Source organism: Xenopus tropicalis, chromosome 8 (genome assembly GCF_000004195.4).
Source record: "Xenopus tropicalis strain Nigerian chromosome 8, UCB_Xtro_10.0, whole genome shotgun sequence".
Classification (NCBI taxonomy): Eukaryota; Metazoa; Chordata; class Amphibia; order Anura; family Pipidae; genus Xenopus; species Xenopus tropicalis.
In genome coordinates, this window is record NC_030684.2 from 136424712 (window position 1) to 136693993 (window position 269282).

At 44.6% G+C, this 269282-nt stretch overlaps 4 protein-coding genes across 5 annotated transcripts; 2 read left to right on the top strand and 2 right to left on the bottom strand.

The window, feature by feature from the left end:
• The first annotated feature begins 37150 nt into the window (after window positions 1–37150).
• Window positions 37151–51714, top strand: LOC101732054 (signaling lymphocytic activation molecule-like). Its single transcript, XM_031891830.1, has 8 exons — window positions 37151–37166; window positions 39828–40097; window positions 41968–42105; window positions 43366–43412; window positions 43666–43764; window positions 45644–45724; window positions 47526–47612; window positions 51233–51714. Exons 1-8 carry the CDS (start codon window positions 37151–37153, stop codon window positions 51299–51301), a joined length of 807 nt encoding a protein of 268 aa, XP_031747690.1. The 3' UTR covers window positions 51302–51714.
• Window positions 51715–95227: 43513 nt separating this feature from the next.
• On the top strand, window positions 95228–134786 carry LOC100497768 (signaling lymphocytic activation molecule). 2 transcript variants are annotated; one of them, XM_031891910.1, is made up of 10 exons: window positions 95229–95409; window positions 111226–111555; window positions 120436–120711; window positions 123245–123361; window positions 125194–125237; window positions 125789–125902; window positions 127274–127375; window positions 129109–129189; window positions 129884–129961; window positions 132364–134786. In XM_031891910.1, exons 1-10 carry the CDS (start codon window positions 95361–95363, stop codon window positions 132430–132432), a joined length of 1260 nt encoding a protein of 419 aa, XP_031747770.1. In that variant the 5' UTR covers window positions 95229–95360; the 3' UTR covers window positions 132433–134786. The 2 variants fall into 2 exon arrangements, with proteins under 2 accessions (XP_031747771.1, XP_031747770.1); XM_031891911.1 differs by lacking the exon at window positions 125789–125902 and having other exon boundaries at window positions 95228–95409.
• Window positions 134787–151590: 16804 nt separating this feature from the next.
• On the bottom strand, window positions 151591–174688 carry LOC100497612 (SLAM family member 5). Its single transcript, XM_031892386.1, has 6 exons — window positions 174595–174688; window positions 168659–168976; window positions 160035–160295; window positions 158812–158922; window positions 153963–154025; window positions 151591–152408 (listed from the first exon to the last, which is right to left on the bottom strand). The coding sequence occupies exons 1-5, from the start codon at window positions 174650–174652 to the stop codon at window positions 153985–153987; spliced, it is 789 nt and encodes a 262-aa protein (XP_031748246.1). The 5' UTR covers window positions 174653–174688; the 3' UTR covers window positions 151591–152408; window positions 153963–153984.
• An 18192-nt stretch (window positions 174689–192880) lies between these two features.
• On the bottom strand, window positions 192881–193532 carry LOC116406856 (myelin-oligodendrocyte glycoprotein-like). The gene is made up of 2 exons (XM_031891831.1): window positions 193443–193532; window positions 192881–193236 (listed from the first exon to the last, which is right to left on the bottom strand). The coding sequence occupies exons 1-2, from the start codon at window positions 193513–193515 to the stop codon at window positions 192881–192883; spliced, it is 429 nt and encodes a 142-aa protein (XP_031747691.1). The 5' UTR covers window positions 193516–193532.
• Between the last annotated feature and the right edge of the window lie 75750 nt (window positions 193533–269282).

The following is a 269282-nucleotide window of genomic DNA, read 5'->3' on the forward strand; positions in this document are numbered from 1 at the left end:
TACACGCACCGATATTATCGTACGAAACCTCGTTTCGTACGATAATCAGTGCGTGTATGGCATGTCAGCGAGCCGACCGATATCGCAGGAAGCTGCTGAAATCGGTCGGCTCGCCGATCGGCCAGGTTAGAAAATTTTGATCGGGCGCCATAGAAGGCGCCTGACCAAAATTCTCCCTTCAGAGCTGAATCGGCAGAAGGAGGTAGAAATCCTATTGTTTCTACCTCCTTACCTGCCGATTCAGCCCTGAATGGTGTGTGGCGGATCTGACGATGTTTCGTGCGACCGATGGTCGTACGAAACATCGTCAGATCGCCACGTGTATGGCCAGCTTTAGCAAGCAAAAGGGCGGGATCCGGTCACACCGCCTTCTGGATAATCTTTCTGCCAAAGGAAGCTTCCTGAGAGGCTAAGACATCCACTCTATAATGTTGAATGAAAGTGTTTGGAGCACTCCAGGTAGCTGCTCTACAAATGTTTTCCATTGAGACATTCGCAAGTTCAGCCCACGAGGTGGAAACATTTCTTGTAGAATGCGCTCTGACACGAAGAGGTGGCACACGGTCATCCTTGATATATGCCATCTGAATGATTTCTTTAATCCATCTGGATAGTGAAGTTTTGGACGCTTTACAGCCCTTGTTTTTTCCTGAAAAGGAGACAAACAAACTTTCATCTCTCCTGAATTCTTTGGTGCGATCTGCATAAATCTTGATTGCCCTTCCCACATCCAAGAGGAGAAGTTGACTAGAGTCTTCATCTGTTGTTTGCGTGATGGATGGAAGAACAATCTCTTGATTAACATTAGTCATAGAGAAAACCTTGGGCCTAAAGGTGGGAAGAGGCCAGAGGATCACTCGATCTGGAAGAAAGGTAAGGTTCTCTTACTGATAAGGCCTGAAGTTCCCCTATTCTCTTTGCAGATGTAATGGCAACCAAAAACAGGGTTTTAAACGATAAACATTTTAAGGAACAATCTTCTAGAGGCTCGAATGGACACTGGGTCAGGGAGTTCAACACCAAGGATAGATCCCAGGGAGGACAGGCGTGGAGTCTTCTGGGACGAATTCTAGAGATAGCTTTCACAAATCTCTTGATAAGGGCCAAAGATGACAAGGACTTGTTAAACAGTGCTGAAAGGGCAGAAATCTGAACTTTGATGGTGTTGACTGCCAGGCCTTTACCAAACCCTTCCTGGAGAAATTTAAGGACATAGTTGATCGAAGACTGATCCTCCACTTGATTACTCAAGCACCACTTCTTGAAAGTTCTCCATACTCTGGCATAGACTTTATTAGTGGCCTTCTTCCTAGACTGGATCAGAATGTTAATAACATTTGGTGCCAGACCCTGAGATTCTAATATGGCCCAATCAGTCTCCAGGCAGTCATCTGAAGGACCTCCAGATTTCGACAGGTTAGGGACCCCTGTGTCTACCGGAGAAAGTATTTCTGAAGGAGCAACAAGGCCGAAATGAACCCTGTTCAGACCTGTTTCTTGGTCTTTGGGACGCATTTTCTCTTTTGGGAGAATACCTTCTGGACCGAAAAAAGAAATTCCTCTTTCTGTTTGGCTCCTGTGGAAGACGCTTCCCCTGCTTAGAACCAGAAATGGCCTCCAAAAGCTTGTCTAATTCGGCACCAAATAAATGACCAGGCTCAAAAGCCATGGAACACAGGCTATTCTTTGAGATGACATCTGCCGACCAATTTCTGAGCCACAAGGCTCTCCTAGCTGCAGATGAAAGCGCCATAGCCTTAGCGGAAAGTTTAATGCTTTCAATGGTAGAATCACAGAGGAAATCCACCGCAGAACTTATCTGAGAAAGAGATTCTAGCAAGGTATCTCTGGACACACGGTTGTTTATATCCTCTCCCAGTTGTTTAATCCAGAATTTGGCAGAGCGAGCAACTCCTGATGCCGCCAGCGCAGGCTTACATAAAGCCACAGCTGTAGAATAAGAGCGCTTAAGTAGACATTCAACCTTTCTATCCATAGGATCTTTCAATCCTGACCCATCCTCCTCTGGAATAAGCGTTTTCTTGGACAATCTGGCCACAGCAATGTCTACTTTAGGAGGTGCCTCCCAAATCTTAAGCTCCTCCTCCTGGACTGGGAAGAGTAATTTATGTCTCTTAGTTATGGATGGAGCTTTCTCAGGATTCTTCCATTCTCTAACCATAAGCTTCATGAGAGAATGGACTGGAAAGGCTTTAGACTTCCTTAATGGCTGGGATGAAAAAGCAGCATCAGAATCCCCTCCCTCCAGGGAATCTATGGTAACTTTTACCCTTTTGATCAGCTTAGGAGTATTTTCAGCAGGAAAGAGATACAAAGCATCCTCTTCTTCGGAAGAAGAAGAATCCCCATCAGAGTCATCCAGGGACACCACATTAGGGGCCATATGAGCAATAGGCAGAGGATTAGTAGAAGGACTCTCCACAGTAGTATTCTGTCTGAACTGGGAAAACATTTCCTGCATGGTGGACTTTATAAAATCTTTCATCCACTCAGATGAAGGGCTAGGAGTATTTCCTCTTTCTTTATCAGCCAAATACTGCAGGCAGGTAACACAAAATCTCTTTGTATAGCCATCTGGTAACTGATCCTTACAAGCTCTGCATTGCAAGTGCTTAGCCTTTCTATGTCTCTTAGATGGGGGCTCATTAGTAGTGGACATCTGTAAAACAATAGAATAAAACAGGGTTAACACCCTAACCCCAACAGTAACTGAAGGAGGGCACTTGATCCAGGGTTTACCTTAAGCCTAACTCAGGAGGCTGCAGCCTTAGACAGAATAGCAACACTCTCAGTGTTAAAAAAGCACCCACAACGTCTAATAGGCAAAGTCAGAAAGCAACTGACCGTTTAAATACCTGAAGCCCCATAGAACTGCCTCTGCAGCGATTACGGAGGGCGTGTGACATCATCAGAAGGTGCCCAACCACCTTCAGAAGCACTCCCTCGGGTAGCGCGTCATCTCTAGGCGCCGCCTATCCACTGTAACCGCAGACGCACATCCAGAAGCGCCTCATACACGCGCAGGTGCGCATCAGCGCTTCCTGGAACGTTGCTCCTGGAACGAGCGGCGTGTCTGGCTAAGCTCTCCTGTACTCTGTTCCCCTCATGGAAGCAGCGGTCGGCCATCTTGGGACAGGCCTCATGGAAGCAGCGGTCGGCCATCTTGGGACAGGCAAACCCCCTGGCTGCATAATGTAGATAGCCTACCGAATACCTAAGGGCTTTGGCCCCCGGCACTTAACCCCTTGGGTGCTGTGCCTATGGTCTACAAGCCCCCTTGGGACCTGGAAAACCTGTAGAAAAAAGAAAAAAGAATATTAGGATGAATACACTTGCCTACCGCAGGTAGGAAAAAAACACTGGTGTATTCTTGTTTATTCACTATGGTCTGTTGTCATTAGCCCTTTTTTATAGGTTGGTTTGAATTAACTTTATTGTTCACTTGTCCTACCAAAAGGGAAAGGAGAATAAATCTCAGCTTTGCTGCCGTATGGGACGTAAGGGAAAGGGGTCATTTACGAAGTGCAGTGAGCAAAGAACAATTTTGAATGTAATTGCCATGTTTTTTTTCCATATTGCAGCATTTAATTCCAGTGCCATTACCAGGGGGAGTAGCGCCCGATGCAAGTGTAGGGACCCATAGGGTTAAGCTCCCTATGGTGTTATCCCCTACCCTTATCTTATCTGTACTGTTATAGGGCAGAGCCCTCTACACTCAGATTACAGTTATTAGGCTACCCCCTATAGGTTTAGCCCAGGTTGACCACTCCCCTTGGCAGACTATATAGTGTCTGGCACAAGGAAGTGTCTTCCTCTTTTGGCTGCATGCTGTGTTCTGGACAGATCCCAACTGAGCCTGGACCAGAACATAGGCCCAGAAGCCATTTGTACCTCATACCCTAGTGATAAGTCGGGGACAGGGCCCCGTGAACGAGGTAAAGCCAGCACAGTCAGTTTCATTTATAGCACCCTCTAGGAGTGGTGAGCATAGATAGCTTATTTAGTAAGGGCAGCACTAGCCCCATCAAAGGAGACTGTAAGGGTTTAGTCTAACCCAGGCTCTGTATGCCTTGCTGTAGGGACCACAGTTAAGACGCAGGATTCAGGCAGTTCCTTACCCTGAACCATAGTTGGCTGGAGGGGATCCGTTCCAGTAAAGGGCATCCATTCCTGGTATACAGCTAATACTCTGCATATCCTTTCAAGTGGGTTATACTGTTCCTTAAGGGTCACATCTGCTGTTATCCACTGCTGTGTCTGTGAGTATAACCCCTGCTGCACTACTACTCTGTGCCTTTGTACAATAAACTTGTAATATAGTTAACTATAAAGAATCCTCTGGCGTCCATTATTCTCTATTTGCACTACACACCTCAGCTAGTTGTAGTAGAACTACACCCTCGCTCCATTCTAATTCTCCCATTTAGCGGAGTCTCACCCCTTTGTATTAAGGTCACATGTAGCACATGCTCTACCTTACATTACTAGCCTGGATTTGTCCTTAAATCAGCCAAATAGGTGCTACATTTGGCGCCCAACGTGGGGCTCGAAGGGTTAAATTCATTTTGAGATTTTCGGAGCCACTACCTGAGGGGCTGAGTAAAAGTGTGTGTGTTACTTTAAAAATTGCTGACAGGCACTGCCGGACGCGTTAGGTAAAAGGCGCCTGCAGTCCTGATCGTAAAATCCTAGTACTAATTGGCCGTGGGTTCGGGCTTGAGGATTCCCCCCGTGTAATCCCATTGGCCGGCGGAGCTGTCAATCACCGCCCCTGCATTTTGGCGCTCTTTCCTACGAAATCCCACGAGAGACGGGTTGTTTGTGAGACTTTGGCGGCCATTTCACGAGATCGTGACCTCACGGCGGCCATCTTGTGACTCTCACTTGAATAGGAAGGACGCGTGGTGAAAGAGCTCTGGCTTGATAGAGTGTAAAGCGGCTGCTTACGCTTAAAAGCTCTAACATCGCTACCTCATCTTGGTTACCCTGCTTATCTCTGCGGCTGCAGAGAGTACAAACCGGGACCGAGGCTTTATACCTTCCGGAACCAGGTTCAGCGGCTGCGGCCTGGGGCCCCGAGAAGGGCTTAGGACTGTGAGTACCCCAGGGCTCTGGGACCACTACCTTATACAGATTTCCCGACCGGTTGTTGGAACCACAGGATAACCCGGCAGTTACCTATAGTTCCTCCGGGTGTAACCCAGTATACGCGGCTGCGTTCTCGGCCGTATCGCATTGCGGGAATCACTACTCCTATATACTGCGGCTGCAGAAGGAGCATTATGCTGAACATTGGCCAGTCTATTACTAATATGGCTGGTGTTACAGACAAACCCATAATAAAACAAGAGGCCACAGACAGCGCAATCTCCATGCAATGTCCTAGTTCCCAGCACAGGTATGTTTGGCTGGGCACTTTCGGCCAAAAGAGTGGGGAAGAAGGGGAGACCTGGCTAGTACCCTATAGTGGCTGCTGTAATGAGGAATTCGAGCAGGCCCTGGGAGATGTGCAGGCCAGATGCCCTGGCTGCAACAACACTTGTTGGGTTGGGCCTACAGTGAGGATAGAATCCCCATCACCATGTAAAGAGGGTGCCTCACCAGTTGAAAGCCTACCACCTCCACCTACCATGCCAACCCCCAGTGCAGGCCCGATTAGACCTGCCACCCCACCAATAGCAGAATCATCTGGAGATGCCCTACTATCACCTACCAGTAGTGATGATGAGCAAGGAGCACCTCCTTCAGTGGCAAAATCGGAAGCCATTTGGCCTTACAATAGGGCCACAAGGGACACTGAGCTATCCCAGAAAATGGAGCCTTTAAGTTTTTGCACCGGCAGAGGAAGGGCAAGATCTTTATCTCCAGAGAGGGCTAGTGCTGCCTCATCCTCAGGGTCTAGGATACCGGTAGAATACCCTGGACATCGCCGCCGTGCTAAGCCAGATTGGCCTAATATGGTATTTGGGGGCACTGCTGAGACTGTCCCACAGAGAGAGGAGAGACCTGCACCTCTAAGGCCACCTCAGAGTCGGCCAGAAGGTGCCATTGTTTTGCCTAACACTCCACCACCTCACTACACCTTCAGCAAAGAAGAAACATGCTGGGTGGCTCCAGGCTGTGCAGATCCTGAGAAGTATAGGGTTGTGTCACGTGTCCAGAGGCTGATTAACAACAAGGTGTATGAACTTTTGGCAGTTCTACATGCCTTACGCCCCAGAGTGGGTTTATGATGAGGTGGAGAAGCACCTAGATGAGTGGCTATACGGTGAGATCTCCAGACATGAGAAGATTGGATTTGGGGGGCTGCTTGCCAAAACCCCAGAAAAAAGACATCAGGATGTCGACTATCTGGCTAACATCGCCCGGGAGTAGTGGTTTGGATTCACAATATTGAAACACAGAGTGAGATCTTGTGGAAAATATGAGAAAGACAAGAATTTTGCACTGCTATCGGACCTCCCCAGTGGAGGCAAGATAGATAAACCACATCCAGCATATTACGTCTCCTACGAGGTGACGAAAGCAAAATTCGATCGCAATATGCATTGAAGACCCCATGCCGGCTCGGATACCCTTCGCTGATGGGATTTTCCCCCGGGTGGGAGGTGGGTCTGTTTACCTTGAAAGGAAAGGGCAACACCCACCATATTTGGGCACATGCCTGTTGGACTCCCGAAGTTTGAGACTAAGGATGTGACCCTTTTTCTTCTTCAGTTACCCCAGAGTGGGTTTGTTATATTTTATGTTTTGGAAGCCTCAACCCTGAGGACTGTAAAGTTACAAGTTGGGTGAACAAACAAAGACTGCTGCGCCCCATCCCACTACAACTTCTACTTTCACCTACCTCACCTAGGGTAGGAACCCATTGCCTAATCCACACCTACGGAGTGCATGTCGGGAGATTCATGAAAACTGGGTTAGGGTGGAAGGCCTGGACTTAATAAAGTTGATGGGTGGGAATGTGTCACAGTTAAATTGTGCCCACTAACATTTCTTTACAGCCAAGCATGTGCCTGGGGACACCTGAGTGAAGGCAGGATCGTCCTCATATGTAAGGGTACCTGTTATGCCCCTGTTGCAGGTTACAGGTGGTATATCAAGGATACCTAAGTGTGTGCCTGAGCACCCCTGTTAGTGGTCAGGAAGGTGACTCAAGATTCTCTAAGTATTGTGCCTGTTATACCTCTGTTGCAGAGCCAGATGGTATCTCATGGATCTATATAATTGCCTGAGTGATCCATAGTGACACTCATGTGTTGTATATGGTTTGCAGAAACGTAGTAACGAAACAGTTAATATTTTCTGTGCCTTAACATTTTTCATTTTACAGCTGTCCAGTGTACCGGATACTCCTCAGGAGAGGGTATCAGAAACGGATGTAAGAGTACTGTATTTTTGCACTAAGTCAATGCACTAATGTTATTGCTTGAACAGTGTACTTATTCTTATTTACCATTGCCGGGTCGGAATGGATTCTTCCCCCGGGTGAATGTAGGGACCCATAGGGTTAAGCTCCCTATGGTGTTATCCCTACCCTTATCTTATCTGTACTGTTATAGGGCAGAGCCCTCTACACTCAGGTTACAGTTATTAAGCTACCCCCTATAGGTTTAGCCAGGTTGACCACTCCCCTTGGCAGACTATATAGTGTCTTGTACAAGGAAGTGGCTTCCTCTTTTGGCTGCATGCTGTGTTCTGGACAGATCCCAACTGAGCCTGGACCAGAACATAGGCCTAGAAGCCATTTGTACCCTAGGGGACCTCATACCCTAGTGATAAGTCGGGGACAGGGCCCCGTGAATGAGAACAAGCCAGCACAGTCAGTTTATATAATAGCACCCTCTAGGAGTGGTGAGCATAGACAGCTTATTTAGTAAGGGCAGCCATTAGCCCCATCAAAGGAGACTGTAAGGGTTTAGTCTAACCCAGGCTCTGTATGCCTTGCTGTAGGGACCACAGTTAAGACGTAGGATTCAGGCAGTACCTTACCCTGAACCATAGTTGGCTGGAGGGGATCCGTTCCAGTAAAGGGCATCCATTCCTGGTATACAGCTAATACTCTGCATATCCTCCAAGTGGGTTATACTGTTCCTTAAGTGTCACATCTGCTGTTATCCTCTGTGACCATCCAATCTGCTGTGTCTGTGAGTATAACCCCTGCTGCACTACTACTCTGTGCCTTTGTACAATAAACTTGTAATATAGTTAACTATAAAGAATCCTCTGGCGTCCATTATTCTCTATTTGCACTACACACCTCAGCTAGTTGTAGTAGAACTACACCCACGCTCCATTCTAATTCTCCCATATATCGGAGGCTCACTCCTTTGTATTAAGGTCACATGTAGCACATGCTCTACCTTACATTACTAGCCTGGATTTGTCCTTAAATCAGCCAAATAGGTGCTACACAAGTTAGTTTGACAATTTGACACAAGTACCTTTAGGGATGCACCTAATCCACTATTTTTGGATTTGCCAAATCCTTCGTAAAGGATTCAGCCAAATACAGAACCTAATCCTAAAATGTTGTAAAATGTTAAACTTCCGTGTTTATATGCCATAAAGTCACATGATTTTAAGGATTGGGCCAGGAGCTTGGATTCGCCCGAATGCGCAATCCTGCTCAAATAGGCTGAATCTTGGTCGAAATTCTGAACCGAATTCAGTGAGTTTTACATGTAACTCACAGCAGTGAAATTTGCACAAATGCAGCTGCCCGCCCTGGTGTGAATGAAGCCCTCCGTATGCTGTCGTGTTTTTGGGATACTGTGTAAAGTTGTTTGAAAAAAAAAACAACATCTCCATGTCAGGGTATTAGTCCTGAGAATGGCAATGCTGCATTATATAGAAATAGGGTTTTTTTTCTGTCCAAATCCCATGAAGCTTCTCATTAAACAGCTGCTCTACTGTGTGTTCAACTCCTGAAGGAACTCAAGGCATGATATTGCCCTGGTATTTGTATGAATTAGCTAGGTTGTTTATATGCAGAATCCTTGCTGACTGTTAAAGTGTCTGTTTTTAGATATTTCATGTAACGATGAATGTGGCCCCAGCATAAATGTGAGCGGCGCAGAAGGGGGAGGAGCCACGCTACCAGTGAGGGTAAAGAAGGAGATAAAAGACATCTCTTGGGTTATAAGTGAGAATCATTTTGCTACAACAAAACCCAATGAGCCCATTGATATCCGTGATAATAAGTTTGATGGGAGATTGAGCAGTGAGACAAACGGATCCTTAACCCTCACGGATCTAACCAATCAGGACCAGGGAATCTACACAGCAAACATTCGCCCACAGTCAAATCAGCAGTGCAGGCAACTGTATCATCTCCAAGTCTATCGTAAGTAAATATATTATTTTCCTATTTACATTGTTTTATTTCCCATTCAATCACAATGGGAAATCATTAAAAGCTATTTTTTTTTTGCTTTTTTATATTTTTAATATAACTTTTTACTTGTTTGAAGCACAAAATCTAATCTAATCTAACATATATATACATATAATATATAGTTTGGTCATTTCCCTATGAGACCAAACCGTAAATTAGATCCTTATAAATAGTTATATTCAGAGCTTAGTGATGTCATTTCTGTCTTAAGAGTCACTAAAACTTGTAAATCATAATAAATAAAGTACCCCATTGCAAAATATAAGGATATTAGAAGTCATCTCGGAATTCCATGACATGTATAAAAGAACTTGGCCTTCGGCCTCATACTGGGATATTGCCATGGGAACCCCTCTGTGACTTATAATATCCCTATATGTTACAATAAGGGGTACTTTATTCACTATATAATATAAAAGAGCCACAAATACCCTTTATATGGCCATGGAACCCCTCTGTGACTTATAATATCCCTATATGTTACAATAGGGGGTACTTTATTCCCTATATAATATACAGGAGCCACAAATAACCTTTATATGGCCATGGAACCCCTCTGTGACTTATAATATCCCTATATGTTACAATAGGGGGTACTTTATTCCCTATATAATATACAGGAGCCACAAATAACCTTTATATGGCCATGGAACCCCTCTGTGACTTATAATATTCCTATATGTTACAATAGGGGGTACTTTATTCCCTATATAATATACAGGAGCCACAAATACCCTTTATATGGCCATGGAACGCCTCTGTGACTTATAATATCCCTATATGTTACAATAGGGGGTACTTTATTCACTATATAATATACAAGAGCCACAAATAACCTTTATATGGCCATGGAACCCCTCTGTGACTTATAATATCCCTATATGTTAAAATAGGGGGTACTTTATTCACTATATAATATACAAGAGCCACAAATAACCTTTATATGGCCATGGAACCCCTCTGTGCCTTATAATATCCCTATATGTTACAATAGGGGGTACTTTATTCACTATATAATATACAAGAGCCACAAATAACCTTTATATGGCCATGGAACCCCTTATAATATGCCTTATAATATCCCTATATGTTACAATAGGGGGTACTTTATTCACTATATAATATACAAGAGCCACAAATAACCTTTATATGGCCATGGAACCCCTCTGTGACTTATAATATCCCTATATGTTACAATAGGGGGTACTTTATTCACTGTATAATATACAGGAGCCACAAATACCCTTTATATGGCCATGGAACCCCTCTGTGACTTATAATATCCCTATATATTACAATAGGGGGTACTTTATTCACTATATAATATACAGGAGCCACAAATACCCTTTATATGGCCATGGAACCCCTCTGTGACTTATAATATCCCTATATGTTACAATAGGGGGTACTTTCTTCACTGTATAATATACAGGAGCCACAAATACCCTTTATATGGCCATGGAACCCCTCTGTGACTTATAATATCCCTATATGTTACAATAGGGGGTACTTTATTCACTATATAATATACAGGAGCCACAAATAACCTTTATATGGCCATGGAACCCCTCTGTGACTTATAATATCCCTATATGTTACAATAGGGGGTACTTTATTCACTATATAATATACAGGAGCCACAAATACCCTTTATATGGCCATGGAACCCCTCTGTGACTTATAATATCCCTATATGTTACAATAGGGGGTACTTTATTCACTATATAATATACAGGAGCCACAAATAACCTTTATATGGCCATGGAACTCCTCTGTGACTTATAATATCCCTATATTTTACAATAGGGGGTATTTTTTCACTATATGTATATATACTGTATATATATATTTATTTTTTTTCAGCTTGGATTTTCTTGGTTTAGTTAATAGCTATTACAGTAAAACATATATAGCATTGCTGGGCCTGTAGATAATACAACCTTAACCTATATATGTATGGATAAGATGTAAAATATGAAGTGCTTATCCTAAGGCTGATGCCACACGCAGCGTAGGGCTGATTTTTTCGGCAAGCGGAAAAACGCTTGCACCCTGCACCCGAATGAATGGGATACGCTCGGGTGCAGGCACATGTAGCCGATATATGCATGAAAACGCGAGACTTTGCATTCTCGCGTGTTTTCATGCGTATATCGGCTACATGTGCCTGCACCCGAGCGTATCCCATTCATTCGGGTGCAGGCACAAGTAGCAGGCGTAGGGCTGAATTTTCGGCAAGCGTTTTTCCGCTTGCCGAAAAAATCAGCCCTACGCCTCGTGTGGCATCAGCCTTACCTAGAACAATGTTGATTTCTATTGAAATGCTATATTTCCTATAGCTAAGTGTTAAATTTAAAATGTTGTTGGGTCACAACTGATTCAAATGGGTTACATGAATTTAACTTTAACTATTCTTGGTACAGGTAAAGGACCCATTATCCAGAATGCTTGGGACCAAGGGAATTCTGCATAAGGAGTCTTTCCATAATTTGGATCTCCATACCTTAAGTCTATTAAAAAATCAATAAAACATTAATAAACCCCAATAGGATTGGTTTGCATCCAATAAGGACTATTTATATCTTAGTTGGGATCAAGTACAGGTACTGTTTTATTATTACAGAGAAAAGGGAATCATTTAACCATGAAATAAACCCAATAGGGCTGTTCTGCCCCAATAAGGGGTAATTATATCTTAGTTGGGATCAAGTACAGGTACTGTTTTATTATTACAGAGAAAAGGGAATCATTTAACCATTAAATAAACCCAATAGGGCTGTTCTGCCCCCAATAAGGGGTAATTATATCTTAGTTGGGATCAAGTACAGGTACTGTTTTATTATTACAGAGAAAAGGGAATCATTTAACCATGAAATAAACCCAATAGGGCTGTTCTGCCCCCAATAAGGGGTAATTATATCTTAGTTGGGATCAAGTACAGGTACTGTTTTATTATTACAGAGAAAAGGGAATCATTTAACCATTAAATAAACCCAATAGGGCTGTTCTGCCCCCAATAAGGGGTAATTATATCTTAGTTGGGATCAAGTACAGGTACTGTTTTATTATTACAGAGAAAAGGGAATCATTTAACCATTAAATAAACCCAATAGGGCTGTTCTGCCCCCAATAAGGGGTAATTATATCTTAGTTGGGATCAAGTACAGGTACTGTTTTATTATTACAGAGAAAAGGGAATCATTTAACCATGAAATAAACCCAATAGGGCTGTTCTGCCCCAATAAGGGGTAATTATATCTTAGTTGGGATCAAGTACAGGTACTGTTTTATTATTACAGAGAAAAGGGAATCATTTAACCATGAAATAAACCCAATAGGGCTGTTCTGCCCCCAATAAGGGGTAATTATATCTTAGTTGGGATCAAGTACAGGTACTGTTTTATTATTACAGAGAAAAGGGAATCATTTTTAAAATGTGAATTATTTGATTAAAATAGAGTCTATGGGAGATGGGTTTGCCGTAATTCGGAGCTTTCTGGATAATGGGTTTCCAGATAAGGGGTCCGATACCTGTACCATGTATTTGTGTGAGGTGCTGTATGCAGTGTGGCATTATAAACCCAGGAAAGGGCAGATGGTGTAGGATGCGGGGGAGTGGATTAGATGAGATGAAGAGGCAAGAGGACTGATTCACTAAAGTGCGATAAAACGTGCGCTATATATAGCGTGCGTTAAAAATTTTATTGCGTCTAAATTTTTGCGACTTATCGCACGATTCACTATAAGCATACTTGTGCTAATTTACGCGCGATATTGCATGCGTTATTTAACTCGCGAAGACTATTTTCGTTCGGTATTTGACGGTACATGCGCTAATTAACGCCCGCGTATAGTCGCCGCAAATAGATAGTAGCCGCATATGAATTGTCGCCACATATATATGGTAGCATATAATTAGTAGATGCTTATAAATAGTAACTGCTAGTGATGAGCGAATCTGTTCCGTTTATCTTTAGCGAAAAATTTGCAATGTCGTGCGGCCAAAAAAATTTTGCCCGCGACTATTTATATGCGGCTACAATTGATGAAATGTTTCGCCAGGCATGGATTTGCGGCGAATCCATGCCTGGCGAAACATTTCATCACTTGTAGCCGCATATAAATAGTCGCGTGAATAAACGCGCGTCATGTTAGCCATACACGCCAATACTTTCGTAAAATTACTGTATTAAAAATGCCCATTTCCCTGCAAACTGGCGGCTGCATCACTCTGGGGCCAACACAGACTGAATAAATCCAACTGCAAATCCATATTGTGTTGCCAAAAGCTCATTAACTGCACTTTTCTATAATTACCGCCTGCCCCAAGTAGGTGTTAATTTTCGCACAGACTAATGCGATATTTAGCGCGTCTAAGTGATTGTGAATCATGCGATCGTATTCTTTTCAGCTCGCTATTTAACGCATGCGATACGCGACTTAACGCACGCGGTAATACTGTAGTGAATCACGTGCTAATTTTCACGTCTATTTTAACGCAAAAAGACGTGCGATAAAATTTATCGCACTTTAGTGAATCAACCCCAAGGTATCTTAATGAATGTGGGATTGTGTTATATGTGTGTGATTTTTTTTTTAATTTTAAAATTCCAAATAAACTCATTTACACGAATGTCAGATATTTACTAAAAAGTCTGAACTGAAATTTTCAAATTGTTGCACCGAAACCTATACTTTTTCAGCATCAAAAATTCGAAAACCTCTAAAGTTCAAAGCAAAAGAAGGATTCTCCAGGGAATGGATCTCTGCAGGCCCAGATTTGTGGAGAGGCCACAAAGGCCCGGGCCTAGGGCAGCAGAAATTTAGGGGCGGCATGCCTTCCCGCCGCAACTAAATTTTAACATTTTGTGCCCATACAGAGCAATGGGGACCTCTCCCCACTATTCCGTATGTTCGTATGTTGGTTCTGGTTGCGCATGCGCACTCGCTGCCGCGCGGTGGTGGGGGGGGTGTTGAGCTTTCGCTGATGCTCGCTCGGGAAAGAGGGGAGGGGCGGCCTAGGGGCGCATGGAGTACAAATCCGGCGCTGGATCTCTGCCATTGATTTCTACATGATGTTGGCAAGTTTTAGCTGGGCATTTTGGGCATTGCCATTTCTATGTGGCAGGCGCTAAAGTTATAGCAGCTTTAGGCTTTATTGGGTAAAAACCGGAACAGTCATATTGTCTTGTCATTGGAAACCTATCGATTCTGTGTGGTTGTATCAGTGATCGATCCTGGCACTGCTATTTGTATGGGAAGCTGACGACAGGATAATGAACAGATATTAATTGCCAAAGCTGTTTATTATAGTTGGACTAGAGTTCTTTATTAAATGCTTAAAAACTTTATACAGAAAGCGATGATTTTCTCATTCCTAAATTCTAAAATATAACGGCTGCTCATTGTTATATTATTCATATTGGTATGAAAACCTGCAATAAGCTCCACATATGTACAGGAAGTGCCAGGGTCAGACTGGGGGGTGCAGGGTCCCCCGCTGAGCCTCACCAACCCTTCCCCCGCAGGGTCCCCCACCCGACTTCCTCCCCTAAGTGTGCATAAGTTTAATGCAAGAGAAATTGTCAGCAGGGGGAGTGCCGACAAGGGTCGGGTCTGGGCTGCTGGAACCCACTGGGTTTTTTTTCCAGTGTCCCAGTGGCCCAGTCTGCCCCTAGGAAGTGCTAAGAACAGATTTATGGCCTTAGATGTTATTCTGTACTGTGAACCCTGTGTCACATTATTAAACTGTAGAAAATGGGAAAATGGCTTCGCTGCTGAGGACCCCATAGCATTTAATATCATTTGCAGTTTTGCTAGTGCCAGAAAGTTGGATAGATAATTAAAATCTGGTTGGGTTCCCAATGAAGGCACTCCTGCTGGCTAATATAATTACACCTACTATTACTACATGTTTTGCAGAGAATCACCTGGAGAAGCTGCTAATGATATACATAATTCTGATTCTTTTGTCATAAGGTTCCCCAATATTTTCAGTGGCTGTGCCTGGAGATACTGACATGATGCTTTGTATTGTACTGATCCCTCAGCTCTTTTGGCCAAAGTATGGTACTAACACATTTTTTTTTTAAATTAATTTTTAAAGGCAAACTGAGTTCTAGCAATTTTCTCTTTCTTTTTGTCAACTGCAGAATGTGGGTTAGACCGAGTGCTGGTGATTTCTTTCTGTGTTTCGTGTACAAATTGTAGCCAAATATCGCTTCTAGCTGCTATGTGGCCTTTAAAACAAGAAACTACTTTCGGGTGTATGTTAATGGCCTGGGGCTTAAACGCTCCCTGCTTTCTCACTAGAGCCTCTGAGCTAAGGGTAAGTGCAACATGGGCTGGTTACTCAGATTGTTTGCTGGGGGTCTTGATTTTAATTGCACTACAGAATGTTAATAGCAGTGTAGGGTTATGAGGGGTACAATGAGGGGCCTTGACGTGGCACGTGAGCTTACATATTTTGGCCAAAGTGTGGTACTAACACTTCATTTTTTGCAAAAATAATTTTTAAAGAAAAACTGAGTGCTGGCAATTTTACCCTGATTTATTAAACCTCCATCAAATGGTCACCATCACCAGGGTCAGACTGGGGAAAGCAGGGCCCACCGGGGCTTCTGCCTCAGGGGGCCTTGCACCCTCCCAATGGTCCACACCACCTCCAATCCCGCAGAGGCCCATAACACCCTCTGACCCCCTCGGTGGATTGCGGGAGCGCCCTGTGGGAGATCACATCTGGGCCGCTGGGGCCCACCGGGTTTTTTCCCGGTACCCCAGTGATCCAGTGCGACCCAGACCATCACCCACTGGAGCCTAGGCTCAGGCCTAACAGGGGAAAGGCCAGGATAGGCAGAGGCAAATACACCAGGTCACTACATATCAGGTTAGCATGGATTCATCTTTTTAGACTAAGAAAAAGTATACTTGTGTCTGTTAACTCACTTACATTCTTTCCATTACAAGTAATGGCAAAAAATGTAAAATCCCATAAAGTTCCCCTGTGTGTTTACTTTAGAATCTGTAGGATTCTTATGGCTATGCATCTTTGTAGTGGGGGAGGCAGCCATGCTGTGTATGATATCTCTGTAGGGCCCACTTTGTATAGCTTAGCTTGCCCAATAGTAAATAAGCTATTTAGAATAAAATGGTTTTAGTGTTCTCTACACGCTATAGGATAAAACACTTTCTTATTGCACAATTTTTAAAAAAATTAATGGTGCTGGAAAAAAATTATGAAATGCATTGTATTGTATTTAACAAATCATAGTTTGGCAAATAATTGCCCCTAAGCTCATTTACTTAATAAACATGAAAAAAAATCATTGCAACCAATTGCAGTGTCGGGTTTTGCAGACACCACTATATTCTTTCCTATAATTCCAGCCTAGGGTCCCTCTTAAAACTGGGGCAACATGTTGCATCTGATACAGGAGTTGCAAGGGTCAGTGCTGGGTTGTAATCCGTATGTCTGAGATTTAAGGGGTAACACACAGGCTTCTCCTTACTGCCCCTACAATTATGGGCAATACTACTGTGCATTTGAAGCCCATATATATGAGCACATCTAACATATAACAAATGAGCCCTAATATGTCAGAACCTGAAACCATTAAATGGTGAGTTCTAACTTTTACCCACTGATAAATATGGTTCTAAAAATCCCATAGGAATTAACAGAACATGAGTGAGTTTTTATGTATTAAGCTCTAAACCCACATTTTGATAAATCTGCTCCATAGTGTATGTAGGGACCCATAGGAACTAAGCTCCCTATGGCTTTAGCCCTACACTGTGCTATCTGCTGTTACTGAGCAGATTGTAATGTTGCCACTTTAGTTATGTGTCACTATGCACTTATTGGCCCTTAGTTAGGATGACCACTTCCTGCACACTGTAATATAGTGATTTGCAGGGTGTGGGCACTTCCTCTTTGGCATTCCTCTCCTTCAGAACAGGTTGCACATTGAGCCTGGGTTCTCAACTGGGCCCAGAAGTCTGTGCCCTAGAGGAAGCCAATCCATCTAGTGATTCTAAGTCGGGAATCAGGGACCCCGTGAATGAGGTGTAGTCATTTGCAGGTTAGACTCTGTTATAGCACGCTTTAGGAGTGTGACTTAGTTCAGGGCTATTTAGTATGAGCAGCTATACGCTCCCACATAGGAGACTATAGAGGGTTTAGTACCCCCAAGGCTCTGCTGCCTTACTGTAGGGACCGCAGTGTCAGACATAGGATTTAGGCTGTTAATAACTCCTGAACCACCGTCGCTGTAGGGATCCGGTCCAGATAAGGCAGACACTACCTTTGGGACTCCTGGCTATCCTCTATACCTATCTCCACAGTGGTGCCATACTATTTCTGCTATTTGCAACTGCATTTGACATTTGTGTGCTATTCTACCTCAAAGCTGTGAGTATTAACCCTGCATATACTGTGTACTATCAATAAACCAAGTTCTAGTTCAATGCAAAAGACCCTCTGGCGTCCATAATTACTTATATACACGTTGTGGCAGTAGAGAGTTGTAGTTCTGCAACACCTCTCAAGTGTAATTCTTCCATTTTGCGAAGGCCCAGCCTGTGTGTTGGAGTCACATGTGCCCGTGCTCATACCTACTAGCCGGTACTGGCAAAAACTAGCCAGAATAGGGTTACATTTAGGCGCCCAACGTGGGGCCCTTATTGCACACTGCCGTGTATTATCTTTATTGAAAAGTGACTGACAAGCGCTTTTGCAGCTACGGACTCACTAAAGCAAAGCGCCTGATTTTTGAAATAATACCTGTATAAAAGGCCGTGGGTTCGGTTTGAGGTTCTTCCCGAATGTCCCATGTGCCCAGACTACTAAAATTGTATTTTGTGACTTTCGCACCCATCTCCTGCTCCACGCTGCAAGCTGTGGGCGCCGCCATATTTGGCGCGAAGTAAACCACCGCCATCTTGATAAAGGAGACGCGCGCTGCAGAAACCGCGCCCTCACCCCAGTCACGTGGGGAAAAGTAACAAATCAAGTGCGGTTCTGTAGGGAGGTGCCCGGACATGATGTCACGAGCGCCATTTTGTGCCAGACTTGCTGAGAGTGCGGACGCATCTCAGATAGCTCTGCATACATCGCTACCTGAATTAGCTAAGAAAGCTTTTAACAGCTACTCAAGCTTTTACAGCATACAGCCCACACCTATCAAACACAGCGGCTGCTGTTGTGGACATTTCACTGTGGTGGATACTACCTCCAGGACCCCACAGCACCCGTGCCCAGGTAACAAAATGGCGGATGCCGGCTGGGACGGGTGGGAGGAGTTGGATATACCCCGGGTGAAGTACCCATTTTCATTCCGGGAGCCCGAAAAAGTAAAGCTTGAGCCCAGATACACATGGGCAGGGAACTTTGGCATAAGGGTGATACGGGACAACATCCACCTAGTAACCCCTTACTGTGGGAAGTGCGGGCAAGCGCTTATAAAGGAGTTTGACAAGTTTAGCTCCATCTGCCCCCACTGCTCAAAGGAGTGCTGGAATGGCCCCTTCAATGTTGTTGTGGAGCCAGAGGACAGTGAACCAGCCTCCTCAGTGGTCTCAGCCCTGGACAGCGTGTCTCCAAAGGCCATTGCCGCCACCGAGACAGAGATTAAAAGGGAAGCTACCCCTCCAGTGGATACTACTGAGCCACCTGTAGAGCCACCCACAGAGCCCAAAAAAACCAAAATTAAAGAGTCTGCTACAGCACCTGAATGTGCGCCTATTACTGAACTGTCTCCAAACCCCCTACGCAAGCCATCCTATACTATTGCGAGGAAAAAGGGCACATTTCCCATGTCAGTGTCCGAGGTTTATGGGAGCCAGCCAGGGGAAGGCCCATTCATCATGGGGTCTTCCGACTCCGATGCGGCTGAAAACAAGCCACCCGCCAGGGGGAGGGGTCGCGGCCGTGGCTCCCTCAGACCATCACCGGCTCCGGGGCCATCACCTTCAGGGAGTGTGTCTGATACTCCTGCAGAACAATCTGCCCCAGAGTCAGTTCCAGGATGGGGAGATCAGGATGACCCCCCAGAGACTCAACAAACCGACACTACCGCTACAACCAGCACCAAGGTAGGCCCTTCAAGTGAGAGGCACCTTGCCATCCGACGGTTTCCAGACGTGGATGAGAGTACCTTTTGGGTCCTCCCTGGTAGAGCAAATCCAGAAGTCTTCCACACAGTCTCCCGGGTGCAACGGATAATAAATTTCCGGGTTCGAGATCTGTACGGATTCTTCATGCCATATGCACCTGAGTGGGTGTTTGATAAAGTGGATCGACACCTGGAGGAGTGGTTGTATGGGGAGTTATGTCGCCGCGAGGATATCGGGCCAGCTGGCTTGTTCCACACAAATCCAAAGAAAAGAGAGAAAGACCTCACTTACCTATGCAACACCGTAAATGAGTGGTGGTACGGCCGTACCATCATGAAGCATTTTGTTAAAAGCTGCGGCAAATACAGTGAGGAGAAGCACTTCACTATTAATGCGTTGCTCCCCAGCGGTGCTCGCATAGACAAACCACATCCCAGGTACTATATCCCCTATGAGGACACTGTTGAGGGGTTTGGGACCCTAGTCTGAATACCCACAGTGGCTCTAGGATGCCTGGATAATTTTCATTATTGGGAACCTCTTCCCTTAAAGATTTTGCTTGGACTCGCTCACATGAGCTAGAGACTTGCATCAATATCTCCTCTGTTGCCCCAAAGTTGTTGGGCTGTATAATTTTCATTTTCTCTCACCTAAGAGACTAATGTGAGCTTTGTAAATAGTTGGCTCTAAAAAAGACTGCTGAGCCCCCACCACAACACAACTTCTATTTTGACTTGCCTATTAATGTGGGACTTACTACCTCTTCTCATATCCTACAAAGTGCATAGAATTGGCACTCTATGAACACTGGGCTAGGGTGGGATGAGATGCACTGACTGAAAAATGGTTTTTGGTGGGGCCAGTTGATTAAAGTTTGCACTTACATGTCCGCACTGCTAAGATGTGCTTTATATGACTTTTCCTTTTCAGAAAAACCCAACCGGGGTTGTGTAATGAACTGTGTAAAACCTCACCACAATCTAAGCAAGTGCCTGGGTGGGCCTGATGGCAGCAGGACTCTCCCAAGTTGTAAGTGTGTGCCTGGGAAACCCTGAACAGGGACAGGAGTTATCCCATGGTTCTCTAAGTATAGGCCTGAGTGTTCTCTGGTAGACACTCATGTGGGTTGTATATATGTTCCAGTAATGTAACAGTAACAGTTCACTATTGTGCCTTAACTATGCCTTTTCTTGCAGTATCCATTATGTCGTGATAGATCTCAGGAGAGACTATCTGAAGCGGTTGTATGGAACTGTTTATTTTGCAATATTTTCAAACAAATGTTTTGATATATGTGTTTGCATTCTCTCTCCATTGCCGGGTCGGAATGGGTTTTCCCGGGGGAGAATGTAGGGACCCATAGGAATTAAGCTCCCTATGGCTTTAGCCCTACACTGTGCTATCTGCTGTTACTGAGCAGAATGTAATGTTGCCACTTTAGTTATGTGTCACTATGCACTTATTGGCCCTTAGTTAGGATGACCACTTCCTGCACACTGTAATATAGTGATTGGCAGGGTGTGGGCACTTCCTCTTTGGCATTCCTCTCCTTCAGAACAGGTTGCGCATTGAGCCTGGGTTCTCAACTGGGCCCAGAAGTCTGTGCCCTAGAGGAAGCCAATCCATCTAGTGATTCTAAGTCGGGGATCAGGGACCCCGTGAATGAGGTGTAGTCATTTGCAGGTTAGACTCTGTTATAGCACGCTTTAGGAGTGTGACTTAGTTCAGGGCTATTTAGTATGAGCAGCTATACGCTCCCACATAGGAGACTATAGAGGGTTTAGTACACCCAAGGCTCTGCTGCCTTACTGTAGGGACCACAGTGTCAGACATAGGATTTAGGCTGTTATTAACCCCTGAACCACCGTCGCTGTAGGGATCCGGTCCAGATAAGGCAGACACTACCTTTGGGACTCCTGGTTATCCCCTATACCAGTGCTGTCCAAATGGTGGCCCGCGGGCCGCATGCGGCCCGTGACCCCCCTCTGTGTGGCCCCCCACCTCTCTGGCTGCTTTGATGGCTTACTCTTGTGTAAGCTTTAAATGGTATCAGTACTGTGATTAACTGGCCCCCTGCATGGTTCTCACCTCAGATTCAGGCTGTAATCAGGCTGTATTGTTTAAATATGTAATCCCCTGTACTGTTCACACCTTTTAATCTCTGCATTGTTCACCCCCTGCAGAGTTCACACCTCAGGCTCAGGCTGTAATCACCCCCATTGTTCCCCTGTTCACACCTCAGGAGCAGTAGAAACCCACAAATAATCCCTGCATACTACAAAAAGAACATATACTGAGGTGGTACTGCAATTAAAAAGTTTTTTAATATATAGTTATTGTGCAGACTGTAGGAGCAGTGCCAGCATTGTGTCACTGTAGGCTGCCTGTGTGTGCCATACACACAGGCAGCATAGGGCAAGCAGAGTATGGCACACACAGGCAGGGTAGGGAAAGCAGAGTATGGCACACACAGGCAGGGTAGGGAAGGCAGAGTATGGCACACACAGGTAGAGTAGGGCAGGCAGAGTATGGCACACACAGGCCAAGTTTGGCACAAACCAGCCAAGAATGGCACACACAGTGAAAGTATGGCACACACAGGCAGAGTAGGGAAGGCAGAGTATGGCACACACAAGCAGAGTAGGGCAAGCAGAGTATGGCACACACAGGCCAAGTTTGGCACAAACCAGCCAAGAATGGCACACACAGTGAAAGTATGGCACACACAGGCAGGGTAGGGAAGGCAGAGTATGGCACACACAGGCAGGGTAGGGCAGGCAGAGTATGGCACACACAGGCCAAGTATGGCACAAACCAGCCAAGAATGGCACACACAGTGAAAGTATGGCATGCAGGCAGGGTAGGGCAGGCAGAGTATGGCACACACAGGCAGGGTAGGGCAGGCAGAGTATGGCACACACAGGCAGGTTAGGGAAGGCAGAGTATGGCACACACAGGCAGGGTAGGGAAGGCAGAGTATGGCACACACAAAGGCAGGGTAGGGCAGGCAGAGTATGGCACACAGGCAGGGTAGGGCAGGCAGAGTATGGCAGGTTTTTGCTGTTTTACAACCATTAATATGGGTATGGTCATGTGATAACATGGGTGTGGTTTCAAGTGGGTGCAGTTTCAAAAAGGGGAGTGGTCAAAACTGGCTTCCATTATCGGCCCTTCACCACGTAGGGCGGAAAATTCCGGCCCTCGGTACAACAGAAGTTGGACAGCCCTATACCTATCTCCACAGTGGTGCCATACTATTTCTGCTATTTGCAACTGCATTTGACATTTGTGCGCTATTCTACCTCAAAGCTGTGAGTATTAACCCTGCATATACTGTGTACTATCAATAAACCAAGTTCTAGTTCAATGCAAAAGAACCTCTGGCGTCCATAATTACTTATATACACGTTGTGGCAGTAGAGAGTTGTAGTTCTGCAACACCTCTCAAGTGTAATTCTTCCGTTTTGCGAAGGCCCAGCCTGTGTGTTGGAGTCACATGTGCCCGTGCTCATACCTACTAGCCGGTACTGGCAAAAACTAGCCAGAATAGGGTTACATGTATATATCAGGAACCATTACTCCAACCATCATATACATCATGTATATCAAGAGCCACAATATACAGCATATAAAAAAGGATTCATGAGACCGACCGTATAGATAAAGTCTACAAAACAGGGGACTCAAGGCTCACATCCCATACAACAGGAACCATTAGACTGACCATCACAAACAGCTGGAACAATTAGACTGACCATCACAAACAGCAGGAACCATTAGACTGACGATCACAAACAGCAGGAACCATTAGACTGACCATCACATACAGCAGGAACCATTAGACTGACCATCACATACAGCAGGAACCATTAGACTGACCATCACAAACAGCAGGAACCATTAGACTGACCATCACATACAGCAGGAACCATTAGACTGACCATCACAAACAGCAGGAACCATTAGACTGACCATCACATACAGCAGGAACCATTAGACTGACCATCACATACAGCAGGAACCATTAGACTGACCATCACATACAGCAGGAACCATTAGACTGACCATCACATACAACAGGAACCATTAGACTGACCATCACATACAGCAGGAACCATTAGACTGACCATCACAAACAGCAGGAACCATTAGACTGACCATCACATACAACAGGAACCATTAGACTGACTATCACAAACAGCAGGAACCATTAGACTGACTATCACATACAGCAGGAACCATTAGACCGGCCATCACATACAGCAGGAACCATTAGACCAGGGGTCTCAAACTCGCGGGCCGCGGGCCACTTGCGGCCCTCGGTACAATGTTTTGTGGCCCGCACCAACGCCGAATGAATGGATCGCGATTTTTATTGCGATTCAAGGGATAATGCAAGGCACGGCGGGCGGGAGCTGCTGATTGCGGAAATGACGTTATGCCATCATAACAGTTATTATGGGAAGACGTAAGGAGCTAATTGTGCACACAGAACATCTTCCCATAATAACTGTTATGATGGCATAACGTAATTTCTGCAATCAGCAGCTCCCAACTTTTTTTTGTGAAATCCCTTATGCGGCCCAGCCTCATCCTGACTTTGCCTCCTTCGGCCCCCAGGTAAATTGAGTTTGAGCCCCCTGCATTAGACTGACCATCACATACAGCAGGAACCATTAGACTGACCATCACATACAGCAGGAACCATTAGACTGACTATCACATAGAGCAGGAACCATTAGACTGACCATCACATACAACAGAAACCATTAGACTGACCATCACATACAGCAGGAACCATTAGACTGACCATCACATACAGCAGGAACCATTAGACTGACCATCACATACAGCAGGAACCATTAGACTGACCATCATATACAGCAGGAACCATTAGACTGACCATCACATACAACAGGAACCATTAGACTGACTATCACATACAACAGGAACCATTAGACTGACCATCACAAACAGCAGGAACCATTAGACTGACCATCACATACAACAGGAACCATTAGACTGACCATCACATACAGCAGGAACCATTAGACTGATGATCACATACAGCAGGAACCATTAGACTGACCATCACAAACAGCAGGAACCATTAGACTGACCATCACATACAACAGGAACCAATAGACTGACCATAACATACAACAGTAACCATTAGACTGGTCATCACATACAACAGGAACCATTAGACTGACCATCACATACAACAGGAACCAATAGACTGACCATAACATACAACAGGAACCATTAGACTGGTCATCACATACAACAGGAACCATTAGACTGACCATCACATACAGCAGGAACCATTAGACTGACCATCACATACAGCAGGAACCATTAGACTGACTATCACATACAACAGGAACCATTAGACTGACCATCACATACAACAGGAACCATTAGACTGACCATCACATACAACAGGAACCATTAGACTGACCATCACATACAACAGGAACCATTAGACTGACCATCACATACAACAGGAACCATTAGACTGACCATCACATACAGCAGGAACCATTAGACTGACCATCACATACAGCAGGAACCATTAAACTGACCATCACATACAGCAGGAACCATTAGACTGACCATCACATACAGCAGGAACCATTAGACTGACCATCACATAGAGCAGGAACCATTAGACTGACTATCACATACAGCAGGAAACATTAGACTGACCATCACATACAACAGGAACCATTAGACTGACCATCACATACAGCAGGAACCATTAGACTGACCATCACATACAGCAGGAACCATTAGACTGACTATCACATACAGCAGGAACCATTAGACCGACTATCACATACAGCAGGAACCATTAGACTGGCCATCACATACAGCAGGAACCATTAGACTGACCATCACATACAGCAGGAACCATTAGACTGACTATCACATACAGCAGGAACCATTAGACTGACCATCACATACAGCAGGAACCATTAGACTGACCATCACATACAGCTGGAACCATTAGACTGGCCATCACATACAGCTGGAACCATTAGACTGGCCATCACATACAGCAGGAACCATTAGACTGACTATCACATACAGCAGGAACCATTAGACTGACCATCACATACAGCTGGAACCATTAGACTGGCCATCACATACAGCAGGAACCATTAGACTGACGATCACAAACAGCAGCAACCATTAGACTGACCATCACATACAACAGGAACCATTAGACTGACCATCACATACAGCAGGAACCATTAGACCGGCCATCACATACAGCAGGAACCATTAGACCGACCATCACATACAGCAGGAACCATTAGACTGACTATCACATACAGCAGGAACCATTAGACTGACCATCACATACAGCAGGAACCATTAGACTGACCATCACATACAGCAGAAACCATTAGACTGACTATCACATAGAGCAGGAACCATTAGACTGACCATCACATACAACAGGAACCATTAGACTGACCATCACATACAGCAGGAACCATTAGACTGACCATCACATACAGCAGGAACCATTAGACTGACTATCACATACAGCAGGAACCATTAGACTGACCATCACATACAGCAGGAACCATTAGACTGACCATCACATACAACAGGAACCATTAGACTGACTATCACATACAACAGGAACCATTAGACTGACCATCACATACAACAGGAACCATTAGACTGACCATTACATACAGCTGGAACCATTAGACTGACCATCACATACAGCTGGAACCATTAGACTGACAATCACATACAGCAGGAACCATTAGACTGACCATCACATACAGCAGGAACCATTAGACTGACTATCACATACAGCAGGAACCATTAGACTGACCATCACATACAGCTGGAACCATTAGACTGGCCATCACATACAGCAGGAACCATTAGACTGACGATCACAAACAGCAGGAACCATTAGACTGACCATCACATACAACAGGAACCATTAGACTGACCATCACATACAGCAGGAACCATTAGACCGGCCATCACATACAGCAGGAACCATTAGACCGACCATCACATACAGCAGGAACCATTAGACTGACTATCACATACAGCAGGAACCATTAGACTGACCATCACATACAGCAGGAACCATTAGACTGACCATAACATACAGCAGGAACCATTAGACTGACTATCACATAGAGCAGGAACCATTAGACTGACCATCACATACAACAGGAACCATTAGACTGACCATCACATACAGCAGGAACCATTAGACTGACCATCACATACAGCAGGAACCATTAGACTGACCATCACATACAGCAGGAACCATTAGACTGACTATCACATACAGCAGGAACCATTAGACTGACCATCACATACAGCTGGAACCATTAGACTGGCCAACACATACAGCAGGAACCATTAGACTGACGATCACAAACAGCAGGAACCATTAGACTGACCATCACATACAACAGGAACCATTAGACTGACCATCACATACAGCAGGAATTATTAGACCGGCCATCACATACAGCAGGAACCATTAGACCGACCATCACATACAGCAGGAACCATTAGACTGACTATCACATACAGCAGGAACCATTAGACTGACCATCACATACAGCAGGAACCATTAGACTGACCATCACATACAGCAGGAACCATTAGACTGACTATCACATAGAGCAGGAACCATTAGACTGACCATCACATACAACAGGAACCATTAGACTGACCATCACATACAGCAGGAACCATTAGACTGACCATCACATACAGCAGGAACCATTAGACTGACCATCACATACAGCAGGAACCATTAGACTGACCATCATATACAGCAGGAACCATTAGACTGACCATCACATACAACAGGAACCATTAGACTGACTATCACATACAACAGGAACCATTAGACTGACCATCACAAACAGCAGGAACCATTAGACTGACCATCACATACAACAGGAACCATTAGACTGACCATCACATACAGCAGGAACCATAAGACTGACGATCACATACAGCAGGAACCATTAGACTGACCATCACAAACAGCAGGAACCATTAGACTGACCATCACATACAACAGGAACCAATAGACTGACCATAACATACAACAGGAACCATTAGACTGGTCATCACATACAACAGGAACCATTAGACTGACCATCACATACAACAGGAACCAATAGACTGACCATATCATACAACAGGAACCATTAGACTGGTCATCACATACAACAGGAACCATTAGACTGACCATCACATACAGCAGGAACCATTAGACTGACCATCACATACAGCAGGAACCATTAGACTGACTATCACATACAACAGGAACCATTAGACTGACCATCACATACAACAGGAACCATTAGACTGACCATCACATACAACAGGAACCATTAGACTGACCATCACATACAGCAGGAACCATTAGACTGACCATCACATAGAGCAGGAACCATTAGACTGACTATCACATACAGCAGGAAACATTAGACTGACCATCACATACAACAGGAACCATTAGACTGACCATCACATACAGCAGGAACCATTAGACTGACCATCACATACAGCAGGAACCATTAAACTGACCATCACATACAGCAGGAACCATTAGACTGACCATCACATACAGCAGGAACCATTAGACTGACCATCACATAGAGCAGGAACCATTAGACTGACTATCACATACAGCAGGAAACATTAGACTGACCATCACATACAACAGGAACCATTAGACTGACCATCACATACAGCAGGAACCATTAGACTGACCATCACATACAGCAGGAACCATTAGACTGACTATCACATACAGCAGGAACCATTAGACCGACTATCACATACAGCAGGAACCATTAGACTGGCCATCACATACAGCAGGAACCATTAGACTGGCCATCACATACAGCAGGAACCATTAGACTGACTATCACATACAGCAGGAACCATTAGACTGACCATCACATACAGCAGGAACCATTAGACTGACCATCACATACAGCTGGAACCATTAGACTGGCCATCACATACAGCTGGAACCATTAGACTGGCCATCACATACAGCAGGAACCATTAGACTGACTATCACATACAGCAGGAACCATTAGACTGACCATCACATACAGCTGGAACCATTAGACTGACTATCACATACAGCAGGAACCATTAGACTGACCATCACATACAGCAGGAACCATTAGACTGACCATCACATACAGCTGGAACCATTAGACTGGCCATCACATACAGCTGGAACCATTAGACTGGCCATCACATACAGCAGGAACCATTAGACTGACTATCACATACAGCAGGAACCATTAGACTGACCATCACATACAGCTGGAACCATTAGACTGGCCATCACATACAGCAGGAACCATTAGACTGACGATCACAAACAGCAGGAACCATTAGACTGACCATCACATACAACAGGAACCATTAGACTGACCATCACATACAGCAGGAACCATTAGACCGGCCATCACATACAGCAGGAACCATTAGACCGACCATCACATACAGCAGGAACCATTAGACTGACTATCACATACAGCAGGAACCATTAGACTGACCATCACATACAGCAGGAACCATTAGACTGACTATCACATACAGCAGAAACCATTAGACTGACCATCACATACAGCAGGAACCATTAGACTGACTATCACATACAGCAGGAACCATTAGACTGACTATCACATAGAGCAGGAACCATTAGACTGACCATCACATACAACAGGAACCATTAGACTGACCATCACATACAGCAGGAACCATTAGACTGACCATCACATACAGCAGGAACCAATAGACTGACCATATCATACAACAGGAACCATTAGACTGGTCATCACATACAACAGGAACCATTAGACTGACCATCACATACAGCAGGAACCATTAGACTGACCATCACATACAGCAGGAACCATTAGACTGACTATCACATACAACAGGAACCATTAGACTGACCATCACATACAACAGGAACCATTAGACTGACCATCACATACAACAGGAACCATTAGACTGACCATCACATACAGCAGGAACCATTAGACTGACCATCACATAGAGCAGGAACCATTAGACTGACTATCACATACAGCAGGAAACATTAGACTGACCATCACATACAACAGGAACCATTAGACTGACCATCACATACAGCAGGAACCATTAGACTGACCATCACATACAGCAGGAACCATTAAACTGACCATCACATACAGCAGGAACCATTAGACTGACCATCACATACAGCAGGAACCATTAGACTGACCATCACATAGAGCAGGAACCATTAGACTGACTATCACATACAGCAGGAAACATTAGACTGACCATCACATACAACAGGAACCATTAGACTGACCATCACATACAGCAGGAACCATTAGACTGACCATCACATACAGCAGGAACCATTAGACTGACTATCACATACAGCAGGAACCATTAGACCGACTATCACATACAGCAGGAACCATTAGACTGGCCATCACATACAGCAGGAACCATTAGACTGGCCATCACATACAGCAGGAACCATTAGACTGACTATCACATACAGCAGGAACCATTAGACTGACCATCACATACAGCAGGAACCATTAGACTGACCATCACATACAGCTGGAACCATTAGACTGGCCATCACATACAGCTGGAACCATTAGACTGGCCATCACATACAGCAGGAACCATTAGACTGACTATCACATACAGCAGGAACCATTAGACTGACCATCACATACAGCTGGAACCATTAGACTGGCCATCACATACAGCAGGAACCATTAGACTGACGATCACAAACAGCAGGAACCATTAGACTGACCATCACATACAACAGGAACCATTAGACTGACCATCACATACAGCAGGAACCATTAGACCGGCCATCACATACAGCAGGAACCATTAGACCGACCATCACATACAGCAGGAACCATTAGACTGACTATCACATACAGCAGGAACCATTAGACTGACCATCACATACAGCAGGAACCATTAGACTGACTATCACATACAGCAGAAACCATTAGACTGACCATCACATACAGCAGGAACCATTAGACTGACTATCACATACAGCAGGAACCATTAGACTGACTATCACATAGAGCAGGAACCATTAGACTGACCATCACATACAACAGGAACCATTAGACTGACCATCACATACAGCAGGAACCATTAGACTGACCATCACATACAGCAGGAACCATTAGACTGACTATCACATACAGCAGGAACCATTAGACTGACCATCACATACAGCAGGAACCATTAGACTGACCATCACATACAGCTGGAACCATTAGACTGGCCATCACATACAGCTGGAACCATAAGACTGGCCATCACATACAGCAGGAACCATTAGACTGACTATCACATACAGCAGGAACCATTAGACTGACCATCACATACAGCTGGAACCATTAGACTGGCCATCACATACAGCAGGAACCATTAGACTGACGATCACAAACAGCAGGAACCATTAGACTGACCATCACATACAACAGGAACCATTAGACTGACCATCACATACAGCAGGAACCATTAGACCGACCATCACATACAGCAGGAACCATTAGACCGACCATCACATACAGCAGGAACCATTAGACTGACTATCACATACAGCAGGAACCATTAGACTGACCATCACATACAGCAGGAACCATTAGACTGACTATCACATACAGCAGAAACCATTAGACTGACTATCACATAGAGCAGGAACCATTAGACTGACCATCACATACAACAGGAACCATTAGACTGACCATCACATACAGCAGGAACCATTAGACTGACCATCACATACAGCAGGAACCATTAGACTGACTATCACATACAGCAGGAACCATTAGACTGACCATCACATACAGCAGGAACCATTAGACTGACCATCACATACAACAGGAACCATTAGACTGACTATCACATACAACAGGAACCATTAGACCGACCATCACATACAACAGGAACCATTAGACTGACCATTACATACAGCTGGAACCATTAGACTGACCATCATATACAGCTGGAACCATTAGACTGACTATCACATACAGCAGAAACCATTAGACTGACCATCACATACAGCAGGAACCATTAGACTGACTATCACATACAGCAGGAACCATTAGACTGACTATCACATAGAGCAGGAACCATTAGACTGACCATCACATACAACAGGAACCATTAGACTGACCATCACATACAGCAGGAACCATTAGACTGACCATCACATACAGCAGGAACCATTAGACTGACTATCACATACAGCAGGAACCATTAGACTGACCATCACATACAGCAGGAACCATTAGACTGACCATCACATACAGCTGGAACCATTAGACTGGCCATCACATACAGCTGGAACCATAAGACTGGCCATCACATACAGCAGGAACCATTAGACTGACTATCACATACAGCAGGAACCATTAGACTGACCATCACATACAGCTGGAACCATTAGACTGGCCATCACATACAGCAGGAACCATTAGACTGACGATCACAAACAGCAGGAACCATTAGACTGACCATCACATACAACAGGAACCATTAGACTGACCATCACATACAGCAGGAACCATTAGACCGGCCATCACATACAGCAGGAACAATTAGACCGACCATCACATACAGCAGGAACCATTAGACTGACTATCACATACAGCAGGAACCATTAGACTGACCATCACATACAGCAGGAACCATTAGACTGACTATCACATACAGCAGAAACCATTAGACTGACTATCACATAGAGCAGGAACCATTAGACTGACCATCACATACAACAGGAACCATTAGACTGACCATCACATACAGCAGGAACCATTAGACTGACCATCACATACAGCAGGAACCATTAGACTGACTATCACATACAGCAGGAACCATTAGACTGACCATCACATACAGCAGGAACCATTAGACTGACCATCACATACAACAGGAACCATTAGACTGACTATCACATACAACAGGAACCATTAGACCGACCATCACATACAACAGGAACCATTAGACTGACCATTACATACAGCTGGAACCATTAGACTGACCATCATATACAGCTGGAACCATTAGACTGACAATCACATACAGCAGGAACCATTAGACTGACCATCACATACAGCAGGAACCATTAGACTGACTATCACATACAGCAGGAACCATTAGACTGACCATCACATACAGCTGGAACCATTAGACTGACGATCACAAACAGCAGGAACCATTAGACTGACCATCACATACAACAGGAACCATTAGACTGACTATCACATACAGCAGGAACCATTAGACCGGCCATCACATACAGCAGGAACCATTAGACCGACCATCACATACAGCAGGAACCATTAGACTGACCATCACATACAGCTGGAACCATTAGACTGACGATCACAAACAGCAGGAACCATTAGACTGACCATCACATACAACAGGAACCATTAGACTGACTATCACATACAGCAGGAACCATTAGACCGGCCATCACATACAGCAGGAACCATTAGACCGACCATCACATACAGCAGGAACCATTAGACTGACTATCACATACAGCAGGAACCATTAGACTGACCATCACATACAGCAGGAACCATTAGACTGACCATCACATACAGCAGGAACCATTAGACTGACTATCACATAGAGCAGGAACCGTTAGACTGACCATCACATACAACAGGAACCATTAGACTGACCATCACATACAGCAGGAACCATTAGACTGACTATCACATACAGCAGGAACCATTAGACTGACCATCACATACAGCAGGAACCATTAGACTGACTATCACATACAGCAGGAACCATTAGACTGACCATCACATACAGCTGGAACCATTAGACTGGCCATCACATACAGCAGGAACCATTAGACTGACGATCACAAACAGCAGGAACCATTAGACTGACCATCACATACAACAGGAACCATTAGACTGACCATCACATACAGCAGGAACCATTAGACCGGCCATCACATACAGCAGGAACCATTAGACCGACCATCACATACAGCAGGAACCATTAGACTGACTATCACATACAGCAGGAACCATTAGACTGACCATCACATACAGCAGGAACCATTAGACTGACCATCACATACAGCAGGAACCATTAGACTGACTATCACATAGAGCAGGAACCATTAGACTGACCATCACATACAACAGGAACCATTAGACTGACCATCACATACAGCAGGAACCATTAGACTGACCATCACATACAGCAGGAACCATTAGACTGACTATCACATACAGCAGGAACCATTAGACTGACCATCATATACAGCAGGAACCATTAGACTGACCATCACATACAACAGGAACCATTAGACTGACTATCACATACAACAGGAACCATTAGACTGACCATCACAAACAGCAGGAACCATTAGACTGACCATCACATACAACAGGAACCATTAGACTGACCATCACATACAGCAGGAACCATAAGACTGACGATCACATACAGCAGGAACCATTAGACTGACCATCACAAACAGCAGGAACCATTAGACTGACCATCACATACAACAGGAACCAATAGACTGACCATAACATACAACAGGAACCATTAGACTGGTCATCACATACAACAGGAACCATTAGACTGACCATCACATACAACAGGAACCAATAGACTGACCATAACATACAACAGGAACCATTAGACTGGTCATCACATACAACAGGAACCATTAGACTGACCATCACATACAGCAGGAACCATTAGACTGACCATCACATACAGCAGGAACCATTAGACTGACCATCACATACAACAGGAACCATTAGACTGACCATCACATACAGCAGGAACCAGTAGACTGACCATCACATACAGCAGGAACCATTAAACTGACCATCACATACAGCAGGAACCATTAGACCGACCATCACATACAGCAGGAACCATTAGACTGACCATCACATACAGCAGGAACCATTAGACTGACTATCACATACAGCAGGAAACATTAGACTGACCGTCACATACAACAGGAACCATTAGACTGACCATCACATACAGCAGGAACCATTAGACTGACCATCACATACAGCAGGAACCATTAGACTGACTATCACATACAGCAGGAACCATTAGACCGACTATCACATACAGCAGGAACCATTAGACCGGCCATCACATACAGCAGGAACCATTAGACTGACCATCACATACAGCAGGAACCATTAGACTGACCATCACATACAGCAGGAACCATTAGACTGACCATCACATACAGCAGGAACCATTAGACTGACTATCACATACAGCAGGAACCATTAGACTGACCATCACATACAGCTGGAACCATTAGACTGGCCATCACATACAGCAGGAACCATTAGACTGACGATCACAAACAGCAGGAACCATTAGACTGACCATCACATACAACAGGAACCATTAGACTGACCATCACATACAGCAGGAACCATTAGACCGGCCATCACATACAGCAGGAACCATTAGACCGACCATCACATACAGCAGGAACCATTAGACTGACTATCACATACAGCAGGAACCATTAGACTGACCATCACATACAGCAGGAACCATTAGACTGACCATCACATACAGCAGGAACCATTAGACTGACTATCACATAGAGCAGGAACCATTAGACTGACCATCACATACAACAGGAACCATTAGACTGACCATCACATACAGCAGGAACCATTAGATTGACCATCACATACAGCAGGAACCATTAGACTGACCATCACATACAGCAGGAACCATTAGACTGACCATCACATACAGCAGGAACCATTAGACTGACCATCACATACAACAGGAACCATTAGACTGACTATCACATACAACAGGAACCATTAGACTGACCATCACATACAACAGGAACCATTAGACTGACCATTACATACAGCTGGAACCATTAGACTGACCATCACATACAGCAGGAACCATTAGACTGACGATCACAAACAGCAGGAACCATTAGACTGACCATCACATACAGCAGGAACCATTAGACTGACCATCACATACAGCAGGAACCCTTAGACTGACCATCACATACAGCAGGAACCATTAGACTGACTATCACATAGAGCAGGAACCATTAGACTGACCATCACATACAACAGGAACCATTAGACTGACCATCACATACAGCAGGAACCATTAGACTGACCATCACATACAGCAGGAACCATTAGACTGACCAAAATTAACACCTACTACAGGCAGGCGAAAAATTATACAAAAGTACAGTAAATTATTTTTTGCAATAAAATATGGACTTACAGTGTTATTTATTCAAGTCTGTGTTTCCCCCAGAGTGACGCAGCCGCCAGTTTGCAGCGAAATGGTCATTTTTAATACAGTAATTTTCCGCAAGTATTGGCGTGTATGGCTAACATGGCGTGCGTTCATTTGCGCAACTATTTCTATTTGGCTACAAGTGATGAAATGTTTCGCCAGGCATGGATTCGCAGTGAATTTTTGGCCGTGCGTTGAATTTTTTCGCGGCAGATTTTTTCATGCGTTTCGCAAAACAATCCGCCAATGGCAAAACGCATTAAAAAATTTGCCACGCAAAAATTCACCACACATCCAAAAATTGATACGTCAAAAAATAATAGTCACGGCAACAATTTTTTGGCCCGCACAACATTTTTGATGTTTCGTGGATCTTTCGAAAGATTTGCTAATTTTTCACCAAAGAAACCAGAACACATTTGCTCATCAGTAGTGGCTACTATTTATAAGCATCTACCATTTATATGCTACCATTTATATGTGGCTAATATTTATATACACTATTTCTATGCTACCATTCATATTTAGCGCATGTACCGGCAAATACCGCATTGAAATAGTCTTTCGCGAGTTAAATAACGCATGCAATATCGCGCGTAAAAAAGCGCAAGTATGCTTATAGTGAATCGTGCGAAAAATTGCCAAAATTAAGCCACGGTAAAAATTTTAGCACACAATAAAAATAGCGCACGTTTTATCGAATCAGGCCCTATAGCTTTTGGATAGCAGTTTATCATTATTTACATAAGATATCGGGACACTTGTATATTGTTGCTTTTGGTGCTATACAGGAGGTCCAGAATTGATCCCCGCTGACTGGATCAGTGGACAAAAACTAATACAAAAAACGCTCAAAAAGGATAAAATCCGCGTGGGATAAATACCAGAGGGAAAATAAAGTAAATTACAAAACATGTAGTTAAATCAATGAACAACCGCTCGTGCACAAAAGCATGAAAATGAATCAATTAATTTAATTAAATTAATTATATACCCTGTGAAAAGTTGAGACCCGGGTGTAGTAAGTCTATCACTCTCAACACGAGGAATAAATCACATAAGCAGCATTAGGTTCAAGATAAACAGTATGCTCACCGAAGTCCAATGGTGGTCCGGGTGCTTTTAGCCCCGAACCCGCAGCTGAAGGGAAGACACACCAAAGTTAGAAGAGGAACATCAAGCACTCCGGACTATAGAGATCTGCTGTAAAAACGGACTTTATTTCTTCATTTTAAAACCAATATGCCTAACGCGTTTCGTGCGTTCATGCACTTATTATTATATGAATAAGTGCTTGAACGCACGAAACGTGTCAGGCATATTGGTTTTAAAATGAAGAAATAAAGTCCGTTTTTACAGCAGATCTCTATAGTACGGAGTGCTTGATGTTCCTCTTCTAACTTTGACTGGATCAGTGGGACATCTTTCATTGATTTGCAGGGAAATATGCCTGTGTGTGCCATACTCTGCCTGCCCTATGCTGCCTGTGTGTGTCATACTCTGCCTGCCCTACCCTGCCTGTGTGTGCCATACTCTGCCTGCCCTACACTGCCTGTGTGTGCCATACTCTGCCTGCCCTATGCTGCCTGTGTGTGCCATACTCTGCCTGCCCTATGCGTCCTGTGTGTGCCATACTCTGCTGCCCTATGCTGCCTGTGTGTGCTATACTCTGCCTGCCCTATGCTGCCTGTGTGTGCCATATTCTACCTGCCCTATGCTGCCTGTGTGTGCCATACTCTGCCTACCCTATGCTGCCTGTGTGTGCCATACTCTGCCTGCCTTACCCTGCCTGTGTGTGCCATACTCTGCCTGCCCTACCCTGCCTGTGTGTGCCATACTCTGCCTGCCCTATGCTGCCTGTGTGTGCCATACTCTGTCTGCCCTACCCTGCCTGTGTGTGCCATACTCTGCCTGCCCTACCCTGCCTGTGTGTGCCATACTCTGCCTGCCCTATGCTGCCTGTGTGTGCCATACTCTGCCTGCCCTACGCTGCCTGTGTGTGCCATACTCTGCCTGCCCTACGCTGCCGGTGTGTGCCATACTCTTCCTGCCCTACGATGCCTGTGTGTGCCATACTCTGCCTGCCCTATGCTGCCTGTGTGTGCCATACTCTGCCTGCCCTACGCTGCCGGTGTGTGCCATACTCTTCCTGCCCTACGATGCCTGTGTGTGCCATACTCTGCCTGCCCTATGCTGCCTGTGTGTGCCGTACTCTGCCTGCCCTATGCTGCCGGTGTGTGCCATACTCTGCCTGCCCTACGATGCCTGTGTGTGCCATACTCTGCCTGCCCTATGCTGCCTGTGTGTGCCATACACTGCCTGCCCTATGCTGCCTGTGTGTGCCATACTCTGCCTGCCCTATGCTTCCTGTGTGTGCCATACTCTGCTGCCCTATGCTGCCTGTGTGTGCTATACTCTGCCTGCCCTATGCTGCCTGTGTGTGCCATATTCTACCTGCCCTATGCTGCCGGTGTGTGCCATACTCTGCCTACCCTATGCTGCCTGTGTGTGCCATACTCTTCCTGCCCTATGCTGCCTGTATGTGCCATACTCTGCTGCCCTATACTGCCTGCGTGTGCCATACTCTGCCTGCCCTATGCTGCCTGTGTGTGCCATACTCTGCCTGCCCTATGCTGCCTGTGTGTACCATACTCTGCCTGCCCTATGCTGCCTGTGTGTGCCATATTCTACCTGCCCTATGCTGCCTGTGTGTGCCATACTCTGCCTGCCCTATGCTGCCTGTGTGTGCCATACTCTGCCTGCCCTATGCTGCCTGTGTGTGCCATACTCTTCCTGCCCTATGCTGCCTGTGTGTGCCATACTCTGCCTGCCCTATGCTGCCTGTGTTGGCCATACTCTGCCTGCCCTACACTGTCTGTGTGTGCCATACTCTGCCTTCCCTATGCTGCCTGTGTGTGCCATACACTGCCTGTTCTACGCTGCCTGTGTGTGCCATACTCTGCCTGCCCTATGCTTCCTGTGTGTGCCATACTCTGCTGCCATATGCTGCCTGTGTGTGCTATACTCTGCCTGCCCTATGCTGCCTGTGTGTGCCATACTCTTCCTGCCCTATGCTGCCTGTGTGTGCCATACTCTGCCTGCCCTATGCTGCCTGTATGTGCCATACTCTGCTGCCCTATACTGCCTGTGTGTGCCATACTCTGCCTGCCCTATGCTGCCTGTGTGTACCATACTCTGCCTGCCCTATGCTGCCTGTGTGTGCCATACTCTGCCTGCCTTATGCTGCCTGTGTGTGCCATATTCTACCTGCCCTATGCTGCCTGTGTGTGCCATACTCTGCCTGCCCTATGCTCCCTGTGTGGGCCATACTCTGCCTACCCTATGCTGCCTGTGTGTGCCTATGCTGCCTGTGTGTGCCATGTTCTCTCTGCTCTATGCTGCCTGTGTGTGCCATGTTCTCTCTGCTCTATGCTGCCTGTGTGTGCCATGTTCTCTCTGCTGCCTGTGTGTGCCATACACACAGGCAGCACAAGACAGGCAGTTCATACAGTGACACAATGCTGGCAGTGCTCCTAGTCTGAGGTGTGAACAGGTGAACAATGTGGGGGCTTACAGCCTGAGTCGGAGGTGTGAGCAATGCAGGGGGGCCTGTTAATCTCAGTACTGATACCATTTAAATCTTACACAAAGGTAAGCAGTCACAGCAGCCAGGCAGGTGGGGGCCACACAGAGGGGGGTCACAGGCCAGCACTGATCTTAAGTATTAGATGAAAAAGGCTGAATTTAATGGAAGTGTTATAATTTTTTAACCAGAACAATTATGTAGCAATATAAGTAGTTTTAACACCAATTCATTAGTATCAAAAACAATTAAAATTTTATTTGTATTGTAAAGAAATTAAGTCCATTTCACATTAAATCTCGCATAACAAAAAATAGCTTTTCTCTTTGCATGCAGAGACTCTCACATCAGAAGATATCCTGATCCATCCAAATGTCACCCTTAGTGAGACCCACAATGGGACCTGTACTATTACGGGAACCTTGTCCTGCGCTGTGATTGGCTCAGATGTGACTCTCACCTGGAATAACACAAACAGCCCCGGCACAGAAGTGACCAATCACACGCTCCGTATCTATAATGCTCAGTCACATGTTACATACAGCTGTACCGCCCGGAACCCAATCAGCGAGGCTTCCAGAACTGCACATATTCCCTGCAATAGAGGTGGGTTTTATATAGGGGGCTCCTAAAACTTACACATCACTACTGGGAAGCTGGGGAGAGATGGGAATATTGAGTAAACAAGTTCTGACCAGTCCCAGTGATCCAAAGTAACCAACTAACAGTTAGGGGCACATTTACTAACCCACGAACGGGCCGAATGCGCCCGATTGCGTTTTTTTCGTAATGATCGGTAATTTTGCGATTTTTTTCGTATTTTTTGCGATTTTTTTCGGCGTCTTTACGATTTTTGCGAAAAAACGCGAGTTTTTCGTAGCCATTACGAAAGTTGCGCAAAGTCGCGATTTTTTCGTAGCGTTAAAACTTGCGCGAAACGTTGCGCCTTTTAAGTTTTAACGCTACGAAAAAGGCGCAACTTTGCGCGCAAGTGTTAACGCTACGAAAAAATCGCGACTTTGCGCAACTTTCGTAATGGCTACGAAAAACTTGCGTTTTTTCGCAGAAATCGTAAAGACACCGAAAAAATCGCAAAAAATGCGAAAAAATCGCAAAATTACCGAAAAAGTCGCAAAATGTTCGTTTCCAATCGGAATTTTTCCAATTCGGATTCGAAATCATGTCTTAGTAAATCAGCCCCTTAGTGTAGTTGTATTTTTATAATGAACGTTACATCTTATTGGTTGCTATGGGTTACTAGACCACTTATTTTACATCTTTCTGCACCCTGCCTGTTTGTTTTGGCAACTATAACTGTATCTGACACAGAAGGAGAAATTAATATAAAATAACAATGCCTTGGGCTGTAGGCAGGTTAAGGTAATGTCCTTATGAAGGCTATAGAGTTCATTTACTAACCTAACTGTGTGTGCAAAAGGCTAAACATCGGCACAAATCAGCATTTTCTTTTACTGGCTATGCTGAGTTTTCACCTTGTGATTGTAAATAACCCCTTGATTTTTTGCATCAAAATACAATTTTGTTGTGGGGAAAAAACATGTTCTTCACAATTTATTATGAAACAAAGTTGCCACAAATATAAAACCTGCCGAGATGATACAGAAGTCAGTGACAGATGTCCCTTATACAGCTGGTGGTTTTAGAGGTTTTCGGGGGGTTATTGACACTGTAATTTGTGCAGCATTATAAAAGAGTTGTGGGTTTTTCACGTTTATTCCGCATCTTTATTCGTTGGTTTTCAATTTGGATCTTTTGACAAATGACTGACATGAAAAATTAGTTTAGTTGTGGTTTCATTAATAAATACAAAAACACAAATACAAGAGTACTGTAGAAATGATGCCTATATTGGCTAACAATAGGAATACATTGCAGCTTTCAGAGCTCTAAGGGCCCTTCATCAGGCTGAATACAAATGGAAGCAGGAATGGCACAACATATACTGTATATACTGTTAGATTAGAGAGAAGTGTTCACGAGCAGTAAATTAGCAAGTTACACATACATAGAGATAAATTGTGAAGATAAAAGTAATTCAAGTTTATTGGGATGGGCTGTAAATAGCCCAGGGGTCTGGATTCAGTCAGGGCACATAGTTCCCTCATGTAAAATTTAGAATGTCGCTTTTGTATATGGTGTTTCTAACACACCTGCATTTGGGTAAAATTAGGCACATTTGTTCCCAGGAGTAAGAGCAGGTCCTAGAATGAAACACTTTTAATTGTAAGTTCTGTTACTGCAATACACCACTATGTTGGGAAAACATTTACAGGAGTATTTTTTGTGTTCAAGGAGATGAGTACAAATTATGAATTATTTATTGTTCTTTCCATATATATTATATATATACACATGGCACCCACAGGCACATAATCAAGCTTAAGTCAAGCTAACCTTATCGGTTTAATATTTCATTCTTGGCTCTTCATTTTTTTTATATTACTGATCTTTACAGATGATACGAAAACAGGAAATCCTACACGCCCATGGGGGATCATTCCGATATTAATAGCAGTGGGGGTCCCTGTGGCTTTTCTGGCTGTTCTGGCTGTTCTGGTTATATTTTGTTGCCGGTCTAAAAGGAAGAAGAAGGGTGAGTGCATTCCCTGATGATATTATATTACTGTGAGGCTGTTATACCCTTTATTCAACTCCATTTTAGGCTTCTTTATCAATTTTTGTGAATTGGAGAGTTTTTTTCTACTTGGAATAAACTCACTTATAAAAAAAAAAACCTCAGATGTATGCTTATGTAATAAAAAATCCAAATATAAAACACTTGTTCAAATAAAAAAAAAAAACCTGACTACCTCGAATTTGTTAGTTTACAAACTCAAAAAAAACCCTCGAATCTCGTTTTGCTCTTAATAAATACGGAACAAGTTTTTCAACCATCATTTGAATATTGGGAGATTGAGTTAAAAAAAAAACTTGCATCATGGAAAGATTTTTGAACATTGACAAATCACCCCCACCCCCATTGGGTTTGTTTGTCTAATAGGAATATTGAGATGTGAATCAAAAAGGAAGAGTATGTAGATCTTCAACTTGTGATCTGCAGTCATTTATTGGGCTTTTTTATCACTTTTCCAGTTTTTGAATTGGAGAGTTTTTTTGTTTTTTTTTATTTTGTTTCTTGCTTTTTCATCCCTAACTTATTAGTTTAAAGGGGATCTAAACCCTCCATAGAACTGTCCCACTGTACCCCATAGCTCACTAAAGAAGGTTAAGATTTAATTACAAATGCAAAATTATTGACCAATGAGAATGCTTATTCGCATCACCATGGCAGCCATCTTGCCATTAAATTAGATACAGTGATTATTGTGGTTTTTTGCCCATTATATGACACTGGAACCAGACATGGGGTTAAAGACACATTTGTTCAGTGCCAAGAAACTGCTTAATGCTTCTAACTCCAATAGTAACAGCAAACAACATGGAGGCAAACGTATGCAGATTAGCTGGGATTCTCATTGGAGGATCAATATAATGAAGCCGCTCTATCTGGAGAGCTGGGGGAAAGTTCTACTGTACAATGTTGCTAAAAAAAATACAACTCTGATGTGCTGGACTACAGCTCCCAGCATGCCTCACCCTGATAACATGTATGCTGGGATCTGTAATCCTGTCACCATTTTGTTATATGGCTGAGCAACAGTGTTTAGATCCCCTTTATGTCTTGTTCTCAGGTCGGCCATAGGCTTCTTAATCATGTTCCATAGCCCTCCTGTAGTGTTAGTGTCTATATCTGCACTTTCAAAATAATGGCTCAATATGCACCATTGTACCTTCATTTTATTGCACTTCTTATTTATTAAATCTTATCTAAACCTTTTTCATTTTGTTCCAGATCAGCATAAACCGGAAGAAATGGAAGAGAAGACTCTCTATGCTCATGTAAATAGCTCATTATCTTTATATGGAGAGCTGGAGCAGAAGTGGGATGTACTATATGTACTGAGCTAATTTCCTGTGAAATGTGTTTTGCAAAAGTCCAGCTCATAAATACAGAAGTGGTTACATGGGGATTGTGAGACAGAGGTTTTAGAGAATCACCCTGTCATGTAAACAGAAAAACTATTACGTGCCAGTTAACATACACATAAATATGTATGTAACATTAAATAATTGCCCATTTTTATGCTTCCAGGTCCAAAAACCAAAAAGAGAAACCGTATCTGGTTCCGGCACAGCAGACGGAACAGCTAACGGCTCAGTAACTTTATATAGCGAAGTTCAACTACCAAAGGTAAAACAGCAGAACTTTACAAACTTTATTTGTATTTTTTCTAACTTATAGAACTTTTCGTAATGTCCACAATAATTTTGTTAAAATTCCACAATTTTTTTGTGGTTTTCATTAACGTCGATGAAAAAGTAATATTTTTCACAAAGACTACGGCCATTTTGGGATTCATTGAAGCTTCGGTATGGTGACTATCTTTTGGCCGGGTTGGAGCTGCAGAGTGCCATTGAGCCCTATGGGAGACTTTCCTTGGGCCGGGTTGGAGCTGCAGAGTGCCATTGAGCCCTATGGGAGACTTTCCTTGGGCAGGGTTGGAGCTGCAGAGTGCCATTGAGCCCTATGGGAGACTTTCCTTGGGCAGGGTTGGAGCTGCAGAGTGCCATTGAGCCCTATGGGAGACTTTCCTTGGGCAGGGTTGGAGCTGCAGAGTGCCATTGAGCCCTATGGGAGACTTTCCTTGGGCTGGGTTGGAGCTGCAGAGTGCCATTGAGCCCTATGGGAGGCTTTCCTTGGGCCAGGTTGGAGCTGCAGAGTGCCATTGAGCCCTATGGGAGACTTTCCTTGGGCAGGGTTGGAGCTGCAGAGTGCCATTGAGCCCTATGGGAGGCTTTCCTTGGGCCAGGTTGGAGCTGCAGAGTGCCATTGATCCCTATGGGAGACTTTCCTTGGGCCGGGTTGGAGCTGCAGAGTGCCATTGAGCCCTATGGGAGACTTTCCTTGGGCCGGGTTGGAGCTGCAGAGTGCCATTGAGCCCTATGGGAGACTTTCCTTGGGTCGGGTTGGAGCTGCAGAGTGCCATTGAGCCCTATGGGAGACTTTCCTTGGGCCGGGTTGGAGCTGCAGAGTGCCATTGAGCCCTATGGGAGACTTTCCTTGGGCCGGGTTGGAGCTGCAGAGTGCCATTGAGCCCTATGGGAGACTTTCCTTGGGCCGGGTTGGAGCTGCAGAGTGCCATTGAGCCCTATGGGAGGCTTTCCTTGGGCCAGGTTGGAGCTGCAGAGTGCCATTGATCCCTATGGGAGACTTTCCTTGGGCCGGGTTGGAGCTGCAGAGTGCCATTGAGCCCTATGGGAGACTTTCCTTGGGCTGGGTTGGAGCTGCAGAGTGCCATTGAGCCCTATGGGAGACTTTCCTTGGGCCGGGTTGGAGGTGCAGAGTGCCATTGAGCCCTATGGGAGGCTTCCAAAATCATCCATTGAAGTTTCAAAGCCAAAAAGGTTTTCACGATGTTTACGATAGTTCAGATCTGTAAATTTTGTGACTTTCAGAACGCAACCACAATATTTTTGTACGACCGGGAAAATAATTTTCATGACATTTTCACACAGAAATTATCGTGGTTACTCCGAATTTTTTCCAACCGTGCTTTTAAGCACACAAAATTTGTGCTTTCATGAATGGGCCCCTAAGTGTATTTGCTTTTTTGGTGTAATTCTTTTTTTTAGCCATTTCAACCTTGAAAATAGAGTTGTATCCCAGTTGTAGCCCAGTAGTTCAGCCCCTTAATGAGGATTATTCAGGCTACTGTCAACCAGACATGAAACAGGATCATGGATATTATGTTTAAAAAACCCAACCCTATAGTTACTTTGAGGGGGACACAAAGAGGGTAAAGTAATAAAAGGAGCAACGTTTCATATAGATTCAGTAAACTATGGCATCCAATCGGCAGGTAGCGTATACTGGGTTGCTATGGATAACTATACTTTATTACATTCCCTCTTAAGGTGCCAAGAGGTTGCAAAACTTTTGGGTAAATTGGGTGACAATGGGCAAATACTCAATGGTGAGGATGATTTCAAGACCCAGCAATTAATATTTTATCTTCCTGACTGTGACTGATAAAGTATAAAGCAACTAATGAAACTTTTCCATTTGGCAGGGGGGCCGAGCCGGGCATGGGAATCCCACACAGGGAGAGAAAATAGAGACTGTGTATAGTGAGGTGACTCTTCCAGCTCAGGTACCAGTGTTAATATTGCTAATATCCCCCTTGCTCTCAGGCCTACAACAATAGCATCACCTGAAGCCTGTGCCCCGTTTCTATCTTCCCATATCTCTCTCTGATTTTCTGTACCCCTCTTATTTACTCATTTTCAGTTGCCTCCTTGCTGTGTTCTGGATAACTCAATATGCCTATTATGCAGTGGGGCTAGTCCATAAAGGGAGCAAATATACACTAAGGGGTATATTTATAATGCTGTGTAAAAAGTGGAGTAAAACATCACCAGTGAGGTTGTAAATTGCAGCCAATCAGATGCTTTGATTTGATTTTCTAACTGTTGAAATCTAATTGCTGATTGGTTACTCTGGGTAACATCACCAGTAATGCTTTACTCCACTTTTTACACAGCATGATAAGTATACCCCTAACTCCTCAGTTACTCCACCTTAACTCCGCTGGTCTGATGGAGGCCAAACTCCAAAGCATAAATGCCCACAGATGCATGTAGGCAGCACACAGACAACTCTTAGGGGCAGAATTATCTAAATGTGAGTTTAGAGCTTAATACATAAAAACTCACCCAGTTTCTATTCATTCCTATGGGATTTTTAGAAGCGTATTTATTAAATGGTGAACTCTAGCTTTCACTCACTGATCAATACACGATAAATGAATAGAAACTGGGTGCATTTTTCTGTAACAGACTCTAATCTCATATTTTGTTAAATCTGCCCCTAATACATAAAAACTCACCCACGTTCTATTTATTCCTATGGGATTTCCTATGTATTTATCAAATGGGGAACTCTATCTTTCACCCACTGATAAATATATTTGTAAAAATCCCATAGGAATGAATAGAACGTGGGTGAGTTTTTATGTATTAAGCTCTAAACTCACATTTTGTTAAATCTGCCCCTTAGCTTAACACATGGAGGCAGATTTATTGTGTATTATTATATTATATTATTTATGTAAAATGAAGTCTAAGGGCAGATTATTATTATTACTATACAGATTATCTATTCATTTCTATGGGATTTTTAGAACTGTATTTATCAATGGGTGAAAGTTAAGAGTTCATCATTTGATAAATACGCTTCTAAAAGAACGTGGGTGAATTTTTCTGTATTAAGCTCTAAACTCACATTTTGATAAATCTGACATTAAGAAGTGAACTTTTTTTTTATTTTAGAATTAGAATTAACCTGTTCTCACGAATATCTGTCATTTAATAAAAAGTCTGAACTGTAAGTCTTTGTGAGGAACAAGTTGCAGAAAAGTCACGAAACGGCAACTTTTTCAAATTGTTGCACCGAAACTTCTTCCTTTTCGAATTGACAAAAATACCAGCATCAAAAATCCAAAAACCTTTTAAGTTTCAAAGCAAAGAAAGTTCCATCAGGAAATGGAAGGAACATCTGCCATTGATTTCTACATGATCTCAACAGGTTTTAGTTGGTGAATTGTCGGTTTCAGATCTTTGGCCGTTTTGAAGCATAGTAAATTCTTAAAAGGCAAAACGTTTTCGAGTTTTGGTGCCAAAAAATCCAAATTGGGGGAAAAAATCCGAATGGTAGTAAATGGCCTCCTTGAAGTTGACCAGGGGGATATCAGGACCTTTGATCCTTGGCTACATTTTGTCATGATAAATTGGTGACTTGGTTTCTTGTCCTTTAGACAAAAAGTATAAAAGCTTTGCCTTTACATAAGCCCTCGTTTCTAGGGCACAGATATGAACATCTAGCTTGCTGATTGCATTTGTTTCAAAGGAAGAATCTTGAATTCCGCACATACTGACATGATTTTATCATTAAAGGGCAACCAATCTGGCAGTAGGAATGAGAACCCATACACTGAAGGCCAGACAGGGGAATCCTGTTCTGATTTGATGCAGAACATCCAGGTGATTCAGCATTACTTCTATTTCTTCTTATTTCAGTTGAAATATTGTCTATGAAGGGATTTATATAAATATACTGTATAGACCAGGGATCCCCAACCTTTCTTACTCGTGAGCCACAGTCGAATGTAAAAAGACTTGGAGAGCAACACAAGCATCATTAACGTTCATGGAGGAGCCAAATAAGGGCTGTGATTGGCTATTACAGGCCTCTATGCACCCTATCAGCTTACAGGGGCTTTATTTGGTAGGAAATCTTGTTTTTATTCAACCAAAACTTGCCCCCAAGTCAGGAATTCAAAAATAACTCCCTGGTTTGGGGGCACTGAGAGCAACATCCAAGGGGTTGGGGAGCAACATGTTGCCCTGAGCCACTGGTTGGGGATCCCTGGTCTAGAGCATCTACCTTAAATCTGTCCTATTGCAACTTTCTAACCCAACTATTTTTATGACTTGGCAATCTGGGTTACCTAGGGAAACCAGGGGCTGTTTCTTTGTGGTATAGGAATGAACATCTTCTAAGTATTTTTGTTTGTTTAGGGTTTTGTTGTAGTTGCACAAAGGGATAGTGGGCCTAAGGGGTGGTTTTATGTTTTTTATATTTTAATAACCTTGCAAATAGGGCCCTGACCAAATGTTGGACCATATAATATCCAAACACCTTATTACACCATATAACATCATGTTTAAATAAGGATATCTAAGCTGAAGATAAGGGTTTAGGATCAATCCTGACTTTAAGAGGACTAGAAAGATCTCCTTAATTCAGTCGGGTGGGATAATTAGAAGTTTCTGGGCACCCTAGACTTTGGGATTAATACTTTTTTTTCTTTTTTTTAATAAATAGTGTATTTTACAATATAGGGATATTATAAGTCACAGAGGAGTTCCATGGCCATATAAAGGGTATTTGTGGCTCTTGTATATTATATAGTGAATAAAGTACCCCCTATTGTAACATATAGGGATATTATAAGTCACAGAGGGGTTCCATGGCCATATAAAGGGTATTTGTGGCTCTTGTATATTATATAGTGAATAAAGTACCCCCTATTGTAACATATAGGGATATTATAAGTCACAGAGGGGTTCCATGGCCATATAAAGGGTATTTGTGGCTCTTTTATATTATATAGTGAATAAAGTACCCCCTATTGTAACATATAGGGATATTATAAGTCACAGAGGGGTTCCATGGCCATATAAAGGGTATTTGTGGCTCTTGTATATTATATAGTGAATAAAGTACCCCCTATTGTAACATATAGGGATATTATAAGTCACAGAGGGGTTCCATGGCCATATAAAGGGTATTTGTGGCTCTTGTATATTATATAGTGAATAAAGTACCCCCTATTGTAACATATAGGGATATTATAAGTCACAGAGGAGTTCCATGGCCATATAAAGGGTATTTGTGGCTCTTGTATATTATATAGTGAATAAAGTACCCCCTATTGTAACATATAGGGATATTATAAGTCACAGAGGGGTTCCATGGCCATATAAAGGGTATTTGTGGCTCTTGTTTATTATATAGTGAATAAAGTACCACCTATTGTAACATATAGGGATATTATAAGTCACTATATAATATACAGGAGCCACAAATAACCTTTATATGGCCATGGAACTCCAAGTTGACTTCTAATATCATCATATTTTACAACAGGGGGTACTTTATTTATTATAATATACAAGTTTTAGTGAATCATGTGACTCCATCACTAAGCTCCAATTATAACTGATGACATCACTAAGCACCGTTCATAAGTATATAATTTACAGTTTGGTCCCAAAGGGAAATAACCCAAATGTATATTATATATGTATACAGTATGTAAGGAAAAGTCATCGCGAGAAAAGTCGTAAGAAACTCAACTTTTTCGAATTGTCACTGCAACAATTCGAGAAAGTCGTGATTTTCAGACAAAACCCAGTGGAATCTCTATAGTTTTGAGACAAAAGAAAGAGCTTCATGGAAAGGGAAGGGACCTTTGCCATTGGCTTCTACATGAACTCGGCAAGTTTAATTTGCAGTGTCAAATAGAAGCATAGTAACTCTCAGAAAAGTACTACTAAAGGTATAAAGTATTTGCCTTTACTAGCACTCCCTTAGAAAGCAAGACACATACTACATGCTATAGTACAGTAAGTCAGGCTGCTGATATGATTGTTTCCCCCCAATATCACCCACAGGCAGTAAAGATTGCAGCCCTTCTTACTTCTGAGGTTTTGCAAAAAGAAAAAATACTTCCTGCTATGAAACCAATGTTCAGCACTAAAAAATATTATTCATTTAGCCCCCAGCACCTTTCTCAACACTAAACATACATCTCAGGAGAGGGTCCTGCCTGCAAGAACTTTATTGTAAACTTTGAAGTTCTTGCAGACTTTTGAGGTCTAGTAACCCATAGCAACCAACATTTAGCAGACATTTTTTAAAAGAAAAGATCTAATTGTTTGCTACAAATAGTTAATACAGGTATAGGACCTGTTATCCAGAATGCTCGGGACCAAGGGTATTCCGGATAAGGGGGTCTTTCCGTAATTTGGATCTCCATACCTTAAGTCTACAAAAAAATCAATAAAACATTAATTAAACCCAACAGGATTGTTTTGCACCCAATAAGGGGTAATTATATCTTAGTTGGGATCAAGTACAGGTACTGTTTTATTATTACAGAGAAAAGGGAATCATTTAACCATTAAATAAACCCAATAGGGCTGTTCTGCCCCAATAAGGGGTAATTATATCTTAGTTGGGATCAAGTACAGGTACTGTTTTATTATTACAGAGAAAAGGGAATCATTTAACCATTAAATAAACCCAATAGGGCTGTTCTGCCCCAATAAGGGGTAATTATATCTTAGTTGGGATCAAGTACAGGTACTGTTTTATTATTACAGAGAAAAGGGAATCATTTAACCATTAAATAAACCCAATAGGGCTGTTCTGCCCCCAATAAGGGGTAATTATATCTTAGTTGGGATCAAGTACAGGTACTGTTTTATTATTACAGAGAAAAGGGAATCATTTAACCATGAAATAAACCCAATAGGGCTGTTCTGCCCCCAATAAGGGGTAATTATATCTTAGTTGGGATCAAGTACAGGTACTGTTTTATTATTACAGAGAAAAGGGAGTCATTTAACCATGAAATAAACCCAATAGGGCTGTTCTGCCCCCAATAAGGGGTAATTATATCTTAGTTGGGAACAATTACACGGTACAGTTTTATTATTACAGAGAAAAAAGAAATCAGTTTTAAAATTCTGAATTATTTGATTAAAATGGAGTCTATGGGAGATGGCCTTTCCGTAATTCGGAGCTTTCTGGATAACGGGTTTCCGGATAAGGGGTCCGATACCTGTAGTTTACATTTCCCATTTCATGCCATGTTTTTTGGACCAATAATGGTGACCATTTTACCCCGTGTCTTCCCACTTTAACTTTGTTACAGTTTCTGTTAAACTTTGTTCATGCATTTTTATGTAGTTTTTGTATGGTCTGCACCAATTGATTTCTTATACATAACACTCTCGGTCAATGGTAAAAATAATATTGAGCTTTTTATTGAGAAAAGGAAACAATATCAGCAATATCTTGTTTTTTTTGACAGGCAGCCAATAATATAAAGGACCCATCAAACGATAATCCCAGCAGACCATCCTACAACCAATTGGTGTGAAGCCTTGAATGGAACTGAGGCTCAGGGTGAGGAGAGGTAATCCTTCCCCCCCACATAGGTGGGAATAATGAAGATGAAGAGAAGCCCGGCACCTCTGAAAAGATGCCATGTATAGATGTATTAAATGATGGCTTCCTTTGGAAGACTCGGCCAGTAAAACTTTACCCTCATCCTCTACCGACGAATCCAACTTCACCCAGAGGCCTGGACTCAAAACAGAACCTGGGGCTAAAGGCTTCCCTAAGGCACCTCTTCAGTACTATAATACGGCAGGGCTATTTTTCTCCTATCTTGCTGCTATGGCTTATTCAGCTTTTTATTAATTGGTTTTTATACATTTCATTTTGTGCCAAGACTTGTTTTGTTTTATAATATATATGTTCTTTGCCTATAAAATATCTTTTAATGAGGAACACAGACCGGCATAAGCTGCCTTACTCACACTCCCAGTATGGAAATTCCTCTTTGAGATTCCCTCTCATCCACCTCTTTCTTGGTTTCCATTTTGGATTTGCAAGATTCTGTTCAAGGGAGTATACAGTGCCATAATCTTGGCTGGGTTCTCCAAGACCCTTCCCCTGGACTGTCTAGGCTTTCTAGGCCCAAACCAGAGACAGCATTTACTGGCCATGCTCTATACTGGAATCCATGATGGGGAGGAGTGGCTATTCAGAGTTTATTTGGCCCTACTGGAATAATACAAATATTTCAAGGGCCATGCAGGTGTTGAATGGTGCATTGCATTGATGGGGAATTAATTATCATTGAGAATTTCAGAACACAGAGGTGCCATTGTCTTCCAGCCTATTCTTTTCATTCAGAAGGATTTATAGAATCAAATACCGAGTCTGCTTTGATGCCACGCGGATGACAGGAGGTACCACTGCTTGTGAGATAATAATCTGGTTCAATGGAGGGAAGCTCTTTGGAAATGTTCTTCTACTCAGTGAACACAAAGTGCTACAGTGATACAACGCTCATTCATGGAGCAGGACAGGACAGCGGCTAATCTAATCAGTATTATTTGATGCCAGTATTCTTATACTAGAGAATCTATTGTATGTTTTTGAAACATTTGCTTGTTTAGTAGTCCGCCTCTTTCTCTAACCTGAAATGTGTAATGCCCCCAGGTTGCCACGATGCACACAATGCCCCCCGCCTCATTGGTAGGCTTGAAAAAATAACACAGTCACCGAAAAACCAAGTTTTATAATGTTAAATGTAATGTTATAATAATGTATAGTGTAGGGTTCGTCTAGCTTTTATCGTCTATTTTTGTATTGAGAACCACAAGCTCTCGGTTATTGTGCAACAGAAAGATGAGCAATGAGCAATGTAGGACAGCAGATTAGCGGGCGGTTAGGGGAATTTCCTGCCACTTCCTCTCGACTGTCTGTCTGTCTGTTGAGAGGCAGCTAGTGGGGGGGGGAAAGCTCAGAGTATTCATCCCATTATGATGTGTGCCATACACCAGTGGCCAGAAATGCAGAGCTTCCCAAACTGGATAATCCCGGGGGGCTCAGAGTCTTTGCTGGGGGGCCTGACAGAAAGCCAGATAGGGTGAGATGGTCATTGAAAGTGGATTTGGGGCAAACTAATTTGCTGTTCATTGTATAGTTGGAGCTGTAGCTGAATGGCTGATACATGAGTGTTCCCATATACCTGTAAGGGCTTAGTGGGGCCCAGGGAGAGAGAATGGAGAGAGTTAGTTACAATGAGGGCCTGTCTATACATGTGCCTACTTAAATAACAAGGAAACTTGAAATCTCTGCTTCTAAGAGTTGCTCTGGCCTGGGGGTAGGAGGTGAGCAACTATAACCACTGGGCAGTGCCTCACAACTTACCAACCCTTAGTGATTTTAGGTTTCCTTCTCCTTTAAGATGTGAGCAAAAAAGTGGTTGGTTGGACTGACAGACTGGGTGATGAATAGGAGAGGGTCCTGGAAAGAAAGATAAATGTTTATTTCCGCAGGGCTTTACAGAGATTATTCATCATCCCCATCAGCCCCTGCCCCAGTGAGCTTACAATCTAAGGTCCCTATCCCATTCCCATCAGTCCCTGCCCCAGTGAGCTTACAATCTAAGGTCCCTATCCCCTTCCCATCAGTCCCTGCCCCAGTGAGCTTACAATCTAAGGCCCCTATCCCATTCCCATCAGTCCCTGCCCCAGTGAGCTTACAATCTAAGGTCCCTATCACATTCCCATCAGCCCCTGCCCCAGTGAGCTTACAATCTAAGGTCCCTATCACATTCCCATCAGCCCCTGCCCCAGTGGATCTTACAATCTAAGGTCCCTATCACATTCTCATCAGTCCCTGCCCCAGTAGAGCTTACAATCTAAGGTCCCTATCCCATTCTCATCAGCCCCTGCCCCAGTGAGCTTACAATCTAAGGTCCCTATCACATTCCCATCAGCCCCTGCCCCAGTGAGCTTACAATCTAAGGCCCCTATCACATTCCCATCAGTCCCTGCCCCAGTGGAGCTTACAATCTAAGGCCCCTATCACATTCCCATCAGTCCCTGCCCCAGTGGAGCTTACAATCTAAGGCCCCTATCCCATTCCCATCAGCCCCTGCCCCAGTGGAGCTTACAATCTAAGGCCCCTATCACATTCCCATCAGTCCCTGCCCCAGTGGAGCTTACAATCTAAGGCCCCTATCACATTCCCATCAGCCCCTGCCCCAGTGAGCTTACAATCTAAGGTCCCTATCACATTCCCATCAGTCCCTGCCCCAGTGAGCTTACAATCTAAGGCCCTTATCCCATTCCCATCAGCCCCTGCCCCAGTGAGCTTACAATCTAAGGCCCCTATCACATTCCCATCAGCCCCTGCCCCAGTGAGCTTACAATCTAAGGCCCCTATCACATTCACACACACAATGGTTAGTTTAGTCAGAAGCCAATTAATCTGCCTGTATGTATTTGGAGCCTTCCTGGAAACCAGAAATCATTTTGAGTGTGATATTTCTCAGAATAGCTCTGTGATTGCTGTAATGAATGCTGAGACAGAAGACGTGTTTGACCACTACTCATTGCATTCAGAGTTCTAAGTAAAGCTGCCCATACGTGGAAAGATCTGCTTGTCTGATGACAATACCAAGTAAGAAGAACATTTTCTTCACCAGGGGATTTTAACCAGTCCACCCAATCACCAGTTGAATACCAGCTGGGTAGGCCAATGGCCAATGGTTTTGCACAATACATAGACTACTAAGATAGAGACTCATGGCTTATGTATGGCCATTTTATATTTGAGGGTAAGGCATCTTGATTAGGATTAAATATAACAACCTTATTAGTAAAGCCAAAATGGTTGGCACTGTGCTTAGCTAGTGGCCCACTTCTACCCAAGAGGAGAGTCAAGACTAAATACTGGACCCTGCAATCCCTGGTAACACCATATGGATATCCATTGAAGGATTACAAACACAATTTACTGGATATCATGGATTTAACACCACAGATTACAAGTGGCCCCAACATAAATTGGTCCCAGAGATCCGGCCGGAATCCTCAGTTATTTGTGGTGCCCCACATGGGTTAATACATTGTGTTACTGTATTGCTTTTTCTCTGATATTCTATGTATTTGTTCTTTCATGCTTCTGGTTTCCATGTTCTAGTAAAATAGAGACTGATTTATTCACTCTGATTCTAAATACAACAAGTGGGACATCTTTACTTTGCAGCAGGCTGTAAAGGGAACCCACACGGTGCCAGGCTACCCAACAGGTAGTGGAACATTTGGCACAATATGTAAATAAAGACTAATAATATTAACTGTGGTCCCTTGGGATTCTACATATGAGCACTCCCTGGAACCTCTTGCTTCTGGTGTGCAACCAACTGTGGTGGGACAAGCTCCTTCCATGAAGTCCACCTACTGTGGGGCGACTCTCTCCAACAGGCAGTTGGATCCCCTGACCCAAAGGGGGGCTGCAACTCTACGGGGACATTGTTATATACTGTTACTCTGTGGATTGCCTCTGGAATTACCTAAAATGGAAGCTGGTTGGTTTTGAGATGGTCACAAGTCAGAGTCTTGGTTCTAGGGTTCTACATGGTACTGGTGTATGTATTATTATTATTATTATTATTATTATGACCAGAGGCGGCTTCTCCTGTATGCCCAAACCACGTGCCATATAGTAAAATCCCCATTGGAAAGCTTTATAAAGAAATATAACCGGCCTTCCTGTTTGCCCAATGTGCCTATATTGGCTAATACTGTGTAACATGCCAGTTACTGGAATGTACGCCCAATGGCCGCAGCAGGAAGGCAGTCGGTACAGTCCGTTGACAGTAAGAGCCACATTACAAAGAAACTTCTCCTGTTTTATCTGCTAAAGGGGAAGTTCTGAGCAGTAAAAATGAAACTGAGAGGAAGCCGCTGATGATCTGCGCACTTATTATGGGCTCAACCGCATCCACTGCACCACTAGTGTCTAAAGGGGCGGTGCACCTTTCAGTTAACTTTTAATATTGTCTAATTCTAAGCAACTTTTCAATTGCACTTCTTTTTTTTATCTTTTATAGTTATTTGGCTTTTTCTTCAGACTCTTTCCAGTTTTCAAATGGGGGGTCACTGACCCCGGCAGCCAAAAGACTATTGTTCTGTGAGTCTATAATTTTATTGTTATTGTTAATTGTTATTACTTGTGTCTCTAGTCAGCCCCTCTCCTAATCATATAGCAGTCACTCTCTCAAATCACTCCCTGGTTACTAAGGTCATTTGAACCCTAGCAACCACATAGCTGCTGAAATTCCAAACTGGAGAGCTGCTGAACAAAAAGTAAAGAAATTAAAAAGTTCCAATAATTAAAAATAAAGACCAATTGCAAATTGTTGCAGAATAGCTCTTTCTACATCATACTAAAAGTTAATTTAATGGTGAACAACCCAAAGTTCTATACTTGCATAGTTTAAAAAAAGTTACTTTAATTGAAAAGTTTAGCTTATTCTGCTGACTCAGTACAGTGCATTCTCCTTGGTGAGAATCCAGTGATGGCCCAAGGCAAGCCCCCTCTGTGATTGCCCCACACCCCATTCTGTGTGTCTACTTTCATATACTTTCATATACTGTTCAGTAGACCCCCATCATTTATGTTTAGGATGTTTTATCTTGGTACCTTATGACCCATGGGAAATAATATTTTGTAAAAAAAAAAACATTTCAGAAACATTTCAAATTTTGGAAAGAGTTGAATCATGGTAGATTGGGGTAGAAAGATATATTTACCCATTTTGGATTTGTCAGAATGTGTTCTGTAAAAAATGTATGGTTTGATGAAGCGCCACATGGTGCGAAACGCGTTAGGAGATTAGGATGCACCTGGTCATTGTTTGGTATAGTATGCTTTTTATATGAGTTATGTTTTTGTTTATTTGAGCCAATAAATGTTGTTGTTTTTATTCCACTGAAATCTTTGCTGTTTATTCTGGTTTGATAGGGTAAACCTACTGTTAGTGGAATTTTTGGCCGTGAAATATAAAATATGCAGCTTTCTGGAGCAGTGCTTTAGAGATGTACTGCTGGGAGTGTTTGACCTGTTGGAAATCTTCAGAAATCTATACCTATTTGGTATTTTAGCACGTCAGTGAACTATGTGGGAGGATTTTACAACAAATGTATTCACACTTTGAGAATCACCTCTCTTTTTCTGAAATGACTTTCCATTACTACTAACCTGCACTCCTCCAGATGGTCTGTGGCTGCCTCTTGTCATACCCTCCCTACTCACTCAGTTTTTTAGTTGGCTAAGCTGACCTTTTTGTCACAATTACTAGTGTTTCTTTTTTACCCCTAACTGTTTTCATAAAACTATGATCTCTCACCTTTAATACATACATATATGATTCTATAAACATACAGTCATATATAGCAACTATTGCAGACCATAAGATCCCATGCTCTCTCTCTGTCTCTCTCTGGCCTTGAAGGTCCTGCCTGAAAACCATTAAGGGTATGATTTTGGATGACACTCATTGACTGTCCTATACAGTGGAGGAAATAATTATTTGACCCCTCACTGATTTTGTAAGTTTGTCCAATGACAAAGAAATGAAAAGTCTCAGAACAGTATCATTTCAATGGTAGGTTTATTTTAACAGTGGCAGATAGCACATCAAAAGGAAAATCGAAAAAATAACTTTAAATAAAAGATAGCAACTGATTTGCATTTCATTGAGTGAAATAAGTTTTTGAACCCTCTAACAAAAAAAGACTTAATACTTAGTGGAAAAACCCTTGTTTGCAAGCACAGAGGTCAAACGTTTCTTGTAATTGATGACCAAGTTTGCGCACATTTTAGGAGGAATGTTGGTCCACTCCTCTTTGCAGATCATCTCTAAATCCCTAAGGTTTCGAGGCTGTCTCTGTGCAACTCTGAGCTTGAGCTCCCTCCATAGGTTTTCTATTGGATTAAGGTCCGGAGACTGACTAGGCCACTCCATGACCTTAATGTGCTTCTTCTTGAGCCACTCCTTTGTTGCCTTTGCTGTATGTTTTGGGTCATTGTCGTGCTGGAACACCCATCCACGACCCATTTTCAGTTTCCTGGCAGAGGGAAGGAGGTTGTCGTTCAGGATTTCACGATACATGGCTCCGTCCATTTTCCCGTTAACGCGAATAAGTTGTCCTGTGCCCTTAGCAGAAAAACACCCCCAAAGCAAAATGTTTCCACCCCCATGCTTGACGGTGGGGACGGTGTTTTGGGGGTCATAGGCAGCATTTTTCTTCCTCCAAACACAGCGAGTTGAGTTAATGCCAAAGAGCTCTATTTTGGTCTCATCAGACCACAGCACCTTCTCCCAGTCACTCACAGAATCATTCAGGTGTTCATTGGCAAACTTCAGGCCTGCACATGTGCCTTCTTGAGCAGGGGGACCTTGCGAGCCCTGCAGGATTTTAATCCATTGCGGTGTAATGTGTTTCCAATGGTTTTCTTGGTGACTGTGGTCCCTGCTAATTTGAGGTCATTAACTAACTCCTCCCGTGTAGTTCTAGGATGCTTTTTCACCTTTCTCAGAATCATTGACACCCCACGAGGTGAGATCTTGCGTGGAGCCCCAGAGCGAGGTCGATTGATGGTCATTTTGTGCTCCTTCCATTTTCGAACAATCGCACCAACAGTTGTCACCTTCTCTCCCAGCTTCTTGCTAATGGTTTTATAGCCCATTCCAGCCTTGTGCAGGTCTACAATTTTGTCTCTCACATCCTTGGACAGCTCTTTGGTCTTTCCCATGTTGGAGAGTTTGGAGTCTGCTTGATTGATTGATTCTGTGGACAGGTGTCTTTTATACAGGTGACTAGTTAAGACAGGTGTCCTTAATGAGGTTGACTAATTGAGTAGAAGTGTCTAACCACTCTGTGGGAGCCAGAACTCTTAATGGTTGGTAGGGGTTCAAAAACTTATTTCACTCAATGAAATGCAAATCAGTTGCTATCTTTTATTTAAAGTTATTTTTTCGATTTTCCTTTTGTTGTGCTATCTGCCACTGTTAAAATAAACCTACCATTGAAATGATACTGTTCTGAGACTTTTCATTTCTTTGTCATTGGACAAACTTACAAAATCAGTGAGGGGTCAAATAATTATTTCCTCCACTGTATGTTCTTGGAATTAGTGTGAAAAATATAAAACTGTTATAGATTAAGAAAGGCCAGAACCAAAATGGTCCTGAATCCAAAGAGTAATTTGAAGAGTATAATGTTGCTGTTCCATTGTAACGAGGATGCAGAGAGAAATGTGTGATCATTCTTAACCTGCCTATGTATTGGGACAACATAATCCTCAATTAGGATGCCCAGCCTTTAGCTTTGTGGGTTCTACTTCTACTAAAGTTATCACCTTATGGTCTACCACCACCCATAGCCTAAGGCTAAGCGAAAATTTTGGAATATTGGTGAATACCTGGAATGTTGATTGAATTTAGCTTTTTGTAGAGAATGTTGCTGTGATTACAAGCTTACGATCTACTGGTAGATCACAATCTAACTGGTGGACATCCCTGCCCTAAAAATCCAATAAAATTTACACAAAAAGGCAGTTTTTAATTGAATTTTGGGCCATCACTCCAGAATTTAGTTTGGTAACCAATGGAGTAAAGGTAATAAAAGTGCAATGGGTTGAGCCAAGATGCCTTGATATTGTGGGAATAATGAGGTCGGTGGGAATTTTTGTTTTCCAAAGCACGTAAAATGAACACATTTCTGTGGACGTATGGCTTTACCTAAGGAACAAAATGGTTTCTGTCACAAGACTGAACCAGCTCTTGTGGTTTTGTGGTATGGGGACATGATTATTAGCAAAGCCGTGTGATGCTTACACTTCTTCCATGTGTCCAGGACAAAGGTTCTGGTGGGGTTCTAGCTTTAAGCATGACTATGTGTTATGATGGAGATAATGATCTGAAACAGAAACAACTGGGACACCAAGATGAACATAAACTGGCTGACTGTCAGGGCTGTAACTAGGGGTAGGCAGGAGAGGCACATAAATTGGGAGTAACAGGGGGACACAAATGAAGGGGGAGCATAGAAGCCAAAAGTACACAGAGGCCAATGGGTGAGCAGCAGTGGCATTGCCTTTGTAGTAATATGTGTTAGATTTAGCCACTAGAGGTCTCACTCTTTTTAGACCTGGGTACAAGTTAGCTAACAGAGACTTGTTGGTAGCTGCAGAGAGTGTGTTCAGCAGTAATGGCTTCTGTTACAATCATCTAATAAAGTTTGATCCTAAGATTGTGTCACCTTGATTTGTCGACCTATCTTAACAGCCTTGGGTGCAAATATTACTTGTCTGGGCTCTGCTGCCTTAACCCACAGTATATGGCCCTGTTACATACGTCCTATACCACTAAGTACACCCCCAGCTCTGCCTCTATCACAGGTAAATTGGGGAAAGTTTATAGAGTTTTCAGTGGTGGCTCCAAAGGGAATTTGGGTGCAAGCCATAGTAAGTGGGAGATTGGGCTCTTACTGTGGGGGGCTGGGATAGGGGGCCCAAATCTGTGTCACATGTCTACGAAGCTGAGAACATTAGATCAATATCAGATTACTGAGTGCTGGACCCCAAATGCTGACACCAATTGTATAAGGTTCAAGTAAGTGACACATTAACCGTACACTAAAGTGACACTAATAATAACGTGATATTTGTGGTTGGAACTTACTCAGGTTGGGGGCTGCTGTAGGTGTGAGGCCACTTACAGATAAAAAGCGAGAGCTTTCCGTGCAGATACAGAGCAACTGACACCTTTATAGCTGAATATGTTTCATTTACTATAGCAAAGTGGTTTGTGTGCAACCCCTGCAGCATAGCTGGCATTTGGATATAATCAATCATTTTTGGTGGTAGGTGGGGGGCAGTTCCACTAGTATATATATATACATATAAGCAGAAAGCTTTTGCTGTTAAAAAAATGGAATTTGGCTCTGTGGGAGCACTTGTTACCTGCAGGAGGGCCCCCAGTTGCAGTAAGACATGGTAGCAATGGTGGGAGGAACAAGAGCCAGTTTAGATATTGCCCTGGAAGTGGGAACGGGGTGCCAGAGGGGGGAGCAAACACCCAACTTTTACCAGTGCAGGGCAACAGTACATTATAGTTTAAATAGTCTGATACATTTTCATTTTTTGGTGTTACTGTTCCTTTAAAGGCCGATATGGAAGAATACACACTCTATCGCATACAGTTAGTTAAAATTAGTAACTAATTAGTTGAAAGTAGTTAATTTCTCATCTCTAAGGCTGATGCCACACGTGGCGTTTTTACACTGCGTATTTTCTAATTCTCTCGGCGGCTGAAAAACGCCCGATATCATCATCCATAGAAATAACTTGAAAAGACTCGAAGCAAACCACACAGTGCAGAAATACGCTAGAAAACGCCTTAGCACAGATTTTTCAAGCGTTGGCTGAAATACGCCAGTATTTGCACAGCAAGCTATTCCTATGTATACACAAAGGCAGCTGCCAGACCTAGCGGAAATACGCGGCGTTTTTTGCTATTTCGCACTATTAGCACCATGGAAATGGGATTTGCTACGTCACCAGTACTAGGCTGAAAAACGCCATAGTCAGGGGCTGTGTGGCTTGTGCGGCGTTTTTAGGCTGAGAAAATACGCAGCGTAAAAATGCCACGTGTGGCATCAGCCTTAGTTGATGAATGCAATATCTCATGAGTTCTATCCAGTAGGTGTTGTTAAAGGGGAAGTAAAAACACCTGGAACTTTTGTAGTTGTAGCGCCAGTGCACAGATCCTTCATCCTCTCTCCCATCAGTTACACTTGCACCAACTCATCTGTGGCCCATTGTACAACCAGAACTGTAGCGCCACACTACCACCATCTTTAGCCATGTGACTTCAATTCCCATCATGGCCCAGTGTCACAGTTTGGCCCCCAATGTACATGTGCTGCTTGCTGATAACCAAGATGGCTGCTGGGAACAGAAGGGCCACAGCTAAAGGTGGGGGTCATTGCTGTCAAGCATGCTATGGGGGCAAAGATAAGTTGGGGCAAGTGTCAGTGTTGGGAAGGGGGCTGTGTATTAGCACTAAAACTAAATAATTGCTTTGCTTCTCCTTTAAATATAGATATATAAAATATATTCCCTCAAAACACCATTATTGCCTTATTCATTGAGCCAAACTAGCAACATAATGCAAATAAGACTTTTTATATATAAAATTGTATACATTTTTTTTAAAACACAACTTTTTTCGAAACACACATCATTTTTTTTTGATGCGCGCTACAAATGGTTTTTTTACACAACCGCGACTTTCTTCTGACTTGGTGAATTCTTTCCACGGCGAATTTTTCTGGGCGTTTTGCAAAAAAATGAGCGAATGGCGAAACGCAGAAATTTTCAGCAAATCCACGCCTGGTGAAAAATTTTGCTTATCACTACTCACACCCACAACACGTAAACACTAGTGATGAGGGATTTTTTTGCCAGGCATGGATTTACGGCGAATTTCCTCGGAAAAAAATTGGCCACCCTGTCCCGAGATAGAAGGGATCCCTGGTATCCACATGAGGGTGCCCCATGTAAGTGAGTATAACTTGGCCACTTGGCCAATCGCATACCTCCCAACCGTCCAGCTCTCAACAGAACAGTCATGATATTTATAGAAATGCCCGCTGTCCCGGATTCATTGTTAGATGTCCCGTGTAAGGGTACCTGGTGGTCTAGTGGAGTGGCGGGGATGCCCGCCGCCTCCTCCGTTGCGGGGACGCCCGCCGACGCTTCCTAGGGGTGCGCGCGCTCGGCGCGCAGCCCTTTAAACACTGAGCCCATATGCGCGTCCGGCGCATGCGCGTTCTCTCCCTGGCTGCGCGCGCATGCGCACTTGCGTCTACCATCCGGCGCTGCGTGTGACGTCACTATGGCGCCAAAATTGAATATTTAAAGCGGTTTCTGCAGCATAATGGTTGCCCAACGTAGGTTTTCCTCCTGTGAGTTCCTGGGTGTGTTATTCCTGTTCTGCTGATCTGTTTTGACCTCTGCCTGTCTTTGACCTTCCTGTACTGCTGCCTGAACCGACCTTTGCCTGAATTTTGACTACCCTTCCGGATTCTGTTTGGTACTGCGCTGCCTTATTGTTGTTGACCCCGGCCTGACCTCTGACTACCCTTTTGGACTCTGACTTGGTACTTTACTCTCTGAAACGTTGCTGACCCCGGCCTGATCTCCGACTTTGTCTTCTTGTGCCCATTCTCCCTATAGAACGGTTCTGGTTCCCGTGCCTACTCAGAACTCTTTCCCTGGGCTCCTCACTGTAAGACCTGGCGGCATCCGAGTAGCGAAGGGCTCCTCCCGACGTGAAAGGCGGCGGTTATAGGCAGAAGCGTGAGCCGAGACCAGGCCCTTGGCATAGGCGGATGGTGATTATTTTCTTTGGGGAGGCTAAAAAAATCTATACTCCTTAATATTTTTGGTTCTACTCCGCTACTTGCTAATGATGTTTAGGCTGATGCCCCACGAGGCGTAGGGCTGATTTTTTCGGCAACCGGAAAAACGATTGCCAAAAATTCAGCCCTACGCCTGCTACTTGTGCCTGCACCCGAATGAATGGAATACGCTCGGGTGCAGGCACATGTAGCGAGACTTTGCATTCTCACGCGTTTTCATGCGTATATCGGCTACATGTGCCTGCACCCGAGCGTATTCCATTCATTCGGGTGCAGGCACAAGTAGCAGGCGTAGGGCGGAATTTTTGGCAATCGTTTTTCCGGTTGCCGAAAAAATCAGCCCTACGCCTCGTGGGGCATCAGCCTAAATATCTATATGCAATGACAGCTGACACAGTAGACAACTTTTTGGGGGGATTTTTGTCAGACACATGTTGTTGATAACTTTACAAATACTGAAGCAATACAGTTTGTAGCAGCAGTGCAACACAAAAAATGGTCCCTTAAAATTTAAACTTTTTCAACTGCATTCAGTCCCATAGCTTACCCTTTGTATGAGCACTTAACGTTAAATTAATTCCATATTTACACCTACCTTTACACTTAGCTCCCAGTATTCATTTTTTTGTCAACTGTCAACAGTTCCGGCCCTCATGACAGCTTCATTTACAGCAGTTCCAAAACTTTAACCCCTCCAGTTATAAGTCCCATTAGAATTCATATTATTTTCCTATGATATCCTTGCAAGATTAACTCTTACAGCCACAAAAGATTTATTGTCTTGGCCCCTGGCTTGCCTCTCCATTATTAGGTATAGAAATACAAAGTTGGTACATACAGCTATGCATAAGCTTGCAAAGCAAACACTTCCCATATACAACAAATATTCTGTCCATAGCAATGCAGCTACGTTGAGTAGCAGGGTGATTATTATTAATTGAATGACATTCCACACCTTTACTTCTTGCTTCAGTTTCCCTGCGCAGAGATTCTAGATCTGTGTGGCCCCACCCCCTGCTGGGCGGGCACTTACACTCTGGAGTAGGTTAGGGAAGAGCAGTGGAGCCTAAGCCTAGGAGCCAAAGAAGACTGATCTCTTGAGACAGCAACACTTGATTACTACTGTCTTACACTTGCATATCTTCACTTCTCCATCACACCCTTATCCTTTCCTCCGAGGACTATCAGTGCCCTTGCTTGTGTACAGCACAGTACTACTGGCAAGTTAGAGTACATTTACAAAGGACTAGGTTTTGGGGAGGCTTAGCCTCCCCAAGCCTTCATTAAAATCCGCCTATGGCCCTTGGGAACTGTTCTGAGTTTTGGGATACCGACCGTGACATCCCGCTTCTCAGCATTGCCATTTAATTCATTGCTGTGCCTGCAAAGTTTTGCTTTCAACTGATTAAGAATGGAAGGAAATAACATAGATTTATGTACCACTGTTATTGCCCTGTTTATAACTTTGGAAAATGCACAGAACTGTTGGCATGTCTGAAGTTGATATGCCCTTTATCAGTTTCATTTAGTAATTTTACTGGCATGTCTGGGGTTAATATGCCCTTTATCAGTTTCATTTAGTAATTTTACTGGCATGTCTGGGGTTAATATGCCCTTTATCAGTTTCACTTAGTAATTTTACTGGCATGTCTGGGGTTAACATGCCCTTTATCAGTTTCATTTAGTAATTTTACTGGCATGTCTGGGGTTAATATGCCCTTTATCAGTTTCATTTAGTAATTTTACTGGCATGTCTGGGGTTAATATGCCCTTTATCAGTTTCATTTAGTAATTTTACTGGCATGTCTGGGGTTAACATGCCCTTTATCAGTTTCATTTAGTAATTTTACTGGCATGTCTGGGGTTAATATGCCCTTTATCAATTTAATGTAGTCATACTGGCACGTTTGAAGTTGATATGTCCTTAATTCTTTTTATTTAGTGATTATACTGGCACATCTGGGGCATGTAAAGTGGGGGTGGCATGTGGGGGCGTGGTCACAAAGCAGGCGTGGCCAAAAAAAATTTGCAGCATTACCCGTGCCACATATTTTTGTCCCTCTTTCTCTTAATGAAATGTTGGGAGGTGTGCAATCATGAGTAACCTGCAGGGGATCCCATATGGAGGCTACAGCACTGTATTAGGTAAGACTGCTTGCCGGCAAGTGAAATAATAATACATATAACAAGGGAAGTTACTGGTGTTGTAAAATGTGCGTGACTAACTTACCCCCTGCCGCAGCCCCCACCCTCCTGTTCTATTTCTGCTCATAGAAGGAAGCTGACACCACACACGGACCAAAATAATCCCCCCCCCGGCCCCCGGCTCTCACACTGTTACTGCTCATCTGCCTACAGGGAGATACTGATCTCCCCCCCACGGTCATCTGAATGAGGCCATAAAGGCAATGTACTGTCATATATATGTATGTGAGTATATTACAATATCCCTGCACAATGATTGTCTCCGATAATAAACCATTTCTATTGTTCAACTGCAAGAACCTTCTGGCGTCCATCTTTGCTACACTGCACACAGCTACAGTGAGTTGTAGTTACTCTAGACCCCTTGCTTCCTGGTCACTTCCATTTAGCGAAGGCCCATCCTGAAGGATTGAGTCGCATGTACCCCATGCTCTAAACCTATACTAGCCGTGCTTTGATTGTTTTACAGCCAAATAGGGGTTACATTTGGTGCCCAATGTGGGGTGGAGCCATCCTGGAAAAGGGAGGAGCTATCATCTTAAGGACGGAGCCATTATCCTGAGGGACTGAGCTGTTGTGCACTGTACCTTTAAATTTTATTGACAGGCTGCCAGACGCAATAGGCAAAAGGCGCCTGCAGTCACTGATCACAAATTCACCGATGTAATTGGCCGTGGGTTTGGGCTTAAAGGTTTCCCCCGGGTGCACCCATTGGCTGTCTCACCTGTCTGTCATTACTATAAGCATTCCCAAAGTCTCACATAAAGGAACACTTCAGACGTGAGAGTTCTACAGGCGGCTCCCGGATGCGTGTCACCACCGCCATTTTGTGGAGAGCCTTCTTCGTGAGCAGATGTTCTGATTGTAGCCCTTTATGTGTGGGCGGGTACTTAAGAGGAGCGACTGAATGAGGCTGGGCAGAGAGTGGTGGTTCCCTATTGTGGCCAGTGTGGCATCGACCTCACTGAGAAGGCCACCGGGCTGTCCCCGCAGGGGCCCTGCACCCACCCAAGGGATGTCTGCTGTGGTCGCCACACCCCTGGCCTCCCCCGGTCATCCCTCCTCCGAGTATGCAAACTTAGGCACGTCGGGAGAGGGGAGCTGGAGCGCCCAGTAGGGATTGGTTCTGGGCCAGTGGGCCCTCAAGGGCTGGGTCCCACGGGTATTTTTCCCAGTGTCCCATCAGCATAGATTTAAAATGTATGATTTTCTTCTTCTCATACCGCCCCCTACTGACACTTTTTTCCAATCAGTTATGCTGAATTTTCGACACAATTGCTGTTTTGTTACATTCCTGCTACAATTATACAATCTCATATGGCCCCTATGTTAGAGCACAGGCTTCCAAATTGTGGCGCAGGTGTCTCTCCGGGCCAGTCTGGGGGTCTCACTGGGAAAAGGTTAAGAAACCAGTAATGGGCTGAGCCAAGCTCGAGTGACATTGTGAGAATAATGAGTTTGGGGGGAAATTTTCTGTTTGCTGAAGCACAAAAGTAATGCCCTAGGGTGGCAGTGGCCCTGCACCCCCCCCCCCAGTACAACCCTGGTAATACAGCTCATTTACTAAGCCAGCAGTTCAAAAATGTTGCCACAAAAAAATTGCAGTTGCAGAAAAAAAAGGGCACAGTCATGTTAAAAAAAAAAGCACACCCAGACAAAATATTTGCTTTCAGTATTTAAAATGCACAACTGGTTGATTAATGCTAATTGCTGATTGTTACCAATACTTTTACCCCTCTTATTATAAGGATAACCCAGGGTTTTCATAAGGAAACCTAGTGACACCTAGTGGATGAAAACTAGAATGCAGTGGAGATTTGTCTGAAATGTGCCATATTTTTCTTTATTTTAACAAGTCAACAGCAAAATTATTTATTAACTCTGAGATTCATTAATGAAGCACTCAGCCAAGGTTTTATAACAAAGAGCAGGTCATATTACCCATACAAGCCCCCCATACAGAAATAATGACTTATTAAACTCACCATGGGCATAACAACCCCATGTATAACAATGATTAGTCACTGAGGCAACCAAACTATTGGGTTTTTTTTGTTTTTTTATTAATTAAAACAAATATTGCAATAGGTTTAAGCCAGCAACATAGGAGGGAACACCATAATGGACACTTTGTGCAGAAAATAACACTAATAATGCCACAAGCAGGAAACTGGCTAGTTCAGGCTAAGTCCACACTCCCAAACTTTTTGCATTTTCAAAGGCCAGATACTATTTCCCTGCTATATATATATATAGATAAAGGTTAAGTACTAAATTTTAAACCATTAAGCAGGGTGCAATGAGGCTGTGACCACAAAATTCATATAGACAACAAAAACCCCTCTGCACTTATTATCAATATATATATATATATATATATATATATATATATATATATATATATATATATATATATATATATATATATATATATATATATATATATATATAGGGCATTAAGTCATTCTGTGCATTAAGTTACCTCCCCTAATGGTTTAAAATATAGTGGTGGGCACAACTTTTTTTGTTATACAGGGGCAGGTCCAGCCACATGTTGCATTAAGCTACCCCCACCTCCCCAGCTACAATCAGCCATTCCTGCACCGGTACAGCTGGGGTGTTTGCTACAGAAACCCTACTATAGTTTATATAAGTACCCCGCTGTGTAGCCCCGGGGGCAGCCATTCCTGCACTGGTACAGCTGGGGTGTTTGCTACAGAAACCCTACTATAGTTTATATAAATACCCTGCTGTGTAGCCCCAGGGGCAGCCATTCCTGCACTGGTACAGCTGGGGTGTTTGCTACAGAAACCCTACTATAGTTTATATAAATACCCCGCTGTGTAGCCCCGGGGGCAGCCGTTCCTGCACTGGTACAGCTGGGGTGTTTGCTACAGAAACCCTACTATAGTTTATATAAATACCCCGCTGTGTAGCCCCGGGGGCAGCCATTCCTGCACTGGTACAGCTGGGGTGTTTGCTACAGAAACCCTACTATAGTTTATATAAATACCCCACTGTGTAGCCCCGGGGGCAGCCATTCCTGCACTGGTACAGCTGGGGTGTTTGCTACAGAAACCCTATTATAGTTTATATAAATACCCCACTGTGTAGCCCCGGGGGCAGCCATTCCTGCACTGGTACAGCTGGGGTGTTTGCTACAGAAACCCTACTATAGTTTATATAAATACCCCGCTGTGTAGCCCCGGGGGCAGCCATTCCTGCACTGGTACAGCTGGGGTGTTTGCTACAGAAACCCTACTATAGTTTATATAAATACCCCGCTGTGTAGCCCCAGGGGCAGCCATTCCTGCACTGGTGCAGCTGGGGTGTTTGCTACAGAAACCCTACTATAGTTTATATAAATACCCCGCTGTGTAGCCCCGGGGGCAGCCGTTCCTGCACTGGTACAGCTGGGGTGTTTGCTACAGAAACCCTACTATAGTTTATATAAATACCCCGCTGTGTAGCCCCGGGGGCAGCCATTCCTGCACTGGTACAGCTGGGGTGTTTGCTACAGAAACCCTACTATAGTTTATATAAATACCCCGCTGTGTAGCCCCGGGGGCAGCCATTCCTGCACTGGTACAGCTGGGGTGTTTGCTACAGAAACCCTACTATAGTTTATATAAATACCCCCGCTGTGTAGCCCCGGGGGCAGCCATTCCTGCACCGGTACAGCTGGGGTGTTTGCTAGAGAAACCCTACTATAGTTTATATAAATACCCCCCGCTGTGTAGCCCCGGGGGCAGCCGTTCCTGCACCGGTACAGCTGGGGTGTTTGCTACAGAAACCCTATTATAGTTTATATAAATACCCCGCTGTGTAGCCCCGGGGGCAGCCATTCCTGCACTGGTACAGCTGGGGTGTTTGCTACAGAAACCCTACTATAGTTTATATTAATACCCCGCTGTGTAGCCCCGGGGGCAGCCATTCCTGCACCGGTACAGCTGGGGTGTTTGCTACAGAAACCCTACTATAGTTTATATAAATACCCCCGCTGTGTAGCCCCGGGGGGCAGCCATTCCTGCACTGGTACAGCTGGGGTGTTTGCTACAGAAACCCTACTATAGTTTATATAAATACCCCGCTGTGTAGCCCCGGGGCAGCCATTCCTGCACTGGTACAGCTGGGGTGTTTGCTACAGAAACCCTACTATAGTTTATATAAATACCCCGCTGTGTAGCCCCGGGGGCAGCCATTCCTGCACTGGTACAGCTGGGGTGTTTAGTACAGAAACCCTATTATAGTTTATATAAATACCCTGCTGTGTAGCCCCGGGGGCAGCCATTCCTGCACTGGTACAGCTGGGGTGTTTGCTACAGAAACCCTACTATAGTTTATATAAATACCCTGCTGTGTAGCCCGGGGCAGCCATTCCTGCACTGGTACAGCTGGGGTGTTTGCTACAGAAACCCTACTATAGTTTATATAAATACCCTGCTGTGTAGCCCCGGGGGCAGCCATTCCTGCACTGGTACAGCTGGGGTGTTTGCTACAGAAACCCTACTATAGTTTATATAAATACCCCCGCTGTGTAGCCCCGGGGGCAGCCATTCCTGCACTGGTACAGCTGGGGTGTTTGCTACAGAAACCCTACTATAGTTTATATAAATACCCCGCTGTGTAGCCCCGGGGGCAGCCATTCCTGCACTGGTACAGCTGGGGTGTTTGCTACAGAAACCCTACTATAGTTTATATAAATACCCCCGCTGTGTAGCCCCGGGGGCAGCCGTTCCTGCACCGGTACAGCTGGGGTGTTTGCTACAGAAACCCTATTATAGTTTATATAAATACCCCGCTGTGTAGCCCCGGGGGCAGCCATTCCTGCACTGGTACAGCTGGGGTGTTTGCTACAGAAACCCTACTATAGTTTATATTAATACCCCGCTGTGTAGCCCCGGGGGCAGCCATTCCTGCACCGGTACAGCTGGGGTGTTTGCTACAGAAACCCTACTATAGTTTATATAAATACCCCGCTGTGTAGCCCCGGGGGCAGCCATTCCTGCACTGGTACAGCTGGGGTGTTTGCTACAGAAACCCTACTATAGTTTATATAAATACCCCGCTGTGTAGCCCCGGGGGCAGCCATTCCTGCACTGGTACAGCTGGGGTGTTTAGTACAGAAACCCTATTATAGTTTATATAAATACCCTGCTGTGTAGCCCCGGGGGCAGCCATTCCTGCACTGGTACAGCTGGGGTGTTTGCTACAGAAACCCTACTATAGTTTATATAAATACCCCACTGTGTAGCCCCGGGGCAGCCATTCCTGCACTGGTACAGCTGGGGTGTTTGCTACAGAAACCCTACTATAGTTTATATAAATACCCTGCTGTGTAGCCCCGGGGGCAGCCATTCCTGCACTGGTACAGCTGGGGTGTTTGCTACAGAAACCCTACTATAGTTTATATAAATACCCCGCTGTGTAGCCCCGGGGGCAGCCATTCCTGCACTGGTACAGCTGGGGTGTTTGCTACAGAAACCCTACTATAGTTTATATAAAATACCCCCGCTGTGTAGCCCCGGGGGCAGCCATTCCTGCACTGGTACAGCTGGGGTGTTTGCTACAGAAACCCTACTATAGTTTATATAAATACCCCGCTGTGTAGCCCCGGGGGCAGCCATTCCTGCACTGGTACAGCTGGGGTGTTTGCTACAGAAACCCTACTATAGTTTATATAAATACCCCGCTGTGTAGCCCCGGGGGCAGCCATTCCTGCACTGGTACAGCTGGGGTGTTTAGTACAGAAACCCTATTATAGTTTATATAAATACCCTGCTGTGTAGCCCCGGGGCAGCCATTCCTGCACTGGTACAGCTGGGGTGTTTGCTACAGAAACCCTACTATAGTTTATATAAATACCCCGCTGTGTAGCCCCGGGGCAGCCATTCCTGCACTGGTACAGCTGGGGTGTTTGCTACAGAAACCCTACTATAGTTTATATAAATACCCTGCTGTGTAGCCCCGGGGGCAGCCATTCCTGCACTGGTACAGCTGGGGTGTTTGCTACAGAAACCCTACTATAGTTTATATAAATACCCCGCTGTGTAGCCCCGGGGGCAGCCATTCCTGCACTGGTACAGCTGGGGTGTTTGCTACAGAAACCCTACTATAGTTTATATAAATACCCCGCTGTTGTAGCACCGGGGGCAGCCATTCCTGCACTGGTACAAGCTGGGGTGTTTGCTACAGAAACCCTACTATAGTTTATATAAATACACCCGCTGTGTAGCCCTGGGGCAGCCATTCCTGCACTGGTACAGCTGGGGTGTTTGCTACAGAACCCTACTATAGTTTATATAAATACCCCGCTGTGTAGCCCCGGGGCAGCCATTCCTGCACTGGTACAGCTGGGGTGTTTGCTACAGAAACCCTACTATAGTTTATATAAATACCCCGCTGTGTAGCCCCGGGGGCAGCCATTCCTGCACTGGTACAGCTGGGGGTGTTTGCTACAGAAACCCTACTATAGTTTATATAAATACCCCGCTGTGTAGCCCCGGGGGCAAGCCATTCCTGCACTGGTACAGCTGGGGTGTTTGCTACAGAAACCCTACTATAGTTTATATAAATACCCCGCTGTGTAGCCCCGGGGCAGCCATTCCTGCACTGGTACAGCTGGGGTGTTTGCTACAGAAACCCTACTATAGTTTATATAAATACCCCGCTGTGTAGCCCCGGGGGCAGCCATTCCTGCACTGGTACAGCTGGGGTGTTTGCTACAGAAACCCTACTATAGTTTATATAAATACCCCGCTGTGTAGCCCCGGGGGCAGCCATTCCTGCACTGGTACAGCTGGGGTGTTTGCTACAGAAACCCTACTATAGTTTATATAAATACCCCGCTGTGTAGCCCCGGGGGCAGCCATTCCTGCACTGGTACAGCTGGGGTGTTTGCTACAGAAACCCTACTATAGTTTATATAAATACCCCCGCTGTGTAGCCCCGGGGCAGCCATTCCTGCACTGGTACAGCTGGGGTGTTTGCTACAGAAACCCTACTATAGTTTATATAAATACCCCGCTGTGTAGCCCCGGGGGCAGCCATTCCTGCACTGGTACAGCTGGGGTGTTTGCTACAGAAACCCTACTATAGTTTATATAAATACCCCGCTGTGTAGCCCCGGGGGCAGCCATTCCTGCACTGGTACAGCTGGGGTGTTTGCTACAGAAACCCTACTATAGTTTATATAAATACCCCGCTGTGTAGCCCCGGGGGCAGCCATTCCTGCACTGGTACAGCTGGGGTGTTTGCTACAGAAACCCTACTATAGTTTATATAAATACCCCGCTGTGTAGCCCCGGGGGCAGCCATTCCTGCACTGGTACAGCTGGGGTGTTTGCTACAGAAACCCTACTATAGTTTATATAAATACCCCGCTGTGTAGCCCCGGGGGCAGCCATTCCTGCACTGGTACAGCTGGGGTGTTTGCTACAGAAACCCTACTATAGTTTATATAAATACCCCGCTGTGTAGCCCCGGGGGCAGCCATTCCTGCACTGGTACAGCTGGGGTGTTTGCTACAGAAACCCTACTATAGTTTATATAAATACCCTGCTGTGTAGCCCCGGGGGCAGCCATTCCTGCACTGGTACAGCTGGGGTGTTTGCTACAGAAACCCTACTATAGTTTATATAAATACCCCGCTGTGTAGCCCCGGGGGCAGCCATTCCTGCACTGGTACAGCTGGGGTGTTTGCTACAGAAACCCTACTATAGTTTATATAAATACCCCGCTGTGTAGCCCCGGGGGCAGCCATTCCTGCACTGGTACAGCTGGGGTGTTTGCTACAGAAACCCTACTATAGTTTATATAAATACCCCGCTGTGTAGCCCCGGGGGCAGCCATTCCTGCACTGGTACAGCTGGGGTGTTTGCTACAGAAACCCTACTATAGTTTATATAAATACCCCGCTGTGTAGCCCCGGGGGCAGCCATTCCTGCACTGGTACAGCTGGGGTGTTTGCTACAGAAACCCTACTATAGTTTATATAAATACCCCGCTGTGTAGCCCCGGGGGCAGCCATTCCTGCACTGGTACAGCTGGGGTGTTTGCTACAGAAACCCTACTATAGTTTATATAAATACCCCGCTGTGTAGCCCCGGGGGCAGCCATTCCTGCACTGGTACAGCTGGGGTGTTTGCTACAGAAACCCTACTATAGTTTATATAAATACCCCGCTGTGTAGCCCCGGGGGCAGCCATTCCTGCACTGGTACAGCTGGGGTGTTTGCTACAGAAACCCTACTATAGTTTATATAAATACCCCGCTGTGTAGCCCCGGGGGCAGCCATTCCTGCACTGGTACAGCTGGGGTGTTTGCTACAGAAACCCTACTATAGTTTATATAAATACCCCGCTGTGTAGCCCCGGGGGCAGCCATTCCTGCACTGGTACAGCTGGGGTGTTTGCTACAGAAACCCTACTATAGTTTATATAAATACCCCGCTGTGTAGCCCCGGGGGCAGCCATTCCTGCACTGGTACAGCTGGGGTGTTTGCTACAGAAACCCTACTATAGTTTATATAAATACCCCGCTGTGTAGCCCCGGGGGCAGCCATTCCTGCACTGGTACAGCTGGGGTGTTTGCTACAGAAACCCTACTATAGTTTATATAAATACCCCGCTGTGTAGCCCCGGGGGCAGCCATTCCTGCACTGGTACAGCTGGGGTGTTTGCTACAGAAACCCTACTATAGTTTATATAAATACCCCGCTGTGTAGCCCCGGGGGCAGCCATTCCTGCACTGGTACAGCTGGGGTGTTTGCTACAGAAACCCTACTATAGTTTATATAAATACCCCGCTGTGTAGCCCCGGGGGCAGCCATTCCTGCACTGGTACAGCTGGGGTGTTTGCTACAGAAACCCTACTATAGTTTATATAAATACCCCGCTGTGTAGCCCCGGGGGCAGCCATTCCTGCACTGGTACAGCTGGGGTGTTTGCTACAGAAACCCTACTATAGTTTATATAAATACCCCGCTGTGTAGCCCCGGGGGCAGCCATTCCTGCACTGGTACAGCTGGGGTGTTTGCTACAGAAACCCTACTATAGTTTATATAAATACCCCGCTGTGTAGCCCCGGGGGCAGCCATTCCTGCACTGGTACAGCTGGGGTGTTTGCTACAGAAACCCTACTATAGTTTATATAAATACCCCGCTGTGTAGCCCCGGGGGCAGCCATTCCTGCACTGGTACAGCTGGGGTGTTTGCTACAGAAACCCTACTATAGTTTATATAAATACCCCGCTGTGTAGCCCCGGGGGCAGCCATTCCTGCACTGGTACAGCTGGGGTGTTTGCTACAGAAACCCTACTATAGTTTATATAAATACCCCGCTGTGTAGCCCCGGGGGCAGCCATTCCTGCACTGGTACAGCTGGGGTGTTTGCTACAGAAACCCTACTATAGTTTATATAAATACCCCGCTGTGTAGCCCCGGGGGCAGCCATTCCTGCACTGGTACAGCTGGGGTGTTTGCTACAGAAACCCTACTATAGTTTATATAAATACCCCGCTGTGTAGCCCCGGGGGCAGCCATTCCTGCACTGGTACAGCTGGGGTGTTTGCTACAGAAACCCTACTATAGTTTATATAAATACCCCGCTGTGTAGCCCCGGGGGCAGCCATTCCTGCACTGGTACAGCTGGGGTGTTTGCTACAGAAACCCTACTATAGTTTATATAAATACCCCGCTGTGTAGCCCCGGGGGCAGCCATTCCTGCACTGGTACAGCTGGGGTGTTTGCTACAGAAACCCTACTATAGTTTATATAAATACCCCGCTGTGTAGCCCCGGGGGCAGCCATTCCTGCACTGGTACAGCTGGGGTGTTTGCTACAGAAACCCTACTATAGTTTATATAAATACCCCGCTGTGTAGCCCCGGGGGCAGCCATTCCTGCACTGGTACAGCTGGGGTGTTTGCTACAGAAACCCTACTATAGTTTATATAAATACCCCGCTGTGTAGCCCCGGGGGCAGCCATTCCTGCACTGGTACAGCTGGGGTGTTTGCTACAGAAACCCTACTATAGTTTATATAAATACCCCGCTGTGTAGCCCCGGGGGCAGCCATTCCTGCACTGGTACAGCTGGGGTGTTTGCTACAGAAACCCTACTATAGTTTATATAAATACCCCGCTGTGTAGCCCCGGGGGCAGCCATTCCTGCACTGGTACAGCTGGGGTGTTTGCTACAGAAACCCTACTATAGTTTATATAAATACCCCGCTGTGTAGCCCCGGGGGCAGCCATTCCTGCACTGGTACAGCTGGGGTGTTTGCTACAGAAACCCTACTATAGTTTATATAAATACCCCGCTGTGTAGCCCCGGGGGCAGCCATTCCTGCACTGGTACAGCTGGGGTGTTTGCTACAGAAACCCTACTATAGTTTATATAAATACCCCGCTGTGTAGCCCCGGGGGCAGCCATTCCTGCACTGGTACAGCTGGGGTGTTTGCTACAGAAACCCTACTATAGTTTATATAAATACCCCGCTGTGTAGCCCCGGGGGCAGCCATTCCTGCACTGGTACAGCTGGGGTGTTTGCTACAGAAACCCTACTATAGTTTATATAAATACCCCGCTGTGTAGCCCCGGGGGCAGCCATTCCTGCACTGGTACAGCTGGGGTGTTTGCTACAGAAACCCTACTATAGTTTATATAAATACCCCGCTGTGTAGCCCCGGGGGCAGCCATTCCTGCACTGGTACAGCTGGGGTGTTTGCTACAGAAACCCTACTATAGTTTATATAAATACCCCGCTGTGTAGCCCCGGGGGCAGCCATTCCTGCACTGGTACAGCTGGGGTGTTTGCTACAGAAACCCTACTATAGTTTATATAAATACCCCGCTGTGTAGCCCCGGGGGCAGCCATTCCTGCACTGGTACAGCTGGGGTGTTTGCTACAGAAACCCTACTATAGTTTATATAAATACCCCGCTGTGTAGCCCCGGGGGCAGCCATTCCTGCACTGGTACAGCTGGGGTGTTTGCTACAGAAACCCTACTATAGTTTATATAAATACCCCGCTGTGTAGCCCCGGGGGCAGCCATTCCTGCACTGGTACAGCTGGGGTGTTTGCTACAGAAACCCTACTATAGTTTATATAAATACCCCGCTGTGTAGCCCCGGGGGCAGCCATTCCTGCACTGGTACAGCTGGGGTGTTTGCTACAGAAACCCTACTATAGTTTATATAAATACCCCGCTGTGTAGCCCCGGGGGCAGCCATTCCTGCACTGGTACAGCTGGGGTGTTTGCTACAGAAACCCTACTATAGTTTATATAAATACCCCGCTGTGTAGCCCCGGGGGCAGCCATTCCTGCACTGGTACAGCTGGGGTGTTTGCTACAGAAACCCTACTATAGTTTATATAAATACCCCGCTGTGTAGCCCCGGGGGCAGCCATTCCTGCACTGGTACAGCTGGGGTGTTTGCTACAGAAACCCTACTATAGTTTATATAAATACCCCGCTGTGTAGCCCCGGGGGCAGCCATTCCTGCACTGGTACAGCTGGGGTGTTTGCTACAGAAACCCTACTATAGTTTATATAAATACCCCGCTGTGTAGCCCCGGGGGCAGCCATTCCTGCACTGGTACAGCTGGGGTGTTTGCTACAGAAACCCTACTATAGTTTATATAAATACCCCGCTGTGTAGCCCCGGGGGCAGCCATTCCTGCACTGGTACAGCTGGGGTGTTTGCTACAGAAACCCTACTATAGTTTATATAAATACCCCGCTGTGTAGCCCCGGGGGCAGCCATTCCTGCACTGGTACAGCTGGGGTGTTTGCTACAGAAACCCTACTATAGTTTATATAAATACCCCGCTGTGTAGCCCCGGGGGCAGCCATTCCTGCACTGGTACAGCTGGGGTGTTTGCTACAGAAACCCTACTATAGTTTATATAAATACCCCGCTGTGTAGCCCCGGGGGCAGCCATTCCTGCACTGGTACAGCTGGGGTGTTTGCTACAGAAACCCTACTATAGTTTATATAAATACCCCGCTGTGTAGCCCCGGGGGCAGCCATTCCTGCACTGGTACAGCTGGGGTGTTTGCTACAGAAACCCTACTATAGTTTATATAAATACCCCGCTGTGTAGCCCCGGGGGCAGCCATTCCTGCACTGGTACAGCTGGGGTGTTTGCTACAGAAACCCTACTATAGTTTATATAAATACCCCGCTGTGTAGCCCCGGGGGCAGCCATTCCTGCACTGGTACAGCTGGGGTGTTTGCTACAGAAACCCTACTATAGTTTATATAAATACCCCGCTGTGTAGCCCCGGGGGCAGCCATTCCTGCACTGGTACAGCTGGGGTGTTTGCTACAGAAACCCTACTATAGTTTATATAAATACCCCGCTGTGTAGCCCCGGGGGCAGCCATTCCTGCACTGGTACAGCTGGGGTGTTTGCTACAGAAACCCTACTATAGTTTATATAAATACCCCGCTGTGTAGCCCCGGGGGCAGCCATTCCTGCACTGGTACAGCTGGGGTGTTTGCTACAGAAACCCTACTATAGTTTATATAAATACCCCGCTGTGTAGCCCCGGGGGCAGCCATTCCTGCACTGGTACAGCTGGGGTGTTTGCTACAGAAACCCTACTATAGTTTATATAAATACCCCGCTGTGTAGCCCCGGGGGCAGCCATTCCTGCACTGGTACAGCTGGGGTGTTTGCTACAGAAACCCTACTATAGTTTATATAAATACCCCGCTGTGTAGCCCCGGGGGCAGCCATTCCTGCACTGGTACAGCTGGGGTGTTTGCTACAGAAACCCTACTATAGTTTATATAAATACCCCGCTGTGTAGCCCCGGGGGCAGCCATTCCTGCACTGGTACAGCTGGGGTGTTTGCTACAGAAACCCTACTATAGTTTATATAAATACCCCGCTGTGTAGCCCCGGGGGCAGCCATTCCTGCACTGGTACAGCTGGGGTGTTTGCTACAGAAACCCTACTATAGTTTATATAAATACCCCGCTGTGTAGCCCCGGGGGCAGCCATTCCTGCACTGGTACAGCTGGGGTGTTTGCTACAGAAACCCTACTATAGTTTATATAAATACCCCGCTGTGTAGCCCCGGGGGCAGCCATTCCTGCACTGGTACAGCTGGGGTGTTTGCTACAGAAACCCTACTATAGTTTATATAAATACCCCGCTGTGTAGCCCCGGGGGCAGCCATTCCTGCACTGGTACAGCTGGGGTGTTTGCTACAGAAACCCTACTATAGTTTATATAAATACCCCGCTGTGTAGCCCCGGGGGCAGCCATTCCTGCACTGGTACAGCTGGGGTGTTTGCTACAGAAACCCTACTATAGTTTATATAAATACCCCGCTGTGTAGCCCCGGGGGCAGCCATTCCTGCACTGGTACAGCTGGGGTGTTTGCTACAGAAACCCTACTATAGTTTATATAAATACCCCGCTGTGTAGCCCCGGGGGCAGCCATTCCTGCACTGGTACAGCTGGGGTGTTTGCTACAGAAACCCTACTATAGTTTATATAAATACCCCGCTGTGTAGCCCCGGGGGCAGCCATTCCTGCACTGGTACAGCTGGGGTGTTTGCTACAGAAACCCTACTATAGTTTATATAAATACCCCGCTGTGTAGCCCCGGGGGCAGCCATTCCTGCACTGGTACAGCTGGGGTGTTTGCTACAGAAACCCTACTATAGTTTATATAAATACCCCGCTGTGTAGCCCCGGGGGCAGCCATTCCTGCACTGGTACAGCTGGGGTGTTTGCTACAGAAACCCTACTATAGTTTATATAAATACCCCGCTGTGTAGCCCCGGGGGCAGCCATTCCTGCACTGGTACAGCTGGGGTGTTTGCTACAGAAACCCTACTATAGTTTATATAAATACCCCGCTGTGTAGCCCCGGGGGCAGCCATTCCTGCACTGGTACAGCTGGGGTGTTTGCTACAGAAACCCTACTATAGTTTATATAAATACCCCGCTGTGTAGCCCCGGGGGCAGCCATTCCTGCACTGGTACAGCTGGGGTGTTTGCTACAGAAACCCTACTATAGTTTATATAAATACCCCGCTGTGTAGCCCCGGGGGCAGCCATTCCTGCACTGGTACAGCTGGGGTGTTTGCTACAGAAACCCTACTATAGTTTATATAAATACCCCGCTGTGTAGCCCCGGGGGCAGCCATTCCTGCACTGGTACAGCTGGGGTGTTTGCTACAGAAACCCTACTATAGTTTATATAAATACCCCGCTGTGTAGCCCCGGGGGCAGCCATTCCTGCACTGGTACAGCTGGGGTGTTTGCTACAGAAACCCTACTATAGTTTATATAAATACCCCGCTGTGTAGCCCCGGGGGCAGCCATTCCTGCACTGGTACAGCTGGGGTGTTTGCTACAGAAACCCTACTATAGTTTATATAAATACCCCGCTGTGTAGCCCCGGGGGCAGCCATTCCTGCACTGGTACAGCTGGGGTGTTTGCTACAGAAACCCTACTATAGTTTATATAAATACCCCGCTGTGTAGCCCCGGGGGCAGCCATTCCTGCACTGGTACAGCTGGGGTGTTTGCTACAGAAACCCTACTATAGTTTATATAAATACCCCGCTGTGTAGCCCCGGGGGCAGCCATTCCTGCACTGGTACAGCTGGGGTGTTTGCTACAGAAACCCTACTATAGTTTATATAAATACCCCGCTGTGTAGCCCCGGGGGCAGCCATTCCTGCACTGGTACAGCTGGGGTGTTTGCTACAGAAACCCTACTATAGTTTATATAAATACCCCGCTGTGTAGCCCCGGGGGCAGCCATTCCTGCACTGGTACAGCTGGGGTGTTTGCTACAGAAACCCTACTATAGTTTATATAAATACCCCGCTGTGTAGCCCCGGGGGCAGCCATTCCTGCACTGGTACAGCTGGGGTGTTTGCTACAGAAACCCTACTATAGTTTATATAAATACCCCGCTGTGTAGCCCCGGGGGCAGCCATTCCTGCACTGGTACAGCTGGGGTGTTTGCTACAGAAACCCTACTATAGTTTATATAAATACCCCGCTGTGTAGCCCCGGGGGCAGCCATTCCTGCACTGGTACAGCTGGGGTGTTTGCTACAGAAACCCTACTATAGTTTATATAAATACCCCGCTGTGTAGCCCCGGGGGCAGCCATTCCTGCACTGGTACAGCTGGGGTGTTTGCTACAGAAACCCTACTATAGTTTATATAAATACCCCGCTGTGTAGCCCCGGGGGCAGCCATTCCTGCACTGGTACAGCTGGGGTGTTTGCTACAGAAACCCTACTATAGTTTATATAAATACCCCGCTGTGTAGCCCCGGGGGCAGCCATTCCTGCACTGGTACAGCTGGGGTGTTTGCTACAGAAACCCTACTATAGTTTATATAAATACCCCGCTGTGTAGCCCCGGGGGCAGCCATTCCTGCACTGGTACAGCTGGGGTGTTTGCTACAGAAACCCTACTATAGTTTATATAAATACCCCGCTGTGTAGCCCCGGGGGCAGCCATTCCTGCACTGGTACAGCTGGGGTGTTTGCTACAGAAACCCTACTATAGTTTATATAAATACCCCGCTGTGTAGCCCCGGGGGCAGCCATTCCTGCACTGGTACAGCTGGGGTGTTTGCTACAGAAACCCTACTATAGTTTATATAAATACCCCGCTGTGTAGCCCCGGGGGCAGCCATTCCTGCACTGGTACAGCTGGGGTGTTTGCTACAGAAACCCTACTATAGTTTATATAAATACCCCGCTGTGTAGCCCCGGGGGCAGCCATTCCTGCACTGGTACAGCTGGGGTGTTTGCTACAGAAACCCTACTATAGTTTATATAAATACCCCGCTGTGTAGCCCCGGGGGCAGCCATTCCTGCACTGGTACAGCTGGGGTGTTTGCTACAGAAACCCTACTATAGTTTATATAAATACCCCGCTGTGTAGCCCCGGGGGCAGCCATTCCTGCACTGGTACAGCTGGGGTGTTTGCTACAGAAACCCTACTATAGTTTATATAAATACCCCGCTGTGTAGCCCCGGGGGCAGCCATTCCTGCACTGGTACAGCTGGGGTGTTTGCTACAGAAACCCTACTATAGTTTATATAAATACCCCGCTGTGTAGCCCCGGGGGCAGCCATTCCTGCACTGGTACAGCTGGGGTGTTTGCTACAGAAACCCTACTATAGTTTATATAAATACCCCGCTGTGTAGCCCCGGGGGCAGCCATTCCTGCACTGGTACAGCTGGGGTGTTTGCTACAGAAACCCTACTATAGTTTATATAAATACCCCGCTGTGTAGCCCCGGGGGCAGCCATTCCTGCACTGGTACAGCTGGGGTGTTTGCTACAGAAACCCTACTATAGTTTATATAAATACCCCGCTGTGTAGCCCCGGGGGCAGCCATTCCTGCACTGGTACAGCTGGGGTGTTTGCTACAGAAACCCTACTATAGTTTATATAAATACCCCGCTGTGTAGCCCCGGGGGCAGCCATTCCTGCACTGGTACAGCTGGGGTGTTTGCTACAGAAACCCTACTATAGTTTATATAAATACCCCGCTGTGTAGCCCCGGGGGCAGCCATTCCTGCACTGGTACAGCTGGGGTGTTTGCTACAGAAACCCTACTATAGTTTATATAAATACCCCGCTGTGTAGCCCCGGGGGCAGCCATTCCTGCACTGGTACAGCTGGGGTGTTTGCTACAGAAACCCTACTATAGTTTATATAAATACCCCGCTGTGTAGCCCCGGGGGCAGCCATTCCTGCACTGGTACAGCTGGGGTGTTTGCTACAGAAACCCTACTATAGTTTATATAAATACCCCGCTGTGTAGCCCCGGGGGCAGCCATTCCTGCACTGGTACAGCTGGGGTGTTTGCTACAGAAACCCTACTATAGTTTATATAAATACCCCGCTGTGTAGCCCCGGGGGCAGCCATTCCTGCACTGGTACAGCTGGGGTGTTTGCTACAGAAACCCTACTATAGTTTATATAAATACCCCGCTGTGTAGCCCCGGGGGCAGCCATTCCTGCACTGGTACAGCTGGGGTGTTTGCTACAGAAACCCTACTATAGTTTATATAAATACCCCGCTGTGTAGCCCCGGGGGCAGCCATTCCTGCACTGGTACAGCTGGGGTGTTTGCTACAGAAACCCTACTATAGTTTATATAAATACCCCGCTGTGTAGCCCCGGGGGCAGCCATTCCTGCACTGGTACAGCTGGGGTGTTTGCTACAGAAACCCTACTATAGTTTATATAAATACCCCGCTGTGTAGCCCCGGGGGCAGCCATTCCTGCACTGGTACAGCTGGGGTGTTTGCTACAGAAACCCTACTATAGTTTATATAAATACCCCGCTGTGTAGCCCCGGGGGCAGCCATTCCTGCACTGGTACAGCTGGGGTGTTTGCTACAGAAACCCTACTATAGTTTATATAAATACCCCGCTGTGTAGCCCCGGGGGCAGCCATTCCTGCACTGGTACAGCTGGGGTGTTTGCTACAGAAACCCTACTATAGTTTATATAAATACCCCGCTGTGTAGCCCCGGGGGCAGCCATTCCTGCACTGGTACAGCTGGGGTGTTTGCTACAGAAACCCTACTATAGTTTATATAAATACCCCGCTGTGTAGCCCCGGGGGCAGCCATTCCTGCACTGGTACAGCTGGGGTGTTTGCTACAGAAACCCTACTATAGTTTATATAAATACCCCGCTGTGTAGCCCCGGGGGCAGCCATTCCTGCACTGGTACAGCTGGGGTGTTTGCTACAGAAACCCTACTATAGTTTATATAAATACCCCGCTGTGTAGCCCCGGGGGCAGCCATTCCTGCACTGGTACAGCTGGGGTGTTTGCTACAGAAACCCTACTATAGTTTATATAAATACCCCGCTGTGTAGCCCCGGGGGCAGCCATTCCTGCACTGGTACAGCTGGGGTGTTTGCTACAGAAACCCTACTATAGTTTATATAAATACCCCGCTGTGTAGCCCCGGGGGCAGCCATTCCTGCACTGGTACAGCTGGGGTGTTTGCTACAGAAACCCTACTATAGTTTATATAAATACCCCGCTGTGTAGCCCCGGGGGCAGCCATTCCTGCACTGGTACAGCTGGGGTGTTTGCTACAGAAACCCTACTATAGTTTATATAAATACCCCGCTGTGTAGCCCCGGGGGCAGCCATTCCTGCACTGGTACAGCTGGGGTGTTTGCTACAGAAACCCTACTATAGTTTATATAAATACCCCGCTGTGTAGCCCCGGGGGCAGCCATTCCTGCACTGGTACAGCTGGGGTGTTTGCTACAGAAACCCTACTATAGTTTATATAAATACCCCGCTGTGTAGCCCCGGGGGCAGCCATTCCTGCACTGGTACAGCTGGGGTGTTTGCTACAGAAACCCTACTATAGTTTATATAAATACCCCGCTGTGTAGCCCCGGGGGCAGCCATTCCTGCACTGGTACAGCTGGGGTGTTTGCTACAGAAACCCTACTATAGTTTATATAAATACCCCGCTGTGTAGCCCCGGGGGCAGCCATTCCTGCACTGGTACAGCTGGGGTGTTTGCTACAGAAACCCTACTATAGTTTATATAAATACCCCGCTGTGTAGCCCCGGGGGCAGCCATTCCTGCACTGGTACAGCTGGGGTGTTTGCTACAGAAACCCTACTATAGTTTATATAAATACCCCGCTGTGTAGCCCCGGGGGCAGCCATTCCTGCACTGGTACAGCTGGGGTGTTTGCTACAGAAACCCTACTATAGTTTATATAAATACCCCGCTGTGTAGCCCCGGGGGCAGCCATTCCTGCACTGGTACAGCTGGGGTGTTTGCTACAGAAACCCTACTATAGTTTATATAAATACCCCGCTGTGTAGCCCCGGGGGCAGCCATTCCTGCACTGGTACAGCTGGGGTGTTTGCTACAGAAACCCTACTATAGTTTATATAAATACCCCGCTGTGTAGCCCCGGGGGCAGCCATTCCTGCACTGGTACAGCTGGGGTGTTTGCTACAGAAACCCTACTATAGTTTATATAAATACCCCGCTGTGTAGCCCCGGGGGCAGCCATTCCTGCACTGGTACAGCTGGGGTGTTTGCTACAGAAACCCTACTATAGTTTATATAAATACCCCGCTGTGTAGCCCCGGGGGCAGCCATTCCTGCACTGGTACAGCTGGGGTGTTTGCTACAGAAACCCTACTATAGTTTATATAAATACCCCGCTGTGTAGCCCCGGGGGCAGCCATTCCTGCACTGGTACAGCTGGGGTGTTTGCTACAGAAACCCTACTATAGTTTATATAAATACCCCGCTGTGTAGCCCCGGGGGCAGCCATTCCTGCACTGGTACAGCTGGGGTGTTTGCTACAGAAACCCTACTATAGTTTATATAAATACCCCCGCTGTGTAGCCCCGGGGGCAGCCATTCCTGCACTGGTACAGCTGGGGTGTTTGCTACAGAAACCCTACTATAGTTTATATAAATACCCCGCTGTGTAGCCCCGGGGGCAGCCATTCCTGCACTGGTACAGCTGGGGTGTTTGCTACAGAAACCCTACTATAGTTTATATAAATACCCCGCTGTGTAGCCCCGGGGGCAGCCATTCCTGCACTGGTACAGCTGGGGTGTTTGCTACAGAAACCCTACTATAGTTTATATAAATACCCCGCTGTGTAGCCCCGGGGGCAGCCATTCCTGCACTGGTACAGCTGGGGTGTTTGCTACAGAAACCCTACTATAGTTTATATAAATACCCCGCTGTGTAGCCCCGGGGGCAGCCATTCCTGCACTGGTACAGCTGGGGTGTTTGCTACAGAAACCCTACTATAGTTTATATAAATACCCCGCTGTGTAGCCCCGGGGGCAGCCATTCCTGCACTGGTACAGCTGGGGTGTTTGCTACAGAAACCCTACTATAGTTTATATAAATACCCCGCTGTGTAGCCCCGGGGGCAGCCATTCCTGCACTGGTACAGCTGGGGTGTTTGCTACAGAAACCCTACTATAGTTTATATAAATACCCCGCTGTGTAGCCCCGGGGGCAGCCATTCCTGCACTGGTACAGCTGGGGTGTTTGCTACAGAAACCCTACTATAGTTTATATAAATACCCCGCTGTGTAGCCCCGGGGGCAGCCATTCCTGCACTGGTACAGCTGGGGTGTTTGCTACAGAAACCCTACTATAGTTTATATAAATACCCCGCTGTGTAGCCCCGGGGGCAGCCATTCCTGCACTGGTACAGCTGGGGTGTTTGCTACAGAAACCCTACTATAGTTTATATAAATACCCCGCTGTGTAGCCCCGGGGGCAGCCATTCCTGCACTGGTACAGCTGGGGTGTTTGCTACAGAAACCCTACTATAGTTTATATAAATACCCCGCTGTGTAGCCCCGGGGGCAGCCATTCCTGCACTGGTACAGCTGGGGTGTTTGCTACAGAAACCCTACTATAGTTTATATAAATACCCCGCTGTGTAGCCCCGGGGGCAGCCATTCCTGCACTGGTACAGCTGGGGTGTTTGCTACAGAAACCCTACTATAGTTTATATAAATACCCCGCTGTGTAGCCCCGGGGGCAGCCATTCCTGCACTGGTACAGCTGGGGTGTTTGCTACAGAAACCCTACTATAGTTTATATAAATACCCCGCTGTGTAGCCCCGGGGGCAGCCATTCCTGCACTGGTACAGCTGGGGTGTTTGCTACAGAAACCCTACTATAGTTTATATAAATACCCCGCTGTGTAGCCCCGGGGGCAGCCATTCCTGCACTGGTACAGCTGGGGTGTTTGCTACAGAAACCCTACTATAGTTTATATAAATACCCCGCTGTGTAGCCCCGGGGGCAGCCATTCCTGCACTGGTACAGCTGGGGTGTTTGCTACAGAAACCCTACTATAGTTTATATAAATACCCCGCTGTGTAGCCCCGGGGGCAGCCATTCCTGCACTGGTACAGCTGGGGTGTTTGCTACAGAAACCCTACTATAGTTTATATAAATACCCCGCTGTGTAGCCCCGGGGGCAGCCATTCCTGCACTGGTACAGCTGGGGTGTTTGCTACAGAAACCCTACTATAGTTTATATAAATACCCCGCTGTGTAGCCCCGGGGGCAGCCATTCCTGCACTGGTACAGCTGGGGTGTTTGCTACAGAAACCCTACTATAGTTTATATAAATACCCCGCTGTGTAGCCCCGGGGGCAGCCATTCCTGCACTGGTACAGCTGGGGTGTTTGCTACAGAAACCCTACTATAGTTTATATAAATACCCCGCTGTGTAGCCCCGGGGGCAGCCATTCCTGCACTGGTACAGCTGGGGTGTTTGCTACAGAAACCCTACTATAGTTTATATAAATACCCCGCTGTGTAGCCCCGGGGGCAGCCATTCCTGCACTGGTACAGCTGGGGTGTTTGCTACAGAAACCCTACTATAGTTTATATAAATACCCCGCTGTGTAGCCCCGGGGGCAGCCATTCCTGCACTGGTACAGCTGGGGTGTTTGCTACAGAAACCCTACTATAGTTTATATAAATACCCCGCTGTGTAGCCCCGGGGGCAGCCATTCCTGCACTGGTACAGCTGGGGTGTTTGCTACAGAAACCCTACTATAGTTTATATAAATACCCCGCTGTGTAGCCCCGGGGGCAGCCATTCCTGCACTGGTACAGCTGGGGTGTTTGCTACAGAAACCCTACTATAGTTTATATAAATACCCCGCTGTGTAGCCCCGGGGGCAGCCATTCCTGCACTGGTACAGCTGGGGTGTTTGCTACAGAAACCCTACTATAGTTTATATAAATACCCCGCTGTGTAGCCCCGGGGGCAGCCATTCCTGCACTGGTACAGCTGGGGTGTTTGCTACAGAAACCCTACTATAGTTTATATAAATACCCCGCTGTGTAGCCCCGGGGGCAGCCATTCCTGCACTGGTACAGCTGGGGTGTTTGCTACAGAAACCCTACTATAGTTTATATAAATACCCCGCTGTGTAGCCCCGGGGGCAGCCATTCCTGCACTGGTACAGCTGGGGTGTTTGCTACAGAAACCCTACTATAGTTTATATAAATACCCCGCTGTGTAGCCCCGGGGGCAGCCATTCCTGCACTGGTACAGCTGGGGTGTTTGCTACAGAAACCCTACTATAGTTTATATAAATACCCCGCTGTGTAGCCCCGGGGGCAGCCATTCCTGCACTGGTACAGCTGGGGTGTTTGCTACAGAAACCCTACTATAGTTTATATAAATACCCCGCTGTGTAGCCCCGGGGGCAGCCATTCCTGCACTGGTACAGCTGGGGTGTTTGCTACAGAAACCCTACTATAGTTTATATAAATACCCCGCTGTGTAGCCCCGGGGCAGCCATTCCTGCACTGGTACAGCTGGGGTGTTTGCTACAGAAACCCTACTATAGTTTATATAAATACCCCGCTGTGTAGCCCCGGGGGCAGCCATTCCTGCACTGGTACAGCTGGGGTGTTTGCTACAGAAACCCTACTATAGTTTATATAAATACCCCGCTGTGTAGCCCCGGGGGCAGCCATTCCTGCACTGGTACAGCTGGGGTGTTTGCTACAGAAACCCTACTATAGTTTATATAAATACCCCGCTGTGTAGCCCCGGGGGCAGCCATTCCTGCACTGGTACAGCTGGGGTGTTTGCTACAGAAACCCTACTATAGTTTATATAAATACCCCGCTGTGTAGCCCCGGGGGCAGCCATTCCTGCACTGGTACAGCTGGGGTGTTTGCTACAGAAACCCTACTATAGTTTATATAAATACCCCGCTGTGTAGCCCCGGGGGCAGCCATTCCTGCACTGGTACAGCTGGGGTGTTTGCTAGAGAAACCCTACTATAGTTTATATAAATACCCCGCTGTGTAGCCCCGGGGGCAGCCGTTCCTGCACTGGTACAGCTGGGGTGTTTGCTACAGAAACCCTACTATAGTTTATATAAATACCCCGCTGTGTAGCCCCGGGGGCAGCCATTCCTGCACTGGTACAGCTGGGGTGTTTGCTACAGAAACCCTACTATAGTTTATATAATACCCCGCTGTGTAGCCCCGGGGGCAGCCATTCCTGCACCGGTACAGCTGGGGTGTTTGCTACAGAAACCCTACTATAGTTTATATAAATACCCCGCTGTGTTGCCCGGGGGCAGCCATTCCTGCACTGGTACAGCTGGGGTGTTTGCTACAGAAACCCTACTATAGTTTATATAAATACCCTGCTGTGTAGCCCCGGGGGCAGCCATTCCTGCACTGGTACAGCTGGGGTGTTTGCTACAGAAACCCTACTATAGTTTATATAAATACCCCGCTGTGTAGCCCCGGGGGCAGCCATTCCTGCACTGGTACAGCTGGGGTGTTTGCTACAGAAACCCTACTATAGTTTATATAAATACCCCGCTGTGTAGCCCCGGGGGCAGCCATTCCTGCACTGGTACAGCTGGGGTGTTTGCTACAGAAACCCTACTATAGTTTATATAAATACCCCGCTGTGTAGCCCCGGGGGCAGCCATTCCTGCACTGGTACAGCTGGGGTGTTTGCTACAGAAACCCTACTATAGTTTATATAAATACCCCCGCTGTGTAGCCCTGGGGGCAGCCATTCCTGCACTGGTACAGCTGGGGTGTTTGCTAGAGAAACCCTACTATAGTTTATATAAATACCCCGCTGTGTAGCCCCGGGGGCAGCCATTCCTGCACTGGTACAGCTGGGGTGTTTGCTACAGAAACCCTACTATAGTTTATATAAATACCCCGCTGTGTAGCCCCTGGGGCAGCCATTCCTGCACTGGTACAGCTGGGGTGTTTAGTACAGAAACCCTACTCATAGTTTATATAAATACCCTGCTGTGTAGCCCCGGGGGCAGCCATTCCTGCACTGGTACAGCTGGGGTGTTTGCTACAGAAACCCTACTATAGTTTATATAAATACCCTGCTGTGTAGCCCCGGGGCAGCCATTCCTGCACTGGTACAGCTGGGGTGTTTGCTACAGAAACCCTACTATAGTTTATATAAATACCCTGCTGTGTAGCCCCGGGGGCAGCCATTCCTGCACTGGTACAGCTGGGGTGTTTGCTACAGAAACCCTACTATAGTTTATATAAATACCCCCGCTGTGTAGCCCCGGGGGCAGCCATTCCTGCACTGGTACAGCTGGGGTGTTTGCTACAGAAACCCTACTATAGTTTATATAAATACCCCGCTGTGTAGCCCCGGGGGCAGCCATTCCTGCACTGGTACAGCTGGGGTGTTTGCTACAGAAACCCTACTATAGTTTATATAAATACCCCGCTGTGTAGCCCCGGGGGCAGCCATTCCTGCACTGGTACAGCTGGGGTGTTTGCTACAGAAACCCTACTATAGTTTATATAAATACCCCGCTGTGTAGCCCCGGGGGCAGCCATTCCTGCACTGGTACAGCTGGGGTGTTTAGTACAGAAACCCTATTATAGTTTATATAAATACCCTGCTGTGTAGCCCCGGGGCAGCCATTCCTGCACTGGTACAGCTGGGGTGTTTGCTACAGAAACCCTACTATAGTTTATATAAATACCCCGCTGTGTAGCCCCGGGGCAGCCATTCCTGCACTGGTACAGCTGGGGTGTTTGCTACAGAAACCCTACTATAGTTTATATAAATACCCTGCTGTGTAGCCCCGGGGGCAGCCATTCCTGCACTGGTACAGCTGGGGTGTTTGCTACAGAAACCCTACTATAGTTTATATAAATACCCCCGCTGTGTAGCCCCGGGGGCAGCCATTCCTGCACTGGTACAGCTGGGGTGTTTGCTACAGAAACCCTACTATAGTTTATATAAATACCCCGCTGTGTAGCCCCGGGGGCAGCCATTCCTGCACTGGTACAGCTGGGGTGTTTGCTACAGAAACCCTACTATAGTTTATATAAATACCCCGCTGTGTAGCCCCGGGGGCAGCCATTCCTGCACTGGTACAGCTGGGGTGTTTGCTACAGAAACCCTACTATAGTTTATATAAATACCCCGCTGTGTAGCCCCGGGGGCAGCCATTCCTGCACTGGTACAGCTGGGGTGTTTGCTACAGAAACCCTACTATAGTTTATATAAATACCCCGCTGTGTAGCCCCGGGGGCAGCCATTCCTGCACTGGTACAGCTGGGGTGTTTGCTACAGAAACCCTACTATAGTTTATATAAATACCCCGCTGTGTAGCCCCGGGGGCAGCCATTCCTGCACTGGTACAGCTGGGGTGTTTGCTACAGAAACCCTACTATAGTTTATATAAATACCCCGCTGTGTAGCCCCGGGGGCAGCCATTCCTGCACTGGTACAGCTGGGGTGTTTGCTACAGAAACCCTACTATAGTTTATATAAATACCCTGCTGTGTAGCCCCGGGGGCAGCCATTCCTGCACTGGTACAGCTGGGGTGTTTGCTACAGAAACCCTACTATAGTTTATATAAATACCCCGCTGTGTAGCCCCGGGGGCAGCCATTCCTGCACTGGTACAGCTGGGGTGTTTGCTAGAGAAACCCTACTATAGTTTATATAAATACCCCGCTGTGTAGCCCCGGGGGCAGCCATTCCTGCACTGGTACAGCTGGGTGTTTGCTACAGAAACCCTATTATAGTTTATATAAATACCCCACTGTGTAGCCCCGGGGCAGCCATTCCTGCACTGGTACAGCTGGGGTGTTTGCTACAGAAACCCTACTATAGTTTATATAAATACCCCGCTGTGTAGCCCCGGGGGCAGCCATTCCTGCACTGGTACAGCTGGGGTGTTTGCTACAGAAACCCTACTATAGTTTATATAAATACCCTGCTGTGTAGCCCCAGGGGCAGCCATTCCTGCACTGGTGCAGCTGGGGTGTTTGCTACAGAAACCCTACTATAGTTTATATAAATACCCCGCTGTGTAGCCCCGGGGGCAGCCGTTCCTGCACTGGTACAGCTGGGGTGTTTGCTACAGAAACCCTACTATAGTTTATATAAATACCCCGCTGTGTAGCCCCGGGGGCAGCCATTCCTGCACTGGTACAGCTGGGGTGTTTGCTACAGAAACCCTACTATAGTTTATATAAATACCCCGCTGTGTAGCCCCGGGGGCAGCCATTCCTGCACTGGTACAGCTGGGGTGTTTGCTACAGAAACCCTATTATACTTTATATAAATACCCCACTGTGTAGCCCCGGGGGCAGCCATTCCTGCACTGGTACAGCTGGGGTGTTTGCAACAGAAACCCTACTATAGTTTATATAAATACCCCGCTGTGTAGCCCCGGGGGCAGCCATTCCTGCACTGGTACAGCTGGGGTGTTTGCTACAGAAACCCTACTATAGTTTATATAAATACCCCGCTGTGTAGCCCCGGGGGCAGCCATTCCTGCACCGGTACAGCTGGGGTGTTTGCTAGAGAAACCCTACTATAGTTTATATAAATACCCCGCTGTGTAGCCCCGGGGGCAGCCGTTCCTGCACCGGTACAGCTGGGGTGTTTGCTACAGAAACCCTATTATAGTTTATATAAATACCCCGCTGTGTAGCCCCGGGGGCAGCCATTCCTGCACTGGTACAGCTGGGGTGTTTGCTACAGAAACCCTACTATAGTTTATATTAATACCCCGCTGTGTAGCCCCGGGGGCAGCCATTCCTGCACCGGTACAGCTGGGGTGTTTGCTACAGAAACCCTACTATAGTTTATATAAATACCCCGCTGTGTAGCCCCGGGGGCAGCCATTCCTGCACTGGTACAGCTGGGGTGTTTAGTACAGAAACCCTATTATAGTTTATATAAATACCCTGCTGTGTAGCCCCGGGGGCAGCCATTCCTGCACTGGTACAGCTGGGGTGTTTGCTACAGAAACCCTACTATAGTTTATATAAATACCCTGCTGTGTAGCCCCGGGGCAGCCATTCCTGCACTGGTACAGCTGGGGTGTTTGCTACAGAAACCCTACTATAGTTTATATAAATACCCTGCTGTGTAGCCCCGGGGGCAGCCATTCCTGCACTGGTACAGCTGGGGTGTTTGCTACAGAAACCCTACTATAGTTTATATAAATACCCCGCTGTGTAGCCCCGGGGGCAGCCATTCCTGCACTGGTACAGCTGGGGTGTTTGCTACAGAAACCCTACTATAGTTTATATAAATACCCCGCTGTGTAGCCCCGGGGGCAGCCATTCCTGCACTGGTACAGCTGGGGTGTTTAGTACAGAAACCCTATTATAGTTTATATAAATACCCTGCTGTGTAGCCCCGGGGCAGCCATTCCTGCACTGGTACAGCTGGGGTGTTTGCTACAGAAACCCTACTATAGTTTATATAAATACCCCGCTGTGTAGCCCCGGGGCAGCCATTCCTGCACTGGTACAGCTGGGGTGTTTGCTACAGAAACCCTACTATAGTTTATATAAATACCCTGCTGTGTAGCCCCGGGGGCAGCCATTCCTGCACTGGTACAGCTGGGGTGTTTGCTACAGAAACCCTACTATAGTTTATATAAATACCCCGCTGTGTAGCCCCGGGGGCAGCCATTCCTGCACTGGTACAGCTGGGGTGTTTGCTACAGAAACCCTACTATAGTTTATATAAATACCCCGCTGTGTAGCCCCGGGGGCAGCCATTCCTGCACTGGTACAGCTGGGGTGTTTGCTACAGAAACCCTACTATAGTTTATATAAATACCCCGCTGTGTAGCCCCGGGGGCAGCCATTCCTGCACTGGTACAGCTGGGGTGTTTGCTACAGAAACCCTACTATAGTTTATATAAATACCCCGCTGTGTAGCCCCGGGGGCAGCCATTCCTTCACTGGTACAGCTGGGGTGTTTGCTACAGAAACCCTACTATAGTTTATATAAATACCCCGCTGTGTAGCCCCGGGGGCAGCCATTCCTGCACTGGTACAGCTGGGGTGTTTGCTACAGAAACCCTACTATAGTTTATATAAATACCCCGCTGTGTAGCCCCGGGGGCAGCCATTCCTGCACTGGTACAGCTGGGGTGTTTGCTACAGAAACCCTACTATAGTTTATATAAATACCCCGCTGTGTAGCCCCGGGGGCAGCCATTCCTGCACTGGTACAGCTGGGGTGTTTGCTACAGAAACCCTACTATAGTTTATATAAATACCCCGCTGTGTAGCCCCGGGGGCAGCCATTCCTGCACTGGTACAGCTGGGGTGTTTGCTACAGAAACCCTACTATAGTTTATATAAATACCCCGCTGTGTAGCCCCGGGGGCAGCCATTCCTGCACTGGTACAGCTGGGGTGTTTGCTACAGAAACCCTACTATAGTTTATATAAATACCCCGCTGTGTAGCCCCGGGGCAGCCATTCCTGCACTGGTACAGCTGGGGTGTTTGCTACAGAAACCCTACTATAGTTTATATAAATACCCCGCTGTGTAGCCCCGGGGGCAGCCATTCCTGCACTGGTACAGCTGGGGTGTTTGCTAGAGAAACCCTACTATAGTTTATATAAATACCCCGCTGTGTAGCCCCGGGGGCAGCCATTCCTGCACTGGTACAGCTGGGGTGTTTGCTACAGAAACCCTACTATAGTTTATATAAATACCCCGCTGTGTAGCCCCGGGGGCAGCCATTCCTGCACTGGTACAGCTGGGGTGTTTGCTACAGAAACCCTACTATAGTTTATATAAATACCCCGCTGTGTAGCCCCTGGGGCAGCCATTCCTGCACCGGTACAGCTGGGGTGTTTGCTACAGAAACCCTACTATAGTTTATATAAATACCCCGCTGTGTAGCCCCTGGGGCAGCCATTCCTGCACCGGTACAGCTGGGGTGTTTGCTACAGAAACCCTACTATAGTTTATATAAATACCCCGCTGTGTAGCCCCGGGGGCAGCCATTCCTGCACTGGTACAGCTGGGGTGTTTGCTACAGAAACCCTACTATAGTTTATATAAATACCCCGCTGTGTAGCCCCGGGGGCAGCCATTCCTGCACTGGTACAGCTGGGGTGTTTGCTACAGAAACCCTACTATAGTTTATATAAATACCCCGCTGTGTAGCCCCGGGGGCAGCCATTCCTGCACTGGTACAGCTGGGGTGTTTGCTACAGAAACCCTACTATAGTTTATATAAATACCCCGCTGTGTAGCCCCGGGGGCAGCCGTTCCTGCACTGGTACAGCTGGGGTGTTTGCTACAGAAACCCTACTATAGTTTATATAAATACCCTGCTGTGTAGCCCCGGGGGCAGCCATTCCTGCACTGGTACAGCTGGGGTGTTTGCTACAGAAACCCTACTATAGTTTATATAAATACCCCACTGTGTAGCCCCGGGGGCAGCCGTTCCTGCACTGGTACAGCTGGGGTGTTTGCTACAGAAACCCTACTATAGTTTATATAAATACCCCGCTGTGTAGCCCCGGGGGCAGCCATTCCTGCACTGGTACAGCTGGGGTGTTTGCTACAGAAACCCTACTATAGTTTATATAAATACCCCGCTGTGTAGCCCCGGGGGCAGCCATTCCTGCACCGGTACAGCTGGGGTGTTTGCTACAGTTTCAACCACTAGAGGGCACTAAATGCAGTGCATCTGTATTGGAATTGAGCTACAAGAACCACACATTAGTGCGGTGCTAACAAAATGTATAGTAAAAAAGCCATTAAAATCTAAAATGATAACGTTTGTGTTAATATAGGGGGGTAAGTAATATGAGAGGGAGGATGAGAAAGGGCAAGTTATGCACTACTATATGTCTAACTGCATTGGAGCAAACACACACACAGCTGTATATGCTTTTATCACACAGCTACAGCCCACTCTATGCAGCAGCCCCGACACCATTAGCCGACTCCACCCACATGAGAGCACAATTCCGTTTATTATGTCGCTGTATATGGGCTGGGCAGGAGTTGGGCAGCAGTTGGGTAGGAGTTGTGAAAATATGATATTGCTACCAGAAGCTGGGTGCAAGTTCAAGAAGACATAACATGAAGCTCCTCCTATACCAGAGCCTGATGCTCCTCTCCTGGTACCAATGTAAGTGTTTCTTTTATTCATGTGCCGCGTTGTTGCTAGGGGCCACAGCCTGTATGGATACCCCCAAAGTTACTAGACAGGGGACAGCCAGTCAGTCCATAAAAAGGAGCAAAGGTACAGGTTACACAGCAGAATACAATGGGTTTAGTTCTTTCACAGGAAGATAAACAGGGGGTAAAAAATATTCATAGTGAATTCCTCCCTCATATAAATGTAGCCCACTTTATCTTTAATTGTGGCACTACCTGCTGATCTATCACTATACTTGGCGCTTTCAGAGATCCTGAGCCCCGCTTACTTTGGGGAACAGCTGATACTTTATACTTTGGCGTGCCTCCACCCAGGATAGAGATAGAATGAACTATAACTCCCCTCCTGAGACCTTAATACTGTACTGCTGTGTGGGGACTCCCAGCCCTCCTGGCACCTTGCCCCCTCCCTGGGGTAGTTGCTTACCAGGCTGGTGGATCCTCCAGATATGCAGAGACAGGACACTGGATGGATGTTTAACCAGTGGAACTTATTTATTGTCACAGATGTATCAGACAGGCAGGTTACACACAGGAGCAATGAGGCAGTCAGGGTATACTCCCTTTTCCTTAAGAGACCCTCTCTCCACGAGATATTAGCAGTACTACACGCCAGATGATTCCCTTTAGGGGTTCCCTCCGGTACTTCTCGCCAGAAGCCCCTCTCTAGGGCACTTCCCGGTACTCCCGCCAAGCGGACACCCCCTCAGCAGACCTCACCCCGGTACTTCCACTTAGATACCCCTGGATTAGGCAAATCTCCTACACTTAGCACTTTATACCCTGACTCCAGCTATGAGTGCTGATGGATCTTAATCCATTACACCTCCTGTCGGGGCCACGCTACCCAGCTAGATAACCTGTCTCCCACTCCTAGAGTGGTCTATAACAATTCTCTAACTGTCTAATGCTAACCTGTGGTATACCTCTTATCCAAGAGGGGTCCCAGGCTGAAAGACCTAAAGGCACATGGCTGCACAACTTTATATACTGTGTGCACCCTGTGGCCTAACTATTGAACTGCAGGGAAGCTAAATCCCAGTTAACCCTTATAGTACCAAACCACCCAAGGTGTCCCACTACTAGAGTGTTACCCTCCCTTGGGGTCTATCCTGGGGGCAACCATCCTAGGGGACCCAAATTTTGGGGAACCCTACATTCTCCCCCCACAAGAAAAATGTCACCTCCCGGCTGACATACCTTTAACCAAAACATATACATTTTACCCGACATTACTTATACCAAAATCACTTCGTCACAGTCCCTCGCGGCGTCTGCGCAGGAACCTGTAAAACCTGGTAAAGAAACAGTAAACACAATTTTACCTTTCCCACCACCCCCAAAGTCTTGGTATAAGTCCCAAATAGTCTTTGCCCCTCCAAGAAGTATCACACTTACACTCAGAAAGCACAAGACAATGTATCTCAAAGGCAGACTTTAAAACTTTATTAAACAAATCCCTCCGGATTCCTCCTCCCCCTTCCTCCTTGAGGGAGTCCTACTCCCCAGGCGATCAGCACCTGCAGGGAGTCTTCCACCAACGGGTGGGTATGTGCACACAACTAGGCAGCTCCAGCCGGTAGCTGCAACACTCTCATTTAGGGCCAAAACTTCGGGGCCTTTACCCCGCAACAGCAGATTCTCCCCTTCTTGGGAGGGATGGCTGAGCAGTCCGTCACTCACCATCAACTTTTAAACTCAAAGGGATTCACCCTTGACTGTAGCCCCCTCACACGAGATATGTGAAGCGTTGCTGCACGTCTTCATAGGAGGTGTAGTAACGTGGATGTGGCTTCTCCACCATCCGGCCATCTTCCAGATATGCCTCAGTGCTGAACAGTCGGGGCCCTGGGTTCCGTTTACCACAACTGTGCACTGCGTGCTTCATGATAGTACGACCCCACCACCATTCCTTCTCCGTCTTACGGATATACTGCCAAGCCTGCATCCGCCTGGCCCTCTCGGGGTGACTGAGGATATTGAGGGGCATTTTCTCCCTACGTTTAATGTCTTCCACCACCCACTCCTCCAGCATGCTTTCCACTCTTTCAAAGACCCAGAGGGGGGCGTAGGGCATATAGTATCCCCACATGCGGTACACCCGGAAATTGATGGTGCGCTGTACTCGAGACACCGACTTAAATACATCAGGGTTGGCTTCCCCGGGGAGTACCCAGAAAAACTTCTCCTCCTCCTTGCTTATCTTAGGAGGGGCTAGAAAACCAGTGGGGGCCCCCATCGGTGGGCTAAGAGCACGCTCTCCGTCTCCTTCCCCTTGATCGCTCCAACTTGGAGGGGTCTCACTAGAAGATTGGTTGGGACTGTCCCCGTAATGGCGGCGGGTCTCTATGCTGGCCATGGCCCCTTTAAGGGTCTGTAGATAGGACTTGGGGGGTAACACTTCTTCCCGTCCCGACTCATCAAAAGCAGGGGATGGGGGACCCATAAACTCCTCCCAATCTAGGTCGCGGGACCCCGAATAGCATCGGTGAAACTTTGCTTTGCCCCCCCACTTTGGCCAGGGTTTACGGAGACTCACCCGGGCCTCCTTTACGATTAGCGGCCTTGGTTCCTCCAGACCCTCCATGTCCCCGGCCGCTGCCACCGCCAGCACGGGAATGGCGGGAGCGCCTATCTCCTCATCCGCCGCCGCTTCCACCACTGCAAGTGGTTCAGTGGGAGCGCAGGCGTCCTCTGGGGGATCTTGTGTGGGGCTCGGATCCCCGGCCCCACTGTCGCTGACACCCTCTGGGTCATCCGTCTCCTTGTCCGGCTCGTCCACCTCCAAGGACATTTCCTCTAAGGCCTCAGAGAGGGTCTCCCCCTCCTCGGTTCTCTCCACCGGGGGATCCATATCCGCCGGCCCATACCAGTAGGTCCGGTCGCACTGTGGGCACCTCGCCCCGGGTTGCATCATACCCCCGACCACCTCACCATCGCACCCCCCACACAGGGGTATCATCTGGGGGATGTTTCCATTCACCCTCTTCTCGTAGAAGGTTCCGGACCACATGAACTGTCGGCCAGTGTCCCTCAGCATTAACCCCGGCTCCCCAGTTCCCACTGGGTCGGGAGATGGGGTAGGGCAGAGAGACCTTTCCTCACTGGTGGCCATCTTCTTCTTCTCTTTTAGGTGTTGTGCTGGTAGCATACACTCCACCTCTCTCATTAGTGGCTCACAACGCTCTCCTGTTCCCAAAATGGCCGCGGTGATGTCACCGGCCACAGTCACGCCCCCTCACTTTGGCGCACTTTCCTCGGGGTTCTGTAGGCTGCTTGATCACTGGGGCGGTACCGACAATCAGGAATATTCTGCCTCCTCCCCCTCACTGGACCTCCCACGGAGTTTCCCGGGTCTGTTTGGCGCCACTAGCCTGCAATCTGATTGGCCCAGAGCTACTCCTCTGCTCTTTTGGCGCCAATTGTTCCTCTCCGGATACAGATTCAGGGTACCCAACATTTAACCCATACGGAGGTCAGGCTTCCAAATTCACACTAGGCCCAAATGCGGTTATGGCCCTTCTGCACTGTGCTTGCTGTTCTTTTGCTGCTGTTTCGAGATCTCAGCAGTGCCTCCAAATGTAGCCCACTTTATCTTTAATTGTGGCACTACCTGCTGATCTTTCACTATACTTGGCGCTTTCAGAGATCCTGAGCCCCGCTTACTTTGGGGAACAGCTGATACTTTATACTTTGGCGTGCCTCCACCCAGGATAGAGATAGAATGAACTATAACTCCCCTCCTGAGACCTTAATACTGTACTGCTGTGTGGGGACTCCCAGCACTCCTGGCACCTTGCCCCCTCCCTGGGGTAGTTGCTTACCAGGCAGGTGGATCCTCCAGATATGCAGAGACAGGACACTGGATGGATGTTTAACCAGTGGAACTTATTTATTGTCACAGATGTATCAGACAGGCAGGTTACACACAGGAGCAATGAGGCAGTCAGGGTATACTCCCTTTTCCTTAAGAGACCCTCTCTCCACGAGATATTAGCAGTACTACACGCCAGATGATTCCCTTTAGGGGTTCCCTCCGGTACTTCTCGCCAGAAGCCCCTCTCTAGGGCACTTCCCGGTACTCCCGCCAAGCGGACACCCCCTCAGCAGACCTCACCCCGGTACTTCCACTTAGATACCCCTGGATCAAGCTAATCTCCTATACTTAACACTTTATACCCTGACTCCAGCTATGAGTGCTGGTGGATCTTAATCCATTACACCTCCTGTAGGGGCCACGCTGCCCAACTAGATAACCTGTCTCCCACTCCTAGAGTGGTCTATAACAATTCTCTAACTGTCTAATGCTAACCTGTGGTATACCTCTTATCCAAGAGGGGTCCCAGGCTGAAAGACCTAAAGGCACATGGCTGCACAACTTTATATACTGTGTGCACCCTGTGGCCTAACTATTGAACTGCAGGGAAGCTAAATCCCAGTTAACCCTTATAGTACCAAACCACCCAAGGTGTCCCACTACTAGAGTGTTACCCTCCCTTGGGGTCTATCCTGGGGGCAACCATCCTAGGGGACCCAAATTTTGGGGAACCCTACATAAAGTTATACATTTGTTGCCAAGAAATGGTGTAGGTTGTAGATTTATAGAATTAACATTTTTTTTGAAGATACTTCTCTCAATTAGGACACCCACTTGTCACCCTGATTCTAAAGAAAAACCTCCCTTGATCCCCCCAGTCTCAGTAACATGCACCCCATCTCTCTGCCCCATCTCTCTGCCCCCTTCTGTCTCTGCTTGTGCCCTCAGTATCCAATCAGCTGAAGCCATACCATTCCAATCACTCATTGGTCGTTTAGTGTCCCCTACACTGGGGCATCGGCTTCTCCATCCCCCCTTTTTTTGTCTCTTTTGGGGTTTCTCCTGGCCCCTTATTATTTTCCAGGTTTGAAACCTTTGGTTTTTTCTTAATTTTATAGTACTTGACCTCTGAGTTAACATTTAGTACGATGTAGAGAGTAATATTGAGACAATTTGCAATTGGTCTTCATTTTTTATTATTTGCAGTTTGTTAGTTATTTCACTTTTTGTTCAGCAGCTCTCCAGTTTGGAGTTTCAGCAGCTATCTGGTTGCTAGGGTCCAAATTACCTTAGCAACCAGGGAGTGGGTTAAATGAGAGGCTGATATATGTATAGGAGAGGGGCTGAATAGAAAGATAAGGAATAAAAAGTAACGAAAACATTGGAGCCTCACAAAGCAACAGTTTTTGGCTGCCGGGGTCAGTGACCCCCATTTGAAAGCTGGGAAGAGTTAAAAGAAGGCAAATAATTAAAAATCTATAAAAAAAAATAAAATAATGAAGACCAATTAAAATGTTGCTTAGAATTAGCAGTTCTATAACAGACTAATAAAGATGTGTGTAACTAACGTAGCATTAGTGATAGTAACATAGTAACATAGTAACATAGTAAGTTGGGTTGAAAAAAGACATACGTCCATCAAGTTCAACCATAATGCCTATATCTAACCTGCCTAACTACTAGTTGATCCAGAGGAAGGCAAAAAACCCATCTGAAGCCTCTCTAAATTGCCCCAGAGGGGAAAAAATTCCTTCCTGACTCCAAGATGGCAATCGGACCAGTCCCTGGGGCAACTTGTATTAAGAGTTATCTCCCCTACCCCTGTATTCCCTCACTTGTACTGAGAGCTATCTCCCCTACCCCTGTATTCCCTCACTTGTACTGAGAGCTATCTCCCATAACCCCTGTATTCCCTCACTTGTACTGAGAGCTATCTCCCCTACCCCTGTATTCCCTCACTTGTACTGAGAGCTATCTCCCATAACCCCTGTATTCCCTCACTTGTACTGAGAGTTATCTCCCCTACCCCTGTATTCCCTCACTTGTACTGAGAGCTATCTCCCCTACCCCTGTATTCCCTCACTTGTACTGAGAGCTATCCCCCTACCCCTGTATTCCCTCACTTGTACTGAGAGCTATCCCCCATACCCCTGTATTCCCTCACTTGTACTGAGAGCTATCTCCCCTACCCCTGTATTCCCTCACTTGTACTGAGAGCTATCCCCCCTACCCCTGTATTCCCTCACTTGTACTGAGAGCTATCTCCCCTACCCCTGTATTCCCTCACTTGTACTGAGAGCTATCTCCCCTACCCCTGTATTTCCTCACTTGTACTGAGAGTTATCTCCCCTACCCCTGTATTCCCTCACTTGTACTGAGAGATATCCCCCCTACCCCTGTATTCCCTCACTTGTACTGAGAGCTATCTCCCCTACCCCTGTATTTCCTCACTTGTACTGAGAGCTATCCCCCCTACCCCTGTATTCCCTCACTTGTACTGAGAGCTATCTCCCCTACCCCTGTATTCCCTCACTTGTACTGAGAGCTATCTCCCCTACCCCTGTATTTCCTCACTTGTACTGAGAGTTATCTCCCCTACCCCTGTATTCCCTCACTTGTACTGAGAGATATCCCCCCTACCCCTGTATTCCCTCACTTGTACTGAGAGCTATCTCCCCTACCCCTGTATTCCCTCACTTGTACTGAGAGCTATCTCCCCTACCCCTGTATTCCCTCACTTGTACTGAGAGCTATCTCCCCTACCCCTGTATTCCCTCACTTGTACTGAGAGCTATCCCCCCTACCCCTGTATTCCCTCACTTGTACTGAGAGTTATCTCCCCTACCCCTGTATTCCCTCACTTGTACTGAGAGCTATCTCCCCTACCCCTGTATTCCCTCACTTGTACTGAGAGTTATCTCCCCTACCCCTGTATTCCCTCACTTGTACTGAGAGCTATCCCCCCTACCCCTGTATTCCCTCACTTGTACTGAGAGCTATCTCCCCTACCCCTGTATTCCCTCACTTGTACTGAGAGCTATCCCCCCTACCCCTGTATTCCCTCACTTGTACTGAGAGCTATCTCCCCTACCCCTGTATTCCCTCACTTGTACTGAGAGCTATCTCCCCTACCCCTGTATTCCCTCACTTGTACTGAGAGCTATCTCCCCTACCCCTGTATTCCCTCACTTGTACTGAGAGCTATCTCCCCTACCCCTGTATTCCCTCACTTGTACTGAGAGCTATCTCCCCTACCCCTGTATTCCCTCACTTGTACTGAGAGCTATCTCCCCTACCCCTGTATTCCCTCACTTGTACTGAGAGCTATCCCCCTACCCCTGTATTCCCTCACTTGTACTGAGAGCTATCTCCCCTACCCCTGTATTCCCTCACTTGTACTGAGAGCTATCCCCCCTACCCCTGTATTCCCTCACTTGTACTGAGAGCTATCCCCCCTACCCCTGTATTCCCTCACTTGTACTGAGAGCTATCTCCCCTACCCCTGTATTCCCTCATTTGTACTGAGAGCTATCCCCCTACCCCTGTATTCCCTCACTTGTACTGAGAGCTATCCCCCCTACCCCTGTATTCCCTCACTTGTACTGAGAGCTATCCCCCCTACCCCTGTATTCCCTCACTTGTACTGAGAGCTATCCCCCCTACCCCTGTATTCCCTCACTTGTACTGAGAGCTATCCCCCCTACCCCTGTATTCCCTCACTTGTACTGAGAGCTATCTCCCCTACCCCTGTATTCCCTCACTTGTACTGAGAGCTATCTCCCCTACCCCTGTATTCCCTCACTTGTACTGAGAGCTATCTCCCATACCCCTGTATTCCCTCACTTGTACTGAGAGCTATCTCCCCTACCCCTGTATTCCCTCACTTGTACTGAGAGCTATCTCCCCTACCCCTGTATTCCCTCACTTGTACTGAGAGCTATCTCCCATACCCCTGTATTCCCTCACTTGTACTGAGAGCTATCCCCCCTACCCCTGTATTCCCTCACTTGTACTGAGAGCTATCTCCCCTACCCCTGTATTCCCTCACTTGTACTGAGAGCTATCCCCCCTACCCCTGTATTCCCTCACTTGTACTGAGAGCTATCCCCCCTACCCCTGTATTCCCTCACTTGTACTGAGAGCTATCTCCCCTACCCCTGTATTCCCTCACTTGTACTGAGAGCTATCCCCCCTACCCCTGTATTCCCTCACTTGTACTGAGAGCTATCTCCCCTACCCCTGTATTCCCTCACTTGTACTGAGAGCTATCTCCCCTACCCCTGTATTCCCTCACTTGTACTGAGAGCTATCTCCCTACCCCTGTATTCCCTCACTTGTACTGAGAGCTATCTCCCCTACCCCTGTATTCCCTCACTTGTACTGAGAGCTATCTCCCCTACCCCTGTATTCCCTCACTTGTACTGAGAGCTATCTCCCCTACCCCTGTATTCCCTCACTTGTACTGAGAGCTATCTCCCCTACCCCTGTATTCCCTCACTTGTACTGAGAGCTATCTCCCCTACCCCTGTATTCCCTCACTTGTACTGAGAGCTATCTCCCCTACCCCTGTATTCCCTCACTTGTACTGAGAGCTATCCCCCATACCCCTGTATTCCCTCACTTGTACTGAGAGCTATCCCCCCTACCCCTGTATTCCCTCACTTGTACTGAGAGCTATCTCCCCTACCCCTGTATTCCCTCACTTGTACTGAGAGCTATCTCCCCTACCCCTGTATTCCCTCACTTGTACTGAGAGCTATCCCCCTACCCCTGTATTCCCTCACTTGTACTGAGAGCTATCTCCCATACCCCTGTATTCCCTCACTTGTACTGAGAGCTATCTCCCATACCCATGTATTCCCTCACTTGTACTGAGAGCTATCTCCCCTACCCCTGTATTCCCTCACTTGTACTGAGAGCTATCTCCCATAACCCTGTATTCCCTCACTTGTACTGAGAGCTATCTCCCCTACCCCTGTATTCCCTCACTTGTACTGAGAGCTATCTCCCATACCCCTGTATTCCTCACTTGTACTGAGAGCTATCCCCCCTACCCCTGTATTCCCTCACTTGTACTGAGAGCTATCTCCCATAACCCTGTATTCCCTCACTTGTACTGAGAGCTATCTCCCGTACCCATGTATTCCCTCACTTGTACTGAGAGCTATCCCCCCTACCCCTGTATTCCCTCACTTGTACTGAGAGCTATCTCCCCTACCCCTGTATTCCCTCACTTGTACTGAGAGCTATCCCCCCTACCCCTGTATTCCCTCACTTGTACTGAGAGCTATCTCCCCTACCCCTGTATTCCCTCACTTGTACTGAGAGCTATCTCCCATAACCCTGTATTCCCTCACTTGTACTGAGAGCTATCTCCCGTACCCATGTATTCCCTCACTTGTACTGAGAGCTATCCCCCCTACCCCTGTATTCCCTCACTTGTACTGAGAGCTATCTCCCATACCCCTGTATTCCCTCACTTGTACTGAGAGCTATCTCCCATAACCCTGTATTCCCTCACTTGTACTGAGAGCTATCTCCCCTACCCCTGTATTCCCTCACTTGTACTGAGAGCTATCTCCCCTACCCCTGTATTCCCTCACTTGTACTGAGAGCTATCCCCCCTACCCCTGTATTCCCTCACTTGTACTGAGAGCTATCTCCCATAACCCTGTATTCCCTCACTTGTACTGAGAGCTATCTCCCATACCCATGTATTCCCTCACTTGTACTGAGAGCTATCCCCCCTACCCCTGTATTCCCTCACTTGTACTGAGAGCTATCTCCCATAACCCTGTATTCCCTCACTTGTACTGAGAGCTATCTCCCCTACCCCTGTATTCCCTCACTTGTACTGAGAGCTATCCCCCCTACCCCTGTATTCCCTCACTTGTACTGAGAGCTATCTCCCATACCCCTGTATTCCCTCACTTGTACTGAGAGCTATCTCCCATACCCATGTATTCCCTCACTTGTACTGAGAGCTATCCCCCCTACCCCTGTATTCCCTCACTTGTACTGAGAGCTATCTCCCATAACCCTGTATTCCCTCACTTGTACTGAGAGCTATCTCCCCTACCCCTGTATTCCCTCACTTGTACTGAGAGCTATCTCCCCTACCCCTGTATTCCCTCACTTGTACTGAGAGCTATCCCCCCTACCCCTGTATTCCCTCACTTGTACTGAGAGCTATCTCCCCTACCCCTGTATTCCCTCACTTGTACTGAGAGCTATCTCCCCTACCCCTGTATTCCCTCACTTGCTAAGAATCCATCCAGCCCCTTCTTAAAGCTATATAATGTATCAGCCAGCACGACTGATTCGGGGAGGGAATTCCACAACCTCACAGCTCTCACTGTAACAAATCCTTTCCGAATGTTTAAATGGAACCTCCCTTCTTCTAAACGGAGTGGGTGCCCTCGTGTCCGTTGGAAGGACCTACTGGTAAATAAAACATTAGAAAGGTTATTATATGATCCCCTTATATATTTATACATAGTTATCATGTCACCTCTTAAGCGCCTCTTCCCCAGTGTAAACAGACCCAACTGGGCCAGCCTTTCCCCATAACTGAGACTTTCCATACCCTTTACCAGCTTAGTTGCCCTTCTCTGGACCCTCTCTAACTCAATAATGTCCCGTTTGAGCACTGGAGACCAAAACTGAACAGCATATTCTAGATGGGGCCTTACCAGCGCTCTGTAAAGGGGAAGAATAACCCCCTCCTCCCGTGAATCTATACCCCTTTTAATACAGCTCAAAACCTTGTTTGCCCTTGCAGCTGCTGCCTGGCATTGCTTGCTACAGCCAAGTTTATTATCTACAAGGACTCCAAGGTCCTTCTCCATTATGGATTTGCCTAGTGCAGTCCCATTAAGGGTATACGGGGCTTACATATTTTTACATCCCAGGTGCATGACCTTACATTTATCCACATTAAATCTCATCTGCCACTTAGCTGCCCAGATTGCCAGTTGGTCAAGATCCTGCTGCAGGGATGTCACATCCTGGATAGAATTGACTGGTCTGCAGAGTTTTGTGTCATCTGCAAACACTGATACATTACTCATAATACCCTCCCCTAAGTCATTTATGAACAAATTAAACAAAAGTGGACCCAGTACAGAACCCTGAGGGACCCCACTGAGAACCTTACTCCAAGTAGAGAATGTGCCATTAACAACCACCCTCTGTACCCGATCCTGTAGCCAGTTTTCTATCCATGTGCAAACGACTTCACTAAGACCAATAGACCTTAGCTTAGAAAGCAGTCGTTTGTGGGGAACGGTATCAAATGCTTTGGCAAAATCCAAATAGATTATATCTACTGCATCCCCACTGTCCAGCTTCTTACTTACCTCATCATAAAAAGCAATTAAATTGGTCTGACATGACCTGTCCTTCATAAAGCCATGCTGATTACTGCTCATAATGCCATTCTCCACTACATAATTTTGAATGTGATCCCTTAACAAGCCTTCAAATAACTTGCCCACCACGGATGTCAAACTTACAGGCCTATAATTGCCAGGCTGAGATCTTACTCCCTTTTTAAATATGGGAGTGACATTCGCCTTCTTCCAATCACTAGGTACCATACCTGATGAAAGAGAGTCTGAGAATATCAGAAACAAGGGCCACTGCAATTCTGCCCCTAGCTCTCTCAGTACCCGAGGGTGTATTCCATCTGGCCCAGGTGCCTTGTTTACATTTATCGTGTGTAACCCTTTAAGCACCATATCCTGTGCCAGCCACTGTGTAGTTGGAGCTGAGGCAACAGTGCAGCTATTGGGTGGGACTTGGCCCACTGGCTCCCCCTACTGTATACACAGAAGAAAAGAACTGGTTAAAGGAACAGTAACACTAAAAAATAAAAATGTTTTAAAATAATTAAAATATAATGTACTGTTGCCCTGCACTGGTAAAAGTTGCATGTTTGCTTGAGAAAGACTACTATAGTTAATAGAAATAGCTGCTGTGTAGCCATGGGGGCAGCCATTTAAATTTAAAAAAGGAGAAAAGGCACAGGTTACATAAGAATATACCAGATAAACTGTGTAGAATACAATGGGAATCTGCTACTTATCTGTTATCTGCTTAGTAACCTGTGCCTTTTCTACTTTTTTCAATTTAAATGGCTGCCCCCATGGCTACACAGCAGGGTATTTATATAAACTGCTGTAGTGTTTATGAAGAAAACACACAACTTTTACCAGTGCAGAGCAATAGTATATAATATATTAATTATTTTTATACACTTTCATTTTTTGGTGTTACTGTTCCTTTAAGCACATCTGCCTTTTCTGTATCCGCTGTAACCATATTGTTATTATAACTCAATGGGGCCACACCCTCAACCTGCGTCTTTTTACTATTAATATACTTAAAAAACTTTTTGGGGTTAGTCTTGGCCTCGGCCGCGATGCGCTCCTCATTTTCTATCTTTGCCTTCCGGATTGCTGTTTTACAACACTTGTTATAGTGTTTATAATCATTAAACGCAGCTACTGTCCCCTCTGACTTATATTTCTTAAAAGCTTTCCTTTTTCTCCCTATTAACTTCTTTACCTCAGAGTTAAGCCACATAGGGTGATTCTTAACACTTCTACTTTTTCTTATTAATGGAATGAATTGAGAACAGTAATGATTTAATATCATTTTAAATGACAACCATTTCTGCTCTGTATTTTTATCAGAAAACATAATGCCCCAATCTATGCCCTGAAGCGCTGCCCTTAAGGAGCTAAAATTTGCCTTCCTAAAATTCAGTGTCTTTGTTGCCCCCGTGTAAATTTGTTTCCTGCACCAAACATTAAATGAAATAACATTATGGTCACTATTACCCAGGGGTTCAACCACTTGCACATTTGCTATACGTTCTGGGTCATTAGAGATCACTAGATCTAGTATAGCATGGTTCCTGGTTGGCTCCTCAACAACCTGTGACATAAAGTTGTCATGTAGCAAGTTTATAAACTTGTTCCCAGTTACTGTCCTGGCAGTACTATTGCCCCAGTCAATATCAGGGTAATTAAAATCCCCCATTATTATCACTTGCCCCAAACTAGCAGCCTTTTCTATTTGCAACAGGAGCTGGGCCTCCTCCTCCTCACTTACATTAGGGGGTCTATAGCATACCCCTACAATTAGTTTGGTAGATTCTTTACTATCTGTGAGAAGCTCAACCCATAAGGATTCAGCTCCCTCTGTTCCCCCCATCACTTCCTCCCTAATATTTGCTTTTAATTCCTGCTTAATGAACAGACACACTCCTCCTCCTTTTCTATTGCCCCTGTCCCTCCGAAACAATGTATACCCCCCAATATTAACTGCCCAGTCATGAGACTCATTCAACCAAGTTTCAGCAACTCCAATCACATCATATTTCCGCTCCAACGCCAGTACCTCCAGCTCTCCCATTTTACCAGTCAGACTCCTTGCATTGGTAAACATACATTTAATACTGGTTCCGGCGTGAGAATGACGTGTAAACAACTTATGGGCCTCCCTGCCATTATCAGTATCCCGAAGCAAGTCTCCTCCCCCATTTTCCCTTACTATGCCCACTACCTCATCTATCCTGTCTACCACAGAATTTCCCTCTGCACCCTCCCCCCCCACTCCTAGTTTAAAATCTCCTCCAACCCGCTAGCCATCTTTTCCCCCAAAGCAGCTGCCCCATCATCATTGAGGTGCAGCCCATCCCTGGCAAAGAGCCTGTAGCCGATTGAGAAATCAGCCCAGTTCTGGAGAAACCCAAAGCCCTCCTCCCTGCACCAATCTCTCAGCGAGGAGCCAATTTTTTCAGCAGGCACGGATTCACTGCGAAACTCCGCATTTCGCCATCAGCGAATTGTTTAGTGAAACTTCTGCAAAATTTTGCAGTGAAAATTCACAATGGCATCAAAAAAAGGTGCAGCTGTGCCAAAAAAAGTGTGTGGTCATATGAAAAAAGGCACGGTCAAGCTATAAAAAGATGCGCATGTCCAAAAAGTCATGCAGCACCCGTGTTTTGCGAATTTTCTGCCATTTCGTGAATCTGTCCCATTTCACTTCGCTGAAAAATTCAGGAAACTGCGAAAAATTTGCAAATCAGCAAATAATTTGCAAATTGCAGGTACTGCGTGACTTTTTTGACACATGCAACTTTTTAATGTCACTGCACCTTTCACACAACCACGCCCTTTTTTGACATAATCGCGCCTTTTTTTACGCACCTGCGCCTTTCTGATGCGGCCGCACCTTTTTTTGACGTGACCGCAATTTTTTTGCATGAAATTTGTCTAAAGTTTCCCAGAACAATTTGCTGATGCTGAAATGCTGAATTTTGCTGCGAATCCATGTTTGCTGAAAAAATTTGCTCATCACTAGTTATCATCCAGTACAAAGCACTGTTTAATTATGAGCGAAGGAGTAATTATTACTCACACAGGGCTCTATAGGAGGAGGCACTGATATATTTGTGGCTTTCTGTATCACATACCTGTGCAGTGAGCCAAATGGCCCCCAAGGCTGCATCCCAGTACTTGTGTGACCCCATTGGAGCACTATATGGGGCAACTGCTTCACAGTCATAGACTTGTAGGGTAAGGAAGTGGGGAAATTACTAAGAATATAGTAAGGTGGGCTAAAGAACACCCCTAGGGCTTGTAAACTGTTTATGTTTATGTTTAAAGGAGAACTAAACCCTAAAAATGAATATGGCTAGGTATGCCATATTTTATATAATGAACGTATTGAACCAGGCTAAAGGTTCAACATCTGTATAGTAATAATCCAATCCACAGGGGGTGATCATAGTGGACATATTGGGCATTCTGTTAGAGGTGTCAGTGGCACTGCACATGCTCAGTGGGCTCTGGGCAGCTGTTGAGAAGTTGAGCTTAGGGGTCGTCGGAAATTACCAAGTAGAGAAAATGATGTTTGTTTGTCAAATAAGCTGATCCTAAGGGGCTGATGATTACATTTTGATGCTAATTGCACTGGATTCAGAGCTGCCATACAGTAATTACCTGTGTTAATTACTAATCAGCTTTATATTGTGACATTTATATTGTATATATACAGGTATACAGTATATACTGTAGTGAATGGGTCCCTAAGCTCAGGTGCCAGTAGCACAGAGTAAGTGCAAAGAGATTCCCATAGCAGAATCAAAACGCAGTAGCACTCAAAAAAAGAAAAGTTGTATAAACAATGGAATCCTAAGTTACCATCAGGACCTTAAATCCACCCAGTCCCCTGCTAGCCCCCCAACTAGCCCCCATACTGACACTTCATTCCATTCAATATCTGACCTTCTCCCACGCCACCCTTTCCAGCCCCCCCTAGCCTAACCACATCCAGACCTGTGACAATGATAACTGTATTTCACTGCCATATACTGTTCCTTATCTAATGCCCCATCACACGGCACAGGAGGGAGGGTAACCCTCGGGTATCCCACACAAACAGCTGCCAGTTACAACTGCCCCCCTCTATTAGAAGGCTCCCATACCTCTCCCAATGTAGTGCCCCTGCCAGGCTACAAATATTCTAACTTCTCATTGTGTCCAGAGACCTGGAGCTTAGCCTGGGGGATTTCTTTTTGTCCCACCCCTATTCTTCACAGACAATGCCCCTGCTCTGCCCCAACCAGGGGTATAGACATAGTAACTATAAATATGGCTGCCCCTATTTGCACCGAACCTCATGACCCTTCAGCTACACGGGCTCATTTCCCAGGGCCAATATCTTGCACTGTTAGAGCACCTCAAGCAATGGCTGTACCTAATCTACAGGGCCCCTTGGGTACCTTTGGCTCCACTGAGGCCCTGTATCTCAGGCTTTAGACACATGTCTTTTCAACTTCTTTGAGATGGAGTCTGTATTCACTCACAAGGGGTACAAACTAGTGAGCTACCATGCTCAGTATAATATGTAAAGGGGATTCAAATGAATTTATAGTTATCTTTGTTTTTGCCTCATTAGATATTTCATGTAACGGGGAATGTGGCCCCAGGATAAATGTGCCCGGCGCAGAAGGGGGAGGAGCCACGCTACCAGTGAGGGTACAGGAGCAGATAAAAGACATCTCTTGGGTTATAAGTGACGGTGGGAGAGTAAATCATTTTGCTACAACAAAACCCAATGAGCCCATTGATATCCGTGATAATAAGTTTGATGGGAGATTGCGCAGTGAGACAAACGGATCCTTAACCCTCACGGATCTAACCAATCAGGATCAGAGAATCTACACAGCTAACATTCGCTCACAATCCAATCAGCGGTGTGACCAACTGTATCATCTCCAAGTCTTTAGTAAGTACATATTTTTACATTTTCGTAGTGTATATAGGGCAGCATGGGGGTACAGGGCGAGTCCTAGCACTGGGGTCCTAGTTTGATTCCTTTAGATTGTAAGCTCTTACAAAATGGTCTCTAGACCTATTTTTACTCTGTAACCCTTGTTTGTTAAATTATTATAAGACCCCTGCTTAAAATGAGTCACTTGGGGGTGCCAAAATGTTAGGCACCCCAAAGTGACTTAAATCGCTTACCTTTTACCCCGGGCTGTTGCCCCTGTTCTGAGAGAACAGCCCCAGCCCGGGGTAGCTGCCTCCTTCCTGCTTCGCGTGCGCGCGCATGCGCAGTAGAGGGAATAGTGGAACTTAAACTATAAAGTCGGCTTTTCACTCTACTGCGCATGCGATTGTCCCAGGAATTTGCCGGCAGAACGAAGCCGGAAGGAGGAAGCGCTACAGGTACCCCGGGCTGGGGCTGTTTTCTCCATACAGGGGCACCAGCCTGGGGTACGAGGTAAGCGATTAAAGTCACTTGGGGGTGCCTAACATTTTGGCACCCCCCAGTGACTTAGCCTTTCCTTCTCCTTTAAAGGAAACCAATGTAGGTCTCTATAAAAATATATCACATTAAACAGCTCATGTGTAAAACCCTGCTTCATCTAAATAAACCATTTTCATATATATATATATATATATATATATATATATATATATATATATATATATATATATATAAATATACTTTTTAGTAGTATGTGCCATTGGGTAATCCTAAATAGAACTGCCATTTTAAGTACTAAGGGCCGCCCCCTGGGATCATAGGAGTCACAGTGCACACAAACAAGCCCAGGCACACATACATGCTAGGCCCCATCAGCCAATGAATGGGCAGAGTTCTGCCTTTTACTCCCACACTACTTCCTGTTACAGTTAGAGCTGCATCACTTCCTGTCAGCTGATCTCTGAGGGAGCACACAGCCCATCACTAAATGGCGGCTCAAGGGAAAGGATGTAAAAGGGCAATATTTACAGATATATATATTCCAATTTGGTGAGATAAAATCTGACCCGTAAAATCACGTCATACAACACCACGCAACACAACAAGATTTTGCAGGATGATCCCCACAGCTGTAATGTAAGTCGGATCAGATAAAGTTTGATATGTCTACATCTGCCAGTCAATGTATTTTAAAGAGAGAAGTCTTTCAGACACCATCAGATTTTATCTTGTTTAATGCAGGCACAGCGCTTCCCTCCAAAAGGTGTGTCTGTTGGATGCAGAGGCGTGACATCGGGTGGGTTTATAAGGAGAGGTGTGGCAGCGGGCGGGTCTATAAAGAGAGGTGTGGCAGCGGGCGGGTCTATAAAGAGAGGTGTGGCAGCGGGCGGGTCTATAAAGAGAGGTGTGGCAGCGGGCGGGTCTATAAAGAGAGGTGTGACAGCGGGCGGGTCTATAAAGAGAGGTGTGGCAGCGGGCGGGTCTATAAAGAGAGGTGTGGCAGAGGGCGGGTCTATAAATAGAGGTGTGGCAGCGGGCGGGTCTATAAAGAGAGGTGTGGCAGCGGGCGGGTCTATAAAGAGAGGTGTGGCAGCGGGCGGGTCTATAAAGAGAGGTGTGGCAGCAGGCGGGTCTATAAAGAGAGGTGTGGCAGCAGGCAAGTAAGTAAGTAGAGTTTTATTGTCATCCCAACAATATACTTACAAGTACACAGTGGGAAGAAATGTCGTCCTCCTGAATCAAAAAGGTGAAATACATAACTATAATTACTATAATAATAATAGAAAAAAAATAAATAAATTCCAGCACAGAACTGTACAACACAAAATCAGTGCAGTGGTAAAATGACTAAATAAATAAACAGTGCAGTTCAAGAATAGCACAATATTACAATTATTGGAGAGGGGTAAGCAGCATTGTAAACATTGTGGGGGGGGGTTTTCCTTTCAATTATGCAATACAATAAATGTGCAAGTTTGTGCAAAAATGTGATAATATTCAAATAATTATGAGTGTAAACATACACACTTATAACTATATTAAATAAAAGAAAACTGTTATATACAATATTATATAGTGTTATATAGTCCAGAAAAGGTGTGAAGTAAAGAATCTAGTGTGGAGGAGGGCAGCATGGTGTACAGGAGCCGGACTTCTTGGGGAAAGAAACTATTGCACAATCTCGCAGACTTGTTCCTGATGCTACGGAGCCATCTTCCAGATGGAAGAGGAGTAAACAAGTGGTGGGAAGGATGGTAGGGGTCAACCATGATGCTAATGGCTTTGCGAAGGCAGCGTGAGGTGTGAATATCCTGCAAACTGGGTAGAGAGTTGCCGATGATGCGCTCAGCAATCCGTACAATCCTCTGAAGGGTTCTGCGGTCTGAGGCGTGGCAGTTTCCATACCACACTGTAATACAGCTGGTCAGGACGCTCTCTATGGTGCCTCTGTAGAAGGTGTTAAGGAGGATTTAGGGCGATGCACCTTCTTCAGTCGCGCAGGAAGTGCAGATGCTGCTGGGCTCTTTTTGTCAGTGAGTTGATGTTTATGGTCCAGGACAAGTCCTCTGTGATATGAACACCGAGGAACTTAGTGCTCTTTACTCTCTCTACTGTGACGCCATCAATGCTGAGTGGGAGATGGAGAGCCTTGGTCTTCCTAAAGTCAACAACTAAAGCAGAAGGAAAGGCTAATAAAGAGTTAATCCCAAGCTGCAGGCATACCTTCAGTTCTCTCAATAGTGGCCTTAAGTCTCCCCATATTTCTCCCGTTCAGATGATCAGAAGCCAAACAGGAAGAAAAATGCTGAGCTGTGTAAAGAAAGTTCCCATAATGCCTCACTCCTGTACCGACACCCAGATCAAGTGTACATGCTCAGTTAGACTATGAGGAAGCTTCCTGCTGATTGGCTCAGATCCACTTTCCTAAGGGGGGGGAGTGAGTTCTTGAGGGAAGTTGGAGCAGGAAAGAGCAGAGAACAGAAAGCTGCGTGTCTCTGGCACAGGAATTACCGACACAACTAATCTTTTTTCAGAGAACTCAGTGCAGCGTTTCTATGAGTGCTTTTGGCTGTATTTACATAGACCTTTCTGATAAAGCTTACTGAGTTTTTACCTTTCTTTCTCCTTTAACTCTTATTGTCTTTGCACCAAAGTGCCAGCTGTTGCACCTCTTCTCTGTATGCTGTATCATCACTGACCCTTATGAGTCCCACCACTGTAGTGTCATCAGTGAACTTGATAATGTGGTTTGTATCAGAGTTAGAAGTGCAGTCATGAGTCAGCAGCGTGAAGAGTAACGGACTCAGCACACAACCCTGGGGGGCGCCTGTGCTTACTGTGATAGTGTTGGATCTAGAGGGCGCTGAAATACCTAAGGAAAGCGCAGAGGGACTGGGGAGCCAATCTAGGGCTTAATTCCCTCCGGTACACAAGGAGTTAACCAGCTTAGCTTTTGGGCGGGAAGAAAAGTATCCGTACTCACCCCCTCCCCTTCTGCCTGCCAGCTCTCTCAGCAGCGTCTCACCCTGCATACACGGAGCAGCATCTCCTTCCCCCCCCTCCCTGTTTAAGAGCAATTAACTAGTAATTATAGGCCTGTAAATTCATTCAATTTGCATGTTTTATATTTTCTTTGCAGGCTCTCTTTATGCAAAAAAAAAAAAAAAACTTATTATATATACTTTACATATCCGGTTTGTCACAGCATATGGCAGGGGACAGTCCTTGGCCATTTAATCTCTGGTGATGTTTGATGGTTTTCACATGCCCACTGCGTTTGCAGTGGCCAGCATTTGTTATAAACAGTTATAAAAAATGTTGTTGCGATGTTTGGTAAAGTTTGTAATACATGGCAAGGACTATTTCTGATGTTGGATTTCTTTAAAAAAGCTGCGGCCGAACTCCACCCACAAAAATATAGTGTCATTGTGTTTTCTTGCATCAGGTGGTTACATTGGGGGACAAGTTTGGTAAGGAGGGAATAAGTCTCCACAGTCTTATATTCCCAATCTGTACTGTCTGGGGTCTTCCAGTAAGGAAGTCCAGAATCCAGTTGCAGATGGAGGTATTAAGTCCGAGCAGATCCAGCTTGCTAATCAGCTGCTGGGGGATGATAGTGTTGAATGCTGAGCTCAAGTCAATGAACAGCATTCTTACATGTGTCTATAAAGAGAGGCGTGGCAGCGGGCGGGTCTATAAAGAGAGGCGTGGCAGCGGGTGGGTCTATAAAGAGAGGCATGGCAGTGGGCGGGTCTATAAAGAGAGGCATGGCAGCGGGCGGGTCTATAAAGAGAGGCATGGCAGTGGGCGGGTCTTTAAAGAGAGGCGTGGCAGCGGACGGGTCTATAAAGAGAGGCGTGGCAGCGGGTGGGTCTATAAAGAGAGGCATGGCAGTGGGCGGGTCTATAAAGAGAGGCGTGGCAGTGGGCGGGTCTATAAAGAGAGGCATGGCAGTGGGCGGGTCTTTAAAGAGAGGCGTGGCAGCGGACGGGTCTATAAAGAGAGGCATGGCAGCGGGCGGGTCTATAAAGAGAGGCATGGCAGTGGGCGGGTCTATAAAAAGAGGCATGGCAGCGGGCGGGTCTATAAAGAGAGGCGTGGCAGCGGGCGGGTCTATAAAGAGAGGCGTGGCAGCGGGCGGGTCTATAAAGAGAGGCGTGGCAGCGGGTGGGTCTATAAAGAGAGGTGTGGCAGCGGGCGGGTCTATAAAGAGAGGCGTGGCAGCGGGCGGTCTATAAAGAGAGGCGTGGCAGCGGGCGGGTCTATAAAGAGAGGCGTGGCAGCGGGCGGGTCGATAAAGAGAGGCGTGGCAGCGGGCGGGTCTATAAAGAGAGGCGTGGCAGCGGGCGGGTCTATAAAGAGAGGCGTGGCAGCGGGCGGGTCTATAAAGAGAGGCGTGGCAGAGGGCAGGTCTATAAAGAGAGGCGTGGCAGAGGGCAGGTCTATAAAGAGAGGCGTGGCAGAGGGCAGGTCTATAAAGAGAGGCGTGGCAGAGGGCAGGTTAGGGCCGGGTGCAGTGTAAATGAAAAAGCAGTTTAGCTTATGTATATCTGTTCTCTGGTTTTGACCCTTAAAACAATGTCACAGGAATCAGTTCTCATTAAGGTAGCATTTATATTACCAGTAAAAATGTGTAATGAATAGTGATGTGCAAAACTGCCATGTTTCACAAAAATTCACCAAGTCATGAAAAAATTTGAGAAACTGTGGGAAAAAAAAATTAGCAAAACCACAAAATTTCACAAAAAAGAATTGTGAGGGCTAAATGATATTGTGGCTAAGGTGTTTTTAGCTCAGCAATAACAATTGCCAGTTGTTTCCAAAGATGGCACCCAGGCAACTCCTTATATCAGTGATCCCCAACCAGTGGCACGGGGGCAACATGTTACTCCCCAATCCCTTGGGTGTTGCTCCCAGTGGTCTCAAAGTAGGTGCTCATTTTTGAATTTCTGGCTTGAAGGCAACTGTTGCTTGCATAAAACCCAATTTAAAGCCAAACAGAGCCTTCTATAGGCTGACAGTCCACACAGGGGCTACCTAATAGCCAATTATAGCCCTTATTGGCACCCCCAGGAACATTTTCCATGCTTGTGTTGCTCCCAAAACATGTTTCCCATTTGAATGTGGCTCACGGGTATAAAAGGTTGGGGATCCCTGCCTTATATAGACAACGGGAGAGTTCCAATTCCATTGGTTCATGTAGAAAGCAAGGGGAACATAATAATGACATCGGCATACCTGGCTCATCCCTAGACAAGATGGTTGGACTGGGCCACTGGGAAAATCCTGGTCGGCAGTGCTGCTTCCCCCCAGCCATCCCCTGGCTAGTCCCACAGTGCTGCTTCCCCCCGGCCATCCCCCGGCTAGTCCCACAGTGCTGCTTCCCCCCAGCCATCCCCCGGCTAGTCCCACAGTGCTGCTTCCCCCCAGCCATCCCCCGGCTAGTCCCACAGTGCTGCTTCCCCCCAGCCATCCCCCGGCTAGTCCCACAGTGCTGCTTCCCCCCAGCCATCCCCCGGCTAGTCCCGCAGTGCTGCTTCCCCCCAGCCATCCCCCGGCTAGTCCCACAGTGCTGCTTCCCCCCGGCAATCCCCCGGCTAGTCCCACAGTGCTGCTTCCCCACAGCCATCCCCCGGCTAGTCCCGCAGTGCTGCTTCCCCCCAGCCATCCCCCGGCTAGTCCCGCAGTGCTGCTTCCCCCCGGCCATCCCCCGGCTAGTCCCACAGTGCTGCTTCCCCCCAGCCATCCCCCGGCTAGTCCTGCAGTGCTGCTTCCCCCCAGCCATCCCCTGGCCAGTCCCACAGTGCTGCTTCCCCCCAGCCATCTCCCGGCAAGTCCCGCAGTGCTGCTTCCCCCCAGCCATCCCCCGGCTAGTCCCACAGTGCTGCTTCCCCCCAGCCATCCCCCGGCTAGTCCCGCAGTGCTGCTTCCCCCCAGCCATCCCCCGGCTAGTCCCACAGTGCTGCTTCCCCCCAGCCATCCCCCGGCTAGTCCCGCAGTGCTGCTTCCCCCCAGCCATCCCCGGGCTAGTCCCGCAGTGCTGCTTCCCCCCAGCCATCCCCCGGCTAGTCCCGCAGTGCTGCTTCCCCCCAGCCATCTCCCGGCAAGTCCCGCAGTGCTGCTTCCCCCCAGCCATCCCCCGGCTAGTCCCGCAGTGCTGCTTCCCCCCAGCCATCCCCCGGCTAGTCCCCCAGTGCTGCTTCCCCCCAGCCATCCCCCGGCTAGTCCCCCAGTGCTGCTTCCCCCCCGCCATCCCCCGGCTAGTCCCGCAGTGCTGCTTCCCCCCGGCCATCCCCCGGCTAGTCCCGCAGTGCTGCTTCCCCCCGGCCATCCCCCGGCTAGTCCCGCAGTGCTGCTTCCCCCCAGCCATCCCCCGGCTAGTCCCACAGTGCTGCTTCCCCCCAGCCATCCCCCGGCTAGTCCCACAGTGCTGCTTCCCCCCAGCCATCCCCCGGCTAGTCCCACAGTGCTGCTTCCCCCCAGCCATCCCCCGGCTAGTCCCACAGTGCTGCCTCCCCCCAGCCATCCCCCGGCTAGTCCCACAGTGCTGCTTCCCCCCAGCCATCCCCCGGCTAGTCCCACAGTGCTGCTTCCCCCCGGCCATCCCCCGGCTAGTCCCGCAGTGCTGCTTCCCCCCAGCCATCCCCCGGCTAGTCCCACAGTGCTGCTTCCCCCCGGCCATCCCCCGGCTAGTCCCACAGTGCTGCTTCCCCCCGGCCATCCCCCGGCTAGTCCCACAGTGCTGCTTCCCCCCGGCCATCCCCCGGCTAGTCCCACAGTGCTGCTTCCCCCCAGCCATCCCCCGGCTAGTCCCACAGTGCTGCTTCCCCCCAGCCATCCCCCGGCTAGTCCCACAGTGCTGCTTCCCCCCAGCCATCCCCCGGCTAGTCCCCCAGTGCTGCTGGAGAGGGCTGCTATAAGTAAGTAACCAATGGACAGTGCAACTAAATTGGTGCAAATTGCCTTTTCTCTTGCCCTTCTACATAAGAGTAGGTATAGCTGGCAAATTGGTATGGATATATATATAAGTGCAAGCACTTTGTGAATAGTGTCATTATTTGCCTCTAGATATAAAAAATGAGCCCCAATATGTCAGAACCTGAAGTCAGCCTGTGGCTTCTCTGTTGTTTCTTAAATCTAATGTGAGGCAGAGGGAGATAAAAAGACATTGCAGATAAAGTTGCTTATCTGTCTGCTACAGAGGCTCCTGTATTATCTGTACGGCTGCAGCGTATGGGGGGGGGAGTGAAGTGAGATGTTGTTCATAACATTTTCATTTTTGCTCTCTCCCAATGGCCCATCTCCTATAGGCCCATCATCAGAGCCATGTCCCAAACCAACTGTATCCAACTGGCAGTTTCATACATAATCGAGAGATTAGTCACCGGCCACAAATCTCCCTGTTCGTGGGCGCCTAATCTCTCCGAAATGCCATCCCATCGGTGAAAATGTAAATCGCCGGTGGGATGGCATACGTAGTGGCACGATTTCAATGAAATCGCGGAAGTTTCCTCTCAAGGCAACTTCCGCGATTTTACTTAAATCACGCCACTGCGTATGCCATCCCACCGGCGATTTACATTTTCACCGATGGGATGGCATTTGTCGCCCGCGACAAATCTCCCTGTTCGCGGGTGACTAATCTCCCTGTGTGCCAGAGCCCTAAAGCATATTAATCCATTCTTTCCTTGCATAGGAAACAGTGATTACGGTAATGCAGGCTTACTGGAAGGAACTGACACCCCTTGCAAAATATTTTGCTAAATAGTTTCGACATATTGTCTAAAAAATGTTAGTCATTGGCTGGGTGATGAGTGGGTGAAGAACTAACAATTTAATTGATTCAGTGGTTATTGGATACAGGGCCGGATTTCTCTTCTGGGCGCCCCGAGGTCGCCCCTATTGGTCCCCCCCGTTCGCATCCGAGAACGTGCGCCCCCCCCAGTGCGCATGCGCGAACGCGCGACAACCCCCCCCAGCCGCGAGTGCGCATGCGCTCCTTTAAACTCCCATATGGAGCAGTGGGGAGAGGTCCCGACTGCTCCGTATGGGAGCCAAACTTGAAAATTTTCTTGCGGCGGGGTGGCATGCTGCCCCTAAGCTTCTGCCGCCCTAGGCCCGGGCCTCTGTGGCCTCTCCACAAATCCGGGCCTGATTGGATATCTCAGCTGATCAATAGGGAGCAATACCTGGGGGGGGGGGAGAAGAGAATGGCACAAAGGGTGGCACAAAAATGGTATTGCAAATTGGTCTCTGTGAATGGTTTTAAAGGGTTTATAGCAGGGCCCATGTTCAAATGATATTTATATTGTAAAAATGTTAATTAATTTTACCTTAAATCTTTCATAATAAAGAAAAAAATCACAATTATTCCCACATTCTCTTTGCATGTAGAAAAACTCTCATCAGAAGATATCCTGATTCATCAAAACATCACCCAGAATGACACCCACAATGGGCCCTGTACCTTTACTGGCACCTTGACCTGTACAGTGAATGCATCAGATGTGACTCTCACCTGGAATAACACAAACAGCCCCGGCACAGAAGTGACCAATCACACGCTCCGTGTCTATAATGCTCAGTCACTTGCTATATACAGTTGTGCTGCCCGGAACCCAATCAGCGAGGCTTCCAGAACTGCACATAATAAAGAAACTTGTGATAAAGGTGGGTTTTATATAGGGGACTCCTACAATTTTTATGGTAACACTGGGAAGGGGGGAGAGGTGGGAATGTTGTGTGAACAAGATTTGCCCAGTCCAAGTGATCCATAGTAACCAAGCAGCAGTTACTGTACTAAAAGTGTTGTGAAAGGTAGACCTGATTGGTTGCTAAGGGTTACTAGACCACTTATTTGACAGCCTTATGTACTCTACACCTTAATTGGGCTGGCAGTAATTCCAGGGTTCCCTTTGCACGTTGTGCCTATGGGTGCTCCTACATGTACTTAAATGTGCAATTTTTGGGCTGAAATTTGAAAAGCATTTCAATGAAAATAAAAGACAAACTGCCAAGCCCAATAAGTGAGTAAATCTCCCCTCTGCATGGAAATTAAAATGCATGTGCATATAGGGTTGCTACCTGTTTGGTTTTGATCCGGACAGCCCAGTTTTCAGAAGGGATGTCTAGTTCAAAACCATGCAGGACTCTCTGAGACCAACACGGCGAACAGCCAATTGCTGATTACCACATCATAGCCCCCCCCGTGACATCACTTGCCTGCCCCCTCTCTGCCCTATGACATCACTGCCCACAGCGAGGTGCTGAGAGAACCATGACACAGGGCACAAGAGTTTTTAAAATGGAAACCAAGGGGCTTGCTTTTGGGTCCCATAGTGCTCTTGGGCTTGTCTCTAGGGTTACAGGAAATGTTCCTCATAGAATCTGGTTCATCAATCCAAATACAGGTATGGGATCCGGAAACCTCTTATTCAGAAAGTTCCAAATTATGGAAAGGCCATCTCCCATAGACTCCATTTTAATCAAACAATTCAGTTTTAAAAATGATTTCCATTTTCTCTGTAATAGTAAAAATAATACCTTGTACCTGATCCCAACTAAGATATAATTAAAGGGATACAGCCATGATGTTTATGGGGCACTTTTTATTTCTAAATGACACTGTTACACAGCAAATAATTCCCTCTGCCATTTAACCTTTTATTCTTGTACCAACAAATGTATTTGTAGCTGTAATATTGGTGTGTAGGCGCCATCTCAGTGCCTTGTGCCTGAGTCTGAGCTTTCAGCCAGCGCTACACATTAGAACTGCTTTCAGCTAACCTATTGTTTCTCCTACTCCCATGTAACTGGAGGAGTCCCAAGCCGGACTTGGGTTTCTTACTATTGAGTGCTATTCTGATATCTACTGGGAGCTGCTATCTTGCTCCCTTCCCATTGTTCTGCTGATCGGCTGCTGGGGATGAGGGGGGGATATCACTCCAACTTGCAGCGCAGCAGTAAAGTGTGCCTGAGTCTGAGCTTTCAGCCAGCGCTACACATTAGAACTGCTTTCAGCTAACCTATTGTTTCTCCTACTCCCATGTAACTGGAGGAGTCCCAAGCCGGACTTGGATTTCTTACTATTGAGTGCTATTCTGATACCTACTGGGAGCTGCTATCTTGCTCCCTTCCCATTGTTCTGCTGATCGGCTGCTGGGGGGGAGGGGGGGGATATCACGCCAACTTGCAGCGCAGCAGTAAAGTGTGCCTGAGTCTGAGCTTTCAGCCAGCGCTACACATTAGAACTGCTTTCAGCTAACCTATTGTTTCTCCTACTCCCATGTAACTGGAGGAGTCCCAAGCCGGACTTGGATTTCTTACTATTGAGTGCTATTCTGATACCTACTGGGAGCTGCTATCTTGCTCCCTTCCCATTGTTCTGCTGATCGGCTGCTGGGGGGAGGGGGGGGATATCACGCCAACTTGCAGCGCAGCAGTAAAGTGTGCCTGAGTCTGAGCTTTCAGCCAGCGCTACACATTAGAACTGCTTTCAGCTAACCTATTGTTTCTCCTACTCCCATGTAACTGGAGGAGTCCCAAGCCGGACTTGGATTTCTTACTATTGAGTGCTATTCTGATACCTACTGGGAGCTGCTATCTTGCTCCCTTCCCATTGTTCTGCTGATCGGCTGCTGGGAGTGAGGGGGGGATATCACTCCAACTTGCAGCGCAGCAGTAAAGTGAGACTGAAGTTTATCAGAGCACAGGTCACATGGCTGTGGCACCCTGGGAAAGGAAGAATATGGCTAGCCCCATGGGAAAAACAGATTACAATGCAGGATTCTGCTGGAGATGCTCTATTAACTGATGGGTTTTGTATTTCCCATGACAGTATTGCTTTAACCTTTATTGGAGGCAAAACAATCTTATTGAGTTTATTTAATGTTTAAATGATTTTATAGTACACTTAAGGTACAAGTATCCCTTACCCGGAAAACCCCCAGGTCCCGAGCATTCTGGATAACAGGTCCCATACCTGTACCAAAAGATTTTGCAAACACCACTATGTGGGGAACACATTTACATTTCTATATGTTTGTGTAGAAAGATAGAACTATACTGTATATCATGAATTATTTAGTGAATTATTTAGGGTGTGTACTTTCCCAATATGCATCCAGCACATGGGCTCACCCTAAAGGCAAACTAACCACATCTTCTTACATGGTATTTTTTTTGTTACTGATCTTTTATTTAGGTCACACAGCTTTGAAGTTAGCAGGAAATTCTGCACCCTCAGGGTGGATCGTTCTGGGTTTAATACCAGTGGGGATCGTTGTGGCTGCAGGTTATTGCTGGTTTAAAAGGAAGAAGGGTGAGTGCATTCCCTAATGGTATTATATTACTGTGAGGCTGTTGTACCCTTTATTCAACTCTGCTTGAGTCCCTCTATGATAGGGCTTGGTTATGTAATAACACAGTTTATACATATGATATTCTCATGTAGGCTTGCTAGCATTAAAGGGTCACAACACCTTTCTTTATTTTCCCCTTCGTGTTTGTACAGGTATGGGACCCATTATCCAGAATGGATAAGGGATCTTTCCGTAATTTTAGATCTCATATCTTAAGTCTACTAAAAAAAATATTTAAACAGTAATTAAACCCAAAAGGATTGTTTTGGCTCCAATAAGGGGTCTTAGTTGGGATCAAGTACAGGTACTGTTTTATTATTACAGAGAAAAGGGAATCATTTAACCATGAAATAAACCCAATAGGGCTGTTCTGCCCCCAATAAGGGGTAATTATATCTTAGTTGGGATCAAGTACAGGTACTGTTTTATTATTACAGAGAAAAGGGAATCATTTAACCATTAAATAAACCCAATAGGGCTGTTCTGCCCCAATAAGGGGTAATTATATCTTAGTTGGGATCAAGTACAGGTACTGTTTTATTATTACAGAGAAAAGGGAATCATTTAACCATTAAATAAACCCAATAGGGCTGTTCTGCCCCAATAAGGGGTAATTATATCTTAGTTGGGATCAAGTACAGGTACTGTTTTATTATTACAGAGAAAAGGGAATCATTTAACCATTAAATAAACCCAATAGGGCTGTTCTGCCCCAATAAGGGGTAATTATATCTTAGTTGGGATCAAGTACAGGTACTGTTTTATTATTACAGAGAAAAGGGAATCATTTAACCATGAAATAAACCCAATAGGGCTGTTCTGCCCCAATAAGGGGTAATTATATCTTAGTTGGGATCAAGTACAGGTACTGTTTTATTATTACTGAGAAAAGGGAATCATTTAACCATTAAATAAACCCAATAGGGCTGTTCTGCCCCAATAAGGGGTAATTATATCTTAGTTGGGATCAAGTACAGGTACTGTTTTATTATTACAGAGAAAAGGGAATCATTTAACCATTAAATAAACCCAATAGGGCTGTTCTGCCCCCAATAAGGGGTAATTATATCTTAGTTGGGATCAAGTACAGGTACTGTTTTATTATTACTGAGAAAAGGGAATCATTTAACCATTAAATAAACCCAATAGGGCTGTTCTGCCCCAATAAGGGGTAATTATATCTTAGTTGGGATCAAGTACAGGTACTGTTTTATTATTACAGAGAAAAGGGAATCATTTAACCATTAAATAAACCCAATAGGACTGTTCCTCCCCCAATAAGGGGTAATTATATCTTAGTTGGGATCAAGTACAGGTACTGTTTTATTATTACAGAGAAAAGGGAATCATTTAACCATTAAATAAACCCAATAGGGCTGTTTTGCCCCAATAAGGGGTAATTATATCTTAGTTGGGATCAAGTACAGATACTGTTTTATTATTACAGAGAAAAAGGAAATAATTTTTAAAATTAGAATTATTTGCTTATAATGGAGTCTATGGGAGATGGCCTTTCCATAATTTGGAGCTTTCTGGATAAAGGGTTTCCGGATAAGGGATCCCATACCTGTACTACTATTTGTAGTTAGTTTAGTAAGGTGGTTGAGTATCAGTACAAAGTCTTGCCTAACCTTCCATTATACTTAAGCTGGCTGACATCAGGCTTTCCATAGCCTTCCTGTAGTGTTATAATCTATAGTCTCAGTATAGAGTATTATCCTACCATTTTACAGCAATGGGTGCTTCTTATTAATTAAATATAGCCTAAACTTTCATTTTCATTTTATTTTAGATCAGCATAATCTGGAAATTAAAGAGAATACTGTCTATGGTCAGGTAAATAACTCGTTATTTTTACATGGAGATGTGGAGCAAAAGCAGTCTGTATGTATTGAGCTATGGGTATATGGCTTACAGGAGGTGGGATTTAGAAGCAGGGGGTGCCGTATATCAGTTCCACGTGTTGACGTTCATTAGGCAAAGCCATGGCACCAGGCTTGGGTAAGAGGTAACATTCTATCACTGTGCATACTAAAGAAAGCTCAGCAAACATGGTGTTAATTATATTTCTGTGTTTATGACAAGTAAACTGTATGGCATACAGACGGGTTCTCACTCATACAGTGTTGGGAGCAGAGTAAGGTAGTTATGATGTTACAACACAAGTGGGGGTCATGTATAAACAGTGGGCAAATTTGAACCTGGGCAGTAACTCATGGCAACCAATCATATAATTGCTTTCAGTGTTCAACTTGCAGCTGGCTGGAAAAATCTAACCACTGATTGGTTGTTTTATGTTATTGCCCAGCTGCATATTTGCCCATTGTTTATAAAAAAGCCCCACTGAGTTATTGCTACTGACATACAAGTGACTGAATAACCCACAGGGTCGGACTGGGCCACCAGGGAATGGGAAAAAACCTTGTGGGCCTCGCTGGCCCGACACGATCCCTGCTGGGCACTCCCCCAAACCGCTAATCTCCCCACCCGGCGCTCAGAAGGTAAGTTAAAATTATGCACGCTCAGGGGAGAGGGTGGGACGGGTGGTGGGGGCCCCTGTGAGGCATGTGAAGCCTCGGTGGGCCCTGTATCTCCCAGTCTGACCCTGATTACCCAGCATCACCCTATCTGATAAGCTCCATTCAAGAACTACTTGACAACATCTTGCACTAGGGGTGGGAAGGGTGGACGAGCCTCCACAAAGCATTCTGGGTGATTTGGTAGACCACAAAGTAGTATGAGGCGGTCTCTATGTGGTCCATGTTCAGAACTGACTCAGTATGTGGCTACTACGTAACTGTGGCCACAGCAGATCTCAGCCTTTTGCCTGCTCCCAGCCTTATGTATACTAACTGTGACCCCCATGTACAGACTATTAGTGATGAGCGAATCTGTTCCGTTTCGCTTCGCCGAAAAATTCGCGAATCTTTCAAAAGATCTGCGAAACAGCGAAAAATGCGCGAAACGGTGAAAATGTTGTGCGACAAAAAAAATTGTCGCGCGCGGCTATTGTTTCGTCGCACGCGGCTATTATTTTGTAGCGCGGCTATTGTTTTGTCGCCCGCGGCTATTGTTTTGTCGCACAGCTATTGTTTCGTCGCACACGGCTATTGTTTTTCGTCGCCTGTGACTATTGCTTTGTCGCACGGCTATTGTTTCATCGCCCGCGGCTATTGTTTTGTCGCACGGCTATTGTTTTGTCGTACGCGGATATTGTTTCGTCGCCCGCGACTATTGTTTTGTCGCACGGCTATTGTTTCGTCGCACGCGGCTATTATTTTGTCGCGCGGCTATTGTTTCGTTGCCCACGGCTATTGTTTTGTCGCACGGCTATTGTTTCGTCGCCCACGGTTATTGTTTTGTTGCACGGCTATTGTTTCGTCGCACGCGGCTATTATTTTGTCGCCCGCGACTATTCTTTTTTGACGCCGGCGACAATTTTTGGACGTGCGGCGAATTTTTCCGCGGTGAAATTTTTCATCCGTTTCGTGGAACAATCCGCCAATGGCGATACGCAGAAATTCGCCACGAATCCATGCCTGGTGAAACTTTTCGCCCATCACTACAGACTATCCAAAAGAGAGAACTTATTTCTACTGCCACGTGTCTTCATTTACCAAGGCAACATCTTATGTAGAGTTTACTGACCCTTTCCACCCCCAAGTAAATAGCATAATATTATGTATCTGACCAAGGCAAATTCCCACGGATATATAAAGCTGCCAAAGACCTCTAGGGTAGAAATAGAGAAGTGGGTATATGGGGTGTGAGAGAAAGTCGTTATTTCCATGTACTGTAAACAGGAAGACTATTAGGCAGCAGTTATAAATGTATGTAATGTAAAAATAAAATACTATTCTTTATGCTTCCAGGTCCAAAGACCCGAGAAAGGGACCGTATCTGATTATGGCACAGAAAAAGAACGAGATGAAGAGAGAGCACTAACTGTGTATACTGAGGTTCTACTGCCAAAGGCAGGAAAACTGAACATTATTCAGCAGCCATTTATTTATATTTTGAGGGGGGCACAATGAGGGTAGAGCAATAAAAGGTGCAAAGTGTGATATAGGTCTAATCATGTATAGCAAGCTGATTGGTTGCTATGGGTGACTTTTCTCTGTAATAATAAAACAGTACCTATACTTGATCCCAACTAAGATATAATTACCCCTTATTGGGGCAGAACAGCCCTATTGGGTTTATTTCATGGTTAAATGATTCCCTTTTCTCTGTAATAATAAAACAGTACCTGTACTTGATCCCAACTAAGATATAATTACCCCTTATTGGGGGCAGAACAGCCCTATTGGGTTTATTTCATGGTTAAATGATTCCCTTTTCTCTGTAATAATAAAACAGTACCTGTACTTGATCCTAACTAAGATATAATTACCCCTTATTGGGGCAGAACAGCCCTATTGGGTTTATTTCATGGTTAAATGATTCCCTTTTCTCTGTAATAATAAAACAGTACCTGTACTTGATCCCAACTAAGATATAATTACCCCTTATTGGGGGCAGAACAGCCCTATTGGGTTTATTTAATGGTTAAACGATTCCCTTTTCTCTGTAATAATAAAACAGTACCTGTACTTGATCCCAACTAAGATATAATTACCCCTTATTGGGGGTAGAACAGCCCTATTGGGTTTATTTAATGGTTAAATGATTCCCTTTTCTCTGTAATAATAAAACAGTACCTGTACTTGATCCCAACTAAGATATAATTACCCCTTATTGGGGCAGAACAGCCCTATTGGGTTTATTTAATGGTTAAATGATTCCCTTTTCTCTGTAATAATAAAACAGTACCTGTACTTGATCCCAACTAAGATATAATTACCCCTTATTGGGGGCAGAACAGCCCTATTGGGTTTATTTCATGGTTAAATGATTCCATTTTCTCTGTAATAATAAAACAGTACCTGTACTTGATCCCAACTAAGATATAATTACCTCTTACTGGGGGCAGAACAGTCCTATTGGGTTTAATTCATGTTTTATTGATTTCTTAGTAGACTTAAGATCCAAATTACGGAAAGACCCCTTATCCGGAATACCCTTGGTCCCGAGCATTCTGGATAAGGGGTCCTATACCTGTACTGTTTATTACATTCCCCCTATGGTGTGGCAAGGGGTTGCAAATTCCAAGTGTCAAGTGTGACACTTGGGGGCACATTTACTAAGAAAAACGCTTTTATCGTTTGTACGAAAATATCGCAATTACATTCTGAAAGTCACAATATTTTCATGCCGAAAAGTTCGTTAAGCCACAAAACCTTTCTGGCTTTGGAAGCCTTCCATAGGACTCAATGGTACTTGACAGATCAAACCTGGCGAAAAGATAGTCCCAAGGAAAGTGTAACCAAAGCGTTAACGAATTCCGAAAATGTTCATATTCTTTGCGCAAAGTACGATTTTTCCGTGGAAATTTAACGAAAACCACAAAAAACTTGTGGATTTTTACCGAACTTTTCACATAGATTCCGAAATGTTATATGAAAAAATGGGCCCTTGGAGGCTCACAACAAAATTGTGGTTTGGTGTAAATAAACCCAAACTGAAAAAATCCAGCTTTAGTATATGCCCCCCTTGATGTGAGGATTTTCTAATGACCTAAAATAATAGTTCATATTAATATTTTAACTCTTTCTGCATTATGTATTCAAAAGTATAAAGCAACTAATGAAACCTTTCCATTTGGCAGGGGGGCCGAGCCGGGCAGGGGAATCCCACACAGGGAGAGAAAATAGAGACTGTGTATAGTGAGGTGACTCTTCCAGCTCAGGTACCAGTGTTATAGTTCCACAGCCTATGACGATGGCATTGACCTAAAAACATTTCCCCATATCTTATAGTAGTAAATAACCAGAAAGTATATGCCAAATCCCATTCTCCGTTACAAACCTACAGAAATGGCATTCTGATTTTTGTATTAATGCCTTGCCAGGGGGTATACCTTATGTCAAGTCACATGACTTCAAAATAGATATTTGCTCCATGAAGGCATGAATTTAATTTAGGCCATTGCCTCTATATTCCATCACTAAGGGAAACCACTATTGTGCCACAAGCAAAGGCACACATTTATATAACTGTTACCTACTAGCATTGCCAACACTGTTTTTTTTAATATGTATTTATACAGTATGTAACCATATAATATATTATACAGACAAGATTTTTCATAGAGTTGGTTGCACTCCTGATTGGGCTGCTTGCAATGCAGTGGGGCTAATGTATAATGGTAACAAAGGGAAACGGAAGCCTCAGTTATTCCACTTGTAAACGCAGCTGTGCAGCCATACCGCTTAGGGTAGAAAAATATCAAGATTTGCACCAACATGATATTTTTCTCAATGTTTTTGGCTTTGTTTTTGGTAAACAAGCCATCATTTTCTAGGGCACAAGTAAGAACTTATTGCTGATAGCATTTGTTTCAAAGGAACACATACTGACACGATGGTCTTTAAACATTAAAGGGTCCAGAAGACCAATGTAGGAAGAAGAAGCCATACAGCGAAGACCAAAAAGAAGAATCATGTTATGATTTGGTCAAGGTAAATTGTACATTACTTCTAATTGTTTCTATTTCAATCCAAATATTTTCAAGGGTCTATGATGGTATTTTATGCAAAGATACTATATAGTACATTTCCCTTATGTGTCCCATTACATGGTGCTTACCCAACAGTGTCTATAACTCGCCAGTCTGGGTCTCATTAAACATATGAATAAGGGAAATGAGGGGCTGTTCCCTTTTAATCACTGCAGTGTGTTGCCCATTGGTATAACTGTCACTTGAAAATGATTGAAAAAGATTGTTTGTTTACTTTCATTTTCTCTGTGAAGAATGACCATCTTCTAAGATTTTTTAGTTGAAATAAATGAAGGGATGGCAGAAGGGTAGTGGAGCCAAAGGAGTGGTTGGGAAGACACATTAGAATGAGATATGGGTTGTACGATTAATTGCTCTCCTGGAAGCCCACTGGGTGAGAATCTGGGGGAGAACTATAACCAATGTCCAGTTCTTGAATAGATAGCAGGATGGGTTAAACAGCCATCATTTCTTTAATGATAGTTATGGGGTAAAGGGGGTTATGACCCAGTGTCATGCACCAACTGAGGTGATGGTTTAAATCAGTCCTGTCTAAAGACATTTACTGGCAGGACTAGAAAGATCACCTTGTGATTTTATTTGACAACGAAACCTTGAAGGAGAAGGAAAGGTAAAAACGAAGTAAGCTTTATCAGAAAGGTCTGTGTAAATACAGCCATACACTCTGCCTATGATTAAGTACATTAGTGTACGAAACGCGTTTGGCGTTTTTGCTTTTAATGGATTAATAAAGATTGAGTTTTAAAAAGAATATCCTGCTGTCCGGTGTGCTTGGCGTTACCCTTTCAATCATACACTCTTACAGTAATGCAGCTCTGAATCTTCTGTCAAAAGAAACACCACATTTCTTGCCTTCTATTATGTACACATGGTTCTCTGTATTAGACTCCCTTCTTTCAGCTCATACCTCCAGGGCATGCTCAGCTTGCTCCTCTCTCCCTCTCCCTTTTCCATCCTCCCCCCTTCCCTCTCTGCTGTAATCTGAGCCCAGAGCACAAAGATGCAGGCAGGAAGTGATGTCAGACCAAGCTAAAATGGCAGCTACATTCTTAAACAAACATAGAAATAAAGCTTCTATAGCTGTTTTCTCAGGTGTGGTAAAGCATTTTACAGAATAAATAGTGTTCTACCTTGCACTATTGTGGCAAATCTATTGGCAATAAACTGCCAATAGCTTTCCTTCTCCTGTAAGTCACTTCAGTTGGTGGACCCCATATTTCTTATTTAAGGCCCCCCTAATCTTTAGGAATAAGACATTTTTTAATAAATATATACTGAAACAGCTTATCAGTCAGTCTCCCCTTCCCTAGGTGCCCCGGCACACCTAGACACATGCATATGTTATATGAGTATCATTTCTGGATTTCCATTAGAGATGCCAGGGAAAAGTTAGGAAGATGCTCTTCTCTTCCCCCTAGCTTGAATTTGCTTTTTTGAAAAGGAGCAGCAGCCTGAGGGAAAAATGTAGCAACTGCATTGTCTGGGGGTGCCCCCTACTCACCCCCTAGTGAATTTGCCATTCTTTAAACTTAGAGAATTAAATGTTTGCCTTCTATTGTGGTTCCGCATTAAAAACCAAGCGTAGTACAGCAGGTCAGGATTCTACTACGATCGTGTTTCCCCCCACCACCACCCACCACCCAACCCAAACCGAGGTTTTGCAAAAAAAAAAAAAAAAAACACTTCCTGTTATGAAACTCCCATCTTCAGTTCTCAAAAATATCATTTCTTTCACACCCGGCCCCACTCTCAACGTTAAACGTGCATCAAGTTGCAATAATTCAGGAGAGGGTCCTGCCTGTAAGAGCTTGCACTCTAGATGTACTGATTGTAAAATATCATATCCTCTTTGCTCTTTATATTTATGTTTCCTCCGCAGTTCCATTTTAGAATGCAGACCTTACTGGTGCAGCTTATGATATGATAAACTGAAAGCAAGAAAGGCATAAGTAACAGAACATAATAATATCTAGTCCATGTCAAATCTGTTTTCTCACCCCTATAATTTAGTAAAATGTTATAAAAAAAAAAATTGGCATCAGGTCTAGTAACCAGCATTACCAGATATCTTTTTGAAAAGCAAATATCTAATTCGTTGCTATTGGTTACTAGGCTTGGTGCAAGCAAATAGCAGCAGGGGGCCAGCTAGTGGGCAGCCTGTGAGGAAAGAGGCAGCAATTCTGCCATGGAAAGAGAGTGGGGCACTACGCCACATAATATCGCTTGGGTTTCAGTACTACGTGGCCCAGATCTGACTAAAACAATGACTCGCGTGTTACTCGTTACTCATGCTCACATGTTACTGGTTACTCACCTTGACAGTGTAATGTGTTATTTTGACAGGCACCCATTAACACAAGGGACCCATCAAGCAATAATCCCAGCAGACCATCCTACAACCAGTTGGTGTAAAGTCTTGAATGCTCTTTATCCACGGCTGCCATCTTGTATTGGCAAGCTCCTGGTCCAGCTAATATACCCTGTTTGCCCTATTTCTGGCTGGAGTCTCCCAGACACTTCCCCTGGAATGGCCAAGCCCCACAGGCCCAATCCAAAGACAGCATCTACTGAGCGTCCTCTACGCCTGAGGCATCCAATAAGGAAGAAGTGGCTATTCAGAGTTTATGTGACCCTACTGGAATAATACAATGGCTTTCCTCAAGGGATTTTTGTGGCTGGATAAACAGAGTTACAGTGCTGTGAAATAACTTAATGGTAATTATGGGAGTATAGGGATAGGAAATAGTTAACATGGTGACATGTTTCCTTTAGGAGGAAAGTATTCTTCCATTTCTTTAAGGCAGGGGCCTCCAACCTTTCTTACTCATGAGCCACAGTCAAATGTAAAAAGACTTGGGGAGCAACACAAGCACCATAAAAGTTCAAGGAGGTGCCAAATAAGGGCTGTGATTGGCTATTAGGCAGCCACAAATAACTACCTGGTTTGGGGGCACTGAGAGCAACACCCAAGGGGTTGGTGAGTAACATGTTGCCCCCGAGCCACTGGTTGGGGATCACTGCGTAAAGGATATGTTCTCTAATTGATAAAAGGGGATAGAGTCTAGGTTCTAGACTCTTGGTGGTCCACCTAAGAAGCAGGCGGGAGTCCTGAGGTTCCAGTGGGCTAAAATAGACCCTGAGTTAAACCAGGGCCCCCAGGCCCAGTGACTGAGGGTAACTAAAGGAGAGTCAGACCCTGTCATAGAACACCCCGGGGGTGTAATATAGAACAGATTAGAAAGCACAAGCATCTTAGTGCCCCAACTTCTGAATAATGGAGTTATAGTAGATTTCCCGTATTCCTTAATTGAGACTCAACTGATTCCAGGGAACTTTCATCTCAGGAATAATCTTTAATATACTGTGAACATCAAGGCACTTTGCAGTTGGTCTTCCTTTTTTATTCTGTGTGTTTTAACCATTTCCTTTTTTCCTTTGATATTACTTGCACTTTATATTGATATTCAGAGTGGAGTAGAGGGCTTATCTAATATTTATCTTACAATGTGCATCATAAACTAAACCGCAAGCAAACGCTTCTCGGCTTCAGTTATAGTGCAACAGATATAAGATTCTAACGGGTAACAGTCGATTAAAATGGGGTTAGGGGGAATTTACTGAAAAATACTCCCACTTCCTTTCAACTAGCTGTGTGTATGTCAGTAATAACTATATTAGCAAGGGGGAACCACCATAGGGTTATGGTCCCTTGGCCAGTGGGACCCAGACTGAAGGGCAGCTAGGGTCAGATTTGGGGGGAAAGCATATTTGCTCTCATTGATGCTCCATTGAGCTTGATATGCTGGCCAATCCATTGGGGCAAACTCATTTGTTGTTCTACATACTGGGACATATTTACTAAATTAGTTAATTGCAATTAGTGTCTGTTTCTACATGGAGACAAGGATTGGCTCGCCCCATTTTTGAGGAAGAGGAGGGCCAGCCAGGGTTAGGACTTTTCTGATGATTAAAAATGGGGGTGCCATAACAACTGTAGTGTCCTTCTCCCTTAAGATGTGACTATGATGTAGAAAAACCAATAACCTATTTAAGAATAGAAAAAGGCCCAAATACAAGTCTTGCTTGAGTATTGTGTGGTCCATAATATACTGTGAGCAGGTACTTCTTACATTGCTGTTAGCCCACTCCCCGCCCAACAGGTATTCTGTAATTTGCTCTAGTTCTAGTAACCCATAGCAACCATTCAATATGTAGCATTTACTGCTCTACGGTTTCAAAGCAAATATCTCATAGGAGACAGTTTGAATAGAAAACATTGTAGTTTGTGATTAATATGCTTATTTTGGCTACCACAGTGAGTATTCCCAGAAACCATCATTCATTAATGAGCACAAAAGCACATTGCCCACTGATCATTGCTTGCATTCAGAAGCCTAAGTAAGGCTGCCCATTCATGGATACATCCATTTTCTAAACAAGGGCACCAAACAGGTGGCGCTTTACCCAGTTTTGCCACCAATCTGGTCATAACATGGGGCTTAAGTAAGTATGAATGCTACAGTCCGTCTAACCTGTCCAACAGACTGGCCAATCACCAGTTAGATATCTGTTGGGCAGGCCAATGGTTTGGCCAGATATACGGACTACTAAGAAACAGTCTCTGTTTGGAGAGGCAGCTCATATTGCCCCATGTATGGTCCCGACCCCATAGTCCACTTTCTTTAGCATAAAAGGCTTTATTAGTAACGCACTGCAGAATATGCTGGAGATATGTAACTGTAAGCAAATAAAGATTAATAGCTGTGGTTCTTTGTGGTTCTGCTTCCGGACAACCCTGCCCAATCTCTCCCTTCTGGGGTTCAACCAACTGTCGGGGCACAATCCTTTGCACTTCCATGATGGGAAACTCTATCCAACAGCCAGCTGGATCCCCTAACCCCAAGGAAGGCTCATAATAAAGCAAGTCTGCAGGGAGGCTCTCAGGTACTGGGAATCTGTGGATGGTCTAAAGGGCAACTAAGCCCTGGGAACCTGTGCACGGATTCTGCATCATTTGACTGTGGATCAGCACAAAGGGAGCTCTGTACAGGCGACCAATGAATGCCCAGTGAGTGAGTTCAGGCCATGTTGACCAACGGTACAAATACTACAGATACTACAATACAGACAATTAATCCCCCTCCCTTTCCAAATCCACTGGCCAGTGATCCTGATGAAGGAATATAAATCCTGGCAAACACCATCTCCGCCTAATGTAGAGACCAGATGATTGCTGCCCATGTCGTGAAGATTCTGAAGAGAAAGCAGAGCTATATAAAGTTGCTCCTGGTGGTCTAAGGAAGCCAGATCCCAAGTCCCAATCCCAAGTAAGGATCACATTCAGAAACAAAGTAAATAGACCCAAAATACCCAATAGTTACTTGTGTAACCCTTAGCTAGAGAACTCGGATAGGATAGGATAAATAAATGAAAAGCAAACATGATATCGAACAAGCAGCAACATAATGCTGGCCAAAATACAGTCTGCTTCCTTGAAATGGGGATTATCAATAGACACATTAGGCTAACCAATAGTTTGCTTGCATCTGAGTTGACAAAGAAAGTACTTAAAGGGGAACTCCACCCAAACACAACTTTAGATTTTTGAAAAGTAAACATATTATCAAGGAACTTTGCAATGTACATCAGTTAAAAATATGCAGCCTTTTCATGATTTTTAATGTAATAATATGGTTTGGAAGAGTTCCCTAAGCCCCGCCCCTGTTCCCCTGCTGATCTGGCTGACTACTTTGTGGCTCAAATAAAATATAACAGTAGCACCTGCCCTCAGCCTGCCTTCAGCCTGCCTCCTCCCAATCCCACAATTCCCTGCACACATGATGGCAAGAAGGAAAGGAACATCACAGTGCAATGCATTGTGGGTTATGTAGTCCCTGCATGCTGTCTGTAAGCTGTGGAGAAGTTGTTACAATTTGTAACATCAATGTTTTAGTCCCTCCTCCCCTGCCAGGATTTCAAATGATGCAGAGAAAGAAGAGCTGTTTTGCAGCTGGATATCAGCATATAAACATGGTATTTATTCACACTTTTTGAAGGAACGGATTACAGTGATAATTGTAGTGGTTATATTAGTGGTTTCTGTGTTGTGTGGGGCTCTTTTTAAAGTAGTTCCCCTTTAAAAACGAACACAATAAGGTAAGTATGGTCGGTACTGTAAATACTGCTGTGTAGCATTTTGTAGGCCAGGTGAGGATATCCAGCCTGCTTCAGAGAAACAAAATTCAGTTCTGTACCCCAGCAATACCTGACGGATTTCGACACTGGGCGCCCAACTGTGGTAACGAAAACCCACGTACATGTATATTAATCAGTAGTACAGTGTCATTTCTTACTTGTAATATAAGTATTAGCAGCTCATTGCGAGAGTTCTCGCTGAGAATAGAAAGTATCACAGAGATACAGACTGAGACTCCTGTGCCATATAGAAACCCACAATACCAGGGTAACACGGCTCCCTGAGCCCAAAGCGGTGGTGCTACAACGGAAACACATTGAGTGAACTGTGTCAGAAGGCTGTGGCAATAAAGATAGCTACTAAACTTCTGAGAATCCCCACACCCTTCCTGAAATGACTTTCCCATAGTAAGTGAGGTTGAAAAGAGACACATGTCCATCAGGTTCAACCTTAATGCCTATATATAACCTTTTGATCCAGAGAAAGGCAAAAAACCCCATCTGAAGCCTCTCTAATTTGCCTCAGAGGTAGTGATGAGCGAATCTGTTCCGTTTCGCTTTGCCGAAAAATTTGCGAATCTTTCAAAAGATCCGCAAAACGGTGAAAAATTTGCAAAACGGCGAAAATGTGGTGCGCCAAAAAAAATTGTAGCCCATGACTATTCTTTTGTTGCCTGCGGCTATTATTTAGTCGTGCGGCTATTATTTAGTTGCCTGCGGCTATTATTTTGTCGCCCACTGCTATTATTTAGTCGCGCGGCTATTATTTTGTCACACGGCTATTATTTTGTCACCAGCGGCTATTATTTTGTCGTGCGGCTATTCTTTTGATGCCCACGACTATACTTTTGTTGCCTGCGGCTTTTATTTTGTCGCCCACTGCTATTATTTAGTCGTGCGGCTATTATTTAGTCGCCTGCGGCTATTATTTTGTAGCCCCCTGCTATTATTTAGTCGCGCGGCTATTATTTTGTCACACGGCTATTATTTTGTCACCAGCGGCTATTATTTTGTCGTGCGGCTATTCTTTTGATGCCCACGACTATTCTTTTGTTGCCTGCGGCTTTTATTTTGTCGCCCACTGCTATTATTTAGTCGTGCGGCTATTATTTAGTCGCCTGCGGCTATTATTTTGTCGCCCACTGCTATTATTTAGTCGCGCGGCTATTATTTTGTCACACGGCTATTATTTTGTCACCAGCGGCTATTATTTTGTCGTGCGGCTATTCTTTTGATGCCCACGACTATTCTTTTGTTGCCTGCGGCTTTTATTTTGTCGCCCACTGCTATTATTTAGTCGTGCGGCTATTATTTAGTCGCCTGCGGCTATTATTTTGTCGCCCACTGCTATTATTTAGTCGCGCGGCTATTATTTTGTCACACGGCTATTATTTTGTCACCAGCGGCTATTATTTTGTCGTGCGGCTATTCTTTTGATGCCCACGACTATTCTTTTGTTGCCTGCGGCTTTTATTTTGTCGCCCACTGCTATTATTTAGTCGTGCGGCTATTATTTAGTCGCCTGCGGCTATTATTTTGTCGCCCACTTCTATTATTTTGTCGCCAGCGGCTATTATTTTGTCGTGCGGCTATTCTTTTGATGCCTGCGACTAATCTTTTGTTGCCTGCGGCTTTTATTTTGTCGCCCACTTCTATTATTTTGTCGCCAGCGGCTATTATTTTGTCGTGCGGCTATTCTTTTGATGCCCACGACTAATCTTTTGTTGCCTGCGGCTTTTATTTTGTCGCCCACTTCTATTATTTTGTCGCCAGCGGCTATTATTTTGTCGTGCGGCTATTCTTTTGATGCCTGCGACTATTCTTTTTTGACGCCAGCGACAATTTTTGGACGCGTGGCGAATTTTTCCATCCATTTCGCGAAACGCAGAAAAATTCGCTGCTAATCCATGCCTGGCAAAACATTTCACCCATCACTACTCAGAGGGGAAAAATTCCTTTCTAACCCCAAGATGGCAATCGGACCAGTCTCTGGATCAACTTGTACTGAGAGCTATTTTTTTAATAACCCCATATTTTTTAGTTTTCCAGTGGGCTATGCTGACTTTGTGTGTGAAGGCCTGAACCAAAGGGGGCTTGAACTGAAAAAATATAGTGTTCCTGTTCCATTATTACAAGGCTACAGAGCGAAATGTATGATAATGGTTTATAGAGGGTTGGGACCCCATAATCCTGGAAAATAAGGATGCCCAGACTTTACCTATGTGGGGTCTGCTTTTACATGATGACCTACCACCCATAAAAAATATATATATATGAATTATAGAAAGTACCCAGAAAGGTGATTGAATTGAGCTTTTTATAGACAATACTGCTGTGATTACCAGCTTAAGATCTACTGGTAGATCACAATCTAATTGGTGGACCAACCTTACCTAAAATCCAGTGCCATTTATATCTGCATGGTTTTCAATTCTAAACTGAAATCTTGGACCATGATGTGAATTTAGCCCAGGTCCCAACAGAGAAACTGTAAGAAAACTGTAATCGGTTGAGCCAAGCTGCCTTGACATTGTGGTTATTAAATGAGTTTTGGTGGGAATATCCGTGCAATGGAAAAGTAGGCTTATGTTCCGTGTCAGTTCTGGAGTTCAGGGAGTTATGGGTTAAGCATAGGAACAAAATGTGTTTTTGTCACAAGACTTATACGTGACCAGGTCCCGTAGTTTTGTGGTATGAGCCATGATCATAAGCAAAGCCGTGTGATGCTTACTCACATGTAACAGGTCAACAACAAAGGTTCTAGTGTGTTTCTGGTAATTGTATGTGTGTGCATTATAATGGAGATCTGAAACAGAGATAGGGTTACCACTTCTTCCTCCCATAATACCAGTCTTTGAGTTGGGGGCAAGCCGTGACATCATTTGGGGGTGGAGCTTTGACGCCTGGGCCGGGAAAATTGGTGGATCAAGCGTGGAAAGGGTGAATGTGACCAGTAAATCATCGGAAAAATGGGTGGACTGGGCAGGGGAATGGGCGGGGCAGAGGTGGGCCTGTTCATATAATGGCTGATCAGCAGAGAAGGTGAGGAATGGGGGTAATTTATATGGTATTACACTTTACTGGCAAGTACATTGTTATACTGGTGCTTGCCCAAGCTGGTAATTTGCTGGCTAGGCTAGTTAGATACTGGCCAGGTGGCAACTAACCTGTCCTATTAAAATCCATCTGCCTATATTGTATGTGTGTGTGTGTGTGTACGCCTTGGTGTCTATTTGTGTCAGTATTTGTATGTTAAGCAGTATATGTTGCATTGCATTTGTGTATATGTGTCTCTGTACCTGTATATGTTTGTATAGGGGACATTTGTAAGCCTATGTGCCTGTATATGTCTGTATAGGGGACATTTGTAAGCCTATGTGCCTGTATATGTTTGTATAGGAGACATTTGTAAGCCTATGTGCCTGTATATGTCTGTATAGGGGACATTTGTAAGCCTATGTGCCTGTATATGTCTGTATAGGGGACATTTGTAAGCCTATGTGCCTGTATATGTCTGTATAGGGGACATTTGTAAGCCTATGTGCCTGTATATGTCTGTATAGGGGACATTTGTAAGCCTATGTGCCTGTATATGTCTGTATAGGGGACATTTGTAAGCCTATGTGCCTGTATATGTCTGTATAGGGGACATTTGTAAGCCTATGTGCCTGTATATGTCTGTATAGGGGACATTTGTAAGCCTATGTGCCTGTATATGTCTGTATAGGGGACATTTGTAAGCCTATGTGCCTGTATATGTCTGTATAGGGGACATTTGTAAGCCTATGTGCCTGTATATGTCTGTATAGGGGACATTTGTAAGCCTATGTGCCTGTATATGTCTGTATAGGAGACATTTATAAGCCTATGTACCTGTATATGTCTGAATATGGGACATTTGTAAGCCTATGTGCCTGTATATGTCTGTATAGGGGACATTTGTAAGCCTATGTGCCTGTATATGTCTGAATATGGGACATTTGTAAGCCTATGTGCCTATATATGTCTGTATAGGAGACATTTATAAGCCTATGTACCTGTATATGTCTGTATAGGGGACATTTGTAAGCCTATGTGCCTGTATATGTCTGTATAGGGACATTTGTAAGCCTATGTGCCTGTATATGTCTGTATAGGGGACATTTGTAAGCCTATGTGCCTGTATATGTCTGAATATGGGACATTTGTAAGCCTATGTGCCTATATATGTCTGTATAGGAGACATTTGTAAGCCTATGTGCCTGTATATGTCTGTATAGGGGACATTTGTAAGCCTATGTGCCTGTATATGTCTGAATATGGGACATTTGTAAGCCTATGTGCCTATATATGTCTGTATAGGAGACATTTGTAAGCCTATGTGCCTGTATATGTCTGTATAGGGGACATTTGTAAGCCTATGTGCCTGTATATGTCTGTATAGGGGACATTTGTAAGCCTATGTGCCTGTATATGTTTGTATAGGAGACATTTATAAGCCTATGTGCCTGTATATGTCTGTATAGGGGACATTTATAAGCCTATGTGCCTGTATATGTCTGTATAGGGGACATTTGTAAGCCTATGTGCCTGTATATGTCTGTATAGGGGGCATTTGTAAGCCTATGTGCCTGTATATGTCTGTATAGGGGACATTTGTAAGCCTATGTGCCTGTATATGTCTGTATAGGGGACATTTGTAAGCCTATGTGCCTGTATATGTCTGTATAGGGGACATTTGTAAGCCTATGTGCCTGTATATGTCTGAATATGGGACATTTGTAAGCCTATGTGCCTGTATATGTCTGTTTAGGGGACATTTGTAAGCCTATGTGCCTGTATATGTCTGTATAGGGGACATTTGTAAGCCTATGTGCCTGTATATGTCTGTATAGGGGACATTTGTAAGCCTATGTGCCTGTATATGTCTGTATAGGGGACATTTGTAAGCCTATGTGCCTGTATATGTCTGTATAGGGGACATTTGTAAGCCTATGTGCCTGTATATGTCTGTATAGGGGACATTTGTAAGCCTATGTGCCTGTATATGTCTGAATATGGGACATTTGTAAGCCTATGTGCCTATATATGTCTGTATAGGAGACATTTGTAAGCCTATGTGCCTGTATATGTCTGTATAGGGGACATTTGTAAGCCTATGTGCCTGTATATGTCTGAATATGGGACATTTGTAAGCCTATGTGCCTATATATGTCTGTATAGGAGACATTTGTAAGCCTATGTGCCTGTATATGTCTGTATAGGGGACATTTGTAAGCCTATGTGCCTGTATATGTCTGTATAGGGGACATTTGTAAGCCTATGTGCCTGTATATGTTTGTATAGGAGACATTTATAAGCCTATGTGCCTGTATATGTCTGTATAGGGGACATTTATAAGCCTATGTGCCTGTATATGTCTGTATAGGGGACATTTGTAAGCCTATGTGCCTGTATATGTCTGTATAGGGGCATTTGTAAGCCTATGTGCCTGTATATGTCTGTATAGGGGACATTTGTAAGCCTATGTGCCTGTATATGTCTGTATAGGGGACATTTGTAAGCCTATGTGCCTGTATATGTCTGTATAGGGGACATTTGTAAGCCTATGTGCCTGTATATGTCTGAATATGGGACATTTGTAAGCCTATGTGCCTGTATATGTCTGTTTAGGGGACATTTGTAAGCCTATGTGCCTGTATATGTCTGTATAGGGGACATTTGTAAGCCTATGTGCCTGTATATGTCTGTATAGGGGACATTTGTAAGCCTATGTGCCTGTATATGTCTGTATAGGGGACATTTGTAAGCCTATGTGCCTGTATATGTTTGTATGTGTGACTGCCTGTATTTTCTTGTTTTGGCAACTGAAGGGAAAGGAAACCCAGAGTAGCACAAACAGGATGCCGGCCTGCAATGTTGTGTTCTGATACTCAGATGTTACAAGTACATTTATAGAGCGAGAAGCAGCAGACCGAAACCACAGTTCCTGATCCAACCACAGTGGTAACCACAGGAGCAGCAGCACCTTCTCCTCTTCAAACCCAAAGTAGAACATAGGGATGGACTGGGCTTCTAGAGTACCAGAGGATCTCCTAGTGGGACCCAGTCTGGAGTATTTTCCCAGACCCTTGTTATGTCCACCATAAGTGTCAATACGATTTTCCACTGTCTCCATGAAATTGTTGTGAGAGTGGGCCCTGGATATGGGCCCTAAGAGGCCCTGACACTGGTAGGGCACTGTCCAGTGTCACTTTACCTGCAGAAGTCCTCCTCAAACCCTGCACATAATAAATCCACAGAAAAACATTTATTTGGACTCATTGACCACAACCCATAATGCCCCAGCCGCACCCTGCTGCCCACAACCCAGCCATTGCTCCTGCCCCCAGCTCCACCGCTATCAAACATATTAATCCCAGGCACTGCATATCGCTCAAAAGGAAAACTACATGGGAAGCTCCCACAGGTTAAAGGGGAAGCTTCCACATTTCCTGGACACCGTCAAGGCAGTAACTAAAACAAGGATATTATCCTTGGGTGGGGGAGAGAGACCATAACTGCTTTTTACTTATTTGGCATAACCTCTTCTAAGGAAACTATAAGTGTTTAGGTAGATTCTTGACTACAGACGTGTCCTGCAGGAGGAAGGGCTTTCCACTGGTGATGCCTATCAGGGGCACTGCTACCATGAGGCATCGCCCCCAAAGTTACCAGGGGCAGCAAAATGCAGCTCCTTGTAACTTTAAGAGCCAAATTTCTGTTTTTTAAACTGTTAAGGTAAACCCGGGGGGCCAAGGGGGGACAGCATCGGAGGCAGGCCCGGATTTGTGGAGAGGCCACAAAGGCCCGGACCTAGGGCAGCACAAATTTTGGGGCGCCACACCAAAATTATACACTTTTTCTCCCATACAAAGCAATGGGGACCTCCCCCCTCTGCTCCATATGCGAGTGTAAAGCCCCACGATCGCACGATGGAGGAGGGGGGGGGGGGCCATGGACGGGGCGGCCTCGGGGCACCCGGATTACACTGATCGGAGGAGCCGCTTCAGGGGCCAAAAATGCCCCGGACTCCTATTGTTACTGGTGGAAAGCCTCTTCGGAGCGGAGATCTATCGCGGATGACTCAACCGCTCCATAGGTTCTTACCCTAAAGTGGCATGGGTTCATACTGATAGAGCGCTACCTCTCTCAAAATGTAGTTTATAGGATACACAGTAGCAGTTCTAGTAAGCAGCCATAGTAAGTGGGAGATCAAGCTTTAACCACAGGTAAATGAGAGAGGAGGCCTAAATCTGTGTGATGTGTGTATGAAGGTGAGAGCCTTAGAACAATATCAGATCACTGGCCCCGAAATCCCACTTGCTGCTACCAATTTTATAAGTTTTAAGCAAGTGCCTGTGTCATGATAACCCTAAACTACTGATAATAAAGTTATATCTGTGGTTGGAATTGCCCGTATCACAATATTCTAACCCAAACAGGGGGGAATACACAAGAATCTAAGTAAATTACAGCTCATGGGAATCTCCAGTTAGAATGTGGCAACCAAGGTACTGCCCATAGTCACTGCTATAACCCCTGTATAGTACAGTCTGGCACCCTGCTGTCTGATTCACTCTGGGCAAAACAACCAGAATATAAAATGTATAATGAGATGTAGGAAAGGGAAGGAGACCCATAGGGGGTGTAAAGTGAGTTTGACTTGAATTTAAGCTGTTTAAACATAACCAGGGATAACAAAAAGGGATTAAATATGAAAGTTTGGTCTGTGTTAAGCCTTTCCATTTTTACATCATCCCAAATTTCTCAGGTTTTGTATATGTTTCCTGTGACTTTGATTAGACGAATAATAAGCTCCAATAAAGGAATAATAAAGAAGAATAAGCTCCATTAAAGGAACATTAATGGCAACAAAATGAAAGTGAATCAAAATAATATATTATGTACTATTGCCCTACACTGGTACAGCTGGGGTGTTTGCTACAGAAACCCTACTATAGTTTATATAAATACCCCGCTGTGTAGCCCCGGGGGCAGCCATTCCTGCACTGGTACAGCTGGGGTGTTTGCTACAGAAACCCTACTATAGTTTATATAAATACCCCGCTGTGTAGCCCCGGGGGCAGCCATTCCTGCATTGGAACAGCTGGGGTGTTTGCTACAGAAACCCTACTATAGTTTATATAAATACCCCGCTGTGTAGCCCCGGGGGCAGCCATTCCTGCACTGGTACAGCTGGGGTGTTTGCTACAGAAACCCTACTATAGTTTATATAAATACCCTGCTGTGTAGCCCCGGGGGCAGCCATTCCTGCACTGGTACAGCTGGGGTGTTTGCTACAGAAACCCTACTATAGTTTATATAAATACCCCGCTGTGTAGCCCCGGGGGCAGCCATTCCTGCACCGGTACAGCTGGGGTGTTTGCTACAGAAACCCTACTATAGTTTATATAAATACCCCGCTGTGTAGCCCCGGGGCAGCCATTCCTGCACTGGTACAGCTGGGGTGTTTGCTACAGAAACCCTACTATAGTTTATATAAATACCCTGCTGTGTAGCCCCGGGGGCAGCCATTCCTGCACCGGTACAGCTGGGGTGTTTGCTACAGAAACCCTACTATAGTTTATATAAATACCCCGCTGTGTAGCCCCGGGGCAGCCATTCCTGCACTGGTACAGCTGGGGTGTTTGCTACAGAAACCCTACTATAGTTTATATAAATACCCCGCTGTGTAGCCCCGGGGGCAGCCATTCCTGCACCGGTACAGCTGGGGTGTTTGCTACAGAAACCCTACTATAGTTTATATAAATACCCCGCTGTGTAGCCCCGGGGGCAGCCATTCCTGCACTGGTACAGCTGGGGTGTTTGCTACAGAAACCCTACTATAGTTTATATAAATACCCCGCTGTGTAGCCCCGGGGGCAGCCATTCCTGCACCGGTACAGCTGGGGTGTTTGCTACAGAAACCCTACTATAGTTTATATAAATACCCCGCTGTGTAGCCCCGGGGGCAGCCATTCCTGCACTGGTACAGCTGGGGTGTTTGCTACAGAAACCCTACTATAGTTTATATAAATACCCCGCTGTGTAGCCCCGGGGGCAGCCGTTCCTGCACTGGTACAGCTGGGGTGTTTGCTACAGAAACCCTACTATAGTTTATATAAATACCCCGCTGTGTAGCCCCGGGGGCAGCCGTTCCTGCACTGGTACAGCTGGGGTGTTTGCTACAGAAACCCTACTATAGTTTATATAAATACCCCACTGTGTAGCCCCGGGGGCAGCCATTCCTGCACTGGTACAGCTGGGGTGTTTGCTACAGAAACCCTACTATAGTTTATATAAATACCCCGCTGTGTAGCCCCGGGGGCAGCCATTCCTGCACCGGTACAGCTGGGGTGTTTGCTACAGAAACCCTACTATAGTTTATATAAATACCCCGCTGTGTAGCCCCGGGGGCAGCCATTCCTGCACTGGTACAGCTGGGGTGTTTGCTACAGAAACCCTACTATAGTTTATATAAATACCCCGCTGTGTAGCCCCGGGGGCAGCCATTCCTGCACCGGTACAGCTGGGGTGTTTGCTACAGAAACCCTACTATAGTTTATATAAATACCCCGCTGTGTAGCCCCGGGGGCAGCCATCCCTGCACTGGTACAGCTGGGGTGTTTGCTACAGAAACCCTACTATAGTTTATATAAATACCCCGCTGTGTAGCCCCGGGGGCAGCCATTCCTGCACCGGTACAGCTGGGGTGTTTGCTACGTTGACATTCTGATCCCTTGTCTGGGAAGTGGAGTCAGCACCAATTATCTGCTAACATTGCCCTTGCTTCCTATAGACTGGGCTCATTCACTATAACTGGAACAAGGGCAGTTCATTGCAGTGCTGCAAAACGCACGTGAGAAGTTTATTAATGAACTGCTAATAACCCCCTGTTCCTATTCTATTTCTGCACTTCTTCTCTGCACACAAAAAAATGCTGACATGGGGGCATGAACTGAAAACACAGATCAGGACCAGCACAATTCAGCAGGAACAGCCCCCTAAGTTTGATCATAGCCTGTACAGAGAGATACCATAAAACTATGGCACATAGGGATTTCCCTGTACTAAGCACAATTCAGCAGGAACAGCCCCCTAAGTTTGCTCATAGCCTGTACAGAGAGATACCATAAAACTATGGCACATAGGGATTCCCCTGTACTAAGCACAATTCAGCAGGAACAGCCCCCTAAGTTTGCTCATAGCCTGTACAGAGAGATACCATAAAACTATGGCACATAGGGATTCCCCTGTACTAAGCACAATTCAGCAGGAACAGCCCCCTAAGTTTGCCCATAGCCTGTACAGAGAGATACCATAAAACTATGGCACATAGGGATTTCCCTGTACTAAGCACAATTCAGCAGGAACAGCCCCCTAAGTTTGCTCATAGCCTGTACAGAGAGATACCATAAAACTATGGCACATAGGGATTCCCCTGTACTAAGCACAATTCAGCAGGAACAGCCCCCTAAGTTTGCCCATAGCCTGTACAGAGAGATACCATAAAACTATGGCACATAGGGATTCCCCTGTACTAAGCACAATTCAGCAGGAACAGCCCCCTATGTTTGCTCATAATCTGAATAGAGATATATGAAAAATTAGGACTGCAAAAAAGCTGTTTAAAGGATTTTTTGGCAGCCCCAGCAAATTAAATTATGTTTTCTTTACCCACAGACTGTTACTTCTCTTCTGTTAAAAAACACACTGACCCATGTACTTTCCATCAGAGCACTTTCCCCACCGCTGACCCAGGGGTGGCACAAGGCATCCCTGAAAAAAGATGGCGGCACCGTACTCCTGCCAGCGCCTATTTCCCAGAAGAGGAGTGTGAGCCTGGGGTAAGAGGTAAGTTACTTTATATGTAGAAATCCATTTGCAGGCTGTAAAGTGCAAGCTGCCATAACATCTACTAAATCTGAATCATTAAAAACACACTCCCCAGTATTAATATGAATCCTAAGGAGACAGAATACACGTGTGTAACATGGGCAGAAAGAAATTAGATGGAAATAGAATATAAATAGCAGTTTCCTATCAGTAGGCTGGGTAAGGGCGCCCTCTAATGGATAGAATGTTTACGCACAACTAATTCTGCCCTGCAGAAATCCAAAAAATAGAAGAAAAGCTTCAGCAGATTTACTGCAAAACATTTATTGTGGGTAGTGGCAACACGACATGTTTCGGGTCAACACCCCAAGTGTAAACCCGGGTATTGACACGAAACATGTCGTGTTACCACTACCCACAATAAATATTTTGCAGTAATAAATACAATAAATACAAAACTCGGCACAAAAAGTGGTAAATCGTGAGCGAAAACCTTCTTTAGAGAAATGTGAATGTTGATTACTGCTTGCTTTAAAAAAGCCCCCTTTGAGTGGGCCTCAAATATCTTCCGGAAGGATGCGATGGAAGCGCATATAAATAAAAAGAAAAAAGAACAAACAGTGTAATACGTACAATGCACAACTAGTGTGCAAAGTGGCAAATCCAAGAAGAAAGTGAAATGACGTGTGCTTCCACCAAAATGCACACTCACCAGGCCACAATGATATTGTGCCAAAGTAATAACTACTGATTGGAGAATCAGCCAAGATCAGCTTCAGAACCTCAGAGGTTAAAAATCAAGAGAGAGCAAAAATAGCATAATAACGTCTATTATACAAACTGGTCCTGCATGGCTACTCACAGTGTGTAGAGATAAAACAAACAAATAAATTGTCTCAACGCGTTTCACGTGTGGACGACACACTTCCACTAACAGAATCTGTATCCCAACCCTCCAACTTATAGTAACGGGGTAAGCTGGATATGCCCGCACTTCTGCTAGAGAACATGGAAGTACAGCGCACACTTGCGCATCATAACCGCACCTGACTAGAGGGTAAACTGGCAAAATGTGCCCGCACTTACCCTAGAAAGCGCAGAAGTAGAGCGCACACTTGCGCATCATAACCGCACCTGACTAGAGGGTAAACTGGCAAAATGTGCCCGCACTTACCCTAGAAAGCGCAGAAGTACAGCGCACACTTGCGCATCATAACCGCACCTGACTAGAGGGTAAACTGGCAAAATGTGCCCGCACTTACCATAGAAAGCGCAGAAGTACAGCGCACACTTGCGCATCATAACCCCACCTGACTAGAGGGTAAACTGGCAAAATGTGCCCGCACTTACCCTAGAAAGCGCAGAAGTAGAGCGCATACTTGCGCATCATAACCCCACCTGACTAGAGGGTAAACTGGCAAAATGTGCCCGCACTTACCCTAGAAAGCGCAGAAGTAGAGCGCACACTTGCGCATCATAACCCCACCTGACTAGAGGGTAAACTGGCAAAATGTGCCCGCACTTACCCTAGAAAGCGCAGAAGTACAGCGCACACTTGCGCATCATAACCCCACCTGACTAGAGGGTAAACTGGCAAAATGTGCCCGCACTTACCCTAGAAAGCGCAGAAGTACAGCGCACACTTGCGCATCATAACCCCACCTGACTAGAGGGTAAACTGGCAAAATGTGCCCGCACTTACCCTAGAAAGCGCAGAAGTACAGCGCACACTAGAGCATCATAACCGCACCTGACTAGAGGGTAAACTGGCAAAATGTGCCCGCACTTACCCTAGAAAGCGCAGAAGTACAGCGCACACTTGCGCATCATAACCCCACCTGACTAGAGGGTAAACTGGCAAAATGTGCCCGCACTTACCCTAGAAAGCGCAGAAGTACAGCGCACACTAGAGCATCATAACCCCACCTGACTGAAGGACTAACTGGCAAGATGTAAGTGTAGCGTCGCTATGTGAAGGACTTAAACCCGGAAGTGAAGTGCGAACATGCGCGCCTCGACCCCAGGTGACGTGAAAATCCCTGGCAAAGTTAGGGAATGAATAGCCATTCTGTAGGCATCGATATATACCATAAAAAGAACTTTCATTAACATTAAATTCACATTAAATAGATAAAAATTGATAAAAACTTTTACCCAATATCTAAAATACAAGAAGGTGAAAGGGTATAGGCTCCTGTTGCCAACATACTGCCCAACTGCCACAGAAAAACCCTTTGATATGGAGATTTAGCTTCCGGTGTGACATGGACAACTGGTTTTTAGTAATCAGTACAACTCCCCCATAGTCAGAGTATAACACACAAATATGTATAAAGCCACAAACACACACATATATATAACACAAATGCCACTGTGTCCAATTCGCAGAGCAATGACAGCACAAAAGGAGCGTGGTGGGGGTACATCTATAAATACAAGCTCTTTTGGGCAGGGCCCTCTTCACCTCTTGTATCGGTTACTGATTGCTTTATATGTTACTCCTTGTAGATTGTAAGCTCTTTTGGGCAGGGCTCCCTTCCCCTCCTGTATCGGTTACTGATTGCTTTATATGTTACTCTGTATGCCCAATGTATGTAACCCACTTATTGTACAGCGCTGCAGGGTATGTTGGCGCTTTATAAATAAATGTTAATAATAATAATAATGTAGAGTGTAAGCTCTTTTGGGCAGGGCTCCCTTCCCCTCCTGTATCGGTTACTGGTTGCTTTATATGTTACTCTGTATGCCCAATGTATGGAACCCACTTATTGTACAGCGCTGCGGGATATGTTGGCACTTTATAAATAAATGTTAATGTAAATACAGGCAGCCAGCAGTGTTAGGTCACGGGCGGGGAGGGCAAGCGAAAGTGCTCAACCCAAACCCACCCACAACACGTCAGTAATGTGCCAAGGTCGCCCTGAACCTGCCGACCCACGTGTAAACCCGGGGGGTATCGGGCCGGCCCACACATGACTAGTATACAGTACTATGTTGACATGTGGAAGAGAGCTTTGAGGAGACCCAGGAAATGGCAACAGTGAATAACCATTATAATAAAGTTAACAAAATAAACAAATAATAAAAAATGAAGACCAATTGCAAATTTTCTCAGAATATCACTCACTACTGAACTACCTTTGAGTTAATGTTTAGCAGGATGTAGAGAATAATATTCTAAGACAACCTGCGATTAGTTTTCATTTTTTTTTTTATTATTTGTGGGTTTTTAATTATTTTACTATTTGTTCAGCAACTCTCCGTTTTTTAATTTTAGCAGTTATCTGGTTGCTAGGGTTAAAATTACCTTAGCAACTAGGGACTTGATGAGGTAGAGTTGCAATGAGAGGCTGGAATATGAATAGGGGAGGGACTGAATAGAAAGATAAGTAATAAAAAGTAACAATAACAATAAAACTGGAGCCTCACAGAGCAATGGTTTTTTGGCTGCCGGGGTCAGTGACCCCCATTTAAAACTTTGTAAGAGTCAGAAGAAGGCAAATAATTAAAAAAACTGTACATAATAAATAATGCGGACCAATTGAAAAGTTACTTAGAACTGGCCATTCTACAACATACTAAAGGATAATTTAAAGGTAAACCGCCCCTTTAATAATAAAGTAAATAAAACTTCCCGCCTCTCTCCCCTGCAATCAATCTTAAACTCTGCTGCCAGGATCCTCCTGCTCTTTCCTAAGAGGGAACCTGTTCAGCCTCAATTAAGCTCCCTAGCATGGCTGCCTGTCAAGCAAAGGAGCTTACAGAATCCTCCTGCTAACATTCATATCCCTTGTCTGCTCCTCACTACATTCCCTCACTGGTCTCCCTGCTCCTCACTACATTCCCTCACTGGTCTCCCTGCTCCTCACTACATTCCCTCACTGGTCTCCCTGCTCCTCACTACATTCCCTCACTGGTCTCCCTGCTCCTCACTACATTCCCTCACTGGTCTCCCTGCTCCTCACTACATTCCCTCACTGGTCTCCCTGCTCCTCACTACATTCCCTCACTGGTCTCCCTGCACGTTCCTGGTCGTCTCCTCCGTTCCTCTCAGAGCCTCCGTCTCTTTACACCATCCACACCCACTGCGCTCTCTCGTCTTAACCCTTTCTATCTCGCTGCTCCTTCCCTCTGGAACTCTATCCCTGAATCCCTCCGTAGGGAACACTCACCCACTCTCTTTAAGATAAAACTCAGACTGTACCTTCTGGGGCACTAAAACATTATTCTGCCCAGTCCTGCGCTTAAGGGCAAATGCCCATACCTGGTGCCTCTTACCTTCCAGTTTGTGCCTGTATGTTACCCAACCACTTAGATTGTAAGCTCTACGGGGCAGGGACCTCCTTCCTACTGTGTCTCATACCTCATGGCACTTATTCCCTGTACATTTATATATTTATTGTATTTATTATATTACTTGTCCTCCCTGTGTGTAATTGTGTATATTGTAAGATTGTACAGTGCTGCGTACCCTTGTTGCGCTTTATAAATAAAGTTATACATACATACATACAACTTCTCCATACTGTACATCCCCTTGGTGGCTTTAAGCCCACCCTGAACCCACCAACACCCCACAATGCACACAAGGGACTTTGCAATATAAAACCTGCCAAATCTTTTTAATTTAACAAAGTGAGATATCTTACAAATAGCTAGTTGTGCCAAACATGTTGTTTAGCATAAACCTAAAGCAGCAGTTTGTATAACAAACATATAATGCCCCAATCTGACAAGATGCAGCCTCTCTCCCTACCTAAATCCACCTCCGCACTGTGTATACCTAGCCAGGAGGTGCCAGCCCTGCTGCCCATTCAGCCAGATACTCCCCTTCTAACATACTCATTAGGGCTCAGGTACAAATACAAGTCCATTGTGCTGCAAAGTTCAGCTTTGGATTCAATTAGCCATGATATTCACCCATAATACAGCATTTCCCTTCAATTCCAGTGTGGTTGGAGCCATTTATGGATTGGCCCTCGGCACAGTTGCGTCTGATGCACTAAAAACGCACACAGTTGTGCTTGCACCTATAGATATGGGCGGTGTCATTAGGCGCCAGCGCAACTGTGTGCACTTTATTGAACCCAGGAATAACCACCATCTTCAATCCGGTAGATCCGGTGCTGCCCAATGCACTGGAACCCAGCCCACCGCACCATTAGCAATCAGTAGATGAGGGATGTGCAACCCCACCCCCTTAATTCCAGCCCTCTGTGGGGTATTTTCATCCATTTTTTTCAGCATACCACGTCCATTCCAATTTAGCTTCAGCTACATTTCTCCACAAATTTACATTTATAGAATTTCCTTTGTATCTTCTGTTTTCAGTGTAACTAAAAGAAAAAAAACCCAGAGTAATTATTATGCATTTGAGAATAGAAGGTGTAGCCCTATACCGTATCAAATAGAATGTTTATGGGGATGCTGGAGCTTCTAATGTAGTACAGGTATCGGGGGGCAAAACAGCCCTATTGGGTTTATTTCATGGTTAAATTAGTCCCTTTTCTCTGTAATAATAAAACAGTACCTGTACTTGATCCCAACTAAGATATAATTACCCCTTATTGGGGGCAGAACAGCCCTATTGGGTTTATTTCATGGTTAAATGATTCCCTTTTCTCTGTAATAATAAAACAGTACCTGTACTTGATCCCAACTAAGATATAATTACCCCTTATTGGGGGCAGAACAGCCCTATTGGGTTTATTTCATGGTTAAATGATTCCCTTTTCTCTGTAATAATAAAACAGTACCTGTACTTGATCCCAACTAAGATATAATTATCCCTTATTGGGGGCAGAACAGCCCTATTGGGTTTATTTAATGGTTAAATGATTCCCTTTTCTCTGTAATAATAAAACAGTACCTGTACTTGATCCCAACTAAGATATAATTACCCCTTATTGGGGGCAGAACAGCCCTATTGGGTTTATTTCATGGTTAAATGATTCCCTTTTCTCTGTAATAATAAAACAGTACCTGTACTTGATCCCAACTAAGATATAATTATCCCTTATTGGGGGCAGAACAGCCCTATTGGGTTTATTTAATGGTTAAATGATTCCCTTTTCTCTGTAATAATAAAACAGTACCTGTACTTGATCCCAACTAAGATATAATTACCCCTTATTGGGGCAGAACAGCCCTATTGGGTTTATTTCATGGTTAAATGATTCCCTTTTCTCTGTAATAATAAAACAGTACCTGTACTTGATCCCAACTAAGATATAATTACCCCTTATTGGGGGCAGAACAGCCCTATTGGGTTTATTTAATGGTTAAATGATTCCCTTTTCTCTGTAATAATAAAACAGTACCTGTACTTGATCCCAACTAAGATATAATTACCCCTTATTGGGGCAAAACAGTCCTATTGGGTTTATTTCATGGTTAAATGATTCCCTTTTCTCTGTAATAATAAAACAGTACCTGTACTTGATCCCAACTAAGATATAATTACCCCTTATTGGGGGCAGGACAGCCCTATTGGGCTTAATTAATTTTCTTTTTAGCAGACTTAAGGCATGGAGATCCAAATTACAGAAAGACCCTTTATCTGGAATACCCTTGGCCCCGAGCATTCTGGATAATGGGTCCTATACCTGTATATAGAATAAATAATCTCCTTTCTGCAGAGATGAGCAATTGGCCAACCTTATGTGAAAGTGCATTGATTTGCTCAACATTAGGGAGGTACAGGTTGGCAAAGGTGTATGAGAGTCCTAGAAAAGTACCTTCAAGAAAAATTTAGCAAATGGCTATGTGACTTTTCTTATGCTGAACCACAAATTCAAAACCATGGGAAAAGGCTGTTGCCACATCTCAAACTTTATTGGTCTGCCAAAATAAAAATCTGGATGTTCTATTGTTTCACTGGGCAGGCTTACCTTCTTTACAAATTTTCAATAATTACTCGTCCTGAAAAAATCCAAAGAACGACGAGCCAATATCTGGGGAGAATCAAAACATTACATTAATAGTCGTTTTTTTTCTGGCCTGGAAAGTCGTATAAACTCGACATGGTATGACTTCCAATTAGACTCGATCATTGTTGTATTTATAAAATGTCACGATAATGCTTACATCATTTGTATGGAAATTTCGAGTTTACATTTGAAAAAAACGAATGTCACAAGTTGAAAGTATTGTTCAAACTTTTGAAAATTTTTATTTTTAAACAGACATTCATTTCTATGAATCCTGTTTATTTCTCCTCATACAGGAATTGCTCCAGCAGCCATTATATGAACATTGGCACGCATTCTTGGAAAACAATGCGTTTAAGTTTCACTTGAAGCTGGGTGAAATAGAAAGCTATGGGATTAACTTCCCCTTGAAAGTGGGTGAAACAAAAACAATGAGGGGATTAACTTCCCCTTGAAAGTGGGTGAAACAAAAACAATGAGGGGATTCAATTCTTATTGAAACTGTCTGAAACAGAAAACAACAAAACTTCTCTTTGAAAATGTGCCAAAGACAGGCTGTCACTGACTATTCTATTCCTCTACTATTCTAAACCTCCATAGGACTCATTGGTACTCAACAAATCAAACCTGACTATTTTTTTTTTTTTTACAAAAAGGTTAAGTAAACATTAATAAATCGCGAATTATGGTACAGGTATAGGATCCATTATCCAGAATGCTTGGGACCAAGGGTATTCCGGATAAGGGGTCTTTCCGTAATTTGGATCTCCATACCTTAAGTCTACTAAAAAATCAATAAAACATTAATTAAACCCAATAAGATTGTTTTGCATCCAATAAGGATTATTTATATCTTAGTTGGGATCAAGTACAGGTACTGTTTTATTATTACAGAGAAAAGGGGATCATTTAACCATTAAATAAACCCAATAGGGCTGTTCTGCCCCCAATAAGGGGTAATTATATCTTAGTTGGGATCAAGTACAGGTACTGTTTTATTATTACAGAGAAAAGGGAATCATTTAACCATTAAATAAACCCAATAGGACTGTTCTGCCCCAATAAGGGGTAATTATATCTTAGTTGGGATTAAGTACAGGTACTGTTTTATTATTACAGAGAAAAGGGAATCATTTAACCATGAAATAAACCCAATAGGGCTGTTGTGCCCCCAATAAGGGGTAATTATATCTTAGTTGGGATCAAGTACAGGTACTGTTTTATTATTACAGAGAAAAGGGAATCATTTAACCATGAAATAAACCCAATAGGGCTGTTGTGCCCCCAATAAGGGGTAATTATATCTTAGTTGGGATCAAGTACAGGTACTGTTTTATTATTACAGAGAAAAGGGAATCATTTAACCATTAAATAAACCCAATAGGGCTGTTCTGCCCCCAATAAGGGGTAATTATATCTTAGTTGGGATCAAGTACAGGTACTGTTTTATTATTACAGAGAAAAAGGGAATCATTTAACCATTAAATAAACCCAATAGGACTGTTCTGCCCCAATAAGGGGTAATTATATCTTAGTTGGGATCAAGTACAGGTACTGTTTTATTATTACAGAGAAAAGGGAATCATTTAACCATTAAATAAACCCAATAGGGCTGTTCTGCCCCCAATAAGGGGTAATTATATCTTAGTTGGGATCAAGTACAGGTACTGTTTTATTATTACAGAGAAAAGGGAATCATTTAACCATTAAATAAACCCAATAGGGCTGTTCTGCCCCAATAAGGATTATTTATATCTTAGTTGGGATCAAGTACAGGTACTGTTTTATTATTACAGAGAAAAGGGAATCATTTAACCATGAAATAAACCCAATAGGGCTGTTCTGCCCCCAATAAGGGGTAATTATTTCTTAGTTGGGATCAAGTACAGGTACTGTTTTATTATTACAGAGAAAAGGGAATCATTTAACCATTAAATAAACCCAATGGGGCTGTTCTGCCCTAAAATTCTGAATTATTTGATTAAAATGGGGTCTATGGGAGACAGGCTTTCTGTAATTTGGAGCTTTCTGGATAATGGGTTTCTGGATAAGGGATCCTATACCTGTAGTTATATTTGAAAAACTCTAATTTTTAGAGAACCAATATCAGAAAAATCGAGTACTGGCAAAAACCTGTTCAGTTAAAAAAAAAATCGGTTTAATGAATTGGCCCCATAGTTTTCAAAAGAGGCACCCTAAAAATGACAACACCACTACCCAAAGGAAGCATAAAGTATTCCCTAGATTGAAATCTTAAAGACATAAGTTGCCTAGTAAGTCTCAGGGTCACTCATGTACTCATCACATTGTAGAGAGTATTAGTAAGTAACTCTAAAGCCCGCGGGCCTCCAGTTGGACAGCACTGATCTAGAATGAATTCACAGGGGTAAAGCTTGGTTGGAAGTCTATTATTGGAGAAATTTTAGGGCTCAGTAGTGGAGCTACGTAGCGATATTTCTGTTTTTGGATAAGCCACTACCCCCTATATTCTCTTATGCCTGACCCGTGGTTCCCAAACTGTGGGGTGGCTTCCCTAGGGCGATGTACTGGAGAAGTGGCTGGGCTAATTAGGATGGAATTTTTAGTCCAACACTTATTTCCTCCCTTAGATATTCTTCAAACTTTTGGTAAATGACTGATACAATGTATGTATTTTATCTAGATTGTAAGCTCTATGGGGCAGGGATCTCCATCCTCTTGTGTCTTTGACTCTTACCCTCCCATATAGATTGTAAGCTCTACGGGGCAGGGACCTCCATCCTCTTGTGCCTTTGTCTCTTACCCTCCCATATAGATTGTAAGCTCTACGGGGCAGGGACCTCCATCCTCTTGTGCCTTTGTCTCTTACCCTCCCATATAGATTGTAAGCTCTACGGGGCAGGGATCTCCATCCTCTTGTGTCTTTGACTCTTACCCTCCCATATAGATTGTAAGCTCTATGGAGCAGGGACCTCCATCCTCTTGTGTCTTTGACTCTTACCCTCCCATATAGATTGTAAGCTCTACGGGGCAGGGACCTCCATCCTCTTGTGCCTTTGACTCTTACCCTCCCATATAGATTGTAAGCTCTACGGGGCAGGGACCTCCATCCTCTTGTGCCTTTGACTCTTACCCTCCCATATAGATTGTAAGCTCTACGGGGGAGGGACCTCCATCCTCTTGTGCCTTTGACTCTTACCCTCCCATATAGATTGTAAGCTCTACGGGGGAGGGACCTCCATCCTCTTGTGCCTTTGACTCTTACCCTCCCATCTAGATTGTAAGCTCTACGGGGCAGGGACCTCCTTCCTCTTGTGTCTTTGACTCTTACCCTCCCATATAGATTGTAAGCTCTATGGGGCAGGGACCTCCATCCTCTTGTGTCTTTGAATCTTAACTTATTGCAACTGTATCTTGTATTTATCTGTATTTGTTGTTATACTGTGTATTTATCTATTATTATCTTAATAATCCCCTGTTTGTATTAATGTATTCTACTGTACAGCGCTGCGTACATAAGTAGCACTTTATAAATAAAGATATACATACATACAAACATGCTATGAGCTAAGGGGGGCCCTGTACAAAGGCTGGTCCTCCATGGGAGTTTGAACAAGAAAACCAACAACCTCTAATACAGGGCAATACATAGGAACCTATTATTTTTACCTTTTATTAACCTATTTTTATTGTAAAATTATTTATTTGAGAGGTGCCTAGACAGCATAAAAAGTTGCTAAAGAAGAAAGGGACCCCGTTAATAAAGGTGGTCATCATTGTCACTCTCAGTTAAACTAGGGTCAGGGTGGTGAACTTGTGGAGGTTGCATCTCCTTGCCCCCTCCATCCAGATCAATCTCTGTAACTATGACTTTTTGGAGTAATCCCATTTGGTGCCCAACATTTGGTCATGCTCTCTCTTAGCAAGTAACAATGTCACTTGTAAGAAGATTTAAAAAACATTTAAATAGATTACATATTGCTTGGTTTGTCCAGAAGGTGGCAGCATCTCTTCAGGTTGGCTCTGAAGGGGATTTTGCCCTAGAGGGGAGGTCCCAGGCCCAGAGAACTTATATCAGAAAGTTGTTAAAGAATAATTTTTTCTTTGGCCAGGAAACATCCGGTAGAAATATAGACCTCCTGAGCCAGCTCATGTGGAAAAGGTTTTCCGTGCTAGGTGCTAGCTAGAGCCTAGTCAGGCTATAGTCAGGCCAGTAGAGCTCATCTCAAACATGAGAGGCAGCTAGGCCAGCCAGCAAGGGCAGTTGTGGTCCAGACAAGGAGTTTAGTGTGTGGTGTAGGACACCAAAGGTGATTGCAAGTGAGGCAGCTTGGAGACCTTTCTCCACTGTAGTTCTGTACATGACAAAGGAGCAGAGGGAGCAGTAGTGGTTGAGTGGCTCCCTCAGTGGCTCATTACTCTGCTAGTATATTTCCAGGCCACGGCTAGCACTACATTAAAAGTCCTTCTTTGGGTCCCTGCATCTATGTTGGGTTTGTTTTCTGCAGTAAAAGCTTTCTAGTGCGGGGAGTACCCCAGCCATCGGTGCACGCACATATATGAGAATGGTCTTCTTCAATCTTCCATTTCCTTCAGCCACTGCTCCTATCCACCCCTACTCCCAGGTTAAAGCAAGCCCTGAATCAATGCTCTAACCTAGAGGATGGATTGCTTTTTTTGATCTTTCTTCTTATCATTATCTGCTTGAGGATGACAATTTCCCATTTACAAGTCTGAATATAAATCCTATATTTTATTCACAACAAAATGAAATCCACACGCAAAAAGAAAAAAAAGAATAAGTGCCATTTGAGCAACAATGAATACTTACTCAAGCGACGTATAATTACAACGGCAAACAACAAAATCAAAATCAGAACTACAGGAATCCAAAATATATGATGACGATTGTTATTTCTTTTGCTTGGAGTTTCTCTCTTCTCTAAAGAACAAGTTAAAAGGTAACATTAGTTACTGGTCCCAATCAAGAATAATCAAGCAAGTTTACAAACGAGAAATAAAATAAATATTAATTGGCAAATCATTGGGGTCCTCAATGATTGGCCAAGCAAACTCTTGTGGGCTTACAAGGAAAACTGATTCATTAAAACCAGGAAAAAATAGTCAGTAGGGGGCATTTACAACATGGAAGGTGGGGTGCAAAGTGCATTAAACAGAACAATTAAACATGTTTTTGCACTTTGCATCTATATAGTTTCATAGAACTGAGACCTGTCGTACAGTAAGTACATGGGCACAAGCTTATAAATAGCAAAATGATTACAAAACATTACCTTTAATATAGTGTAAACTTCAAAACAACATAAGGGGGGTGATTTATATATGAATTTTTCCTCAATTGTCTGCTTTTTATCAAGGGAAAAAACCCCAAAAACTCCAATGTAAAAATTCACCATCTAAAAGCTTTTGAGTTTCTATAGAAGTTTCTATAGAAGTCAATGGGAGATGTCATAGGTAAAGTTAAGCCATATTCTCAAATTCGAGTTTTTAGAGCTCATAAACGCAAAAAAATTTGAGATATTCAAGTTTTTTGTTCTAACGAGTTTTCCTTACCAACAAATAAGCGCCCATTCAATATGCAAGTTTATTCGATTTAAGCCGGCCATACACACACCAATAATATCGTACGAGATATTCGGTGAGTGTATGGCTGCTCGAAGAGGCCGCGGATATCGGTTGACTCGTCGATCGGCCAGGTTAAAAGATTTTGATCAGGCGCCATTGAAGGCGCCCGAGCAAAATCTATGTTCAGGGATGAATCGGCAGAAGGAGGTAGAATTTCTATTGTTTCTACCTCCATATCTGCCGATTCAACCCTGAATGTCAGTGGAGGGTGGGAACGATCTTTTGTGTGACCAATGGTTGCATGAAAGATCAAAATTGCTACGTGTATGGCCACCAACTGGAATGCACAAACTCAAAAATTGGTAGATAAGTCTATTAGTGTTGAAAGGGGGTGGTGTGGGCCCACCAGGAGACCTTAGAAACAGGAGGAAGATGGAAGCCCCGATAAGAGCCTCTACATCAACTTACGTTCTGGGCAGAATATTGATGGCTCTATGCTCCTGTAGGCAGCGCTGACGGGATTTTGGGCAATGCAGCTGTAAGTAGAATTTGCTTCCCCATTGTAGAGATGAATAGTGGGATCCTTGGAGTATTCTATGTTTGTTTTATTCCAAGCTATAGTTACATCTTCTCCAACCAATCGATTTACTTCACAGGTCAAGGTAACATTACAGGTCTCATTTCCCCTGGATCCATTAGAAATCTGGATGTCATTCCCCGTTAGTACTTCTACATGACAAATCAAACAAAGCACACAAAGGAGAGTCAGTTCATATTGATTTCAGTTTGAAAGGGTAAGTGATGCAATTGGCAGAGCGACAAGTGTTGTGACCCAATGAGTTCTGCTTTTTATGGGGACTGGTGATAGGCCTCTGTGTAGTAGTAGGAAGAGAAGCACCCAAAACTGCCTTCCTTGGGAATAACCCAAGTGCCAGTTCCATGTATAATACCCCAGAACCCACAGCAGGATAAAAACAGTGCCAATTCCATGTATAATACCCCAGAACCCACAGCAGATAAATACAGTGCCAATTCCATGTATAATACCCCAGAACCCACAGCAGGATAAATACAGTGCCAATTCCATGTATAATACCCAGAACCCACAGCAGGATAAATACAGTGCAAATTCCATGTATAATACCCCAGAACCCACAGCAGGATAAATACAGTGCCAATTCCATGTATAATACCCCAGAACCCACAAGCAGGACAAATACAGTGCCAATTCCATGTATAATACCCCAGAACCCACAGCAGGATAAATACAGCGCCAATTCCATGTATAATACCCCAGAACTCACAAGAAGGATAAATACAGTGCCAATCCCATGTATAATACCCCAGAACCCACAGCAGGATAAATACAGTGCCAATTCCATGTATAATACCCAGAACCCACAGCAGGATAAATACAGTGCAAATTCCATGTATAATACCCCAGAACCCACAGCAGGATAAATACAGTGCCAATTCCATGTATAATACCCCAGAACCCACAAGCAGGACAAATACAGTGCCAATTCCATGTATAATACCCCAGAACCCACAGCAGGATAAATACAGCGCCAATTCCATGTATAATACCCCAGAACTCACAAGAAGGATAAATACAGTGCCAATCCCATGTATAATACCCCAGAACCCACAGCAGGATAAATACAGTGCCAATTTCATGTATAATACCCCAGAACCCACAGCAGGATAAATACAGTGCCAATCCCATGTATAATACCCCAGAACCCACAGCAGGATAAATACAGCGCCAATTCCATGTATAATACCCCAGAACCCACAGCAGGATAAATACAGTGCCAATTTCATGTATAATACCCCAGAACACACAGCAGGATAAATACAGCGCCAATTCCATGTATAATACCCCAGAACCCACAGCAGGATAAATACAGTGCCAATTCCATGTATAATACCCCAGAACCCACAGCAGGATAAATACAGTGCCAATTCCATGTATAATACCCCAGAACCCACAGCAGGATAAATACAGTGCCAATTCCATGTATAATACCCCAGAACACACAGCAGGATAAATACAGCGCCAATTTCATGTATAATACCCCAGAACCCACAGCAGGATAAATACAGCGCCAATTCCATGTATAATACCCCAGAACCCACAGCAGGATAAATACAGCGCCAATTCCATGTATAATACCCCAGAACCCACAGCAGGATAAATACAGTGCCAATTTCATGTATAATACCCCAGAACACACAGCAGGATAAATACAGCGCCAATTCCATGTATAATACCCCAGAACCCACAGCAGGATAAATACAGTGCCAACTCCATGTATAATACCCCAGAACCCACAGCAGGATAAATACAGTGCCAATTCCATGTATAATACCCCAGAACCCACAGCAGGATAAATACAGTGCCAATTCCATGTATAATACCCCAGAACCCACAGCAGGATAAATTCAGTGCCATATACATGTATAATACCCCAGAACCCACAGCAGGATAAATACAGTACCAATTCCATGTATAATACCCCAGACCCCACAGCAGGATAAATACAGCACCAATTCCATGTATAATACCCCAGAACCCACAGCAGGATATATACAGTGCCAATTCCATGTATAATACCCCAGAACACATAGCAGGATAAATACAGTGCCATATACATATATAATACCCCAGAACCCACAGCAGGATAAATACAGTGCCAATTCCATGTATAATACCCCAGAACCCACAGCAGGATAAATACAGTGCCAATTCCATGTATAATACCCCAGAAAACATAGCAGGATAAATACAGTGCCATATACATGTATAATACCCCAGAACCCACAGCAGGATAAATACAGTGCCAATTCCATGTATAATACCCCAGAACCCACAGCAGGATAAATACAGCGCCAATTCCATGTATAATACCCCAGAACCCACAGCAGGATAAATACAGCGCCAATTCCATGTATAATACCCCAGAACCCACAGCAGGATAAATACAGTGCCAATTCCATGTATAATACCCCAGAACCCACAGCAGGATAAATACAGTGCCAATTCCATGTATAATACCCCAGAACCCACAGCAGGATAAATACAGTGCCAATTCCATGTATAATACCCCAGAACCCACAGCAGGATAAATACAGCGCCAATTCCATGTATAATACCCCAGAACCCACAGCAGGATAAATACAGTGAGAATTGTTATGGCTGGAGCGCATGTGAAAAATAATAACAAAAAACAAATAATGGTGTAATATTGTTAAAACAAATAAAGGAGATAAAGAAACCAAGTCCCAAAGTGAATACATGAAAGACTGGTTTACTTATGTATCACCAGGTGCTATAATATTTTATGCTCACCAGATGGCAATATTGAGTAGGCAAAAGAGATATCCAGAATCAACTTTCAGCCGTCTCCTCACATATAGGCACAAAATAGGAAAGAAAGCGGCAGATAGTGCAAATCATTTATTTAAAAGTAACCAAATAAAATAATCTACTTACAAAGTGTAGATAATGTACTGGATTTTCAGAAAACTCGACGCGTTTCGCGTACTGATGGTACACTTTCTCGAGTATTTACAGTATGGCCCTTTTGGGGCCCCTTTTATACAGTCCTACAACGTGGGGTAAGTGCCCATCCCCCTTCAGTGTGGCTGGGATCTGCCGCTTTCTTTCCTATTTTGTGCCTATATGTGAGGAGACGGCTGCAAGTTGATTCTGGATATCTCTTTTGCCTACTCAATATTGCCATCTGGTGAGCATAAAATATTATAGCACCTGGTGATACATAAGTAAACCAGTCTTTCACGTATTCACTTTGGGACTAGGTTTCTTTATCTCCTTTATTTGTGTTAACAATATTACACCCTTATTTGTTTTTTGTTCTTATTTTTCACATGCGCTCCAGCCATAACAATTCTCTACGTACGTTTGGGACCCAATCTAAGGGGTGACTTGAGGAGGAACAGCAAGATCACACATCTTTATCACCTGATTCATTTACTAATTAATTTATTTATTTATTGAACACTATCAGCTACAGAGCGCTGAGGACACGGTATTGCACTTACCACACTAGACCTTTTGAGGATAAATACAGTGCCTGTATAATACCCCAGAACCCACAGCAGGATAAATACAGTGCCAGTTCCATGTATAATACCCCAGAACCCACAGCAGGATAAATAGAGTGCCAATTCCATGTATAATACCCCAGAACCCACAGCAGGATAAATTCAGTGCCATATACATGTATAATACCCCAGAACCCACAGCAGGATAAATACAGCGCCAATTCCATGTATAATACCCCAGAACCCACAGCGGGATAAATACAGTGCCAATTCCATGTATAATACCCCAGAACCCACAGCAGGATAAATACAGTACCAATTCCATGTATAATACCCCAGAACCCACAGCAGGATAAATACAGTACCAATTCCATGTATAATACCCCAGACCCCACAGCAGGATAAATACAGTGCCAATTCCATGTATAATACCCCAGAACCCACAGCAGGATAAATACAGTACCAATTCCATGTATAATACCCCAGACCCCACAGCAGGATAAATACAGCACCAATTCCATGTATAATACCCCAGAACCCACAGCAGGATATATACAGTGCCAATTCCATGTATAATACCCCAGAACACATAGCAGGATAAATACAGTGCCATATACATATATAATACCCCAGAACCCACAGCAGGATAAATACAGTGCCAATTCCATGTATAATACCCCAGAACCCACAGCAGGATAAATACAGTGCCAATTCCATGTATAATACCCAAGAAAACATAGCAGGATAAATACAGTGCCATATACATGTATAATACCCCAGAACCCACAGCAGGATAAATACAGTGCCAATTCCATGTATAATACCCCAGAACCCACAGCAGGATAAATACAGCGCCAATTCCATGTATAATACCCCAGAACCCACAGCAGGATAAATACAGCGCCAATTCCATGTATAATACCCCAGAACCCACAGCAGGATAAATACAGTGCCAATTCCATGTATAATACCCCAGAACCCACAGCAGGATAAATACAGTGCCAATTCCATGTATAATACCCCAGAACCCACAGCAGGATAAATACAGCGCCAATTCCATGTATAATACCCCAGAACCCACAGCAGGATAAATACAGTGAGAATTGTTATGGCTGGAGCGCATGTGAAAAATAATAACAAAAAACAAATAATGGTGTAATATTGTTAAAACAAATAAAGGAGATAAAGAAACCAAGTCCCAAAGTGAATACATGAAAGACTGGTTTACTTATGTATCACCAGGTGCTATAATATTTTATGCTCACCAGATGGCAATATTGAGTAGGCAAAAGAGATATCCAGAATCAACTTTCAGCCGTCTCCTCACATATAGGCACAAAATAGGAAAGAAAGCGGCAGATAGTGCAAATCATTTATTTAAAAGTAACCAAATAAAATAATCTACTTACAAAGTGTAGATAATGTACTGGATTTTCAGAAAACTCGACGCGTTTCGCGTACTGATGGTACACTTTCTCGAGTATTTACAGTATGGCCCTTTTGGGGCCCCTTTTATACAGTCCTACAACGTGGGGTAAGTGCCCATCCCCCTTCAGTGTGGCTGGGATCTGCCGCTTTCTTTCCTATTTTGTGCCTATATGTGAGGAGACGGCTGCAAGTTGATTCTGGATATCTCTTTTGCCTACTCAATATTGCCATCTGGTGAGCATAAAATATTATAGCACCTGGTGATACATAAGTAAACCAGTCTTTCACGTATTCACTTTGGGACTAGGTTTCTTTATCTCCTTTATTTGTGTTAACAATATTACACCCTTATTTGTTTTTTGTTCTTATTTTTCACATGCGCTCCAGCCATAACAATTCTCTACGTACGTTTGGGACCCAATCTAAGGGGTGACTTGAGGAGGAACAGCAAGATCACACATCTTTATCACCTGATTCATTTACTAATTAATTTATTTATTTATTGAACACTATCAGCTACAGAGCGCTGAGGACACGGTATTGCACTTACCACACTAGACCTTTTGAGGATAAATACAGTGCCTGTATAATACCCCAGAACCCACAGCAGGATAAATACAGTGCCAGTTCCATGTATAATACCCCAGAACCCACAGCAGGATAAATACAGTGCCAATTCCATGTATAATACCCCAGAACCCACAGCAGGATAAATACAGTGCCAGTTCCATGTATAATACCCCAGAACCCACAGTGGGATAAATACAGCGCCAATTCCATGTATAATACCCCAGAACCCACAGCAGGATAAATACAGTGCCAATTCCATGTATAATACCCCAGAACCCACAGCAGGATAAATACAGTGCCAATTCCATGTATAATACCCCAGAACCCACAGCAGGATAAATACAGCGCCAATTCTACGTATAATACCCCAGAACACACAGCAGGATAAATTCAGTGCCTGTATAATACCCCAGAACCCACAGCAGGATAAATACAGTGCCAATTCCATGTATAATACCCCAGAACCCACAGCAGGATAAATACAGCGCCAATTCCATGTATAATACCCCAGAACCCACAGCAGGATAAATACAGCGCCAATTCCATGTATAATACCCCAGAACCCACAGCAGGATAAATACAGAGCCAATTCCATGTATAATACCCCAGAACCCACAGCAGGATAAATACAGTGCCAATTCCATGTATAATACCCCAGAACCCACAGCAGGATAAATACAGTGCCAGTTCCATGTATAATACCCCAGAACCCACAGCAGGATAAATACAGTGCCAATTCCATGTATAATACCCCAGAACCCACAGCAGGATAAATACAGTGCCAATTCCATGTATAATACCCCAGAACCCACAGCAGGATAAATACAGCGCCAATTCCACGTATAATACCCCAGAACACACAGCAGGATAAATTCAGTGCCTGTATAATACCCCAGAACCCACAGCAGGATAAATACAGTGCCAATTCCATGTATAATACCCCAGAACACACAGCAGGATAAATACAGTGCCAATTCCATGTATAATACACCAGAACCCTCAGCAGGATAAGTACAGTGCCAATTCCATATATAATACCCCAGAACCCACAGCAGGATAAATACAGCGCCAATTCCTCATATAATACCCCAGAACACACAGCAGGATAAATACAGTGCCTGTATAATACCCCAGAACCCACAGCAGGATAAATACAGTGCCAATTCCATGTATAATACCCCAGGACACACAGCAGTATAAATACAGTGCCAATTCCATGTATAATACCCCAGAACACACAGCAGGATAAATACAGTGCCAATTCCATGTATAATACCCCAGAACCCACAGCAGAATAAATACAGTGCCAATCCCATGTATAATACCCCAGAACCCACAGCAGGATAAATACAGTGCCATATACATGTATAATACCCCAGAACCCACAGCAGGATAAATACAGTGCCAATTCCATGTATAATACCCCAGAACCCACAGCAGGATAAATACAGTGCCAATTCCATGTATAATACCCCAGAACCCACAGCAGGATAAATACAGTGCCAATTCCATGTATAATACCCCAGAACCCACAGCAGGATAAATTCAGTGCCATATACATGTATAATACCCCAGAACCCACAGCAGGATAAATACAGTACCAATTCCATGTATAATACCCCAGACCCCACAGCAGGATAAATACAGCGCCAATTCCATGTATAATACCCCAGAACCCACAGCAGGATATATACAGTGCCAATTCCATGTATAATACCCCAGAACACATAGCAGGATAAATACAGTGCCATATACATATATAATACCCCAGAACCCACAGCAGGATAAATACAGTGCCAATTCCATGTATAATACCCCAGAACCCACAGCAGGATAAATACAGTGCCAATTCCATGTATAATACCCCAGAAAACATAGCAGGATAAATACAGTGCCATATACATGTATAATACCCCAGAACCCACAGCAGGATAAATACAGTGCCAATTCCATGTATAATACCCCAGAACCCACAGCAGGATAAATACAGTGCCAATTCCATGTATAATACCCCAGAACACATAGCAGGATAAATACAGTGCCATATACATGTATAATACCCCAGAACCCACAGCAGGATAAATACAGCGCCAATTCCACGTATAATACCCCAGAACACACAGCAGGATAAATTCAGTGCCTGTATAATACCCCAGAACCCACAGCAGGATAAATACAGTGCCAATTCCATGTATAATACCCCAGAACACACAGCAGGATAAATACAGTGCCAATTCCATGTATAATACCCCAGAACCCTCAGCAGGATAAGTACAGTGCCAATTCCATGTATAATATCCCAGAACCCACAGCAGGATAAATACAGCGCCAATTCCTCATATAATACCCCAGAACACACAGCAGGATAAATACAGTGCCTGTATAATACCCCAGAACCCACAGCAGGATAAATACAGTGCCAATTCCATGTATAATACCCCAGAACCCACAGCAGGATAAATACAGTGCCAATTCCATGTATAATACCCCAGAACCCACAGAAGGATAAATACAGTGCCAATTCCATGTATAATACCCCAGAACCCACAGCAGGATAAATACAGTGCCAATTCCATGTATAATACCCCAGAACACATAGCAGGATAAATACAGTGCCAATTCCATGTATAATACCCCAGAACCCACAGCAGGATAAATACAGTGCCATATACATGTATAATACCCCAGAACCCACAGCAGGATAAATACAGTGCCAATTCCATGTATAATACCCCAGAACCCACAGTAGGATAAATACAGTACCAGTTCCATGTTAATGCCTCTGAACAAATGGCAGAATGAATATAGGACCAATGCCATGTATAATATACATTTGCTGTATTGGCACAATTAAGGTTTATGGGGCACTTAATTAATCTGACCAAGGAACTAATGCACCCTTTTAGGGCAGTTTTGGTAGTGTAGGTAGAAAATAAAATAGGTACAAATGGTAGAGGAAGGGTGAGTAAAAACAAATATTATAAAAATTTCCCACAAACCAATCCGTACCTCTGTAAAATACTTACTGTAGACCAAGAGAGAATAGTGTTGGTTGCATTTCAATGTATCTCCATTTATATCTGCGGTGTAGTTAGCCTGGTCCCTCCTGGTTAGATTACTTATAACTAAGGAAGAATCATTTAAGCCCTGAAGTCTCCCCTGGTAGTGATTATTTCGGATATCCAATTCTCCATTGGGTTTTGTTTTAGCAAAACTTCTGTCCTGGGAAATAACGTTCCAGTAGACGTCTTTAGTGCCCGTCACATTCACCTGTAGGAGGGCGTCTCCTCTTTCAGCTTGGACTATTTTTATTAAGGGTCCACATTGTTTAGAACAAAACACAGCTAATAAGAAAAACAAAAAAAAAAAAGATCAAGTTGTTTTTAGTTTGAAAAATTACAGTTAAATATAGTATTTCACACCTTTCAAATGGACAAATTTGATATAGACAGAAGAGATAAGTATCTTTCACTGACACTCATTTGTATATTTGACTTTGTAGCTGATGAATAAAAGCAAGACCTAAATGTATTTGCCATTTTCTTTTTTGCTTTGGGATATGTGCCCATCACCGTTCCTATGCCTCAGTATAACCCCACCATTTGGTTATGAGGGGGTGTGTACTTTAGTTGCCTCATCCCCAATCAATCACAAAGCCTCCCAACACCTCAATTATGGCAATTCACTATTAGCTCTGGGGCAAGCTCTGGATTGCTTGCTGGAGTGAAACGATTAAGACATTTATTGCTTTGGTTTTATTGGATTTTGGCGATTAGATGGCAGATACACATCCGATACTAGGGCATGAATGTTCATATTTAGGGTGCTTTGTTACCTAATGGCATGTGGGAGATAAGATGCTATAAAATGCATGGAATTGAGTTTTAGAAACCTTATTCAGTTTAGTCATTTTGAGTAGAAAGACATTTGTACCCATTTTGGATTCGTTAGAATGTGTACTCTTCAACAACATATGGGGCAAAATGAACGTTTTGATTTCTGGAGCGGTGTGAAAATTCAGTATTGTGCTGCTAAGACATTTTGATCTCTACACATAAGGAATCCACAAAAAACTGTTCATATTTGGGTTTCTGATAAAATCTGTGCCACTGGGAATAAATCCTATGTTATAAAGATAGTTAGAATCTATTTTACAAATGGAAATAATATTTATAAGTCACAATAGTCATGTCAGAACAGAGCTGACACTTTGTAAGACTAAAGGCGGCCCTACACAGGCACATTTGAATCATTAAGACTGACTTGGCAGCTTATCTGCTTGTTGATATGGTTCTCGCCCCCAATGCCCTGTATCATCCTAGGGCCAAACAATCAAATGAGCCCTATATGGCCCACCTCAAAGCAGGCAAAAGAGCTCAAACAAGGGGATCTTTAAGTACATGGCTAAAACATATGAGTCACTTCCCTATGCTGTTTGAAAGTGTAGCTAAACTAATTTCCATTCTACTCCACCCACACACAAAATGTGTGTCTACACAATGTTCAGTTCCCTTATTTCACTGTTGCCCTCTATACATTTCGTGACTCACAAGAAATAGCACCAAGGCTAATTCTCTTCCTGTTTCACAAAACTCTCCCTTCATTAACCCCCCCGGCCCACCTACCCCCTACTTCTAGCTATTTTTTCTAACCACTATGTTCGCTAACAGTACCAAAATAAACTTTTTAAATGGGGTGGGTGCAGGGAGTCATAGTTCAGCATCATCACAGAAGATCACAAGTTCTCCCTGAGAAAACGTTAGTAGCTGTGAAACCAAAAGTGCTCAGTTCAGCTCAGTAGCAGCACCGAGCACAATCACGTGCCCAAATTCCTTCGCTCTGATGCATGTTGCATGCTCGGCATTTACATGCCAGGTACCCCCTGTTCTGCTAATTCAGGAGCACATTATAAAGGCTTCTTTAAACAGATGGGTGTTTGGGAGCGTTAGGGAGTGAGACCCCTTTTTGGCTGTAATATCGTACTCCAGCTGCTCACAAGGGTACTGCACCGTTACACTGGTGACCATTCACCATCACAAACAGATTTGGGCCAGAGGTTCCTAATCAGAAACAGTAGATGCATTGAACAGTTAGATACTTCCTTTGTACCCCAAATATCCCCAGCATCACCAAGGCCTTGGCTACCTTAGGGCTTAATTACTTAATTAAGAATTTTTTGGGTGGAGATCCCTTAGATGTGTCAATAGTTTGATTTTTACTCAAGGGCACGGTTGCGAGTCACAAAGGGATTTGCTGATATGGTGCCGAGAGATAAGTGAGTCTAGACCAGACTAAAACTGTCAATGGCAGGAGAGTGGAAGAACTCCGTACTGACTCAGTAGCTGAATGACATTAAATGAAATCATTAAAAATACAAAGATCATTTGCAAAGTCGCTCATGTGACTTCAGCCTCAGAGGCGCAGAACAATTACAGGTATGGGATGCCTTATCCGGAAACCCATTATCCAGAAAGCTCCAATTTACGGAAAGCCCGTCTCCCATAGACTCCATTTTAATCAAATAATTCAGAATTTTAAAACTGAATTCCTTTTTCTTTGTAATAATAAAACAGTACCTGTACTTGATCCCAACTAAGATATAATTACCCCTTATTGGGGCAGAACAGCCCTATTGGGTTTATTTAATGGTTAAATGATTCCCTTTTCTCTGTAATAATAAAACAGTACCTGTACTTGATCCCAACTAAGATATAATTACCCCTTATTGGGGCAGAACGGCCCTATTGGGTTTATTTAATGGTTAAATGATTCCCTTTTCTCTGTAATAATAAAACAGTACCTGTATTTGATCCCAACTAAGATATAATTACCCCTTATTGGGGCAGAACAGCCCTATTGGGTTTATTTCATGGTTAAATTATTCCCTTTTCTCTGTAATAAAAAAACAGTACCTGTACTTGATCACAACTAAGATATAATTACCCCTTATTGGGGCAGAACAGCCCTATTGGGTTTATTTCATGGTTAAATGATTCCCTTTTCTCTGTAATAATAAAACAGTACCTGTACTTGATCCCAACTAAGATATAATTACCCCTTATTGGGGCAGAACAGCCCTATTGGGTTTATTTAATGGTTAAATGATTCCCTTTTCTCTGTAATAATAAAACAGTACCTGTACTTGATCCCAACTAAGATATAATTACCCCTTATTGGGGGCAGAACAGCCCTATTGGGTTTATTTAATGGTTAAATGATTCCCTTTTCTCTGTAATAATAAAACAGTACCTGTACTTGATCCCAACTAAGATATAATTACCCCTTATTGGGGGCAGAACAGCCCTATTGGGTTTATTTAATGGTTAAATGATTCCCTTTTCTCTGTAATAATAAAACAGTACCTGTACTTGATCCCAACTAAGATATAATTACCCCTTATTGGGAGCAGAACAGCCCTATTGGGTTTATTTAATGGCCTGCGCACTCCACTGAGACACCTTATGTAGAGAGGCAAATGATCTCCAGACTGCCAAGGCCAAAGGACGCTACTCGGTTCTCATTCTCCTAGACCTTTCCTCTGCTTTTGATACTGTCGGCCATTCTATTCTTATGCACATTCTCCATTCTCTGGGTATCCGGGATCAGGCTGCATCCTGGTTCTCTTCCTATCTCTCTAACCGCTCCTTCTCTGTCGCTCTTACTAACAAATCCTCTACCCCAGTTCCGCTTAGTGTGGGGGTGCCTCAGGGCTCTGTGCTTGGGCCCCTGCTGTTCTCCCTGTACACTCTCTCTAGGAGACCTTATTTCTTCTTTTGGTCTTAAATATCACTTATATGCAGATGCACCCAGATATATTTAGACCCCCCTGCACTAACTGCTGATGTTCAAACCCAGATTGGTAACTGCCTCCTGGCTATCTCCTCCTGGATGAACCGACGCCAGCTCAAACTTAACCTAGCTAAAACAGAGCTCATGGTCTTCCCGCCCAAACCTGGCCCTCCTCCTCCTTTCACCATTACTATTGATGGCATGACCATCAACCCTGTAAATTCTGCACGCTGCCTTGGGGTTATCTTTGACCAGTCTCTCTCCTTCTCTAACCATATTAATAACACTGCCAAAACCTGCCGCTTTTTCCTCCGCAATATTGCCAAGATACGCCCCTTTCTTTCACAAGCAACAGCTAAAACACTAATCTATGCCCTTATCCTTTCCCGAACCAGGCCTCTGGTCACTAGGGTCTGGAGCCAGCCATGTGTAAAGGCCTCACATCCTGGAATGCCCCACTCTAATCCCCGGCTGATAAGGGCCATGCCATGTGGGGGAGTGAAAGCCCACATGGGGGTGAATTAGAGTTCACACTGACCCATCATAGGTGATGTGGAGGTCACACCATAACCCAACCTCACAAACATTTATTGTCCCAGAACCCATACCATTTATACTAAAGGTACCAAAACCTGAGTATATGTGTAATTTACTACGGCCGTTCATACAAGCCCAAACATGACTAGATTTGGGTACTCGGTTTGTCAGATAGGAGTATCTGGGCAGGGGCAGGTCACACAGTAGTGATGTTTAGTCTGTATGGGACTGGTGGGATCATTTAGAATTGATGAATCTAATTTCATCCTTCTATTATGTTCCCACAAGGAGTTATGGACATTGGTATCATTGGACCAGTCCCATACACTCAGTCCATGCACAGGAGGCCATAAAACTCACACTGTGTCCTGCTAATGGCCCCGCCCCTTGCATTCCTGAGGGAGGGGGGAGTGTCCAGTTACCTGATCCCCTGCAAACTGGTATAAATAGTCAGCTCCTCTGACTATACGCTGATATACTTGGAGGACCAATTTCTATTGGAAGTTTATCCTGTGGTTTCCCCTTGCCTCCAGGACTAGAAGGACTTTGCTTGGTACAGTATAGGACTTTTTGTAACATCTTGTTTTAACTCGCACTGTTATAATTTTTATAATATTAAATATAAAATTTAATAAGTTTGTCCTTGATGCGCTAAAACGTACCTAACCTCCGAGTGTGTAACTGAGTTGTGTGCCTTAGCCCTCTGTATGCTGTGTGCTGATTAACCCTGTGACTGCTGTTAAGGAGAGTGTGTCTGTTGGTTCTTTACATTAACCCTTTCTCTACCAGTGTGCTTGGCATCTCTCATCGCCAGTGTAAGAAGTATGAGAGTGGTGGCAGCAAGTTGTGCATGAGTGTGTGAGCGTTGGTGGGTCTTTGGGGTGCTGTGACGCTAGTCTGACCTGTGTGTCAGGTGTGTGAGGCTGAGCAAGGGACCCTCTAGACAGCCCCGCCTACAGTCACGTGCGTCTGAAGTGGCGTAATCGTGACAAGTACCTGTACTTGATCCCAACTAAGATATAATTACCCCTTATTGGGGCAGAACAGCCCTATTGGGTTTATTTAATGGTTAAATGATTCCCTTTTCTCTGTAATAATAAAACAGTACCTGTACTTGATCCCAACTAAGATATAATTACCCCTTATTGGATGCTAACAATCCTATTGGGTTTAATTAATGTTTTATTGATTTTTTAGTTGACTTAAGGTATGGAGATCCAAATTACAGAAAGACCCCTTATCCGTAGCATTCTGGATAACAGGTCCTATACCTGTATTATATAGCTGATCCCATCCTGTTTAACTGTCGCCCGTGCTTTCATTCTCACAGTATGTTGTAACATAGAAAGAGACATATACGCCATGTTAAGCCACAGCAAGACAGCCGAGCGATTCATTTCCTGGCAAAGAGATCTACTGACCAGCCCGCATTTAACATCTCGGAACTATCTGCCTGCACCCTTACTTTATAACAGTCACACCCAGCGATACATTTGGGGCTTTCATGCACCTCTGTCTTTAGATAGGAATCAATGGCTCCGGCACCCTATAGGATCTATAGGCAACTGCCCTTTAAGCTGTACTGTTATTTGCAACCCATCAGGCTCAAGCGTCAGAGTCAAAAGCTGGTACTTACATCTGGGTACCGACATGTGTATGAGAATGAAGATGAAGAAAAGGTACCCCGAAGGCATGTCTGCACACTGCGCCTCACTCTCATCTGATATGGCCCGAAATTATAGAGTGGGTTTCCTCTTCCTCTTCCTCTTTAGCGGCTGTTTGCTGTAGATCAGCCCCCACTAGTAATGTTACACATGCAACCCATTTTTGTTCTATTCTTGTCCAGTTCTATTTAGGACACAGGCAGGGTCAGACTGGGGGGTGCGCCGGGTTTTTTCCAGGTGCCCCGTGATCTGCTGCTGAACGCAGGTCTAGTGAATCTCCGAAATATGTAGAATTGAGAAGAGCACTCTTAGGCAGAATAACTCCTGTGATTAAGCTTTATTGCAGACTACTTTACACAGGGCTGGCAATAGGCCAATTGAAACTATTGGGCCCAATAGGGCCCTGCACCCATGGGGGCCCCACACCAGAAGGAATAATATAACTCTATAGCCTGCCCGATAATGCTGCTATGTGTTCTGGGACGTTAAACACAAAGTGGGCACTGCTTTCATACAGCTACCCTAGGGTATGTGTCTTTCACTGTGTAGAGTGTGCTTGGGGGCCAATAATCACACTGTATATAGTATACAGGGGAGTGCCCCACCTTACAAGCAGGGATGCACTAAATCCAATTTTGGGGGATTTGGCCAAACCAAAAAGATTTGTCTGAAAGGAAAGGGAAGGATAAAGATTTTCTACTTATTTTCCGAAAAGTCACATGATTTTATAGATTTGGATATGGTTTGGCCAGGCACATGGATTTGTCCGAATCCTAATCCTGCTGAACAAAGGTCGAATCTTGGCTGAATCCTGAACCAAATCCTGGATTTGGTGCATCCCTACTTATAAGTGAAGGCAAAAGGCACTCGATCTCACATCTTCCTCTAGCAAAGTTTTATTCTGTATATCAGTGCTGTCCAACTTCTGTTGTACCGAGGGCCGGAATTTTTCCGACGTACGTGGTGGAGGGCCGATAATGGAAGCCAGTTTTGACCACTCCCCTTTTTGAAACCGCACCCACTTGAAACCACACCCATGTTATCACATGACCATACCCATATTAATGGTTGTAGTACAGCAAAAACCTGCCATACTCTGCCTTCACTACCCTGCCTGTGTGTGCCATACTCTGCCTGCCCTACCCTGCCTGTGTGTGCCATACTCTGCCTTCCCTACCCTGCCCGTGTGCCATACTTTCACTGTGTGTGCCATTCTTGGCTGGTTTGTGCCATACTTGGCCTGTGTGTGCCATACTCTGCCTGCCCTACCCTACCTGTGTGTGCCATACTCTGCCTTCCCTACCCTGCCTGCGTGTGCCATACTTTCACTGTGTTTGCCATTTTTGGCTGGTTTGTGCCATGCTTGGCCTGTGTGTGCCATACTCTGCCTTCCCTACCCTGCCTGTGTGTGCAATACTCTGCTTGCCCTATGATGCCTGTGTGTATGGCACACACAGGCAGCCTACAGTGACACAATGCTGGCACTGCTCCTACAGTCTGCACAATAACTATATATTAAAAAACTTTTTAATTGAAGTACCACCTCAGTATATGTTCTTTTTGTAGTGTGCAGGGATTATTTGTGGGTTTCTACTGCTCCTGAGGTGTGAACAGGGGAACAATGTGGGTGATTACAGCCTGAGCCTGAGGTGTGAACACTGCAGGGGGTGAACAATGCAGAGATTAAAAGGTGTGAACAACACAGGGAATTACATATTTAAACAATACAGCCTGATTACAGCCTGAATCTGAGGTGAGAACCATGCAGGGGGGCAGTTAATCACAGTACTGATACTACTTAGAGCTTACACAAGAGTAAGCCATCAAAGCAGCCAGACAGGTGGGGGGCCACACAGAGGGGGGTCGCGGGCCGCATGCGGCCCGCGGGCCGCCAGTTGGACAGCACTGCTGTATATAAATAGTTTAACATCCCTACTCTCAAATGTATACACTTATTTTTTTTTTTTCACACTAAGCATGTAACTACACTGAAAACCCACATCCTGTGCGTAGGGGAAGTTGATAAGCCTATGACTGTGCTCTAGGCATTTGCAGTACAAGCAACTTACATTTGGTCTTGTTTTATTCTGCGCCCCCCCCCCATCGCTCTGTTAATCGCAGGATCCATAAGCCAGATGGCAGATATTATAAAATATGCCACCATGTTGCTATGGCTGATGTTGCATGGTGATATATAGAGGTGGTTGAGTATCACAACTTGTGTACACGTTTTGTTTATTAAGACACCAGTGCAAAGCACATCAACCTAAAGAAAAAGCAATGAACCTTAGATATAGAAGACATCTTAGTGGGAGCCAGGGAGAGGGACCCCATAAAAGAGGGCTGGTAGTGTGCGACACTATATCAACTGTTACTAGTGATGGGCGAAAAGTTTCGCCAGGCATGGTTTCGCAGCGAATTTCTGCGTTTCGCCATTGGCGGATTGTTTCGCAAAACGGATGAAAAATTTCACGGCAGAAAAATTCGCCGCACGTCCAAAAATTGTCGCCAGTGTCAAAAAATAATAGCCGCGGGCGACAAAATAATAGCCGCGGGCGACAAAATAATAGCCGCGGGCAACAAAACAATAGCCGCGGGCAACAAAACAATAGCCGTGCGACCAAATAATAGCCGCGGGCGATGGAACAATAGCCGCGCGACAAAATAATAGCTGCGGGCGACGAAACAATAGCCGCGGACGACAAAACAATAGCCGCGCGACAAAATAATAGCCGCGGGGGACATTTTTTTTGTCGCACGGCATTTTCGCCGTTTCTTTTGATCTTTTGAAAGATTCACAATTTTTCCGGCGAAGCGAAACAGATTCGCTCATCACTAACTGTTACACATGTTAGTGCAAGCCCCACCAATACCACCCTATAGTTTACTTACAATTTCCAGTTTCAGCTTGGGAATCTGGGTTCTTTCAACATATCCAGCAGAAATAAGGGCTCATTCACCATTGCCACGGGCGCACGTGCTAAGGTGTTGATGTGAAACACTGTATCGCCCTTTTAATAGATTTGAGCTCAGTAGTTATTTTGGTGGCCCTTATACTAAATGTGCCATTTTACTTTTTTAATTGTAAAACAGAAAATACTTCACATAAAAAAAAAAAATTAGGGGGCCGGAAACTTTGGAAAGGAGATATTTTTCCTAAATATATACTGAACTCCAGCAGAATGTAAATGTACCCAGCGGCCAGTACCTCCTGGCCTACACTCACCAAAATCACCTCAGATATAGGCAGCAGTGCGTAGAGCTAGCATTGGGCATTGCCAAGGCATAGCAAGGAATGGGCATTGCCAAGGCATAGCAAGGGATGGGCATTGCCAAGGCATGGCAAGGAATGGGCATTGCCAAGGCATGGCAAGGAATGGGCAATATGCTCCCCAAAAAAGAGGGCCGCTGTATTGGCATCTGTGTTTATTTCATATTGGCAGTGCCTGCGGTATTTTTTTCTTTATGTGATCAAATTATCTAATAATTTTATGGCAAAGGGGTACAGCTATGACATGGTGATTGGCCAATCACCACGTCAATCTTAGCAAGCCCTGCCCACTTTTGCTAATTTGGAAAACCAAGCAAGCAGTTTTGACCCGCACAGCCCTTCCGAAAACACGTTTACGGAAAAAACGTTACGGACACGTTTGAGACCCATTCAAAGGGGTTCATTAAGAGGAAAATGCAAGCAACACTCTCTACACCTCACAGAAGATTTGGATATTTTACAGACCACTAATAGCGCTGTGTACTATTTGCATTTCATCTTCCGAAACTGAACAGGTGGCAAATCTACTAGTAGCTGAGGGGCCTGAATAAAGGGGTGAAACAAAACCAAAGATGGATTTGTAGTGGTGTCAGTCCTTCCCCACCCCAGCTCCTCTCTTTCCCCACCCCAGCTCCTCTCTTTCCCCACCCCAGCTCCTCTCTTTCCCCATACCAGCTCCTCTCTTTCCCCACCCCAGCTCCTCTCTTTCCCCATACCAGCTCCTCTCTTTCCCCACCCCAGCTCCTCTCTTTCCCCATACCAGCTCCTCTCTTTCCCCACCCCAGCTCCTCTCTTTCCCCACCCCAGCTACTCTCTTTCCCCATACCAGCTCCTCTCTTTCCCCACCCCAGCTCCTCTCTTTCCCCACCCCAGCTCCTCTCTTTCCCCATACCAGCTCCTCTCTTTCCCCACCCCAGCTCCTCTCTTTCCCCACCCCAGCTCCTCTCTTTCCCCACCCCAGCTCCTCTCTTTCCCCATACCAGCTCCTCTCTTTCCCCACCCCAGCTCCTCTCTTTCCCCACCTCAGCTCCTCTCTTTCCCCACACCAGCTCCTCTCTTTCCCCACCCCAGCTCCTCTCTTTCCCCACCCCAGCTCCTCTCTTTCCCCACACCAGCTCCTCTCTTTCCCCATACCAGCTCCTCTCTTTCCCCACCCCAGCTCCTCTCTTTCCCCACACCAGCTCCTCTCTTTCCCCACACCAGCTCCTCTCTTTCCCCATACCAGCTCCTCTCTTTCCCCATCCCAGCTCCTCTCTTTCCCCATCCCAGCTCCTCTCTTTCCCCATCCCAGCTCCTCTCTTTCCCCATCCCAGCTCCTCTCTTTCCCCACACCAGCTCCTCTCTTTCCCCACACCAGCTCCTCTCTTTCCCCATACCAGCTCCTCTCTTTCCCCACACCAGCTCCTCTCTTTCCCCACACCAGCTCCTCTCTTTCCCCACACCAGCTCCTCTCTTTCCCCACCCCAGCTCCTCTCTTTCCCCATACCAGCTCCTCTCTTTCCCCACCCAGCTCCTCTCTTTCCCCACCCCAGCTCCTCTCTTTCCCCATACCACCTCCTCTCTTTCCCCACCCCAGTTCCTCTCTTTCCCCACCCCAGCTCTTCTCTTTCCCCATCCCAGCTCCTCTCTTTCCCCATCCCAGCTCCTCTCTTTCCCCACCCCAGCTCCTCTCTTTCCCCATACCAGCTCCTCTCTTTCCCCACCCCAGCTCCTCTCTTTCCCCACCCCAGCTTCTCTCTTTCCCCACCCCAGCTCCTCTCTTTCCCCATACCAGCTCCTCTCTTTCCCCATACCAGCTCCTCTCTTTCCCCATACCAGCTCCTCTCTTTCCCCACCCCAGCTCCTCTCTTTCCCCACCCCAGCTCCTCTCTTTCCCCATACCAGCTCCTCTCTTTCCCCACCCCAGCTCCTCTCTTTCCCCATACCAGCTCCTCTCTTTCCCCACCCCAGCTCCTCTCTTTCCCCATACCAGCTCCTCTCTTTCCCCACCCCAGCTCCTCTCTTTCCCCACACCAGCTCCTCTCTTTCCCCATACCAGCTCCTCTCTTTCCCCACCCCAGCTCCTCTCTTTCCCCACACCAGCTCCTCTCTTTCCCCACACCAGCTCCTCTCTTTCCCCATCCCAGCTCCTCTCTTTCCCCATCCCAGCTCCTCTCTTTCCCCATCCCAGCTCCTCTCTTTCCCCATCCCAGCTCCTCTCTTTCCCCACCCCAGCTCCTCTCTTTCCCCATACCAGCTCCTCTCTTTCCCCACCCCAGCTCCTCTCTTTCCCCATACCAGCTCCTCTCTTTCCCCACCCCAGCTCCTCTCTTTCCCCATACCAGCTCCTCTCTTTCCCCATACCAGCTCCTCTCTTTCCCCATACCAGCTCCTCTCTTTCCCCATACCAGCTCCTCTCTTTCCCCATACCAGCTCCTCTCTTTCCCCACCCCAGCTCCTCTCTTTCCCCATACCAGCTCCTCTCTTTCCCCACCCCAGCTCCTCTCTTTCCCCACCCAGCTCCTCTCTTTCCCCATACCAGCTCCTCTCTTTCCCCATACCAGCTCCTCTCTTTCCCCACCCCAGCTCCTCTCTTTCCCCACCCCAGCTCCTCTCTTTCCCCATACCAGCTCCTCTCTTTCCCCATACCAGCTCCTCTCTTTCCCCACCCCAGCTCCTCTGCTCCTCCTCTTTCCTGATGAAAGTTCCTGTTAGGGACTGAAACGTCGGATAAATAAAAAACCATGTAGTTACAATTTTTCTATAATGTTTATTTTTTTGCTGACATGTTATTTCACAAAGTCCTGTGAGTGCTGGCCTTTATTGCTCCTTTATTTGTATTTTTTTGCATGAGCACCCGGGCAGTTGCTACCTTGTTTGTGGTGTGCTTCCTGTACTGCAACTATATATATATATATATATATATATACATATATATGTAGGGACCCATAGGGTTAAGCTCCCTATGGCTTTTTACCTTTACTGTTATTGGGCAGAAGCCCTTGTACTTAGTTTACAGTGTAAAGCTATCCCTTATAGGTTTAGCCTGGTAGTACACGCCCCCTGCAGAGTGATATAGTGTCTGGCAGGAGGGTGTGACTTCCTCTTTGGCTGCCGGGCTGCTACCTGAAGCACCACTCCATTGAGCCTGTGTTCAGATCCGGCCCAGTAGCCACATTCATCCAAATTAAGTTGGGGACAGGGCCCCGTGAATGAGGAAAAGACAGCATAGCAATATTTGTAATAGCACCCTCTAGGAGGTGTGAGTTCAGTCAGATTTATCTAGCAAGGGCTGTCTTTAGCCCCATCAAGGATAATAGCAAAGGAGTAGTCTTCCTAACAGGCATTACTGGCCTTAGATTGGGGACACAGAAGTGCTAGGGAAATAGGTTAGCAAATATGCCTTGCCCTAACCTCCAAAAGAGCATGGGACTACGCCGGTGAGCTTTCCTACCTATCACACTGTTGGTGTTCTACCTGCCCAATCCTCTTGATGAGAAGGGATACACAGGGGAGCATCATACTTCTGCTATTGATTTTACATCAATTGTATAACTGCATGCTGATCTATGTAACATCTAAGTGAGTATACTGAAATACCCTGAATACCATTGTCTTGGATAATAAAGTACTATCCAGTTATTCTGCAAGAACTCCTGGCGTCCTTTTACTTTAATCTATTGCACAACACCGGTGTGAGTTGTAGTTCAACAACATCCTATAGTCCCTGACATAGCTCCCACTTAGCGGAGGCCCATCCTGGGAAAGGGGGTTGCATGTAACACATGCTCTAAGCCCAAACTAGCCTGGTATAATACCCCTATTAAGCCAAACAAGTGTTACATATATATATATAGGAAGGTCAGTTTTTTTTTCATTCAGAAAAGGAGGCAAGCCTATGTGCGGCAGAGCTGGGATGGGGAAAGAGAGGAGCTGGGGTGGGGAAAGAGAGGAGCTGGTGTGGGGAAAGAGAGGAGCTGGGGTGGGGAAAGAGAGGAGCTGGGATGGGGAAAGAGAGGAGCTGGGGTGGGGAAAGAGAGGAGCTGGTATGGGGAAAGAGAGGAGCTGGTGTGGGGAAAGAGAGGAGCTGGGGTGGGGAAAGAGAGGAGCTGGGGTGGGAAAGAGAGGAGCTGGTATGGGGAAAGAGAGGAGCTGGGGTGGGGAAAGAGAGGAGCTGGGGTGGGGAAAGAGAGGAGCTGGGGTGGGGAAAGAGAGGAGCTGGTATGGGGAAAGAGAGGAGCTGGGGTGGGGAAAGAGAGGAGCTGGGATGGGGAAAGAGAGGAGCTGGTATGGGGAAAGAGAGGAGCTGGGGTGGGGAAAGAGAGGAGCTGGGGTGGGGAAAGAGAGGAGCTGGTATGGGGAAAGAGAGGAGCTGGGGTGGGGAAAGAGAGGAGCTGGGGTGGGGAAAGAGAGGAGCTGGGGTGGGGAAAGAGAGGAGCTGGGGTGGGAAAGAGAGGAGCTGGTATGGGGAAAGAGAGGAGCTGGGGTGGGGAAAGAGAGGAGCTGGGGTGGGGAAAGAGAGGAGCTGGGGTGGGGAAAGAGAGGAGCTGGGATGGGGAAAGAGAGGAGCTGGGGTGGGGAAAGAGAGGAGCTGGGATGGGGAAAGAGAGGAGCTGGTATGGGGAAAGAGAGGAGCTGGGGTGGGGAAAGAGAGGAGCTGGGGTGGGGAAAAAGAGGAGCTGGGGTGGGGAAAGAGAGGAGCTGGTATGGGGAAAGAGAGGAGCTGGGGTGGGGAAAGAGAGGAGCTGGGATGGGGAAAGAGAGGAGCTGGTATGGGGAAAGAGAGGAGCTGGGGTGGGGAAAGAGAGGAGCTGGGGTGGGGAAAGAGAGGAGCTGGTATGGGGAAAGAGAGGAGCTGGGGTGGGGAAAGAGAGGAGCTGGGATGGGGAAAGAGAGGAGCTGGGGTGGGGAAAGAGAGGAGCTGGGGTGGGGAAAGAGAGGAGCTGGGGTGGGGAAAGAGAGGAGCTGGGGTGGGGAAGGACTAACACCGCTACAAATCCATCTTTGGTTTTGTTTCACCCCTTTATGTGGTACTTGGAACCTGTTCAGTTTCTGTTATAGATCTATTAGTGCAATATTCTAATTCATTTATTTTAGAACTCCCCTAAAATGGACTTTCTTTGCTCGAATGTATGGGGGATCAGCTGCAAATCAATATCGCTCATGATTATTTTAATACAATTCTTAAAGATATTTTGGCCGCCAGTATTTATAAAACTTAGGGCAGACTGGGGAATAGTTAGGTATATAACCGGCGTGTGGTAATCACGGGCAAAAATCAATTGAATTAAGTTCCAGGGCTGCGCCCCTCCACTGGGAACGGATTGATTGGTAACAGTGAGGTTTTGGCGCCAATAAGTAGAGAGCGCACTGTATGGGGAGGTGTATAGGCTCAATAACGCTGTGCCGCCACAACCCCACCATCAGCTACTCATAAGTGCAGGCACCCCAATAGCTGCGCTTTCCCACCATGAGCTACTCATATAAGTGCAGCAGCCGAGCAGCCCCGCTTTCCCACCATGAGCTGCTCATATAACTCCAGCAGCCCAACAGCCCGCTTTCCCACCATGAGCTACTCATATAAGTGCAGGCAGCCCAATAGCTGCGCTTTCCCACCATGAGCTACTCATATAAGTGCAGCACCCCAATAGCCCCGCTTTCCCACCATGAGCTACTCATATAAGTGCAGCACCCCAATAGCCCCGCTTTCCCACCATGAGCTACTCATATAAGTGCAGCACCCCAATAGCCCCGCTTTCCCACCATGAGCTACTCATATAAGTGCAGCAGCCCAATAGCCGCGCTTTCCCACCATGAGCTACTCATATAAGTGCAGCACCCCAATAGCCCCGCTTTCCCACCATGAGCTACTCATATAAGTGCAGCAGCCCAATAGCCCCGCTTGTTTTTTTCTTGGTTCCCAAAAGTTCCCTCTCCGTCAGAGCATTTTCTTCCAAAAAGGCGAGAGAAAAGGTTTTTTTTCACATTTTTGACCAATAGGGTTGATATAGGACAAGATAACAGCAGGTGAAATTAACTTTTGCATTTCGATTGCCCTAGTCCCATTACTGAAGTGTGCAGGTTCACTGCCAGGTCTGTGGGATAAAGTTAAAGTCGATATTTTTCACAACATGGTTTCATTTAGGAGAATATAATTAGTTAACTATACCAACAGTAATCCTTAGTTTTCAGATTTTTTTCATTGGAGGGTCCCAATGTTGTATGTGGAAGCTGGGGCCGTTTTTAATGTTGTAGCATAAAGGGCTAACTTAGAGACTTGACAAAAAGAAATTGTCTTTTTAGGTTCTTTCACAATGGCACTGGGGGGCGCCAAATTCTGTGTGCAAACAAGGGCCAGATTTGACACAATTTGGGTCAGAACAAGGGCTAATTAAAGTGACACTGACACCTAATATACTTTTTTTTTTTTTTTTTAAATCTGCTATGTTGTTTGTAATGGTGGGAGCTTTTAAAATCCTAACAAAAAAATTCTCAAAGCTAAACCATCTTTCCATGCTCAGCTTCGCTGAGTAGATAGCCATGGGGTAGCCATCTTAGTGCCTCTATTCATCACTCCAAGATCAAAGGAAACGTCTGTCCAATCGCAAAGGACCAGTGACGCTGGACCTGCACTGCCCTTTTGCCTTCATGCGCCATGATGTCATCACGCACATGTCAGCGCTCAGACGCATGCGTCTGGTTCCCTGGCCATAACATCCTCTTGTCATAGAGTTTGCTTATTTATTTGCACATTTTGCTTGTGAAATATCGCATTTCGCATTGAAATTAAACAAAGCAAGTATCAGTGGCATCTAAATACAATACAGCCATACTATGGTAATACTATGGTATAAGTACTACGTTGGTGGTACTGGTATAATACAACTGCAGTAAAACCCCCCAAAGCCATAATATAACGGTATAATAGTACTATACTACTATTACGCTGGTGGTACGGGCAGCTGTATTACGCTAAAGACCAGGAGAAGAAATTACAAGCTTGCATGTTAGGGTCACATGATTTATTACTCTGCTCAAAGCAAGGGAAAAGGAAAGGGGAGGATATTCTCAGGTTGTGACTACAGCCTGCTCCTGTTTCGACTGACAGGCTGAGCAGATACAGTCGGGTTGGCAAACAGTCGGGTCTTTTTGTTTAAAGAATAAGCACTTTCTTGAAAAAACAGTCCACATGACTTATAGGAATGTTTGGAGGTAGATTTGTTTTTCGAAAAGAATTATTTTGGTGTCAGTATCACTTTAAGGAGTAGACTGGGTGAAATTCTTTGCTCTGGTCCTAACTTAATTATGCAGGTTCCCAGTCTGTTTCCCTGCCGGCTGTTACCCATGGTTTTCTATTATTAGACTTATTTTGGGTTACAGTTCAGGGCCATTTTTTTAACAATACGGGGTAATTATGCAGATGACAGAAGGTCAACATGACCAAAAGTAACCATGATTTTTTTTTTTTGTGCAGCCAAGGTCTAGAAATTGAACCAAAAGTAATTTTGAGTGGGGTTTTGCATTTGAAAACTAGAATCAAATTTATTATTATTTTGGGACAAAAAGGGCTAAATAAGCAAAGTGTAATGGGTGACCCTTAATCAGACTATTGCAGTTAGTTACAATTCCTGTCCAGTGTTTCATGTGAAGCCATAGGGCCATAGTTTTCAGAAAATTATAGTCTAGTTGGGATTTTTTTACATTTGTGTAGGAGGGTCCCAATTTTTATGGGAAATCTACAGCCAGATTATTCACAATTTAGGAAGGAAAAGGGCTAATTTAGAAGAAGCCAGAGGTTATAATTGGCAAAAAAAAAGTAATTTAACATTTTAGTCTCCATTTTGAATTGTGGCATTGGAGGGTGGCAATTATTTTTGTGCAAACAAGGGACACATTGGTTACAATTGAGGGGCAGTGGCTAAAGTGAGAGAAGACTTGATAAAATTGGCTAAAAGTCATCTTTACTCTTCAATGACACTGGTATTACTATGAGATATGCAGGTTTCCTATTTGTTTTACAGCAGAAAATCCCAGGGCCCCAAGATGGGTGTCGCAGATTTGTCACAACTCAGAAAACTGGGTTAAATTGCCCAAAATTAATATTTACTCTATTTGCTCTGAACTTAACTCAGAAATGTCTGCAGGTTTCCTGCCAGTTTTGCAGCAGACAGTTATGGAGTGCCAGAAAGGTGTTGGTGAAGGCTGGTGCTACCAGGGGTTTTTCCTGTTTCGTGGAGGGGCTAGACCACACCAGCTGTTACCCGCAGTTACTAACAGACTGTTAGTTTGACTAGGGCCATATTTAGTGACCAAAATATAAGCTAATTTAGGAGATGACAATGGGTCATCTTGACCAAAACTAACCATGAGTTTTAAGCTTTTTTTACTCTTTAAAACAATGGCTAATTTCAGAGAAGTTAGTCTCTGAAATTGACCAATAATAAAACAGTACCTGTACTTGATCCCAACTAAGATATAATTATCCCTTATTGGGGCAGAACAGCCCTATTGGGTTTATTTCATGGTTAAATGATTCCCTTTTCTCTGTAATAATAAAACAGTACCTGTACTTGATCCCAACTAAGATATAATTACCCCTTATTGGGGGCAGAACAGCCCTATTGGGTTTATTTAATGGTTAAATGATTCCCTTTTCTCTGTAATAATAAAACAGTACCTGTACTTGATCCCAACTAAGATATAATTACCCCTTATTGGGGGCAGAACAGCCCTATTGGGTTTATTTAATGGTTAAATGATTCCCTTTTCTCTGTAATAATAAAACAGTACCTGTACTTGATCCCAACTAAGATATAATTACCCCTTATTGGGGCAGAACAGTCCTATTGGGTTTATTTAATGGTTAAATGATTCCCTTTTCTCTGTAATAATAAAACAGTACCTGTACTTGATCCCAACTAAGATATAATTACCTCTTATTGGGGGCAGAACAGCCCTATTGGGTTTATTTCATGGTTAAATGATTCCCTTTTCTCTGTAATAATAAAACAGTACCTGTACTTGATCCCAACTAAGATATAATTACCCCTTATTGGGGCAGAACAGCCCTATTGGGTTTATTTCATGGTTAAATGATTCCCTTTTCTCTGTAATAATAAAACAGTACCTGTACTTGATCCCAACTAAGATATAATTACCCCTTATTGGATACAAAATAATCCTATTGGGTTTAATTAATGTTTTATTGATTTTTTTAGTAGACTTAAGGTAAGGAGATCCAAATTACAGAAAGACCCCTTATCCGGAATCCCCTTGGTACCGAGCATTCTGGATAACAGGTCCCATACCAGTACTAAATTTTTTATAATTAAAGTAATACTGTCATGGCAAAACATTTTTTTCAAAACTCATCAGTTAGAGTAGCACTAAAGCTTACCTAAAGAAGTAGTCTTTTTAAATAGTGGAGGGACTTATTTGCAATGTAAACAGTGTAATTTATGAATAAAAAGTACCCATAAAATCATGGCACGACCCCTTTAATGGATAAAAAAGTCTAAATTAGCAGACTAATGGGTGAAATATTATGAAGGGAATCTTTAGTGTTTAGGTCCCTAAAGTTTTTGTTCACGATGGCTTTGGAGGGCCCCGGGGCTTTTTGTGCAGACAAAGGTAACATTTTTCCCAATTTAGGAACAAAACAACAACAACTTTAGAAGATGAATTGTGAGTTAGATCACGTCGCTTGTTACCCATAAACAGACAATGATATGGAGTTGTGGCCCAGTGTTTTTTGTGAAGACTATGGACATATTTTTCACAATTTAGGAATAAAATCTGGGCTAATTTAGGAGAAGGCAATGAGTGAAATTGACCAAAAATAATAATGAGTCATCTCGCCATCTCTGCTCTAATACTGAATATTAAATCTAAAGCATTTGTGTCATTCCCCCTGGCATAGATGAATAGAATCACATGGTGGCTGCCTTGTTACCTGGTACAGGTATATCCTGCTATTTGTGGCCTCTCCTACTGAGCCAGTGCAGCTCTCCCATAGGATGCTTGCTCCTCTACTTTCCTATGGGCCCAGTAAACAAAAGAATTTCCAAATATCCACACTTTCAGTATCAATAAAATGGTTAAAAGGAATACGCTGTTGATTTTATAGGCTGGAAAGTATGAAGGGGACCTTTTACTTGCAGACAACCTTATTATGAATACTAAGTCACCCCATATCATGGCCTAATGCATATCTTAGAACATTTGGATTTCCATCTGCGCAGGCACTGTACTTGTTGCTTACTGCTGCCACTGTAGGCGCTCCAATCCTGACACATTCGGACAACTTACAAAGGGCAATTTTCTAAGCCCCCTAACTGCTAAAGACTTGGATGCTGCATCTTGTAAGCATTTATGGGTCATGTTTACCAACTGTTACCCAATGTAAACTCTCCTCTTTAATGGAGACATATTGGATAAATGGGAAAAAACCCTAATTTTGTAGGCAATTATGAATAATATCCGGTGCTGGTTTCCCTTTGGGCTAAACATTAACCCTATCTGTAACAATGGCCCCTTTATTGGAGCTCCCTATAGATCCTATCACTTCTCTGTCCGAGTTTGAAATGAAGAGTGGGCGTGTCCTAACGGTCCCTGCCAGAAGCACAGTAGGAGGGGGAGAGCCAATCACAGCCCTGAACTCACACAAGCACAGACAGGCTTCAGTTCCCTATCAGGTCAGCCTAGCTGCTGATTGGTTCCTATCCTACAGTGCAGGGTACGGAGGGCCGCCGGCTCCCCAGCTCATCCAGAGAATTCAGCCAGCAGGAAGTGGAACAGATGGGCGGGACTAGTGGGGTTTTGGTGGAATTTCTCAATAAATCAGCCTTAAACACAACTTTTTTAAGCACAATCCTTCTATATCTAGAGGAGTATAATTGCCTGGTACATTCTTAATTTTTATAGGATATGTCTTCTTTAATGGGTTCCTTTTTATCTACCTTTGGCCTTGCCTCCCTGTTCCATCCCTGAACGTTTCACTGCCAGGCAATTTGGTCACTTACAGAAATTTTATTTACAGTTTTTGAACATTTTGTGCTCTTTTTGTTTAGGGGACTTTTAGTTTACCCAGTAAAATGATATATCATCAAATATCATACCAAACTTCTAACTTGTATAGGTCAAAACTCCCAGCAGTACCTACCAAATTCCCAAAGCACTGCTCCAGAAAGCTGCATACTTCAGTTTTAACAGTAAGTTTACACTAGGAAACAATATATTTTTGGAACAGATTTTTTTTAGAACAGATTCCGACAAATCCAAAATAGAGATGTCTTTTTACAACAAAATACCAAGTTGCAATGCATTCCTGAAGTTATTGGCGCTCACTAGCGCAGGTATTGTGCCGACTGAGAGTGGCCGACTGGTGCTGCTGTGGTGTACAGCAAGAGGCGTTATATGCGCCTGTTCTCCCTCATGGCGCTGCAATATGGCAGATCCAGGCACGTGTGAGTGACGTCACGTGGGATGCAACTATGGCACGAGTGCAGCGGTCCCCACTCTGAGGGTACGCTGAGCCTGGAAAGGAGCAAGGCGCTACCTAACAGTGCGCCAATGCAGGGGGAAGAGACAGCGCTTCCAGAAGCTGGGGGAGAGGTCCCAGCTGCTTCTGTTACAGAAGGTAACAGTGCACTAGTTGTCACCCCAGGGAGAGGGGGGAGGGGCAGACCATAGGAGGTAGTACCCTGGGGCACAGACTGTCAGGGGGTCCCAGTGACAGTAGCGAGGGGCTCATCTCCAACTAGATTGGGGAGATAGAGACTGCTGGCAGTGATAGGCATCAGTGGACTGTGAGGAAGAGCCTCTGTTATGTAGAATTGCCATTGCTGTACTGGGCTAAAAACCTACTATGTAGGAAATACACTTCTCCACTTGCGGCGACCCAAGCAAGCAAGGGAGGGAGAGTGAGCCCAGTTCTAGGAGGCAGACAGGATACCTCCAAAATAAAAGAAGGTTTAAAATAAAAAATAAAATTGTGCAGAATGATAGAAAATGTCCTTCACCTCCGGCAGGACAAAGGAAACTGGGCAGTCGAGGCGGAGCCAGCCTATATACCAGGGAGGAGGGGTTAAGAGCCTTATTCTTCTGTCCTGCCTCCAGAGGTGAAGGATGACTAAACCTCATAAGTCTGCACTGACAGGAGGGCCGACTAGAGAAATCTGCTGATAAAATTATTTGTAACAAACGGTAGGAAATCAATTACCTCATGAGTAATGTGGGCCCCCCTTAGTCTTCCTTTAACCGGGGGGTCATGCATGACCATTCTTGCCTCACCTCTTGTACCTGATTTAGGGTCATGCCTTAAGTGCTGCTGGGTAGGGTCTTCAAGGGGCTTGGCAAGTGTCTATTAGACACACTCACCATATTATGTTGACAGTGGGGTAGATGGGAATTTATACAGAGAACTGGAGGGGTAGATTCTGATCCCTGGTCACTACCCCTTAGAAATTTAGAAATCATGAGCTGACACACATGTATTTGACTTAACTGTAAATCAGAATCTGGCTCCAACTGCTGCATGTAGACATATTGCCACGTAGCAAATAGTGAAGACCAACATGATTATTAAAACAGCACTGAATTTAAATTTATTAGTTTTAGGAAGTTACTTATTTCCATAAAATGACGCTCATATGAAACTTTAATTTTCACAATAGTTCCCTTTAACATTATAACAATTAAAAAGGCTTTCTAGACAACTAGACATGTATTTATGTGAACAACGTATCCCTAATCCCAGGGCCAGAACTAGGGGTCGGCAAACGAGGCACATGCTTAGGTCACAGCTGTGGGGGTTGCTGGGACATTAGGCACATACCTTCCCTGCTTTCACTAACTGTACATCAGAGAACATGCAAGTGTGTGTAAACCTTGTTTGCCCTTGCAGCAGCTGCCTGGCATTGCTTGCTACAGCCAAGTTTATTATCTACAAGGACTCCAAGGTCCTTCTCCATTATGGATTTGCCTAGTGCAGTCCCATTAAGGGTATAAGTGGCTGCACATTGTTACATCCCAGGTGCATGACCTTACATTTATCCACATTAAATCCCATCTGCCACTTAGCTGCCCAGATTGCCAGTTGGTCAAGACCCTGCTGCAAGGTGCCACATGCCGGATAGAACTGACTGGGCTGAAGAGTTTTGTGCCATCTGCAAACACTGATACTTTGCTTATAATACCCTCCCCTAAGTTAAACAAAAGTGGACCCAGTACAGAACCCTGAGGGACCCCACTGAGAACCTTATTCCAAGTAGAGAATGTACCATTAACAACCACCCTCTGTACCCGATCCTGTAGCCAGTTTTCTATCCATGTGCAAACGGCTTCACTAAGACCAATAGACCTTAGCTTAGAAAGCAGTCGTTTGTGGGGAACGGTATCAAATGCTTTGGCAAAATCCAAATAGATTATATCTACTGCCCCCTACTGTCCAGCTTACTTACCTCATCATAAAAAGCAATTAAATTGGTCTGACATGACCTGTCCTTCATAAAGCCATGCTGATTACTGCTCATAATGCCATTCTCCAGTACATAATTTTGTATGAGATCCCTTAACAAGCCTTCAAACAGCTTGCCCACCATGGATGTCAAACTTACTGGCCTATAATTGCCAGGCTTATGACCACTTCCTGCCACACTTTAATACAGTGTTTAGCAGTGGGTGGATCTTTCTCTTTGGCCGCATTTGTTGAACCAGGTGGATGTTCCACTGAGGCTGGGATCAACAAGACCCCAGTAAAGCTATTTTGCCCCAGAGGGACCTTTACCTCTGGAGAAGTCGGGGAGCAGGGACCCTGTGAATTAGGAATAGAAAAAGCAGGTCAGTTTATTAATAACACTTTCTAGGAAAGTGAGTCAGCTTTAGTTAGCAAGAGGAGCTTCTTTGCTCCAACCAGGAGAGATAGCAGGGAGTATTCCCCATTACAGGCTCTGCTGCCTTAGTAAAGGGACCACAGTAGTGATAAGGGTATCAAAACCCTAAGGATATTAATCCACTTTCCCAGCTGGTCCTCCACAGTGGTGCATCATTTGTTACTGCTGCATTCATGTGTATCTGCATGTCTGCTATTTCATCTGCATTTCTGTGAGTATTGATCACCCTGCATGCACTGCTATTGTCTTGGACAACTATGTTAAGTTGTTAAGTTATACGTCCCAGTTTGCTGCAAAAGAACACCTAGGGGCACATTTACAAAAGCACAAACGCTCGAGCGTTCATGCGAAAGATCCGAGCGTATTTTTGCCGATTTTTTCGGGCGTCCGCTAGACTTTTTCGTATGGCGCACGACTTTTTCAGACGTTTGCACAAAATAATCGGAAAGGTTTTACCGCTGTTTACAATTGTTTGGTACGAAAATTTCGTGACTTTCGGATCGTCAATGCGATATTATCGTGACTAATACGATTTTTTCGTAAGCATTTTCGTGATATTTGCGATCTTCTGAAATTTTCATTTCCAATACGATTTTTTCCCATTCGTGATTCGGATTCGTGGATTAGTAAATGTGCCCCCTGGTGTCCTTCTTTTCAATCTTTATTTTACATTTGGCAGTGGGAGGTGTAGTACAACAACTACCTCCAGATATACTCTTTCCTTATAGCAAAGGCCCATCCTTAGGAAGAGAGCCCAATGTACCCCATGCTCTAACCTAACTAGCCGGACATGGTCTGATACTGTCCATCCAAAAAGTAACTATGGTTATGCCACTGGCATAATCCTGTAAGTGCAAGTAAGGCTTCAGGAGACACAGAAAAAGGGTATGACTGCTGGCACTGGGGCATTAACAAGTTTATTTCAATCATTTTGCTGAAGGGAGTGTGCTGTCACAACTACTCTTTGGAACTTTTTACATTTAACTAAATGATTAACAAGTGATTTAAGAAAACTGAGCAAAACACTAGGTGAAAGAAGTGGTCTGAAACTCTTAACCTTCTATTGAAACAAAGTTTGAATATGACGAATTAATAAGAATTTGGATAAATCTCTGCTCACTTACCAGTAACCTGTAGCTGTACTGCTGCTTTGCCGTGATGGTCACTGGACTCAACAAAACAATAATATTCCCCAGAATCCTCAGCTGTGACGTTACGGATCTTTAAAGGGAAAATTCCTCTAGTGATGTTCTCTTTTAGCAGTTCTGTTCTTTGAGCAAACTGTGGCATCTGGGCTGTGTAATCGTCTTTCCCATTAATATAAAGATGAACATAGGGCCGGTACATAGGCTTAAACCAACGGATTTCCATCTTCTCTGCGTTCATCTCAGGAATAAGGTGACAAGGTAACAGCACATCTGATCCAAGTGCAGCAACAACTGATGATATTGATATGACGTTAAACTGTACAGCTATTACAGGAGAGAAAGACAAGATTTTCAGAAGCATGCCCAAACTATTTCATAAGGAAATATACTACTCAAAAAAAAGTGAATCAATATCAATATAACCTTGTAAGGGGCTTCTCTTCTGCTCAAGAGAGCAATCAAGAGAGTCTTGATAAAACATCAGTCCTGCTGCTAGCATAAATACATTCTGTGTATAAAACATCACTTACCTGAAAGTGACCCTTTATACAGTGACCAAAGAATGAAGCAGAAAATCATAATGCTGTGCATGGTGGATGCCATAATCCCCAGCCTGATCTGCAAAGGGGAAATAAAAAAATAAACAAATAAATGTGAATATGCCACCTCCTCTGTCTGCACCCAAAATATAGCTAAAGCAGTGCTGTCTAACTTCTGTGGTACCGAGGGATGGAATTGTTCCGTGGTGGAGGGCCAATAATTGAAGCCAGTTTTGGCCACTCCCCTTTTTTAAACTACACCCACTTCAAACCACACCCATGTTATCACAAGAGAAAATGAATTGATACTTACCGAGATTTTCTTTTCCTGGCCATCCTCCCTGGCAGCATAACATTTATCCTCTACCATACTGTCAGGACACAGAAGGGTTAATAAAGCAATGCATTAAATACCCACCCCTTCCTGTCCTCCTCAGTCTTTGCCTAATGTTCTGGACAGACGACGAAAGGGTGGGCATGCTGCCAGGGAGGATGGCCAGGAAAAGAAAATCTCAGTAAGGGCAAATTAATTTTCTCTTTTCCTGGCCATCCCCTGGCAGCATAACATTTGGGTTAGTACCCAAGCAATTGACTGGGTGGGAATAAAGACAATATTATGCAGATAGCAGAAGAAAGTTTATTCAACTCCAGCCACTGCCTGTAGAACTGAATGCCCAAACTGCGTTAATAACTTAATATCTAACTTATAATGTCGAATATAGGTATTAGAGGTTGCCCATGTAGCTGCCCTGCAGATTGCTTCAGGTTAAGCTCCCGCTTCTGCTGCCCAAGACGATGCAATACCCCTTGTCGAATGGGCTCTGATTCCCTGAGGCACTGGTTCCCCCTGCTCCATATTAGCTTTTTGATTTGCCATGACAATGCACCTTCTCAAAGTTTCTGTTTTTGCTGGTTGTCCCTTTCTTGGTCCCCCTGCAATGATGAGTAACCTATCTGTCTTTCTCACATTCTCAGTCTTCTGTAGATTGATCTGTAAACAATAATGGAGATCTAAAGACTTCCATGCTGCCCCTTCTTGGGCATTCATATCCGGGACAAGGGCTGGAAGAATAATTGGCTCATTGATATGTAAAGGAGAAACTACTTTGGGCAAAAACTGCAATATTGTTCTAAGAACCACAGAGTCCCCTTGTATATGGAGCTCTTGCAGATAACACCTTCCACTCACATGCTCTCCTAGCCGATGTTAGGGCCACTAAAAGGACGGTCTTGAGTGTCACATCCCACAGCAAAGCCTGATCTAATGGCTCGAATGGTTTCCCAGTGAGAGCCTTCAGGACTAATGGTAAGTCCCATAGAGGAGATAAAGATCTAACAGGCGGCACAATCCTCACTGCTGCTTTAAAAACCTGGAAATCAAGGGTTCTTCAATAAGCCTTCTCTCCAGAACAGCAGGTAATGCTGACAACTGTACTCTCAGAGTGCTCAGGCTAAGACCCCTGTCCAGGCCGCGTTGTAGGAATTCAAGAATCTCTGGAGTCGTTGGATTCCAGGGGTCTATGTCCTCTTTAGTTGCCCAGTCTTGAAATACATCCCACGTTCCATAATATCTTTGAGATGTATTCTGTTTTCTAGACTTTAATAAGGTATTAATCCCTGCTGTGCTAACCTTCTCCTCCCAGCTTCCAGGCCATCAGATTAACCCTGAAAGATTTGGATGCCACAGACTCCCTTGGGACAACAGATCCTGCCTAATCGGCAGGCGAATTGGCTTGCCCTGGACCATCCTTCTCAACAGTGGATACCGTGGCTGGCATGGTCAATTTGGTAGAATTACCAAGGCCTCCATCTGAGTGTAAAAAATCTTCTGCAACACTCTAAAGATCATTGGGAAGGGGGGAAACACATACACACACATGCATCCAGTCCTGGACTAAGGCATCTGTAGCCACTGCCTGGGTACAAGGAAACCTGGAGAAGAACCTCTGCACCTTCTGATTATTGCCAAGATCTATCGTTGAGCAGCCCAACCTGGTGGTAACCTAAGTCAGAAAAAGCTAGTAGGTTTGTAAATATGCTAAACGACAACTTTTTATTTCAGGCGGTTCAAGAACCCACTAGGAATGACTCTATTTTGGACCTGGTGATTTCTAATAATAATGAACTCATTTCTAACATTTGTGTGGGTGAGCATTTGGGGAACAGTGATCACAACATGGTCTCCTTTGAGATAATGCTGCAGAGACAGCGCTATAAGGGAGTAACTAAAACGCTCAATTTTAGACGTGCAGACTTTGCCAGTATAAGGGCATCTCTGCAATGTGTCAACTGGGAAAGGCTTATCATGGGGTTAGACACAGAAGGAAAATGGAACATCTTTAAAACATTGCTTTGCAGGTATACACAACAGTATATCCCCCTTGTAAGCAAGGAGAGGCATCGCAAAGCAAAACCTTTATGGCTGAATAAAAGTGTTATTGTCGAGGTTGGTAAGAAAAAACGTGCTTTTAGGGCATTCAAGTTAGCTGGGACAGCAGGGACTTTCATCAGGTACAAGGAAGCAAATAAAGCAGCAAAAAAGCTATCAGGCAAGCTAAAATAGAAATGGAAAGGGATATTGCAGCTAGGAGTAAAAAGAATCCAAAATTATTTTTTAATTATGTGAATAGTAAAAAAATTAAGCAAGAAGGGGTGGGAACTTTATTATCACGGGGGGGTAAGTTGGTTGATGAGAACAGGGAAAAAGCTGAAATTTTGAACTCTTATTTTTCATCTGTCTATACATCTGAGGAGCCAGATAATGAAGGCTTCCCTTGTAATATACCCAGTGCTAGTAATTTAGCTACGGACGCGTGGGTCACTCAGGAGGAAATTCAAAAGGGACTTGACTGGGCAGCAAAATGGAAAATGAGGTTCAATGTTGATAAGTGCAAAGTTATGCACTTTGGTAGGAATAATATAAACGCAAACTATCTACTGAATGGTAGTGTGTTGGGGGTATCCTTAATGGAGAAGGATCTAGGGGTTTTTGTTGATAACAAGTTGTCTAATTCCAGGCAGTGTCATTCTGTGGCTACTAAAGCAAATAAAGTGCTGTCTTGTATAAAAAAGGGCATTGACTCAAGGGATGGGACATAATTTTGCCCCTTTATAGGTCCCTGGTAAGGCCTCACCTTGAGTATGGGGGGCAGTTTTGGGCTCCAGTCCTTAAGAGGGATATTAATGAGCTGGAGAGAGTGCAGAGACTGCAACTAAACTGGTAAAGGGGATGGAAGATTTAAACTATGAGGTGAGACTGTCGAGGTTGGGGTTGTTTTCTCTGGAAAAGAGGCGCTTGCGAGGGGACATGATTACTCTGTACAAGTACATTAGAGGGGATTATAGGCAGTTGGGGGATGTTCTTTTTTCCCATAAAAACAATCAACGCACCAGAGGTCACCCCTTTAGATTAGAGGAAAGGAGCTTCCATTTGAAGCAGCGTAGGTGGTTTTTCACGGTGAGGGCAGTGAGGTTTGGGAATGCCCTTCCTAGTGATGCTGTAATGGCAGATTCTGTTAATGCCTATGAGAGGGGCCTGGATGAGTTCTTGAACAAGCAGAATACCCAAGGCTATTGTGATACTAATACCTACAGTTAGTACTAGTGGTTGTATTTATAGTTTATGTATGCGAGTGTATAGATTGGTAGGTGTGGGTTAGGTGTGCTGGGTTTACTTGGATGGGTTGAACTTGATGGACACTGGTCTTTTTTCAACCCTATGTAACTATGTACTAACTAACTAACTATGTACTAGTTGAAGACCTGGGGATGGAGACTCCATTCCTCACTGTTGATCCTCCTCCTGCTGAGTTGATCTGCCTGGAGATTCAACATGCCCGGCACATGAAGGGCTGTAATATCCATTAGATGGGCCTGTGCAAATGTCATAATAGGAATCAGCTCCTCCATCATAGCATGACTCCTGGTCCCTCCTTGTCTCCTGATGAATGTGACAGCTGCCACATTATCCAATTGAATCCGGACAAGGAGAGAAATCAATTAGTTCTGGAAAATCTTCAATGCACAATTTACTGCCCTCAACTCGAGTATATTGGATGGTACATGAGACAGATTACTGCCCCATCCTCCCTGGGCTGAGAAGTTCTCTACATGAGCTCCCCAACTCAGACTTGAGGCATCTGTGACGTAACGGAAAACCCTTCCTGAGGTTGACAGGTATTGACCATCACCAAAGATTCTGCTTCAGACTCACAGACAAACAAATCTTCTGATTCCAGTTCTTTGTCTGATGATCCTGCTGAGTCAGGAACTCCAGTTGGATTGGGCGAATCTGCCATCTTGCCCACTTGACTAACCCGATTGTGGACATCAGGGTACTCAAATACCTCATAAATTGCCTTGCAAACACCTGACTGATTTGGATCATTGCTGACAACATCTCTGTCACCTTGAAGATTCTGTTTAGAGGAAGGGAGATCATCTCTATGTCTGGATCTATTTGAGCTCCAAGATACACTAGTAAATCTCCTTTGAGGACCCAGCCAAACCATTCTAGTATAGCTGCTTCTATGTCCCTGTCTGTTTTCAAGGTCTCTTTCTCTCTGGCGACTAACAAAAGGTGGTCTAAATATTGATAAATTTCCAGACCCTCTTCCCTGAGTTTTGCGATGACAACTACCAACACCTTTGTGAATGTCCTGGGGGATGTGGCTAACCCAAAAGGCAGGCATGTAAATGCTGATAATTTATGGCAAATCGCAGGAACCGCTGATGCTCTGTGACCACTGGCACAAGTAAATAAGCGTCAAGTTATTTTCAAGTTTTTGCAAAGCCAGTCCCCTGGACGTATAGTTTCCATCTTGAAACTCTGTATTTTGAGCTACTCATTTAGACGTCTGAGGTCTAATATTGGTCTCATCTCACCCAATGCCTTTCGTATTAGAAAGAGAGGAGAATAGAAGCCCTTGCCTTCTTCTCCCTGAGGCACATGAACTGATGCCCTCTTGGAAAGTAGATCTGCAATATACTTTTTCATCACCATCTCTTTTAAAAGGGAAACTGGATAAGTAGGGTTGACAAAATTGTGAAAAAGAGGTTTGTGGCAGAATTACAGTCGAAACCCTCTCTTCACGACTGAGCAAACCCAAGCATCCTGTATCTCCTCTGCTCAAACCTACCAAAACTGAAGCAATCTTGCCCCAACCTTGGGAAGATGGACTAACCCCCTGTCATAGTGACTTCTGCTGGGACTTGGGAGATCTTGGGTTCTTGGACTTGTTGCTTCGAAAAAGACTGGACTGTCCCAATCTCCAAGAAGATGAACGAAACGGCTCCTTACCAGGCCTATATGACCTGAAATTTTCTCTTCTCTTTATAATAAATTTGTCTGTCTGACATCTAGAAGGATCTTTAAACCTTCTTGTGGTTTGGGGGAGGAAAGTGCTTTTCCATCAGAAGACTTAGAAATGATTTCCTCTAATGCTTTACCAAATAGCATTTTCTCTTCAAATGGTAATTTGCATAATGCATTCTTTGAGGCTGTATCTGCGAACCAATATTTAAGCCAGAGGGCCCTGCTTGCTACTACAGCTAAAACCATTGATCTCGCTGATAATTTAGTCAGATCTCCTGCTGCTCCAAGACAAAAAGCTGTGGACAACTTTAAATCTGCCAGGGATGCCAAGATTCTCTCACAGGGCTCACCTCCCCTTGTCATTTGCTCTATATCTTCTATCCAAATGGACAGAGCCTTAACCACTAACACCAAGGCTATAGAAGGCTTGCACATGGTTCCTGTTGTCATATATAATTTCTTAAGCTCCGTCTCCATTTGCCTTTCCATTGGATGCTTCAATGCTGAGACATAATCAATTGGAAGGGCTGTCTTCCTGGATAACCTGGCCACTGGCACATCCACAGTTGGAAGACTATCCCATACTTCCTGTGAATCTGGAGGAAAGGGATATCTCTACTGGAATCTTTCCCTCCCAACTGAAGCATGCACTGGTAACCCCTATTCTGAAAAAACCCTCCCTTGATCCCTCCAATCCTCTCTGCTCCCATTCATCTCCAAACTGCTTGAGTGCCTAGTATACAACCGACTGACGCTATTCCTCTCTGCCAATAACCTCCTGGATCCCCTACAATCTGGTTTTAGACAACAACACTCCACCAAAACTGCTCAACTAACAAATGACCTCCTTTCGGCTAAAGCCAAAAACCACTACTCGCTACTAATACTTCTCAATCTCTCTGCTGCTTTTGACACTGTGGATCACCCTCTTCTCCTCCAGTCTCTCCGCTCTCTTGGCCTTCGTGACACTGCCTTATCCTGGTTTTCATCTTATCTCTCAGATCCTTCAGTGTCTCTTACAATGGGGAATCACCTTCTCCCTTGCCTCTTTCTGTCGGGGTTCCTCAAGGCTCTGTCCTGGGCCCCTTATTATTTTCTCTCTATACCTCCTCACTTGGCAAATTAATCAGTTCTTTTGGCTGTCAGTACCACCTCTATGCTGGGGATACTCAGATCTATCTTTCCTCTCCTGATCTCAACCCAGAGCTTCTAACTCGCGTCTCTTCCTGCCTGGCCGCTATCTCCACTTGGATGTCCCAACGTTACCTTAAATTAAACCTCTCTAAAACTGAACTGGTTCTCTTTCCCCCATCCAACGCCCACATTGTTCCCGAGGTATCTATACAGGTTAACAATTCTACCATCACCCCATCTTCCCAGGCCCGGTGCCTTGGGGTTATCCTTGATTCTGCCCTGTCCTTCACTCCTCATATCCAGTCACTTATCAAATCATGTCACTTTCACCTAAGAAATATCTCCAAAATCCGATCATTTATCACCCAAGATGCTGCCAAAATTCTTATTCACTCTCTTATAATATCTCGCCTGGACTGCTGTAACTCCCTGTTAATTGGCCTTCCCCTCCAAAGACTGTCCCCTCTCCAGTCCATAATGAATCCTGCTGCCAGGCTCATACACCTCTCCAACCGCTCCTCCCCTGCCGAGCCACTCTGCCAATCCCTCTGCTGTGCCACTCTGCCAATCCCCCTGCCGTGCCACTCTGCCAATCCCCCTGCCGTGCCACTCTGCCAATTCCCCTGCCATGCCACTCTGCCAATCCCCCTGCCGTGCCACTCTGCCAATCCCCCTGCCGTGCCGCTCTGCCAATCCCTGCACTGGCTTCTCCTACCATCCAGGGTACAATTCAAACTAATGACTCTCACATACAAAGCAGCCCATAACTTTGCCCCACCCTACATCTCTGAACTCATCTCTAGGTACCATCCAACCCGCTTGTTACCCCCCTACTGACCTGCTCCCCAACTTCTCTCTCATTCCCTCCTCACACGCTCGCATTCAAGCCTTTGCAAGGGCTGCCCCCCTTCTCTGGAATTCCCTCCCACAAACTGTCAGACTTTCTCCCAATCTCTCTGCCTTCAAGAGATCTCTAAAAACACATCTATTTAGAGAGGCTTACCCTAATCTAGCTTAGCAACACCCTGTGCCCCACCTCTCACAACTCTGTCATGCCCATTCCCACACCTTGTGTCTCAACCCTTTCTCCTTGTAGAGTGTAAGCTCTTTTGGGCAGGGCTCTCTTCCCCTCCTGTATCGGTTACTGATTGCTTTATATGTTACTCTGTATGCCCAATGTATGGAACCCACTTATTGTACAGCGCTGCGGGATATGTTGGCGCTTTATAAATAAATGTTAATAATAATAATAATAATGTAGAGTGTAAGCTCTTTTGGGCAGGGCTCCCTTCCCCTCCTGTATCGGTTACTGATTGCTTTATATGTTACTCTGTATGTCCAATGTATGTAACCCACTTATTGTACAGCGCTGCGGGATATGTTGGCGCTTTATAAATAAATGTTAATGTAATGTAATATAGCCTCCATCGGCACCCTCCTGGACACCCTGCACCTCCTTGTGCGCTGGAAAGGTGTGCTTTTTCTTTTTGGCAAAAAATATATAATATAAACTGCATATAAAAATATATAATGAATGCCTCACTGCCTTAATAAGGCCTGGTATATATTTCATATCAAAGAAAGACGTCTCTTCTTCCCCTTCCTCTTCAGATGAATTTAAATCTGACTATATATCCTCAGGCACATTAGGCTGATTTAACTGGATTACAGAAGGAGCCGCTTGAGCAGTTGTTGCTTCCTGAATGCCCAGAGAAACAGCCTGCTTAATCCAGGCTAATATATCCTCCTATGATGTCTCCCTGGATGTTGATGGGGTCTGTGATAAATCTATGACTGGAGCACACTTCTGTGCCGGTAGAATGTCTGTATCCCCTTCTAAGATTCACACATTCCTTGCACAGCCTCTTAGATTTAGATATGCAGTAAGTACTTAAAAAGAATACCTTTAGACTTACTGTTAATTTATATTAACCTTTCCTTGTCCTTTAAAGGGTCTGACATCCTTATTTTGTGACCTCTGCCTTTTCCTGGCCGTCTCTTCAACAGGGGTAGTAAGCCTACAAGCGATAACTTTGTTGCAGCACAACTGACAGAGCCAGAACTCACCAAGTCACCAAGCCTTAGGGGCAGCACCTTTCTCAGCAGCCGGATCCATTCCAGGAGCATTCCTGCTCAAACTGCTCTGCGGGCGCATAAGTCAAAGCAGACCCCGGCTGCCGGCGAGATAAGGCTGCGCTGGCTGATGATGTCACTGCCCACACAGACGTGCATTCCTACCAACGGTATCATTCCCCCGGCTGCAATAGGGGACCCGCTCCTGAGAAAGCGCTATGGCAATCACAATAGAGCATGCATCAGGCAGAGAAAGTGTGTCAGAAAACTGCGCCTGGAATCTGGCTCTAAAGAGGGCCAAGTAAGTTCTAAAAAAATACTAAAATGATATTGTTCAACAGCAAGAACCTTTCTGTAGTCCAACTACACCCTCAGCTCTTGTAAGGTCTCTTCCACCTAAGCGAAGGTCCATCCTAAGAAAGAGAGTCGCATGTAACACATGCTCTCTACTTCATTCTAGCCTGGTTTTAATCCTATCCTAGCCAAAATAATGTTACATTTGGCGCCCAACGTGCTTTGGGGTTAAATTAAAAATTCTGGAGCCATTACCTTGAGGGCACTGAGCTGCTGTGTGTATCACTTTAAGTTTTGCTGACAGGCACTGCCGGACACGATAGGCAAAGGCGCCTGCAGGCCTGATCATAAATTCTAAGTACTAATTGGCCATGTGTTCGGGCTTGGAGGTTCCCCCCTGTGAATACCCATTGGCTGGCGCTACTGTCAATCACGCTACTACATTTTGGCGCCCTTTTTTTGTTTTTTTTTGTTTGTGGTTGCCTAGCAACAGGCTTGGCACCCTTTTTTGCTTAAAAACGTTTGTACTACACTGAGATGTTACTGTCCCTGATGAAAGTTCCAGATAGGAACTGAAACATCGGAATGAATAAAGCCTCACATTTATTTATCTAAACCTCTGTGATTCTTCTTGAAAAACATCCTGCGTGTGCTGTCATTCCAACCCTGTGTATATATATATATATAATAACTTTGCGGGGTGCACAGCCAAAATTCAACAAGGTCTCTGGGACATGAACCCCTGTTCCTCATATGTATATATATATTAAACAAGGTCTTCCGTGGCCGCAGTTGCTGCATATGAATTTTAATCTTTTTCTCCTCACCCGAGTCACAGCCGGAAGGATGATACGGACATAATGGCTGTGCGTGTGAGCTCGTCACTTGCGGCCGCAGATAATGCTGATGAAACTCTGCTTCCCTTGTGGCCCCAGAGGTCACTGGCAAAACTTTGCCTCCCTTTTTGATACTTATCTCTATAGGCCCCGAGATAATGCTGCCGCAGTTGCTGCGTAGGATACCCTGCCTCTCCCCGCGGTACGGACCTGATACAGAGGTATGACTTACTTTGAATTGGATGACACACATTCTAGGAGCTTTCACCCCCCTGCCTACTGCTCACTGCCTACTGGAGGGTAGTCATGGATCCCTTGCTGAGAGTTTCTGGATGTCTTGAGATTCTTTTATTTAATATTTACTAAGTATGTATTCAGGGTCGAACTGGGCCGCCGGGACACCAGGAAAAATCCCGGTGGGCCCCGGCCCTAGTGGGCCCCAGCGGCCCAGTCCGACCTTTGCCGGCACTCCCCGACTGTTCCTCCCCGACGCGTTCAATTTATACGCGCTCTAGGAGGACGTCAGGCGGGGCCCCTGGGGGGGTTAGGGGACGCGGCTGGGGCACCTGCAGGGCCCCTGGGGCGGGAGCCCCGGTGAGTCCTGCACCCCCCAGTCCGACCCTGTATGTATTTTGCTAATACCAATGATTAATTAATTTGACATGTAGACATCTTTCCTCACTCTTCAACACTTTATGTTCTTTTCCTTTTTTACTCTCTGCATTTCTTTTAATATTTGTTCCTGTCCCTTTATTTGTTATATCTTAGGGCTAAACTTTACTACTGTGTTTGCTAACATTACCTCCGCGCACATGCTGGTGTTAACGAGTTGCCCCGGTGATACTGTTATATGTTAGCGGCCCTGCTAAGTTTAAAGGAGAAAATGCCAATAGGTACAGAATAACAAAATCACAGCATGGTTATCCTTTGGTGATAATAACCAGGTCTTCCTCCATAAATACACTTTTGCATCTAAAGACGTTGAATTTCCGTTAGCAATTTCGAATTTAGTCATAGAACCTATGACTAAGTACCCTCTTAGGTACGAAACGCATAAGGCTTTTTTTTTTTGCATTATGTGTATAGTTACAATAAACTGATTTGATTTTACTTCAGTATTGAGCTATACTGAGACTTTCACTCACAGCACACACACACACCTTTTGCCTGAAAAAATGTTTTATTACCATTGTGGATAGCATATTTGCTAACCGCACTGCAAAATACCTTTTGTGTATTATTTTGATGTTTTATTACAGATGTATTTACCCATTTTTGTTTTGTCAGAATGTGTACTTTCAGAAAATATATGGCTTTCTAGGGTCTCCGTACTGTTAGGGGGTCTTATGGCACATAATGCACATGCCGGTAGCTTATATTGCAGCGTATACACATTGTATGCACTAACTTCCTTTTGGGGTCTCTAAATGCCAGATACATCGGTGATCCTATGCACAATGGGCATCAAACTGTTCAGCGGACCCTTGGCTTTCATATTTAGGGTGTGTTTTCTTGGTACCTAATGTCATGTGGGAGATAAGGTGCTTGAAAGTGGAAGGTTTGATGCCATTTTCAGGTATTTCATCGCAACCGCCAATTTTGGGCAAGCATTGCGACTCTGTAGTTTGGAGTAGAAAGACATGGGTACCAATTTTGAATTCGCCCGAATATGTACTTTCCAAAAATATATGGTTTGGGGGGGGTCAATGTATTTTTTTGTGTTTTTACTCAAAAATGCAGTAGATGTGTTGAATTTTCAGTAGCTAAAGAGACCTCTGGGGCAATTTCTATGCACTAACTTCCTTTTGGGGTCTCTAAATGCCAGATACATCGGTGATCCTATGCACAATGGGCATCAAACTGTTCAGTGGGCCCTTGGCTTTCATATTTAGGGTGTTTTCTTGGTACCTAATATTATGTGGGAGATATGGTGCTTGAAAGTGGAAGCTTTGAGGCAATTTTTTTTTAGAATTTTCATAATTTTTTTTATCAGGAAAGCATTGCTGTTTGGTACTTAGGAGTTGGAAGACAAAGTTACCCATTTTGGATTTGGCAGAATGTGTACTTTTCAAAAATATATGGATTCCTGGGGTAAAACCTAATGTTCCAGGATTTTTGGCTTTGGAATGTAAAGTATGCCGTATTCTGCTGTAATGCTTTGAAAATTTAGTAATTTACTGCTGGGAGTTTTTGATCTGTAGAAGTCAGAAATCTCAATAAAACTATTCATATCAGGTATTGGCACGTTTGGGAGACTGAGGCTTTCATTTATCAACTACAATTACTCCGAGTCTGCTCCTAGTCACTCAATGAATCAAACCAAATTTAAATCAGCCAGTCTCAATAAGCATTCGTTCATCCCCTCATAAAATTGGTCCAGGTGCCTTGCCCCAGACCCTTCACTTAGGGAAGATTTTTTCACGACTGGTTCTTCTTAAAAAATCACACAAATCAGAGTTTCTCATGAACACTCACCCCACTGATCCAATGGTTGGGGGGCAGCGCCCCAGACCCGTAGCAAGGGGAGACCCAGCCGTTACAAGCACAATTTCTCTGATGGGTGCGCACTCCAAACACCGGTGGAAGTGGTAAAGAAACAGCTTTATTTCACATCAATCCCGACGCTTATTGTGTCTTTCAACACGTAGTCACTATGCCTTTCCAATCAGTTGATTTTGTGTCCATAATATAAAATATGTTTTTTGGTATAAATCCCTACATCATGAAAAATATCAAATTCTTTTTTTTTGTATTTAGAGCTCTAAATCCAGAAGTGGAAATACACAAGATTTGGAAAGCTCAGGTTCTCCTGAAAAAAATGATATATAGTTTTCCTACCTAAAGTATCCCCCTCAGTAAATTCCCCTAAAATGAGTGAGCACAGAATGTTTACAAAACATCTGGCACTGAGGGGAACGGAAATGTGAAATTCTGCTGCAATTAAAGGGTTAAAGAAGCTGTTGATTTTTTTTTTCTTTAGAAATGTTTCACCAGCTCCAAGGTGGCAAAAATCACAAAGAAATCTCAAATTGCAGTTGATAAATCCACCCAACAGGCACCTATTGGAAACTTGTGCTCAGTTTAAAAAAAATGACAGTAAGTGGTGGGTGCAGGGGAGAGAGACCCAGGCAGGGGGGGTTATACATATTAATGTCAGTGGGAAGGGGCCTGTGGGAGCTCCTAAGGGTGCACACAGAAAGAATTTAGGGAATCAGGTTTATTTTAAAACTTTGTTTATTTATCCCATCTGCACCAATAAAATAGAATAAAATAGGCCATTTCTGTATTATGACCAAAAAACAACAATAAACAACTCTCGTCTGTGCATGAGTGAAAGCAAATAGCTTTACCCCTTATGAAATAGGCAGCATAGATTTATACAAACACCTGTGATACACAGCAGCACAATAACAAAAGATTTAACATATTTAGTATGATCCATCTGATCATTTTACATCACTTGAAAGAACAACTTCTCTTGGCTGCACAAAATACACACAAATATTTATTTAATGCTTCTCTGGCAAGATGCAAAAAACTAAAAGAACAAGAACAACTAAAAGAATAAACTCAGTAAAATCGAAACAAAATGTTGTTCAGCAGCTCTCCAGGTTTGGAGTTTCAGCAGCTATTTTTGCCAGGAAAGTCAGCACCTCCATGTGAAAGTTGTGTTTGCCATTCACAGTGTAACCATCAGCGCAATAAATGGGAACAGGGAATGTAGAAAGGAAATAGTCATATAACCTGGTTTCTGCTAAGGAGATGCTCCCAAGTCATTTACAGTACCTTGTATAAATAGGAAATGTAGAAGGAAGTGCATATAAAGCCACAGCATTAAAATGTTTTCTCCCCCTTTTCTTGGAGACACATTAAATCCCCCACTCTCCCATATAAATATAACACAATAACCAATGTGTGGTCAGGAAAACAGGCAGAAGTCACAACCAGAAAAAGAGCACCAAAACAAGGCTTAGCAGGATCTGAGCCAACCAGAAGCCAGCTTGGGCATGAGGGAATGAGAGCAGAGATTTAAATAGGGAGTTTTGGTGCCAAAACATAAAAGGAAATGAAGAAAAGGAAGTAAACAGAAAACCATAAGCAAGATGGCGCCTTTGGCTTCAAAATATACAATCATGCATGTCATGACATAACCGTGCAAATGTGCTCAGAAGCCCTGAGACGACCATCCGGTCGGTGCATCCCAAGTTAGGGGAACATTCCGGACTGGTAGTGTGTCTTACAGTAGTTACAGTTACACAGTATGGGTTGAAAAAAAGACCAAAGCCCATTAAGTTCAATCTATAAGTTTAACCAATTAAAATTCTGTGCACTGTACTGTAGCCATATAATACTTCTTATTCATTCAGACCCCAGAAAGTAGTTTGGGACCCAGAATGCTTGGGACTTGGGGTTTTCCGGATAAGGGGTTGTTCCGTAATTCAGATCTCCTACCCTAAGTCTACTAAAAAAAATATTTAAACAGTAATTAAACCCAATAGTATTGTTTTTGCTCTAATAAGGATTAATTATATCTTAGTTGGGATCAAGTACAGGTACTGTTTTATTATTACAGAGAAAAGGGAATCATTTAACCATGAAATAAACCCAATAGGGCTGTTCTGCCCCCAATAAGGGGTAATTATATCTTAGTTGGGATCAAGTACAGGTACTGTTTTATTATTACAGAGAAAAGGGAATCATTTAACCATGAAATAAACCCAATAGGGCTGTTCTGCCCCAATAAGGGGTAATTATATCTTAGTTGGGATCAAGTACAGGTACTGTTTTATTATTACAGAGAAAAGGGAAATCATTTTTAAAAATGTGAATTATTTGGTTAAAATGGAGTCTATGGGAGATGGCTTTTCCGTAATTCAGAACCTTCTGGATAAGGGGTTTACAGATACTTGTATTCCCAAGCAATTGTCATCCCCATCTATAAGGCAAGCTTGATGAATGCTCAGTATCATAAAAAATAACTAGAAAGGGAAGTTTGAGAACAAACTTCATGTTGGGTTGAAAAATGTGGTTTTAATAGTGTCTGAATGGCAGCAATTTGCATTTCCCCACTGAAAGTCAATGAGTGACATCTGATTGGAAGTTGGTGGCTCCGCCCCAACTGCAGTTACCCAGTGACTAACTCTGTGAAGTTTAGGGGCCCTAGGATTAATAGTTACAGAATGGCAGCAGTTAAAATTTAAACCAATAAAAGTCAATAGGTAAATTGTGATTGGTGGTTGGTGGCACCACCCCCTTTTTCTAACCTTGAGTCAAAGCCACCCAGTGACAAACAGTGGGCACCCTGGCATAAATAGTGTGAGAATGGCAGAATTTTAAATGAAACCTGATTGGCTGTTAGTGGCCCAACCCACTTTTCCCAGTGACCAACTTTGCAATGTTTGGGGACCCTGACATCAGGGCCGGAACTAGGGGTAGGCAGAAGAGGCAGCTGCCTAGGGCGCAACGACTGGGGGGTGTCAGGCCTACCCCTAGTGCTACTTTGTCATTGCCTCCGCCGCTAGCGATGTAGCGAACTATTCGCCGGCGAACTAATTCGCACGAAAATTGGGTGTTCGCAAGTTCGCGAACTTTTAGCGATGTTCGCAATTTTGGGTTCGCCTTAGCTGGAGCCAAATTTTTACCTCTCACTCCAGAGCCAGCAGATACATGGCAGCCAATCAGGCAGCTCTCCCTCCTGGACCACCCCCTTCCATATATAAACCGAAGCCCAGCAGCCATTTTACATTCTGCCTGTGTGTGCTTGATGAGTTAGCATAGGGAGAGAGCTGTGCAGGGATTTGAGGGGCAGTTTAGGTAGCTTTGCGGACTAGTAATCTACTTTCTACTGCTCTGTATTAGCATAGGGAGAGAGCTGTGCAGGGGTTTGAGGGACAGTTTAGGTAGCTTTGCTGACTAGTAATCTACTTTCTACTGCTCTGTATGTAGCTGCTGGGGGCAGCTGTCCTGCTGATCTCATCTCCTGTAACCCAATAGTCCTTGTAAAAGCAGTTTATTGCACAAGTTTAGAAATGTAGTGTGATTTCTGCCCTTTACAGCACAAAACGCAACGCTGTGTCAACAACGTATTTTTCAGAGAAATTTTTGCACTTGATCCCCCTCCTGCATGCCCCTGCCCAGGTCGTGGCACCCTTTAATCAACTTTAAAATCAGTTTTCTGGCCAGAAATGGCTTTTCTAGTTTTTAAAGTTCGCCTTCCCATTGAAGTCTATGGGGTTCGCAAAGTTCGCAAAAGTTCGCACTTTTTGGCAGAAGTTCGAGAACGGGTTCGCAAACTTTTTTTGTTTGGTTCGCTACATCTCTATCTGCTGCTTGTCATTAGCGGCGGAGGCAATGACCAATCTAATCGCACCGCCCCCCCTGCACCTCCTCCTGTGCTTTGGCGCGCATGCGCCGTTTGGGGGGTGGGGAGGTGGGCGGAGTTGGCCGACCGGGTTGCCTAGGGCGCCCGGTCGGCTTGGCCCGCCCCTGCCCGACATTAAACATGTGAGAATGGCAGCAGTTAAAATTTCCCCACTGAAAACAATGAAACAAATGTGATTGGCTTTTGGCGGCCCCACCCACTTTTTCTAACCTTGAGTACAAAGTGCAAAGTTTGGGAACCCTGGCATCAAACCAATAAAAATCAATAGGTGAAATCTCATTGGCTCTTGGTGGCTCCGCCCACTTTTCAAAACTAAAACTGCAGTCCCCTAGTGACCAACTGTGAAACGTTTGCGGACCCTGGTGTTAATTCTGTGAGAATGGCAGCAGGTTGGATTTCCCCAATGAAAGTCAATAGGTAAACTCTGATTGGCTGTTGGTGGATCCGCCCACTTTTTCTAACCTAGAACTGCAGTTACCTGGTCCTTAAACCTGCAAAGTTTGGGGACCCCGGCGTTATTACTGTGAGACTGGCAGCAGGTTGGATTTCTGACAAGTCAATAGGTAAAATCTGACTGGCTATTCACAGCCCCGCCCACTTTCAGCATCCATCAATCATCCTATTTTCATTCAGGCTGAGCCCATGACTGTGTGATTCAAGTTTGGGGGGTGTGGCCTCAAAGCTGTAAGATTGGCAGCAGGTTCAATTTCCAAATAAAAGTCAATGGGTGAAATTTTTTTGGGCGCCACAAAATGACAGGGGGCGGGATCACTTAGAAAAGCACAAGCAACCTGCTCCGCTATAGGGCGAAGATGTGTGGGGAGTTTGGGTGCTGTACCCCTAAAACTGTAGGAGGAGTAGCGTTTAGAAAATGGGGGGCGCTAAGAAGAAGCAGAAGAATCAGCTGAAGTGAAAGAACAATATGTTGGGGTTTTCAACCCAATATTATAAATAGTAAAATGGACCCAGAAACCCGGTTTCTACGTATCGATCATTCCCCTGTTCATAATAGGGACTTTTTCTTCCGTGTTTGTTACTGGCAGTTCAGCAGTGTTGCTGAGTGAGTTGAATCTCACCCCTTCTGACTGTGATATTCCTGCAGGATTCCCTGCTCTGAGATTCCCATTTACTGCAAAGGAGAAAACAAAGAACATTCATATAAATATTTATAGCTGAGTTTATTGCAAATTAATAAAGGGCACATTATTATCATCAATATCTCACAGTTAAAGTTTATACCTATAAAATAAAAAGCACTGAACCTGGTGTGTGTTATGGTTTCATAGTAAAGAAAATATAAATTAATCCAAAAAGAACTTTTCTTAAAACAGTATGGGAGATAATTTGGATAAAGGGTTCTCACATAAGAGATCAATACCTGTACTGCCCAACCCTCCGGCACTGGCACTCAGATGCTTTAAAAGATATATTTGTTGAAGTAGATTATGTGAATAACAGGTATGAGATCCCTTATCCAGAGAGCTATGGGGACTTAATTATTTAGCAAATGTTCATTATATACAGGTAGGTGCCTTAGCCAAGCCCTATCATAAAGATAAAGCCATACAATTAAGCCGCCGTTCACACAATAATATTATTGTAGGTAACCTAATTTCATAGGATATTCAGAGTACTGGTATCGCAAAAGCCTTCTATATCGGTCGTCTCGCCACTCGGTTGGGACAAAAAAAATGCAAAATCTGCGTTCAGGGCTGAATCGTCAGGTAGGGGTAGAATCCCTATTGTTTCTACCTCCATATCGGATTATTCAGCCCCTGATCGTCAAGTAGAGGGTACGAAAGATCTTTCCTGCGACCAACGATCACAAGAAAGATCGTAATTGGTACGTGGCCACCTTTAGAGTTGAATAAAGGGTATAATTAGGAAATGAACTTACCCTTCTTCCTTTTAGATCGGCAATAAACTGCAGCCACAACGATGATTCCCACTGCTATTACACCCAATGGAATCATCCACCATTGGAATGTAGAATTTCCTTCGGACCTTGGAGCTGTAAAGAGAAGTAGCATAAAACAAAGGCCATAGTTGGTCAGACATTAAACAAGATGTGGTTAGTTTGCCTTTAAAGTTAAGAAGTGCCTATGAGTTCAGCACCCAGAGGCCATAAGACAGTTCTAACCGTAATTGCCGGCCTCCCAGTTTTACAGTGTAGAGACTTGCTGGAAGGGGCACAAAACATGACAGATTGTGCCTGTTCTTCTCACATTAAACCCTTCCCTGCACTTAATAAGTGACCCCAGAAATATAACCCAGAAATATAGAAACTATGTTGTTGGCAAAGAAGCAACAGAGTGTCAGCGCCTTAGAGTACTGGGCCTCATTTATTAACACCGGGCGAATTTGTGTGTGGGCAGTAACTCATATCATTATATATATATTTTTTTTTCCCCAGCCAGCTGCAGGTAGAACAACGAATGCAACAATTTGATTGGTTGCCATGGGTTACTGCCCATGGGCAATTTTTCCCAATGTTGATAAATGACCCCCATATATACGTGTTCTAAGAAACATGAATTCAATGCAGCTGGTAGGTAAGGGTTAAAGTGCTGTATCTATAACATACTTATACTTTTGGGAACAAATAGAAATCGATTTACCCAAATCCATGTATTTTAAAAATAAAACTGCATTGTAATTTCCATTTTTTCCCATCACCCCGTAGAAGGCAGATTTATGTATATTTTGAAAAATTCCCAACCTTTTCCTGTGTTAAAATATATTATGTCATGGCAGAGACTTGTTTTAGAGATACATTAGAGAAATGTATTCTAAATTTGACTTTTAATAAATTTAAAAAATGTTCTAATGTAGGGAAATGCCCTTTGCACAAGTTGCAGTATCGTTCCCTCTCAGTCATTGTGTGTCCATGTGTAGCCACAACACCAACCCTGGGACTAAGGCCGTTATTTATTCATTGTGCCCTGCAACCTGGATTTTGCACCTAGGGTCCACTTTATCAAAGAAGGTCGGACTGGCTGATTGGTTCTAGGTGTCCTTACAGTTTTTCAATAATTACAAAGACAGGATTTTTCACAAAAATGACTGAATTAGAAGTTACAATTCATTGCGTCTTATTTCCCACTGGCTCATTTTCAACAGGTACAATCTCAGAATATTAATGTCATATAGCACCCGGCCGAGGAGACACTATGTGATACGAGAGGCTTCAAAACAATACAATAACGGTCTGTACTGTTATAACCTTTCATATATGACGATTTCCATCAGAAGCACAATATTCAGTTACTTCCATACGAGGTAAATTATAGGCAAAATTGTTAGATACAAATTAGTTGCAAGAAATATCTATAATTATTATGTAACCCCTATTTGGCTGTGAAAACAGCCCAAACAATACCGGCTAGATAGGCTTTAGAGCATGGGGTACATAGGACTCTGCACACCAGATGGGCTTTTGCAATGTGGAAATATCCTTAGGGTGTAGTGCAACTGAAACTCACTTCGGGTGTGTGCAACGTAATATAAAAGAATGGGTGCCAGAAGGTTCTTTTGCGGTAAAACATACATCAACTTGTTTATTGCCCAAGACAATTAGTCTACAGGGTGATAGCAATACTCACTCAGAGGAGATAGTTAAAAGCTCTGAGGATAGAAAGGGTTGGTGTCCACCGGTTTATCCCACCTGTGGGCAGGGTATAGATAGCCCAACAGCCTGGCACCACTGTGGAGAGTAGTCTGGATAAGTATCTGTGTCTTCAGGATGTGTCCCTTAGCAGCCAAGGATCCCTCACAGCCAACTATGGATCAGGGATAGGAACTGACCTGATACCTGCGTCTTAACCATGTCCTGCTCTAAGGCAACAGTGCCTGTAGGGAAGAGTACTTCCTGGTTGGAGCCAGAAACTGCTCTTTCTAAGTAGACTCACTATCATTCACGGGATCCCTTTTCCCCGACTTCACTAGAGTTGAGGTGTAGTCTCTAGGGTACTCACATTACTGGGGCCCTGTTGATCCCAGGCTCAGTGGAACTTCCACCTGAGACACCAGATGCAGCCAAAGAGAAGAATCCACCCCTTTGCTAAACACAAAGGGGTGGAAAGGGAGTGGCCTACCTATAAACCAATAAGGCACACATGGCACACTAGATACATGGGTCTTTGCCCAGTAACAAGGAATAAGGAAATGGTAGGGTTTTATGAGCATACAATTGTATTAAAGTTAAGGATTCCTGTAAAAAGAGGAATTAGATTGGATGTTTAGTATGACCAAGGGGTGCAGGGCTGCTAGACTTCGCATAGTCTCATTTCTTACAGCTATGATCTTTAAATAAGTATTAACCCATTAGTGCCTTTTACCATTCCTCTTGTGTCACCCTGCCTTAGGCCTATCTATATTGGGGACACAAGTTGGGGCTATAGATCAAATAAAGGGGGTGTCCCATCCGCAGAAAGGTGAAAGTCTCAACACTCTAATGCCCCACACAGTAAGTTAACCCCAGAATATGATATACATGTGGAAAGCACTCATCTACTGTATTTACTGCGGCTTGAACCTTGAAGAGAAACTCTCAAAAATAATTCACCCACCTGCATCACAAGTTACAGGAATATGTGCAGTTCTGGAAGCCTCGCTGATTGGGTTCCGGGCGGTACAGCTGTATGTAACATGTGACTGAGCATTATAGACACGGAGCGTGTGATTGGTCACTTCTGTGCCGGGGCTGTTTGTGTTATTCCAGGTGAGAGTCACATTTGATGCATTCACTGTACAGGTCAAGGTGAGTGTAACGTTACAGGGCCCATTGTGGGTGACATTTAGATGGATCTGGATATCTTCTGATGTGAGGTTTTCTAAATGCAAAGAGAATATTGGATCAGTTGTGACAGTTGGCCTACCTATCCATAGACTTACAAACATAAACTATATATACACCAAGATTTATACTAACTAGATATTAGTATCACAATAGCCTTAGATATTCTGCTTCTTCAAGAACTCATCCAGGCCCCTCTTATAGGCATTAACAGAATCTGCCATTACCCCATCACTAGGAAGGGCATTCCCCAACCTCACTGCCCTCACCGTGAGGAACCCCCTACCCAACATCCCCCGGCAGGGCATTCCCCAACCTCACTGCCCTCACCGTGAGGAACCCCCTACCCAACATCCCCCGGCAGGGCATTCCCCAACCCCCTCACTGCCCTCACCGTGAGGAACCCCCTACCCAACATCCCCCGGCAGGGCATTCCCCAACCCCCTCACTGCCCTCACCGTGAGGAACCCCCTACCCAACATCCCCCTGCAGGGCATTCCCCAACCCCCTCACTGCCCTCACCGTGAGGAACCCCCTACCCAACATCCCCCTGCAGGGCATTCCCCAACCCCCTCACTGCCCTCACCGTGAGGAACCCCCTACCCAACATCCCCCTGCAGGGCATACCCCAACCCCCTCACTGCCCTCACCATGAGGAACCCCCTACCAGGTGGCAATAGTAAATCACAGGGTGACAAAGTCTGGGCACCCCTGGCATACACCAATGATAATTGTAACCTTTATCCCCCAAAGGGATTCCACACCCTCCCCATTGCTGTCACTGGCAATTTCCTTCTCACATGGCTTTAAATCTGGCTTTACATACCGACAAACTCCTCCAACCTCTCTAATCCTTCTGTCCATCTTAAAAAGGGTGTAAACCATTTACATTCACAACACAGTCACATGTTTCATCCCACCAATGATACCAATTATATCATCATTTTCAGCACATGCAATAATCTCCAGATATCATAATTTTCTTGACAAGCCCACCATTTTCCCACCATACAGAGAAACAGCCCCACATGGGTACCACTTTTGTTGATGTTTTGGGTGCACACTACCTGCCCACAAAGAGAATTAGTGGATGTAGGTTTCCCAAAAACCTCTCTGAAAAACTGCTTACACAATGTGATCTTTAGATCCAAAAATGTCAATTGCGCCCTAGCAAAAGTGTAAGTACATTTTAAATTGTAACATGAAATTAATTAGAATAAAAGTCTCTTTCCTCCTTCTAACATATGGCAAGCCCAAACCCTAGGGGGGTGACAGGACTCCGTCTAGGTGTGCTATTCTGTCCATAACAGGAGACATTGGCTTTGGGCCTGGCTACTTGGGAGGCACCAAGTCTTACTGTACCTTGCAAGTATCCTGAGACTGCTACAGGGGCAGCAAGGCAGCCTAATGTATACTGCAGGAAAGGAGCCAGTAAGGGCGGAACTAAATGTGGGGCCAGATTAACAAGGGGGGAAACAAGCCACGCCTACTTGAAAAAACCAGGATACCAAGAGAGTGAGCCTTAGCTGCCTGCTTATGTAGATCAGCAGTATTAGAGACTGTATAGAAGCCCATAGGTCACTGGTTCAATTCCAGGCAGGGTGTTACACTCCTCAACTTCCTTCTCTTTCTTATTTTAAGAATATGTAAACCCCACACACACAAAAATAATCAGCAAACAGCCTTTTTGAAATCTTTCAATACTTGCCAAACTGGTTGTCCAGAGTTAATAGTAAGGCTGCAACATCCCCTTAATCACTTAGATTTCCTTCTCCTCCTGTAACCCACTCGGCCCCCTCCCTCAGGAATTTGCTTTGGCTGTTGGCTTGTGGGCATGCTCAGTTGTTCTAAGCTCAGCTTACTAAACACACCCCCCTGTCTAGCAGCCAGTGAAGAGATGGCATTGCTGGTTCCATAGAAACTCAGCTCTAGCTGGCTGCTTCAGTTTTTTTCTCCTAACCTCCTCTCCTGAGCTCAGCTCAAACAAAGCAGAACTTTTATCAGAGACAGTTCTGCCTGTGTAAGCCTGCATTCTTGATGAAATGTATGCTGAATAAGGGTCTTTGTAAATGTAACTGATTATGTATCAAAGAAAAAATGGCCACCGAGTAAAAGCTGCTATTTGCTTTAGGAAAATGTGATGCCCAACTTATATACATTGTAAGCAAATGTAGGCTTTACATGTCCTTTAACGCAGGGATGTTCTAGTGATATCTCCTGCTTGATAAAGGGGTTATTTTGCCCCGAAACATTGCACCTCCGCAATAAAGAGTTTTAAAGGGCTTGTCCCATTTTTGCAGCTTTGAGTGCCATTGCTTTTTTGTTGCTAGTGATATCTCCTGCCATTTCTCAATAAAATTATTTTATATACCATCCTTTCTCTGCTCTGTGCTAGTTTCTTACAATATTTTTGAACATGCAGTGTTTAGAGATGTAGCGAACCTCACAAAAAAAGTTCGCGAACCCGTTCGCGAACTTCCGCCAAAAAGTGTGAACTTTTGCGAACTTTGCGAACCCCATAGACTTCAATGAGAAGGCGAACCTTAAAACCTAGAAAAGCCATTTCTGGCCAGAAAACTGATTTTAAAGTTGTTTAAAGGGTGCCGCGACCTGGACAGTGGCATGCAGGAGGGGGATCAAGGGCAAAAACTTCTCTGAAAATTACGTTGTTGACACAGCGTTGCATTTTATGCTGTAAAGGGCAGAAATCACACTACATTTCTAAACTTGTGTAATAAACTGCTTTAAAACGTCTGGCGTCTACATGCCAATCAAGTCGTGTAAAGGTTACAGCCGGTTCACACGCAAAGTCAAAACGCCGCAGTAGTGGATACGGAATATATTATTGCTGGTGGAAAAACATCGCTCAGGTGATTTTATTGCAATGTCACAACTATGTGTAACGTGTTTGGTGCACTACTATGAATAACAGCAAACAGCACTGGGCATGTTAAAGAACAGTAAGTTAAATTAAAAAATAAATTAATTAATAATAAAAAAAAAGTGATCTCTGGTTGGTGCTGGGGGTGAACTACTAGGAGCAGCACACCAGTCCCCAACACAGCTAGACTAATAGCACTCAGCTCTATAAATTACAGTAGCAAAGTAAAAAAACACAAATTAAAAAAAATGATGTGAATGTGTGGTTGGTGCTTAGTGCACTACTATGAGCAGCACACCTGTCCCAACACACACAGACGGAGCTGCAGTACACAATGAAAAGAAGAGTAACAGTAATCAGAAAATAAAAGCAGTCCTTACAAGGACTATTGGGTTACAGCAGATGAGATCAGCAGGACAGCTGTCCCCAGCAGCTACATACAGAGCAGTAGAAAGTAGATTACTAATCAGCAAAGCTACCTAAACTGTCCCTCAAACCCCTGCACAGCTCTCTCCCTATGCTAACTCATCAAGCACACACAGGCAGAATGTAAAATGGCTGCTGGGCTTCGGTCTATATATGGAAGGGAGTGGTCCGGGGGTGGTCCAGGAGGGAGAGCTGCCTGATTGGCTGCCATGTATCTGCTGGCTCTGGGGTGAGAGGTCAAAATTTGGTTCCAGCTAAGGCGAACCCAAAATTGCGAACATCGCTAAAAGTTCGCGAACTTGCGAACACCCAATTTTCGTGCGAATTAGTTCTCCGGCGAACAGTTCGCTACATCTCTAGCAGTGTTTGCCTAATGGAGTAACAACTCACCCGATATGCAAAACCTTTACTTGTAGGTTAAAACTTTTTTAATATATGATCTAGTAAAGGTTATAATTTAACCCTTAATGATATAATTTACAGTTTTATTCCTTTATAGTGGGGAGATGCACACACACATCATTTCCACCTGGATATTCTCCCACTTTTTTCACTTGTCTTTTTATTAACATATATACCTGTTTTATAAGCTGTAGAGCAGTGATCCCCAACCAGTGGCTCGAGGGCAACATGTTACTCCCCAACCCCTTGGGTGTTGCTCCCAGTGGCCTCAAAGAACAAACTTGTTTTTGAATTTCTGGTAAGGAAGTTTTGGTTGTATAAAAACCCGGTATAATGCCAAACAGAGACTTCTGTAGGCTGCCAAGTAGCCAGTTATAACTCTTATTGGCACCCCAGGAACTGTTTTCATGCTTGTGTTGATCCCCAACACTTTCCATTTGAATGTGGTTCACAGGTTGTGGATCCCTGCTATATAGGGTAGTCACCCTCAGTTATATATATATGTGTTGTATGTGATGGTCGGTCTAATGGTTCCTGTTGTATGTGATGGTCAGTCTAATGGTTCCTGCTGTATGTGATGGTCAGTCTAATGGTTCCTGCTGTATGTGATGGTCAGTCTAATGGTTCCTGCTGTATGTGATGGTCAGTCTAATGGTTCCTGCTGTATGTGATGGTCAGTCTAATGGTTCCTGCTGTATGTGATGGTCAGTCTAATGGTTCCTGCTGTATGTGATGGTCAGTCTAATGGTTCCTGCTGTATGTGATGGTCAGTCTAATGGTTCCTGCTGTATGTGATGGTCAGTCTAATGGTTCCTGCTGTATGTGATGGTCAGTCTAATGGTTCCTGCTGTATGTGATGGTCAGTCTAATGGTTCCTGCTGTATGTGATGGTCGGTCTAATGGTTCCTGCTGTATGTGATGGTCGGTCTAATGGTTCCTGCTGTATGTGATGGTCAGTCTAATGGTTCCTGCTGTATGTGATGGTCAGTCTAATGGTTCCTGCTGTATGTGATGGTCAGTCTAATGGTTCCTGCTGTATGTGATGGTCAGCCACATATTGAAGAGTCTAAACTGGAAGTTGGCATAAGGTCTGGGTAGAGCACAGTTTTCAAGCAGTTATGGACATATTTGAACCCAAAAGGTATTAAAATAAAAGCATAAAATAAAAGCATTTACATTATTTTACATGGTTTAGTGCATTGTAAAAATTTATGGTATATGTCCCCCTTTAAGCTGAGAGCAAGCATGGAGCAGGCCAGATCTACCTGCCATGTTCTAATAAATATACCAAAAGTTCCAGTGTGTATCTGACTACTTCACCTGAACTAACACAGCAGAAGCATTAACCCTCTGCTAGCCAGCAGTTTATTACAGTGGCGATGAGGATTTGTGTATTTGGCTCAGAAACAGACTCAGTTTGAAGAGAGATGGCACGCACTCCTTGGTCCACTAAAACTTGTCTTTATTGTAGAGATCTTAAAACAAAAAGGTCCTGACGCGTTTCGTATACAAAAGATACGTAGTCATAGGCACAAATTTCAAGTGAACACTAACAGCTAATTAAAATCCAAAAGGGGGAAATGACATCAAAATTTCAATTAGTACATGTGCTAATTATTAACCCCTTATAAATGTTTTCATGATCTCCTAAAAACATTGGTTTTACAAATATAAAGTGAGATACAACAGTTTCATACTGGAATGCATCTATTGCTTCTTTTTAAACAAAATGTATACAAATATAATAAATAAATAAATACAATGTTGCAAAGTTTATACAATTGACATTATCTATTAAAACTTCAAGAAATGTAGCCAAACTGAGCCCAAACAGCACCACCTATTGGTCAGACACAGCACATTACATCAAATTTTAAATTCAAACCCTTTGAAATATCCAATATGCTTCCCTATGAAGGAGCCTGGATGTTATGTCACCTCCCCTGTTAGATGGAAATACCCTGTCAATGCCCTGTATTTATAAACATGCCACATCCCCACCATTACATTCTTTAAAATGCCTTGATACTACTGTAGTTGTACTCTCGGAGACAAAATGATTTATATGCTCTCGCATTCTGCATTTTAATTTCCTTGTGGTACAGCCCACATACTGGACTTTATACTTAAGACATGTTAATACATAAACCACAAAACGCGAATTACAGTTTATAAATTGTCTAACCCTGGAAGTCCTTCCTGTACTACTGCTAAACACGCTCTGAGATTCCTGTATACATTCACAGGTTACACAACATGCTGCTCCACAACGGTAGGTGCCCAATGTATCCAACCATGTTCCCTTTTTAACCTCAGGAATTGCACTTGGTGATAACATGTTGCCTAATGTTTTGACCATACGGGCAACATATTTACACCCACATTGCAATACTGTCCGTAAATCACTATCACCATATAAAACTGGGAGATAATGATTTATTATCCGCTTAACCTCATGGTACTGCCTACTATATGAAGTGACAAAAAGAGGCTTACCAACTTGATTCCTATTTTTCTTCATCTCAATGCCTTCCTTCTTAGTTTTAGAAACATCTTTCAATAAATCAATTCTGTTCTGCCTAAAAGCAAATATCCACGGTCCATAAAACGGTCTCTCAACCCGATGGATTTAGATACAAATTCATCATCAGTGCTACAATTTCGACGGAGGCGGTGAAACTGACCAAAGGGTATTCCCTAACCACGTGATTAGGATGACATGAGTCCGCTCGGAGAAGTGAATTTCCTGCAGACTCCTTTCTGAAATCAGTGCTCAATATTTTGTTATTTTTACTAAATAATTTTAAATCTAAATAATCTATACAAGATTCTCTAAAATTATAAGTGAAACGTAAATTGTCATCATTAGTGTTCAAAAATTCCACAAATATATCGAAATCATATCTAGTGCCCAGCCATATAAATAAAAGGTCATCCACATACCTTTTATACAACCTAATTTTATTAATATCACATCTATCTCCTCCAAAAATGCGGGTCTCCTCCCACCATCCCATGTAGAGGTTGGCATATGTGGGTGCAAATTTTGCACCCATTGAGGTCCCGCACTTTTGGAGGTAAAAAATAGAACCAAATTTGAAAAAATTGTGTGTCAACAAATAATTAAGTGCACGTAAAATAAAATCCTTGGTCTCTGTATTATATTTACTGTATAATCTTAGATGATATTCAGGTTGGATTTGCTTAAACCCTCTTTAGCGGATACAGTGGAGAAACATCAGAAGCAACAAGTCAGAGCAGATAATACCTCCAGACAAAGAAACAAAGACTTTTACCCAGGTGATAAGGTTTGGGTTTGAGACTTTCGCCACTCAGGGCGCCTTTGGTCTCCCGGGACCATTTGTCATAGAAAGGGTTCCCTGATGTACGAGGTTCAAATTGGCAACTGTCACATTCATGTCCATGTGGAGCATCTGGTTCCAGATAAGAGTGTGTCACCCGTACCTCCTTCATTTTCTACAATTGACTTTCAAGTACCTGTAGCGCCCTCACAGGAATTACCAGATGCCAACAATCCATCTAATCCAACCAGCGCTACAGCCTCTGAGGGTGAACGGAGGCATCTGATACGAGCACGCAAACCTCCTGACAGACTGGAATTATAATGCCACTATGTTATTGTTAACTTGGTCATTTCTGCCTTAAAATGTTTAGAACAGAGTTATAACTGTTAGTTATTATATATATAATAGATATATATTGTTAAGATCTACTTTTTGCTAAAAAGGGAGGCATGTAGTAACCTGCTTGTGTAGACATTTTGGTTAATGGTTCTTGTTGTTTTGCCATTGCTTGATGATGATATTCCTATTCCTGTTGTGTGCTTCCTGTTAAGCTGAGAGCAAGCATGGAGCAGGCCAGATCTACCTGCCATGTTCTAATAAATATACCAACAGTTCCAGTGTGTATCTGTACCTGAACTAAACACAGCAGAAGCATTAACCCACTGCTAGCCAGCAGTTTATTACAATGGTCACTCCATATTGATTATATAATTTATGGAATAAATATTTTTTTTTGTAAACTTTGTTTTTATTGGTTTTTCACATGTTTCATTGTTGCAGTTATTTCACATGTTACATTTATGTCATTTTGTATATCGTATATAAAGATAAGAGGGAAAAGACAAAAAAAAATAAAAAATAAATAACAAAAGACATTTTAACAGTTTGCGCTCTAGGTCTCTAAGCTGATGTATTACCTCCTATTAACCTTTCATTTTCATCTCCACTTATTTATTACTTTTGACTGTTTTAGTTAAAGGGGGTCCTACCCGTAGCATTGTGCTCGAAAGAGATTGTCCTTGTTTAATATCCAGGTGTCCCATATCTTTAGGTATAGTTCGGTTTCATTGTCCAATTGATATTTGAGGGCTTTGTTGGTGTGTATATATCCAATTTTGTCCAGGACTTTCTCTATGGATAGTAGATTTGATTTCCATTGGGCTGCAATATGGATTCTAGGTGCCATGCATATATGTTGTGTAAGGTGCTGTGCAGAATTGTTGAGGCCTTGCAATTTGTGTCCTAAGAGCATTGTCTTAGGGCATGGTGAGATATCTGTATGGAACAGTTTAGAGAGAATAGTGGCTACTTTTGTCCAGAGTTCTTGCACTGTTGGGCAGGTCCACCATATATGCCACATAGTGCCTCGTGTGGCGCATTTCCTGAAGCAAAGTGGTGACGATGTGGGGTAAATTCGGGAAAGTCGTTCAGGGACATAATGTCCTATGGAATAATTTGAGTGAAGTTTCCATTATAGTTACGTTGTAGCTAGTGATGAGCGAATCTGTTCCGTTTCGCTTCGCCGAAAAATTCGCAAATCTTTCAAAAGATCCGTAAAACGGCGAAAAATTGTTGTGCGACAAAAAAAATTTGTCGCCCGTGGCTATTATTTTGTCACGCGCCTATTGTTTCGTCACCCGCGGCTATTATTTTGTCGCACGGCTATTGTTTCATCACCTGCGGCTATTATTTTGTCGTGCGGCTATTGTTTCGTCGCTCGCGGCTATTATTTTGTCGTGCGGCTATTGTTTCGTCGCCCACGGCTATTGTTTTGTCACGCGGCTATTGTTTCATCGCCCGCTGCTATTATTTCGTCGCCCGCGGCTATTATTTTGTTGCGCGGCTATTATTTCGTCGCCCGCGGCTATTATTTTGTCGCCCGTGGCTATTCTTTTTTGACGCCGGCCGACAATTTTTGGACGTGCGGCGAATTTTTCCGCTGCAAAATTTTTCATCCGTTTTACGAAACAATCCGCCAATGGTGAAAAGCGGAAATTCGCCACGAATCCATGCCTGGCGAAACTTTTCGCCCATCACTAGTTGTAGCTGCCTTTAAATATATTTTGGTAGTTTTTAAGCCATGTTTCTTGGGCTATTTCTGTTTTTAGGTCTTGTTCCCAGTCTAGCATATGTTGCAATTTATTTTTTGTATGTATATGGTTTAGGTGATGATATAGTAAGGACAATGTTTTCCGGCCCATTGGTGAGGTCTCGCAGATGGTTTCCATCGCTGTTTTATGCATACTTGTTTTTCCCCATAGCTGTTGTATGAAGTGGGTTATTTGTATTGTATGAAAATGTTCAGATGGAGGTACCTTGAATTTTTGTATTATTTTGGTTAGTTGTAAAGGTTTGGATCCGTCTGTGAGTTGGTAAGCAAAAGGATATTCCTTGCTCCGTCCACCATTTGAATGATTCATTGTTGTATCCTGGGGTAAAAAGGTTGTTTCTCCATATTGGTGTCAGTCTTGAAGGCTTTGATGCTAGCCCATATTTGTACCTGAGTGTATTCCATAGTTGCAGCATTTGGTGAGTTTTTTTTTGTGCATTTTAAGATCTTGGGTCGGATTCCAAATGAAGCTTGTTAGGGAAGTTGGATATATTAGAGTGGATTCAATTTCAGCCCAGAGTGGAGTTAGTGTTTCTCCATGCAGTGGGGCAATTTGGGCAAATCTTGCTGCCCTGTAGTATTGTTGTAGGTTTGGGACTCTGAGTCCTCCTTTTGATTTATGTAGGCACATTGTTCTTTTATTGATCCTTGGTCTTTTATTGTTCCAAATAAACATCATAATAGTTCTCTGAAAGTTTTGTAGGTCTCTCTGTAAAATTGCTATGGGTCGGACCCTAAAATAGTACAGCAATTTTGGTAAGGTCATCATTTTAATACAGTTAACCCTCCCCATCCAAGAGATTTGTTTTTAATCCAATCCTGCATTTCCTGTGTTAAAGTAATTGTGTGTGTACATAGTGTCTAGGGTAGGGGTTAAATTTATGCCTAGGTATGGTAGGTATTTCTCCCTAATCTGGAACTCGAAGTTGAGTTTAATAAGTTTTACAGTATTTTTGGGGATATTACATGGCATAAATTCGCTTTTGTCCTGATTTAGTTTGAGCCCTGACACTTGGGAAAAGTCCTGTATCAACTTCAGGAAATTAGGGAGAGTAGCGAGTGGGTTTGTGATAGTGAGCAATAGGTAATCTGCAAACAAGGAGATTTTATGTTCCGTCCTTGCAATTTTTACACCTTTGACGCTTTGGTGTTGCCTAATCGCTATGGCCAAAGGCTCCATTGCCAGGGCGAATAGCGCTGGGGACAGTGGGCATCCCTGTCTTGTGCCTTTTTGTATTTCTATGTTTTGTTGTGTGGATGTGGGGAGTTTTAGTGTGGCGGTGGGTGTAGAGTAGTATGTTTGTAGAATGTTTGTGAATGGGCCTTTTATTCCTATTGATTGTAGGACAGTTTCCAGGTATTCCCAATTAAGGGAATCAAAGGCTTTTTCTATATCTAATGTCAGAATTTCCATTTGCGTACCTGTTTTTTTTGGTTTGGTGAATGATATTTAGTATTTTTCTAATATTGTCTCCTGCTTGCCTAAAGGGTATAAATCCTACCTGGTCTTTGTGTATGAGCTTGGGGAGTAGTGCTGCTAGTCTCTTGGAAACGATTGAGGTTAGTATCTTCAGGTTCTAGTTCAAAAGAGAGATAGGGCAATAATGTTTAGGGTGTAGGGGTCTTTGTTTGGCTTTGGTATTAATGTGATGTGTGCTGCTAGCAATTCTGGAGCTATTTTTTTGCCTTGGGCAATATAGTCATATAAGGCTTTCAGTTGTGGTATTAGAATTTCAGAGAATTTTTTGTAGTAACCAGCCGATAGGCCATCCGGTCCTGGAGCCTTCCCTGATTTAAGGTTTTTGATTGCATCACCTATGTCATCTAGTGTAATGCCTTCATGTAATCTCTCCACTTCTGTATTGTGAGAGTTGGGGTTGGGTATTGCGCAAGGAATCTATGTATAGCATTTCTGTTAGGTTTATGAGGTTGGGCATATAACTTTCTATAAAATTCTAGAAATGTGTATCGTATTTTTTCTGGGTTGGAAGTGATATCCCCTTGGGGGTCTTGATTCGTGGCATTTGATTAATCTGGGTTTTGTCCTTTAGTAGATTTGCCAGAAACCTGTCTAGTTTATTGCAATACTTATAATATTTAAAGTCTGTCCATCTTATTGCTTTGTCTTCTTTGTGCTTCTGTAGTGTATTCAGTTCTTGTTTGATATCCTTGATTCGCTTGGTTATATGATGGTACTATTTTACTTGGTTTTGTTTTTCTAATATTTGTAGGGATTTTTCTTGTTTGTTATGTGTTTCTCGTTCTTTTTTCTGTTTTATTACTGCTTGTTGGATAAAGTATCCTCTTATAGTTGCCTTATGGGCAGCCCAGATGAAGTCCGGTGTTACTTCTGGGGTAGCATTTTCTTTAAAGTAATTAGTCAGAGTGGTTTTTGAGTCTATGACTAATTGAGGGTTGCTAAGGAGGCTTTCATTAAGTCGCCACCGTGTGCTTTTTACTGGGGTATCTACTACCGTTAGAAGAGTGGCAACAAGATCGTGGTCGGACCATGGGCATGGCTTTATGTATGTTTCTTTTAGATTGGGCATTGCTAATGTATTTAGAAGAATTGTGTCTATTCTGGAGTATTGTTTGTGAAGGGCAGAGTAGTGGAATAAATATTTTAATGTCTCTTGTGTTTGTTGTCTCTCTTTTTCTATGAAGCAAAATAGCATATGAATGTGAAAATGTTATAATATTCATTAAAAACAACATATAATGATAGCTTTGCTCTACAAAAATAGCGAAAATGCTCTTTTAACCGTCTTACTGTCCCCCCATACCCTTCAGCCGTACAGATAATACTCAGCCACCTCTATAGCACACAGCTAAGCAACCTCATGTAAAATGTTATGCAGGTATCAGACCCCTTATCTAGAAACCCATAATCCAGAAAGTTCCAAATTATTGAAAGGCCCTCTCACATAGACTCCATTATAAGCAAATAATTCTAATTTTTAAAAATTATTTCCTTTTTCTCTGTAATAATAAAACAGTACCTGTACTTAATCCCTACTAAGATATAATTACCCCTTATTGGGGCAGAACAGCCCTATTGGGTTTATTTCATGGTTAAATGATTCCCTTTTCTCTGTAATAATAAAACAGTGCCTGTACTTGATCCCAACTAAGATATAATTACCCCTTATTGGGGGCAGAACAGCCCTATTGGGTTTATTTAATGGTTAAATGATTCCCTTTTCTCTGTAATAATAAAACAGTGCCTGTACTTGATCCCAACTAAGATATAATTACCCCTTATTGGGGGCAGAACAGCCCTATTGGGTTTATTTCATGGTTAAATGATTCCCTTTTCTCTGTAATAATAAAACAGTGCCTGTACTTGATCCCAACTAAGATATAATTACCCCTTATTGGGGGCAGAACAGCCCTATTGGGTTTATTTAATGGTTAAATGATTCCCTTTTCTCTGTAATAATAAAACAGTGCCTGTACTTGATCCCAACTAAGATATAATTACCCCTTATTGGGGGCAGAACAGCCCTATTGGGTTTATTTCATGGTTAAATGATTCCCTTTTCTCTGTAATAAAACAGTACCTGTACTTGATCCCAACTAAGATATAATTACCCCTTATAGGGGCAGAACAGCCCTATTGGGTTTATTTCATGGTTAAATGATTCCCTTTTCTCTGTAATAATAAAACAGTACCTGTACTTGATCCCAACGCAGATTTAATTAATCCTTATTGGAGCCAAAACAATCCTATTGGGTTTAATTACTGTTTAAATATTTTTTTTAGTTGACTGAATTACGGAAAGACCCCTTATCCAGAAAAACCCAGGTACAAAGCATGATTCTGCTTATAAACCCATAGTTGACAACCCTGTTCAACAAAGTCCCCCAGGGGACTCCATTCCCGGATTCCTCCAAACTGGCCACCATTACACTAATTCCAAAAGAAGGCAAGCCCCTACAGGATTGCGGATCCTATAGGTCAATCTCTCTCCTGAACTCTGATGTCAACAAAATCCTAGCAAAAGTTTTAGCCAACCGTCTCAAGCAGATAATAGAACATCTAATCCACCCAGACCAGACCGGCTTCATGCTTAACACAGGCACAGACATTCCTTCGATACCTTCGATACAGTGGAATGGCCATACCTATGGCAAATACTATCACGATACTGGGAGATAAATTCATAGCGTGGATTAAAGCCCTACATGACACTCCAAGGGCCAGGATACGGGTAAACTCGGTTATGTCAAGGGAGTTAAGCCTGGCGAGGGGGACCAGACAGGACTGGCCACTGTTGCCCCTTCTGTTTGCCCTTGCCGTCGAGCCCTTGGCTATATAAATTAGAGCAAACCCCAACATTAAGGGACTACAATTTCAAAAACTTGAAGAAAAACTATCATTATACACAGATGATATGTTGGTGTATTTGGCAGACCCGAGGGAATCCCTGTCCGAGCTCTTATGATAAATAACCTAGTTTGGGGAATATTCAGGACTGAAGGTAAACTGGGAAAAGTCGCTGATCTTCCCAATAGACCCAGGAGGGTTTAGAGACCCTGCCCACGGCCCACATCTCCAATGGGTGGATAGATTCAGATACCTAGGAATTGAAATCCACAAAGATCTTTGAAAATTTGTGGACCTTAAAAGGACAAGGAAAGTCAAAATCTATTAAGCACACTATTAAATAGTACTACTATTGCTGAGTAAAAATGCTATATTCCTGGCTTGCCTAATGAAAGATTTACAGAGATACACCTGCTACATTCTACATACTTATTTCAGTGAACGGCGCCGCCATCTTTAAAAAGGGATGCCCATACCCTTTCTCTTACCATCTCTACTGCACATGCGTCCCCAAACCAGCTGACAAACCAACAGCCCACCCCCGCAACTGCCAGCACACACACCCACCAGTGCAGAAACATCTCCCCCGCTCCACTCTCCAATCCCCGCACAACAGCACAAGTGACCGCACCCCCTGTCGGCACACACCAGTGCTGAAACATCCCCCTGTCCCCCCCGCTCCGCTCTCCAATCCCCACAGAAAAGCACAAGTGTTTGCACCCCCCGTCGGCACACACCAATGCAGAAACATCCCAGACTCCTCCCACTCCAAGCCCCCCGCTCTGCTCTGGTCCGGCTCACTGCTGCATGCACTATTTATATAGCAACCGGACGCTTGCTGGTTCTGTTGAAGGGGGAGCGCGCCAGCTTGTGCAGAAGAGGGACATGTGCGCATGCGCCACCTACACTAACAAGTCTGGGAAGGAGTGATGCATTATGGGAATCTTCTCTACACTGCTCAGTGTTTTTTCTTCCTGTTTGGCTTCTGATCATCTGAACGGGAGAAATATGGGGAGACTTAAGGGCACTATTGAGAGAACTGAAGGTATGCCTGCAGCTTGGGATTAACTCTTTATTTGCCTTTCCTTCTCCTTTAATCTAACCCTCATCCTACGATCTTTGAAGCTCAAAACCCAAAACTAGGCCACACTACCTCTCTCCTTACCGGGGCATATAAACATTGTAAAAATGATTTTCCTACCCAAGCTTCACAACTCTCCAGTGCTACTAACCAAGAAATGGTTTAGGAGCCTAGAAGTAATGGTCAGGGGATTTATTTGGGTGGGGGAACACCCCAGAATAAAATGGCAGACCTTGCAGGCTCCACAAAACAGAGGGGGCCTAGCTTTACCCAATTTCTAGTTGTACTACTATGCAAGTCAACTGGTGTGTGCCTGGTGGTGGCTAAATCCCAACCCAAATAACCAAGTGCTAGTGTTAGAGGCAGAGGTGATCTCCTCCTTTGAGGCGTTAGCTAACCAAACTGCATAGGGGTCCCTCCTCTATATACCCCATTACACCGCCCATGAAAACAGTGGCTACAGTGTTCCAGAGAACAGTGGTAAACTCATATCGCAAATTATCAAAGTGGTCCAAGTGGACAATATTATGGGGTAATGATGCCCTTCCCCATCTCCGTACCATACCAGATATTAGCACCTGGGCAGCTGCGGGAGTGAAGTACCTTGGGTATATAACTACAACTGGGGGATTCAAACATTTCACACAACTGCAGGCTGAATTTGGACTGCATAACCGCATGCACTCACTACCCAATTCCCAGATAATGCCCCTGACATAACTGTAACATCACTCGAGCGTTATCTGAGACGTCCAGACCTTACTAAGCCAGTTAGTTGGTTCTACACCATTCTTCTACAGGATGACTTTGACCCACTTAAACATTTCACCCAAAATTGGAAGCAGGACTTTACCCAGTTAAACAAGGGTACTTGGAAGGAAATCCTAAGCCAAATACCAGACACAAATATTTCCTTTAGAGACAGATATATACACACACTAAGTTCCTTAATCGAGTATACTTGACACCTCACAAGCTGGCCCAGATTTACCCGGGGCACCCGGATATATGCTCCAAATGCAACATAGAGCAAGGTAATTATATGCAATTTTCTGGGACTGTCCCGAGAAACAGCGATTCTGGGCAGAGGTACTGACCTGCTGTGCTACAGTCCTGGGACTCCCAAACATTCACTCTTCAACCCTGTGTTTGCTCGGACATATGGAAGGACTTAACTAATATGAGGAACTATGCCTTCTCCAAATCTTGCACTTTGCCAAAAAGTCTATCCTAATGACCTGAAAGGCAATGGCACCTCCTACTCTGAGTTTCTGGAAAAAAACTGGTCAATGACACTCTCCCCAGTCAAAATCTAACATACCTGGCCAGGGGATGCCTGGAAAAATTCAACAAGATATAGAATAAAAGGCTGACAGATGCCCACTGACCCCGAATGCTGTTATATGTCTCAAACTGGATACAACAAACGGAAACATAAAAATGGGCATAATACATGGACATGGGCACAATAAATGGATACAATGAATGGACACTAGAACAAAAGCCTTAATTGTCAATTTCTTTATTAAGGATACAACAAAAGATTCTGGTACAACCATAGATAAACATAGTAATGCACAAGGCACACAAGGAAGCCCACCAACATTTCCCCCCCACCCCACCTCTTCACACTTACTTTTTGTTAAAAAATTGTTTTTTAAAATCTTTAAAAAAACAAAAAAAAACTATGATTTGTTAAATGCAATACAATGCATTTCATTTATTTTTTTTGCAGCATCATTAATTTTTTTGAAAATTGTTGTATAAGAAAGTGTTTTATCTTAACACTAAAACGATTTTATTCTAAATAGCTTATTTGCTATTGGACAAGCGAAGCTATACAAAGTGGGCCCTACAGACATATCAGACCCAGCATGGCTGCCTCCCCCACTACAAAGAAGCTTAGCCATGTGAATCCTAGAGTTTTTTTTAAAGTAAACACACAGGGGAACTTTATGGGATTTTATACATTTTTTGCTGTTACTTGTCCTTTAATGGAAAGAATGTAAGGGAGTTACCAGAAACAAGTATACTCTTTATTAATCTAAAAAGATGAATCCATGCTATCCTGATATGTAGTGCATTTTGGCTCTGCCTATCCTGGCCTTTCCCTTGGTAGGCTCCAGTCCTGATAGACTTCCAAAGATTTTGAGTGATGATTTCATTCAATGCAGTGGGTAAGTTAGGATTTCAGAGCAAATTACTGACAGTGGGTGATGGTGACCATTTGATGGAGGGTTAATTAATCAAACTAAGTTTGTCTTTAAAAAGTACCACACTTTGCCACATTAAGGCCCCTCATTGTACATGAGTCCTACACTATTAGCATTCTGTAGTGCAATTAAAATCAAGTTCCCCAGCAAACAATCTGAGTAACCAGCCCATGTTGCACTTACCCTTAACTCAGAGGCTCTAGTGAGAAAGCAGGGAGCGTTTAAGCCCCAGGCCATTAACATACAACCGAAAGTAGTTTCTTGTTTTAAAGGCAACATAGCAGCTAGAAGCGATATTTGGCTACAATTTGTACACAAAACGCAGAAAGAAATCACCGGCACTCAGTGTAACCTACACCGTAGCACTGACCAGCTGCTAGATACATACTTGTGCCAGCGCTCAGTCTAAAGGTCCCCATACACTATAGGATCCGCTCGCTTGGCGATGTCGCCAAGTGAGCGAATCTTCTCCCAATATCCCCCACCTACGGGTGGGCGATATCGGGAGAATCCAGGGTAATATGATCGTTTGGCCCTGGGGCCAAACGATCGGATTACAACGACGGGCAATGGCAAAGTTGGTTCGGGGACCGCATCAACCAGCTGATGCGGTCCCCGATCCGACCAGATTTTCTAACCTGCCCGATCGAGATCTGGCCGATTTCAGGCCAGATCTCGGTTGGGCAGGCCTGTCGGTAGTGCCTATACACGGGCCGATTAGCTGCTTAATCTGTCTAAGGGGCCCATATCAGCAGCTACAATCAGCCCGTGTATGGGGACCTTTACCCAGCTGCTATAAACAGTAAAAAGCCATTATTTGTACACAAAAAGAAAGAGAAAATTGCCTGTGCTCAGTATATATTAGCCCATCCTTAGTACCTTCATTGGAAACCCAACCAGGTTTTAATTATCTGTCCAACTTTCTGGCACTAGCAACACTGCAAATTTATTAGATGCTATGGGCTCCGCAGCAGAGAAGCAGGTTCATAATGTGGCACAGGGTTCACAGTACAGAATAATGTCTAAGGCAATAAATTTGTTCTTAGCACTTCCCAGGGTCGGACTGGGCCACCAGGAAGAAACCTGGTGGGCCCCAGCCCTAGTGGGCCCCATCGGCTCCGACCAGACTCTCGCCAGCACTCCCCCTGCCGACCGTTCCTGCCCTGATGCGTTAAACTTATGCATTCTCAAGGGAAGGAAGTCAGGTGAGCCACCTGACAATAAACTCTTGAGAGGGCATCTGCATTGCCTTGCAATGCCCCAGACCTATGCTCCACTGTAAACTTAAAGTTCTGTAGAGCCAGAAACCATCTAGTGACTTGAGCATTCTTTTCCTTATTCTCTGACATCCATCTAAGGGGAGCATGGTCAGTGATCAACCTAAATTTACGACCCAGTAAATAGTACTTCAGGGCCTCCAATGCCCACTTAATGGCCAGGCACTCCCTTTCTACAATGGAGTACCTCCTCTCAGCCAGTGTAAGCTTTCTGCTTAAATAGACTACTGGGTGTTCCTCTCCATTTACCACTTGGGAGAGGACCGCTCCCAGTCCTACATCTGAGGCGTCTGTCTGTACCACAAATTCTTTCTTGAAATCGGGCGTTATCAGTACCGGCTGTCTACACAGGGAATTTTTAAGCTCTATAAAAGCTTTCTCAGCCTCTGCAGACCACTTGATCATCACTGAGTTGTTCCCTTTTGTAAGGTCTGTTAGCGGAGCTGCAATGGAGGCAAAGTTAGGCACAAATCTGCGATAGTAGCCCACTATCCCCAGGAAAGCACGAACTTGCTTCTTTGTTACTGGTTGGGGCCACTTTTGTATTCCCTCTACTTTATTTATTTGAGGCTGTACTACCCCTCCTCCAATCACATAGCCTAAGTACTTGGCCTCTTCCATCCCCATTGCGCACTTTTTAGGGTTGGCAGTAAGTCCAGCTTCTCGTATTGAGTCTAGCACCACCTGCACTTTTGCTAAGTGAGACTCCCAATCAGTGCTAAAGATGACTACATCATCCAAATAGGCTGAGGCGTAGGGTCTATGTGGCTTAAGGACCCGATCCATTAACCTTTGGAACCTTGCAGGGGCCCCATGTAAACCAAAGAGTAACACATTATACTGAAAAAGATCCTCTGGGGTAGAGAAGGCTGTCTTTTCCTTAGCCTGGTCAGTTAAAGGTACCTGCCAATAACCTTTAGTGAGATCTAAAGTGGTGAGGTACCTAGCAGGGCCCATCCTCTCTATAAGTTCATCTACCCTAGGCATGGGGTAGGCATCAAACTTTGAGACCTCATTCAATTTACGGAAGTCGTTGCAGAACCGTAGACTTCCATCAGGCTTGGGAATCAAAACAATGGGGCTAGACCAATCACTATGGGACTCCTCAATTACCCCCAGTTCCAACATTTTCCTCACCTCTTCGGAGACTGCCTGTCTCCGTGCCTCAGGGATCCGGTAGGGCTTCATGTTTACCTTTACCTGGGGTTCAGTAACAACATCATGTTTAATGAGATTGATGAGAAACAGGGATGTGTTTTCTGACCTTCCTGTTTCTCATCAAAAACTTCCTGTTTTTGTGAAACCGACAGGGTTTCTGCGATTTTTACTTCAGGAACCACATTATCTCCATGGGGCAAAGGTACTGGCTCTGATGCAAGGACCTCCTGCTGCCTCCATGGCTTTAACAAATTCACGTGATAAAGTTGAATTTGTTTCCTCTTATCAGGTTGTCTTACTTTATAGTTCACCTCACCCACCTTTTTCGACTATTTCACATGGCCCCTGCCATTTAGCCAGGAACTTACTCTCAACTGTGGGAACAAGTACCAACACTCTGTCCCCAGGATTAAAGTTCCTTACTGTTGCAGACCTATTGTAAACCCTGCTTTGGGCCTCCTGTGCCAGTGCCATGTGTTCCCTTACTATGGGTAACACAGCTGAAATACGCTCTTGCATTTGAGCAATGTGTTCTACCACAGTCTTATAGGGGTAGCCTCCTGTTCCCAAATTTCCTTGGCTATGTCTAGCAGCCCCCTTGGGTGTCTACCATATAGTAGCTCAAATTGCAAGAACCCAGTTGAGGCTTGAGGTACCTCCCTGATGGAGAACAACAGAAATGGTAACAGACAGTCCCAGTTTTTCCCATCTTTGTCTACAGCCTTTTTCAGCATGGCCTTTAGGGGTTTTATTAAACCGTTCAACCAACCCATCAGTTTGAGGGTGGTAAACGGACTTGCGTAAATGTTTAATACCTAAGAGGCGACACAACTCTTTGGTTACCTTGGACATAAATGGGGTACCCTGATCGGTCAGGATCTCTTTTGGTATCCCCACCCGGGAAAACAAATGTACCAACTCCTTGGCAATACATTTTGATGAATTATTTCTCAGGGGGACTGCTTAAGGATATCGTGTGGCGTAATCCAGAATAACCAGTATGTGTTGGTGCAAGGCATGCAGGGTGTGCATACAGGGACTTCCGTCTTCCCCAGCTACAATCCATAGGCTCTGTTGTTAGGGGGCAATTAGCTGCAAAATGACCAAACTCCCAACATCGGAAGCATTGTACCCCCCTTCTCTCTCTATCAGAGGCCTCTGGCCGCTGACTGGGCACCACTCTAGGCTTGGCACCTGAATTAAGCCCAGTGGCCAAACCGGAGTTTCTGTCCCTGTTACTTTGGGAAACCACCCCTTTAAGAAATGAAACAGTCTTACCAGGATTCTCCTGCAGTCTCTGAGCCTTGCCAGGGCGATGTGGGGAAACTCCTTCTCCGAGTTAACCCTCCGTTGCCACAAACCGCTCCACCATCTGGGTCATATCTTGGGGGTCTGCCTGGCAAACCCACCGCTGGAGATCCCGGGGTAGAGCTTTCCATTACCGTTCTACGACAATCCTCTCCACTACTTGATCGTCCGTGTTGAGGTCAGGCTGCAGCCACTTTCTTGTGAGATACAACAGGTCATGCATTTGCACACGTGCAGACTTGCCTCTGGTGTAAACCCACTCATTGAACCATTTGGTATGAACCGCCAAAGTGACTCCAAGGTGGACCAGGATTTCCTCTTTCAACTTATTATAGTTATGCGAGTCCTGTTCCTTCAGGTCATAGTACACCTTTATTAGTTTCACTTTAATGATACTCACTCCAGGGATCTCTTTGGGTGATTCACACAGAATCTTCAGGCGAGTCCAGCACTCACAGCCATGCAGTGCGACTACTAGCCCCTTTAGCTACTCAGATGGGCTCCCCCTGCAGGTGTTTGTTCCTCCAGTCAGGACTCCTCACAGGATCTCTGTCTCTCCAGGTACAGGGTCTGCCTTCCCTGTACCAGCCTGTTCCAAAGGCCAGCTTCTTGTGCAGCTCCTCTCTCTGAGCCCACGTGCAGCTTCTGGAGCTCTGGGACTTTCTGTCTCCTCCCTCTGACTTCCTCTCCCAGGCTGCTTTGCAACTTCCGGCAGCCCTGAGCTTGCTGTTCACCTTGTTGCTAGGCAGCAGCTCACAGCACAAAGTCTCAGTGCCAGCTCCCCTACAGGGAACAGCAGCAGGAGGGGGGTAAGTGCAGGGACCCAGCAATACCTCCCTACAATCTGTTACCCATAAAACCATGTGGCACAAACTCATAAGATTGTGATTTGCAATGTATTCAATTATCTTATCGATACCCCTTCCAAAAGTTTTTCACTTTCTATAGTTTTCATGGGAATAGGATCCTTTTTTGCATAGTGGCACCACATTACCAATGACACCATGCCAAACCTCTAGTAATACTGGAAAATTTAACATAATCTAAAAAGGGATCTGAAAGGAGATTAAACTCATCTCTAGCAAGTGCTCACCCAAGTATTATTAGTTATTATCCAAAGAAGTCTTTCCTAACAGGGTCTGTACCGCCTGAAATAAAAAGATGTCATTTAGCAAATTTACAAACCTGTTAGTTCTTTCTGACTTGGCCGCCCCATTACTGCAGTCAAAGTCTGAATAAACTGAAGAGCCAAGGAGTACTGCCTAGCAATTGTCTCCCATTGCCTCATATGACTTTAATCCTGTGGTAACAAATTGCTATATTTGTAAGGGAAATAAATGGTTATGAATCTATGGGCTACCTTTGCTCCTATGCAGTGCAATGTCTTTGTATGGGCCCTGCCTGTATTCACCTTCCCTGCCCTTGGTAAAGTAAGAGAGACTGAGATATTTCATGTTAGATCTCACTAGAGCCATCTATGGCACAATCCCTGCAGTAGTGCGTGCAACAAAAGGGGGCAAACAATAAGCATTATAAAAGACTCATTTACGCGGGGCTGCTTTATGGTACCAGTAGCCCTGGGCAAAATTTCATTGGTGGGCCCCCACTGCCCCTAAGAACTTGGGATAGAATAACCCTCAATATAGTAAGGCCGGCAGTGAAGAAATGGTCTGTGCTTACTGAAACAGACATGGTGCCCAAGTGTGCCGCCTGGTCCTACAGCCCTGGGAGCAGACAAATGACAAAATGGTGATATTACAAGCAAAAAGCAAAGAACCTACAATAACTAAATAAATACATTTGTGTAGAGCACTTCCAGTTGATGAAAATGAGGGGCCTGCCATCTCTGCAGTATGATTCTGCCGAAAGGTATCCCAACGATAGGTGTGCTACTTGGGCCCCCTATTCTTGTTTATATTAACACAGCCCCACATTAATGAACGCAATCCATAGTGCAATTCTTGGATGAAAATCACCATGTTGTTTTTTTTTTTTTTTCCCACAAGGAAGTATTATTTTTCCAGGGTAATAAAGGCAATTTTAGCAATTTACACTTGATTTGGCAATATATGTGCTAATTTCTTTGTAAATTGCATGCAAGTGGTGGCAAACAGGGTACAGGTATAGGACCTGTTATCCAGAATGCTCGGGACCAAGGGTATTCCGGATAAGGGGTCTTTCCGTAATTTGGATCTCCATACCTTAAATCTACTAAGAAATCAATAAAACATTAATTTAACCCAATAGGATTATTTTACATCCAATAAGGATTATTTATATCTTAGTTGGGATCATGTACAGGTACTGTTTTATTATTACAGAGAAAAAGGAATCATTTAACCATTAAATAAACCCAATAGGGCTGTTCTGCCCCCAATAAGGGGTAATTATATCTTAGTTGGGATCAAGTACAGGTACTGTTTTATTATTACAGAGAAAAAGGAATCATTTAACCATTAAATAAACCCAATAGGGCTGTTCTGCCCCCAATAAGGGGTAATTATATCTTAGTTGGGATCAAGTACAGGTACTGTTTTATTATTACAGAGAAAAGGGAATCATTTAACCATTAAATAAACCCAATAGGGCTGCTCTGCCCCCAATAAGGGGTAATTATATCTTAGTTGGGATCAAGTACAGGTACTGTTTTATTATTACAGAGAAAAGGGAATCATTTAACCATTAAATAAACCCAATAGGATTGTTCTGCCCCAATAAGGGGTAATTATATCTTAGTTGGGATCAAGTACAGGTACTGTTTTATTATTACAGAGAAAAGGTAATCATTTAACCATGAAATTAACCCAATAGGGCTGTTCTGCCCCAATAAGGGGTAATTATATCTTAGTTGGGATCAAGTACAGGTACTGTTTTATTATTACAGAGAAAAGGGAATCATTTAACCATGAAATAAACCCAATAGGGCTGTTCTGCCCCAATAAGGGGTAATTAGATCTGAGTTGGGATCAAGTACAGGTACTGTTTTATTATTACAGGAAAAAGGAATTCAGTTTTAAAATTCTGAATTATTTGATTAAAATGGAGTCTATGGGAGACAGGCTTTCCGTAATTCGGAGCTTTCTGGATATCGGGTTTCTGGATAAGGGATCCAGGGTATTTTATCTCCTCAAATGAAATCCAACCAAGAAAAATTAGAGGAGATACTGGGGCACTATAGTGCTTCTACATATACATTACAGTATCATATATAAAACAGTCATGTTTATTGCACATTTATTTTCCGAAGTGCAGTGAGCAAAGAACAATTTTGAACATAATCGCCATGTTTTTTCCATATTGCACCATCTTTAGCAGAATCCCAGTGCCATTACCAGGGAGAGTTGCGCCTAACGCAAGTTAGTTTGACAATTTGACACAAGTACCTTTACTAGAGTTGCACGGATCCGCTATTTTTGTATTCGCCAAATCCTTTATAAAAGATTCGCCCAAATACCAAACTGAATCCTAAAATGTTTAAAAGTTTTCAATTTCCATGTTTATATGGCAAAAAGTCAAAAGGCTGAATCTTAACCGAATCCTGGATTCTGTGCGTCCCTACCTTTACTGAAAGGGGTTTTACACGTAACTCACAGCAGTGAAATTTGCACAAATGCAGCTGCCCAACCTAGTAAGAATGAAGCCCTCCGTATGCTGTTTTGGGATACTGTGTACTGTGACTCACATCTCATTGTCGGGGTATTAGTCCTGAGAATGGCAATGCTGCATTATACAGAAATAGGGTTTTTTTTTCTGTCCGAATCCCATGAAGCTTCTCATTAAACAACCGCTTTATCTTCAACTCCTGAAGGAACTCAAGGCATGACCTTGCCCTGGTATTTGTATGAATTAGCTAGGTTGTTTATCTGCAAAAGCCTTGCTGACTGTTAAAATGTCTGTTTTTGCCTCATTAGATATTTCATGTATCAGTGCATGTGGCCCCAGGATAAATATGACCGGCACAGAAGGGGGAGGAGCCACACTACCAGTGAGGGAAAAGGGGCAGATAAAAGACGTCTCTTGGGTTAGGGAGGATCATTTTGCTACAACAAAACCCAATGAGCCCATTGATATCCGTGATAATAAGTTTGATGGGAGATTGCGCAGTGAGACAAACGGATCCTTAACCCTCACGGATCTAACCAATCAGGACCAGGGAATCTACACAGCAAGTGTTCTTCTAAAATCAGTTCCACAGCGCCAATGCAAGCAACAGTATTATCTCCAAGTCTATAGTAAGTAAATATATTATTTTCCTTTTTACATTGTTTTATTTCCCATTCAATCACAATGGGAAATCAGTAAAAGTTATGTTTGCATGTTTGTTTTTTTATTAGTTTTTTTATTTTCAATAAAAATATTTACTTGTTTGGAGCACAAAATCTAATCTAATATATTGTGAACCAGTAACAGGTAAACAGGTGGAAGGGAGATATATTTCCCCTAGGTTCATCTCCTACTCCCTCATGTATAGCGGTGCTGAGTGGGTTAATTCCCCAAGGGAATCTCACCTGGGGAATAATTAGCAGGCTAGATAGGCCTGCAGTCAGAGAGTGAGGGGCTGGAGCTGAGACTGAACTTGCTGTGTGAGGGTCTGTGCCTGCCTCAAGCAGCTTGGAGCATTTTCTCCCAAACAGAAGGACTCTCAAAAGGTACTGTGACTCTGGGGAGTTGTGTTTTTGGTTTAGCCGGCAATCCCAGTAGGGGACCGGTAATAAAGAGGGAGAGCACCCTATGTATTAGTTAGAGCCCAGTGTGGCAAGGGTTTTGTTTACTTTTGTTTTGCTTAGGCTCCTGCTGGATACCAGAGTCAGTCATTGTACACAATAAAATGGACTGTATTCACCTAAAGGACTGTCTGTATGTCTGATCTCGCTTACATATGGTGGAGGATGCGGGCATAGACTATTTTGTCTTAAAAATAGTGAAGGCAAAAATTTAAAGAGACAGACACTCTTAAAGGTGAAGTTTTTTTTCTATCTCCAAAATGGAAATGGAGGAGGTATTAAAGGTGATGCTGCAAACCCAGCAGCAAGCTAATGCAAACCAACAGGAGATGTTAAAGGTCCAGCAGCAGAGTAATGCTAATTAGCAACAAACTAATCAGTTGTTGATTGCACAAATTAATGCACAGGCGGAAGCCAGTAAAGTTACTTTAGAACAACAGCAGCAAGTGAACTTGCATTTACAGCAGTGCATCCAAGCACTGGCCGAGAGGTTACAGGGTAGTACCGCCCTGGTGCAAGCACCAATAAATAGCCGCAAAGCAGTGCAAAGGTCTCTGCAAAAGATGACGCCAGCAGATGATGTGGAGGCCTACCTGGCTGTGTTTGAGAGAGTTGCAGCACGGGAAAAGTTACCGCCAGAGGAATGGGCAGAGGTGGTAGCCCCTTACTTGACATACGAACCCCAAAAGGAGCGCTTGAAGATTTTAAAGTATATAAACTTTCCTTTGGGACTGAGCTAAAGGACTTTACACAGTTAGTGAGATAGCTTGCGCTGGCAAAGCTAGTTAGTAAGGCCCTTATTGCCACTTTGATAGGAGTGTTATGTGTATTAGTTTCCCCTTTATTTCAGATAAAAGTTATTTTGTTTATCAAGTACTGTGTGTGCATTATTATTGTTCCTAGTGGGGCCCCTGTAGGTGCACTCCCGGATCCCACTAGGGGGCACTGCGCTAATAAGTACCAGGTACCCAGTCTCTCCCAATACCACTGCGGAGTGATTCAGGTTTGTCCCGTGCCATCAGGTAAGCGCCACACGTGGAGTGTAACACTGTCAAAAGTGCCAGAAGTGGTGAGGATAGGGTTACAAGATCTTGGCAAAAAATCTAATTGCCTTCTATGAGGAGGTGAGCAGGAACCTAGACTTTGGGGTGGCAGCGAATGTGATCTACTTAGACTTTGCTAAAGCGTTTCGTACACTACTCCACAGAAGGTTACCTTTTTATAGGTCCCTGGTAAGGCCTCACCCTGAGTATGGGGGGCAGTTTTGGGCTCCAGTCCTTAAGAAGGATATTAATGAGCTGGAGAGAGTGCAGAGACTGCAACTAAACTGGTAAAGGGGATGGAAGGGTTAAACTATGAGGTGAGACTGTCAGGGTTGGGGTTGTTTTCTCTGGAGAAACGGAGCTTGTGATGGGACATGATTACTCTTTAAAGTATTGTTCATTAGAGGGGATTATAGGCAGATAGCAGGGGGATCTTTTTTTCCATAGAAAAGGACAAAGAACCAGAGGCCCCCCCTTTAGATTAGAGGAACGGAGCTTCCATTTGAAGCAGCGTAGGGGGTTCCTCACGGTGAGGGCAGTGAGGGGGTTGGGGAATGCCCTGCCGGGGGATGTTGGGTAGGGGGTTCCTCACGGTGAGGGCAGTGAGGGGGTTGGGGAATGCCCTGCCGGGTGATGTTGGGTAGGGGGTTCCTCACGGTGAGGGCAGTGAGGGGGTTGGGGAATGCCCTGCCGGGTGATGTTGGGTAGGGGGTTCCTCACGGTGAGGGCAGTGAGGGGGTTGGGGAATGCCCTTCCTAGAGATGTGGTAATGGCAGATTCTGTTAATGCCTTTAGAAGAGCCATGGATGAGTTCCTGAACTTGAGATCTACACTTAGTTATTATAGATATGTGTATAAAGTGCACTGGGGTTCATTTGGAAAGGTTGAACTTGATGGATTTTGGACTTTTTTCAAATAAATTTACGCGTAAAGGGATGCAGATACATATTTAAAACTATTGCCATGTTATGCCAATCACCAGACATTCTGGGGGTGGCATATTTTTCCAGATCACCCTATATTTTGGCAACAATCCCACCCCAACCTTCTAGACACGGTCACTATGAAGCACAGAAAGTCAGACTGGTGCCCACAGCAGCCCTATACCTTTAGTGAGTGGGACCACAGTATTCAGGATAATGTAGCTCCAAAAACAGGGAGATTCAAACAATTACAGGGTCACTATTTGGATACTGGGTCCTGAGGGTGACATGGCAGCAATTAAAAAACAAAAATTGTCCAGTAACTCTCAGGGTGCTGACACACACAAGCAGATTAGTCGCCCCATCATTAATCTCCTCTAGGGTAGGCAACTAATCTCCTCTGAATGCTTTCCTACTGGCGATAATGTAAATTGCTGATAGGAAAACATATGAGTCACTATGGCTTTCTAATGTTGCCCAAAGTTTCCTTGCCATGCAACTTCAGAAGCTGAAGCATCTTGTATGTTTTCCCACCAGCGATTTACATTATCACCAATGGGAAATCATTCAGAGGAGATTAGTCGCCTGCGCTAGAGGAAATGAATCATGGGGCGGTTAATCTCCCTAAGGATAATCATAGGTTACAATGGGGATGGGCAAACTGTAGCCACCAGAAGTTCTCAGATAGTAGCTGAACAATATGCAGAGAGCTGCACTCTGAACGTTTCTCCCACACCCTGACTGTCGGATTATCAGTACCAGTACCCCTATCTAGCAGGAACAGAGCCCAGGAGTAAAAACAACACTTACATTGGTACCAGGAGAGAAGCATCAGAATCTGGTATAACTGGAGCTTCATGTTTATGTTCCCTTCAGCTTCAGAGCTACATCGTTCTGCTTAACTTCTCATTTCCTCCATTTCCGGACTGGAAATCTCTAACTCACAACCCACTACCCACATCTTCTCTAACAGTCTACTTTGAATATATGGTGTGTGGGGCCACCATCTGTCATACTGTAGGAAGTGTGTTTGTGAGTTTTTTCAATAAACTTTTTTCTTTTGCACCAAGTCCAGGGTCGGACTGGGCTGCCAGGATACTGGGATAAACCCTGGTGGGCCCCGGTGGCCCAGACCCGACCCTTGCCAGTGCTCCCCCTGCCTTCAATTCCTCCCCTGATGCGTTCAATTGTGCACACTCAGTGGAGGACGTAGGGTGGGGGGCCCTGCGGGGGGGGCTTGGGGTGCCCCTGCTGGGTTGCTCAGCGGGGGCGCTGTGGGGGGGGAGGAGGTGCGGGGGACATGGCTGGCAGGGGCACCTGCAGGGCCCCTGGGGCAGCAGCCCCGGTGGGCCTTGCACCCCCCAAGTCCGACCCTGACCAAGTCCCTAAGTGTGGGGTACTTTCTCTCTCTCTCTATATATATATATATATATATATATATATATATATATGTGTGTGATTTATTTAGTGGTAACTCACTTATAAGTCTATTAAAATATTTATCTTAGGATATTCTTACAGCATAAGATTTTGTAGGATCCTACAAAATCCTGATCTCTACAGCTGTAATGTAATGTCGGCTCAGATAAAGGGTTTAACTACTCGGGGGAGTTTCAGCAGATTTTGTGGGTCACATTTAGTCTGATCCACCATGCAACAGCACAAGATTTTGTAGGACGCTACAAAATCTGATCTCCATAGGCTGTAATGTAAAGTTGGATTAAAGTTGGATGGTGAGTTTTGTTCCTGCATTTACATCTCAGTGTATTTCAATGCAAGTAAAAATTTACTCCCACTGAATCTGAATTTACTGGGCCAGATGGGGGCGCTGTATGCAGTGTCCAAATCCAACAAACATGTTATGTTGCATGGCACAAGTTACATGTAGATTTTTTTGTCAGTCCCATTATGTTTTGACCCATGCAACTACATCTGAGTTGTCGGATGCATTTTGTGGTTTCAGTCTGACACCTTCTGACTAAAGCGCTTGTAGAGTTTAGCCCTATGTCGAATGGCTGGTGAAGGAGCGTATCCAACTAAGCCGGCTCGCGTTGCTATGGCAACGCGTCTCGCTAAGTCAGAAGGGCCCTGGGAAGTAAGCGCACAAGCGCCTGTTAGCCAAGGCCATAACAACCCATAACGCTGCAACGGAATGGCTACATTAAATAGGTGCATGAGCACCTATTGACTATTGACAATACCTGCTGACAGCTTGCGTTGCGTTTAATAAAACATGAGAGAGCCAAAGTTCTCCCTGCAAATATATTAAAAAGAGAGTATCAACCCTGTACTGTTTCCACACTATACTGTGCCTTGCGTAATATAGGTTAACCAGCCAGCTTAACACACTCCACATAAGACTCAGCAAAGAATACTCAGACTGCTCTGTGAGTTGAATAACTTGAATGCTTTATCCTTATAAAGAGTTCTTTTTTGTAAAAAGACGGTTATGTAACCAGGGCCTGTGTAAAGGTGAGGAATCCTAAGGTCTGTCCCTCTGCTTGTGAGCTGCTTGTGTGCGCTCAAAATGGATGCTCTTCCACTTCCCGTGAACTTTAGGGGGAGGTTTAACCTTGAATGATGTGTATAATTAACATATGGACAACTATCCCAAAGGGGGTCACTAGGTGGCAGCACATAGCAGCTGAACTAATATTAATGCATACAATCTAACATTAAAATGGCATCAGATAAGATATAAAAAGCACAAACCCTAACTTCATACCAGATAAAAAAAATATTAGACTAAATATAAAACAGCTCTTTGCTATGGCGATATGTGCGCAACAAATTCCTAATAACATCATACTTAAAAATATAACACTAAAAAAGATAAAAGCAAATAAACAATATTAAAATGCAGCCAGGTCCAAATCAACATTTAGTCCTTCCGGTTGCAATGTATTCAATTTAAATATCCAAAATGTTTCACGGAGGGTTGGACTGGCGGGTGCAGGCCCCACCGGGGCTCCCGCCCCAGGGGCCCGGCAGGTGCCCCAGCCGCGTCCCCTAACCCCCCCCCAGGGGCCCCCCTAACCCCCCCGCAGGGCCCCCGCCTGACATCCTCCCCGAGCGCGTATAAATTGAACGCGTTGGGGAGGAACAGTCAGTAGGGGGAGCGCCGGCAAAGGTCGGACTGGGCCGCTGGGGCCCACTAGGGCCGGGGGATTTTTCCTGGTGTCCCGGCGGCCCAGTCCGACCCTGGTTTCACGTTTTCTTAATCTGGTGAATCTATCTCCACCTCTTAATTTGGAGGGTACATGCTCAAGCCCCATAAAAAACATACCCTTAGGATCACTATTATGAAACAACTTAAAGTGTCTCGATACCCCATGATTCATTCTACCTGCTTTGATATTGCGAATGTGCTCTTTAACTCTAGTTCCCACTGATCTTATGGTCCGCCCAACATAAAATTTGTTGCAGGGGCAAATGAGAACATAAACTACATCGATTGTACGATAGTTAATGAAAGTCTTGGAAGTTGGAATATCTCTCACAATGTGTTTCTTGGGCATAACATGAGAACAAGATGTGCAGCGGTTTTTGCCACATTTATAGGTGCCATTAAGGCCGAACGCATTTTGTCTTGTATGTGAAAGATCATGACTCCAAACCTTAGATGGTGCTATGATGTTACTACTTGTTTTCGATTTACGGAAGCATACCCTAGGGGTTTTTATACACATATTACCCAGTATAGGGTCTGCTGACACAACGTTCCAGTGTCTATGGATGATCCTGCGGATATGGTGTGCAGATGTATTATATTTGGTGTAAAAATTAAAACCTTGAGAAGAGGACCACTCACGTTTGGGCCCATCATTATGTTGCTTAAGGGAATCATTTAACCATTAAATAAACCCAATAGGGCTGTTCTACCCCCAATAAGGGGTAATTATATCTTAGTTGGGATCAAATACAGGTACTGTTTTATTATTACAGAGAAAAGGGAATCATTTAACCATTAAATAAACCCAATAGGGCTGTTCTGCCCCAATAAGGGGTAATTATATCTTAGTTGGGATCAAGTACAGGTACTGTTTTATTATTACAGAGAAAAGGGAATCATTTAACCATGAAATAAACCCAATAGGGCTGTTCTGCCCCAATAAGGGGTAATTATATCTTAGTTGGGATCAAGTACAGGTACTGTTTTATTATTACAGAGAAAAGGGAATCATTTAACCATTAAATAAACCCAATAGGGCTGTTCTGCCCCAATAAGGGGTAATTATATCTTAGTTGGGATCAAGTACAGGTACTGTTTTATTATTACAGAGAAAAAGGGAATCATTTAACCATTAAATAAACCCAATAGGGCTGTTCTGCCCCAATAAGGGGTAATTATATCTTAGTTGGGATCAAGTACAGGTACTGTTTTATTATTACAGAGAAAAAGGGAATCATTTAACCATTAAATAAACCCAATAGGGCTGTTCTGCCCCCAATAAGGGGTAATTATATCTTAGTTGGGATCAAATACAGGTACTGTTTTATTATTACAGAGAAAAGGGAATCATTTAACCATTAAATAAACCCAATAGGGCTGTTCTGCCCCAATAAGGGGTAATTATATCTTAGTTGGGATCAAGTACAGGTACTGTTTTATTATTACAGAGAAAAGGGAATCATTTAACCATTAAATAAACCCAATAGGGCTGTTCTGCCCCAATAAGGGGTAATTATATCTTAGTTGGGATCAAGTACAAGGTTTATTATACATTTTTAAAAAAAGGAAATTATTTTTTAAAATTAGAATCATTTCATGAAATAGAGTCTATGGGTTTACAGATAACAGATCTAATACCTCTACTTGAAAAATTGGCCCCCGTGTTTAAATATATAAGGGGACCATGTAAAACCCTTATTCTAGATGTTTCCAGAGACATGAGAGCATGCTTCAGCATAAAGTTGAACTTGATGGACGTCTCTCTGATCAGTCTCAGCCTCACTGTGCAAATAAACTGCCAGTTTGTAGATTGTCTCTTAATGAGCAATGTGATAAATCAATAGAATTCCAGGGGCAGAGCTTTAGATTAAAAATGCTCAAATACGACCATCAAATGGCAAACCATCCTCCCATACAATTCTGCAGCCTGCTCAGAATGAGCTGCCCTGGTGATTGCTGATGGCCAGTTGTATTTAGTACTGTAACTATTGTATTCATTATTTTGAAAAAGCATTTATAAAGTGCCAACATATGCATCAATGCTGTACAAGGGTAAATACATAAAACATACAGATTACACACAAATTCTGACAGATACATGAGTTCAGAGGCCCCGCCCATGAGGAGTCACAATATAACCAGCCTATCAGTTGCTGAGTATCATGTTTCTCTTTTCACGCCATGAAAGTGTTGGAGGATCAGATATGAAGTAATAATCAGTATCACTGAGGCCAAACCCAAACGGATCATGTTCTGCCGGGTATAATTTCCTACTGCTTTTCCTGTGAAAAAGAGGATTGTAATCATTTAATTATATATTTGTATACAACTATTCCCTGTGTCAGGGGCTGTAGACTCAGATCCAGTAGCTTTTATGGTTAATCTGAGCTTAAGTTTAAGCACATATTTGGCTGGAAAAATGACAGTAATTTCTGTTTGGTTACTATGAATCTTTGGGCCCAGGCAAAATCTCCTTGTTTTTAAGTTTCCCCCAAGATTCCCCCCTTCCCAGTGTTACCCTATAAACTCTAGGAGCCCCCTATATAAAACCCACCTCTATTGCAGGGAATATGTGCAGTTCTGGAAGCCTCGCTGATTGGGTTCCGGGCGGTACAGCTATATGTAACATGTGACTGAGCATTATAGACACGGAGCGTGTGATTGGTCACTTCTGTGCCGGGGCTGTTTGGGTTATTCCAGGTGAGACTCACATCTGATGCATTCACTGTACAGGTCAAGGTGCCAGTAAAGGTACAGGGCCCATTCTGGGTGTCATTCTGGGTGATATTTGGATGGATCAGGATATCTTCTGATGTGAGATGTTCTATATGGAAAGAAGATATTGAATCAGTTGTTATAGTTGGCTTTATTTACATGCAAAATGTAAGGGTACATTCACTTACATTACTTTAGAGTAATGCACAACATTGCATGAAAGTCACTTTTCTTTGCAGACGTCATTGGCATTTTGGTTTAAAGAAAATGGGTAGATACGGTACTGTACTTCATGCCCACAAATAAAAATTACAATATATAGCTACATACTGTAGCCAATCACAGCGCAGGACAAGGTTCCCGTAATAGTACAGGGCCCATTGTGGGTCTCACTAAGGGTGACATTTGTATGGATCAGGATATCTTCTGATGTGAGAGTCTCTGCATGCAAAGAGAATGTGGGATGGTTATTATGGCTTTACCTATTATACTCAATTTAAGGGGAAATTAACTTACATATATTTACAATTTAATATCAGCTGTCAGAATAATAAATATTATCCAGTTGGAACTGACTTTTAAAGTAGGTCAAACTCCACAGGTGGGTTTCAATAAAGCTAGGGGGGTTAGCCAATCCTGCAAGCTCCAGTCCTGTTGTAATTAGCTGCACTCTGATCGGAGCTCCCTCCTTGTAGCTTCTCCAGTCAGAAAAATGAAAGTGTACTGCCATCTAGTGGCCTACCTTTAAATGGCACCTTAGTAGCAATATACAGATACATTGTATACAGATTAGCTACAAATGTAGAAAAGGCAGTTTCCTACCAGACAGTAAATTGAGAGAACATTTGCTCTTTTCACATGAATAGGAGTCCATCAAAATAGAAGTTCTTAGCTTTATAACCTGTATATAAGAAGTATAGCATTATAAGAAGCATTTGAGGCTCAAGGCTTCATTCATACCCAGTGGTTCAAGGGTTCCCATTATATGTATCCATTTTGCCTCATTTTGCAATAGTGGACGTGTTCTGTCTCCCCCTCTCTTTGGGACGGCCATGTCTTCTAAGACTAACCAACGTAATGAGGCCGGGCTGTGTTTGTGCAAATAAAAATGTTTTCCCACGGGTGTCTTTGTTTTCTTTTTCTCTGGATCATATGCCGTTATAGAGTATTTGTGTTCCCGTATTCATGTTTTGACTGGTCTAGCAGTTTGGCCTGTATACATTTTCCCACATGGGCATTTTAATGCATATACCACAGACTCAGAGTTGCAAGTATGGTAGCCCCTGATAGGTATTTTATGGCCCTTATAAGGATGTGTAATGGAATCACCTTAATAATAGAGTTAGTTACTGCACCCTGAGCAGGGAAAAGTCCCATATTTTGGAGGGCCAAGGAAACGGGTTCGTTTTTCAGTTCTCAGTAAGTCTGACTTAACCAATTTGTCTGCCAAATTACTGACCCTTTTGTACGAAAACAATGGTGGTGACTTACAAAGTCTACCCAATGTTGAATCTTTTTGTAGAATAGACCAATGGTGTGTAATCATTTTTTCTAGTTGTTTGCTTAGAGGGCCAAATTGACTGACGAATGGGATTCTCGGTTCTACTTGGTGCTTAGCAGTTTTTTTTCCCAGTAGACTCTTTCTGTAAATTTTCTGCACATCATCTCTCACTTTACATAGCATCCTCCTATCGTATCCTTTTTCAACGAATTTATTTATGAGTTTGTTAGCACTTTGTAAGTCCCTTTGGTCATCAGATGCAATACGCCTAATGCGTAAAAATTGACCCTTGGGTATACCTTTAATGGTGTTAGGAGTATGGTAACTGTCTGGTCTGAGGATGTTATTTCTTTCTGTGGGTTTAGAGAATAGGTCAGTCACAATGTGCCCTTCCTTATTAAACACCTGTACGTCAAGGTAATGTATGGTGTTTTTACTGTGTTCTGCGGTGAATTTAATTGAACCGTGTTGGGAATTGATGTGCTCAAGAAATCCCTGCAGTTGCATTTCACTCGATTTCCAGATTATGAAGATATCATCCACATATCTAAAATAGCAGTGTATGGATTCCGCATATAATAGATTCTGGAGTATAAGTTTACGTTCTAGGTAATCCATAAAAATGTTGGCATAGCTAGGTGCCAAATTACTGCCCATCGCCGTGCCTTGTACTTGGACATAAAAGTCTTTTTCAAAGCGGAAGTAATTGTATTTCAAAACAAAAGTAAGTAATTCCATGAGGAAGAATACCATAGAGTGTGGAGTATTGGTATTAAGCAACGCTTCCTCAATGTAGTGCATACCCTCCTCATGTGGTATTGATGTATATAATGACTGTACATCAATACTGCATAGAAACCAATCAGGGGAGATTGGTGCTATATTCTGCAATTTACAGAGAAAATCAGTTGTATCACACAAGCATTGGGGTATGCCCTTCACAATTTCCTGTAAGTATACATCTACAAATTGTGAGAGTGGCTGCAAAATAGATCCCACCCATGATACAATTGGCCACCCTGGTGGATGTTCCAAATTTTTATGTATTTTGGGCAGGAGGTAAAGTACTGGTATTCATGGATGTGTGACTGTTAGGAAATCAAAAGTTTTTTTGTTAATAATGCATGACTCAAAAGCAGAGCTTATGCAGAGGTCAATCTTTTTCTTAATGTCCCAAGTTGGATCAGTTTGTAAATGCTTGTAATGTTCCAAATTACTAAGTTGTGAGAGTGCCTCAGATACATACGCATCCCTATTCAGGATAACAGTTGCCCCACCTTTGTCCGCTTTTTTAATTACTATATCCCTATTGTTCTGTAGGGAATGTATAGCCTGTCTGTTAGTTTTAGTGAGATTATGCTTGAACCCCTTATGGTTAAACTTCTCCCACAAATTCTCAGCCTCGTGTGTTACCACCCGTTCAAAAACAGATAGAGCTTCATTAGTGAAATCAGGTACATAATTGCTTTTAGGTTTCAACTTAACACTTAAATCATGGCTAGTAGCCAGTTTCTTTTCCTCAGGGAAACACATCTTAAGTTTCACTCTACGCAGAAATTTAAATAGATCTACTTTCCAAGAAAAAAAGTCTGGAGTATGGGTTGGGATAAACCCCAATCCTCTATTGATAATATTACGTTCTGTGCTTGATAAAGTGTAATCAGACAAAGAGAGGGGGAGACAGAACACGTCTACTATTGCAAAATGAGGCCAAATGGAACCCTTGAACCACTGGGTATGAATGAAGCCTTGAGCCTCAAATGCTTCTTATAATGCTATACTTCTTACTTACAGGTTATAGAGCTAAGAACTTCTATTTTGATGGACTCCTATTCATGTGAAAAGAGCAAATGTTCTCTGAATTTACTGTCTGGTAGGAAACTGCCTTTTCTACATTTCTACATTTGTAGCTAATCTGTATGCAATGTATCTGTGTATTGCTACTAAGGTGCCATTTAAGGTAGGCCACTAGATGGCAGTACACTTTCTTTTCATGATAATCTATACACCTGGCCACACTATGGAGCTGGTGGAACTTGTTGGTGGGGTGTTAGGTATTTATTCTGTTTGCTAATGTCACTCTTATATGCACCTGAGGAAGGCTGTTAGCCGAAACATGTAGTGCGGTGATATCTCAATAAATTACACTGTTGCACTGAGGAACATGTGTACTCTCCAGGTTATTTGGATTGAATTTGAAAGTTGTACAGCCAGCACGGGGCCTGTTACCTGTTGATGAGTACTTCCTTTGAATACTGGAACCTACGGTAGGACTCAATTTTCAATTGCGGACAATTTCAGTGCTATCTGACAAAATTGTAAGGCTAGTGAGCACTGAGTGATCATACATCTAGTGATCTTTTACCCGACACCGGTCAGAAAATTGATCAGCAGGTTTAAAAATTATCATTGTTAAAAATGAAATTTGCCCATTCTCCAACTGTTTGCAGGGCCAAGCAGGCAGCTGCCCAGTTTTCCCTAGCTTCAATACTAGACGATATTTTTGTTGATGGACAAATCATAATTTGAAACTTTGGTTCCATAAGAAGCTTGATCATAAGACAATGAAAAGATCTTTTAGAAATCTACACGTGTAGGGCCAACTTAACTGAAATCTGCTCCAGATTTATCCCACCCCCACAGGTACTGTATTGTATATGTTCCAATGGCGGAATCACTAGGAGGCATCTATAATATCCCTATTTATATCAGTACCTCCTAATCACATTAGAACAGCCTGGTACACAATAGAGGACATGCCGACACCCTAAGGAACAATAAATAACTCTACAGAAGGTATAATACCTATAATATACTATTAAACTATAATCACACCATTGTACTAATTATGTATCACATGTGGTGCAACTAATTATACCCTGTGGAGTTTCTTTTTACAATTGAATTTCCACACCATGGGAAACCAATAACAAATCATTGGAAGATATTAGTGTGAAGACACACAGAGCTATTAGTAGCAGCTACTTCTCAGTACAGTCTATGGTAGGGTTTTTTCTGGCATTTAGTAGCTGCAAAAAAGTGGCTGCTACTAAGTAGCTCTGTGTGTCTTTGCACTTAAAGCAATACTGCCATGGGAAAACATGTTTGTTATAAACCCCATCAGTTAATAGAGCTTCTCCAGCAGAATCCTGCATTGTAATCTGTTTTTCCCATGGGGCTAGCCATATTCTTCATTTCCCAGGGTGCCACAGCCATGTGACCTGTGCTCTGATAAACTTCAGTCTCACTTTACTGCTGCGCTGCAAGTTGGAGTGATACCCCCCCTCCCCCCCAGCAGCCGATCAGCAGAACAATGGGAAGGGAGCAAGATAGCAGCTCCCAGTAGGTATCAGAATAGCACTCAATAGTAAGAAATCCAAGTCCGGCTTGGGACTCCTCCAGTTACATGGGAGTAGGAGAAACAATAGGTTAGCTGAAAGCAGTTCTAATGTGTAGCGCTGGCTGAAAGCTCAGACTCAGGCACAAGGCACTGAGATGGCGCCTACACACCAATATTACAGCTACAAATACATTTGTTGGTTCAAGAATAAAAGGTTAAATGGCAGAGGGAATTATTTGCTGTGTAACAGTGTCATTTAGACAGTGCCCCATAAACATCATGATAGTGTCCCTTTAATGAGACAATGAGGTTATTTATCAGTAGATGGGCTCAAGCTAGATGTTATATGTATAATCACATATCAGTTTGAGCTGATACAGACCTTTTTACATCTTTAGTCTTTTATGGGCAAACTGGCACGGCCAACCTGATGCTGGTGGGCAATCAGTTACATGACATGAGGCAATGGATCACATAATGTACTGTATATAACATTCACTAATCTTAGTTTATTAAGCTTTTGCCTCCAATCTCTGGTCTTCCCGGGTATGTGCTAAGTCCAGAATGTAAAGTGGGAGGACAGCGCCACGGGAGCCTTAAACAAACATTTAAGGCCCATCCAGGGCTGTATGTTATTTGGCATTTGGTTGATGTTCATTTAAAAAATTATTTTAATGCTTTAGTTGCCCTTTAAATAAATAAAAAAATAAAGTTGAAGACCAACAGCAAATTGCACAAGAACCCCACTGTTGGCAGCTTAGCAAGAGGCAATTGTTTGGCTGAATTTCTAGTGGAGTATATGTAGGGGCAGCTCAGTTGTGACTGGTGAGATGGGAATCTGTTTGTATAGTGACTGGGCAGAATGCCATTTATGGGTTAATAACATGGTGCAGTGATAACGGAACATGTACCCTGACTGCCCCACTTCCAGACTTACTGTAGACTTGGAGATAATACAGTTGCTTGCATTGGTGCTGGGGAACTGATTTAAGAAGAACACTTGCTCTATAGATTCCCTGGTCCTGATTGGTTAGATCCGTGAGGGTTAAGGATCCGTTTGTCTCACTGCGCAATCTCCCCTCATACTGATCATCACGGATATAAATAGGTTGACTGGGTATTGTTGTAGCAAAATGATTGCCACTAATAGTCCAAGTAATGTCTTTTATCTGCCCCCGTACCCTCACCGGTAGCGTGGCTCCTCCCCCTTCTGCGCCGGGCACATTTATCCTGGGGCCACATTCATCGTTACATGAAATATCTAATAAGGCAAAAACAGAAATCTTAAAAGAAAATTACGAGTTCCAAACCCTGTAACATTTCCATCTATAAATGAAGTCTCCTATTACCAGACACATGGACATTTGCCCTTCTGCCCCAACCTGCCCCTAAATGGTACAATATTGATGGGGAAGATTTCAAGAAATTTGCAAACTAGGAGCACATGTATCAGTGACAGGCGACACCTGCTCAGAAATATGTGTTTGCACTTTATTGATAAAAATATTGACTGATGGATATTGATCATTTGTTATTGGACCTGCCTAACTGCTCATTGGTGTGGAGAAAGGAGAGACCCCATCTGAAGCCTCTCTGATTTGCCTCAAAATATTCCTTCCTGACTCCAAGATGGCAATCGGACCAGTCCCTGGGTGCCCTCGTGCCCGTTGGAAGGACCTACTGGTAAATAAAACATTAGAGAGGTTATTATATGATCCCCTTATATATTTATACATAGTTATCATGTCCCCCTTAAGCGCCTCTTCTCCAGTGTAACCAACCCCAACTTGGCCAGTCTTTCTTCACACCTACAACTATACCCTTAAGCAGCTTTGTTGTCTCTCTTTAGGCTCCAAAGCCGGCCATATACAAAAAAAAATCTGTATATGTGTTGGGTATATGATGATATCTTTGGGGGACTTACAATGCGGTTTACTTTTAGGACTTTATCCCACAATTTGAGCCTGAACGTTAGTTTGAGATCGTTGCATTTAAACGAACAATCGATATCCAAACGTTCATAAGGGCTCTTGCACACGGGGAGATTAGTCGCCCGCGACAAAACTCCCTGTTCGCGGGCGTGTGCCATCCCACCGGCGACTTGCAGTGTTGCTGGTGGGATGGCAGGGGAAGGCAACTCGGGCAGATTAGTCGCCTGCGAACAGGGAGTTTTGTCGCGGGCGACTAATCTCCCCGTGTGCCAGAGCCATGTATCTGTGTATGGCCGGCTTGATTCAATAATATCTTATTTTAAAACTTGGCCCAAAACTGAACAGCATATTCTAGATGGGGCCTTACCAGCGCTCTGTAAAGGGGAAGAATAACCCCCTCCTCCCGTGAATCTATACCCCTTTTAATACAGCTCAAAACCCTGTTTGCCCTTGCAGCTGCTGCCTGGCATTGCTTGCTACAGCCAAGTTTATTATCTACAAGGACTCCAAGCTCCTTCTCCATTATGGATTTGCCTAGTGCAGTCCCATTAAGGGTATAAGTGGGGGCATATTGTTACATCCCAGGTGCATGACCTTACATTTATCCACATTAAATCCCATCTGCCACTTAGCCGCCCAGATCATAGGCAGATTTTCAATAAGGCTAGGAGGGGCTGGGCCTCCACAAACCTTAAAATAAAAGAAAACCTCACTACATTTTTGCACTACTCTGGAACCTTTAACATCAGGGAAATCTTACATTTCTCTTTCCTGCAAGCTCCGTTCTGCTGTAATCAGCTGGGCTCTGATTGGATCCTTCTTCTTGTGGCTTCTCCAATCAGAGCACAGCTTTCTTGACAGACAGTAAAACTGACCAATCAAGGCACAGATGCAGACAGGGCTGAGGAGATATCTTGTAGATTGTAAGCTCTTATGTTGGCGCTTTATAAATAAATGTTAATAATAATAATAATAATAATAATGTAGAGTGTAAGCTCTTTTGGGCAGGGCTCTCTTCCCCTCCTGTATCAGTTACTGATTGCTTTATATGTTACTCTGTATGCCCAATGTATGGAACCCACTTATTGTACAGCGCTGCGGGATATGTTGGCGCTTTATAAATACATGTTAATAATAATAATGTAGAGTGTAAGCTCTTTTGGGCAGGGCTCTCTTTCCCTCCTGTATCGGTTACTGGTTGCTTTATATGTTACTCTGTATGTCCAATGTATGGAACCCACTTATTGTACAGCGCTGCGGGATATGTTGGCGCTTTATAAATAAATGTTAATAATAATAATGTAGAGTGTAAGCTCTTTTGGGCAGGGCTCTCTTCCCCTCCTGTATCGGTTACTGGTTGCTTTATATGTTACTCTGTATGCCCAATGTATGTAACCCACTTATTGTACAGCGCTGCGGGATATGTTGGCGCTTTATAAATAAATGTTAATAATAATAATAATAATGTAGAGTGTAAGCTCTTTTGGGCAGGGCTCTCTTCCCCTCCTGTATCGGTTACTGATTGCTTTATATGTTACTCTGTATGTCCAATGTATGGAACCCACTTATTGTACAGCGCTGCGGGATATGTTGGCGCTTTATAAATAAATGTTAATAATAATAATAATAATAATAATAATAATGTAGAGTGTAAGCTCTTTTGGGCAGGGCTCTCTTCCCCTCCTGTATCGGTTACTGATTGCTTTATATGTTACTCTGTATGTCCAATGTATGGAACCCACTTATTGTACAGCGCTGCGGGATATGTTGGCGCTTTATAAATAAATGTTAATAATAATAATAATAATAATAATGTAGAGTGTAAGCTCTTTTGGGCAGGGCTCTCTTCACCTCTTGTATCGGTTACTGATTGCTTTATATGTTACTCTGTATGCCCAATGTATGTAACCCACTTATTGTACAGCGCTGGGGGATATGTTGGCGTTTTATAAATAAATGTTAATAATAATAATAATAATAATGTAGAGTGTAAGCTCTTTTGGGCAGGGCTCTCTTCCCCTCTTGTATCGGTTATTGGTTGCTTTATATGTTACTCTGTATGTCCAATGTATGTAACCCACTTATTGTACAGCGCTGCGGGATATGTTGGCGCTTTATAAATAAATGTTAATATAATGTAATGTAATATTACAAACTGAAGGCCGTGCAGAAATGAAGACTGAAAAGAAGGATCTGCAGGCTGTAACCCAGGGGTGCCCAGACTTTGTCCCCTACAGGCTTACTGCCGGAGTATAGGAACACAGTAGTGCCAAGGATCATAGATTAGTCTTAACCCTGCCAGCACTTATCCAAGGTGGGATAAACTGGTGGACTTTATATCTTCTTGCCACTCTGTTGGTTATCTTTACCCTGCCCTTAAACTGGGGGACATCCATACTTCTTATTCTTGATCTCTTTTACCATCAATTGTACTGCTGAGAAATTGCTATCCTCCTAGGAGTGTGAGTATTGTTAACCCTGCATTCACATCTTTTGTCTGGGACAAATAAATCATCTGTTATTCTGTTTTGCAAGAGCTTCTGGCATCAGTCAGTTCATTTAAACCTTGCATGTACACTTGGCAGTGGGAGGTGTAGTTACACAACACCCTCCATAGAGAAACTTCCCCTTAGCAAAGGCCCATCCTGTAGAAGAGGAGTCCAGTGTAACACATGTTCTATCTCACTGCATATAATATGATGGTTCTGTATATACAAACTGTGTCTCGCTGTATATACAGTAATGTGCTGGTTCTGTATATACAGACTGTCTCACTGTATATAATGTGCTGGTTCTGTATATACAGACTGCGTCTCACTGTATATAATGTGCTGGTTCTGTATATACAGACTATATCTCACTGCATATAATGCGCTGGTTCTGTAAATACAGACTGTATCTCACTGTATATAATGTGCCTGGGGTGTCAGCACCCACTGCCTTTCTCTCTATAAAACAAACTAAAACACATTTAAGCTAACTGATCCCAAACACAAATAGATGGAGATCCCCTCGCAGAAGTGCATGGATACTTTTACATCCTAAGCAATTTAGGGTGAAAAAAACCACACTTTAGCGCAGTATCCCTGGGAGTCAGTGGGAAACACAAGAGGTAGTTGGGAGGTTAATCTTTTACACCAGCAGTGAATCCACTAAGTCTCACATTAGCTTTAGGTCAGTCTGTGTATGGCACATCTTTAGCCCCCCCAAACAAAAAAGTCACCCTCCGCCTATGGAGTGACCGTCACATCTGGCCCAGAGCACGGTAGAACACAGGAGGGAGAGGAGACATCGGCAATGCTTCCTAACTCACTCCTTGACACTGAAGGACTTCAGCCTCCTGAAAATAAAACTGAAGTTTATGTGAGGAGCCATTCTGTTACATGCACAAAGGACATTATATAATTAGAAGAAAGCACTGGCAGGTTAAAAAAAATCTTTTATATCCCTCTCTTCACTGCTTAAATTATAAATAAAGCACAAGGGTGTATCAAAAATAATTAGTTTTTAATACACTAGATGGTTTATCTAGTATAAATAAATTTAAAGCAACTGGACTTGTTTGGTAATCATTGAAGACGTTTCACTACTCATCCGAGCAGCTTCTTCAGTTCAACTGACTGGTATGGGAAGTCCTCAGCATATATACTCTTCCACTAATCCAATCACAATGGCACTATGTAACTCTTCAGAAAGGTGACATCTGAAACTCACAGAGGTGTGAATGCTGTGGAGTTACTCTTCAAACAGGTGTTACTTTTTGGAGTTGCATGAATGGATGTGTGAAGAGTTCTGAAACTGCCGGGGTACAGATGTTAGAACAGCATTGTATGTAGCAGACAGATGGTGTCGAAGTCCCCCGCCTCTGTTAAGGGATGGTTTCTCCACTTTGACATGAATGGCCTCTTTTACACCTCTTTCAAACCAGCGGTCTTCTTTGTCCAAAATTTGGACGTTGCTATTTTCAAAGGAGTGTCCCTTGTCTTTTAGGTGTAGAAAGACAGCAGAGTCCTGGCCTGTAGTGTTCGCCCTCCTATGCTGAGCCATTCGCTTGGAGAGCAGTTGCTTTGTCTCACCAATGTAAAGGTCGGTGCACTCCTCGTTACAAGAAAAAGGTGATAGATTGCCTACAACAACTTGAAAAGGAGGAAGCCATTGATCGAGCTTTATACCACCGCCTGTACCCCAGAGAAGCTACACCATGCTTATATGGACTCCCCAACATACATAAAGATGGAGCACCACTCAGGCCTATTGTCAGCAGCATCAATTCAGTGACTTACAGCATTGCAAAATACTTGGCTAACATCTTAGCCCCATTGGTAGGTAAAACAGTGCATCATATCCAAAATGCCAAAGAGTTTGTCAACAAGATTCAAGGAGTCAAACTAGAGGCAGAAGAAACTATGGTATCATATGATGTCACTTCACTGTTCACATGTATACCTACCACAGAGGCTACTGAGACTGTAAGAAATCGACTGCAGAAAGATGACACCCTCAGCAGCAGAACGAAACTCAGTCCGAATCAAGTATGTTTATTGTTAGATTTGTGCCTTAACACCACATACTTCAAATACAAGGACCAATTTTACAGGCAAAAACATGGCTGTGCAATGGGTTCACCAGTTTCTCCCATTGTAGCCAACTTGTATATGGAGGAAGTGGAAAGGAAGGCCCTACTCACATTCAATGGAACTACACCAAGTCACTGGTTCAGGTATGTAGATGACACGTGGGTTAAAATCAGATCCATTGAAGTGGCGGCCTTTTCAGAACACATTAACTCAGTGGACAACAACATCAAGTTCACAAGGGAGGATGTCCATGAGAACAAACTTGCTTTTTTGGAATGTTAGATATCCATTCAAGAGGGGGGTATCTTGAAAACAGAAGTATACAGGAAACCCACTCATACGGATCAATATCTGTTGTTTGATTCCCACCATCCGCTGGAACACAAACTGGGTGTCATTAGAACTCTACACCACAGGGCGGAAAGTGTAACAACTGATACAGAGTCCAAGGACAAGGAATGTAAACATCTCAGAGGAGCACTGAAAGCTTGTGGCTACCCAGACTGGGCCTTTGTCAAAACAATAGCAACTAAGCCCAACAGGAACACCAAAAGGAATAACCGTCCTGAGGCAGAGAGAAGGCGCAATATAGTCATCCCCTATGTAGCAGGAGTGTCGGAGAAACTCAGGAGAATTTTCAACAAACACCACATCCCTGTGTTTTTCAAACCTGGCAACACACTGAGACAAAAACTTGTACACCCAAAGGATCCAACACCAAAGGAAAAACAAAGCAATGTTGTATACGCAGTCCAGTGTAGCGAGGAGTGCACAGACCTTTACATTGGTGAGACAAAGCAACTGCTCTCCAAGCGAATGGCTCAGCATAGGAGGGCGAACACTACAGGCCAGGACTCTGCTGTCTTTCTACACCTAAAAGACAAGGGACACTCCTTTGAAAATAGCAACGTCCACATTTTGGACAAAGAAGACCGCTGGTTTGAAAGAGGTGTAAAAGAGGCCATTCATGTCAAAGTGGAGAAACCATCCCTTAACAGAGGCGGGGGACTTCGACACCATCTGTCTGCTACATACAATGCTGTTCTAACATCTGTACCCTGGCAGTTTCAGAACTCTTCACACATCCATTCATGCAACTCTAACAAGTAACACCTGCTTTGAAGAGTAACTCCACAGCATTCACACCTCTGTGAGTTTCAGATGTCACCTTTCTGAAGAGTTACATAGTGCCATTGTGATTGGATTAGTGGAAGAGTATATATGCTGAGGACTTCCCATACCAGTCAGTTGAACTGAAGAAGCTGCTCGGATGAGTAGTGAAACGTCTTCAATGATTACCAAACAAGTCCAGTTGCTTTAAATTTATTTATACTAGATATACCATGACCTGGATGAATGAAAATCTTCATAGTCACACTAGATGGTTGTATTTTCTTATTTCCTTAGCTTATTGCGCTGATCTGTGTTGTATAATAATTTGAGATCCTATTGCCCCAGACAGACCAGTAATACAGGGCTATGGGCTGAGATCCTATTGCCCCAGACAGACCAGTAATACGGGGCTATGGGCTGAGATCCTATTGCCCCAGACAGACCAGTAATACAGGGCTATGGGCTGAGATCCTATTGCCCCAGACAGACCAGTAATACAGGGCTATGGGCTGAGATCCTATTGCCCCAGACAGACCAGTAATAAGGGGCTATGGGCTGAGATCCTATTGCCCCAGACAGACAAGTAATACAGGGCTATGGGCTGTAAGTACGGGGAATAGAGCAGGGAACCCCGGGACAGGGGATTATTATACAGAGGGATTAGGAATGGGGTAGATGGGGAATGGGTACGGGGAATAGAGCAGGGAACCCCGGGACAGGGGATTATTATACAGAGGGAATAGGAATGGGGTAGATGGGGAATGGGTACGGGGAATAGAGCAGGGAACCCCGGGACAGGGGATTATTATACAGAGGGAATAGGAATGGGGTAGATGGGGAATGGGTACGGGGAATAGAGCAGGGAACCCTGGGACAGGGGATTATTATACAGAGGGAATAGGAATGGGGTAGAAGGGGAATGGGTACGGGGAATAGAGCATGGAACCCCGGGACAGGGGATTATTATACAGAGGGAATAGGAATGGGGTAGTTGGGGAATGGGTACGGGGAATAGAGCAGGGAACCCTGGGACAGGGGATTATTATACAGAGGGAATAGGAATGGGGTAGATGGGGAATGGGTACGGGGAATAGAGCAGGGAACCCTGGGACAGGGGATTATTATACAGAGGGAATAGGAATGGGGTAGATGGGGAATGGGTACGGGGAATAGAGCAGGGAACCCTGGGACAGGGGATTATTATACAGAGGGAATAGGAATGGGGTAGAAGGGGAATGGGTACGGGGAATAGAGCAGGGAACCCTGGGACAGAGGATTATTATACAGAGGGAATAGGAATGGGGTAGATGGGGAATGGGTACGGGGAATAGAGCAGGGAACCCCGGGACAGGGGATTATTATACAGAGGGAATAGGAATGGGGTAGAAGGGGAATGGGTATGGGGAATAGAGCAGGGAACCCTGGGACAGGGGATTATTATACAGAGGGAATAGGAATGGGGTAGTTGGGGAATGGGTACGGGGAATAGAGCAGGGAACCCCGGGACAGGGGATTATTATACAGAGGGAATAGGAATGGGGTAGATGGGGAATGGGTACGGGGAATAGAGCAGGGAACCCCGGGACAGGGGATTATTATACAGAGGGAATAGGAATGGGGTAGATGGGGAATGGGTACGGGGAATAGAGCGGGGAACCCTGGGATAGGGGGTTATTATACAGAGGGAATAGGAATGGGGTAGATGGGGAATGGGTACGGGGAATAGAGCGGGGAACCCGGGACAGGGGATTATTATACAGAGGGAATAGGAATGGGGTAGATGGGGAATGGGTACGGGGAATAGAGCGGGGAACCCTGGGATAGGGGGTTATTATACAGAGGGAATAGGAATGGGGTAGATGGGGAATGGGTACGGGGAATAGAGCAGGGAACCCCGGGACAGGGGATAATTATACAGAGGGAATAGGAATGGGGTAGATGGGGAATGGGTACGGGGAATAGAGCGGGGAACCCTGGGATAGGGGGTTATTATACAGAGGGAATAGGAATGGGGTAGATGGGGAATGGGTACGGGGAATAGAGCAGGGAACCCCGGGACAGGGGATAATTATACAGAGGGAATAGGAATGGGGTAGATGGGAATGGGTACGGGGAATAGAGCGGGGAACCCCGGGACAGGGGATTATTATACAGAGGGAATAGGAATGGGGTAGATGGGGAATGGGTACGGGGAATAGAGCGGGGAACCCTGGGATAGGGGGTTATTATACAGAGGGAATAGGAATGGGGTAGATGGGGAATGGGTACGGGGAATAGAGCAGGGAACCCCGGGACAGGGGATTATTATACAGAGGGAATAGGAATGGGGTAGATGGGGAATGGGTACGGGGAATAGAGCAGGGAACCCCGGGACAGGGGATTATTATACAGAGGGAATAGGAATGGGGTAGATGGGGAATGGGTACGGGGAATAGAGCGGGGAACCCCGGGACAGGGGATTATTATACAGAGGGAATAGGAATGGGGTAGATGGGGAATGGGTACGGGGAATAGAGCGGGGAACCCTGGGATAGGGGGTTATTATACAGAGGGAATAGGAATGGGGTAGATGGGGAATGGGTACGGGAATAGAGCAGGGAACCCCGGGACAGGGGATAATTATACAGAGGGAATAGGAATGGGGTAGATGGGGAATGGGTACGGGGAATAGAGCAGGGAACCCTGGGACAGGGGATTATTATACAGAGGGAATAGGAATGGGGTAGATGGGGAATGGGTACGGGGAATAGAGCAGGGAACCCCGGGACAGGGGATTATTATACAGAGGGAATAGGAATGGGGTAGATGGGGAATGGGTACGGGGAATAGAGCAGGGAACCCCGGGACAGGGGATTATTATACAGAGGGAATAGGAATGGGGTAGATGGGGAATGGGTACGGGGAATAGAGCATGGAACCCCGGGACAGGGGATTATTATACAGAGGGAATAGGAATGGGGTAGATGGGGAATGGGTACGGGGAATAGAGCAGGGAACCCCGGGACAGGGGATTATTATACAGAGGGAATAGGAATGGGGTAGATGGGGAATGGGTACGGGGAATAGAGCGGGGAACCCCGGGACAGGGGATTATTATACAGAGGGAATAGGAATGGGGTAGATGGGGAATGGGTACGGGGAATAGAGCAGGGAACCCTGGGACAGGGGATTATTATACAGAGGGAATAGGAATGGGGTAGATGGGGAATGGGTACGGGGAATAGAGCAGGGAACCCCGGGACAGGGGATTATTATACAGAGGGATTAGGAATGGGGTAGATGGGGAATGGGTACGGGGAATAGAGCAGGGAACCCCGGGACAGGGGATTATTATACAGAGGGATTAGGAATGGGGTAGATGGGGAATGGGTACGGGGAATAGAGCAGGGAACCCTGGGACAGGGGATTATTATACAGAGGGAATAGGAATGGGGTAGATGGGGAATGGGTACGGGGAATAGAGCAGGGAACCCCGGGACAGGGGATTATTATACAGAGGGAATAGGAATGGGGTAGATGGGGAATGGGTACGGGGAATAGAGCAGGGAACCCTGGGACAGGGGATTATTATACAGAGGGAATAGGAATGGGATAGAAGGGGAATAGTCAGTATAAAGGTACCTGTCAGTAGGAAAGTGAGCAGCAGGCACCTGATGGGAGACATTTCTCTTCTCTTTCTCTCTCTTCTCTCAACTGCCTTCCCTTCTCTCACACCCTCTTGTACCCAAACTTACACACATTCACAGGGGAAGTGGTCATTTGTTTCGAAGCAGCACTAACTCTATATTTCAATTACAAGTATTATGAGACATAATGGGAATAAAGCCCATTACTTTGCAGTTATACAGGCAGACCAGTATACAGGCTGTCAGAGTATGGCACACACAGGCAGCATAGGGCAGGCAGAGTATGGCACACGCAGGCAGCATAGGGCAGGCAGATTATGGCACACACAGGCAGCATAGGGCAGGCACAGTAGGGAAGAAGACAGGGAAAACTATTGTCTCTATGTAAGTAACTGATCATGACCACTCTAAAATGAATAGTTCTACTGCAGTACATACAATGACACAATGCTGGAGCTGCTGCTACAGTCTGTGAGGTGTGATCAGGTGAACAATGTGGGAACTTACAGTCTGAGATGGAGGTGTGAACCATGCATGGGGCCAGTTAATCTCAGTACTGATACCATTTAAATCTAGTATAAATAAATTTAAAGCAACTGGACTTGTTTGGTCCAGTTGGTTTAAATTTATTTATACTAGATATACCATGACCTGGATGAATGAAAATCTTCCTAGACGATCCCATTTAAAGCTTACACAAAGGTAAGAAGTCACAGCAGCCACACAGGTGGGGGGGGACACATAAGGACGGCCACCAGTTGAACAGCCCTGCTCTAGATTAACTACTCCACCTCACAGGGTGAATAGAAAATTGGCACATGGCTGTCAAGCTTGGTGCCAAGAGATGCCACCAAATCTGCCATTATGGCAACAACACCAGTTTGGAGACTACCTTGCCCACTGATTTGGCTTGAATTAAGTTCTTCTGTGCTACTTATTGGCGTGCCAATCCCTGCCTTTTCATTTAGGAGTAAATAAGAGATCTGTGGGATTATGGCTGACAGATCTCTAGATTAGTGACAGTCCTACCCTGGCACCATGGCTGCTGCACACAGCCCACCAAAAGGGGCATCAGACAGACAGGTAACCAGGCCTTAAAGAAATGACCAAAAACCATAAGACACTAAAAATAAAAACAAAGAATCATCGCAGGAAGGAAACTGAAGAGCTGAGGTGAAAGGTGTGAGATATTTTGCTAAAATATTCTGTTTCAGCTCTATGGGATTGTATAGCAGCTCTGCACTGTGCTAGTGCCAGCCTGGCAAATACATATATTACATACATACAGGATACCTACACCTAGGCTGATATTCATGGGACCCAATGGTTGGCACTGTTGCCCTGTATCACTGGGGTAGTTCAGGCATAATCAGGGCACTGCATGTTCTCTTTGTCCCTGTGTAGGTTTCCTATTGGTTGAATTCCATTCCCAAAAACATTCAGGCAGGTTATTCCAATACTTTCTGCCACAAGAAGGGAAAAGAGCGGTAACTGTGGAGCTAACGTACTTTATCCATTGGTAATAGCAACATATAAAAACATTAATAAACAACTGAAACCATACCAGATACACCCACATCTGTTACCTGCTAGCCCAACCCAACATGCAGGCCCATCACTGGTTATTAGAATATAGCTTTAATCCTGCTCACCAGAACCATTAGCAGAGTCAGTTGGATTATAGGAGCCCAAATACAATGGCTAAAAAGAAGCAACAGTGAGGCATGGGGATTTGTGTCAGAAAGATAATAGTTTTATTTAACAGACCTCCATAAAAGGAAAATAAGCAAAACTCGTATTCAGTAGACTTGGTTTATAAAAATAAAAAAAATGGATATTCACAACAAACAGCAGCTCTTTTTTTTTTTTTAGAACAAACACTTCCCACTTGTGCTTTACAGCGGCTTGCACCCCTCCCCCCACTATATTGAGTCACAGCTCCCACAATGCACTGCAGCATTACAGGAAGTGCTACTGATCTGCATCTTGGGGGTGGGGCAAGCCACCATTTTCTGTTGATGACACCAGGGGTGGGGATTTCTGCCCAGTTTTCAGAATGTTGATGGCCAGGCAGAAGGTTTTATACCCAGTTACTGCACTGTCAACTGTTTCTCTTTCTGTGGCTTAACCAGGTCTTTGGACCTAAAAACGTAAAGAATGGCATATTCTTTAAAGCTATATACATATTTATATTTAGCGTAACAGTCTTCCTGTTTACTGTATAAGGAAGTTCTCTAAAACGTCTTTCTCACACCACCTATTGAAACCACTTTTGTATTTATGAGCTTTTGTTAAATACATATTCCACTACCTATGGTCTTGTCCGAAGATTGGTAACTTCTGGAACATGGTGGGAAGATTCTTGAACCACAGGTTGCATTTAAATATAAAGTTATCTCCTAGTTTCGCTCTATTACACATTAAAAAAGAGGAGGTGTTATCAAGCATTTTACCAGTCTCCTTAGCACAAAAACCCCAGAAATTGATAAATGTGTGCCATACTCTGCCTTCCCTACCCTGCCTGTGTGTGCCATACTCTGCCTTCCCTACCCTGCCTGTGTGTGCCATACTCTGCCTTCCCTACCCTGCCTGTGTGCCATACTTTCACTGTGTGTGCCATTCTTGGCTGGTTTGTGCCATACTTGGCCTGTGTGTGCCATACTCTGCCTGCCCTACCCTGCCTGTGTGTGCCATACTCTGCCTTCCCTACACACAGGCAGGGTAGGGAAGGCAGAGTATGGCACACACAGGCAGGGTAGGGCAGGCAGAGTATGGCAGGTTTTTGCTGTACTACAACCATTAATATGGGTATGGTCATGTGATAACATGGGTGTGGTTTCAAGTGGGTGCAGTTTCATAAAGGGGAGTGGTCAAAACTGGTTTCCATTATCGGCCCTCCACCATGTAGGTCGGAAAAATTCCGGCCCTCGGTACCACAGAAGTTGGACAGCACTGCTATAGATATAAGTAATAAGGATCAGATTTATAAAATGCTGCATATATAGATTTATTTCAATAATTCACGAACATGAGCAAAATTATCCTTGAGGAAACGTTTCTTTATTCATCCTACATGTTTATTGTATAACTTCAATAAAATGTTTTAAAAGCGAAGAAAGAAGAGACTCGAGTAATGAGACAAGCAGAAAAAAACACACTTAGAAGCTGGAATTGAATAAACCAATGTGAGTGAAACCTCTCCCTGTAGTTATGCCCATTCAGTGTTAGTGATTTACGCTATGAGCCAGGCACTGATAGTGGCACTGTGTAGGGAGATATTTACAGAATTACATTATACATTTTATTCATTGACCCTGACACACTGATGATAGAGCTAAGACAGAGCTTCTTCTCCCCCTAGGCAGTAACTGTGCACTTCCTGTTCCTTCACTACTTCCTCCCCTTTACCCCGCCCACCTGTAACTCTGTCAGCCTCACTCCCTGCCCACAACTTAACCTGGGGCAGTAACTTTGACAGAGGTAAAAAGCTTTAAAATAAAATTCTGGAAAAAGTCTGCTTGTGAGGCCTGTGAGGCTGTATATATACGATTTGGTTTGGGCAGGCTTAGCCGAGCCTTCATTAAAATCCACCTATGTTTGCTTTATAAATATAATTTACATATGCTTTATAATGCTACCCTGCAGTCAGACTCCCTTGTGTGCAAGGCCCCGAGGCCCCCAAGCCTCACGCATGCGAAACCCCCCCCCCCGCCGCCGAGCGCCACTTAATTCATTCAAAGCGGTGGGGAGAGTATGCGCTAAAGTTTCTGCGCGTCCTCTCCCCATTACTCCACATGGGAGCAAATTATTCTGGTGCGGTGGCATGCCACCCCTAAATTATTCTACTTCTGCTTCACTCTGCACTGGGTCCCCCTGACAGTCTAACCCCATAGTTTAAATCTTCCATCCCCTTTACCAGTTTAGTTGCAGTCTCTGCACTCTCTCCAGCTCATTAATATCCTTCTTAAGGACTGGAGCCCAAAACTGCACTGCATACTCAAGGTGAGGCCTTACCAGGGGCCTATAAGTGGGGTTGCTGCCCTTCAGGGCCAGTGCCGGTATAACAGACATACTAGCAATATCTGCCAGCCAATTTGTAAAGATGGCAAGCTCACCTATACATCCCTCCCACTCGTGACTCTCTCCACAGCCGATTACCCCCTTTTACACACAGACCAGCCTCTGGCCCACCCATTTACCTGCCCCACCTGCCCATTTACCTGCCCATTTCTCCTCCCCATCCACCAATTCCCTTGCCCAGCCCGCCCATTTACCTGCCCATTTCTCCCCTTCATCCACCAATTCCCTTGCCCAGCCCGCCCATTTACCTGCCCATTTCTCCCCTTCATCCACCAATTCCCTTGCCCAGCCCGCCCATTTACCTGCCCATTTCTCCCCTTCATCCACCAATTCCCTTGCCCAGCCCGCCCATTTACCTGCCCATTTCTCCTCATCCACCAATTCCCTTGCCCAGCCCGCCCATTTACCTGCCCATTTCTCCTCCTCATCCACCAATTCCCTTGCCCAGCCCGCCCATTTACCTGCCCTGTGATATCATTGCTGCCCCAACCCAAAGGCCAGTATTCACAGTAAAACAGGTGGTAACCCTAAAGAAGGCAAAATTATGTTTTCATCACTGGAATGAATGCCCTTCTTTTTCCCACTAGGGGACTGTCTCCATTACAGCTGTACTAGTGTTGCCACAGACCCTCATTGTAGCATTCTAGCCCTGTGCCTGGGCTCTTACTAATAAGCAGCAGAGGGCTGGCACTATTGCAGTTAGTGCTGTATCCAGAGGCCTTGCTGCAGGTCTCCCCATTTCTAAACAGAGCAGAGAAGCCTCGTCAGTAGTAGCCCATAAACTTACCTGTCAGTAGGAAAGTGAGCAGCAGGCATCTGATGGGAGACATTTCTCTTTCTCTCTCTTCTCTCAACTGCCTTCCCCTCTCTCCCTCTTGTACCAAAATACACACATTCACAGGGGAAGTGGTCATTTGTTTTAAAGAAGCACTAACTCTGTGTTAAAAATACAGCAAATATTATAAGACATAATGGGATGGTTGGTTCTTTTTGGGACTGATAAAGGGGAGTGTATCACAGGGCTCGTAGGGCTCACAGGGCTTTACAGGATTACAGCGAGCGTTCAAGAAATCAACATGGATACACCCACGTGCCCAAAGCCCAGTTAAAGGGCACAGGCTGCAGGGTACACAGCGGCACAGGCTGCAGGGTACACAGGGGCACAGGCTGCAGGGTACACAGCGGCACAGGCTGCAGGGTACACAGGGGCACAGGCTGCAGGGTACACAGGGGCACAGGCTGCAGGGTACACAGGGGCACAGGCTGCAGGGTACACAGGGGCACAGGCTGCAGGGTACACAGGGGCACAGGCTGCAGGGTACACAGGGGCACAGGCTGCAGGGTACACAGCGGCACAGGCTGCAGTGGACACAGCGGCACAGGCTGCAGTGGAAGGAACTGAAGTCAGAGGTCTGACACCTGCATTGTACCTCTAGCCTGATATTCATGGTGACCCACTGGTTAGCACTGATGCCTCACACCAATGGGATCCTCATTTTTGTATCCTTGAGGCTTCAGGAAAGCAGGATTTCTTTCAGTTGTTATTAATCTGGCCGCGGGTGCTCAGAGTTTACAGTTAGCCTCCCTATCTCCAGCTCTGAACTGAATATCCATTGGGATGCAGTGAGCTTGTGACTGGGTGCTGGGTAATACTCACTGCCTTGGTGAAACAGCCCTCAGCACTAGGCGAAGCTCATAGTGGGGAATAACTCCAGAAATCTCCTATCCCTGAGCCTGACTATCCCTATCTCCTATCCCTGAGCCTGACCC

Coding starts and splice junctions, on each gene's coding strand:
- LOC101732054 (XM_031891830.1), top strand. Junction 40,098..41,967: donor ACATATTCCCTGCAATAGAG/GTGGGTTTTATA, acceptor TGATCTTTACAG/ATGATACGAAAACAGGAAAT. Junction 43,413..43,665: donor AGAAGACTCTCTATGCTCAT/GTAAATAGCTCA, acceptor TTATGCTTCCAG/GTCCAAAAACCAAAAAGAGA.
- LOC100497768 (XM_031891910.1), top strand. CDS start 95,361: ATGAAGCTCCTCCTATACCAGAGCCTGATGCTCCTCTCCTGGTACCAA. Junction 125,238..125,788: donor AGAATACTGTCTATGGTCAG/GTAAATAACTCG, acceptor AATAACCCACAG/GGTCGGACTGGGCCACCAGG. Junction 129,962..132,363: donor CATGTTATGATTTGGTCAAG/GTAAATTGTACA, acceptor TTATTTTGACAG/GCACCCATTAACACAAGGGA.
- LOC100497612 (XM_031892386.1), bottom strand. CDS start 174,652: ATGCCTTCGGGGTACCTTTTCTTCATCTTCATTCTCATACACATGTCG. Junction 158,923..160,034: donor ATCAATATTCTGCCCAGAAC/GTAAGTTGATGT, acceptor CTTGTTCTTTAG/AGAAGAGAGAAACTCCAAGC. Junction 154,026..158,811: donor TGTAATTATACGTCGCTTGA/GTAAGTATTCAT, acceptor GATTCTCCCCAG/ATATTGGCTCGTCGTTCTTT.
- LOC116406856 (XM_031891831.1), bottom strand. CDS start 193,515: ATGGCATCCACCATGCACAGCATTATGATTTTCTGCTTCATTCTTTGG. Junction 193,237..193,442: donor GTATAAAGGGTCACTTTCAG/GTAAGTGATGTT, acceptor CTCCTGTAATAG/CTGTACAGTTTAACGTCATA.